The following is a 288,358-nucleotide window of genomic DNA, read 5'->3' as shown; positions in this document are numbered from 1 at the left end:
CATCTTCAATCACTTCTCTTTTACAAGGTGGCATATACAGGGATTGGGACCTGATGCGTTCTTGTGGCTATTATTCATTCTACTTATTAACCTCAATGAAAAAAAGGCAATTGTGATCTTTATCTAGCTCTCCAGAAGTGAATAGTAGTGTCTCACCAAAGAAATATTCATGTGTGGGATAGCAGAGTACTGCTCCAGACCTCAACAGGAACACTGAATGTTGTGCATAACTATGGTGTTCGTGGTCTCTAACATCAGACAAGCCCTGGAGCATCCCACACCCCCAAGGTTTTTAGATAAAGGTTTATGACTCTGGATTTCCCTACTTCAAGCAGCTTGTCTGCAAAGCCTTTCAAGGCTTTCTCAGCTACACGTCAGTCCAGGAAGGTAAGCAGTGTAGGAATCACCGCGCCTGTTTTAGAACTTGGAAATCAGAGGACTGCCTGTCTTATTGAGTATCCGCATTAGTCAGTCGCAAAGACTAATCTTCACGGAGTTCATCAGAGCTGCCTCCCCAGAGACAGGCAATCTGAAATCAATTACTCTTTAAAGCATATAATTTGAATCTTTTTACTGGTGAAGGTTAGAAATAGCTCATGTGAGTCTTGTCAAATGACGAAACAGATAGGCCCTGAGCCAAAATCAAACAAAGGAGACACAAAAGGTACAAGAAAATATTGGAGGCCACCTGCACACCGACCGATTCAACTTCTGTGTTCTGTTGGTTAGTTGTGGTTTTTGTTGTTGTTGGCTTTTTTTTTTTTTGTATGTGTTTGTCTTTTTTTTTTTTCCTATGAATGCATTATCTGGCTTGAGGTTTGGGGAAGAAAAAAAAGCTACATTGACGTAGAAATTTACATTCTGTTGCAGGCAAGCTGACAGGTCACTTCTAAACTGCAGAAAATGATGCTTCCCCGATTCTAGCATTATCATAAGAATTAAACAAGAGCATATAAAATGCTAGCACAGAGACCTTAATGAACACAAATTACCTCCCCTCTTTCTCTTGTTCTCCCTTGAGAAAACCCCCTCACACAACTGAAATGTCTGAGACTCAGGGTTCCATGTCACAAGCTGCTGAGCGGGGTTAGGGGGGTGGGGAGTTAGGGGGTGGAAGCGGGGTGTTCCCGGACAAATCAAGTCACTTCAGTGAAGCACACTGTTCTCTTTGGAATTTACTCAGCGGTGTGTCTCCGCTAGCCTAGGCCAGGGCCAACTTGCAATCCCCTCGGTTTAACCCTCTCCCTGCGTATTTTGATCGTTGCATCCCTGTGAGATTCTGCTTTCTTCACCAGTGATAGAAATGAAACCTGAATAGCACACGGAGGCTTCCATATTAAAGGACAGGGTTGTGAATACTGTTGTCTGTTTTTCTGTTTTCTCCAAGCTCTGTCCTTTAACTACCGTGCACAAAATCACATCAACCTGGCATCAAATGTCCATGGTCTCCACTCTAGCCTGCATTTCAATTCCTTGCTCTGATTACTGTTGACCTTGCCATCCCCCTAGCGCGAGGTATTTTCGCCAACCTCTTTATACCTTTTTTCAGAGGCGGTACTGACTCATTCCTGATCCTCCTGCATTGCTGCCTCACCTCAGCCTCCAGCTGTGAGACGCCCTGGCTCCCCCTGTGCTACTCTCTCAGGGAACGCCTTTCGTGCTCCTGTGTTTGAAAGGAGAACACATCCCTTGAGTTCCCCACCATTGGCTGCAATCTATTACTTCTCTACCTAAGTGCCAGAGGCTTCCAAATCTCTGAGGAAAGAACTCGGAGCTAATTAAATGGTAGAAAAAAAGCTACTGCGTGTTAAGTCCAACTAGTCCCTGCATCAGATTTCCGCCATATTCTCAGCTCCACCCAACTCACTCCAACCGCCCCTTAAGGACTTTCTACCCCAAATCCCACTGGAGCCACGGCACCTGTTCCTCTCTGAGATCTTGAACACTAGTATCCAGGACTCTCCCACATAGCCAGGTTGACTTAGGTGTGCTTTTTACTTGACTTCTCCCTCTGAGATAACACCAACCCCTGGGCTCTCTTCTGACCCACCCCTCCTGACCGCTGTGACTCACCTTCTCTCTCACGTTGCCTCAGTGCTTGGCTCCTTGCACGTCTGTTCTTCCTGCTTTTCGCCTAGGTACAGAAACTTCCTAGACCGTTCCAACAGACTTTTGTCCTCTGCCTTCTGTGTGGGCAGCTACCTTCTGGGGAGAGGGGAGATTTAACCGTATAGATTGTTCCTATTACTTTTTTAGTTATTTGCTGGGCTTTTCCTCCTGCTGTGTGGGTCCCAGGAACGGAACTCAGTTGTCAAGCTAGGCAGCAAATGCTTTTACCACTGAGTTATTGTGCCAGCCCCCACTTGCAGATTCTTGACTCTCAGTGTTCATGCTCATCAAACTTAGCTTTTGTTTGTAACAGGGGACAATTGCTTTACTGCCCAGGTCACCAGTTTCCCCATTCCCCTAAGCAGTCATATCTTCCTCCTTTCATTCTCAGCATGTAGCTGTACTCACAGAAATTAATCTGCCTCAGTTACTATCTTTCTCATGTGAACCACTATCTCCAGCTTCAGACACTGAATCCCGTACCTCTAGCTCAAGGCCAAGCCCCTCCCTGATTCTTGATCCCAACACGCTCTGCTTGTCCCAACAGTTACCAGTCCCACCCTTCCTGATAGCTTCTTTTCTCAGTTTATAAACATTCCCTACCACCTTCCATTTTCAACAGTGTTTGACTCTAAATCCCAGTGTATCTCCTGCCTTTTTTCTTGCTTCCACTTTTTGGTTTCTTGAAGAGTCATTATGTTCAGTACAATGTGTGCTTATTATCTCAACAGTTAGAAGACTTAGGTGAGAGGACCCTAGGTTTGAGACAGCTTAAGCTACACAGGGAGACCCTGACTCTGGAAAAACAGGTTGTCCTCCTCACCCCAATGCTGTCACTGCGGCCCTCTAATAGGGTAAAGAGTTTGCGGAGCCCACGCACCTAACATCGCTTCTCCTAGACCAGCACCCCAGTGCCATCTGCACCATGGGCCCTTTGTCCTCTGCAGCCACCCTGCACCAGGCCTGAAAAGTGGCAAGGACAGCTATTCACATGAGTGTGCACAAAGCTTTGCTATGTAAGTTAGAGTGAGCTTACACTTGCAAGGAGGTCCCCTCATAGTATGGACAAGGACTGAGACCCTTTCTCAAATGATGATGATGATAGTTTTATTTTAAACAAAATACATATAGCATAAAGTTGTCCACCCTCACCGTTAGCAAGCATATAATCATCCTAACGCACAAAACTGAAGTATGGTATCCGTTAAAAGAACTTTTTATTCCCGTTCCCTCCCACTCCTGGTACCTGCATCCTCTCTCCATTGACTTAGTCACTCAAGGTACCTCATTAAATAGAGTATTTATTCTTTTGTGACTGGCTTACTTCACTTAGCATAAAGTCCTTCAGGCTTGTTCATGTTAAAGTATGTGCTAGAATTTTCTTCTTTTTTAAAGCTGAATGTTATTCCATCCAGGGTACACACCACAAATGTCCATCCCTTTGTTAATGGACTCTTAGGTTACTTCCTCCTCGCGATTGTGAATAGTGATGCTAGGAGTGCAAATGTCTGTGTGCCCCTTGATGGTTTATACCTTTTAAATATTTAGACATGCGGCATGTAGCCTCCATTTCTGTTCCTGGGGTAGGCTCTACAAATGCTAAAAGTAGACCTTCATGAAACATGAGCATTCCCATTTACCAAAGACAGAAGCCTGCTTTACCTTAAGTGCCAGCTCCTTAGCTCCAGGGAAACTTCCATGCAGATGTACTTTGAAAGTCAGCAGGGAAGAATCCCAGAGTGATCCCTGAGGTCTGCCCTAGGCACAGCTGATACATTCCTTGACCTAGTCGCAACTCTTCAAATTGAAGTCAGGAGCGGTTAAATCTCTCTCCCTCTCTAGTGAGGGGCAAACTAGAGCAAAGACTTGGGTCTACGACACTGAGTCTGAGCGTTGGCTTTTGCAGGGCTGGAAGAGACCTGGTCCTGTGAAGGCATGGGCAAAAAACTTCTCAGGCTTCTCACAGAGCTGCAGGTTTATGTTCAGAAAAAAAGTTTAAAACAGGATGGAATAATTAATTCAAAAAGATGTCATGTGAGAAAAATGTAGTTGCAGGTTTTCCAACAAAGCCAAGAGTGTTGTGAATTAAGAAGAGATTGCTTTAGTCATTAGGCGACTAGGCCTGTTCTAGCTTAATTTTAAAGAAAAAGATGTAAGCAATCAATTTGGAGACACACACAAAAATAATTTAATAGCAAGACTGAGTTCAAGGAATTTAAATGAGGATACACTAGCTAGACTTTGGAAATGAGGTATCGAGGCAGGGAGCAACCCAGTACCTAATGCTAGTCTTTCAATAGACAGAGTACATGACTGACAAGCATGAAGTGAGAATATGGCAGAGAAGACAATTTGTAATTTGTGTTTATGACTGACCAACTGCAGGATACATTCTTGATTATTCTGAAACACCAGCTTCCTTTGAATACAGAGGAAGTAACATCTACCTTACCTTTCCCTGTTGCTATGACAACTAAAGATGACAGTGCAGTAGATGATATGAAGATGGACATACAGAAAGCAGGCACTTGAGTTATTCATGATATAGAATCTGTACCGTTCATTTACTCACTGACATTTTGCTTCACAGCTGCTAAGCAGCTGGCATAACTGGCCTAGGGAGTCCATCCTAGTCAGGGTTATTATTGCTGTGATGAAACACCATGGCAAGAGCAGCTTGGGGAGGAAAGGGTTTACTTTGTTTACATTTCTACATCATTGTTTATCATCAAAGGAAGTCAGAACAGGAACTCAAATGGCAGAAACCTGGAGGCAGGAGCTGCTGCACAGGCTATAGAGGGGTGCATGCTTTCCCATGGCTTGCTCAGCCTGCTTTCTTATAGAACCCAGGAACACCAGCCCAGAGGCAGTATCACCCATCAAGGGCTGGGCCCTCCCCCATTAATCACTAATTAAGAAAATGCACTATAGGCTTGCCTACAGCCTGATCTTACAGAGGCATCTTCTCAATTGAGGTTCTCTTATTTCAACTCTAGTTTGTGTCTAGTTGATGAAAAACTAGTCAAGAGAGGACCACACATCCCATCAAGGTGGAGCAAAACAAAGCTCCCACTTCTCTGCCTCATAACTCCTCTCTGCGCAGTCTGGCCTTCTGTTGCCCCTGAATACGTTCACAGTGTCTCAGGGCAAGCCAAGAGCCAGTGTTTTGTCTAGTGTCAGAAGTTCTTACAGTCAATGAGTAGGCATGCGTCTGTAACAGAAATTAGATGATTGGCAGATGGCTTGCGCTCAGCCTTCAGCTATACCATGTATACTATGAGTCACTTCAGTCTCTGCACCTATATAATAAGGACCTATAATCCTACCTTTACTTCGTAGAGTTAATATGAGGCCTAAGCTGATATGCATGAGTGTAACTGTGGCAGGGCTTGCTCAATGCTTTATCATCATTAGTTATTTTTAATAAGAGATGCATTAATCATTGGCATTGAAGATTCTGCCGTTGCCATTACAAACATGGCCTTGTCCCTTTAAAGGTCTTCCCGCACTGAGTGATGTTATTGAGGACTGTAATATGAAGAGCCTCAAACACTATAGAGAAACTGCAGCGCCCAGCCTGGCAAGATTAAACATAGATCCACCAGCTTCATCTTAATCAGCTGCTGCACACTCAAGTCAGCCCAACCTTTCTCTTTCCAACTCTAGGTTAAATATAACTGCTATACGTTCAGAATGAGTATACTCTCTCTAAACCCTTTAAGCCAACAATTTTCCTTCTGGCAAGCCATCCAGGGTAAATGATCCATTTAAGAGAAATCCATACATGTACAATATTTTTGTAACAGAGATTAGAAGTGAAGCTTTAACAGAGGCACAAAGATAAAAATCATTGCTTGTTCCAAAGGAGGTGTGAATACAAATGCGACATTTAAAAAAAGACTCAGCTGAAAATGGGTTTTATAAATCTCTGGAATACCTAGCTTACATTTAAGATATGAACGGGCTGGGGTGGGGAGGGAGAAGAGATCTGTGGAGAGGGTTTCTCAAGAAGAAACTGTGCCACGTGAAAAAAAAAAATGTTTGTCCCTGCACTTTAGGGCTGGGGAAGAGAACCCAAAGCTTGAGATGGCAGCTGGAGGAGCTGTAGGACAAACCCTGGGTTCTAATTTGAATCTGAGAAAGTGACTAGCAGCAGCAAAGAAGGAAGTACAATAGTAGACCAAACATGATAGTGGGTCAGGAGTGGGTCCGAGTTCTGCCTGCCAGACCCTGTTACAGGGGAGCCTACACAAAGCCACGTGGGCGGAATGGTGACAGAGCAAGTCTGTACTTAGTGGACGGCTGATGACAAGGCCCCGTGAAAGTGGTCAGCGGAAGGCATCAGCATTCTCAAAAGCTAGCAACAAGGTGCACCTTCCTTCCCATGCACCAGGTAAGAACCTTCCTTACTGCACTCCTGACCTCTGACCCATCCCTGCCCTGATAGCTGAAGGAAGAAGTTAGCAAGTAGTTGACAATAACATGCAGCCTACATGGGCATAGAAAAGGCTTACCTTTAAAACAAACAAACAAACAATAAATAAATGAGATTAAAAGGTTTTTTCTTTTTTTTTTTTTTCCTGGATCAGACATTGTCACTTCTAAACAATGCTCATGGTACTTCAAGTAACTTTATAATCACAAAAATCATGGCAAGATTGGTTAATGGGTAAGAACCTGCTGCCAAACCTTAATCAGAAGCTGTATGGTGGAAAGACCTGTTCCCTGTCCTTAGTATGTATGTCCTGGTTGAAGCACACACCACACAGAGATAAACAAGTTTTTGTTTTGTTTTGTTTTGTCTTGTTTTGTTTAAGATAAGGAAAATCATGGAGATGTTCAAGTTTCCTTTGGAATCTTGAAAAGATATTGGAAAAAAATTAAGTCAAAATTTTGAGGACAAACTCTGCTTTCTGGATATTTTCTGCAAACCTAATTTATCAAATATGCCATTAATATATTCTTTTTATCATGGAGAAAATTAGGAATAATCTAAGTATCAATTGTAGTAAAATGATTAATTGTAAAAAGATATATCTCATTTATGTTTTAATGTACATAAACATTAAGCTTCAAATGTAGATTGTCAAATGACATACATGTATGGTTATATAATGAGTATAATTATAAGTTTATGCATATATATGCACACTTAGTGAATGAAAGGAAGCATGCTATGAGTTAAAATGGTTATTTCTGAAGCTAGAATTGGTTTTGAAGATCCATTTCGTGTGTGTGTGTGTGTGTGTGTGTGTGTGTGTGTGTGTGTGTGTGTAGGGACCCTCAGAGGCCAGAGGAGGGCATTGGATTCCCTGAAGCTAAAGTCAGTCAGTAGTGAGCTACCCAGCATGGGTACTGGGATCCAAACTCAAGACTTCTAGGAGAGCAGCAAGCACTCTCAACCACTGAGCCATCTCTCCAGCACTGAAGCAGGAATTTTTGCTCTCTTGTGTGTTCTCTTATATATTTTCAGCTTTGTCTTTCCTTTCTTTTCCTGTACTCTCCAACTTATGACAGTGGGTGACTGTCAAAAACTTTGCTTAACTGTTGGTCCTAAGGAAGTCAACTGCTACCCTAGAGTGTGTATGGAGTCACTATTCTATGCTTCTGACACTGCATTCTGCAAACCATTAATTCCAGGGCATACAATGCACGATAGTGAATTCAAAATGTTGAATGGCCTTGTAAAAGGAGATTTCTTGAAATTTGTCTAATCCAGGACTTACTTTTCACAACTTTCTTTCAACCATACACAATGCTTAAAACAAAGGAAAGCTGAACAAAACTTCGAGCAATTGAAAACAACCAGAGTTTGGGAAAACCCACCCAGGAAAATGTACCCGCAACTGTAATTCACAGAGGCAGTGAGAATTTATTGCTAAGGAACTGGGCTACTCTGTAGTATTGACCTGTTCTTTCTTGTTGTTGTTGTTGTTGTTTTGTTGTTGTTTTTGCTTTATCAAAACAGGGTTTCTCTGTAGTTTTGGAGCCTGTCCTGGAACTCGCTCTTGTAGACCAGGCTGCTTGAACTCAAGAGATTCTCCTGCCTCTGCACCCTGAGTGCTGCTGGGATTAAAGGAGTGTGCCACTACCACCCAGCTTTAGGGAATATTCTTGATACAAATCTTATTTCTTCTCTTTAATAGAAAGCAAGAGAAGCTGCCTGCTGTTCTCCAAAGACTTTATCCCATCCCTTTCAAAGCCAAAGGAAGCTAACAGGGAGCAAAAGTGGTTTTTAACTGGTGGGTGCAGTGAACTCAGAGGACTTAGTAGTCAAGCTACAGCTTTCTCTTTCTTTCTTTCTTTCTTTCTTTCTTTCTTCCTTCCTTTCCTTTCTTCCTTTCTTTATTTCTTTCTTCCTTCCTTTCCTTTCTTTCTTTCTTTTTCTTTTTTTGAGACAGGGTTTCTCTGTGTAACAGCCTTGGCTGTCCTGGAACTAAATCACTTTATAGACCAGGCTGTCCTTCATGCTCACAGAGAGTTCTCCTAGACTGTGTTACTTTATAATCGGGTGCTCTATCATGTGGTAAATGAGCTCTTCCCTGTATCCTTAGTAAATGCCACCATGTATCTTCTGGAACTGGATCACCTTAAATGAACCCTGTGATCATTATAACTCTAGAATCACAAGGAGGAAGGCCAGATTGCATAATAGGAAGAAAGATAATACGGACCAGGATGTCTGCTGCAAGATAGTGTCTTCGAGACATGACAAGGAAGCTACACCCACAAAATCTCAAAAATAGGGTCACCTAAACAAGCATGCAAAGCCTTCAGAGCTATCAAGGCAGAAAGAGAACAGTACATTTCTAGTCTCTATGGTAATAGTTCTACAGTCTCTATGGTAACAAATGGGTGTTTTTCTCCTTGCCAAACAATTTCCCACAGATTACACCCACAATCCTAAAGTCCTTTACAGGGATGTATGGAACTCTTGGTACTTCAGCCCAGACACCTCTCTACCCTTCAGAATGTCCAAATCCTTTCCTCCAGGTTGCAGAAGTACAAACCTTTATATTCCCAGCGAAGGTGGTTAATGCTTGTTTGTTGGTTGGTAAAATTTCATCATATAGTATTTAAAGGTGATGCCTAGGGGCTGGAGAGATGGTTCCGTGTTTATGAGTACCAGCTGCTCTTCCTAATAACCTGGGTTCAATTCCCAGCACCCACATGGCAGTCACAACTGTCTGTAACTCCTATTCTAGGGGATCTGACATTTATATAAAACATACATGCAGGGAAAATACTGCATAAAATACAAATAAAAAGTGATGCCTATTGTTAGTCAGCACTCAGGAGGCAGAGGTGGCCAGGCTCTGTGGGTTGGATGCCATCTTGGTCTATATAGTAAGTTCCAAACTAGCCAGGGCTACATAGCATATCTCAAAAAAACATATAAAAAATCCTATAAAACCATGATATTTACATCAATTTTGTTTCTCAAATACAAATCTCTTAAAATATTGGCTTTAATCTCCACATTCCCACTTTTGAAATTGAGCAAGAAAAGTCCCCAGTGATAAGCATTCACAGATAAATGCTTACATCTAGGGGGAATTGGAGATACTTTAAAGACCAGTTGGGAAGTATTTTTTTTAATAATCTTTATTTCACTTAGGTCCTTGTGGCAAGAAGGTGATAGTGGCAAGAAGTTTGTGGTTAAAACATAGTAAAAGAGCAATCAAATACTGTGGCCAGACGGGAAAAAGATGTTATAGTAGAAGAAAAATACATAAAAGCCATAAATAATATATTAAGAGGATCACTCAATATAAGCTACTAGGTCACCAGGAGTTATTAAAATCCTTTGTTATTTATGGCCCATTTTACAAGCAATCATTCTTTCCTTCTTCCAAATGTGTTCTGTGTGAATGACAGAAAGTCTATGCTCCTCCAGTGTTATTCTGGCTAATTCAGAGGTCTGATAATTTTCCTGATGGAAAAAGTTCAAATTCACACACACACACACACACACACACACACACACACACACACAGTTCATGGACTCCCTAGCAGAGGAGACCATATGGCCTGAGATCATTTTAAAGATGTGGTACAGCACATATATTTAATTGTTTTCTTTTTCAACACACACTGGTGCTCTTCAAAATTGGTTTGCCTCCATTCCAAACTCTTGGCACAGTCCTTTCCTATGTACTTGAATGAAGTGAAAGCATTTATTATTGGTGTCTTATCCAAGAAAACAGACAGATAGACTGGTGAAAACATGCAGCTAGAAGACTCAAATTCAAATGAGCTAATCTGGATATTGTAGGAGAGGGCAATTGTTGGTTCCAGGCTGCTCAGCCCCAAAATAACCAGACAGAAGCTGTATTAATTAAATCACTGCTTGGTCCATTAGCCCTAGCTGTTTATTGGCTAACTCTTACATCTTAATGTAACCCATCTTCATTAATCTGTGTCACCACAAGGTCGTGGCCTACTAGCAAAGCTTCAGCACATCTGTCTCTGGTGGCAGCTCCATGGCTTCTCCCTAACTCCACCTTCCTTCTCCCATGCTATAGGCCAAACCAGTTTCTTTATTCACTAACCAATAAAAGCAACACATAGACAGAAGGACCTCCCACACCAGGATGGCATATGGGAATTGACCTTGATGCAAAGATAGAAGGCCTCAAAAGTGGACATGCTCAAACCTTATTGTTTAGTGACTCAATTTAAAATACACCATGGAAAGCAAAGGGGAAAGGGTGGGGTGAGTGAACACAGTTAGGGAAGGACATTAACAGATGGAAGAGCACACTCTCAGCATCCTGAGGTAGGCAGTCTTCATACCCCCCTTTTCTCTCCTGCAACAACCTTCCCCACTGATGATGTGTACGTGGTAAGGACAAGAAATAAACCTGTGTGGCTGCAGCAAGTAGACCCAGGGAGATGGTACCAAGGCCAATGATGCACATATACCCTAGCAGAGAAATTCTAGAGCTGCTACAATAGCCATAGGAGTGGCTTCCCAATTAGCCTGCTGGACAGCTCTGTGTGCCTTTTATACAGTGAATATGTGTGACTATAAAGGGCATTGCTAATGGGAGGGCCAGCTTGGAGATGGTATAGCTGCTAGGCCACAGATGGAATGATCAGGACTTCAATGTTTCATCTCTTTTCATCTATAAATAACTTTCATTTCCCGCCACTTATTTTTTATTCCACTTTTTCTTCAGCATGTTTTACAGATTAGCAACTTACATTCTACAGTTACATTCAACACTTTTTGTGACTCCCATTTTTCTCATAAGCAGTTTCCTAGCTCATCATCTAAACTCAACATCATAGTAATTTCATATATATCTCATAAGCTGCTGGTTCACTTTCACTGTGCACTAAAAATTTCCCCTACTCTTTTGCCTTCCACAGCACAAAGGAATACCTATTGCTTATTTTTATTTGTGCATTTAACAGAATCAAAAGAGCTCTTCCAAAAAGCTGTGAACCCCCACATGTTCTTTAGGCTCTTAGAGTTTACAAACTTTGATTTCTTTTATAAATAGTGATTTAAGGGTATTATGAGTTAAATGTCTTGGGAACTTGAAACAGGAGGGCAACTATTATCTTCTAAAATCTCCAAGATATGAATTCTTTCCTTTCCAATTTTGGGTTATTCAACTGAGTATACACCAAAACAAAACAGTGCTCTAGTTTTTCTTGAAAACTCCACTTTGAGTAAATCAACCATGGAGTAGAAAATGACCTAGGAATATGGCCCACTAAAACAAGACACAGAACTAAAAGACAGTAACAGAATCTGATTATCCTATGGTTCTGCGTGACCATGTTAGTCAAGAAGTCCTTTCTCTGGGATGCTAAAACCAGGATTTAGGTTTGTTTTGCTGCTTTGTTGTGAGACTAGTCAAGGCATCCCTTGCATTGTGATCTATTCATGTGTGTGGCTCTATGCATAAGAAAAGCAGGAAAACCTACAGAAAGAAAGGACTTTGTGGCTATCTCACAAAGGACTCCCCACAGCCTAGCTTTCTCCAGGATGGCAGAGAGAGCAAGTCCATGCTCAGTGCCTGTAGACACATGGAACTACAATCAAATACCAGCTCCAATACTGACCATCTTTGTGATCCTAAGAAGGCATTTCTGAACCAAGGCCTCTTCACTTACAAATTGATATTAGCAATATCCATCTAAAAATTAAAAGAATTTATTTACATAAATGACATTGTATGGTATTCCAAACTCAAGCCCCTCCTGTAGTCATTAGATCCATCATTATTTTAATCACCATTGTTGTTGCTGTTGATATGATTAGTAAGACTAACATCAGAGTAATAATTATACTATTTTAGGAGTATAATTTCCAAAGTGTCTCTCTACATTCCACTAGTCATAATACCCCAAATATTTCAATAAAGTAGAGCCTTTTATTCTAGAGTTGGCAAAGGATCTTAAAATAAGATTCTCCCCCTGGAATGTGACACCATTAGCTTAAGTTCATGTACACACTTAAATGTCTATTTCTTCTCTGGGTGGAAGTTTTGAAAATGATTGAAAATTCATACTTTCCAAACAAACATAACCAAGACAGATCATTAGGTAAGTAGGTAGGTAGAAAGATAGGATGATAGATAGATAGATGATAGATAGATAATAGATAGATAGATAGATAGATAGATAGATAGATAATGTAAGATAAGAGGTTTACTGTAGAAGCCCACAGTATGCTATTTGGAACATACTAGAAATGCCAATGATGAACCAGGAAGTCAGTGGTGTCATCCAGTCTAAGTCCAAAGGCCTAAGAACAGGAGCTCTGATTCGTCCATCTGAGGACAGAAGATGGAAGTCCCAGGTCTAGAAGAGGAATAAATATATTCTTCCTCTGCCTGTTTGTTTTATTCAGATGCCTGATGAGCAGGATCATGGCTGCCCATTTCTTCAATTAATCTACTGATCAAGCGTTACTCTCCTCTAGAAATGCCCTTAGAGAAATACCCAGAAACAAGCCAGATCTCTAAACATCCCTTAGTCCACTCAAATAGACAAAGAAAATGAACCAACACTGATGAAAATAATAAATAGTGTGTGCTGTCTAGATTTTTGTCAACTTGACCCAAGCTAAAGTTATCTGAAAGGAAGGAGCCTCAGTTGAGAAAAATGCCTCCATAAAACCCAACTTAGGAGCATTTTCTTAATCAGATGGGAGATAGCCTAGCCCATTTTGGGTAGTGATATCTCTCTCTGGGCTGGTGGCCCCTACTCATATCTGAGTAAGCTATAAGGAGCAAGTCAGTAAGCAGCACTCCTCTATGGTCTCTGCATCAGCTCCTGCCTCTGGGTTCCTGCCCTGTTTGAGTTCCTGTCCTGATTTCCTATGGTGGTGAACAGTTCTGTAGACGTATAAACAAAAACAAAAACATTTCCTTCCCACATTGATTTGGCCATGGTGTCTCATCATGTTTCACCATGTTTTACCAGGCTCCCAAGATCCCTGAGGCCATTCCTGAGTTTTAATGATTAAACTGGGAGAGGAGTAAGGAATGGACAGGAGCTACCAGGACTCTTCTCCAGGTTAGGTTTCCTGGTTCTATCACTTAAGAACCACAGAGAAACCCTGTCTTGAAAAACCGACCAACCAACCAACAAACAAACAAAAAAAAAAAAAGAACCAATGACCACATACTCCAGAAGAGAAGGAATAATTCTCTATACGCTTGAGGAATTGAGACATTTCCAGTATCTATGTGTGCATGTGTGTGTCTGTCTGTATACCAGTGTAGCATATGTGGTATACATTTGGAATGTTTATGTAAGCAAATCTGTGAGCCCATGTGGAGGCCAGCATAGGATGTCAGACGTCTTGCTCCATCATGTTGACCTTTATTTCCCTGAAACATGATTGCTTACCGAATAGAGAACTAGGCTAGTGGCTAATAAGCCCCACCAATCTACCTGCTTCTCTCCGTCAGAGTACTGGAACGGCAGATGTGACCCTACACGAGCGGTAGGAATTCAAAAGCGGGTTCTCATCCTTGCAGAGCAAGTCCTGTTTCCCACAGTCTCTCCCCAACCTCCACTAGTAACTCATACGTCAAAAAAGGGGAGTTAGGTGCGCAGTCTGAGAATGATGGAAGTTAAGGTCAACAGCAGAAGAGGCCAGGAGAAGTGTCTGACGCCAAAGTTCTAATTTACAAAATATTGAAAACAAATATTTTCCCTTAAAAAAGAAACTAACACTTGCCATGTGTTTACTGTGTGCCTGGCAGTGTTTTAAAGGCCTTTCCTCATTTCATCCAGCCAGGTAGCTGGTAAATTGTCATCCCCACAGCTTGGGGTGTTTGGAAGAACAAGAGGTTAAGTGATTTCCTAGGAGTTGTTGAGACAACAGGTGTAAAGCCAGGATCCAAAGACAAGCAAGCTGGCATGGGAATCCATGGATTAATCATTGACAGAAACCAGAAACATTTATTGATCCCTGCATTTGAGACAGGACATTAAATGCCTGTCTTATGACTGGCCCATGGGTGGAGGGTGGGGGCAGGGATGAGGAGTTGAGCAGACCCATAATTCCAGCATAGAACCCAGCCTGAGAAACATATTAAACTCCTGTCTCAAAAATCAAAGCAACATACTTAAGACAGAAAGAGAGAGAGACAGAGAGAGAGAGAGAGAGAGAGAGAGAGAGAGTCTGTTTTACATGGATCCTCTCATTTAAGACTTACAGTGTCCTTTGTTTCACAGATAAACTAACTAGATATGGTAACTTCAAGTCCCTGGTCCCAGAAATCTAAAACTGGAAATTAAAGAACACTTTACCATTTCATGCCACAAACCAAATTTCCTGAGGTGCCACTGATGAGCAAACATGAGATAGTTTTTTGCAACATCTACTCTAATAGGTCTTTCTTTTAGTTGTATATGGCTATTGGGATATATTCAGACAAACAAATCAAAGAGGACTATGGAGGCCACTGGTCTCCTGCTCCGCTTTACTGTTTCTAACACATCACACTGTGAATTCATTGGGTTGGCATTACTAATGAGGTCTGTGCTCATAGCAAGCAGGGAAGGTGCTCAGCTGCTCCTTAGGAATTCCATCAGCAACGCTCTCCACTTCCTGTAAGCCTCTGAACCCCACCCCAGATGATGGGTCTTGACTATCTTGGCAACCGGATCCAGTTTTCTTACCACTTAAAACCAAAGGTAATTCTTCTGTTGTTGTTATTTTGTGTTGTGTTGTGTCTTTTGAGATAGAATTTCTCTATGTAGCCTTGGTTGTTCTTCCTGGAACTTGCTCTGTAGACCAGGCAGGCCTTGAACTCAGAGATCTGCCTGCCTTTTGCCTCCCCTTCCAAGTTCTGGGATTAAAGGTGTGTGCCAACACTGCCTTGCAAAAGGCAATTCTTAAAGTTCCATGCTTTGGGCATTTTTCTTTTCCTATCTTTTTCTTTCTGCAACCAACCTTAGAAGCAGTCGTATCTCAGAAGAATCGGTTCCTCTCCAGTTTCCTCAGAAGTGCTGAGTGGATGGTATTTGGGGCTTGGGGTTTGAGGTAGGGAAGTTTGAGGAAGGAAACAAGGCAGCCTGGGGTTTCTTCTTATGTCATGTGCACAATTTACATTGGCTCTGAAATGAGAGAAATGACATGTAAGGAGCTGAGGCGGGCCACCATTGTCCCAAGAATCTAATGTGAGATCACCACAGATGTGTGCACAAGACAAGATTGTGCCCAAGTGATGGCATCAATCTGAAAAGTGAGTGGGGATGATGTTTAGAGTGGCAAACATGAGCCAGTGAAATACGCCTTTTACTTCCCAAAAGGACTCTGTTGTTTCTCTTTTGTGACTCCATTTCCATGCAGATCCTTGCCCTTATCGCTCAGCCCCTTTGCCCAGCTTTGGCAACCAGCAGGACCCAAACACTGGGAACAAAACCCAGCCCTTCAACCTATAAGGAGGCCCTTCCTCCCTATGCTTAACAGTCCTGGGAGAGGACTAGCAATCATCAGGTTGACTTGACAAGAGAGTGCAGAAAGAAAGGCAGAGCTCAGACTGTGTGTGTTTCCTAACTCTTCTGCATGCTCCTTTCCCCCAGGCCTTCTCCCTTCTCTCCCTTTTGCAGCCCGCCTTGTCTGTGCTTCACCTTCTGAGAAAACGCTTCCTCCTATTTTGTAGCTCAGTGAGCACACAAGCTCTCTGGGAAGAGATGGCGAATCCAAGGAAGCATTCAGAGCACACTCAGAACCATGTTAATCTACCTAGTGTTTTACAGGAATCTGAGAAGGCAGCCCCTTTCAGATGGGCTATTGGCATGGAGAGAAGACCGTGAGCCAGTTCCCAGCCACACATGACCCCTTGGCCAGGAGCCCTTGAACTGAGCACAAAATACACAGTCACAAGGGACAACCCTGGAGGAGATAATTAAAATCTTCGGATCAATGTGACACACTGCAAATGAGCATGGTTCAGACACTCCTAGTCAGGAAAGGGTGGGTTAAGAATGCTCTGGGTAGAGGGTAGGCCCTGGGCTAGTAGAGTTAAGGGGAAGGTCATCTTCTAAATGGGGAGGACATTATTATATAAGAGAAAAATAGATGACAGAGAAGTAACGGTGAGAGGAAGCATCAGGCCTCATATTTCACCTGGTTCTTTCTCCATTTTGTTCATGTTTGCCTTCTTTTAACATTCCCTCTGATTCCTTGGTTTCGCTCCTTCCTCTCTCTTCCCTCAGATCTGTTGGTGTTGAGCCTTCTCAGCAGTAAGTCACATCAGTCTCCATAGTTACGAGCCTCAATCCAGTCATGCGCTTCAGAGTCACAGTAAAAATGGGGACACTCGAGGCTGCAGAAGCATTGGATTTTATGAATCTCTGAGTTTATTTGGGCTTAGCCTTTGGCCCAGGCAGCTGATTTTTCATTACTGTCTCTTTGTCTCTAAACTATAGAGTATCTAATTTCTCCTGAAATAGTGCCATAGGTGCTAGGCTTAGGGTGGGGTCTCCTTCCATTGTTAGAGAGCACTTTCTGCTTTGTTTGTCTTGAGACAGGGTTTTACTTTGTAACCAAGGTTGCCCTCAAACTGTGATCCTCCTGCCTCAGATTCTCCAGTGATAAAATTATAAATATATGCCACCACACTTGGCTTCTTACTGTTTTTTATTTTGTTTTGTTTCTTGTTTGGGGGTTGTTTGTTTTGTGTTTGTTTACGTTGGATTTACTGTATTCTGCTTTAAGGACACCCGTTGGCCCCAGGTTCACCTTCACAGAGTAAAGGTGTCCTCTGTAATTAAACCAGAGACCTGCGTCCTCCTCCCAGCATCCCCTTTGAACCTCCTTGCTATTTTGAACAAAGTGAAGTTAGTGTCTTTGAGAACAATGAGAGAACAGCAAGGTGAGAACAATGGCTTCCTGGTTCCCTCCCAGGCAAAATAAGAATTAAACAGTAAGAATTGCACCAGGGTGTTTAATGGCCTTTTCTATACAGTGAGTTAGGGTCAACTAATGATTTGTTTTTGAAAAAACAATAGACATTTTTTAAGAACAAATTTTGGCTTGTGGTGAACTTGAGTGGTGGGGACTGAGATTTCCCATACACTCCCTGCCCCTGTCACATTTCCAATACTTGTTCTTTCTAACATGAATTGCTATCAAAGAAGATCCAGCTTTTCCTGAGTTCATTCCATGTTAGGGTGCACATCGACAAACAGTTTTACATTTATGCCAAATGAATTCATCTCTGCTGAATTTCATCTTTTTGCTATCAGCTCGCTGTCAAGGAAAAGGGGGCTGTCGCATTAGCCTTCAGTTGCCTTGACCTTGTGTACATGGAATGGACCTTCCGGCCGTGGTATGTCACAGCACGACTCCTGCACAATTTCACAATGTTCAGTAAACAAAACTACTTGGAGGAGGATCTGTGCTCTGCAGAAGGAAATCTCCCTAACCAAGGTCTCATAACTATCATTCCTGTGGTGAGAAAATCTTGTTTTAATAAGATTAAGATGATTGATCTATCAAAGTATTTTTAGCATTAATTGAGCATTTCTAGAGAGCTACAAACATAACTCTGTACCCAGAAATTGAAACATGTTTCTTTGTTTTGAACATTTTACATCATACATTTACATCATACATTTGATTTTTCACATGGATTTTTAAAATTAAAATATTTGCTCAATAAAACACCACCTACAGATTTATATTCTCCATCATGGAAAGCAAGAGTGATGAGCCCCCAGCAAAGGAACAGTCAATCATTACTGATGAAGAAAAAATCAAAACGGCTTTCTTTTTCTGCCTCTTCTTAGATACCAGGTCAATGGGACATGGTACCCCAGTTACAGTACCCAAGGGTGAATCTGGAGTCCTTTGCATGCAATTGGAAATCCTGTTGCAGAAACTTAAGGGAGTGGGAGAGACAGAGGCAGAGACAGAATTTCCTGGTTATGTGTAGTTAGGACACCCAGAGACTGGTGAGGTGGCTCGGCAAGTGTGTTAGTCAGGATTCTCTGATAAAACAGAGCTGGTAGAATATGCACGCACACACACACACACACACACACACACACACACACACACTCATTTATTAGACTGACTTACATCATGTGCGTGGTCCGGGTAGTACAAGAATGGTTGCCACATGATGGAAAGGCCAAGAAGTTGATCAGTCCTTGGGGGTGCAAGTCTCCTGCTGTTCCAGACTGGCACTAGAGTCCTGAAGGATTCCCAGAGAACCACTGCTCTTCGGTCTGTGTTGGGACCCTGAAGAAGTTGGCTTTACTATCAGCCACAGCAATGGGGAAGACCACTTGCCAGTAAGAGTGATGGCAAGCAGACAGAAATCAAAATTTCCTTCTCCCTTGGACTTTAATGGTCCAGATTTAGCATGGGTCTTCCTGCTTCAAACAATCCAACTACAAAAATCCCTCACAAGTGTGCCCAGAAGCTTGCGTTTTAGATGATTCCAGATGCAGTCAAGTTGACAAACAAAATTAGCCAACACACAAAGTGAAGGCCCCTGCTATCAAGCCTGATAGACTGAGCTCCATCCCTGAGGCCCACGTGAATTTCTCACATTGTCCTCTAACCTCCACTCACATTCTATAGGACATACATATACACATGCAAAATAAATAAGCAAATAAATATTTTAAAATTCCCAGCAGTTGACTTTAGCAGTTCCATTCCTAGGCTAGAAGATTGTAGCAACAAAATAACTTTATTTTATTTCATATTTTATTCCCTCCCCCATTATGCTTAAAACTTTCTCTTTCCAATATCTTTTTTTTTCAGTCCCAAACGATAGTTTGATCGAACTGAAAACTTCTCCCGTGCTTTCCTTTTGATAGCAGTGCTGTTTGAAGGTGTTGTTTAGTCTTTAATCTTCTTTAGTAGATCCAACCCTCACTCCGTCATGCCTTTACCACCTACAATCTAGGTCAGCACTCCTGGGTCTTAGTAACCTGCAATAAGGAAGAACACGGTTTTTGTTCCAGTCTCACCCAAATCAGTCTGCTGCTCGTTGTGCCTCCTTAGTTGAGAGGCAGAGGAGAAAGAAGAATCAAAGAAGCACAAAGAGGATGAGCCTGCTGGGGTCTGACACTTGGATACTGTGGGATACTGAGGCAGAAGGATTGTTACAAGTTCAAGACTAGCATGGTTTATATGTGGGATATTGTAGCAGTAGGACTGCTATGTTCAAGGCTTGCCTGTCTAAATGGTGAGTCCATGTCTCAAAATTTAAAAGAGAAGAAACAAAAAGGTCTTCATTACTTCATATTCATATGTCAGATGAGACTCTTTTATAGGAAATCTATGGTTTTCCTTTAGAAAAAGTCAAAAATGACAGCTAGAGGGATGACTCAGCAGTCAAGAGCCCTGGCTGCTCTTCCAGAGGACTGTGGTTCAATTCCCAGCATCCATCTGGCAGCTGCCAACTATTTGTAACTCTAGTCCTAGGGGATTGAACACTGTCTTCTGGCCTCCAAGGGCACTAGAATGCACGTGGAGTTTAAAAGATACACCCATACACATTTTTAATTATTATAGGAAATATACTCCACTCTTCAAAGAATCTACACCAATTTTCTTTTCTTTAAGGTAGATATCAGTCTCCTGTGGACCACTGTTATTTCTGTTTAGATAATAAATTCCTCATATAGATAATATTCTCATGCAATATTCTTTACAGGATACTTTTACTCTTCATCATTCCACCTGCACTAATTGTATTACTGTGATAAAATACTGGATGAAAGCCAATTTAAAAAGGAAGAGTTTATTTTACCTCACGGTCTGAGGATACACTTCATGATGTTGGGGATAGCAAGGTAGCAGAATCATGAGGCAGCTGGTGACACTGCATTCACAGTCAGCCCCCATAGGCTCAGACATTTGAATACATAGTTCCCAGATGGTAGTGCTATTTGGGGAGGTCTAGGAGATACAACTTTTAAGAAGAAGTTCACACCTTTGATCCCTGCACTTGGGATGCAGAGGCAGGTGGATCTCTGTGAGTTCGAGGCCTACATAGCGAGCTCCAGGACAGGCTCCACAGCTACAATTGTCTTGAAAAAGGTTAATGTGAATAGGAGTCACCTGTGTACACTCGTAGAGCCTTACTAAAGTTGTGGCTGAACAAAACATGTCCTCCAATAACTATAACAATGATTGTAACTGCCAATGGTGAAAATAATTGCTGCAAGATGAACAAAATAAAAAAAAATGACTCTCTGTGTGAGGTTAGGTTACCGGGGCTCCATGCAATACATTCAATATTGCATTTAGATGTCTTTTACATTTACTAGAACATTTTTACTAGTTATTTGAGAAGTCCATGTATTTTTTATTTTTATGTGTTACTATTGTTGCGTGCATATAAGTGTATGGACATGTGTCTGCCATGGCACACTGTAGAGTTCAGAAGACAACTTCCAGGAGTCAGTTCTGCCTTTCTACCTTTCTGAGATAATGTCTCACTTGATGTTCCGGCTGGGCTATGCGCACCAGAGTAGCTGGGCCGTACACATGTCGAGGCATATCACAGTTATTAGTTCTGTTCTGAGTGGGAGTTGGAGTCCAAGGCTCTGAGTTCAAACCCAGAAGAATCCCAATGACACTGTCATACTTCTATCCATGATTACTCATGATCAATAAAAGAGAATAAAGACTGGAGATGTAGGTTTAGTGGTAGATAGTAGGAGTAAAGTATACGCAAGGTCCTGGGGTTGATCCCCAACATCACAATAAAGAGGAGAGGGGGAAGGAGGAGGAAAATAAAGGAAATGAAGGAAGAAAAAAACATAATTTAGCAGACACCGTGACTGGCTCTAGACAATCATCAGAAACAGGTGACCTACACATGTGTGGATAGGCGTGCGCGCACGCACACACACACACACACACACACACACACACACACAAGCACTATGTAAGCCCAAAATCCAAATCCTCCCAGAACTCGTGTTTCAAAACATATACTCTTATAATCTCACTCCCCCCCCCCTTTTTGTTACTAGTTAAACCAAAGCTAACACAATAGGAGGAAGAAAATGTTTCCCCCTTCTTAAAATGTTACAGCAATATGTATGCAAAAATAAGCCATTAATTAATAATTAATAAAATTGGTATTTTTAAAGAGCATTTTATTACAATTTAAGTTTGTGGAAGTGGTTACAGGGTTTTTCTTCTTCTTTTTGGTCCAAATTCTAATGCTCAGCACATTACTATTAACCAACAAACAACAAAACTGCCATTGATGTCCAATTCAGTTTGTCTCTCCCTGAAAGATGTTTTCCAACTTCTTCCCAACTTACCATCATTCCAGAACTTTACTGAACTGGGCCAAAAGCTGGCTCAACCAGAATTTGCCACTTCACTATGTCTAGAATGACTAGCCATGTTCTTTTCAAGAGCATGTTCAGTTCCCTGGTCCTCTCAGTCCAGGACCACCGCTGACTTCAGCTTTACTTTAGGATTGTTTGGCCTCCATTGGCCTCCACTCTTTTTCCAAAAGAGCACTTGGAGTGTGGGGGCTGGGGATGGAGAGGTAGGCCAAAGAAACATTATACATGTTTAGGAAGGAAGTCTAAATCTAAAAGGAAGTCCCTCCTGTTTCAGATAAAGAATGGTATGTCTTCAGAGGTTAGGAACTGATGGAGGTGCACACAGTTGATGTCTGCATTGTCTGAGCTGCTAGCGCTGGGCCGGCAGTGCCCCTCCACTGCTGTTTTCACACAATTCTCGTGCATCCTTCCTTGGTGCCATTCTTTCCTAATCTGTGACCTAACAATAACCGTTCTGCTCCTCCCGTGGAGCTGCAGTGAACACTGCAATGGCGTAGGCAAATGTGCATTAAAACCCTTGCAAATGTCAGAAGCTATTTGAAGTGAAAATTATTTTAATCAAGAAAATAAATGCATGCCCTAAAGCATGGATGAGAACACAATTCATAAATGAGAAACACTCTGCAAATGACTTGCAGCACTTATAATTAAGTTTTCCATTATGTCTAAGTACCAAATAGATCTGAAGGGGAAATAAGATGGTCTTCTGTGCATAGGGCCAAAAGAAATTAGCATGTGCCTAATGGAATTACACAACTACATGGGACCTAATGAAAATTAACTTGTGTCACTAGAAGCAGGGCATTTTACTATGCTCCCTTTGCCTTCCACTACTGATTCCTTTCATGACACCCTCAGCGAGAAAGCTTTGAAGTTATTGCCATAATGGAGATGACGGTGTTTTCTTATTCAAAAGAAAGTGAGGAGCCAGGCTCAATGGAAGTGAGTCCAGGGAAAGAGACATTATTTGGAATGATATTTAAATTGTATTTCAGTTTTAGAAAGTTCTAAGGAGCAACACTAGGAATAGGAGAAACAAAGGGGCAACCCACAGGTTCCTAAAACAGCCAGCCAGAAAACCATGCAGAAAACTGAATCAAAAACACAGAAGAAGCCAGGCTGTGGTGGTGCACGCCTTTAATCCCAGCACTCGGGAGGCAGAGGCAGGCGGATCTCTGTGAGTTCGAGGCCAGCCTGGTCTACAAGAGCTAGTTCCAGGACAGGAACCAAAAGCTACCGAGAAATAAAAAAAAAAACAAAAAAAAACCCCCCACAGAACAAGGAACTGGATTGAGTTAGCAATAAGCATAACTGGTATGGGGAAGGCCAATTATACAAACCAATATATTAGTGAGTTCCAGGACAGCCAGAGATAAACAGAGAAACCCTATTTCAAAAAAAAGAGGATAAATTAGAAAACATTTTTTTAATTAAGTTTTTAGGTTAGTATACAAAGCCCTGGTTCACAACATTGTCATACACAAGTGTCATTATGTTTTGTTCTAATTTGTCCCGGTTCCCTTTCTTCCTCTTCCCAGGGATTCTCAACCTCCTTAACACTGCAACACTTTAATACAGTTCCTCATGCTGTAGTGACTCACAACCGTACAATGAATTCCTTGCTGCTTCATAGCTGTAATTTTGCTACTGCTAGGACTAGCAATGTGAATATCTGATATTCAGGATATACCTGGTATATGACCCCCAAAGGGGTGGCTACCACAGGTTGACAACCACTGCTCTGGTGTTTTTCCCTTCTGCTTTCTTATTACATTGTATCCATTACCCTCTCCACTTCCTTCTTTCTTATTACATTGTATCCATTACCCTCTCCACTTCCCACCTCACCCAAGAGCTCTTCTTCCATTGTCCCGATTCCCTTTGCAGCTTCATCACACATACACATGCACACACGCATGCACATGCATGCACATATATCTGTATAGAATTTCAAGCCTAGGATCTGCGTAGAAGAGAAAGCAGGCAGTATTTGTCACCTGAATGTGATTTATTTCACTTAACACAGTGACTTCCAGCTCTACACATATTCCTAAAAAATACAATTTTATTTTCCTGCATGGCTGCATAAAAAATTTCATTGTGTGTATAACGTGTCCATTATCTGTCTGTTGATTGACATCTTTACTGACTTACTGGCCATTGTGAATCGTGCATCAATAAACTGATATGAGCAAGTAAGGATCTCTGGAATAGGTTGACTTAGAGTCCTTTCGATGTATACCCAGGAATTGCTAGAATTACTGAGAATTTTTTTCTTAACCCGAGCATCAAGTAAAACTCTCCCCTCCCCCGTTGTGCAGCAGACTTTATTTAGTAACCCCCTCCTCAGCACAGCTATTTATTGCAGCTACCTCCTGATACACACACACACACACACACACACACACACATTCCTAAACTGGTCAGCTAAACTAGATCACTCCATTAGCAGAACAGGAAAGTCTGACTCAGCCTTTCTTGCTTGCTTCCTCCTTCTGTCAGTAGGGAAGAGTAAATGCTGGTGATCATCTAGATAAGACCAAAAAACTAAACACTGTCTCCTGAGGGGAGTGGGCAATTAGAAGAGATGAGAGAGGCAGGTAGGGCATAGTGTCAGGAGAGTAAAAGTAGCGGGTGAGTGGGTAGCAGAGCAGTGGGAGAATATAGCAGTACAGAATCCTAGGGTGACTATTATACAGAAATCCAGACAGCAAGAAAATCTGGTGGCTGTCAGGCTGGAGCCGGGAACCCTGGTGGGCAGTGGAGCACATGGGCAGCTTGACAACATCAAAGCAAGACGTCTACTCCAAAAGAACTAAGACGTGGCCAGAAAGGAAGGCAGAGACTGAGGACAGGAAAGTAGGACAGAGGACCAGGTGTTGGCTAAAGATACAGGTGGAAGTTTGGGCCAAGGGGATCAGGTAAGGGGCTCACTACTGAGAATGCAGAGCTGAATTAGGATGGGCTGGCCTGCACCAGCACTGCAATGGCACAGACAGTCAATCTCTAGCTGGACTTACTTCCTTTATATCTTCTTAAACTGAAAAATGTTCCCAAATCTGGAGGCAGAAGTTTAATCTTACTGATTGGACTCTATGTGTCTATAATTCCTTGTGATATCATTATTATGTTATTCACTTATCCATTAACTTAACCAATATATAATAGCACTTAGTCCGTTTCAGGCATTTTGCATATCCCTAAATATCAGTGCCTACAATAACCCCTATGAGGTTAGCACAATGACAATCACAGTTTTGCAAATAAGTACACTAGGCACAGAGCAGTTAAATAACTTGTCCAAGGTCATACAGCTGGTAAGTGATCAGCAAGAACACAAACTGGAACATTCTAATTCAAAGTCCCTATTTATAAACAGGATCCTGCACCACGTTGCTGTCTTTGTCATGCTCCATCTGTATTTCTGTTCCTGCTACCAAGAACTTCAGTCTTCTCCAAATCCACAGTGTCTAGTGCAATGCCTAGCATGTAGGGAACCTTAATATAATAAATGCCTAACAAATGAATGAATATGTGCCTGCAATAATGAATGCACAAACAACCAGAGCTACAGGGTCCATGACAGAAGAAGCAACAAGAGAATTCTGAATTTGGGTAGTATGAGCTGCTTGATAGAACAACAGAAGGCAAGACACATCAGTGTGGTGGTTCGAGTAAGCTCAGTTCCCATAGGCTCGTATATGTAAGTGCTTAGAGAGTGGCACTATTTGAAAGGATAAGGAGGTGTGGCCTTGTTGGAGTGGGTGTGGCCTTGTTAGGGTGGGTGTGACCTTGTAGGTGTGGTTTTGTTGGGATAGGTGTGGCCTTTGGGAGAAAGTGTGTCACTGGGGGTTGACTTTGAGGTTTTAGAAGTCAAAGTTAAGCCCAGAGACTGTTGTTTTTCCTACTGCCTATGGATCCAGTTGTAGAACTCTCAACTCCTCCAGCACCATGTCTACCCATGTGCCGCCATGCTACCCACCATGGAATAAACCTCTGAACCTCTAATCATGTCCAAAGTAAATGCTTTCCTTTATAAGAGTAGTCATGGTCATGATGTCTCTTCACAGCATTAAAAGACTAAGACAGTCTGGTAAAACTGCAAAAGGAGGTGCTGGGGTATGGCTCATAGCAGGAGCTGTGGGTGAGTGACTTTAAAAAGTAGCTGATGTCATAGCAGACCGAGACACAGGAAATATTTGTACAGTGAATGGTCTGCTGTTTATTAATACCCTACCCTCACCTCCCCATTTTTCCATGCTCTTTTACATCCTGCCTCTAACCTGAGAGAACATATAGACTTAGTCCATCACAATTTGCACATGGAAAATGATTCGTCCCTAGATCACTGCCAACCATCCTATATTGGCACACAACCATCTCTGGATAAGAGTCAGTTATAATAAGCACAGCTCGTATTTAAAACATCCAAAAGACAGTGTGGTAGTAAGCAAAGAACTGATCCCTTTAATAACATGCAGCCAGAAAGCTCACTGCTGAGAAAAGCTTTCATAAATGTTTGAGTACTTAATGATTCCTTTGTTGCTATTGCACACAAATGTGGATAAACCTGGGAGTGAAGATGGACAGATGACATGTCCACAAGTTTCTCACTGTCTTATAAGTCCCTTCCTAACCAGAAGTTTAGCAAGTAGGTGGCAACACTTGTAATTTCAAGAGAAGGAGAAAAATGGCTAATATATATTGAATCCATACTTCAAGGCAGCGGATCGGATTCCAAGGGCCTTATGCATATTCCCTTGTTGAAACATCACAAGGACTTCTATTTCACAGAAGCAGAGAACATAATGAGTTTGGAAAATTTGTCCAAGGTCACTTGCCAAGTAAGTAGTAGAGGCTGTGTTCAATGTCAAGCCAGTTTGTCTCCAAGGCTTCTGCTTGGAACCACAATACTAACTGGATTGTCAGTTCTTGAGTATAGCAAATACTAGAACAACTAAAATGCAAAACTGACTTCAAAGCCATACCAGCTCATTCCAGACACTCATCCAAAACCCATGCACTGCCTGCATGCTCCAGACTGGGTAAAATCACCCGGAATGTTTGTCTTCTCCTTGCAATAGATATGAAGGAATCTAAAACTCTCAAAGGGATTCACTAGGGTCTCCTGATAAAGCTTTCTCTGATCAGAGATGTGTGAAAATAGAATCCAAGTCATAGTCCAACCAAGGTGAAAACGAACTCTGCTTCATGCTAGTGGTTGGTACAGGCTCTAATTTGTCGGGCTATGACTACTGTCCCTGATGCTTCACGACACTTTCTTCAGATCAAACATGTCATAATTAGAGAATGTCTTAACAGGACCACTGTGCTATTGGCATTCCGTTTCTAGTTTGGCAAGAACCCAGACAAAGAAGGCACTCTCTGGCTCATAAGGACCAAGCCCATCCAAAGCAAACAGTTCCCATCACTGTTTACAGCAGAACAAGCTTTTTCCTTTAAACGGGGCAGATGTGGAAAATCACTTGTCAGACGTTGCTTGTTGTTTTAGCTTCTGAAACTTGGAGAGGAACCCCACCCAGCCAAGAGATCTAGTGTTCCTCCAATGGGAACAGCATAGATTAGAAAACACACCAAGCATCATGTAAATGCCTATGGAGCAGCAACTGTGTCTCTAAAAGCGCATCAGTGTCTTCACTACTTAACCCATCTTGACCCAACTTGAAAATTTTCTCCTCTCTTCTGGCACCACTCCAAAGAATTACATAATGTGTCTGTGTTCCTCTGGACTGGCATTAGCAAGACCAGAGAAAGATCTTGGCTGCTGTTCTGTCATTACCTTTCACGGCTTCATTATTGTAGGAGGCCATGTGTTAGTTTGTTTCTAGCTGCTCAGCCCTGAAATAACCACACAGAAACCGTATTAATTAAATCACTGCTTGGCCCATTAGCTCTAGCTTCTTATTGGCTAACTTTTACAACTTAATTTAACCCATTTCTATTAATCTGTGTATTGCCACATGGCTGTGGCTTCCCAAGTAAAGTTCCATCCAGCATCTGTCTCTGGCAGGGCTACATGGCTTCTCCCTAACTCCGTCTTCTTTCTCCCAGCAATCAGTTTAGTTTTCTCCACCTAGCTCTACTCTACCCTCTCACAAGCCAAGACAGATTTCTTTATTAACCAATGATATTCACAAAGGGGAATTCCACATCACCTCCCCTTTTCTATCTAAATAAAAAGGAAGGTTTTAACTTTAACAAAGTAAAATTACATATAACAAACAAGAATTATATTTACAATATTCATATCTACTTTACAATTTATCATAATTAAGGAAAACTATGATTATAACTATCTATTCTTCAACTCCATCAAAGACTCCAGAAGGATGTAATATTACCTAAGTAAGCAGAAAGTGCATTGTAAGCAACTTCTAAAACTCTAGAATTGACAGAGACATCTCACTACCTGGACAGTCACCCAAAGTTCTTCTGAATGTTGCAGGCACCCATATTCAGCCTACTGGCCTACAGTATCTGGCAGAATTTCCCATGAAGCAGGAAATTTTAAAAGCAGTTATGCCTATATTGGCAGTTTGTCTTCTGTGTGCTGCAGAATGTCTGGTAGACTCTTTCATGTAGCAGGAACCCCAAAGGACCATCTCACCTTTATGCAAGTTCAGTAGTCATTTCTCTGTGGGTCCTGCATGTCTAGTTCATACAGCAAGCAGTCCAGGCAAGAGCAGTTTCTTACCTAAATGGCTAACCAATGCCATAAGGAGCCTATTTGGTGCCCATCATCCTCTTGAAGTAGCTTGGTGCTACCAGGAGCAGATTTGTCTCACTGTCATGAAAAGTACTAAGTTCTTAAAACATTTTAAATGCCATATTCTGTAGGTCTTTGAAAGGGTTTGAAGAATAACCATCTATCTGAAATATATCTCTGTACATGTAAAAAACCTAACATGAATACAAGCTTGATGATTATAGATGATTTTCTATTAACCTATATTTCTTAATTATATATTACATTTTTAAAATGAGTTGCACAACCACAATACCTTAATCAAGAACAAAATATACATATAACAAAACTGATCCTAAATTTGTATCAATAAACCAAGATCCATACCAGTGCAAATATCTATAATATATCCCTCTTTAAATGTAAACAAACATTTTTAAACAATATTTGGGAATATGGGTGTAGTTCTCTCCAAACTGCTTCCTGATTTTTGTTGGTTGAAGTAATTTTTAGGGATGTTCATGGCAACCTTTCAGGGGATCTTGGTCCATCAAACCGCATTAGTCTGAAATTAATCCATAGGTTCCCATCTTCTGTGGAGACAAAAGAAGAACCTCTTTTCCAAAGCCACAAATCCTTAGCCCCAAATTTTGAAGATAAGATATCTTTAAAATAATCTATGCTGGTTTAGCATAGCAGCTCATACAATGAAATGTCTCTCTGTACTTAGCTTCTTCACAGTCAAAAATTTAAAGAAAACACAATAATATACATAATCCAGACTTTCTGTATATATTCCATCTTTACATGGCTTATTTTTCTTACTCTATTACTTTTTCTACAAGTTTAATATTTATTTTATTATCTTTACTCCTTTAATCTATGACTGTCTATATTCTCTTTACTGTCTCTTTACTCTTTTTCTTCTCTCTCCCAAACCTCCACACATTTTTTAAACACACTGTGTCTCATTTAGAGGAGTTTTATGTTTGAATCTGTCCTTATTACATATCTGTAATCCTTTTCTAACTAGGACAGCTTCTTAAAATGCTAAACGCTTCTTAAAAACCTAAGCAGCAGCATTGCTAGGGCAAATACCACCCTGCCTGCTTGCTCAGCTCAGTCTAACATGGCAGAAGTTCATTCACTGCCTCTGAGACTGGCAGGTGGGAGCTGTCCTCACCACCTCAGCTCTGGTAACCAGTTAGCCCATGCTGCCTCCAAGTAGCTTGCAACACACTGCCCACAAACCCCATTTAAATACCCAGCCTCCTGAAAGAACCAGAGTTCACGCTGGCAGCACGGCCCAGAAAGCTACTGTTTCAAAACTGCACAGCTTTTTTTCTGCTACCACTGAATCAGGAAAACCTCTCTTAGAGGAACTGCAGCATGCTGCCAGCAAGCAGAGCCCACTTGGAAAAAAAATGTAGCTAAACTTTGTTTGTTAGTGTCTAGAATTCCTTTCCAAGCCCTCTCAGGCTTTATGTGAATTTAGCTAGCACACATTGGAGCACCAATTTGTATTAAGAGGGTGCTTGTCTGTTCCTGGCTGCTCAGCCCCAAAATAATCACACAGAAACCGTATTTTTTGCAATACTGTTTAGCCAATAGCTTAAGCATATTTCTAGCTAGCTTTTTACCTAAACTAATCCATCTCCATTAATCTGTGTATTGCCAGATGGCTGTGGCTTAGCAGGTAACATTCTGTCCAACATCTGTCCCTGGTGGGGCTATGTGGCTTCTCCCTGACTCTGCCTTCTTTCTGCCAACATTCAGTTTAGTTTTCCCCACCTCGCTCTAGTTTACCCTATCACAGGCCAGGACAGATTTCTTTATTTACCAATGGTATTCACAGCATACAGAGGAAAATCCCACATCACTTTATCATTATAGTTTCTTAATTAAAAATAAGGATTATCACATTATTACTAAAATGTTTTAGAGAACCAAAAATGCATGCTAAGTTTTTATTTAAAAAAAAAAAAAACAGGGGCAGAGAGATGGCTCAGAGGTTAATAACACTGGCTGCTCTTGCAGAGGATCTGAGTTCAGTTTTCAGCATCTACATGATAGCTCATAATAATCTGTAACTCCAGTTCTAGGGGATCAACACCTTCTTCTGGCCTCTGCGGGCATCCATGCATACATGAAACACATTCCCGCAGACACATTTAAAAAAAATAAAGAAAACTGATTTTTATAGACCCACCTCTGAAACTCAGGGAGTCACGGTAAGGCATCTGGATGATGGGCTCATTAGTTGAAAGCTGTATGAAGCTGGAGAAGCTAAGCCTAAGAGAAAAGGCACACGTGTTTGGTTGGTGTTCCAAAGATCTTAACTGTTCTCTACATCCTCCATTTTTAGTTCTCAGGTACCAGGCATCTTTGATTGAAGCCTAAAAGAATATTAACTGCTTTAAACTCTGAAGTGACTAGGCCAACTAAAATACCAGTGTTAAGTGTACTGGGAATAGCAGTGCTGATTTATATGGAAGTTGTTCTAGAAATGGAAACAGTGTGCAAAGAAGAAAAGTGCTCACTTTTGATTGCCTCCATTCTTAGCCTACTAAAGGGAGAGGTGGGCCTCAGGGTGCAACAGCAAGCTCTGAGAGCTTGCTTCTGTTTAAAATCCAGTTAGGTATTCAAATGCCTTACAGGGGTTAATTTGTAGCTCTCCGAGATCCTGGCAGCTGATGATCATGGGCACGTCTACCTTTCATGCTTACAATGGAGCATGAGAAGCCCCTCTGACAGCAACTGCTTCTCTTTGCCCTGCAGTGAAAGGCAGGGAATAGAGGTCAGCTCTACTGTTGGGCTGGCTAATGTGCTATGCTTGCCTCTAGAAAGCTCTGTTCCCACAGGTCAACTTTTATATCCCTAATCCCAGGAGTCCATGTGCTATGCATGACATTGCAGTGTCTACTCTATCAGTACAGGAAGTGAACAGCACCAACAACAGGCACCAGGACTATCAATTTGTTTATCATTCCCTCAAAGCATTAAAAAATAAATATGGACATCTTTGTGTACCCTTTTAAAATAAGAATTGCTTGAAATGTGAAAAAATGTATTTAACTCATTATGTCTTTAGTTTGTTGTTGTTGTTTTTTAATTGGGAAGATAAATTTAAAGAAACTTGTATTTTCTTAAAGAGAACTTCCCCTGCTGGCCAATTTCCATTGTACAGAAGGATGCCATGAAGATTGCTAGGGGAGAAAAGTCAGCAGTAGTCTTCCTTGCCCATCCGTGAACCCTGCAAGCAACAACCAAGCTGTCATGCAAGCTGTGCCCATAGGTGCAATAGAGGCATGACTGTTGTGGAATAAATCAACTTCTTTCTTTGGATTTAGGCTTCACAGGAGGGAATACCTAGAATTGTAAGACTGGTCAAAAGTCCATGCGTGGGAAGGTCACAGGCTCTGGGGGTTGAAGGGAAGGACCAGCTACTGTTGTTTAATAAATGGGCATATTATCAAACTGTCTCCTAAATATTTGTGTTTATGTCCGTAGACTAGTGCTTTTCTCAGTCTTGGTCAAGAAGCTTTCCTTTACAGTGGGTGATGATTAATACCAAGGGTCAAAAATGTTCGAAGCACTGTGACTAAGGGACTGAGTACTTAGCACTAAATGGAACATCTGTATCACCATTTTCAAGGCCTAGGGAGGAAGTGGAAAGAATGTAGGAGCTAGAGGATGGGGATGAATTCTGTGAAACACTGTCTTTTAGATATGATACAGTAATTACACTCATAGACTCCCAACAGCTACGCTTACTTGCACAAGATCAGCACAAGATAAGGCCCATCCACATTCCCTGGTGGGTAAGAGAGGGTCTCATGAGACACCAGTTTACCTTGAGGGAATATTGACAGCTCAGTATTATTGGAGGATAGGGAGCAATTTTCTTCAGTGCCATGAAACTGCCAAAAATATAAGAAGTTTTAATTTTTAAAAAAAATAAGAATATTAGTTTTGAAGGTGAGAAAGTGATAGAATAATTTTGTAACCAATACAAGATTATTTTAAAACAGACTTTAAAAGCATATGTTCTATGTCTCTAACACACTAACCACTATTATTTGGCAGGGTTTTATTTTGTCTTATCAAAATACATAATACCCACCTCGATTCCTTTTCAATGCTCTTGAAATAAGCATGTCTTCCCTATCAAAGCAGTGCCGTGAACTTCCATTTGAGGCAGGTGTGTTTGCCTTCTGTTTATTTATGAGTCCCGCCTCCTCCCCAGAGAGGACTTGAAGTTTTCAACCTCCAAGATGTGGCGAAAACCAGTATTTCTTGTTCCTTACTGTTTGTGGAATCTTACAAGTACTGATTCATAGAGACCTGAGACCTGTGCAGACTAGCTCCAATAACCCTGAGCAGTCTTTAGTGGTGATCACTCACTCAGCCAAGAGCAGAGCCAGCCTAACTTTTTTTTTTTTTTAGAATTTGTAAAATTGGTTTACTACTAGCATGACTGTAAACATGAAGATAAAGTTGACAAATTTTATCAGAATTCATAATGACTTAATCCTATCATTTCAAGAAATTCCATATTTTGTTCCTGATGTTGTGATTGCTAAATGTTAGTCCCACAAGTCTATTTTGGGATTCTTCAAAGTGTCTGTAAGATTCCACCCACATAAAAGACTTTACAGAATTGTGAAAGGCCTAACTTTTGAATTCTGTGGAGGCTGTGTCTTTTTTATCGATGCAAGAGCAAACAATCATTTCTGTCACTACCCCTTAGTGTACCAGGCAAAAAATACACCCAACTTCAGAGCGAATGTCTCAAAGGCATCATGCCCGTGGCTCTAATTGTCAACTGTCAACACAACCAACATTATCTCGCTTCTGCCAGCTCAGCCATGCCTGGGTTCTGTCATCACTGTACTTTCTTCTCAAGACAACTTTCCAAATGTAGACTTCCCATTCACATTCTCCACTGCTTATTAGAAGTAGGGGATTTTCCAGGAAATCCCTGCTAAAGGACTGGACGGATAATTAGCATTATGATAACTCCGAGACACAATGTTCTTTGGGCTATGAACCTGTTACCCCTCACCTAACTCCAAACAATTCTTATGCAAGAGCTTTTAGAGAAAAAAAAAAAACTTCTGGTTCTACAGAAACTGCGGTTTGTGATTCAAGGAGCAATTTTTCTCTTTTAAGTTTGCATTGAATTAACACTATTTGAAGCATAGTCCTCCAGGCCTGGTTTTTGTTCTAGTTTATTTCTTTTTGTTGTTGTTGTTTGGTTGTTTTAATGTGTCATTGCTCACTAAAAGATTATGAAAGATATTTTAATTTATTCCTAAACATTTTTTGTGGTTTTTAGTTAGGTACTGGGCAGAGTTTTCTCTAACCCTCCTGTAAAACCTTACAGGTGTGGGACAAGGATAGTCTGTCCAGCCACCGCTCAGTCTGAGAATCCACTAGAGCCCCTTTCTTCAGTCTCTCTCCCCCAGATCCACCTCTATTCCTGACAAGGCAGAAGTACTCAGTGATAACCCATCCCTCAGGAATTTACTTTGGGATCCCTTTGGCCCCTGCACCTCTTCAGATCTGATTGGCATCAAGCTCTTCTTCAATACTCCAAGACTACAGGAAAAACTTTCCTTTCAAAGTTTTTTTTTTCAAAGAAATTTTTTTTTCCTCTTCTTGTATCAGAAAATACTTCACCAAAGTTATTCTACATTCCACACCCAGTACATTATCTAACTTGCAGCAATACCAGTAGCTTCTAAATGAATGACCGGATGAGAGACTTTATGAATGAATGATTTTTATTCTCTTCCATTCTCCTCTTTTAACTTCAATATCCTGAGTACTCTTTCAATGACTCTAAATTATTAATCCACTCAGTGGGGACTTTCTTGTCAAGTTGAAAAGGAGAAAACTTTCCAGTACAAATCAGACAACTCTAATTGTCCAGCCTTAACTTTGGTTGACAGGTCCTAGCATCACGTAGGATACAGCTTCAGGATACACCTGTGAGGAATTATCTAGTTTTAATTAATTTAGGAAGACCCATCCTGGGAGTTGGGATGGCACAGTTAGACAAAATAAATGGAAGCCAAGCACTAGAACTCATCACCCCCTACTTCCTGATTGTGATGCAGTATGGCAGCCACTTCGTGTTTCTGTCGCCGTCTGTCGCACCCTGAAACTGCGAATCAAAACAAACTCTTTCTACCCTAAGTGGGTTTTGTCGGGTATGTTGTTCCAACAAGACACATTAACACAAGTGTTAATTCCACACTCAATATTAGTTTCAATGAGTGTCAGGACTCTCACAGATATTGGGACTTTCTCACTGCTCAGTCTTTATGAGCACACAGGATTTGAAGAAACGGAAAAAGGAAGCAAAGGAAAGAAAATAATTTTTAAGAAGAATGGCAATCCCACTGGGTGTACAAACCACACTTAAGGGCAGCAGCAGATGCCCAACACAAAATGAACTCAGCAGTATTTTTGTAGACTTTTTGTCTCATACTGCTTTTGTTTGGACATTTTTTGTCTTACTGTTTTTTTGTTTGTATATTATGTGTTCTGATTTTGTATTTTTGTAGGTTTTGCTTGTATGTGTTTCTTGAACTTTTTCTCATTTTCTATTTTTATTTTTGTTTTGTATTTTAAATTCTGGTTTATTTAGATTTTGTTTGTTTGCCTGTTTGTTTTCTAAAAAGAGAGAAAAAAGATATGCAGTTTGATTGGTGAGGCTGTGGGGAAGATATGGAAAGAGTTAGGGGAGGGGAAAGTGGTCAGGATATACAGTATTAAAAAAACTCATTTTTAACAACATATATCTGCATCTATGTGTTGAAATGTATACATACATTCATATGTATTAAAATGGCATTGTAGAGGATTGTGGTACTTGTATTAGTACTAGGGTAAAGACAGAAGACTGGAAAGTCTAAAGACAGTCTGGGCTACACTGAAGGCCAGTTCTCTATGGCAGTAACACACACCAGTAGTCATCCTCCTAAAGAAGAAGAAACGAGTTTAAACCCAGGCTGGGCTACTGTCTTGGTTAGGGTTCTATTGCTTTGAAGAGATACCAAGACCACGGCAACTCTTACTAATTGGGGTGGCTTACATTTTCAGAGATTTAGTCCATTATCTTTATGGTGCGATATGGTGACATGCAGGCAAACACAGTCTTGGAGAAGTAGCCAAGTATCTTGCATCTTGACTTGCAGACAACAAAAAGTAGTCTGCCTCACTGGGCATGGCTTAAGCATATATGAGGCCACAAAGTCCTCCCCTACTCACTCCCCTACACACTTCCCCCAACAAAGCCACGCCTATTCCAACAAAGACATACTTCCTAATAGTGCCACTCCCTTGGGGCCATTTTCTTTCAAACCACCTCAGTTGCACTGAAGGGTCTTGTCCATTTTTTAAAAAGGAGATGTCATAGAAGTAATATTTACTGAATATCTTTATTTTACCGACAAGGAAAATATTGCCTGAAAAAGAAGATAGAATTCACAATGGTGCTGGAAAAATTCATAACTAAATAATCCTATATTCTTTCTGTCTCCTTATTCCTATCCCAAAGACCTCTGTTTATCCATGCCATCTGAAATTAAATGAGAGCATGTTTACAAATGGGTTTTTAGAGGTAGAAAACAGTAAAGAAATAAAAGATGTAGGCATTGCTGTCTCTTTATTTCCATAAATAACTGTTAATCCTACAAAAGAAAGCAAATGAAGATGTTTGCCACGGTGTCTTGTAGCCTTCATTCCATTATCATCTTCAGCCACTCAAGACGCCACTGGTGGGAAAGGAGAGTCATCAGCCCATCAAGACAAATTAAAAACTAACTGGAGTGGTTTTATGTGCTCAGCCCCAGGAACCAGAAACGTCTCTGATGTGATTTGAGATTGACTCTAGACACTATCCACTTCTGTACCCAGTGATACGCAGTTTCTATTCATGGTATTAACAAGTGTGAGTTACAAATGGAAAGACCAGGCACTCCATTATCTCAAGGATAGGTTTACACTACCAAGTGTGAGAATGCCTCAGACAGATAGCCTTGCCAAGTGGTGTTAGTGTGTTAGTTCCCTGACGTTAAGGGACTGAGTAGTTGACCTAAATGAAAATGTCTCATCTTCACATCATTAGTCTTATAAATGTCAGTGAATTTTCAACAATTAATGTGATGTTTACATTCTAATGAAGAACTCCCTCACCTGTCACTCTCTAATCACTAAACTGTAATTTATTCTTCTGTCTTTATCCTCTTGGAGCACTCAGTTGTAAACCTCAGCAGCTCAACTTCTTTCTGAAACCCTATCTAAAACACTCCCACTGTGAACCCAGGTTTCTCCACAGTATTTAGACCAGTCCTTCAGGGCATTAATATTACTTTCTCTACTCTGTCTTCTCCTCCTGTCTCTAAAAGTTCTCAGTGCTCCTCTTTTTTCTATCTGTGTCATTGGATAGGTTTTGTTGGGGGTGTGCCAGCATGTGTGCATGTGTGTGTGCATGTGCAAGTGTGTGTATGTGTGTGTGCGAGTGTGTGCATGTGTGCCTGTGTGCATGTGTGTACAGGTCAGGACAACCTGAGGTCTAAGCTCCTCCCACACATCTAGAGTGACATGGGGTCTCTCCTGCAGCACCCTTCAAGTTGTCTGACTCCTGGGCATCCAGCAACTCTCTTGCCTCAACCTCCACCTCCCACTGGAGCACACTTCATCCAGCTTTTATATGGATCTTGGGGTTCCTGACTCAGGTCATTTTGGTCATCACACATTCAGGAAGCACGTTACACACACAACGATCTCCCCAACACCTCTCCATAGTTTTTCTTGATCCACAACCTCTACTACTATGACTACAAGTCCAACCACATCACTGGTCTCAAATTTTATCTAGAAAGATGTCCACCTATCTCTAGGAAATCATACCCATGGTATCTAATTTGTTTCCCAAATGGCACATTTACAGGCAAACTTCCTATTTTTCCTGACTTTGAAATTTCTATAAATGGAGCCACCATCTTCCCAGCACCTTAAATTCTGAAGATCTGACTGTGATGTTTTTATTCTATTTTTCACAGACAGTTCATCCTGTCTGGTATATGCATTTGTATGCAGTACCGTTGTATAAGCTAGTCTGTTATCCATGCAGTTTATGTTCTTTGCTAGATCTGAGAAGAACCTGCTTTATTCAATGTAGGCCACCCAGGAGACCTAGCATAGGAACTGGTACAAAGTAGAGAACATTAACCATGCGTGGTTGATACGTGCATGTAATCCCAGCACTCAGAGTGCTGAGACAAGAGTATGGAGAGTTTAAAGTCATCTACATATTAAGACCCTGTCTCAACACACAATGAATAAGCAAAAAAGGATAATTAAAAAAGGAAAAATGGCCCTTCTTAGATATATTTTATCTGTCATGCACAGTTAATGAAAGTGAGCTATAATTGTGTTTAACCAGAAGAAAACTACCAGAGAAAGATTCTAAGAGATACTATAACATGCAGAGTCCCTGCTGTGATGTGGGATTCCCCTCTGCATGCTGTGAATACCATTGGTTAATAAAGAAACTGTCTTTGGCCTATGATAGGGTAGAGTAGAGCTCGGTGGGGAAGACTGAACTGAATGTTGGGAGAAAGAAGGAGGAGTCAGGAGAAGCCTTGGAACCGCCAGAGGAGAAACACGTGGGCCACCAGCTGGAAACTTGCCAGTAGGCCACAAGCCTCATGCTAAAATATATAATAATAGAAATGGGTTAATTTAATATGTAAGATCTTGCTAGGAATATACTAGAGTCATTGGCCAAGCAGTGTTTCAAATAATATAGTTTCTGTGTGATTATTTAGGAAGCTTAGGCAGCCAGGAAATGAACAAGTAGCCTCCTACAACACTGCTGCAAAGGAATTTATTATGTGTGTGACCAACATTTTAAGTCATCAGTAACCACATGAAAACAAAATCTATATTTGGAAGGGACAGTGAAATGTGTGGAGAACCAATTTCATGTCTCCCATTAGAGCTATTCCCTTGGTTTGTTTCCTCAGTGGTGGAATTCTATCTCCAGCTCCCAGTAATTTGTTGGTCCTGTTATTACTCCCACACTTGGTTATGAGAGCTCTGTATTGCTAAGAGTTACATGCAAAACACTGCAACTTTAACTCAGTGGAAGCACATACCTCTGAGTGTGACTCAGCACCATGATGGTGTCCACATTCCAACCATTGCCAACCGCCTCTGCCAGTGCTGTTTGATGCTGCCTGGAGTTAACTAATCACAGGGAACAATTCTTAGGTTTAGGGTTTGCTTGCTTGCTTTTGTTAGATAACAAAATCAGCACATATTGGTAGTGTGGCCAGACTTGCTGGTTTCCTGGACAAACGTGTAGATTTAATCCAACAAGAGGAAGAGAGCAGGGGAGGAGCTTCTTGTAGCCTGGAGCACTGGAATGAAGCTTGTACCAACCTGTACACTGCCACAGACAGCCTCCAAAAGACTTGAACGAATCACCCCATTGGTCTCCTCTTACTATAGCGACTGTAAGCAGGCAGATGAGGCATGTTTTAAGAGCAGTTCATGCAACTAACCAATATTTACTAGTGTCTGGCTAGTGGGCAGTATAAAGCTAACTTATATGTACCAACACAGTCCTCTATGAAGTCTAATTCACCATCAGTCAGAATGCTATAGCTAATAGTTTATTCCGGCAGAATTAACAATGCATTTGCAGAGCAAATCTGGGTCCTATTTGGTGGCTGACAACATCTCCGGCTGGTATGAGGGAGGACACCGGCAGCTGTTCAGCGTAGAGTTCTCCCTGAAACAGCACCGCCAGCCCGTGCTCCCTGAAAGCAAAGCTCGGGTAGAACCCTCTGTTGTTCACAGCTCACTGCCTGCAGCCTGGCACTCGCCAGTTGCTCCTACCTTCTTCCACCCCTCCCTGTCATATTCCAAATACCAGACAGTGGAACAACCAGCTCACTCTGTCCCCTCGTGGATCTTCTCCTTACTCACTGTGATAAGCCGGCTCACAATCTTACCCTCAATTCCTGTAACTGTCCTTCAGACCAGATAGCCTGTCAAATTGTTACCATGATGTCATACTTTGCATTTGGTTTTTGTTATTTCTGCTCACTGTCATTCCCTCTACTAACATGTAAATTTCCTCGAGGCCAAACTTTTTTTTTCTATACTTACAACATATGCCAACTTTTGTTTTGTTTTGTTTTGTTTTTTTTTGTTTTTTGAAACAGGGTTTCTCTGCGTATCTCAGACTGTCCTGGAACTCACTCTGTAAATCAGGCTGGCCTCGAACTCACAGAGATCCACCTGTCTCTGCCTCCCAAGTTCTGGGATTAAAGGTTTGCACCACCACCGCCTGACTCAAAAAGCTAAATTTTCACAAATAAATCACAAGTTAAATTTGTTAAGCAGACACCTTGGAAGAGAACGCAGTTCCAAAGATATTGGCAGTATCTGAAGTTATTTAAAATTTTTCTTTTGGTTTTTTTAAAAGTCAGTTTATATGCCATATGTGTAAGAATCTTTTAATCAAGTCTTGTATTTATAAGATTTTGCTTTGCTTTAGCCTCAAGTGGAATTACTCAGTCTGATTATCCAGGCTTGTCTCTAAATGTCCACTGATGATTTATAAAAATCACTTCTATTTTCAAAAGCTGAAAACTTCCCCTAACTGAAGCTATTTCAAAGAGTATACCAGTAGCCTTGAAGGCTATCCATTAATACCTTGAACAATGGCAGTACTGTTTGAGTATGTGTATAATCTTACTAAGAAAGGAAGACTACTTGGAATGGTTGTGTTTAGACATACTGGCTTTATATTTGTACTTAACAGGTTTCTAGAAAACCACAAAAGCAAACAGACAAATCATTTCGAGATTTTTTTCACACATATATGTGTAATTGTCTTTTTCCTGGTATGGTTGACAAAAATTGCATATATTCAATGTAAACAATCTATTTCTCTTCATTTTATTCACCAATCAAACTAATTAACCTATCACTCACACTTTTAAAAATGTATATTGCGATAAAATACTCTGACTAAAACAACCTAGGGAAGAAAAGGGTTGTTTTTGCTTGCAAACACAGACAACATTGAGCAAAGTCAAGGCAGCAGCTCCAAGGCAAACCTGCTTTCTCTCCCAGATAGCATTACCTCCTACCAAGGGACTCACTTATGTCAGCAACCATGGAAAATGTTTCACTAGCTGGCTCGCTGGCTGCTCTATGCTCAGCCAGCTTTCTTGCATATTTCAGGACTACCTGCAGTAGGCTGCCCCTTCCTACATCAATTAATAGTCCAGACACTCCCTCACAGACTTGCCAGCAGGCAAATCTGAGCTAGGAAATTTCTTAGTCAAGGCTCTCCTCTCAGATGACTCTAAGAGAGTCAGTTGAGAGTTAAAGCAAACTGGGACTACTATATTAGCAAGTTTCAAATTCATTGTTATTCCTATAGTAATAATATCTTTAGGTCTCCATAGATTATTCATCTTACAATTGAAAGTTTTGACAAACCTTAGCTTCACTGGGATGGGGACAGTCAAACAGCCTAAGCCATGGGCTCCACCCTGCACTCAAGGCAGCACTTCTGAGTCACACCAATTGGCCACACCACACTGTCTGAGGGGCGGGGGGAATGAACAAAGCCAATGGCAGAGAAACTGGCTTGTGTTGTGAGTACTCTGCAGGTGTTCTATGCTCATATCTGTTGATGTAAACACCCCGCTAATCAAATGGTAGTAAAGAGCCTCCTTAAAACAGTCAAAACAACCTAAGCTATGAAATCCCTTCCTTTAAGTAAAGCATTGTAATAGGAAATGGACAGAATTAGTATAAATACCATATACGCCCAAAAAACCCCTCAAGAAAACACCTTCAATATTATAAAGGTAATGAATTACGTATGAAGGACCTAGACAATAATGATTCTAATGCTTCTATTTACTGAGCACCTAATGTGTACATGCTTAAAGGTACTATTCTCACTTTCCTGACAGAGAAAATGAACCTCATCGGCATAAAAGTAGCAAATGGATAATAAGGTCTATGTCGTGTAATTAGAAGTCTGATTTCTCTGTAAATCCACTTCAGTTGTCATAGATAATTTAGGTGGTAATGGAGAAAGGGACAGAAGGAAGAAAAGAAGGGTGAGTAAGAGAGAAAGGGGGGAGATTGCAACACAATATCCATTGCAGAAATTCTGTTTACAGTTTCCGTTATTCCAACAGCAAATGCACGAGCCCTCTATACCATATCAGCTCTAAGGTTTTTTTCAGAGGACAGAACCTTTTGTCCAAGTGATGGAAGTCGGTATTAACAACCTGAACCCCGTAAATTATAGTACCATCTTCCTGGAGTTTGTGTATTTTCTGCATTTTCTGACTAGTAGGTCTCCAGCACTTGGTACAGTGCCTATCACAAATTATGCCCAATCAATATATATTGATGAAAGCTATATCGAATGGAGTGTTCCAAGGGAAATATGAGTAAATTTAGGGCAGTAGCTACCTGACAGAACTAAAGAGCAACAGAAACTGCTCCCTACTCAGATGAGCCCCCTTAATGACATTCTAGCACTCAAGGGCCACTTATGGTCATGTGTCTCTGCTGAAGAAGTAAGCATGGCAGTTCTTCACACCTGGTGTCAGTGCCTTTATTAGGTGTCTGTGATTAGAAGAGGGAATGAAAGGGAAAAGAGGCCTAGGAGCCGTGAGTAGATCTCATTTGTTATGATAACCTGTTGCCCTCGCACCTAGAACTCTGCTCCACCTGACTCTCAATGTCTTAATGAGCCTTTTCTTGGGCCAACAGTTTTTTACCAAATAAGACTTGTCAAAAGCATCTAATAACATGCAACAATATGAAGATGACTCTGTTTATACACTTCCTAATGTCTGACTTCTGAGACTTCTATTCATGGTTACCAGTGTGTGGCCCTCACCTAAGTTCTCTACTACAGCATCACTCACTGGTTGGTCTCTTTGGTTTTGCCTTTGTCCAGGGAGAAGAGCTATGTCTGCAGCTGTGATTCTCATGTATTATTTATCCAAGTACACAAGACACAGACACAAGAGAGTTATAGATACATGAGAAAACACAGAGCAAAAAATGAAAATAAATAATCTGTATTTTATTTTATTTTTTTTTTAAAGAGGGACTGGTTTGCTCTCAGGCTTCAGTGGTGTCATGGGAAAGCTGATAAACTTGGTCTCATAAATTAAGGCCGATCCCATGGCCATAAGTGTTTCACGGCTTCCTTATAACAGCGCATACCTCATGGAGTTGTTAGGAATGTGAGAAGTGATAACATAGGGCAAAGTACTTTGTGAAATATAGAGCTCTATTGTTTCTAAAGGAATGACTTGGGCTGGGGACATGGTCCAGCCTTTAAAATGTCTAAGTACCTGAGTTTGGCACAGTGGGGCACATCTATAACCCCAGGACAGGTCTACAAGTCGAGACAGGGATTCCTGGAGCTCATTGACCATCCAGATAACCAAACTGATGAGATCCAGTTCAGTGGGAGAGGATACAGGATGCCTGACATCAACCTCTAGCTTATACACACACAGGTACACACCTATAGGAAAAGTAAGACAGACAGACCAACTTAACAGGAAAAAGACGAACTTGGATTTCAATCCAGATTCTATCACTTTTGAGCTGTGCTACATTAAGCAATTATATAATCCGAATTTCAGATTCCTCATTTTTAAGTGGAGACAATAATACCTTTCAGGTATGTTTTGAAAATAAAACAAGAAAATGTTTTGGGAGCTCTGCCTGAAACACAGTGGGTATTCAGTAAGCATCCTGTTCTCCTGAAGTGGGACTAATTTCCTCCACTTTCTATTGCACAATAATGTACAAGACAAATAAGGACGAACAGCGAAACAACACAGAGTAAATCAATAAGTCATAAATCGTAATGTTTTTCTGTTTAACTATGGTCTCCCAATGTGCTGGACTATCAGCAGATAATCACACCAAAGGCCAAATCAACAGACAAGGAGACAACATGAAGTAAGCATGACAAGGTGAGCCAAGGTGGGAAGCGCCCAGAAAATTGAGGGATAATCTGGAAGAATCCTGTGTGTATCCAATAACATAAGTATAAATTTGCTCAGACAGACAAGGTATATTAAAAAAGATTTGGGAGATTTTACTAGAGAAAGTCTTGGCTCTCTAAGATTTTAGTTCATGCCACACAAGCTATTGCACAATTTCTGGGGGAACTGTTTCTCACCACAAACAATCAAAAATGTATAGCATCTCACACTCCACCTCTAAGCTCTGTTGTATGTTATTTTCCAATTAAGGCTGCAGACAGGCTGCACAGGAATGACGATTGATGTCTGCTGCACGGCTTTGTAAGAAGCAAGGTGAGAGTGAACATTAGCTCCAGCCCACAGGAGAAATGTGGTAATTGCTATAACTCCCTGCACGGCAAATCACATCTTCCAGAAACTACAGAAGAGGCACCTACAAGTAGAGAATCAGACCACAGAAAATTGGAGCACTGCTCATCTTGAAGGAGCATCCTATGAGACCTTCTACTCAACCATTTTCAGGATTTAAATCAGCGATAATGTATTCGTACTAGTTCAGTTCAGCTGGGGCATTGCACCACTGATAATAATCGTTCGTTTTTCAGTCTTCTGAAATGAACCACCTTAATTTATTCTTTGTGTGTGTGTGTGTGCACGCACTCATGCATGAACGTGCACAGATGCATGTGGCGGTCGGAGGACACCTCCCAGGAGTCAGTTCTGTCTACCATGTAGCTTCCAGGATTGGCAGCAAGAACCCTGACCACTGAGTTCTACTGTCAGCCCATCACTTGTGTTAACTTCTCATTTGCATCTTATGGTTTCTCAGCTCTCTGGTTCTGGATTTTTTTCTTGCCAGTTTAAACCAGGCTTTTATGCTGTTAACAATGATAACCATCCTTGAAATAATGAGAAAGCGTTTATAAGTGAAAGCAATTTGGCCTGTCATTGTGTATCTGATTCTCTCTGTTTATTTTTTCCCTCTATATTGAAGCATGATCATAATCACCAACTAAATGGGAAACAAAGGAAATGCATGAAACTGCACCAGATATCAGGCAGATTTTACAGCATAGGTGAGCGTTGTCTTCAGAGAAAACCCTCTAATCATCAAGAAACACAGAAGACACACCTCCTGTCAAAGTCATTCTTACAAATCTGACTTTTAGTCTATGCTTTCGCCTTCCAACAGCTGGAGATCAATCCGATGATGTCCAGCACAGCAAAACATTATTTGACCACAAGACAGGAAGCAAGGGCGAATGGATAGAATAAGGTTGTTTCTGGAAAGTGGGTGTGAATATGTGAATGTGTTGTACAGTGAAGCAGAAGGTAAGGTTATTTTTTAAAGAGAAAAAAATTCTCAGTTTATGCGTACTGAAACTTTCTAGAAGGGTCTTTGCGTATCATCTTCCACACATTTGCATCGTTCACCTTTTTCTTTTACAATTTTTGTTTTCCTGAAGAAATCAGGTGCAACTTAAGTCTCCAATACCCACCAAGCTCGGCGACTAATCTACTTCTGCACTGGTTAGGAGAGTGATTCTATTTCCATGGGAATCCCGGAGTGCTTATTTCCTGCCAAGGGAGCAGGTTGGTGAAGATCACAAACAAGAGGTTTGAGGACAGCAGGAGGCCTGGAAAAGGTGTCTAGCTCATATTTTGTCTAGGGTTTTCCCAAATCAGAAAGAATCCAACATCTGAGTTTTATAAACAGCTTGGTGGTTGTTTGGTTGTTTGGGATTAGGGAAAGGTAAAACATGCTCTGTATGAAGGAGCATGGAGTGAACCAGAAGAGAGCTGGGCTACATTTAAAGGACACTTTGCCCCACTCTGAAAAGAAAGAACAGAGTTAACTAGGACTTCAGGCTCAATAGAACAGAAAGAATTGGGCTTCTGGGGCTATTTTATACTTAAAAAAATAAATCAAAGAAAGTTGTGAATGAGTTCCTGGACAACTTTCTAGAATTACAAAGTTAAGTCCAAGTCAGGATAGGTGGGGCTCAGTGTGGCTGCTTGAACTTTGCCCCCTGGTCAGGAACTACCCTTCACCTGAAACAACTTGAGACACAGTCACAGAACAGGAATGAGAAAGCCCTTGAAGCTGTCTCTGTCAGCAAAACCAGGAATGTCAGGGACAACGCCGCTCAGTGCATTTCCCTCAGGCTGCCCTTCCTTCATTCAACCAATGACTCCTTCATTCAACCAATGATGAGCAGGCTGGGTAGTGGGTTGTCCAGTGGAGGTTTGTTCAAGTCATACAATCAGAGGCTAGTGGAGCAGAAATTGGAGTCTCTCTCCGTGGTCTCAGCACTCTGGCCAGCTCTTTCCACAGTGTCTCTAGCCTCCCGCTCTAAACTCTCCAAATAATTCCACTAATATGAGAATTGCTTGTTTCTGAAGTGCTACTAGCAGACAATGGTCCAGTGTTGCATTTTAGCAAAGGCTTTTGCATTCATCTGCTAATCCTGGAAGTACCTTACCACAAAGAAGCAAGCCTCAAATGATGGAAGTATAGAGTACCCCCAAACAGCACTTTCTTTCTTTTCTCTGCCTTCTTACACTGTGGTTTCTCCACCAGCAGTGATGACTTGGAGGATAAATGACATGAAACAACTCCAAACTTCAAGGCCGTACACATCACGTCTGACTTTGTAACTTCATGGGATTTTCAACGAATGCCAGCACTCTTTTCCTAAGTCAGTTCCATTGTTTTGGAAAGTAAATAAGAGAAATATTTTCAGTCCCCAAAATAACATTTCAAATGCAAATACTCTTTTAAAAAAAAGTCTTAAAGAACACCATCAGAAAAGAAACAGACTTTGGAATTTAGGCTTTTCAAGCAGAAGAGGAAATTTTTTTTTTCAAATAGAGGATTAATAGTTCTTTACACATGGAAGAAAGTGACTAAACACTGATATTGTTCTTGACTGTAGTTAGAAACACACACAAGAACCAGTTGACTCTAGATAAGCCAGACAAAAATAAGCCTAAAAAAATTTCCTTTCCATCAGTACACTGAAAGTACAAGAAAAGACGGTATTATAAATAATATTTAGTACCCACCATCCCTAACTAGCAAAAAAGATCCAAGATTCCTCTGCTGCAAAAAGATGGTCCCCGAGGTTCTCTTCTCTTGCAGACTTTGCTTCTTTCTTTCCATCAAGAGGCAGGGGAGCAGCAATTCATCAAATTAGTTAATTGCAATGAATCAGTGGTAATAGGACTTTTACTTTGGGCAATTCTTTTATGCCTTGCCATGTTAATGAAGTTCCTAGACTTAAACCAAAACCCAGATGGTTTAATTTGCAATGTCAGGAATAGGAAAGAGACATGTTCTCCATATGGCAAGCAATTTATCTCAGAAGGCGAGATAGTATACAACCTTCTAGATCGTTCCACATTTTTTTACAGCCTCTATTGTATTGAAATTTATTGACTAATGACGGTAAAGCCCTACAGGATAGGCCTCATGGTGTTTAAGAGAAATATACAATATTGCCTTTGGGAAACCTTCCTAGAGTAATGTGTGAGTTCCAAGAGGGATAAAAACAGAATTAGTAATATTTATAATTAAATTCTTCACACTCTTTCTCCTTTGGCTTCATATCACACTTGACTTTCCTATTTGTTACTTTCCTATTGCTGTGATAAACAGTATGACCAAGGCATTGTATAAAAGAAAGAACCTATTTGAGGTTTACGGTTCCAGAGGGTTAGGGTCCACAATTCAGGCACAGTAGGTGGCAGTCACAGTGGCTGGACCTGGAGGCTGAGCGCTCACAACTCAAACTGCAAACAGTAAACAGAGAGTGTGCACTGGGAATGTCCCGTGTCTTTCAAAACCATAGAGCATGCCCCTACTAATGCACTTCTGTACCCACCCAAGCAGTGTCCCCAACTGGGGACCAAGTATTAACAGGTTTTCCTCAAAATAAGCACTGAAGAATTTTAGTTTGTTTAGTATAGTTTCCACATAAGTAATTGTGAATCCTAGTAAGAGGTAGCATTGCCACTACCTCAAATTTTAAATTAGAAGTCTAATTATAGTAATAATGTGGGAGGAAGAAGAGCTTCCTCACAATTTAACTCTGAAAAACACAAGACTTTTATTTTTTGACTATGGATTCACAGTATTGTTTCTTGTCTAAGGAAGAATATTATCCTAAACATTTTTCAAAAATTGAACTGGAACCTCTCACCATAATGTTTGGGTATCTACTTAGAGCTCATACCACAGTTTTCTTTCCCTCAAAACCTTAATCCTTTTGAAAAAACTGCTCCATTTTCATTTCGTTTCAACCATGCCCTCCTCTACCAATACTTCATCTCCCCCATCTCTCCACCCTTCAATCCAATAAGCAATTGTCACACCCATTTTACAGATAGGAAAATGAAGCTCAGAGGTGGTACATGGTTTGAGAACCTTCTGACTCTAAACCCAAATTGTTAGGAATAGCGAATTTTGTATGAAGTCAGTACATTCTGAAACATGGTTTCTAAGCTCAGTCATTACTAAAGGAAATTATAGAGTCTGAGATCAGAGAACATGAACATGCTTCTGCCTGTGAATTCCTCAAGGGCTGATTATTGCACCATTTCCAGCATATAACACTGTGTCTGCAGACTTTTCGCTACTCTCAGTTGGATCAATGAAATATAATTCAAAAATTATTATTTGCAACTAAATAATGTCTTTCCTCATTCCCCTAAAATGGTGTTTTCCCGATTGTGGTTTCCAGAGAGATTAACAGCGACATCGTAAGAACGAGTTCTAATGGTGAGTTTGAGAAATATTATTTATTAAAGACTTTTAAGGAGAATTTACAAAGCATATTAACTTTAAGGTTTGAAATCTCCTATGATAGAGAATCTTATTTAATTTCATTTAAATATTTACCCAAAGAAATCAACCTCCCTTTCTTTTGCAGAATTATTTTAACATTCTTCCATATATCCATGAAGTATGAACTGCAGCTTCAGAAAAAAAATCTTTTAATGGGCTTGATGGCACACATATATAAACCCAGCACTTGGGAGGCAGGGAGTCATGACAATCACAAGTTCAGAGCTGGCCTGAGGTACATAGTGAGACCTTGTCTCAAAACAAGACCTTTAAACTAAAAATCAAAAAGAGTGGTAGGATAATATCACAAGAAAGGAAAACAATATTCTAGGAAAGGAACAATATTTTGAAAAAGTTACCAGAGAAAAACAACTGAGGGTTATTTGTGGACTATTTGGGCCAGAGAATCTTGGCTGTAATGATTCATCAAATGTTCTTCCGTGGATGGGGAGCTCCAAGATTGCTTCAGGCAGACACTAAGAAGAAACTCAGACAAGAAAGGCACAAAAACCTGAAATATTCCACATCAGAAAAGACATCAAATGCCAGAGAGTAGTAATTGCAGGCTGAGAGCAAGGTTAGGAAGTATTGTCTCTCCTGGGGGTTGGAACCAAAGGCCACAGGTTCAGTCCAAGAGCCTTAAGTGAGTTAAGAAGAAACTCGAGCTTGGAGAGAACCTAGGATATAGGCAGAAGGAAACAAGTTGGAAAGATACCCATAAAACTCATGTAACTGGGGCTGGAGAGATGGCTCAGCGGTTAAGAGCATTGCCTGCTCTTCCAGAGGTCCTGAGTTCAATTCCCAGCAACCACATGGTGGCTCACAACCATCTGTAATGAGATCTGGTGCCCTCTTCTGACCTGCAGACATACACACAGACAGAATATTGTATACATAATAAATAAATAAATATTTCTAAAAGAATTATTAAAAAAAACTCATGTAACTGCACAACATAATACTGTAGCAGGCTTTTTTGGAGGGCCAGCCCCCAAATTATGACACAGAAATTTTGTATTACGTATGAATGCTTAATCTTAGCTTAGGCTTGTTTCTAGCTAGCTTTTTTTGTTTTTGTTTTTAAACTTAAATTATCCCATCCCTATTCATCTTTGTGCTGTCTAGAGACTCATTTACCTCACCTACATCACCTACATCCTGCTTCCCTGCTTCCTCTGTGTCTGGCTGACTAGGCCCTGACTGGCTGGCTCCCCTTTGCTCTCTGCCCACCAACCTCCCCTATCCCTCCTCTGCTAACTATTGGTCATTCAGCTAGTTATTAGGCCAATCAGGTGCCTTAGGCAGGCAAGATGAAACAGCAACCCATCTTTACACCGTTAAACAAATGCAGCATAAACAAAAGCAACACACTTTTAGATAATTAAACAAATGTAGCATGAACAAACACAAGACATCTTTACATAGCTAAACAAATACTGTATTCCATAACATGATACTGTATTTTAATATAAATTATATTGTACCACACACACAGTACAATTAGCAAGGGGCTGTTCCTGATGCTAGAGCCAAATTTCAGAGTTCCTACCTTCACCACACTCCCACCAATAGCATCTAGAACACTTAGAACTGCTACAATTTCTAACACACAAGGTGGGTCCTAGGAACTAAGTATCCATGTTGGTTGTGCTGAAGTCCCTTTTGCAGAAAATGAAAACTAGGCCATCTTCAGTTCCTTCCTTAAAAAGGAAGGATGTGTGCTTATATTGGCTGCCACAAAATCAGACTAGATTGTGTAATACTACAAAGGACACTATTACAAGCTGACATCATTATGTGGTCACATATTTCCTTCCTTCTTCATGTCAGAAACACTCTAACATGCACTCTGCTTCTGTGTCTTTATCCATGGCACACCACGTCAGTCCCAAAACTCCTCTTCCTCAGTTGCTATTTGTTTCACCTATCTAATAAAATTGCAATCTGTTGATATTGCAATCAACAATATTTCAAACCATTCTTGTGTGGTTTGAAGTAGGTTCTAGTGGTTTGTGACCATTCCATTTTTGTGGGCTATCTAGAATGTTCTAGGCTTTATCACTCCAGAGAGAGAGTGCAGTACTGAAGTCAACATGGCTTCAATCTCTGTTCTGCTTGACGGTCCACTAACAATCCTTTGATATGCGTTCTGAATGAAGAGTGGTTTTAAGTTATAATCGGTCCATTCACCAAATCTTTTAATAGAACCTTGAGTCTAGGACAGACAAATCAACATTCTATGATAGTACAGATTAAAGAAAGCATCTTGATAAGAAATTCATTTTGGGAGCTGGGGAGGTGGCTCAACAGTCAAGAGTACTTGCTGCCCTTCCAGAGGACCTGCTTTCGGTTCTCAGCATCCACACAACAGCCTGCAACTCCAGTTCCAGGGAGCTCCAAGGGTATATATAAAGTATACATGCGGTGCACATGCTACACCCCACAAGTGACAAGAGTTCAAGGCCATCCTCTATTATATAGCAAGTTTGAGGCCAGTCTTGACTTCCATGAGAACCACCCTTAAAACAAAAATTATTGTAGTTTATTTTAAATATTATTCTTTATGTAAAGCTATTAATTTGAAAAACATTATTATCCATTTCATATTCATTAATGTGGAATGTGGAAAAAAACAGTAAAAGGTTTGATACAGATAAGGAAGTCTGCCTCTTAAAACAGTTTTATAAGCAGTTTTGTAAGGTATCTCATACCTGTAGCCCCAGCACTTGAGAAACTGAAGTAGAGAGGTCACTGAAAGTTCAAGGTTAGTCTTGACTACATAGAAAGTTCCAGAGCTATAAAGTTATGCTCTGTTTAAAAGAAAATAAACAGTAAACATAAAGTTTTATTTCTTCCCCGATCCCATAGACGATTTGAACATTTTTGCTATTGTTAAGCAGAACCTGGTGGTACAAGCCTATAACTCCAGATACTCAGGAGGATAAGGCAGAGGAGGGTCACAAATTCAAGACCAACCTGGGTAAGTAAGTTGAAGGACAGACTTGGGTAAATAAATGAGAGCCTCAAATAGTCAAAAAGAAGGCTGGTGATAGAAGTCAGTGGTGGACCACCTATCAAACTGTGGCCCTCAGTTCCGTTCAGTCCCTAGTACCACATTTCCTTTTTACACCCTTAGAACACTATCTGGCACATAGGGAGAGTCATAATATTAACTATTATTCAATGCTGATGATGAAACTAAAACTTCAAGGAAATATTTTTAGCCAAGTCTGATTGATACAAGTCTACAATCCCACCACTCAGGAGGTTGAAACAGGAGAAAAGAGAGTTCAAAGCCAGCCCATGCTTCATAGTGAGCTCCAGGACACTGTAGAGCTACATGATGAGACCTTGTCTCCAAAAAGGGAGAAGAAAGGGAAGGCGAGAGGGAGGAAGGGAAGAGAAATAAAGAAAGGAAAATATTTTATTTCCTTAACAGCATAAGTTTTTTTTTTTGGAAAACTTTAAAAGTCTGTGCAGGTGTTGCTCAATGTATACAGCTTTCAATCATGCAAGATGTAAGAGTTCTAGACAACAAGAAATTGTAGCCAGTTGATAATACATAATACTTTAGTAGACACTTAAATTTGTTAAGAGGGTCATTTCATTTTTCTAATCTGGGATTGTGTCTCAAACCTTTACATAGACCAAGATATCCTTGAACTTGTGGCCATTACATGTGAACTACCATGACTGGCTTGGATAAATTAATTTGTACCATAAATTTTAAAATCAGAGTTCAAATTGTCCTGTTTATTAAAAGTAGATTGGGACTGGACAGATGGCTCACTGATTAAGAGCTTCTTCTTCCAAAGGAACTGGGTTCAATTCCTAGCATCCACGCTGGGACTCACGACCACCTGTAACTCCAGTGTTACAGGACCCAACACCTTCCTCTGGCTATGAGGGCATCAGGCATGCCTGGGGTGTACAACCATACATGTAGACAAACAAAAACCCATATCTCATTAAATGACAGTCTGAAGGCACTTGCATTGCTAGAGGAGCTTTGGCTGCTGTAGCAAATCAACTCTGATTGTCAAGCAGCTATTGCACATTCGGGAAGTACACACTCTCAAGTTGGCCAGTCAGCTTTCTTCCAGATGGTGACTTGAGAATGCAGGGTTTGTGCATGTGTGACTCTGGCTTCCTTAGGGCCCGTTTTCATGTTTCTCCAGGTAGACTGAGGAAGAAGAGTTGGGAGAAAGATCGCAGATGTTTATTTAAAAACACACCTGCTTTTTAAAAGTCTTGGCCTAGAATGGCGAGAAAGACTGGGCGGTCTATGTCCTGGCTTAGTAGCCATGTTCTGGCAAGAGTTCTAGCCATGTGAGGAAGAACACATTTTGTTAAACTCCTGGCCATCTCTACCACAGTCTAGAGTGGCATATTATTTGGGTTTTAATAAATAAAGCTTGCCTGAAGATCAGAGGGAAAGTAGCCACACTAGTCAGCCATACAGGCCAGGGACTGGTAGCACGCACCTTTAATCCCAGGACTGGCGAGACAGAGGCAGATGGATATCTGTGGGTTCAAGGTCAGCCTAGGCTACACAAGATTGATCCAGAAACAGATCCAAGTGGTGGTAGTTCACACATTTAATCCCAGTGTTTGAGAATCACACACTTTTAATCCTAGCTCTAGGGAGGTGGAAACAGGAGCCATATGGCTGGGCAAAGAGAAGAATACAAAGGTGAAGAGACAGGAACTCCGTGGAGTGTGGAGTCTGAGGATTCGTGGAGACAGGACCTCTCCCTTTCAGTCTGAAGATCTGGTAGAGGTTAAAGATCTCTCTACTTGTTGGCTGCTTTGCTTTTCTGATCTTCAGATTGAACCCCAATATTTGTCTTTGCTTTTTTTGTACTACAACAGTCCTTGAATATAATGTCTATAAACACGTTGAACCTTAGTTTTTAAAGTGCTCACAAAATAGTCACTTTCTGTAGCACTCAATGTATTTTAATGGCAATCAATCAAACAAACAAAAATACAAACATTGTTTCAGGATTCTCTTTTCTTATCTTTTTTCATTTTACTTTTGTCATGTCTTTAATCTCCATAAAGCAATGCATTAAATCTGATTTAAAATTATTTCAGAATCACAAGAATTTTGTTTGTCTACCCCTGGCACTAGGATGTTGTGTTTAGTGGCCTATTACTTCTAGGAACAATCCTATTTATCCACACAGCTTACCTTCATTCACATTTTTATATTCTATTTTGATTAGCTTATCAAATATCATACTTCCTTAAGACTTTTTCCACACAGCCTTACTTAGGTGACCCTCAGTGACACTCCCAGCTTGTTCCCTTCCACTTTCGTGGCACACACATTCTTCTACCCTTCTCCTACTCCCCAGTCCCTTAAAGAATCTTTCCCCCTTTTCATAGGCCCTTTGTGGTTTCTCTGGGCTCTGCATACACTCATTTCTTCACAAATACACATACAGGAAGTTTAGAAGGTAGGCATTGGCACGTTCCTTGAATCCCAGCACTGAGGAGGCAGAGGCCGGTGGATCTCTGTGAGCTGGAAGTCAGCCTGGTCTACAGAGTGAGACCTGTTCTGCTCTGCATAGACACAAAGTCAGTTGGGGTTTAGTTTTGTTGGAGATCATTCACACCCCCGGCTCTACAAAGTAGATAAGCCCTTTTTAAAAGCTTTTCCTTTAGATGTTTTTATTTTTTTTTCTACGTGTTTGAGTGCTTTACTTGCATGTATATCTATGTACCGTGTCCAAAAAGGTCAGAAGGTTTCAGTAACCCCTGAACTAAATTACAGATATTTGTGAACCATTATGTGGTTGGTTAATGAATATTGAACCCTGGTCCTCCTCAAGAACAACATATTCTCTTAACCACTAACCCATTTCTCTAGCTTCCAGTGAGTTTTTGTCTTGATGGACTTGTGTAAGCGCTTCCCTTGGGTGCACATGGAACTTTAACATCAGAAATGTTCCAAGTCCCAGATAACACCAGGCGACCTTCGGGGCTCTTCTGCCTCCTCAACATCTTCATATTCCCCTCAGCACAGGTTGTGCCTCATATTTCAGTCCTAACTTTCCCTCCCTTTCCTTCAATATTCACAGGAATCTATTATAATGATCTCTCCCTCTGTTGTTGGAAGCTGTTCATTCATTCCCGGCCACCCAGAACCAGAATAAGCATACAAAAATTTATTATTTATTACTTGCAATATTGTTAGGCCAATAGCTTAAGCATATTGTTAGCTAGCTCTTATATCTTAAATTAACCCATTTTTATTATTTTATATTTTGTCATGAGGCTCATAGCCTACCAGCAAGTGATATGAGAGTTGATATATGCTGTAAATATGTTTTGTTGCCATTAGTCAATAAAGAAGCTGCTTTCGGCCACTGGCTTAACAGAGTAAAGCCAGGCTGAAAGAGATAAAGAGAGAGAGTAGGTAGAGTCAGGAAGAAGCCAAGTAGCCACTGCCACCAGAGGCAGACAAGCTGAAACCTTGCTGGTAAGCCACAACCATGCGGCAACACACAGATTAATAGAAATGAGTTAACCAAAGATAAAAGAGCTAGCTAGAAATATGCTTAAGCTATTGGCCAACCATATTCCAAATAATATGGTTTCTGAGTGATTATTTCAGAGCTGAGCAGCCTGGAATGAACAAGCAGCCTCCCCAAACAGACAAGGTTCCTGCTGGCAGCTTGCATCTTTCTCCTCTGGCGGCTCCATGGCTTATCTCAACTCTGCCTACTCTCTCCTCCTCTATCTGCTTGGAACTCCTGCCTTGCCCTATTCTGCTAAGCTGCTGGCTGAAACAGCTTTCTTCATTAACCAATAAAAGCAACACATATACAGAAGGACCTCCCACACCTTTCCTCCTTTTCTGTTCAAATAAAAAGGAAGGTAAAAAGTAAAATTACATATATCAAAACAGGTATCAAACAAGCATTATAGTTACAATATTAATATCTACTTTATCTTTTATTTTAACTAAGGAAAATTATAACTATCTATTCTTCAACTCCATCAAAGACTCCAAAGAATATATTACCTAAGTAAACAGGAAGTGCATTGTAAGCAACTTCCAAAACTTAACAGAGACATCTCACTGCCTGCACAGTCACCAAAAGTTCTTCTGTAATGCTGCAGGTACCCATCTTCAGCCTATAGGCCCATAGTATCTGGCAGACTTTTCCATGGGCAGGAAATTTCAAAGACAGTTCTACCTATATTGGCAGCTTGTCAGTCACTTTCTTCTGTATCCTGCAATATGTCTGGCAGACTCTTTCATGAAGCAGGAACCCTGAAGAATTGTCTCACCTTTGGTGTAGGAAGTTATTTTGTTCTTATGGATTAATGAATAAAGAAACTGTCTCATCCATATTACCAAATATTGTTTATAATTGTTTGTTTACATTTAAAGGGGAATATGATATAGATATGAATAATTTGCATTGATATGAATCTTGGTTTATTGATATAAATTTAAGGTCAATTTTGCTATATGTATATGTATTTCTGATCTTGATTAAGGTATTGTGATTGTGTAGTTCATTTAAAAAATGTAATGTATAATTTAAAAAAATATAGATTAATAGATAATCATCTATAATAGTCAAGCTTGTAATCATGTTAATTAGATTTTCTAGATGTATAGAGATATATTTCAGTTAGATAGATAATCTTCAAATCTTTCAGAGACTTTCAGAATATGACATTTAAAATGTTTAAAAACTTAAGACTTTTCATGACAGTGAGACACATTTGCTCATGGCAGCACCAAGCTACTTCAAGAGAAAGATGGACATTGAGAGGCTTCTTAGCCATGTGGACAAGAAACTGCTCTTGCCTAAACTGCTTAACTGAACATGCAGTATGGGTAAAAAAAAACAAAAAAAAAAAAAAAAAAAAAAAAACATGACTGGTAAACTTGCCTAAAGGTGAGATGATCTTCGGGGTTCCTGCTTCATAAAAGAGTCTGTGAGATATTCTTCAGGATACAGAAGAAAGTGACTAAACTGTCTTTAAATTTTTCTGCTTCATGAAAAAGTCTGCTGAATACTATGGGCCTGTAGGCTGAAGATGGATGCCCCAATGGTACAGAACAACTTTGGATGACTGTCCAGGCAGCAAGACGTCTCTGTCATTTCTAGAGTTTTGGAACTTACTTACAATGCATTTCCTGTTTACTTAGGTAACATTATATCCTCTGGAGTCTTTAATGGAGTTAAAAAAATTTATAGTTATAGTTTTCATTTGTTATGATAAAAGATAAAGTAGATATATATATATAGTAACTGTAATTCTTGCTTGATAACTATTTTGTTATATGAAATTTTACTATGTTAAAGTTAAAGCCTCCCTTTTTGTTTAAACAGAAAAGGGAAAATGGTATAGGAGGTCCTTCTGTCTATGTGTTGCTTTCATTGGTTAATGAATAAAGAAACTGCTTTGGCCTTGATAGGGCAGAACTTAGGTAGGCAGGGAGAAGGCAGGGAGAGAGAGAGAGAGAGAGAGAGAGAGAGAGAGAGAGAGAGAGAGGCCATGTATTTGCTGGAGACGGACACCAGTTAGAACCTCTGGTAAGCCACTGCCACATGGCAATACACAAATTAATGGAGATGGGTTAAACTAATATGTAAGAGTTAGCCAATAAGAAATTAGAGCTAATGGCCAAGCAGTGTTTTAATTAATACAGTTTCTGTCTGGTTATTTCAGGTATAAGCTAGCCAGGCAGCTGGGACAAACAAGCAGCCCCTCCTTGTAACATTTGGTGCCAAGGTGATGGACTAACTCTACTTTAAAAAAATCTGAGAGAGCTTAATTTTAAATGAAAAATACAGTTTAACATGGCTTTTTGCTGTTTGCTGGCTCCTTTAAGAGAGATTTTCCTGACTCAGCAGCTGTAGCATTAAAAAAAGCCACATGGTTTTAAAAAGCAGCTTCCTGGGCTGTGCCACCAGTGTGAACTCTGGCTATGAAGCATTTCGATGGCATTTGTGGGCCCAGGTGCTTCTGTGCCCACTCAGGTGGGAAGGAAAGCAGCTGAGACCATACCTGTGGCTCAGTGCTTCCTGCCTGGGCAGATGGCGGGATCAGGTCTACTAGGCTTGGGCAGCTGGGACAAACAGCGGGCCCTCCCTTGCAACATACCTTCTTTAGATAATTTCAGCAGTCATCTTTCTGCAGGTTCTTCATGTCCAGTTTATGCATCAGTGCAGGCAAGAGCAGTGTCTTGCCCAAATGGCTAACCAACTCCATAAAGAGCCTCTTTGATGCCCATCTTCCTCTTTATGTAGATTGGTGCTGCCAGGAACAGATGTGTCTCATTGTCATGAAAAGTCTTAAGTTTTTAAAACATTTTAAATGCCATATTCTGTAGGTCTTTGAGATGGTTTGAAAAATACCTATCTATCTGAAATATATCTCTGTACATCTTGAAAACCTAATATAACTACAAGCTTGACTATTACAGATGACTATTAACCTGTATTTTCTAACTATACATTTTAAAATGAGCTGCACAAAGGCAATACCTTAATCAAGAGCAGAAATATATGTATTTATATGTATATATATATGTATATATAAAACAAAATTGAGCTTAAATTTGCATCCATAAACCAAGATTCTTACCAATGCAAAGTATTCATCTCTATATCATATCCTTCTCTAAATGTAAACAAACATTTATAAACAATATTTGGGAATATGGGCATGGTTCTCTCCAAACTGCTTCCTGCTTTTTGTCAGGCGAAATAAGTTTTGGGAGTGTTCATGGTCTTGGTCTATCAAACCACATTAGTCTGGAAGAAATCTACAGGTTCTCATCTTCTGTGGAATCAAAAGTAGAACCTCTTTTCCAAAGCAACATATGCTTAGACCCAATATACCTTTAAAATATCTATGCTGGTTTAGCTTAGCAGCTTGAACAATGAAATGTCTCTCTGTACTGAGCTCATTTGCAGTCAAAAAAAAATTTAAAAAACACAATAATATATACAATCCAGACTCTCTGTGTATATTCCATCTTTATGTGGCCTTTTTTTTACTCTATTACTTTTTCTACAAGTTTAATATTTATTTTACTATCTTTACTACTTTAATCTATGACTGTACTTTTTTCTACCTGTCTATACTCTTTTTTTCTACAAAGCTACATACATTTATCCAACACTGTGACCCATTTAGAGCTCTTTTCTCTCTGTATTTGTCTTTATTGCATCCATATCTATAATTATTTTTTGACCAGGAGGTTTTTTTTTTAAGTGCTCAACAGGCATAGCTAGGACCAACTCCTCAGTCCTGCCTGCTTGCTCCACCCAGTCCAACATGGCAGAGGCATGCTCACTGACTCTGAGACTGCCACGTGGGAGCCATCCTCACCACCTCAACTCTGGGTAGCACCATGCAGCATATAAACCCTTTTTATCTGAGTAAAAGCTAAATCTGCCTTGCTGCTCACTGCACAGTCTACAAATATCTCTGCATATGGTGGCGAGAATTTGCCATGTTCTCCTACCTGTGCACTCCAAGTAGACTTGATTTTGCTGCCTGCCCAGGTGAGGAGCACTGAGCCATTGGCATGGTCTCAGCTACTTTCCTTTGGATCTCGAGTGGGCACAAAACCATCCAGACCTGAAGTGGGTGGTGGGCATCAGCCCCAAATGTTTCAGATTGCGTTGGCACACCAATCTGTTGCTGGAGGCTGCTAGTTTGTTTCCCAGTTGTCCAGAACAGAAATAACCACACAGAAATCTGTATTAATTGCAATACTGTTTGGCCAATAGCTTAAGCGTATTTCTGGATAACTTTTATATCTTAAATTAACCCATTTCTATTAATTAGTGTTGTAAGTCCCAGTCTCTGGCCCCATCCTTGTGACCACTCCCCCAGTCTATTTAAACTGCGTCCCTGAACAGTTCCCTCATGGTCTCTTTCCTCCTGTCCCCAGTGCCCCATGGTTGCAGCTCCCTAGTTCCCCCTCGGGGCCACCCAAGAGGGCAAGAATCCCATTAAACCTGGATATTTTTAATTTGGCTTGTTGTGAGTTGGCTTGATTGGGATTTTTGCATAGCTGTCACACTCAGGCGACTCCCTCGATGAACAGCTTCCCGTTGATTTAGCTGAACTCACTTTCAAAGCACCTGCTTTATTGTCAGGACACAATCGAAGCTCCGTGATCCCAAGTCCTCTAAACCAAGCTGGAAAGTTGGGCTCCCACACCAGCTGTGGGATACAATTTAATTTCACTCAATTTGATCTTATGTTCCTTGGAATACAACCAATGCATAGTAAGACTTCAACAACAATGTTTTTCTGAATGAATGAATGGAAATGTCTAGCTGGGAGATGTGGCTTTGAATGAGAAAATTACGAAAAGCCAAAAATTCAGAGGAAATAATCGGTAATTCTTTGTTCTGTGTGACCATGGGAGCACAGGTTTCTAAGTGATTAAAGTTCTCACTAATGTTTTGTTCTTTTGTTGCTATGCTACTTAGAGAAGACTGGAGGATAAAGTTTTCTCTTCCTTCTTGGAGCTTTGGGAAGAAATCAAACACACTCAGGTCACACAGAGAGCTAGTGACCTTTTCAGTTAACCTTCCATGCATAGTTTCAGTGTCTCTTGTTCTGTGAGTCATGATCTATAGATGTGGATAATTGGCAGCAGATGGACCCATTTTCCTCAGAAAAGCTTTAAGGAAATATGACCTACCGAAGGAACCATGATATTTTAAACACACACTGATATTTAGCTAAAGGTCATCATCTCTTTAAATAATATCTAAAGGAAAACCATTTTGTTACACAAATAAAAACATAAAAGATGCTTAAAGTGTCAACATTAAGAGAAAACCTTTTACTTAGTAGAGAGCAGAACTTCAACAAATACTCTATAGGATGGCTCTTCAAATGAAAATGCCTGAAGAACCTTTGCAGTGTCTTGTTTGTCATGGTAATGGTCAAGAAGTTTTGCAGCAGACACACATACTTTCGGCCTTACACTACTATGTTATTCTAATTATAACCTCTACTTAGTACTGTTGTTGAATGCACAGATACAGCCAACACTGGAACAGAGGGACAGAGAACATGAAAATCTCCAGACAAAATGGCAGCTCCTCCACGTCCCCCTTTGAAGACTCCTAAGTGTTTAGGAGATGAGAAATGGCAGTTACAGAGCAAAGGCGGCTGCTGCAGCTGTAAATGTGCACTGGTGCAGCTCTTGGAAGTGCTTCACCTTACTCTTTGCCAAATTATTCTAGGAATTAAAGAAAATCAGAGAGTGTGAGTTGAACAACTGTGTGCGAATAGGTTTACCACAAACTGTCTTACACCCTTCACAATAAACTGGTTGTAATTTGCTGGGTCACATTTTGGGAGAAAGAGTTTAGCTTTTCCACCAACAGTCATTACTAGAGTTTACCCCCCTCAGCCTCCCATCATCTTTGTCTCTCTCTGTCCTCTCTCTATATGTGTCTGTCTGTCTTTCTGTCTCTGTGTGTGTTTGTCTCTCTGTTTGTCTCTGTACTCTCTCTCCCTGTCCCCTATTTGTGTCTGTCTATCTCTTTGTCACTGTGTATCTGTCTCTGTCCCTCCCCCTCTCTCTCACTGTAGCCCAGGTTTAACTATGCAACCCAGATTGGTCTCAAACTAATGGCAATCCTCCTGCCTCGATCTCTCCAGTGCTATCATAGAAATGAGCCTCAATTGGCAGCTACTGAAATTTTCTAACTTTATCAACAGACCCAGATTGTATGTGCTCAAACTAACATTTTACAGACTTGTAAGGAAGGTGAATACTGAGTAATTGGTTGATCAACTCTTTTGCATTGAGTATTCAGGCAAAACATAAACATAGTCCCTGTTAATTCAGCTGAGTTGTGAAAACTGCTAGTACTTATGCCTTCCTCTTCCCGTTCCACAATCAGAGCACATAACCCCTGTACTTCTTAGCCTCAGGGAGTATGTCATGAGGTGGAAAGCAGAAGTTGCCTAGGTTTTAATGTCCAACCTCCAAAACCCACAAGAAAGTCTGTGGTGGACCCGATGGAGGGAAAGGGGAACTGGGTTTGCTTCCAGAAAGGAAAGAGGGATGCTTAGAAGTGTGAGGAGCTACAGAGCCTAACCGCTCCCCTTCATTTTTTTCCGTCCTGCTCCCTAGAAGCACATAAGCAATTCTAGCTCACTGGAGACTTCTGCCTCTGTGGTGCTGTAAAGGCAACAGTGGTCGTGGATTAAAGGAGCTTCTAGGAGTAAAGGCAGTGAGTGCTTCCCTGGAACCTTCTTGGGCTGATGGTTCTATAATATTAAGTTGGAGGTGGCACCCCAGCCCTCTAACACCCCTATATCCAAGAAGTCTGGGATGATTGGAAGTCCCTGGCCTGGGAGTTGCCCCAGTCCAGCCTTGAACTCCCAGCATGCCAAGCTCTGAGCCCTCCCATGGGGAGGGTCAAGACCAGTCCCACAGGCTATTTAGGCTCCTGCCAAGATCAAATTCTTGGTGAGGGCACTTATGCTGACCCACAGGTTCAAGCTCTTTACAATGAACAAATCTTGTCCCTATGCCACAAAGCAGCTTTAAATGCTTGGGACAGGATTCAAGAATAGGAAAATGAATTGAATCATATACCCAGGTTAAACAGGGCCAGAGAGAACCCTTTAGTGATTTTTTTACAAAGACTAACTAAGGCTGTAAAAATAGGAGTAACAGACCCAGATGCTAGCCGAGTACTTATTGAATCTCTGGCTTTTGAAAATGCCAATTTAGAATGTAAAAAGATACTTGTGCCTTTAGAGGTTAGATCAGCACCAATGGAAGAATGGATCCTGCACACAATGAACATTGAGACATTTGGCTATAATACTGAATCTTGGGTAGGAGAAGCAATTTCCAAAGGAATCAAAATGCCAAATGTTTTAATTGTGAGAGAAAAGGACATCTGAGAAGGGATTGTAGACAAGGAAATCCTAGGAATAATATCTCCTCTGGGAATGGCAAGAATAGGAGGATTCAGCCTTCAGGTAGAAGGTGTGGCAAAGGCCAATATTGGACCAGTGAATGCAGATCAACAAAAAACAGAAAATGCAACCCAATACCATTGGGAAATTCCTTGGGGGACCTCTCATGGGCCCCCAAGTCAAAAGTGGTCCAGTCATTCCCAGTCACTGTGGAGGACATGTCTCACCAGGAAAATTAAAAAGTCCAGAGCCTTCTGTAAAAAACCATACTGTTCTGGATGATGGAATGAACATGAAGGATAAATCAAAAATTCCAATAGGAAATAGGAAACATATATTCTGGCAGACTTCAATAATTGATAAAAACCAAAGTTGAGAGTGTGTATTGTAATTGTGGGTTTGATAGACACAGGTGCAGACATTAGCATCATTACTCGAAAATCTTGACATTTAAATTGGCCTCTTCAAGAGGCAGATTCTCAGTCCCTAGGAATTGGAACCCTATCTCAAGTGAAACAAAGTATGACATGGGTTGAATGCACAGGGCCAGAAGAACAGAGAGGAAAGCTGAAGCCATATGTGGCTAATATTGTAGTGAATTTATGGGGTCATGACCTGTTACAGCAATGGAATACCAGATTAACATTCCTGCAATCCCAGAAACTCATAATTTTGAAAAAGATATTATAAGGTACTAAACACAAAGGTCACCAGCCATTCAGGCTGTACAAGAACACAAAACAACTATCAAACCTTTAGAGGTACAAACAACCCTACCTTTAAAATGGTTAACTGAGAAACAAATTTTGGTTAACTAGTGGCCATTAACAGAAGACAAACTGCAGACTTTAGAACAGCTGGTGCAGGAGCAATTAGAAGCTCACCATATTGAAGAATCAACCAGCCCTTAGAATTCTCCTGTATTTGTTGTTAAAAAGAAATCTGGCAAATGGAGAACGGTGACAGATCTAAGAGCCGTCAATAAAGTAATTTAACCTATGGGCCCTCTACAAACTAGAATTTCTCTGCCTTCAATATTACCAAATGAATGGCTCTCATAGTTATTGATTTGAAAAATTGTTTCTTCACTATCCCTTTACAAGAAAAGTACAGAGAAAAATTTGCTTTCACAGTGCCTACTTATAAAAACTCTCAACCTACTAGGAGATACCCATGGACCATCCTATGCTCAGTGGCTCTACCCTATGCCAATACTTTGTCAGCCGGCCATTGGAAATAATATGTAAGCAATTTACTAAGTCTATAATTTACCATTACATGGATGACATTTTGCTATCTGATTCAAACATAGATACTTTAGAAACAATGTTTGAAGAAAAAAGAAAGTTTTGTCAAATTGGGGATTACAAATTGCTCCTGAGAAAATACAGAGAGGAGATTATGTCAATTACCTAGGTTATAGAATAGGTTTACAGAAAATTAGAACACAAAAGGCACAAATTAGGAGAGACTGATTGTGAACTCTTAATGATTTTCAAAGACTATTAGGAGAGATTTCCAATCTATGAACGGCTGTTGGGATGACACCTGATCTAATCACTCATTTAAACAAAACCTTAGATGGTGATAATGACTTGAATAGTCCCAGAGAATTAACAGCTGAAGCAGAAAGGGAATTGACAATTGTTGAGGAGAAATTACAGGAGCCACATGTGGATAGGGTGAATTCAAATCTTAACTGTATTCTAGTCATGTTGCCTTCCAAAATTTCTACTACAGGAATTTTAGTACAGAGGGATGATTTTATCTTAGATTGGATCTTTTTACCACATAAACCAAGTAAAAAATTAAAAACTTATGTGGAAAAAGTCTCTGAATTAATTATAAAAGATAGATTGAGACTTTGTCAACTAGCAGGTATAGACCCAGCAGAGATTATAGTGTCTTTTACTACTGATTAAATAAAAAAGTTATGGATTCTTACCTGAATTTTACATGATGTTCTAATAACTGGAGGCCATACATTTTATACTGATGCATATAAATCAGGGAAGGCAGGTTACAAATTAGAAGAATTAAGTAAGGTGGAACAAAGCCCTTATAATTCTGTCCAAAAGGCAGAATTATATGCTATTCTTATGGTACTAAGGGATTTGAGAGAATCTCTTAATAAAGTTACTGATTCACAATATGCAGAAATAGTTGTTTTGCATATTGAAACCACTGAATTTATACCAGATGATACATAATTGACTTCATTACTAATACAGGTCCAATATATAATCAGGAATAGTCTTTGTCCCATATACATAATATACATCTGATCCCATATGGGTCTACCAAGTCCTCCAGCACAAGGTAATAAATAAATTGATTTATTACTGATTGGAAGTGTGTTGAAGGCCTCAGAATTCCATAAGAAACATCATTTCACTAGCAAAGGTTTAAAAAAGAGTTTTCTGTTACATGGCAACAAGCTAAGGTGATTATAAAGAGATGTCCTACTTGCTTTTTCTATAATCGAACACTACTACCTGCAAAGGCTAACCCAAAGGGTACTCAAAGAAATGAAATCTGGCAGATGGATGTGTTCCACTGTGCAGAATTTGGAAAATTAAAATATGTATACCACACTATTGAAGCATATTCAGGTTTTCAGTGGGCAACTGCTTTCAGCTCAGAAAAGGCTGAGTCAGTAATCACACATTTATAGCCATCGTATACCTGCACAAATAAAGACAGATCATGGTCCAGCATATGTCTCTAAGAAAATGGAACAGTTTTTTGCTTATTATAATATAAAGTATATTACAGGTATACCACACAGGTCAGGAAGTTGTAGAAAGAGTAAATCGAACTATAAAGGATATGTTAAACAAACAGAAAGGGATGGAAAATACCCCCAGAAATAGATTACATAATGCTTTATTAACCTTGAATTTTCTTAACACTAAATGAGAAAGGGACAACAGCAGCAGAGAGACATTGGATAATAGAGAAGTCATCTAAATTAAATCAGGTGCTATATTTCAAGGATGTGTTGACCTCCAATGGAAGCCAGGAGATTTGCTATGTTGGAGAAGGGGTTTTACTCTTGTTTCCACAGAAAAGAAAAACTATGGATACCATCAAAATTAGTAAATATTTGATTTGAAAAAGAGAAATCTCTTGAGAAAGAGAAATGACAGCTCATACAAAACAGTGATAAGCATACAGGTGGTAAGGAAATCATATGGGGTTGGGGCAGGGTTCTGCTTTTATCTTTACAGGAAAATACACATCTTCAAATATTCAAAAGACATTGGATGTTTGAATGCTGACAGATGGAAAAATAACTATCCATTAAGGATCGTCAAGAAAAAGAAATACAATTTATGAGATCAGGTAACTGATATACATACATTTAAACATATATATATTTAAACATATATATATATATATATATATATGGGGAGAGAACAAGAGAGAGAGAAAGAGAAAGAGAAAGAGAGAGAGAGAGAGAGAGAGAGAGAGTGAGTTGGCTTTGGAGTTGGACAACGGCTCTGTCCTTCTCTAAATCCAAGCATGTTGCTAAAAGAAAAATTCAGAGTTTCTGTCTCATGTCAAGAGCCATTTGGTATGGGATAGAAAGAAAGAATTTAGAAAAAAATTTACTTTTTTTCATACCTATTTTTGTCTCTTTCGTACCTTTCATTGAATATATATGTCTGTATATGTCTATATAAATAATGTTCAAGTTCTCCACAATGAACAATGAATTTTCCTGCCATAATCATTGAAGTTTCCAGGAAGAAGATGGGGCCCCACAATAACAACTCTACCTGGTTGATATGACGTCATGATGCTGATAGTGCTACTATAGGACCTGTTTTGGGTACCAGCTGCTCGAGATGGTTTCAACTTGGTTAGCTGAAATGGTGCACCTTTTTACAATGTTCTGGCCAGAACTTCAAATAAGATCCTCAGAAAAACCCTACTGAAAACTCAGACTACTTGCAATTTTACCAGCCAGTAATCTTGGAACTTAACCATTTTACTTTCACAGGATCCCATAAAAAGAACATCACCCCTATGACAGCTGGAAGTAATTCTAGAAGATTATGTCCCCTCTCCCAACAAAGTTTGTCCTCATGGTTAGGGACATCATTTAAGGGTTGATTATAATTGGTATAGGGTTGGAGGTTAGGGGAAAATTATGTAGGATCAGGGATCTCTTTGGGGAAAAAAAAAAGAGGACAATTCATGGAATAATAGATTAGTGACCTTACTCGCACTAATAATAATAGTGAGTAATAGAGTGAATACTTGTGAGCTATTATTTATAGGCAATTTACATTGGCATAGATTCTTGTATATTGATACAAGCTTGAATTATATTGATATGCTCCTGTTTTCATCTACAGGACTTAGGGTTCTGTTGAAGTGAGACACGATTGCTCCTGGCAGCACTGATCTATTTCCGAGAGAATGTTGAGCACTGAAGACACTCCACTTGCAGCTTGTTTTCTTCTTGGCAAAACTGGCCTTTGGGCAAGGGACTGCCTATTCACTGACCACGATATCCATACAGGATAAGCAGGATACAAAACAAAAACAAAAACTGCCAAATCTTGCCAAGACAGGGTAAGACTGTTTTGAAAAATTTCCTGCCTCTGAAAATGATCTGTCAGTTACTCTACACCTTAGCCAAAGTTGGTTTCTTCAACATTGCAAATGAGACTTTGGGTGATTGCCCAGGTAGCCAGTTGTTTGTCATTTGTTGCACATATTGGAAGCTCCTTGTCACAGTGCTATATCCAAAGAGTCTGTAATGTAATATTAAATTGGGGGCATCACCCCAGCCCTCTAACATCCCCATATTCCAAGAAGTCTGGGATGATTGGTACTCCCTGGTCTGGGAGTTGCCCAGGTACGGACTCCAACTCCCAGCCTGCCAAATGCTGACCCCACCCCCGGAGAGGGTCAGGACCACTCCCACGGGCTATTTAGGCTTGCGCTGGAAAAAAGAACACAAGGTTTTGGGTTTGTGTGGACTCCCCTTCCCACCATGCTGTCTCAGTCCACCCGAGAGTGCTGCATTTATTAAAAACATGGACATTTTAATTCGGTCTGATCTAGTTTGATTGGAGTTCTTTGCACTGGCGGAGAGGGTTTTCTTAAGATTAAACCAAACAGGTTCCTGGATCCGTGGCTCTGTGAAGTTGTGAGTTTTCTTAGCAGGGGGTAGGGGAAAAGGGAGGAAACCCCAGTGGTAACTAAGGTTGGATTTCTTTGCTCCCAAGGAAAGGGGGGCTCAGTCAAAATTAAATTAACTCCCAAAACCCAAACAAATGGGGCATTTTCTCCTACACAGGAGAGTTTGAGAATTAATGAGTTGGGAATTGCAGAAAGAAAAGACTTCTTTCCTTAATGAGAAAAGGGTTCTTTTCACCAACAAGTGAAAGTCTTTAAAAAAGAAACATCTGCTGGGGTTTTGTTGTTGTTGTCGTCATTGTTATTGTTGCTTTCCTTCACTGAGGAAACTGTCTAAGAAAGAGTATAATGCTATGGACAGCAAATGAAAATATTAACCTTGATCTATCATGATCCAACACTATTGCCAACAGAGTCTCTCCTCCAGATCAAAGCCCAAATAGATACTGAGATGTTACTGTAGACAGAGAGGCATAAAAGGAAGAGGGAAAATTTGCCACAAGTATTTGGTATTCTCCTAAGTATTGGATCACAGTGGATAAGCTATAATACTTGTGTTAGAATTTCTGAGAAAAGAGCATCATTGTCTAGGCACAGAATATTGTTAAGTGTTAAGAATTATTTATTTTGTTTTTATGTCAATTTTTGTTGTTTTTGATGTAAAAGAGGCAGGTATGATATCAAAGGCAGAAAGGGATTACATTTGAGCATAGTAGTATTTTATTTTCTCTTGGAAGAAAGCAGATAAATAAATCAAAGGTTTTTAACTTATCCCGTTTGTGTGTTTGAAATAATTCTTTCCTTTAGCAGAGGAAATGATAAAAAAAAAAAAGCTATGTGCCAAATGTTGTATTTTAATGCAATTAAAATTATTTTCTTCTTTCTTTTTACATTTAGGCAGACTCACCTTTAATCTAGTTTTGAAAGTTTTTTTTTTTGCTTTTTTGTTTGTTTGTTTGAGAAGTACCATAAAAATACATCATCCAAGCAAAGAATTCATTTCATTGTTTGACTCCTTCACAGAGAAAAAAAAATCTGTCTAGACACAATTTTCATCATGTGATTAGATGCTTTCTTCCCCACCCATCCTGATTCCTATGATTCCCTAGCTTTGGTCCGACTGATCATCACCAATGCTTAGAGTCTTTGTCTTTCTTGCACTGTTTGTTTTCCTGCAATTTAATAATTCTGGCTTTCCCCCATATGTTTCTCTTTCCCATTTTTGATTTATTTATGTAGAGATGATGAGGAAACATGCAGTATGAACAATACAGTAGGCCGATACGTTTCCTTCTATTAAGGGCTATAACAAGATCTCTGAGCTATTATTTAACATGTTGTCTAATCAGTCAGTAGCTCTATAGGTGAAATTTTTGTTTGTATCAGTTTAGACAGATTCTCGTGTAGCCTAGCCTAGACTATCTTTAAGCTTACTACACAGTTTAGGCTGGTCTTTAATTCTTCCTTTTTTAATTTGTTTATTTTATTTAAAGATTTATTTATTAATTATGTATACAGCATTCTTCTTGCATGTGTTCCTGCAGGCCAGAAGAAGGCACCAGATCTTATTATAGATGGCTGTGAGCCACCATGAGGGTGCTGGGAATTGAACTCAGGACCTTTGGAAGAACAGTCAGTGCACTTAACCTCTGAGCCACCTCTCCAGTTCCCTGACCTTGAGCTCTTAATCTTTTTGTTCTCACTTTCCGTGTACTCAGGATGACAGGTATGCACCACCAAATCCAGCTTTGAGTGAGTGGTGATCTACATGATCGCAAATAGAAAACATGGACCTTTGAATAAGATGCATGACACAGGTCTTACATCATGCAAACCATGTAGAGAAGGAAGCCCTTCATGGCTGATTTGGGGGCATTGCATGAAGGTGGCTGGCAAGATGGGACAGGTTACAGATGATCAGGCAAGGCAGATGAGACAGTTCAGAGAAGGAATAAGGGGAAGCAAGAGTGGGACCACGGAAAGAGACCAAGGACAATGAAAAGATGAAAGGGCTAGCTAAGTGACATGGGACTGAAAAGGAAAGACTCACGGCTTTAAAGATGTCAGAGGAGCTGACCTAAGACTGTTACAGGCAATGGGGAATTATTGCAGCTTTAAAAACATCCCTATTTTCATACTTGGTCTTTTGCTGCAAAAGATAGAAAATGCCATTTTGGGTAGAGAGGGGAAATCTGTAGATTCATATATTCAATCTTAGGTCAAGACAAAAATGTGACTGCTCCTCAGATACACTAAATCAAGGATGTAAACTGTTGAGATGTGTCCTGCTCCTTGCCTCGTCTTTGCTTTGTTGTCCTGTTTTCTACAATATCTAGAACCATAAGCAGTGGCTGTTGATTGAGTTTTCCTAAGTGCCCTATCAGATGAGAATTGATTCTTTTTTCCCCTAATTTTGGCACGGGGGGGGGGGAGGGGAGGGAGAGAGGGAGAGAGAGAGAGGGAGAGAGAGAGAATATACACATTATACACATGATATTGTCTGTAGCATCCTTCTTGTGAACTAAGGGAAAAAGGTGTTAAGCTTGGCAGCAAATTGAGTTTGTGTATGGGATAAGAGGAGCAGTTTAAAATGAAATCAGTGGCCTCTAGATGGAAGAAAGGACCAATCAAATAGTGGATTGCCTCTATAGAAAATATTTATTTCTTTTGTTGTTGATGTTTTTGATGGATGCAAAAAAATCAATAAAACCATTATTCATTTATTTATTTATTTATTTGCTTGTTTGTTCGCTTGTTTTAGAAAAGGGTTTCACTGTGTAACCCTGGCTGTCCTGGAACTTGTTATGTAGACCAGGCTGGCTTCAGACTCATAGAGATTTTCCTGCCTCCACCCTCAGAGTGCTGGGATGAAATTAAGGGCATGATTATCCTTTTATGTACTATGCTACTATAACATATAGCACAGGCTGTGTGACTTAAGGGGAAGAGAAATCTATTTGCTCCTAGTTCTGGAGGCTGAGAAACCCCATATCAAGGAATTATCTTTGTGGGGGCTTTCTTACTGTAGGGAAGGCCGAGGGGCAAAGGTAACAAGAGAGTGTGCCCACTTTTGCCTGCACCAGCTCTTTTTATTGTGTCATTAAAATGTGAATGGTGAGACCTCACGAACTTAGACTTCCCATCCTACTAACACTGATGGTGAACTTCTGACCTTAGGAACTGTAAGACAGCGATTTATATTGTTTATAACCACTCAGTTTATGTTAATTTGTTATAACAGTGTTGTACAATAGATACACACATGTACATAATTGTGGATTAGAGCTCTTGTTTTTAACAATATCAGAATAACATTGTTAATGATGTTTTGTGAGGGTGCACTTTCTTTTCTTTCTTTATTTCTTCCTCTCTCTCTCTCTCTCTCTCTCTCTCTCTCACACACACACACACACACACACACACACACTGTCTCTTTCCTTCCTTCTTTCTTTTTTGCAAGACAGTGTTTCTCTGTAAAATAGTCCTGGCCGCCCTGGAACTTCCTCTGAAGACCAGGCTGGCCTCGAATGCAGAGATTTGCCTGCCTCTGTCTCCCAAGGACTGGCATTAAAGGCGTGTACCACTACTGCCTGATGAGTGACGTTGCATTTTCAAAGTAAAAATAACATATTTTTGTTGTGGTTAGCTTGTTTGGGGAAAATTTACTTTGTAAGTAGTTCTGATAGCAGCAAAGACTGGTTAGGATATCATGCAAGGTGTTTCAAAGAAAAGAGAGAGGCCTGGGAGAGAGCATGCCCATGAGCTCCTGTAAGATGTACTGAAAGTTTGGAGAAGGGTGGTAGTAGAGGGAACAGTGGAGAAGCAACAGTATGAGACCTTCAAGGAGCCTGACTGATGGCTCCAGGACAGCACTAGGGTGGAACCATGGTCTGTGGCAGAGCCTTGCCTCAGAGGACGTGACTGAACAAAAGTTCTAAATATCAGCTGTTATCTGTTTATTGCTTGTTTTCCATGACACATTTGTCAAGTGACTTTTCTCAAGCTGTTTAAAGAATCAGATAAATAAGGCTACAAGGCAACAAAGGCAGAGAATAATTCTTTAACTCAATCTTTAGTCCCTTTGATAAATTCTACCAAAAAAAATGTGGTAAATGATAGGTAGACAGCAGTAGGACAAACAAAAGTTGCTTTTGATAAAATAATTAAAACTTCCCACAAAACAGTTTGTCTCTAAATTGCATATATGTGTGTGTATATTTATATGCCACGAAGTATGAGAAATTTAATAATTTAATTTCTCCAGATTGAGTTCCCTGTTTACATCTTCTGTGGCATACTACAGATGCATATTTATTTATTCAATAAAAATCTGAGACCCAGATGAATGTGCAGGATTTATGGAGAGTACTAATTTATCATGTTCACTGTAATGCAATAGATTCTATACTGCTAAGTTACGTGTTAAACACACCATTGATCATGTTAGTATAATGTCAACAAAAATTTGTTATGTATAATGTGCATATATGTTTCCAATCTTTACAGGCATCCTGTGTGTGTGTAGCAGGCTCTCTTTTAAGCTACCAACCAGCTCCCAAATTATGACCCGGAGACTCCTTATTAGTTACAAATGCTCGGCCTTATCTCAGTTCTTATTTTAATCTGTTTCTCTTTATCTACATTTTGCCTCTAAGCTTTTTACCTTTCTTTCTTACTGTATATCTTACTTTCTGCTGTCTCCATATCAGATGGCAGATGCCTGACTTCTGGCCCCAGTTGTGTCCTCTTTCTCCCTCCTTTTCTTCCCCCCTCTAGATTTCTCCTCTTACTTATTCTCTCTGCCCACCAGCCCTGCCTATCCCTCTCCTGCCTAGATCTTGAGTTCAGCTTTTTATTAGACCAATCAGGTGCCTTAAGCACGCAAGGGAAAACAAATACAACACACCTTTACATAGTTAAACAAAATACAGCATAAACAAATGTAGCACATCCTTACATCGTTAACATAGGCAGCAGAAACAAATGTGACACACCTTTACACAGTTAATGTAATAGTCTCCCAGCATAAACAAATGTAACTCATCTTTACATAGTTAAATATTGCAGAACATGTGTGGCTGTATCTTCTGAGCCCTGACTTCTCACTGTGAATATAGTTCCTTCAAGAAATACTTATGAGGTAACTGTAGTGTGTTGAATTGTGTCCCCTTCAAAACTTATATGCTGAAGCCTCAACCCCTAGAAACTCAGATTGTGAGTATATTTGCAGATCAGAGGTAATTAAGTTAAAATGGGGTTATTAGGATGTGCTCCAGTCCAGTATATCTATGGCCTTTATAAGAAGAAATTAGGCCACAGACACACAGGAGAATGAGCATGTGAAGACACAGGGAGAATATAGCCATCCCCAGAGAAAGAGAGAAGCTTTGAGGGAAACATTACCCTCCAGAACTGTGAGGTAACAAATTCCTTTTGTTTAAGACACTCAGTGTGTAGTATTTTGTTATGATGACCGAATACAGAAATCTGTTATATTTTAAGCACAGTGGTAGAGGATAGCAATGAGGTTTTCAACAGTATACAAAACATATTTCTTAGCCTCTAGGATGATCTAGTTCCTGGTTTCCAGCAACTAAAGGCACCGATTCATTTGACTGTCCAACCATTATTTCAAATATAACTTGTCCAAAATTGAACTTGTGCCCCTCGGCTTCCCTGCTGGTGAGCGGGCTGTACTAGGAGAGGAAATACTGGCCTATGGCCTCTCCGTCATCCAGCACAGTGCTCTGAACTTGACAGGCAGTCAACATCTATCTGTGGCCTTGGCAGTGACACTGATCCTCTGCTTGTCGCCCATCTTCCATCCTGGGAACCCCAGAGTTATCTTGGACTATTACTTATCCACCCATCTGCCACCTGTACCTGTCAGTCTTTCTAAAAGAAACTCTCCAGTTTTCAGCACTCCGTGTCTGGATTAGTTCAAGTGACTTCCCAATTTCTTTCCCCTACTCCAACCTCTTCTTCAAGATCTGCCAGATTTTTCTCATCAGATCTCTTATCGTCCTTCCAGTTTATAAATATTGCTGAACTTTTCTGTGCACAATATTCCATGCAAGATGCTGCAGAAAAATCAGCTTCTTTGTCTGTGTCTTTTGAGAAACTCAAGGTCTTTTAAAAAGAATCAGACTTGCACTACCACTGTGTAAAGATTTTTGAAAACATGATACACAGCAATAGTTCTGTCTAGAGAAACTAGAGATAAAGGAGATGTAACTGATCCATCACAGACAGGAGCAGGGTAGAGAAGGGAGGGGAAACATTCCAGACAGAGGGAATCACACTGCAAGGGAAATAGCTGCCAGATTCAAGTACTGGCTTGATCACCTACCTACTGCATTTGTTTCCCAAACCTTCTGCTTGGCCTGAGAGTCTCCATAATCTATGTCCTTTAACTTTACATCCCTAAATGGACATCTTCAGCTAATAAAACATGTGCCTCTGTAATTGACTAAGAATCAACTTACTACAATATATTTGTTCCAGCATCTTCCCACCCAAAGTGCTTTCCTTTCTTTAGAGGTGATGCCAACCTTGATGATACCCGTTCTAAAGGGTTACTTAAATGGGAGTTCATGTTCTGCCCGGCCATTCCCTTTATAAACTTTCTAAAGGTCATAATCTTTTAAGTTCAATATTGGGCATTACACACAAGTCATTTACTCTTTGGACTGATGTTGAATGGCGAATATTACAAAAGCAATTTGGTTATTATGTTGAAAAGCTATCTTTAAAATAGCACAGCATTTGTGTGTAATCAGAGAATTACTGGGCTCTGATTGACTGACTGCATTCACAGTCTGATGGACACAGACATCAGAACATTCGCAAGGGTTGTTACCATATCTGTTATTGTGTAATAGTTTGCATTCGTTTCAAATAAATATATGGAAATGTTCTGTAGCTCATGTTGATAAAGTGCCTCTCAGGGCTACTTGTAAATATCAAACAAGGTAATTTTACCATTACAAAGAATATGCAGAATATAATTACGCTATGTTTATATTTATCTCACTTGTATAAAAGAAGCAGAGATATAATAGCCAGCAAAGGTCATAGACTCTTCAATTCATAGTCGGAGAGGGGGAGGAGTGTTCAGTGGGGAACACTGAGGCCTTTGATGCATCACCATTACGACCCCAACCTTTTTTAAGCCCACTAATTCTAATTTGTGCTGCCCATGAACTCATGGTATGGGGCGATCAGGTAGCGACTGGGCTACCTACCAGGGCCTGAATCTCCCCCCACCCCCCAAGACATCAACTGTCAATAGAGCCTCAGCAGCACTACCGGCTGACTTGATCTTGTGCTGGTCTTATGTAGGCAACCACAGCTGCTGTGAGTTCATCCTGAGCACAGCTGTCCTGCTGCATCCAAAAGACACCCTTTCAGTTTGGTCCTTCCTAACCTCTACTCTGGCAATCTTCCCACTTCCTTTCCCACATTGGTCCCCAAGTCCAAGGGTAGTGGACGAGGGATGGACACTCCATTGACAAATATTTTCTGCACTTTAGACAGTTGTGAGTTTCTATATTAACTCTCATTCACTGCAAAAAGGTATTTTTCTGATGAGGTCTGAGAGCAGCATTGTGTACGGGTAGAGATACATAAATTTAGACGGATGTTTGATGTTGTGTTCGTTTATCAAAATAATAGTAGTAGGCTCACTCCTGAGACCCTGAATTCTTATGTAGCCCAGACTAGCCTTCAACTCAGGATCCTTCAATCTTATTTTTCCATATCCTGAGAATACAGGCAAGTGCCATCAAACAGCCGGCTAGTTAATTCATTTCAACTGCCAATTAAAGAATTCAGTTAATTAAAGAAATTAAAGAAAAATTTTAAAGTATCATAATCATATCACCGCATAACAAGCACTTTTGTCTTCTTGTAATTTCTTCTACATTTTCCACATTTTTCACGAATTCACATTGCATGTAATGTTTGCAAATTTTAACCAAACGTACTACGAACAGCTTTTCGGTATTTTAAATATTTCTCTACAAATCATTTTCTTAAACAATTTTCTGTTAGTGAACATTTAAGAAATCTCTAGTTACTTGTCATCACCCACAATATTCTAGCTATTTTGTTCTTACTCTTTTTAATGTTTACCATCAAATATGCAGCTAAAAAACTGCAATGACTCAAGATCCCACCTCCAGATATCCTTCTGTCTTACTAACAATAAATGGTATTGTGTCTGAAGGCCGGAGGTTATGCCTTATGTTTCTCTAGCCATTATGACAGAGTTGGGAACATAGTAGACACTAAGATATTTTTGATAAGTGGATTAACAAATGAACTACTCATTCAGTTGACCTATTAGTCTTATATCTGATAACTTCGATCTGGATATAAAAGTTACACAGAACACCATCTGTTATTGCCACATAAATTAAGATGTTGACTGATATCAAATATAATGTTACAGAAGTGACTTCTGAAATAAAAGCTGTCCCCAAAGTCCTAAGAAGTCTCTTGGAATGAACAACTTGCCTTGTTTTTCTAAGAATAGAAACTATTAAATGTCCCCGAGAATAAGGACCATGCATTTAGGATAAGAAACCCACCCCCATCTATTAGCAGTTAGGTCTGAGAACTGGAATCATGACAGAGAAATCAAATCTAACATTAAACTTTCATAGTGTCAGGAATTGTTTTATTATATCTTTGTCCCCAGGATTGGTGGGAAGTCCTAGAATGAGTTTGTGTTCCAGAGAGCAACAGGAGTGAAAAGAGAAAGTGACCAGGGTCAAGGCAGGAGTTCGGGCTGAGCGCCTGCCAGCAACAGGTGTTTAACTTCAGCTGAGTCAGTTCATGGATTAAGGCAGCAGTTTTATATTGTAAAATAAAAATCTGGGTACGCTCAGCATTTCGCAAAAGGTATTCTGTGGAACACACGTCTAATGATCTGTTCCACTAGAGAAAGGGTTTCATAGCTGAACAGACCTGAGACATGCTGCATCCAATATCTTCATAGGGCACATTATTGCACCCTCTGAAAAGTTCTCTGGTTGAGAAATCCATTGAACTTTATTATCATTTTTTACTGGTTTGGTTAAAGGAACTCAAAGCTACTTTAGAAATCATGTCCAGCTCACCCAGCAATGGCTGCCTCTTATGAACAGAAGTTCCGAGAATCCAGTAGCTGTTCATTCAATCCATGTCTCCTCTGGCTTCAGCATATGCTGGAATCCTGAAGAAGCAGGCTTTAAAGCAGTGAAGAAACAAGGTATGGTCCTGATAAAAAGGTGGGTTTTCACACCTCAAAAAATCTGGATTTAAGGTTTATCTCCCCACCTCAAATATCCATATTAAAAGCGAGTTTTCCCACTTCAGATAATTTAGTTAAGAGTCCCACAGAGATGTGCCCAGTCATTGGGATCACAGTTCCAGTTGTAGTTGAGTTGGCAACCAAGAATAGCCGTCATGCCTACTAAAATTCTGTGAAGTCACTGTCCTTAATAACACACTTTGTGCTGGGTGGTGGCGGCAGAAGCCTTTGATTACAGCACATGGGAGGCAGAGGGAAACAGATCTCTGTAAATTTGAGGCCAGCCTGGTCTACAAAGGAAGTTCTGGGACAGCCAGGGCTACACAGAGAAACCCTGTCTAAAAAAAACAAAAACAAAAAAAACAAAAATAGAAAGAAAAACAAACAAACAAAAAGAACATACTTTGCAGAGTAATGGACTAGGAATCTTTTAAGGTGCCTAGATTTATGGCACACGTGTGCGTGTGTCGGTGTGTGCGGGCACCCCACAAGATCTCTTATTGTACCGGGGCATATCCATTTCTCAAGATTATCTGGCCGGTAAATCTCATGGGCATTCCCATTTCCACCTCCCAAGTGCTGGGATTAGGGATACAAACCACTTAGCCCTTTTTTTTTACACAGGTGCTGAGCATTTGAATTAAGATCATCATCTTTGTTCAGTAAGCTCTTTACAGATTGAGCTCCCAGCCTCCTATGGTAATATTCTCCTGTTTAAGTATTCAGTCAGGCTCCTCCTGCTGCATTCTTATTTCATGGAGGGTTAGCTTCATACAGTCAGTCTCCCTAGACTGAAAGTCCCTTGCCTTTTGTAGAGGTTTCTGTCTCCTTCTGTCCTCTAGTCTATTTTACGTGAAAGTCTACAGATTTGTTATATATCCTTCACCCAATCACCCTTCTGCCTCTGCCCAGCTGCTATAAGCTATCTCACCCCGCCCCCCCCCCTTTTGCTTTCATTCTTCGGTCAGTTTTCTCTGGTTTCTGAATATATGCAGAGACTAAAACACATCAAAGAGTTTATGCTTTATTAAGTTCAAACTCCTTAGTGTTGCACACGAGCTCTTGACATGAGGTCCCTACTACCATTTCCCACCTAGCCGAACCTTCTCTGCATCTGACTGGAAGAAATGGAATTACTTGAAAGTCAGGCTTCTTGGGCATGGTACTATTAAAGTTCATACACCTGCACAGAGTCGTTGCCTTTGTCTGGAATGACTGTTCCTCCTTATCCAGTTAGATCCTCCCTGTCATTAAACATGCTTTCCTGGTCTGGCTATAGACAGTTTTCTAGTAGTGGCTTCCCTACCTCCTTTATCCAGCAGTCTGTGACTTGTGGGGGCAGGAGACATCGAGTTTTTCTTATCTTTGCATTCTTACAGCTTAGCTGGAGCTCAATAAACTCTAATCAAGTGAATGGATTATTTCATGGCTTAATGAAACTGATGAGAACCTGCTCATTTTGCTCAAAGGTGAAAAGTGACTGTTTTCTAAGATTGGTCTTAACCAACCAAAAAACTCAGGGAAGAGATGGCTAAGAGTAATCGAAAGAGCATTCAAAAGCCTGTTTGATAAAGGTTTCCATAAAAATGAGACTCTTAAAAAAATGAGACTCTTGTAATGTTCACATTCAGCCTAGCAATAACATTTGATAACAATAGGTTGTTTATTAGGTTTGGGCATCTAGGTGTTTTTAATATCAACAAACCTGGCCACAATAAAGAGGCTACAGACACATTTGTATAGATTGTTTTGTATAGTTTTGTTTTGTTTGAGACAGGGTTTCACTGTGTAGCCCTTGCTGTCCTGGAACTCACTCTGTAGACCAGGTTGGTGTATGAATTATTGGTTAAAATCTCAAAGGATTTGTTATTTATACAAAGGTGCGCAGTAGATATTGCAGGGTCTAAGGATGAAGAAAAAGTATGATCCTCATCAAGGGAAAAACATAGCACACTGAAATAATTACAGGTAACAAATGGCAAATTCAGCAAGGAAGAGAGACCATAGGAATTGGTCACCTCCACTATTTTTAGTTTATTAGATGGTGTTATCTTACACCAGATTATTGAAGAACCTACTGAACTTAAAATACAAATTGCATGTATTTCCAAAGCACGGGCATCTCAAGTGTGAAACTTCTACGGTTCTAAACACCAGTTTGGACAGATTGTGCACCAGGTCGTTAAAGATTGTAAAATAGGACTGAAACCACTTGGAAATCCTTAAGAATATCAGGAAGGAGAATGCACTTAATCAAACTAGGATTTGGTCCTAGAACAGGGAAATGAACACTCATTCTTAGAAAGAGAGCCAGAATTTCAGAAAGACATAGTCTCTCTTTTTTTGGGGGGGGGGGCGGGGGAAGGGATGTGAAAATTCAAAATACACAAACTGTTAAAGAGCTGACCAGAAGACAAGAAAAAAGAATGCTAAACGTTCAACGCAGCCAATTCCAGATCACAGTTCAATTTCTTTAGTGCTAACAAAGTATATAGCCAAGCAAAGGTAATTTAATACTATTTTTTTCTTTCCTTTGATCAACTTTACATGAAGGTCGTAATAAGGACGTTAATCGAAAGAAATCTAAGTCTGCCTAAGTCGAATCTGCATAAAAAATAAGCAGTATCCTCACGGAGCTTGGGAGCAAATTCACCATTTAAGTGTAATACTCGGGCATATAAGATGCCAACACCCGCACTACGAACAGTTTCAGTAAGGGAGGACAGAAACTGGGGACCCAGATGAGCAGGCTTTGACGTGAAAAGGTAGAGATGAGCGGGGCGTCTGATTCCTGAAACGGCAGTTTGGGGCTAAAATGGGATTTCCTAAAGCAGCGGGTGTCTGGGTTAGCCCGGGGCTGTTTGCTGGAGACTGAGTACGTGGACTGCAGGCAAAGGTGCACAGCCTCAGGCGGGAGCCACCGGGAAGGGCAACGGAGGGCGGGACCGCAGCAGGATTTTTCCTCTCCGCTCATTCATTCTCTGATTCACCGGTTCCTGGAGGAGGCGGCTCTCGGGGACGCGCGCAGGAGGCCGGCCAGGGCTGGGTGCGGCCCGGCGCCTGCGGGTCGGACGGTGTGCGCTGGGGCGGGGGAAGGGAGGGGGGACGGGGGCGGGGTGGGGGGGGGGCGCTGCTGACCAGGCGGCGGGAGGCGCGCGCCACCGCCCGCGCCGGAAGTGAGCCGGCGGCCGCGGCGGGGAGCGCGCGCGCGCGCGCGCGGCCGGGCGTCAGTCGGTCCGCCCTTGGGCCGCACGACCCTCAGCCCCGCCCTGCGTGCCGGGGCCGGACGCGGGGGCTCTGCGGTCTGAGCCGCTGGGCGCTCGGTCGCCCCGCCCCGTCCCTGCCAACGCCCGCTCTGTGGGTCGGTCAGTCAGTCCCGGAGCGCGCGCCGCGGGAGCTGAGGGAGAGGAGCCGCGCGCCTGGAGAGGCGGCGGCGCGGCGGGAGGACGCGAGCAGCTACTGCCTCGCGCGGGGCTCCCGGAGGGCCGAGGGGCTGCCACGGTGAGTGCTCCACCGCCTGGCCCTCGAGATCGGGGAAAGGAAGGATCCAGGTCCCCGGGAGGCGCTGCCGCCTCCATTTTCCTGGCTCCCGGCGTGGCCCTCCGGGCGAGAGCAAGCGGCTGCAGCCCGGGGCGGGGTCGCTGCCGAGCTCTCGGCGTTAGGGCTGCGCCCAGCCAGGCGGCCTACGGTGGGTAGGGGTCGGCGGGGCCTGGGCTGCCCCCCACTCGGGGCGGCATCGTGCAGACAATAGGGCGAGTGGGCGCCTGGGTAGGTGCGGCGGGGCTTCTACTCCGCGCTGGGCTCCGGTGGCCGGGGACTGCTCGCGGGTGGAAAGGGACTGGCTCCCCGGTAGCCGCAGACACCGCTCGATGCGGGTTTGTTCTAGCTTTTATGCCCTGCCCGCCTTCATAAATTAGTTCAATGCAGAGACGTCGAAAGGCGGGGTGCTTTCGGTGTCTTCTAATTAAGCAAAGTAATTGCTCCAGTGCTTTTTAGCCTCATCTCATCTTTCCGCGTACATTCCCGCCGGAAATCCAAACTGCAGTTCAGTGGAGGACGGCAGAAAGGGAGGAGGCTGCCTAATAGTGTCGGAAGGATGCCTTCGTTTTAAGATGCTGATACCCTTTTCCCATTCAGACATTGTCTTAGAATGGCCCCACTGTGTGAACCGGAGACTGCTTGATCCTTATGTAGACATAAAGATGTGCCTTAGTATGAAATAAGAGCTTTGGAAAAATGATACAAGAGTTGCACGTTTCCTGTGTGTTGCATTTCATACATTCTGTGGGAAGAGCAGTTCGGGGTGGATACTGCCGGCAGCATTTCTCATGGAGAAGTGGAGAGCCGCCCAAGTGGGTAAAGTCCTCCGTGGAGGTAGCGGGCTAGCGTGATTCGATTATTAAAGGGTGACTTCGTGTTCGTTAGAATACTGAAGTCAGCAAACAGTGTGGAAACCTACTCAGGTACAGTGGGAGACACAAAACGAACACCCCTACAACACTGAGTAGCAGAAAAGGCGCATTGAAGCAGAGTAAACTAACGGTGCATACAGAATAACAGGCTAGCAATGTGAGGGTGGATAAGCAAGCCATTAACTCCGCAGTAGTTCTCTACAGGTAAACAGCCATACACCACCTGTTATCAAGAAGGTTGACCGAGACAACGCAAAATTGGTAGCCCCTTACCTACCTGTGAGAGGCTCAGTACATGCTAATTCCTTTTCCTACTGCTGGGGGTGGGGTGTCGGCTGTCGATCTTGTGAGGGGGTGAGTCAGAAGTGAATATTGGTAATAGTGCATTATAGAGGCACAGTATAAGGCAGTGAAGAAAAGGTGAATTCTACGTTGAGGTTAGTGGTGGGGTGAATCTATGGAAGCTGCCAATGTATGGGTGGAGTCTTTTAAAAGGTTGGATATTTTCTTTAAAAATAATATTAGCACATATTAATTTTACATAATAATGAGTTTCATATTTTCATACATGTACATCATGTATTTCTATTATTTCAACAGGACTGGTGGGATTTCAACAGTGTAGACTTGGAGAGGAAGACATTCCACGTGTAGGTGGTGATTATCTTTTTAGAGCTGGATTCAGGAGCCAGACATGGTGGATCATGCCTGTAGTCTCTGCACACAGGAGGCTGAGGCAAGAGGATTGCAATGCAGTCCAGGTCAACATGAGTTACAAAATGAGACCCTGTCTGAAAAACCAACAAACCCAGCCATCACCACCCTCACACACATGAAAAAAAATCCAAATTCTCTAAGAAGAAAGTTAGAGAAGTAGCAAAATAAGGACACCCTTTAAAAACCTTTCTTGCATTTGATTTTTTTTTTTCACCAGGTGTTTTGTGGTGTTTGGATTGCTACTCACTTCTGTTTGATTTTAGTGAGGAACTATGTGTGGTCGTTTCTTTGTGATGAGTATTAGCTCTATGTAGTATTCCACACAGGCAGACTCTTCAGGTCTCATGAGATTATTCAGTGGAGTGGCAGGCATCTTTTGAGAATGTTTACACAACTTTTAACACTTTTCTGGCCAGATGTTTTTAACCATCTTTGAGGATAATTGTGTTGTTTTTTGTTTCGGTTTTACTGGGTTTTGACTCTGGACTAGAAAGAAATGAGGGCAGCAGGTCTGGGATGCATATTTGCTTTGCTTTGGAAGTTGTGAATGTCTACATTGGTATTATCCCCAACTATTTCTTTAAGAAAAGTAATATTAATGGAGTAAGATATGTAACCTCGGGCTAACTATTGTGTTCTTAATTTCTTTACCTGTAAAATGAGGAGCTTGGAGTAGATTACTGGTTTCTGTGTTATTTTTTTACTGATCTTAAGATTTTGTTTTGAGACAGTTTTGGAGCCTGTCTTGGGACTCTAGACCAAGGTGGCCTTGAACTCCCAGAGATCCACCTGTCTCTGCCTCCCAAGTGCTGGGATTAAAGGTGTGTGCCACCACCACCCAGCTTTTTGAGGAGCTAATATTGGTAGCATGAGCCTTGAAGGGTTTAGGTAGGAGGGTGCTGAGTTTAAGGACTGCCTACCTACATCATGAGACTGCCTCAAAACAAAAAGAATAATTAAAATTTTATTTTGATAAAGAGCTTTTAAGGGTCTTTAGACACTTGACCTAAAGTTCATTAAACAGTTTGGAGAGGGGGCTGGAGAGATGGCTCAGAGGTTAAGAGCATTGCCTGCTCTTCCAAAGGTCCTGAGTTCAATTCCCAGCAACCACATGGTGGCTCACAACCATCTATAATGAGGTCTGATGCCCTCTTCTGGCCTGCAGGCATACACACAGAAAGAATATTGTATACATAGTAAATAAATAAATATTTAGAAAAAAAAACAGTTTGGAGATACAGCTCAAGTCGAGAGCAGTTACCATGGTAGGGACCTGGATTTGATACCTACCACCACCACAAAGCCCATAGTCTAGTTTGTAATGTTTGAAATCAGGAGTAACCATTGTAATCAGAGCACTCGAGACGCTAAGGCAGGAGGAATAAGGCTAGACTAAGCTATATACTGAAGCCCTGACTCAAAAGATGTTTTAAAATTATAATAAATAGTTACTATATAATATGTACTATTTTCAACACTTTATAGTATTGAATTATTTATTCCTCACCATGCCTCTATGAAGGAGGTCTGTTATTTGAGAAAACAAGCAGAGGTAGTAAATTTCTTTCCCAAAGACTACACAGCTATGAAGTAAACATAGAGATTTAAACTAGGTAGCCTAATTCTTATATTTTTACCACCTTCCTGTGCTGCCTCTTTTTCTCATGTGTTAAAATCTTTATACAACTTTTGCCATTTTAAGCATTAAATAGTTAACTTTCGGTGCTGTTAAATCTGTTCATGTTGAGGAGCTTATGCCTTTAATCCCAGCACTTGGGAGGCAGAAGCAGGTGGGTCTCTGAGTTCGAGGCCATCCTGGTCTACAAAGCTAGTTAGAGAACAGCCAGGGCTACACAGAGAATCCCTGTTTCCCAGAGGAAAGAAGTTCCATGTTATTGTGTAACTGTTACATTGTCCATTTCCAGAGCATTTTCACAATCCCAAATTGAAATTCTACCTGTTAAACAGTAACTTCACATCTACTACTGCAGCTTCTAATAGCAACTTTCTTACTTTGTCTCTATGCCTTTGACTCCTCGGGGTACTCTCTGAAAGTGTAGTCATTATTTTATTGTTGTTGGGCTTTTCTTTTTACCCAGAATCTTAAATCGGAGCCCAGGCTGTACTAGAATTCACTGTATAGTTCATGCTGACTTAAGCTCATCACTGTAGCCTGTTTGTTTGTTTGCTTATTTATTTAGGCACATTAGAGATCCGAATGACCTACAGACTCAAGCTTCCCTTACACTATCTGTGTGTTTACTTAGGAGTTTTAAATGAGCAATTGATAGGAAACTTAATAGACTGGAGACGTTTTAAACTTCGGTCCTGCATACTGTTTGTTCATATAAAATTGTCTCAACAACATATTACTGTACACTCTGTTCAATTAAATGGACAAAGTCAAACATTTCTATGGGGGTGTACTCATCCTGTTTAAGTCATTGCTTGTTAAGAACAATGAACATTTAACAATAAGTCCTGATAGCATATCATAAATGTTTTTGCAGTTCATTGTGTTATTTTGTCTTGTCTCTTAAACACTGCTGTAGTTCTGTGAAAAGATTACCTTGATCAAGGCAACTCATACAGAAGTGCTGAGTGCTGGGATTAGGGGCAGGTGCCTGGCTTAAAATTTTATTTTTATTTTTCTTTACATCTTTTTATGTGTATGAGTGTTTTATCTGCATATATGTATGTGTAACCATGTGTATCCACTGAGGTCAGAAGAGGCCTTTTGGATCCCCTGGAACTGGAGTTACGAGGGGTTGTGATTCTGGCAACTGAACCTGGGTTCTCTGCAAGAACAAGTGTTTTTTCTTCTTGGTAGTTGTAAATGCTTGATATGGTGCTAAAACTGAACTCAGATCCTCCGCAGGAATAGTACACTGAGCCTTTTCTCCAGTTCCAACTTTTCATATTCTTATTAGTCATTTGGGATATAACTGTGTAAGATTTTTGCTTACTTTTAAAATTCAATCCTTTTTTTTTTTTTAGGCTTGTAACAGTTCTTTATATCCTAAATACAAGCTATTTAGCCAGATATATTTTCTCTTAATTTGGTGCTTGCCTGCTTTTATTTATTCATTTTTGTGTGTGACAGGGCTTGTCATGTATCCTAGGATGACTTCAAATTCATTAAAATACTTTGACCTCAGCCTCCTGAGTGCCAAGATTAACAATGTGTTTCATAATACTCACCTTGTGCTGTATAACTTTTTAAATGTTTTAATAATGGACTTCATTAAGAGTGTTAATGTTTCTTATGATTATAGGTATTTTCTGTGTCCTAATAACTTCCTATTTCAAAGTTGAAAAGACATATTCCTGTATTTTCTCTTGTATGAGTTTTATAAGTTTAGTTCTTGCATTTCTTGCTATGCTCCATTTTAAATTAAATTTTTATTGTGGTATGATGTAGAAATTGAAGCTCTCCTCCCTTCTTTATGTCTAGTTGTTTCAATATTTTTCAAAAACCACTTTCCTCTTTATCTGCCTTGAGTTCCTTGTTTCAAAAAATCATTTGATTTTATAAGTGTGGGTCAATCCATGGACTGTCTGTTACATTGATGTAATAATTCCCTGTCCTTTTGCCAGTATTAATTATTTTAAATATCATTAGTTTGAAATCAGGTAGAGTAAATCCTTCAGTCTATTCACGATTGTTTTGACTAATCAAAGTCATTTTTAATAATATGGATTTTAGAATCACTTTGTTTGATTTATTATTTTTGTGATGCTGGAAGTTGAACCACATTCCTACCTCCATCTTGTTAATTTCTCTTTTTAAAAAAAATAGTTTTCTTTTGATGGTGGTTGTAATTGTATCAACTTCCTAGTTTAGTTTGGGGAGAACTTAGAAAGTACTGCATTTTTTAATAAGATGGTATTGTGTATCTGTCTGTTTAGGACCCCAATTTCTCAGTAGTGTTCTGTATTTTTCATATGTAACATTTTATTACAGTGTTACATAAGCATCGCATTCAGCCCTACTTCTGACACTTCCTATACTCAAATCCTCCTTTATACATACTTTCTTTTTACAATATAAATTAAGATTTAGTCTGAAGATTTTCCAAGTGATATCTTTATCTGATTCATAGAGGAAGAGACTATTATCCATTGTGATATCACAGAGCTAGAAATAGAAACTTAAACTGTCTTTAGAAATGTAAAACTAAAGATATTCCCAGGGCTAGGGATTTAACTCAGTGGTTGCCTAAACACTTAAAAATTAGAAGTTTAACGCTGTTTAAATTCTTTTGGCTTGTGTGGTTTTGGATACTAATTTAAACAAGCTATGTTAATGTCCTTCCTTCCTTCCTTCCTTCCTTCCTTCCTTCCTTCCTTCCTTTTTTTTCTTTTTTGGTCAATTTGACATAGGCCAACATTATCTAGGAAAAGGAGTATTGTTATTGTTTGTAGGCAAGTCTGTGAGACATTTTCTTGATTAATGATTGATGTGGGAGGGCTTAGCCTCCTGGCAGGGGGATGCCACCCCTGGGCATGTGATCCTGGGTGTTTAAGAAAGCAAACAAAACAAGCTAGGGCAGACAAACCAGCAAGCAGTATTCCTCTATGGCTTCTGCTTCAGTTCTTCCCTCTAGGGTCCTTCCTTGAGTTCTCCATATGGTGAAATGATCCCTTTCCTCCCCAGGTTGCCTTTGGTCATGGTATTTTTCACAGCAGTAGAATCCTAACTAGGGCAGTTAACATGGTCTAATCTTTCTTAGAATTTTGAAATTAAAATAATTTTTTATTTGTTGGGAGGGGGAGGTATCAGGACAACTTTGGGAGTCCGTTCTCTCCTTCCACCGTATGGATTTGGGGAACTAGCTCAGGTTGTTGGGCTCAGTGGCAAATACTTCTACTCACTGAGTCATTTTACTAGCCCTAAACTTTTCAGAATCTGAAAAACAATAGTCTTACAAGTTTAATTGGAGCATACCCTTTTTTTTTACTGGTTTACATTTTATGGTTTGCTTTCTTTTTTTTCTTATACTAATATTAACAAGGAGTAACATATAAAGAAGAAAACGAAATAATCCTACTATTCAGAAATGACTACTAGTTACCATTTTCTGTTTATTTTCTCCTATATGTGTTTTTGTGTTTGCATAGTTCATTGGGAACACAGTTTAGTTCTGCTTGTTTTATTGAAACTGTTTTTGCTTTCCTGAGCATACTTATATATTATCTTTTCTACATTTTGGATTTCTTTTCAACAATAAGTGTATTTTTAAATTCAAGTATAAAATATAATATAAAGTATGAAACATTACCACTAGTAATAATCAGTTGCTTTTATTTTTCTTCAAATAATTATGTTCAAGGAGATGTATGATGGCTGAGCAGTGGTGTTGCATGCCTTTAATCTCTGTACTTGGGAGTCAGGGACAGATGAGTCTCTGTGAGTTTAAGGCCAGCCTTGTCTACAGAGCGAGTTCTATGGTAGACTCCAAAGCTACAGAGAAACCCTGTCTTGAAAAACCAAAACCAGAGAGAGAGAAAGAGAGAGAGAGAGAGAGAGAGAGAGAGAGAGAGGAGAGCTGTATGATGGAACTCCTCACCCAGATAATTTGTATTCCCAGGAATATTTTTGTTTGCATGTTTTAATAAACAAATCTTTTTAAATTTTAACTGAGCTATACTTTTTTTCTCCCCTTTTTTTCTCTCCTCTGACCCCCACGCTCCCAATTTACTCAAGAGATCTTGTCTTTTTCTCCTTCCTGTGTAAATGCATGCATGTCTATCTTTCTTAGGGTCCCTCTTTGTTGCCTAGGTTGTCTTGGCTTGTGGACTGTAGGTTGGTTTTTCTTTGCTTTGTGTCTAGAAGCCACTTATGAGTGAGTACATATGATATTTGTCTTTCTGGGTTCCCAGGCATGTTTTAATACACCCACATGTTCATAAACTTTTAGGTTTCTGAGGTTGGAGAGATGCTCAGTGATTGGGAGCACTTGCAGAGAACCCAGGTTTGATTCATAATTCATAATTCATTCACAGTCACTCATAACTCCAGTTTTGGGGGATCTAATGCCCTCTTCTGACCTCTGGACAACAGGAATGCATGTGGTGCACAGACATATGATGTTCAACATACACACACATTTACATGCTTATGTTTGTAGCACAAATAATAAAAACCCAGAGACAGATGTTGGGGTTGAAGCTGAAGATCAGAAAAACAAAACAGCCATGGTGTTAGAGAGTTCTTACCTCTACCAAGGCTCAGGCAAACAAAGGGGCGATACTGTCCTCAGGATGACTACCTCAGACTGCACAGAGACTGCACTGAGTTCCTGCCTTGCATTTCTCTCTAGTTCTGAGATTAAAGATGCATCATCCCAAGTGCTGGGATCAAAGTTGTGAAATCTGTTTCTCTCTTAGAATGACTCACTCCAAGTCGCCCAGGTGTCCCTGAGATGAAAGGTGTGGCCACCACTGCCTGTCCTTTATGACTGACCAGTGGCCTAGGTGTGTGGCTACCTAGTGACTTAACTTTGCACTCTGATCTTCAGGCTAGCTTTATTTGTTAGATTACAAACGAAATATCACTACATATGTTGTTTTAACATGTGGAGTTGGTTGGTTTTAGATAGTTCCTTACTCTGCTCAGTCTGATTTGAACTCAAATCCAACTCAGACCCCAAAATGTACCGGTGTGTTTTTTTTTATTATTATTATTTTTTAAGGTGGAGCCTTGCTATGTAGCTCTGGTTAGGAGGGTTAGGATGACATTTAATATTTCTTTTGGTGCCTGTCACTAACTTGTTTGTATACATACCACTTGGATGCCTGGTGTCCATGGAGGCCAGCAGAGGGAGTTAGATCCCCTAGAACTGGAATTATAGACTTGTAAGCCACCATGTGGTTGCTGGGAATTGAACCTCAGTCCTGCAAGAGCAGCTAGTGGTCTTAACTGCTGAGCTCTTATTTTTCCAGCCCGATTTTAGTTTCTTTAAGATAGTATTCTGGATTTACTTTCCTCTGTGTATAACTTTACATTCAACTTGTGTTTTCCTCTAGGCCATAGGGATTTGTTGTTTTGTTTTTTAATTATTAGGAATTGAACCTAGGTGCTCTTGCCTGGAGGCAAATGCTACCCCTTCAAGTTCTAGTTGTTTTACCTTTCTATTATTCTGTCGGCATCTTGTCTTCTAAGTGTATAGATACCACTGTATTCCATGGTGATACAGCTGGATAAATATTGGATTTGTTACTATTGCTTATTCTTTGTTCCTGTTTTTATATTGTTTTCCCCTTCGGCCCCTTTTTGTTCTGCTAGAATATTTTACATGAGTACATTTTCTCTTCTCCTTTGTAGATCACTTATACTTCCTTCCCTACTTTTTTTGTGGTTGGTTGCCTCGGAGTTTACCATATACATTATAGCTAATATAAACACATTTTTTTTTCTTGTTGGTTTCTCAAGACAGCATTTCAGTCTGTGTCCTGGCTGTCCTGTAAACCAGGCTTTCCTCAAACTCACAAAGATTTGCCTGCCTCTGCTTTCCGAGTGCTGGAATTAAAGATATCCCTCCCCTCCAACCTATAAACACATTTTCAGATAACACTGCTTCGAGAATATAATTTGAGCACCTTATTATGACAAATTATTCTGATTCTTTTCTGCTTGTTCCTTGTATCATTGTTGTCACCCATTTCACTTATATGTAAGCACTCATAGGTTTGCATGTAATATATGCATTAATGTACATAATCAAATACATTGTTGTTATTTTGAACAAATAGTTATCTATTTGTCAGCTAAGAATAAGAAAAGTTTCCTGTCAAATTCAGGCAAAAAAAAAATAAGAAAAGTTGATTCTGAGCTTGGTATTTCATGTCTTTGATGCCAGCTCTCAGGAGATTTAGAAAGAGGCCAGCATACTTGTATATTAAGATGTCTCTTATAGTAGTAAGGAAACAAAAGCTGAAGTCTTAGTTTATATCTTCGCTTATCCAACAGAATGACTAACTATATCATACTCTTTATATTTTTTGTAGCTCTGTGGATAGTTATTGTTAATTGATTGTTCCAGAAATATTTTGTTTTTCTACATTTTTTTTCATTTGCATTAAGTTTATTTGTACCAGGACTGAAGGCATAGAGAGATAAAAACCCGGCATTTATCTAATTTTATTTAAAATGAAAAAAAATGACAACAAGCAACTTAGGAAACAAGTAACAGATATCAAAGACTTTGGAGAAAGATTTACTGAGTACTGTAAATGATTTGTAAGGGTACCAAAGCCTATTAAGAATTTTTCATTTGCATAAAAAAATAGATGTAATGCATTCTTACTCTAGAAACTGCACAGAGATGACCTTCAGGTTCTTGCTTTAGCTAGAAATTCTGAGACTAAGGTTCTTGCATGAAAGCTCTTTATAGTCCTCATTCTTAGCATGAGAAGTCTTAAATACATCATTGTCATGGGGGCAAGGGGAAAGAGATGAAAATGTCTATCTGGTAGAGTCTCAAGAGAATTAACTTAAAAGGGGTGGGGGTGTCTCTGTAGCCAGGTCTCTTGTCAAAGTCAGAGCAATCCTCCTGCCTTAGTCTCCCAAGTGTTGGGATTGCAGGCACGCGTTATCATGCCCAGCTTTCCTTTACTTTTGAAGGATGACTTTTCATGGTACCGAAGTCCTATGTTCATCACTAATTTTTCTCTCAAAATATTAAATATTTTATTTTAATCTTTCATGATTGGATTCTAAGATGTTAAGTGGAAGTCTTACCTAGTCTCATCTTTAATTTCTTCTTTAAGTTCACAGAGTGTTTAAAGTATTTGCTTGGAATTTCAACTCAATAGTGTGAAAAACTGGAACCCAGCTCTTAAAGTAAGGGTTGGATGTGGTAATGCATGCCTTTTATCTCGATACTTGGCGGTAGAAGCAGATTGGTCATAGTAAGTTTGGCCAACCTGGTCCACATTGCAAGTACCTGGCTAGCCAGATTATAATAGTGAGACTCTGTCTCAAAAAATGTTCCTTCTTAATAAAATGAAGTTCATCTTGTCAACAGGTAATACATATGAAACAATAATGAAATAAAGGGCACTGGCTTGTTAGCAGTATGCCTGTTTAGTATTCATAATCACAAAGAGCAAGAGAAGGAGAATGGAAGAATATACTGTAACTACTGGTGTGTGTGTGTATGTGTGTGTGTATGTGTGTGTGTGCAAAATGACTATTAGACCAGTCATACATGTTAGACTATTCTAACATTTTAGAATCCATTCAGTCGAAATTAAAGTATAAAATATTTGTTGAGAGAAGAAAAGGTATTATAGTCATGATCAAAAACAGGCCATTAAACTCAATGTATTACCTGGCTATTTTTATTTCTATACAGGTGGTAAGATGAGAATTGATATTTTTAAATATTGATTCTCTTTTTACTTGGTTTAATGTCTGGTCAAAACATATAATGGTTAGCTAGGCATTATAGGCAGCTTCTTTAGTGAAGTTAATCGATTTTTCTAAGTTTTGTTCACATTTCATTGAAAAGTTATTAGGAAAGATAAGTAACCTGTAAGATCCTTTGAGATTCTCTTTGAATCTCTCTCTCTCTCTCTCTCTCTCTCTCTCTCTCTCTCTCTCTCACACACACACACACACACATTCTTTTTTGAGACAGGGTTTCTCTGTGTAACAGCCCTAGCTGTCCTGAAATTAGCTCTGTAGACCAGGCTGGCCTTGAACTCACAGAGATCTTGTGTCTCTGCCTCCCAAGTGTTGGGATTAAAGGTGTGCACCTCCACCTCTCGGCTGATAATAGAACAGAGACTACGCTACCATTTTCCTTCTTTTTAAATTAGAATACTGTAATCTGCCTCCACCTAACCTTCCAACATGTGTGTGTATACATATACACACAAGGTTTGGGGTCAGGAGAGGCACTACAAATGCAAAGAACAGATATGACAGCATTATCTGAACTTTAATTTTGTTTGATGATAGTCAGCTTTAAACATATAAAATTGATATCAGCTTTAATATAGTTGTATAAAAATTTAGGTATGAAGCAAGCCCACTCTAGAATATTATTTATTCAAGGGTAATTGCCCTTTGTGCTTTCTAGAGTTCCAGTTTTGTTGCACAGCAAACCCATGACTGTTTGTTCAATATAGACAGTGATTCTGAAAACAAAAGTAACAAAAAGTGGAAAACATATCAGATGCATTAAGTTCATTAGAGAGCTGAGAACCTTGGTTCTAGACTCCTGCTGAGACTTTTTGTATCACTGTGGATAGAGGTTTGGTCTTTGGGGAAAGTGAGAAAGCTAACACTTCAAGCTTCTCCCTCCCCTAAACTAATGTGCCTAAAGGGTGGAGAGCTATTGGTGCCTCTCTTCTGGAATTAAGATTAGAGAAGACTGATAAATTGATGGGAAGTTAGAGTGAAGTTAGTTTGAATGACCTAAGCTGGGTAAAGGGCATTCCTTTGGCATTAATTCCCTCTTTCCCCTCTCTGCAGATAAGAAAAGTAGTGTTGACTTAGCCAGGTATCTGTCTAGTTAATGGTAGAATTACAATAGAACAAGAATTTGAGTTTTCCAGACTCCTTGTTAACTAGAGGATTCTTACACATTTGTTTCCTTAAGCTGATCTTTTCAGTGGCGAGATGATCTGTTGCTCATTCAGATTTAGGACATACAAATTGAAATTTACTTATTTGAAATGACAGATTTAGATGCACAGATACACACAGTGACATATACATAACTAAAAAATGAAAGTCTACACAAAAAGGAGACATTTAGTATGTATAATTTGAATACTCAACGGACTTAAAAACTTATTTTATTTTAGGATTAGGTATCACTTTGTAACACTGTCTGTGCTGGAATTTACTGTGTGGAACAGGTTGGCCTGAACTCCTAAGTGCTTGCTGTATGCGACCACACCCAGGTTCCATGTAGTTCAGGCTTGCCTTACACTTGCTGTATAATTGCGAATGACCCTGAACACTGCCAGGTGTAGTGCTTTTGAAAAAACACATTGGAACATAGACAGCAGTTAAAAGGACAGCTACATGACAATGTGATTTCTTTTTCTTAAAAAAAATACATTTATTAATGAGTGTGCATATATGCCCCCCCAACACAGTGGTGCATGACATGTTTGGAGGTCAGGTAACAACTCGTGGGAGTTGGTTTTTCCTTCTACAGTGTGAATCCTGAGGATCAAACTCAGTTCTTTGAGGCCAGCACTTTTTTACCTGTGTTATAAGGTTTCTTAATATTTTGTATTTGAATGGACCAATTCGAGTTCAGGCTTTGTCTTTACTGGTAATAGTACTGTTAGCATAACTGCTAAATCATCTTTTAAAATACCCTTAGGGAAACATTCAGCTCAAGTGGTGTATAGTAGAATTTTTCTGGTGTTTCTTAATCATTCTGCTATTAGTGGAGAAATAAATTTTAATATGTGTTGATTCATTTGAGTATTTACTTATAGCCAGATAAATTGGTCTTCTTTTAAATAAGAGTACTTTTAGCTTTGAGTCATCTTAAATTAGCATCATATTAATTTTTAAACATCTTAAATTGGAAATGTTTGGCAAAAGAGGAAATATTACATTTTAGATCAGTAAAGAATATGATTCTCTGATAATTGCTCCAGAGTGATAAATGGAAACTACTATGTTCCATGTTTCCAGAACTTGTAACCTACGTGGGTGTCGGGGCTAATGAGACAAATAGTCGTGACATTGTGCAGGGCCAATGAACTAACTGACGTGGGCAGGTGCATAGCTCATGGCCCTTGAAGAGAAAGTAGGGTCTATTTTTTGTTTATCTTGCATAGCATCTTAACACTTTTGTTTTTAAAAAGAGCTGAACCAAAATGTGTCATGGGTATAGAAATGCAGAATAAAGGAGTGTGTGCTTAGAAAACGTCCTGCAGGTATTTATATTGCAGAAAAACAACCTCTTGGATTGAAATTGAATCAGGCAGCTGGCATAAATACCTGCAAGAGGTGTGCAACGGCTTGGAGTAGTGAAGCCTGATAACTCCCAAGGCTTCTCAGCGTAAATTTCTTTATAAGTTTATTTTAAAATTTGGTAGTGGAAGTCTGTGTGGCATTGTGAATATAATTACGATTTACAGAATTGTACAAGTTAAAGGGTTAGAGGATAAATATTTCTGCTTTTTCAAAACAAAAATGAAAACCTTCTGACACAGATACTGATGAGTATTTAATGGTGTCACTTTTAGTGGATGGACTGGTTGGTTGCATGGGAAACTATTGAATTCATCTTATATCAGGAGTTTTAAATGGCTTTTCTTAGACATCTTAAGTTTATATGATAAATGAAATGAACATTTGGAAGCTTTGTCAGGTAGGGGATAGCTGGTCAATTGTAGTGTCTCTGAATGTCTGCAAGAGGTCAGGACACACTAATGTTAATGAATAATAGGTAGTTCCAGGATAGTCTTTTATTCCTTTTGTTCTCATGGTAACAAAAGTTTTAAACATCTAGTTTGTTTTTATGTTTGTGTGTGTGTGTTTGTTGTGAGGGGCCAGGTGCAGGTATTCTTAGAGGCCAGAGGCTTTGGCTTTTTGGAAGCTTGAGTTACAATCTTGGGCACCTGACTGACTTGGGTGCTGGGAACAGAGCATGCTCTGAATCACTAAGTCAATCTTTCCAACCTCCATTTTTTTTTTTTTTTAAAGTCCTAAAACCTATGTTTTAGACTTTCTATTTGGCAAGTAGTAGTGGTATTTGATTTGGAACTAAATTCTGATGTTTTCCTGATGTAGTTGTGACATTAACCAACTTCAGCTAAATTTTCTGGTACTCAGACGTAGAAGTGAATGTGGATTTGAGACATCTTCACTCCAGGCTGACCTCAAACTCACTGCAGTCCTTTAGCTTCACATCCTCCTGAATGTTGTGATTATAGGCGTAAGCCGTTATACCTGACTAATTGCTTAGGATTTGTTTGTTTACTTGTTTTTGATGTAAGATTTAGAAATGAGTCTTTGTCTCTTTGAAGTATCTGAGGAGGAATTATTTTTCCAATATATCAAGCTTCTCTTTGTATTAAATTATCATGGTTAGAATATGTTTTAAAAGGTAATTGAATAAGCCAGGAAAATACTTTAGGAAAAGTAATACATATGTACATATAATTTTAAAACCATATTTTAAAGAATTATACAGTTATTTTCAGTCCTTAGACTAAGTTATATACTTAGTATAGTAAGACATAGTAGCCTATGTTTTATTATTTTAAGATTATTCTGAATTTTTGTATATTGACTTTCTCAACTAAATTATAACTTCCTAGGACAAAGACTACCCTCTCCCCTCCCCCAACTTTCTTGTTCCTCTTATTTTTTTCTTTTCTTCTTTTGGTTCCTTAGCTTATTTTAATATAATTTCAAACTTACGGAGAAGTGGTAATATCACAAAAGTTTGGGTTTTCCCCTCAGATCCACTTGCCGTTTACATTTTGCTTAGTTGTCATTTCTTATTCCCCATCTACCCTCTAGAGTATTCTCTACCATACACAACACACACACACACACACACACACACACACACACACCTTTCTCCTTCCGTCTTAGGAAAACAACATTGCAGACATTGTACTCCTTTACACAAAATTCCTTAAAATTTTTTCCACTGTACATGCTGCTATTTTACATAAGAACGTGTGTGTTCATAATGTATATTGCACATTGAGCATATTAAAGCCTCTGAGCATATTCCCTTTTTTTTTACCTTCTCTTCTTACTTGAGAATCCATATGTTCCCCTGAACAGTTTATGTCTACTTCCACATCATATATAAAAATGATTTTATATTTTTATATAAATTAAAATCTAGACTCACATGAGAAAATAAATGCTTTTGTCTTTTTGAGAGACTGGATTAATTTACTTAATATGATTGTTTCTAGTTACATCCTGCAAATCACATAATTTCATTGTTCTTTACAGGTGAAAAAAATCCATCCTATTTGTATGTTACATTTTCTTTATCCGTTTTGTTAAGCACTGTAGAAGGAGCTGCAGGCTGAGTTCCTGCTGCCCTGACCCCGGCCGCCTGGCTAGCTTATGCCCCGAAATAACAACACACAAATTGTATTCATTTAAACACTGCTTGGCCCATTAGTTTCTAGCCTCTTCTTGGCTAACTCTCATATCTTGCTTTACCCATTTCTAATAATCTGTGTCTTACCGGGAAAGATTCAGCACGTAAGACCTGGTGGCTGGCTCCATTGCGTCTGCCCTGGGGAAGAGAGGCTTGGCATCTGCCTCACTTCCTCTTCCTCCCAGCATTCTGTTCTGTTTACTCCACCCACCTATGTTCTAACCTATCAGGCCAAGCAGTTTCTTTCTTAATTAACCAATGAAAGCAACAGATTGATATGTGACACTCCCACGTCAATGCACCTTGATTGGCTGCAGACTTCACTATACTGAACAGTGCTACAATAAACATTGACGTGCAAGTATCTCTGACAATGATTTGAAGTCTCCTTTGGGTAAATACCTTGGAGTGTTATTGCAGCTGTATCTTGCATAGTTGGAGGCATTCCTTGATCCTGAAAGTCTTCACATACTATATACTGAAGTTTGCTATAGAATTACTTATAATATTAGAACAGTTTAGGAAATATTTCAACAAACTATTTTTGTGAGAAAGCTGATGAAAAGTAACTTGAAACAAAGAGCTAAAATTGTCTAAGTAAGTGATTAAAAAACAATTCTGTTGTGATAGAAGAGAAATAAGTGGTTACCAGTAACTTTTTTATCCTTATGATCCCTTATTTTTTATAGCATACTAGAATAGTATTCTAGTTTGTTCAGCCTTTAAGCTAATTGCAATTGCATAAGACTGCATCACTTGTTCTAAAGCCTTCCTAGTAGCAGTGATAACACAGTCATTGCATAAGACTGCATCACTTGTTCTAAAGTCTTCCTAGTAGCCGTGATAACACAGTCATTTATACTGTAGTTGACAAACTTTAGAGAACATAATACGTGGAGGAGTTTCTTTAAAATGTCCTACCTCCTTGACATAGGTTAGGTCACTTATATTCTGTCTCTTAGTGAACTGGAAAGATGGCTCGGTTCTTTAGAATACTTGCTGCTCCTCCAGAGAAGGTGAATTCATTTCCCAGCTCCTACTCAAACAAACAACCCTGACATTTAAACAATATATACTCCCAGGTACTTTTGATGTATACCGTGAACAGACCACAGCAAGGAAAACATTGCACTACAGGCTCTTCAGGCCTATTTTTTTCTTGTTTTTAACTAGCTAGGCATTCTGCTGCATCACTAGTGATGTCATCTATGATATTGTGAAGGTGGCAGCCATACACATTCCATACACACACACACACACACACACACACACACACACACACACACACAGTGTGTGCGGTACAGAGGAGCTTCTTAATAGTTCCACAAAGATTTCTGGCTATAGACTGAGTGCAGTTGAGTTTACTATATACTATAATTTTTGACCTTTAATAATTTAGCACAGTTATTTACTGCCTAGTATATAACAATGATATATTGCTAGTCTACTTTGCTTTCTTTCTTTGTTTCTCTTTTTTTGTTTCTTCTTCCTTTTTCCCCTCTTTCTTCGTTTGTCTCCTTCCTTCCTTCCTTCTTTCCTTCCTTCCTTTTTTTTCAATCCTTGATGGGGCCAGCAAGATGAAAGGGTGTGCAGCACAAATACTAAAATCCCAGAGACAGATATTGGGGTTCAACCTGAAAATCAGAAAAGCAAAGCAGCCAAGTCACTAGAGAGCTCTTACCTCTATGAAATCTTCAGACTGAAAGAGAGTGAGTTCCTATCTCATTCTGCCTTACATTCCTCTCTAGTGCTGGGGTTAAAGGCGTGCACCACCACCATCCAGCCTCTTTGGCTAACTGGTGTGGCTGCTGCGATAAAGGTATGCGCGACCATTCCCTGGCTATGTGCCTGACTAGTTGTTGAAATAAGAGCGGCGGGGCTGCTTCCCTCCCGGCCAGCTCCCGGCTAGCTTTACCTGAAATAATTACACGGAAACTGTATTCATTTAAACACTGCTTGGCCCATTAGTTCTAGCCTCTTATTGACTAGCTCTTACATATTGATCTAACCCATTTCTAATAATCTTTGTAGCCCACGAGGTGGCTTACCAGCGAAGATCTTAACCTGCGTTTGTCTGGAGTGGGAGAATCATGGTGACTTCCTGACTCAGCTTCTTTCTCCCAGCATTCTGTTCTGTTTACTCCGCCTACCTAATTTTCTGTCCTTTTAAAGGGCTGAGGCAGTCTCTTTATTTAACCAATGAAATTAACACAAAACAGAAGACTCTTCCCCATCATTACTAGTGTGCTATTTTATATTCTGATCTTCAGGCAAGCTTTATTTATTAAAATACAGTGAAATGTGACTGCGGGTACCTGCTACTAAACTGGACAATCTGAGTTTGATCTTTGGGACTCATATATGTTGGGAAGAGAGAAGCAGTTCCCAAAGGTTGTCCTCTGACTTTACATTCCTCATGCCAGTACAATAGGGATCCCTAGGAATGGATTTTAGCTGAGCTTGTGTCCCTGGTCTTGGCATAGTGCCTTGCATTTGACAGCTACCCAGTCAATGTTATTTAAAAAAAATGAATAAAAATGTGGTATTTAAATTGTTTTACTCTTGTCAAACTTCCCTATATACATGGTGGCCAGTAAAAACAACCTACAATAATCAATAATCATGAATATAGAAAATAAGATTTTTGCACTTTTATTTACTGTTACTAAGCTTCGGAAAGTTACTTGATTTTTCTTGGTCCAATTTTCTTCATTTACAATTGAATAAAGTCTTAAATAATTAGTGTAATGTTAGCTGGGAATGTTGTTTGATTGGTATAGTGCTTGCCTATGATGCATAAAATCATTGATTCCATCTCCTGCACCCCATATAGTCTAATGTGCACACTTGTAAATCCCAACACTCAGGAAGCAGAGGCAAGAGGATAGAAGTTACTCACTTATTTATGTTATTAGTATATACCTGAGCTTATGCTTGTGGACTGTGTATATGCAGTACATATGGAAACCAGAAGAGGGCATCAGATTCCTTGGAATTGGAGTTATAAGCAGCTGTGAGCGGCTGGCTATGGAATCTGGGTTTTAACTCCTGAGCCATTTATCCAGCCTCAAATAAGGAGTTCTTTATGAACTACCTACCTGGTTTTGAAGGACTAGTACTCAGGGTTTATTTTGATTCTTTATTATTTGTATAATAATATTTATTTTGTGGTCTTTGGTCTTAAGTTCTTAGGGACCTTTAAAAAACTGTGTGTGTGTTTAAATACTTATTTATTAAACAGATACTTAATGACAGTGACACAACTATGACCCAAACCACTCAAAGTATTTAAATACAGAAGGAAATAAACCCTTACTCTTAGGGATCTTTCCTTCCAGTGGAGAAGAGAAATGATAAATGTGGTTAAGAGTATTATGAAGACACACGAGAAAACCCACAGAATCAACTAACCTGAGCTTATAGGGGTCACAGAGACTGAACTAATAACCAGGGAGCCTGATTAGGACTGACCTAGGCACTATGTATAGCTATTACAGTTGTGTAGCTTGGTCTTCTTGTGGGACTCCTCTAACAGTAGGCATAGGGGCTATCTCTGATTCCTGTGCCAGCTTTTGAGATTCTTATTCTTATAGTGGATTGTTGCCTTGTCTGGGTTTCAACTTGGTATGGCATGTTTGGTTGATATCCATGGGAGGTCTGCCTTTCTCTGAAAAGAAACAGAAGGAGTGGATGGGGGATCGAGGGGAAGTGATGAGGGAGGAACTTGGAGGAGAGGAAAGAGGGGAAACAGCAGTTGGGTTGTAATAAATAAATAAATGAAGTACTACGAAGAAGGCGAGTATGATTGTGCCCACCTTTAATCCTAGTGCTCAGAAGCAGAGGCAGGTGGACCTCTGTGAGTTCAATTCCAGCCTAGTCTACCTAGAATTCTAGGATGGCTAGTACTGCATAGAGAAACTCTACACTCCCTCTTAAAAACAAAACAGTTTTATGAAGAAAACTAAAACCCTACAGGGGACAGAATGTAACAAGGACGGAGTGCTATTTTGATGGGATGCTCTCTTGAATGAAGCAAGGGCACAAACCTGCACATATCTGGAGGAAAGAGTTCCAGGTAGGAGAGCTGACATTGCAAAGACTGGAGGTTGGAACAAGTGTGTATGTTCCAATGAGTAAGACAGTTGAGTCTATAAAACTGAAGGAGTGAGGAAGCAGAAAATGGTGAGGGGAGGTCCCTGAAGGCTAGGATTTTGCAGAGCTTTGTTTACCTGCCACTGTCTTTGGACTTTATTATAGCTTCAGTAACTTTGCATGTCGGTGCATGATTTGAGGTTCAGTATGTTCAGAACATAGTTGTCCTCATGTGACAGATCAGGAAACTTAAGTGGAACTTTAACGTATTCTGTAAGATATCTAGTCTAATATTTGTGGAATTCTGTGTGAAGTCTTTGAAACTATATTTGGAGTATTACAGAGCCATTCAGCACAGAGATTGACACTACAGTTGTACTTTCTGCTAGTGTGTATTTTGAAAATTGTTGTTTGTGAATCTAGTCATATTTGATAGTTTCCCTTCTGTAGGGAACTGAACTCCTAGGCTCATCTGTTCCTTGAACTGAGGCTTCCTTCCTCATTCTGTTTGTCAAGATTGTCTTTGTTAATCATTTCTATTTTTTTATGTTATAGTCTAGTTTTGAAGATTTGATTTCAGAGAATCACATCATGTATCATACCTTGTTCTGAATAATTTTTAAGATAAAGTTGTAACTGCTCATTCAATACAGATGCCTGTATTTCAGATGGAGCAATTATCAGATGAAGAAATTGACCATGGTGCTGAAGAAGACAGTGACAAGGAAGATCAGGACCTGGATAAAATGTTTGGAGCCTGGCTTGGGGAACTGGACAAACTTACTCAGGTTAGGATTATTGAAAAAACTGATTGAAGATTTGAAGCTATCACTACATGTTTAAAGCTTAATGTACAAACAAAAGATATGAGTGCAAGCTAAATTTTAAAATGCTGGTTACAGAAAAAAAAAGCATTAACAGGTAGAGGAATAGAAACTTTACAATGCAAGATACTATAATCTGTGGTTATTATTTGTATATGCTTATGTGAGAATGTATGTGTGATATGTGTGTTTATCTGTGTGAACGTGTACATGCAAGGTAGAGACCAGAGGATATCCTCAGGGCTTCTTCCTTGGAAGGCCACTACTTCTTTGAAGTATAGGGTCCTATTTTCTCTCCTCTTCTTTCTTTCTGAGTATCCCCCTTTTAGTGAAGCAGAGTTAAAGATGTTTATTAAAGATAAGTTTAATATAGGTGTAAGCAACAGGACAGGATGGGAGGAAAGGTGCTCAGAAGAAGGTAGGGAGGCAGTGTGGGTATGGGTTCCCTAAGAGGAAGTCGCCAGATAAGGTAGGTCTTTCCTTGGCATCATGCTTACTGGGCAATCTTCCTAAATCTGCCGACCCAGGGGCTAGGATTACAAGTGCCCACCATTTAGATTTGGGTTTGAGAGTCAAATGCTTGCAAGTGCTTTACCAACTAACCCATCTTCCTAGCCCCTTTTCTATTAATATTCTAAGGTTTTAAAAAAAACAATTTTTTAACAGGGTTTCTGTTAATGTGAGAGAGAATTTAATACCTCTTTCATAAATTTGAATTGTAAGCTAAAACAATTTTAAAGTCTAAAGTTTTAAAAATTTAAATTTTGACATATTTTGTTCTGTAACAAATTTAAATATACCTTATGACATATATTGTTCGTATTTTCTTGCTCATAGTTTCAAAATACTGACAAAAGTTCATTCCAGGCTACATTTAAAATTGTTCTAAAGTTTCTGTTTTAGTTTGGTTTTTGCTTTGTTTTGTTGGATTGTGGATTGAGTGTGGTGGTGAGTGGTTGGTTGGTTAGTTTTTGAGATAGCATCTCATGTAGCCCAGGTTGATCTTGGACTTGACACGTAACTTGATTTCAGGGATGACCTTGAGCTGCCAATCTTGTTATATCTACTGCCCAAATGTTGAGATTACAGGCACGGGTCAGGCATGGGTCAGGCATGGGACATCATGGTGTCCGTTTGTTCATTTGTTTTGGATCATAGGTCTTAGTTTTTAAATTTTTGTTATATTGTATGTGTGTATGTGTGAGGGGGAGGGGCGAGTGCATGCATGCCACAGTTTGCATGTGGACATTAGGGTTCAACTTTGTGGAGTCTCTCCTACCTTTATGTGGATCCCTGGGATTGAATTTAGGGCCCAGGTTTTCATGGCACGCATTTTACTTGCTAAACCATTATCCCCTATCCCCTATTTTTTTTAGAATTAAAAAAAAATGGAGTTTTTACTTCCCTGGTTAATGTACTGTATGTAATAATAAAGATGGTCATATTTATTAAAACAAATTTAATTTCATAATAATGAGACTGTTAAAACTTACTTATGTTTAAATAATTTCTTTGGGAATACATAAGTATAAAATTCCATAACTAATGGAAAAATGAAATGAAGGCTTAAAGTTCTAACTTCCTTCTTAGCTGTGGATCAGTTTGAAAGGTAGATAGATACTACAGAGAGGATGGGCAAGCAGGCAAAAAGCAAAAGTTTTTTTATTCCAAATCCTTTTAAGTGGGCTGCCACCAGAAGGTGTGGCCCAGATTTAGGGTATGTCTTACCACCTCATAATTCAATCAAGGAAACCCCTCACAGTTGTGCCCAACTGCTTGGGTTTAAAATACTTGGACCCTAGTCTGTAGCTCTTTTGGAGAGGTTATTGTTTGAATGAGTGGTCCAGCCTTGCTGGAGGAAAGGGGACACCTGGCAGGTAGTCTTTGAGTTTCAGGACAGCCTAGTCTAAAGAATAAGTTTCAGGACAGCCAGACTTAGGCAGTGAAGGAAAGAAAGCTGGTGAAGATGTAATTGAACAAGGGGGGCATGTTCCAGCCCCAGCAAGCAGCAGAACTTGGCAGTTTCAGCCACATGGTTCTAGCTTTAGAATTAAGGATAGAAAAAGGGGGTATGCCTCCATACCTAAAGAAAGCCTCTGAGGTCAGGAATGTGTCAGGTATCCCTGAATGAGGCCTAGTAGAGAGACCATTGTGTGAAGCTGTGAAGTTGAAACCTGGATTGCCTTGGAGACCCCAAGTGTTAGAGGTGCCAGAACAGTGGGATACCTGCTGAGGAGAGCTATTAACATTTTGGAATGACAATGTATATACATAGAGCATAGTGAGGAAACACTGGACCAAAACAAGACCCCAAACCAGCTGGGCAAACTCTAAATTCCTGTGCCATTATAGGATGGAATTATGTAATCTGCTTTTTGATTTTGATTTTTATAGGAGATTATAATTAAAAGATGCATGAATCTCAGAAGAGACTTTGGACTCTAAAACATTGTTGAGGCTGTGATAAACTATGGGGACTTTTGAAGTTTAGACTAAATGTATTTTGTATTATGATATTGTTACAAGCTTTTGGTGACCAGGGAGTGGAATGTGTAGTTTGAATGTAATAGGCTTCCATAATCTCATAGGGAGTGGCAATATTAGGGGATATGGCTCTCTTGGAGTGGGTCTGGCCTTGGAGGAAGTATGTTACTGTGGGGGTGAGCTTTGAGGATTCCTGCTGTATGATAGTCCTCTTATACACTGTAAAGATTTGTCATTTGTATTAGTTTAATAAAATGCTGATTGGCCAGTATAGTAGGAAGTATAGGCAGGGCGACCAGACTAAGAGAATTCTAGGAAGAGGAAAGGCCAGAGACACAGTCACCAGCCAGACTGAGAGGAAGCAATATGGGAATACCTCAGTGCTTTGCTGAGCAAAAGGTACCAAGTCACGTGGCTAAACATAGACAAAAATTATAAGTTAAGCTGTAAGAGCTAGTTAATAATAAGCCTGAACTAATAGGCCAAGCAGTTTATAATTAATATAAGTCTCTGTGTGATTCTTTGGGACTGAATGGCTGTGGCACCATTGTCATAGGAATCTTCTGTCAACAGATTCCTATGTTCAGGATACCACCAAGTGTGTTAGTCGACTTCTTTTTGCCCATAAGGTATAGAACTCTTAGCTCCTTCTCCGGTACTCTGCCATGCTCCCTGCCATAATGATAAAGGATTGAACCTCTAAAACTGTAAGCAAGCCACCCCAATTAAATGTTTTTCTTATAAGAGTTGCCATGGTCATGTATATACTTAGATTTATTTTATTACTTAGTTCACTACAGGATTATCTGCATATATTCAGTGTTAATGGTTAATCAAACTTAAGATTTAAGTAGTTGATGATTCTTCTAAAATAGTGGTTAAAAAATTGTATGTTGGCCTTTTTTTTCTGGGAAAGGATCTGTAGGTTTTTAGCTACCTCCCCGAGGGTTAAAATTTACCATGTTTTATTACCAATTTCTTAACTTACCGAGTGTTTCCCTATATGTCCTTTGTTGCCTCAGCACCATGGACAGGTAATTAAAATACATGTTCATTCATTTGAACTGGAAAGAGGTTTGACTTTTCATAAGTCTTCAGTTACAGGCATGTTATTTTATAGGAAATATTTCTCCCTTCAAGTCTATTGAAAGGAGTAATTAAAATTGCTTCTGAAGAATTAAATTTGGGGGTTATAGGAGAATTTCTTAGCTGTTTTTTAAATTTTTGAAGTAAACCATTGAGTAGGTTGTAGATCACATTGATTTGATAGTTTCAAAAACAGAATGAAGAACTAGAGAAATGGCTTAGTGACCAAGAATACTGGCTGTTCTTGCAGAGGACACAGGTTTATTTCTCAGCACCCAAATGGCAGCTTATAACTGTAATTCCAGTTCTAGGTGATACAACTGCCTCTCTAGTCTCCACAGTTACTATATACACGCATGATACATTTACATACATTCAGTCAAAATACTCATATACATAAAATAAAAGTAAAACAGAATGGAGTCTGGGAGTGTAGCTTTTTTCATAGCTTGCTTCCCTAACAATTCAGACACCAGGACCCATTCCTATTACCACATGATGCAGGTATAGTAGCATATAGCTGTAATCACAGCATTCTAGAGGGTATCTTCATTCAAGGTCAGGACCCATACCTATTACCACATGATGCAGGTATAGTAGCATATAGCTATAATCACAGCATTCTAGAGGGCATCTTCATTCAAGGTCATCTTCTGCTACATAATTAGTTTTAGGCAGGCCTGGTGTACAGAAGAGACTGTCTAAAACAAAACAATAAAAACAAGATGGACACTATTTATATGAATTATCAAAATCTTGAACTATATAAATAATAAAAATAGCATTCTAATGTAACTTTATGATTCTATAAATAGAATACATGAAGTTCTTTTTTGTTGTTTTTGTTTTTGCAGCAAGGTTTCCCTGTGTAGCCCTAGGTGTCCTGGGACTTGCTATGTAGACTATGCAGAGATTATCCTGCCTCTGCCTCCAAAGTGTTGAAACTAAAGGCATACACCACCACCACACCCAACACTGAAGTTCTTTTTTAAAACTTGAAGCTTATTTGATAGGACATTATATAGAAACTAGTTGTAAAAGACTATTCTAACTTTTCTTTCTATTGTAACTTTAAGTAGTTGAATTCCTTTTCCTCTTCTCTTCTCTTTTTTCTTTGTTATTGTTGTAATTTTCTGTTTAGATATCTTTTCCTTATTGGAGAAAGGCTACAGGTGAAGAGTATTATGGTAAGAAGATGGTAAGGGCTAGAAGTATAATCTAGTGATAGACCTGAGTGTCTGCTATGCACAAGGCCTTAGGTTCAGTCCCCAGCACCACAAAAGGGAGTGAGTGGGTGAGTGGATGAAAGAAGTTCAAGGTTGTATTTTGCCTTTAGGTATGGATGAGGCTATGATAGATCAAAAATAGAACCATTTAATGAAAGATCACAAAACTTCCTTCATGGTTCTTTGCCATGTCCGTATTCATATACTTAGATTATTTCACAATGAATTTATGTAGAATGATGTCATTGACTAAACAATGTATTTGAAAAGGTGTTTACTCTGAACTGTGATAGTTCTGAGTCTCAGGTATCTTAAAAGTAAGTAAGTATTTAGAAATGAGAGATAGCTAATGAAAATCAGTTTTTTTTCTTTCTTGAGGCTATCATTTAGAAAAAACTTTTGGCTTTGTTAATATGTGTGCTGGATAGTTTTATGTCAACTTGACACATGCTAAAATGTTCTGAGAGAGAAAATGCTTCTATAAGATGATTTTCTTAGTGATTGTTGGGGGAGGGCCCAACCCATTGTTGTGCTAACCCTAGCCTGGTGGTCCTGGGTTCTATAAGAAAGCAGGCTGGCCAGGCAGTGGTGGTGCATGCATTTAATCCCAACACTTGGGAGGCAGAGGCAGATGGATCTCTGTGATTTCGAGGCCAGCCTGGTCTACAAGAGCTAGTTCCAACGCTACAGAGAAACTCTGTCTCGAAAAACAAAAACAAAAAACAAAAAAAAAAAAAAAAGGAAAGGAAAGAAAGACAGAAAGCAGGCTAAACAAACCATGGGGAACAAGTCAGTAAGCAGCACTCCTCCATGGCCTCTGCATCAGCTCCTACCCTGCTTTAATTCTTTTCCTGAATTCCTTTGATGATGAACAGTATGGTACTTCTCTAATCTTTTTGTGTAATGGAATTTCATATTAATGTTATTTGTTAAACTTTCATTTTTTAAAAGAGTTTGGATTCCGACAAGCCTAAAGAACCAGTGAAAAGATCTCCTCTTCGCCAGGAAACAAACATGGCCAACTTTTCTTACCGCTTCTCCATATACAACTTGAATGGTAAGATTTGATTAAGGAAAGTTTAAGATAATATACTGAGTTCTGTAATACAGAAATGATAGAAATGCAATTCTAAATATAAAACAGTATAAAAATTATATATATAACTTGGCTGGGTTTTGTTTCTCCTTTTTAAAATTAGTGTGTTTTGTGTGGGGGAGCTATGCACATGAGTGCTGGTCCTTGCAGAAGCCAGAAGTGTCAGATCCTTTTAGAGCTAGAGTTATAGGTAGTTGTAGTTGTGAACCATCTAGTGTGGGTGCTAGGAATTAAACTCAGGTCATCCAGAAAAAGAGCACATGTTCTTAGCCACTGAGCCATCTTTCTTTCCATCCTGGGTTCTGTTGTTGATTTGTGCATATTAATTCAAATTAACTGGAAGAGTTCCAGAAGAAAAAAGCAACTAGAACATAACAAATAGTTTTCTTGTCTTATATTTAATACTTGATATTGTGTATGCTAATGAGAAAGCCCACATCAATCTGATTACATTGTTTTCTGACTGGATTAAAGTCCAAAGAAAATTGTTTTTAGTAATTACTGGTGTGACCTTTCTTTAGTGTACCTAGCCACTTCTTAGTGTTTGGAATAAATGTTCTAAGTTTTTTTACTTTTTTTTCTCTTTATGCTCTTCTCTCTCTTGGCAGTATTTTATCTACCTGGACACTGACGATATTAACAGCTGTTTTGTTAGTGTTTCTATTACTGCAGTGAAACACCATGACCAAAAGCAAGTTGGGAAGCCAAGGGTTATTTGGCTTACACTTCCATATCGTTGTCTATTAGTGAAGGAAGTCAGGACAGGAACTCAAACAAGGCAGGAACCTGGAGGGAAGAGCTGATAAAGAAGCCATGGTCCCCATGGCTTGCTCAGCCTGCTTTCGTACAGAATCCAGAACTACGAACCCACTAGTGGCACCACCCACAATGGATTGAATCACTAATTAAGAAAATGCCCTAATTGAGGTGTTTTCTCAATTGAGGTTCCCTCTTTTCAGATTGTGTAAAGTTGACATAAAATTAGCCAGCATAACAGTACAAAGTTACCTGGGAGATTTGGTTAAAGCCATGGCATAGCACAAGGTGTTTTCAGTATTGTGTCTTTGAACTTACAACCTTATTTTCTTTAATAGAGATCTTAAAAGACGGACTATTTGCTTTAAAAATTCTCTTAAAATTTAAAACAAAACCAACTAAGTGCTTTATTTTATTGGTTTTAGACCCAATGAAATGTGTTCTTTTGCTTTTTTTCTACTGCCTATGACTAATTTATCGTAGGATGTATAGATTTTGATTATGTTCTGGAAACTTATGTCTTCTTTGTAGAAGCTCTGAATCAGGGAGAGACTGTGGATCTGGATGCCCTGATGGCTGATCTCTGCTCCATAGAACAGGAGCTCAGCAGTATTGGCTCAGGAAATAGTAAGCGTCAAGTCACAGAACCAAAAGTCACTCAGAAGCTACCTAGCCGGCATACGTCGAAACATGGCTCTCTGAGAGGAGTAGGAGTATCATCTTCTTCTAATAGAACAACTACTAAACCTTCCCATGCTAACTACTCCCTGGATGACATCACTGCACAATTAGAACAGGCTTCCTTGAGCATGGATGAGGCCGCTCAGCAATCTGTAGTAGAAGATTCTAAACCTTCAATGACGAATCAGCACAGAAGGACTGCATCAGCTGGCACTGTGAATGATGTTGAAGTGCACTCTGTTAGTAACTCCTCCCGTTCGAGCATCACTTCTGCAGCTTCTAGCATGGATTCTTTGGATATTGACAAAGTGGTGCGCCCTCAAGAACTGGATTTGACAACACATCAGGGACAGCCAGTTACTGAGGTAAATAGATGGAATTTACTTCCGCTGTTATTTTTGACTTTAAACTATGGAGAAATGAGTGGGTTTTTTTGTTTGTTTGTTTGTTGTTTTTAAACTGACTTTCTTCTTTAACATAAAAGTTTATCAAAAGTACTTCTCAGCCTAATAAGGCCACAGAAGAACTACATCATCAGTCAGGGTAGTGTCATGAAGGTAAGTTAGAGGAGGTTTAGAGTCTTCTTTCTGTCTTCTGACTTGTTAGAACCTTTGAATTAATGCCAGTTATTTCATGTGATTAAAAAATGAATTATGATTTGCAAAGCCATGAATACTTAATAAGCTGATAATTGTTTTTGACATGATTGAAGTGAGACCTTATGGCCATGTAAATCATAATTGTAATCTTTGAAGATTCTACTGTTTGGAGTTTGCTCCATTTTGTTATCAAAGGGTTAGTTAGTGTGGTGTAGTAGAAAGAAAAGCTGGACTTCAAGAACTTGTGTCTTTGTCATTTGGTACCCATGGAACCAGACAGTTTATCTAGACATCAGTTTTTTGTAAGAAAACTTGAATTCCCATTACCTGGTCTGCCTTCTTCTCTTCCTCAGAGGGTCATTCCGAGACTCAGAAGTGATTGATGTGAGGGATATAAGATGACGTTTTCCTGAGTTTTTGGGTAAGGGTAGGAGATGACCTTGTGATAATAAAGTTAACAAAAGAAAGTGACTTCTTTCATCTAGAAGATCGCAGTTTTTGTATGATAGCAGCAAGAAAGAGAAGGAATGGAGCAGAACAAAGCCAGCCTTTCCAATGAGCTTGGGTTTATATACTCTGTGACAAAGTAGAAGAATTTGTGCATTCTTAGCACAAGTGTGGAATAGTGTCAAATATCATTGAAAGAATTACAGAGAAACTTGAAATTTACTCTCTGACATTGTTAGACTCTCCTGTGCCCAAATGATTTAATTCTTCAGCTTAATTTAATCAGTAACTCTTGGTATTTACCCAAATGATTAGCTGTGTTTTAGGTACTGTGGAGCGCAAAAGAAACATTAACCATCATGGTTTAGAGACAGATGAGCTATTGCAAAGAAAGGAAGCAAGTACATGAACCTAAAGAATAAACCCTCATTTATCTAAAATGGTTCTTGCCTCCATTCTGTAATATATATATATATATATATATATATATATATATATATATATATATAACAATTGAAATTTCTACTTTATGAGGAAACCCAATGTCACTTTATGGCCTATGAATTCTACTTAGTACCAGCTTCTCAGCATTTTATTTCATGCCTGTCAGATTTACCTGATGAGATTTAAGAAGGCAGTATTTTATTAGAGATGTTTTTATGTTCTTTGTCTTATATGTTTTTCTTTTCTGTCCTATTATTTTGAGTTAGATCAAAATTTGTGAGAACAGATCTGAACTAATTACTAAGGATATTCTGTGTGACTGTGGCTTTTGACTCCTTGTCCTGTTCATATGTCTTTCTATCTGTAAAGTTCAAACAATGTAAGAGAGAATATAAAGTGAAGTGACCCATCTCTCAGGAAACACATGAAATGGTATCTGGTGATACCCATGGGTAAAGATAACAACATTTGGTGGTATCATATTTCATATAATATCTTTCACATGGGGTTTGGTAGGTAAATCAAGGAATTGTCTAGTCTTAACTGGCCTCCTCTTTTATCTTGTCCAGAATAATGTAAAAAAAATGGTTTAATAACTTGCTTCAATATTCTTTATTCTTGATATACTGCATTCTGATTCAAATTGAACTAAGATGAGCTCATTAGATCCAAATTCATGTATCAAATAGTCTTAAAATGAAATACAGTTTTAAAAATTATAATTAGCTTTTCATACGTGGAATTAAATAGTTCTGTCAGACTTATGAAACATCTTCTGCCACACACATGCCATATTATGCTCAAAGAAATAAACACTTTCTAATCCTTGAGCTGGTGCTTCTAACATTTATCTCCATATCATTAAATCCACACTTAAATCACTGTCTCTCTCCCTCTCCCTCTCCCTCTCCCTCTCCCTCTCCCTCCCTCTCCCTCTCCCTCTCCCTCTCCCTCTCCTCCCCTTCTGTGTGAGACTATAGCTTGTCTTTGGACAACACCGTTCACTTCTCTACTCCTGTTCCATCCTTTCTAGTTCTCCCTTCTTTTCCCGTTTCTCACATTTAGTTATTGTTTATTTCCTTTATTATCTGTGGTCTTCGAGAGCAAACCTAGGTCCTTACATGTGCTAGGCAAGCACTTACACACGCTTACCACCGAGCTAACCCCCCAGCCCTCCCAATACACTCAGTGCTCTTATTATAATGACTATACACTTGCACTTTGCTGCAAAACTGTATATTTCTTACTTTCTTTTAAGGGATAACAGTTTGCTTTTAAAAACAACAAAACTACTTAATTTTCTCTGTGTTTATCATTATTTCAGCTCTCATTTACCACAATTGATTTAATCTTGGTTAGTTTGAACGGAGGTAATATATGCATTTCTTCCCTCTTAAAATTCATTTTCTTCCTAGTCTCTTATGTAGGATTATTTATGTCTCTTTCCTCAACCACTAACTTTCTGCAGAGAAGCTTCTATCAGTCTCTGGCAAGAAGGACCTAGCAGCCAGTATTTCAGCAGCCCATTAGGGAGAAGAAAAAGTTAGGATTTGCGATTGTTTCTCAGTGTGAACTTAATTTGATCCTGTAGATTTCTCAACACAAATACAACTGACACTTTGGGCTACATGCGCGATTGTTTCTCAGTGTGAACTTAATTTGATCCTGTAGATTTCTCAACACAAATACAACTGACACTTTGGGCTACATGGATTTTGGTTGTAAAAGGTTGCCTTGGATATTGTAGGATGTTTAGAAGTACCCTTAATCTCTACTCAGTAGGTGCCTGTGGATGGACGCGTAAAAGAAATCCCACACTAGCTCAGAATTGAGAAAAATAGAGGGTTATTTATTTAGGGGTAGACTCACACAAAAAAGTTCTCTTTATAAAGTTAACTCTATTGCTTTTGGGATAATTGCTATTTCTTCCAAAAAATTAGCACAAGCTCTTTTCCATGGTTCATTGTCTTCCTATAACTTTTTTATTTCATCAGTAGTAAAAGACACTATAATCTCTGCTGGGTCTATACCTGCTAATTGACAAAGTCTCAATTTACCTTTTATAATTAATTCAGAGACTTCTCTACATAAGTTTTTTATTTTTAACTTGGTTTGTGTGGTAAAAAAGATCTAATCTAATATAATATTGTCCCTCTGCATTAAAATTCTGTAGGAGAAATTTTGAAAGGCAATATGACTAGAATACAATTAAGATTTGGATTCATCCTATGCACATGTGCCTCCTCTAATTTCTCCTCGACAATTGCCAATTCCTTTTCTGCTTCAGCTGTTAATTCTCTGGGACTATTCAAGTCTTTATCACCATCTAAGGTTTTGTTTAAATGAATTATTAGATCAGGTGTTATCTCAATAGCCAGTCGTAGACGGGAAATGTCTCCTAACAATCTTTGAAAGTCATTAAGAGTCTGCAACTGGTCTCTCCTAATTTGTGCCTTTTGTGTTCTAATTTTCTGTAAACCTATTCTATAACCTAGGTAATTGACAGAATCTCCTCTGTATTTTTTCAGTAGCAATATGTAATCCCTATTTTGACAAAACTTTCTTTACTTCTTAAAACATTCTTTCTAAAGTATCTATGTTTGAATCAGATAGCAAAATGTCATCCATGTAATGGTAAATTATAGACTTAGTAAATTGCTTACGTATTATTTCCAAAGTATTGGCACAGAGTGGGGCCATTGAGCATTCCATGTGGGAGTCCAGTGATACCTCATAGTAGGTTGAGAATTATTATAAGTAGGCACTGTGAAGGCAAGATTTTCTCTATCTTTTTCTTGTAAAGGTATAGTGAAGAAATAATCTTTCAAATTAATAACTATGAGAGGCCATCTTTTTTGTAATAGAGAAGATAGAGGAATTCCAGACTGTAGAGGGCCCATAGGTTGAATTGCGTTATGGACAGCTCTTAGATCTGTCACCATTCCCTATTTACCAGATTTCTGTTTTACAACAAATGCAGGAAAATTCCAAGAGCTGGTTGATTCTTCAATATGGTGAGCATCTAGTTGCTCTTGTACCAGCTGTTCTAAAGCCCGCAGCTTTTCTTCAACTAGAGGCCATTGCTTAACCTATATTGGTTTCTCAGTTAAGTATTTTAAAGGTAGGTCTGTTGGAACCCCTAAAAGTTTGCCAGTTACTTTGTGTTCTTGTACAGCCTGAGTGTATAGTACCTTTAATATACATTTACAAATACACCTTTGTGTATAGAGTTTCTGGGACTGCAGGAATGTTAATCTGGGTATTCCATTGCTGCAGCATGTCATGACCCCATAAATTTACTGCAATATTAGCCACATAAGGCCTCAGCTTTCTTCTCTGTTCTTCTGGCCGTATGCGTTCAACCCATCTCGTACTTTGTTTAACCTGAGATAGGGTTCCAATTCCTAGTAGTTGAACATCTTCCTCTTGAAGAGGCCAATTTGGAGGCCAAGATTCTGGAGTAATGATACTCTTGCACCTGTGTCTATAAAATCAGCAATTACAATGCATTTTATACGTACTCTTAGCTTTGGTCTTTGGTAATTTATAGAAGTCTGCCAGAATATACGTTTCCTATTTCCTATTGGAATTTTTACTTATCCTCCATGTTTATGCCAACATCTAGAACAGTATGGTCTTTTACAGAAGGCTCTGGATTTTTTTTTCCTAGTGAGACATGTCCTCCACAGTGACTGGGAATGACTGGACCACTTTTGACTTGGGGGCCTGTGAGAGGCCCTTCAAGGTCTTTCCCCGATGGTATCAGGTTGTCTTGTCTGTCTTTTGTTGTTCTGTGTTCATTGATCCAATGTCGGCCTTTGCCAAACTTTCTACATATACCTGAAGGCTGAGTCCTCCTATTCTTGTCATTCCCAGAGGAGATATTATTCCTAGGAACTCATTGCCTACAATCCCTTCTCAGATATTCTAGTCTATCACAATTAAAACATTTGGCATTTTGATGTCTTCTCATTCCTTTGGAAATTGCTTCTCCTACCCAAGATTCAGTATTATAGTCAAATGTCTCAATGTTCATTGTATGCAGGATCCATTCATCCATAGGTGCTGATCTAACCTTTAAAAGCGCAAGTATCTCTTTGCATTCTAAGTTGGCATTTTCAAAAGCCAGAGATTCAATAAGTACTTGTCTAGCAAGTGGGTCTGTACACCCTTAGTTAGCCTTTGTAAAAAAAAAAAAAATCACTAAAGGGTTCTCTTTGGCCCTGTTTAACCCTGGTATATGATTCAATTCATTTTCCTATTCTTGAATCCTGTCCCAAGCATTTAAGGCTGCTTTGTGGCATAGAGACAAGATTTATTCATCATAAAGAGCTTGAACCTGTGGGTCAGCATAAGTGCCCTCACCAAGAATTTGATCTTGGACAGTCTCAAGTCCTTTTGATTTTCCTTCTTCTCAAATTTTGGCCTCTCCCCTGAAATAACATTTAAACCTCATCTGGGGCCCATCATTCAGCACTGCTGAAACTATCTGAAGTCAGTCATCTGGTGTTGCCTTAATGCTAGAAGCCCATGTCTTGATCATCTTCCTAATAAATGCAGAATACAAGCCATAAGTTAGGACATCTTGCTTAATTTCTTTTAGATTATTCATTCCTATAGGTATCCATCTACCTTTTTTTTTGTATCCTTTTGGGCCTTTAGAATTTGATGCTTTGTCAGAGTAGATTACAGGGTAGGAAGCTAAAACCCGGGGAAGTCATTTCTGACAGCTACTGGTGATGTTAAATCCTGTTCTTGTACCTTCTTTCCCTGCTCATCAGCTCCAATAATTTTCTCAATTATTTCAAATCTTTTCATTATTTTTTTTTTGAAAGCCCGAATCTCCTGGCCTATATATATTTCTAGTGATTTCTTGAGGCAACCTAGCCTCTGGTCCTTTTTCTGCACATGTGATTCCAAGGTCTGAAGTTTCTCCTTTAAAGATAACACCTCATCCTTGGACATTATTTGGATAGCTTCTAGATTGCCATCCTGCAGAGATTATCTGCTAACCTATCATAACTTTTTAACAAATTTTGATTGTCAAGTTCAACAGTATGAAGTTTTTCAGATAATTTCTCAGTACCCTTAGTATGAATTCAGTTTTTTCTGTCAAATTAATGTTACCCTTTTCAATAGTATTAATTTTTTCAGGTAACTTTTAATTTTCAGTGGTATTAATCCTGTGAACTAGCTATTCATTATTAGTCTGTAAAAACTGTATCATTCCTAAAAGCACCACATTCTTTCTTAAGGATATAAAATGACGAAAAAAACTGAGTCACAATGTCCAATAAATGGAAGTATCTCCATAATTGTATAAACCTTGCAGAATATAATCCATAGTATTAGCAAAAAAGTTACTAAAAGTTTCAACACTAGTGTAGTCTGCCATGTTGATTTGATTAATTATCTGTTATGAGATCCGGTAAATTGTTTTAGGTGTAATATTCTTTATTGTCCAGCAGATGTCGTGGTTGCAGAGTTGCAACCTAGCAGCAATGCAACCAGTGGCGACAGGAAAGATCCTGAGTCGCTTTAGTTTCCTACCTTGGTACTGGTTAAATACTGAGAAATATGCTTTGCTTGACAAATTAAAAGCAATTAACTAACTCAATTCCATACTCAGAGCAACAAATCCAGAACTCACGGGCAGGGAGCACAGACCAGAAGCTGGACAAGTCGCCACCCGGCATGGAACCACTCTAGGGTTCAGTGCCAGGGAATGCGGTAGTGGGGGTGGGGGGGCATGCATGCGCTTGGGAAATTTCAGAGTCTCCACGTGCAGTAAGCTCCGCTGTGGTGGGGGTTCTACAAAAAAACTGCTTAGGTAAAACCAACCCAAGCGGGCAGGGTTGGGGGACTTTCTGGTCCGTGGACCTGCTAGGCCTTTAGGCCGTCCACCCAGTAGGTGTGGAGTCTGAATCCACGTGGGGTGCCAGATGAAGCTGGACACTTAAAAGAAATCCAACACTAGCTCAGAATTGAGAACAATAAAGGGCTATTTATTTAGGGTTAGACTCACAAATCACAATCCTCTGCTGAAACGGAGAACAACAACCAAATCCCAGAGCTGTTAAAGAGGCCTGACAGGCGCTTTACATTGGTATAAATAGTATAAGAAGCCACGCCCACGTGGACGGGTAACTTAAAGGCTACTGGCTTAGGAATTCCTACAGCAGGTGCCATTAGCTCCCTTCCAATTGTAGACATGTTTACATGTCCATGAAATATAAAATCACTCCCTTTTGAGAATTTTAATAGATAGATAGAAAATTAATAGCAAGTTAGAACTCTGTTTTCAGGAAAAATGACCTTGGCTTTTCCTTTTCCTGATCTCTTTTTCACACTAAGTTAAGTTTAATTATAGATGGCTACTGTAGGAGGATAATGGAGTTCTTCAGCCTGACTGTAGAGTGAGATGCTGTTTGAAACAAAACAGAATGTAAGGTTAGTTCTAGACGTCCTCTAGGTAAGGCCAGAGACGTAGCTCAGTGGTGCATTGTTTAGCTAACACCTACGAGATTCTGCCTTCAGACTGCAGCACCAGAGAGAAAATCGTTGTTCAGGAAAGTCACCAGGTATTATTATTTACTTTTAAATTGCCCCAGATTAGTTAGTACATAGAGTACAGGAAGAGTGCCTTGAAGAACATGGTAGGGCCTAGACCCTGACTTCCTCATGTGGTATAACTTCTGTAATGAGTAAGAAAGAACATGTCTCTGAGAGGCAGTAGTACTTGTATTCATTCCTGTAAGATATGACTGGTTCCTGTGGAATGTCTGTTCTTACCAGTGTGTTCTTTTTCCCGTACAACCAGCTATCATTTACTAGGCCCAGAAAGGTCTCTTGTGAACAGCATGAACTCCCTCTGCAGATAACATTCCAGAGGTTGCAGAACTGAGTGAACCTCATCTCAAACTGTGGTCTAGTCTTTTGGGCCCTGTGAGTGAATATCCATCTGAGTGTGAGTCTGATGGACAAGTGAAGAACACAGGCACTACTACTGCTTCTGAGGACAGAGCTCGGTGCTGGTCTGCTCTTCTCTGCAGCCAGCTCTGTGTTCAACACAACCACATACTTTGTACCTTCCTGAAATTGTCCTTGTCTGCTTGTAAGTTTGTCATTTTTTTTAAAAGCTCTGTATTTACTGGGCTTTGGAAAGAGTAGAAATTCCTCCGTAGCCCTCTTCCTCACTGTAGCCTCTTGTCTGTGGGGTGCCCCATAGTGGAGTCTTCAGACTAACTGTTTTGATCACATCCTTCTACATTGACAACTCCCAATTTTTTAAACCTACTTAAAATTTTTTTATACAATATATTTTGATCATGTTTTTCCCTCCCACAAATCCTCCTTATCTCCTTACCCACCCAACTTTATGTTCTTTCCCTCTCTCTCTTAAACAAAAATAAAACAATTAAAAAAAAACAAGAAATAGACACACTACAAACAAATTCACAAGAGCAAAAAACTCATAAAGCCAAAATGTTCAAACAAAGCAAAATGAGTTAGAAAGTCTACAGAAATACCCTTGAGTTCATTTTGTGTTGACCAGCCACTCTGGGCATGGTGTCTTCCCTGAGGTATGGTTAATATACCCTGTGAGATGCTAATGGAGAATACTGATTTTTCCTTTGCCAAAAGAAATGGCTTCTTTAGAGTTGGGGCCCAATGTCCACTTCCCCATCTTAGTGCTGGGACTGACTTGAACCTGTGCACATTGTTCATGCTGCCACAGTCTCTGAGTTTAGATGTGCATCCGTCCTGCTGTGTCTGGAGTGCTTACCTCATTACTCATTTTATGTGTACTTTCCCCATAAACTATTTGAGAGTTGGCTGCATTTGTCATGACCCTTTTCTGTTTGTCGTGGGTACTACTGTTTCTGTTTCCTAAGAACTATATTGACCATATAGAATTGACAGACCTTATTTATCTGGTAAGTGAAACAGTGCTAAAAACATGTTTAATGGGAATACATCGAAAAATGAAAAGTCTTTATCTGACCAATCATATGATATAAAGGCAAAGCAGAATTAATTATCCATTTCATAAATAGTTATGTAAATATTCCTTAGATACTCAGTGCCTAGATACTACACTGGAATGGAGAGGATAAATTGTCATTATTGGGGACTGAAGAGATAGCTAAGTGAGTTAAGTGCTTGCTGGACAAGCATGAGAAGCTGAGTTTAGATCCCTAGTATCCATGTAGGAACTGGGCATGATGATGCAGGTTTGTAACCCCAGTGCTGAGGGCAGTGGTTAGGTGGATTCTAGGGGCTTGGTAGCCAGCCAGTCTTGCCAAATCAGTGAGCTCCAAGATTAGTAAGAGACCGTGTCTCAGCAAGTAGGGTAGAGAATTATTGAGGAAGACATCAGACACCAACCTGTTGTTGGCAGAGTCTACTCATTCGTTCCTGGCTGCTCAGACTTGAAATAATCACACAGAAACCATATTATTTGCAATACTGTTTGGCCAATAGCTTAAGCATATTTCTAGCTTGCTCTTATATCCTAAAGTAACCCATTTTTATTAATCTGTGTATTGCCACATGAATGTGGCTTACTGGCAAGGTTCCAGCATGTCTGTCTCTAGCAGCAGCTACATGGCATCTCACTGATCCCGCCTACTCTCTGTATATCTCTTTCAGCCTGGCTTTACTCTGTTAAGCCATTAGCTGAAAGCAGTTTCTATATTAACCAATAAAAGCAACACATATACAGAAGGACTTCCCAAACCAACCTGTAATTTACATAAACACATACAAACACAGCATCATACATGCAAGGTTGAGGGGAAAGACTGCAGAGAATTAAGGAACTGATGAATGACTAGGAAGTGGAAAAACTGCCTCGTGTGGATTCAGGAAATTTGTCAGTACAGAAAATTTAGAGGCGAGAGGAAGGTTAGCCAGGATAGTTGAACATTTTGCTGTCCCTTTCTTACCCTAGTGGGTTGATGTGGTTAAATCCTGAAGGAGGAATGCGTCAGATTGAAAAACACTTAGCTTGGGGGGGAAGGCTATTTATTCATATAAAACTTGAAAAGATGGGTGGAAAAAAATGAATTTAGTATAGAATACACTGCTGCCTGAGGTGTGATATTCTTTGTAAGAGAAAGGTAAAGGGGAAAGACAGAAGCTTGAGGAATGAGGAGATATAGCACAGGCACTGAAGGGATGATTAACAGTGGAAGGAGATAGAGGGCTGCCAGTGGTGGGGGCAAGGAAAGATGCATTGGCATAACATTAGTTCTTAATGTTTCTGACAGAGCTGTATTGTCTAGAAATGAAATTCTTAAATTGTTAAGGATTAGGATCATCTGGTTCTTAATTCTCTAATTTTTATGTAAAAGAATGAATGGTAAAATCATTGCAATAATTGCATGAGGTTTTTATTGCTGTTTTGTCTCATTACTATTTATTTCATTTCAGTGGTCCATTTCTCTTCCTGCATAATAAAGAGCTGTTCTTTCACCTCCATTACCTGTCATTTTTTTCCTTCCTCATTTCCACAGCATGCTATTTCTCTGAGATGCCTCAGTAAGCAGGCAAAGCACCACTATGACATCACAGAAGAGCAGACAGAGCTGGCACCTGGGAGTTCTGTAAACATGTCATGGGGCTATTTAAATATCAATGAAGAAAATAGATTCATTAGAGTACCAGATGATAACATCTGATCATATAATAATGTCATTTTTTCTTTTTCATTTAATAAGCTTAATTATTTAAAAAGATTTATAAACTAAAAAGAAAAAAATCCCACATGAAAATTCACCAGACCCAAAGTCAGTGCTTCATTCTGAATTTTACAATTTCATTACTGAATATAGTTTATGTACTTACCCATCGTCAAAAACCAAACAAAGTAAAACAAAATCTATGGCAGGCAGAAATAGAAAAGCAATTAGCTTTATATCCGCTTTAATAATTCATGCTCTTTATCTGCATTCAGTCCTTCGTTATACCTTAAAATTTTGCTTTTTGTGTTCTTTCTTCATGTTACACTGTACCCACATGTGTATTTGTTTACCTAAATACTTATGGTATTGGCTGGATTCTGCATATGAGAGTGAAAATGCAATTTTTTTCTTTCTGAGATTATATTTTTATACATACATACATATACATTCTAAGTCCATCCATTTTTCTGCAATTTTTTTTGATAGCAAATATGAGTCTCACTACCGTTTAGTAGGAATATCAGATGTCAAAACAATCTGTAGGAAACACTGGTCTGTGATTCTCTTTCTTGGTTGAGTCTTTGGGCGGTGTCGGTATCAGGGTAACTGTAACCTCATAAAAAGATTTTGGCAATGTTCCTTCTCTTTCTATTATGTGGAACACTTTGAGGAGTATAGGTATTAGCTCTTCTTGGAAGTTCTGGTAGAATTCTACACTAAAATCATCTGGTCCTGGGCATTTTTTTTGGTTGGAAGACTTTTGATGACAGCTTCTATTTCCTTACAGTTTATAGGTCTATTGAAATTGTTCACCGTGTCTTGATTTAATTTTGGTATATGGTATCTATCCAGAAAATTGTCCATTTCTTTTATGTTTTCCAGTTTTGTGGAATATAGGTTTTTGTAGTATGACTTAATGATTCTCTGGATTTTCTTAGTGTCTGTTGTTATGTCCCCCTTTTCATTTCTGTTTTTGTTAATTTGGATATTCTTTATCTGCCTTTTGATTAGTTTAGATAAAAGTTTGTCTATCTTGTTGATTTTCTCAAAGAAACAGCTCTTTTTCTCATTGATTCTTTGTGTTGTTTTCTTTTTATTTTATTGATTTTAGCGCTAAATTTGACTATTTCCTGTCTTCTACTCCTCGTGGGTGTGTCTGCATCTTTTTGTTCTAGAGCTTTTAGGTGTGCTTTTAAGTCAGATGTTGTTGGATAAATTCTTGCATTGGCGCCTACCCATCTCTTCCTTCAGTTGATGCCAGCACTGTCTTTGCATCTTGGTCCAATCCTTGCAGTGGCTGTCTGTGTCTTTGGGAATTGTTCTTGGTCTGCTCTGTACTGCCAAAGTCTTTGTCTCAGGGAGCCACTGGGATCTCTATTAGCCTGCTCTCTTGGTCTTCTTTCCTGGTTTGCTCTCTTGGTCCTCTCAGCAGGGAACTCTCCTGCTGGATGCCTAGAGAAGAGAATGCAGGTTGGGGAGGGGCCCAGGGTTTTGCCCCACTATGGAGGGCCTAGAGAATGCTGTGTCCTGCAGGGACCTCTTGGTCCTCTTGAGTATTTCAGCAAGCCCTGTTTCAGAGTTCTACTGAGGTTGCAGGAGGATAAGTGAGTTTGGTGGTGGGATGGGGCTTGTAATTTGTAGGGGCCCGGTGGTATTGGGGCAGCCTAACTGCAGGAAACTCCTGCTGGCTGGCTATAGAAGCTGAGGCAGTTGGGAGAGGGACCCGGCCCAGGGTTTTTCCCCACTGTGGAAGCCTTGGGGGTGAGATGTCCCGCTGGGTGACTTGTCACTCACCTCTTGGTCCTTTCTGAGCATTCCCCATCTTATCTGGCTCTTGAGATAAGTTTCTTGCTGTAGTTATAGTGATTAAATGAGATGAGTTAGTGAGAAATGATTTTTGATATTTTATTTTACAAAACATATATTTCTCATTGTACACTTAATATGAAATATTTTTCAACAGTGTATACTAATGAAGCTCAATGAAATTCCCATGTTTCATATTTTTACTAATATAGCTTTTGTTCTTAGTTTTGTTCAGATGAATTTCAGATCTTGGTATAGCCAACATTGCCCGTTGTGATTGAAGCTAGGGTTTCATTAGTAATGATTTCACATGATTACAAACAGTTTTATAAAAATAAATTTTAAAAGAATCCATGGAGAGGTAGGGACAGCATGGTTAAGAGGGAAGGTGAGCATAAGCAAAGTACCGTATTTATATGTATGAAAGTTAATCAAACTCATTATATTTGATATTAAACATAATAAGTATAGAATTTCCTCAATTTCATAAGACAAGATATTCCAGAATTCATTGAAAATTAATATCATACAAATTACTTTGTGTTTGTATATTAAGATATGCAAGGTTTTTTATCTATATGATTTTCCATGGAAGGACATAAATGTCTTGTGGGATGGGTTGTGTTCTCTTAGGGGTTGTTGTGTCATGCTTTAAGATATCTGACACTTTGGACTTTCTTCTCAATATTAAACTATTAACCCAATGGCCAAAACACAGTCGTCATTTTCTGAGGTGCCCTGAGAACCACTAAATATGTGCTTGGTTTTTCATTTCTTCTACTCCATCCTTTTTAGCCTCCTTCTCATTTTTCAAGACTGTATATTTTTTCCAGAATATTTTCCTAAGCCCCTGGTTTTGGCATAGGTACTCCCCTCCTCCTTCCCATGCCACCTAACACACCTCATTGTGGTTGTCAGTAGACATTGCAGGGTTAATAAGAGGTACAGACCAGGCAGTGTGGGAAGCAACTGGTAAGTGACTGACAGTGCCTGCCTTGACAGCAGGCTTGACATTAGAATCTGAAAGATGAGAGAGAGAGAGAATAAAAGAAAACATACAGGCCTTAGTATCTATCTATCTATCATCTATCTATCTATCTATCTATCTATCTATCTATCTATATTTACTTACTTAGGTGGCTGTCCTGGAATTCACTCTGTAGACCAGGCTGGCCTCGAATTCACAGAGATCTGCCTGTCTGTACCTCTCAAGTGCTGGGATTAAAGGTATGCACCACCATCACCGGAACTTTAGTTTTTATTTTAATGTGTTTGTATGTACATGCCTGTCACAGTGTGCATATGGAGTGCAGAGGACAATTTTGTGAAGTTGGTTCTTCCCTTCCACCTTTACATGGATTCTGGAATCAAATTCAGGTTATCAGGCTTCTGCAGCAAGCTCTGCACCATCTCACTGGCCAAAGTATGTTTTGTTTACTAGCCACATGTGACTGTTAACTGCACGTACACCTTTTTTCACTGCCTTTGTATCTTTCTCCACTGAGAAGGCTCGTTCCTTCTTCCTTCTGAAAGCCAGGAGTTAGAAGGAGTGCATGTGACTGACTGATACTACAGGGAGACAGGTAACATAGGCATTTAGTTAAAGGAGAATTGATTTCAGCTTCTGGTTTCTAGATGGGGTGCCCCCTGTTTCATACACCTATAGTTTAAATAGAAGGAACTGGGTCTGTCCTCCCTTAAAATACCCCAGCATTCTGCTTTTCTAGTGGACCATGTCCTGTTCTTTAGTAAAAATTTCAACCCAAATAATTATTTTACTTTCAGAATATTGTTCTCATTAGAAAAGTACATTACTGTACTTTCATAAGTCAAATTTTTATTACCTATAGTAAATCACTAAAAGCATTATGATAATATATTTCTAGATTGATTTTTCCCCCCTGAGATCCAAATTATGTCTTTTTTAAATTTATTTTTTAAAAATTACTTTATATGTATAGGCGTTTTTGTCTACATGCATGTTTGTGCACCATATGCATGCCTGGTGTCTGTGGAGGTTGAAAGAAGGCATCAGTTCCCCTAGGACTGAAGTTACAGACAGCTGTGAGCCACACATGGGTCCTGGAAATTAAACCTAGGTCTTCTGGAAGAGCAACCGTTGCTCTTAACCACTGAGTTATCTCATAGCCATGTCTTAAAAAAAATACATTATTAAATGCACATTCCACCACACTTGTAGAGCGGTCACAGGACAACTGCTTTAGGGAGTCGATTCTCTCCTTTCAGAATGTTTTAAGGTAGCATCTCCCTTACTGCTCTGCCTTACTGTGTATACCAGGCAATTATATTGTCCATGGAAATCTTGCCATAGGAGTACTGGGATTACAAATGGCTATCTAGCCTTTTACCTAAGTTTCAGGAATTTGAGTTTATGTTAATGTGTCTATAAAGCAAGCACTTTTACCTGCTGAGCCATCTGGTCCCCTGGATCTGTTTCTTAAGCAACAACCAAAATATTTTCTGAAAACCAGGTGCCAAAATATTTATATCTAATGTAATTCTAATTACATTAGAATTAATGTCTAGAATTTTATTTTACCAAATCATACCTTTTGTGAATGGCATGAGGCAAATTTCACTTTTTAAAACTGGAAATGCAAGGCTAACAAGATGGCTCAGTGACTAAAGGCACCTGTCACCAAGCTCTGTGACCTGGGTGTGACTCCCAGGACTTACATGGTAGAAGAAGAAAACTGAATTCTTGCAAGTAATCTGGTCTTTATGCTATACACCAATACACACACACACACACACACACACCCCATAGAACCACCAAGATATATGTGCATACATGATGGAGGAAGGTCATTGGCCAATAAAGAAACTGCTTGGCCCTGTGGGTGGAGTAAACAGAACAAAATGCTGGGAGGAAGAGGAAGTGAGGTCAGAGTCTCGACAGCTCTGCTCTCCGGAGCAGACGCCTCAGCAGGGACGCCATGCCCTGCTCCCTGGCAGACACACGTGATGAAGCTCGGACCCAGGATGGACTAGGCTAGAATCTCCCCGGTAAGCGCACCTTGGGGTGCTACACACAGATGATTAGGAATGGGCTAAATTAATATGTGAGAATTAGCCTAGAAGAGAATGGGCCAAGCAGTGATTAAAAGAATACAGTTTGTGTGTTGTTATTTCGGAGCATAAGCTAGCCATGTGGGCGGCCGGGTGTGGGGGACGCAGCCCTGCCGCCCCATATTACTACACATACATGTACATGAAATAAAATTGTAAAAAGAAATTAAACTTGAAGTGTGGTTACATGAATATTGATATTCCACTATTTGGGGATCTTTTTTGAAAGGTAACCTTTGTAAGATAAATTGAGATAAGCTTTCCAGAAATTACTTTCTTGTGCTGGAAAGATGGCTAAGGGGATAAAAAGCACTTCTTGCGTAGATATGAGGACTAGAGTTTGGATCCCCAGAACCCACATAAATGCCAAATGGGTGTGGTAGGTCCCAGCCACTGGAGACAAAGACAGGATTCCATGAAAAAGCTAGCTAGCTAGACTGGTGAAATCAATGAGTGAATGAGAGCAGTGGACGTTACAGGTGACATTTAAAAATTTTGCTTTTTAGACTTTATTCTTTTGTTTTCTCTCTAGTCTTGTCTGAACAGTAGTCTTAACTAAATTTGAATTTTCAGAAACTTCTCCCAGGGCTGGAGAAATGGCTCAGAGGTTAAGAACACTGGCTGCTTTTCCAGAGGTCCTGAGTTCAGTTCCGAGCAACCACATGGTGGCTCACAGAAACTTCTCCCTACCTACTATTTTATGGATGAGATAACTAGTCTTTATCTTTGGCAAGACTGTGGCATATATTGTAAATGAGGGCCTAGGAATAATTCTCTGTTCTTAATGTTTGAACTTTTTAGTGGTGATCATGAGGAATCCCCTTTAGCACACACTAGTGGTTTCTTTCTTTTGTTGTTTTGGAGGAATGGATGAAAGGGGTCATTTTTATAGATTCATCTTGAACTAAAACGGAGTTTAGCAGTACAAGCAAGTATTATGTAACAGACTCAATGTAGTATAGATCTGAGCTAAGTTTAAGTTAGCATCTTTAGGTAATATGCTATATCATCTATATAGACTTGGGAAAGTGTCTACAGGTCTTGTACCTATTCATTGGACTTTATTTCCAAATTACTTGACAGAATAATTTAAATACAATTAGATTTATAAAAACATTTTTTGGTACAATACCTCCTTTCAGTAGGGAAAGTAATTACATGGCATTAAATACTAATTCACATTTATTAAGGGACAGGCAAGTCCAATGATATGCATACTAAACAGTCTCAGTTTAAGGATAAATATAGTTACATATGCTTGCATTATAATGTGTTATTTATCACGGGATGGATCAGTTGTTAGGAGGGGTGTACTGCTCTTCCAGAGCCTGAGTTGTTGCCCAGTACCTACAGCAGGTTGCTCACACCTGCCTGCAACTCCAGCCCCAGGGTATCCAACAAATCTGGCCCTCATGGGCACCTGTACTCATGTGCACACACAGACACATAATTAAAAATAAAATGAAGCCAGGCAGTGGTCGCACACACCTTTAATCCTAGCAATTGGCAGGCAGAGGCAGGTGGATCTCTGTGAGTTCGAGGCCAGCCTAGTCTACAGAGCGAGTTCCAGGACAGGCTCCATAGCTACTGAGAAACCTTGTCTTTAAAATTACCAAAATAAAATAAATAAATAAATAAAATTAATCTTTTTTTAAGTTACTAAGAAGGTATAAATATAGTTTAAATCAGCTCAAGGGAAATTCAGTGTTCATTTTCTATGAAAGTCCTTCACTGTGTAACACTGTCTTGTAATGAATGGGTTAATAAAGTTTCAGTGTAAACAAAATAGCAGGCAAAATACATGGGGGTGTTTTTCCTCTTGGTGTGGCTATCATTGAAGTGATGAGAAATGGTTGCCAGCTTTTTAAATATTTGTGTTCTAAACACAGTATACTGTTTAAATCTCTGCAAATCTTTTGCGGATTATTAATAGGAAGAGCTATAGACGTCAGCCTTTGGCATGGTTTTATTTGTGCTTTGTGCACAGCACTCTTGACCACTGCTTGTAAACAAGACTGGCTCTGGGATCTTTGCATGTGTTACACAGAGCCAGAAATCAGCCCTTCACCTGAAGCACATCCGTGGGCACCTCTTTCTCCTTTCTGTTGTTGACAGTGATGGTTTAGTTTTTTTAAAATAACTTTTTTCTTAATGGACATATTTCACTTAGTTTACAAAAATAGATATGTGATTAATTATAGAGTCAAGACTTGCTCTGTTTTATTTTAAGACACATAAAGCCTCCACTGACTTCTCTTATTGCCTTTTTCGTTTTTTTCTCTCTCTTTCTGCTTAAGCACTCCTATCTGGACAGGGAAACCTCCCTTCTTCTGAGAAACATTGCAGGAAAACCTTCTCATTTGCTGACCAAGGTGATGTCACTGTTTCCCATGTGCATGTAATTATTCCCTGCCTTGTAGACAGAATACAATCTCTTGTTGGGATTGCATTCTCGTATCTCTTATTAGTAGCACCACTGTCTTTAGTACAGGTTGCTTTCTCTCTTGCTAAAAGTTATTGTCTTCCTAACCTAATGACTGTTAATAATCAGAGCCAAAAATATGTTCAGTAATTTCCACTTGTTTCTAACTTCTACAGATGCCTAGTATTTTTTCAAATATGTTGTACTTCCTCTAGTTTAATTTTCTATTGTATTTCAAAGCCTGAAAAAATTGCTTTAATTTAACTTTTGCTATTAATTGTTTTATGCTATGAGTTTCTTTTGCAAGCTTTAACAGTTCTTACTTACATTATTACCTCTGGTTTAATTACAACATTTACTTACATAGATAGAATTTTGATTTATATTAACCTAGTCTTACCGGAAGAGAAGATCACAATTTGAATTTCTCAATTCTCTACCCTCAGTTTGATTCAGTTCGTTGGATTTTACTGGGATCCTATTTTACAACTTAAAATCTTTGATTAATTCTCATTATTAACTAGGTAACAGTAATCAAGGAGCTGAATGAGTTTTCTTTATCATTATCTTATTTAAATAGTACAATAGTAAGTTCAAGACTACCAGACTTCTAGTTTCTGAAGAACAAACAGTGTAGAAGCTACTATATATGTTATTATATCTGAGAGTTTTTTCCCTTTCATTAATTCATAGCATAAACTTGGAGAGAAGGTAACTGACTAAAGTCAAAATTCCTCTAAGAAGCAGCTCAAAGAAAAAGGCTTTTTGACAGAATAATTAGTGAGACCATTTCTTTCCCCCAAACTTCCTTTCGAAAAACAAATCCAGAATCAGAGCAGTGAAGAAATCTAAGCAGGTTTTGTCCATGTACTTTCTAACCCGTGTCTACCCTCATGGCTTGACTAGGATCTGTTTTAGAAGAGAGTGCTAGATCTTGCCCTGTGCGCTGTCTCTATGTCATTTCCAGATAGTTGATAGCTGTTAGGGCTTCCTGGATATCAGCGTCTTACTTACTAACATTTAAATCCTGCAGAAAATCATCCATCTTCTCTCTGGAGCCCCACAACTTACCACCACTCTTGTGGTGATACAGAGTGAGCATTCTGATCACCTGTCCCTATACTTCTCACTTAGTATCTCAAATCCAAAATGAGCGTGCTGTAATTCTCAAACTTTACCCATCTGTTCCATTCCCATTGCCTCCACTATAACAATCCCTCAGCACTTCTCCCACCATTACAATTGTCTCCAGCTTTGTTTCTATTTTTTCTTAGACTATTCCCAGATTGAGTTTAACATTTTACCACTTCTCTTGCCTATTCCTCTTTATTGACCTTTGTACTATGAAGTACTAGTTAGTATACCACACTATAAAATGGACATAGTCCTTACTCTTAAGGTCTATTATGAAGATAAAGTATAAAGTTTCCAGGCCTTATGGTGCACTCCTGTAATCTTAGCACTTGGAAGATAAAGGCAAGTGCATCAAGAGTTCAGGGTTGTCCTCAGCTATACAATAAATTTGAGGTCAGCCTGGGACTATAGGAGATCCTGAATTGAGAGAGAGAGAACATTAATATAAATATATACACACATATGTCTATATGCAAACACGCAAAAATACCTAAATTATATTAAGTGCTATGAAGGAAACAAGGAGTAGAGAATCCTGAGGAGAAGATAAACAGAATATTTCACTGATGGTGAGGCCAGAAAAATCCCCTTTTAGAGGATGAAATTGAAGCTAAAGCCTAACAGATGAAGAGAAAGGCATGATCCGTATAGGAAGGCTGAGAAAACAAGGGTTTGTCATACCTGAGAAGCTACAGTCTGTATTGTTGAAAAGACCATAATAAAGTGGAGTTACAAGTGTTTTGCTTTGTGTTGAAAAGCACAAACAAGAACGAGATGATCAAGGCCTGCTAGGACCTTAATATTTCTATAAATGCAGTGGGGAGCTACTGGGGGAAAGTAGTCATCCATTCAACTAGTGTTGAGTGAGTACCTTTTATGTGCCCATGTCTCTGGTCCTGGAAAATATGGGCAGTAAGCAAGTTCTTCCCAACTTCATATCCCCATCTGGCAAGGAAACAGCCATACAGACTAAAATATGAAAGGTTTCTACCTACAGTTGCTAACCAGATATACCACTGCATACGCAGGCATAGTACCCTGCTTGTAGGGTAAGAAATTTGAGCAAGAATGTGATTCAGTCGTGTAGAATCCAAACACTTAAGAAGGGGCTTGGAATAGTGCCGTGGAAGAGGTGGTGTATAATCCTAAGCAACCCAGACCATGGAGCTCAGATGCACCTTACTCTGACTATTGTCAGTGCCCTCTGTCAGAGCACCCGGCTCTTGTGAACTATGTGACCTTCTTTTTATGGTGCTGGGTATTGAATCCTGAACCTTTTATATACCCTCCATTGATCTTTACTTTCAGCCCCAAGTATGTATACTTCTAACACATCAATCTATGGAATAATCTGGCTTTCTACCATAAAGCCTAGTACTCCAGTACCCAACCTCCAGAGTCTGTCAAGGTGTAAGAAAACTATGCTAGCAGTAACCATTGTTTTCTCTGCTTCAGAAAGAATAAACTAAAACTCGCGTTTTTCTGAAATTAAAACAGCTAGCTCTTAAATGTGATATTATTTACATAGACCAATTTATAAGGACCAGAGATATAACCCAGTGATAGTTACTTGCTTTTTATATGCAAGGCCCCGAAAACAATTTTTAAAAGGAAATTATATTGACCAGTTTCTGTAGCTAAAAGAAAGGGTGAATTTGGTTTTTTTTTTTTTTTTGGAAAGCTTTACCTGTTTTGCAGTATCCTTATTGATATGTGAGAAGTGTGATTGGATAAATAAACGTGAATTAGTTATCCAGTTCTCTTATTGTTCAACACTCCAGTGTGTGGAACAGGAACTAATCTCTGAGTTTAATTAAGCCGCACTTGTCATGGAGTGTGACAAACAGTAGTACACTAAAATAAACTGGAGGCATGCAGATACGGTTATTGTAGCGAGACTGATGAAGTTCAGTGTTTAATTTTGCTTATTCTTTTTTAGACATCTTAGAGCAATTTTGGGTTCTGACATGCTGACATAAATCATCTATTGTAATATGACAAGCAGTAGTCTTACTGCCCTGCAAGGCCCCTATAGTCTGGCTAATAACCTCATTTCCATTTTAACCTGACAACAGCTGAACAGAGAACAGTACAGTTATAATTAATTATATAGTATGTCACTTTTACAGGTTGGGTTCTTCTATTTATTAATATGTGTTTACAGTCCCTCCCTGCCCTCTTGTTGCTTGATAGCTCATTTCTTTCTAGTGCTGAATAATATTTCATTGTCAGAATGCACCATAATTTATTCATTCCCTTGTTAGAGGGCATCTTTGTTGCTTCCAAGTACAGGTAATTATGAATAAAGCATACATAAACATGTGAAGATTTTCTGTAGATAAAAGCTTGCAGCTGATCTGAGTGAATATTTAGAAATATGATCACTGGCCCGTGTGAGGACATCTAATTTTGTGAGCATCAGCCAAGCTGTCTTCCAAAGCAGCTGACCCACTTTGGGTTCTCACTGATAGTGAATGCATTTTATGCTCCACATCCTCATTAGCACTTGGTGTTTAGATTTGAGGCATGGTAGTAAATGTATATTATTTTTTTTAAATTAACTTTCACTTCCCAAATGACAAGAAGGACTATTGGCCCTCTTTTCAATGTCTTTTCTGGAGAGATGACTCAGTGGTTAAGAATTGCTGTTTTCTTGAGACCCAGGTTCTATTCCCAGCCCACATGGTGGCCCACAACCATCTGTAATTCCAGTTCCAGGGAATCCAGTGTCCTCTTCTGGTCTGTACAGGCAGTATACGCATAGACTACATTACACACACCACACACACATACATGGAGGCCAAACATAATATAACTGCAAGTTTATTTTTAAATATTTTATTTTTAGAAATTCACTTTGGTATTTCAAATATACAAAGCATTGATTCCAATTCAGTTTCTTCACAATAAATTTCAAATTTACTTTTCAGAGACATAAATGAAATTTATAAATGAATACATTGGTTAATATTCTTAGTCTCTAGTGGTCTTTCATTCCAATACAGCAATGAAGCAATGGTGAATGCTTTCTAATGATTTTTTTTATGACATCAGTTTTATAATTGTTTAAAGTATTTCAAATTCATTATAGAACTTTTATGTATTCATCAAAATTGCATATTTGGTGGTTTACTTAATAATGATTTTGTTTCTTAGTTCTAGAAACATTTCCATTCTGGAAACAGGTTTAATAACACTAGTTTAAGTTTCTTAAACCTGTTTTTCAAAAGAAAAAAAAGTCTTATATTAAAATGTAATCTACATGTTTTATAATGCTATTTATTTGCATAAAGGAGAAGACTAGTAAATTAATCTTTCAGTCAAAGGCATGTATCTATAATAATACAAGAACTAAATAGTATTAATCCTCTTCATTATTAAAATAAAGTTCTTTGTTTTTTGACTGTTGGGTTTACAGATAGTACTCCCAGACCTTAGTCAGTCTGTTGATTTAGTGGCTCCCATTGAAAGGGATCCAGTTTCTGTGCATGAGCGCTCCCCCACCCACCCCCCCACCCCCAGCAGTAATTTAAGCGTGTAAGGAGAGGCATCTGAGTAGAAAATGGAAAGAGAAGAAAGCCATCAAAATTTTGGTGGATAGAGAAAAATAGTCAGTAAATGGATTTAGCTTTTTTGGTTTTTCAGTTTTCCTACCCTAGAAGTATTAGCTTTTTATGATTTTTATGGATTGAGGGATTTGGGCACAATCCAGAGAGGATGAAGTTTGACTGATAAAATTAGGTTTTCCTTTTGTTTTTGTTTTTTTAAAGAAAGACATATAAAAGGATTATAGAAGATGACAGTTATATTGATATTTGATGTTTTGTAACCGTAATCAAAAGCTTAGAGATAGAAAATAATTCTTTATAAACAAGTTTACTTATGTGGGCTTTTTAAATTGGAAATTATAACTATATTGTTTATTGTATCCTATTGCTGGAAGTTACCTGTAAGTACTAACTAGTGTAGAATACTTTATGCTATTAGAAAAATGGACAATGCTTTATTTTTTAGTTCCTTAAAATTTTTACTATTTCATAATAGGTTTTCTAGAGTAGAATTACTTACAGTTGGGTTATTTGTAAAGTTATATTTAACATTTAAAAAGATCTTATTGATGGGTTAAAATATTAGAATTTACTGACATAATTGGCATGATTTTCCAAATCAGTAAAACTTAAAATATAAAGCAGCCTCTTGTTTGTATTAGCATATTATCAAGAATTCATATTAATACCTATGTTTTTTATTTGTTAAGGGTTTTATATTATTGTAAATAAGTAGATTGGTTTTGCTGTATATACTTTTACAGTGATCTAAATCTTTCAGTGTAACAAGACAAAACTGTAAAAATCCTGCCTAAACTCTGGAGGGGTCTGAATTCAGAGGTGTCTGAGTGTAACAGATAGGAAGGCAGCGGCATATATATCGTATTTCCCCAAACCTAGTACTTGAACTTAGTTGACAGAATGGAACTTAATTTACTTCATCATGGATTTTTTTTTTCTAGAATATGAAATCTAATCTTACTCTCGTACCCGTGCTCCCTCGTTACAATATGTCTACTTCATTTTGTGAACAGGGCCGTTTTAAAAATAAAACGTCAACGATATGTTCTGAATGAAATTCAGTACTAGCCCCTTTAATGAAGCCTGGTGTCTTTACCCTCTCGGCAGCAGTTTGTCTGAAATGCTGTGTGTTTGCAGGAGGAACAAGCGGCAAAACTGAAAGCTGAGAAGATTAGAGTTGCCCTGGAAAAAATTAAAGAGGCTCAAGTGAAAAAGGTGATGTGTGGTGTGGCTCTTCGCTAGGTTTGAAATATTTACGATTTTTTTCCTGTTTTGTCTTGCTTCATGAATAATTCTACTGTTTATATATACTGTTCCTCTAGTTTATGGAAAGGTGAAAATGTGTTCTGTTATCTGTCACATGAGGGTCTGTGAAGATGTTTTATGACAGCCTTTGTCTCTGCGCAGGTCTGAAGGGCCTAACTTAGGCCACTGCTGGTGGCACATCTGACCACATTATCCCTCAGATGTTAAATAAAGGCTGCACACTACTTTTAAAACAAACACAAATCAGTAAGATTTGCACAATAATTGTATATTTTAAAGGCTTAAAATTAAAAACCTGTAGGCAGGTTTCTTGATATTCAGATTTTACCTTTAATAATAAAGTCAACATAGTCATATGTCTTAATTCATTTTTAAAGACTTGACTCAGAATGCTATTTAATGCTGGAAAATACTTTTCTGAAATACCGTCTTTTAAGGTTACCATTTAATTGCCTTTTTCCCTGTTGCAGCTGGTGATCAGGGTCCACATGTCTGATGACAGTTCTAAAACCATGATGGTGGATGAGAGACAAACCGTGAGACAAGTGCTGGATAACCTGATGGACAAATCTCACTGTGGCTACAGTTTAGACTGGTCGCTGGTAGAGACCATTTCTGAGTTACAAATGGGTTAGTAACCCTGCTGCTTTAATTGCTTCTTAGCGTCTTTGTAATCCTTAATCTTCATGTTGATAGAAGCATTTTGAGACATTTTTGATTTTTTTTCTATAAAATTATCAGGCACTTTATCTTTTTAAAGTTTGGCTTTTTAATGTTTTTCCTGGTGAGTTTTTAGCTGGAGAGTTCTTTGACTAAAAGATGAATTCCAGTTCACTTTGTATTTTAAAATGATTAAGGGAAAGTTTCTTAATAATAACAAAATGCTTTTTCTTTTAAATAAGAGCTACACAAATACATTTACTAAAAACTGTTACTTTTCCTTCACTTATTTTATGTGTCTGAGTGTGTGTGTGTGCATCTTGTGCATGGGGAAGCCAGAAGAGGGTGTCAGATCCTGTGGCAATGGAGTTAAAGGTGGTTGTGAGCTGCCTAACGCTGGTGCTGAGAACTGAACCTGGATCCTCTGCAAGAACAGCAGAAGCTGTTAGTGCTGAGCCCTCTCTCCGGCCCCAGTACTGTTACAATTACTGGTGTTTTTATGCAGGAGTCATCAACTCTAAGGGAAACAAAGCACATTAGCAAATTAGAAAGAGCACTTCTCACACATGTTCAGTATTGTTTCGTGTGTGTGTGTGTGTGTGTGTGTGTGTACACAGACTTTAGTCTGACACACACAGCACCACCCGAATCCACGTTTAAAAAAAAAATCCACACAGAAACATGTGTTCAGTCCTGGGGAGATAGAGAAAGAAGGATGGCGGAACTGAACTAGTGAGCTCCATGTTCAGGAGGGACTGTTTGGAAATGTAAGGTGGAGAGCAGTTGAAGACAGTGCCATCATCAGCCTTTAAGCTTTCCATAATTCTGCTATGACTTATCTTGCCTTTCATGTAAGTCTGATGAATACTAACAAAAAACTGTTATTTAATTTTGTAACAGAGAGAATATTTGAAGACCATGAAAACTTAGTTGAAAATCTTCTTAATTGGACAAGAGATAGCCAAAACAAGCTTATATTTATGGAACGTATAGAAAAATATGCACTTTTTAAAAACCCACAGGTAAGACTGACTAACTTGTAAATGCGGAGTCGGTAGAGTTAAAAGACTGAAAGCCACGTGATTGGGCATTGTAACTGCAAACCCCCATGGGAACAGTCATGACTGAAAAGTAACTGGGAGCCAGGTGTTGGGTCCCACATGGGGTAAACTTTGATAGAAATATAAATAATTGCAGGGTATTACTAGGTTTCTCCTCTGTAAATCCGGAGATTGTTGAGCCCAGAAGTTCATTAACATTTGAGGTTCTCATTTCCCCAAAGCAGGCCAGAGGTTTTTACCTAGCTAATTACTTTAATTTCTTTGATGGGTTACATAATAGCCTTTTTTGTCATCTTTATTATGACAGTGTAATGTTTGGGTTAGCATTCACAACACCTGTGCCTGTTTTAAATTAGCAGATGGAGTAATGTGCTTCATTTACCATTTCCAGACAGACTTTATTCTCATCCTTTTTTACCTTCCCTTCTCCCCTGCCCCACTCCTCCCGGGTCGGTCAAGAAAAGCAAGAACTCTGTGATACAAAGCGGTGGTGAAAAAAGAGCAGTAGTGTTAAAGGTTTTTACCTGCAGACTGGACTGTGGTTGGTCAGCAGCAGTAGTGTTAAAGGTGGTCCGTTTACCCTAGACTTAATTATGGTGGTTTGATGTGGGAAGGTCATTGGTTAATCAATAAAGAAACTGCTTGGCCTCATAGGTTAGAACATAGGTGGGTGGAGTAAGCAGAACAGAATGCTGGGAGGAAGAGGAAGTGAGCTCAGACTCGATAGCTCTCCTCTCTGGGGCAGACGCGATGAAGCTCCGACCCAGGATGGACGTAGGCTAGAATCTTCCCGGTAAGCGCACCTTGGGGTGCTACACATATTAATAGAAATGGGCCAAGCAGTGTTTATATGAATACAGTTTGTGTGTTGTTATTTCGGGGCATAAGCTAGCCAGGCGGCCGGGAGCCGGGCTGTGGGAAGAGGCCCGCAGCTCCCTCAACAGTGGTTAATGAAGAGTATATGTTCAGGAATGTCAGGAGATCTTTTTGTAGAAGACTGAAAGAATAGTTATACTCATAATTACAATTCAGATTTTAATTAAAAAGCAAAACTGTTATAGTCATAGCAGAATTTGAGGCTTCCTCTTAAAAAGCCAGAATATTAATCATCATCTGGAACAGCATGCTAGATCCAGAATAGAACTATGCTGGTTTAGCATATCTCATATTCTACTTTATAATGCTTTTGGGTGTTTTATATAACTAGTTAAATATCCCGAAATACTTGCTGTTGCATATATTGTCACCTCAGAATGTGGAAGAAACAGTCTATGAAATACTTCATAGAATGTGTTTTGGGCAAGATGAGGAACATTTTAATGATGATTCTTACATGGAAGGAGCTTCATGAAATACTTCCCTTCCCTACGTACTGGCAGAACTAAACTTGGAGTGGCTACTTTTCTAGAGCAAATGATGTATGTGTTTACTCCCAAGGGAATAGTGGAATGAGTTTAATTTTCATTTCTTTCCCTCCCTCCCTCCCTTTCTTTTTCTTTTTTTAGAATTACCTTCTTGGGAAAAAGGAAACAGTTGAGATGGCAGACAGAAACAAAGAAGTGCTGTTAGAGGTGTGGCTCATTCTCCCTTTCTTGCTCATTTTAAAATTGAAACTTTAAGCATCTTTGAAGTCAGGTCTGTCAGTGTTTTAACTGTGTGTACCTGTTGAGTCCCTAACAAACCTCTTACAAACTACTTTTTGCCAAGCAATATTCTAGTAGATTAAAAGGAGTAATGACCTTTTAAGGGTTTCCACATAGGAGGAATTAAAATATGCCTATGCTGGTTACATCAGCTTTTCCAGAGGGTCAAATAGCACTGTCAGTAGTATTTTCTTAGTTAGCACGAAGAGCTGAGTTGGTAGCCCCAGCCCCTAAGTAAAAGCCAGGCAGAGGACTGTGCATTTGTAATCACAGTGGATTCCTGGCATGCACTAGCCAGCCAGCCTATCCTCTGAGCTTAGTGAGGGACCATGTCTCAGAAACTAAGGTGAAAGGCAACTGAAGAAGACACCTGGCATCAGCCTTTAGCCTCCAGACTTCCATATCACCACACATCACAAACACACAAAGAAAAAGAAGTGGGACTCAGTAGTATTATATGCAACTCAATTGAGTTCATAGGAAAATATTCTTTTTTGTTTGGTTGGTTTTTGTTTTTTGAGGCAGTATTTCTCTGCATAGCCCTGGCTATCTTGGAACCTACTCTGTAGACCAGGCTGGCCTCAAACTCACAAAGATCCACCTGCCTCTGTCATGACTATAATTAAGAATATTTCCCACTGGGCAGTGGTGGCACACACCTTTAATCTCAGCACTGTGGAGTCAGACATCTTGTGTGCTATGGTGTATGTGTTGAGTATGTACATGGGCATTCAGGATTACACACCCCTGTCTAGAGGAGAATGCCAGGTATCTTCTCTCACTCTACCTTAGCCCCTCTGAACTAAGTTGGCTACCCAGCAAGCACGTGCAGCCATATTCAGCTTCTTATATAGGTGGTGGGATTCAAACTGAGGTATTCATGCTTGCCAGCAAACACTCTACCCACTGAGCTATTTCTCAGCCCCATGACACATATTTATTAATAAACACTTTAGATTGCCACAGTAATTCTAAAGTACTTTCCTACTGTGTTTAGAATAGAAAGTTCTTTCAGAAAACTGGTGTGGTTTTAATACAAAACTGTTTTGTTTTACTTAGTGTTACGCATTTCACAGGAGTAGCAAATTCATTTTCTGAAAATATAAAGATCATAAATCTTTCCAAATGATTTTCTTTTTTAAAGGAATGTTTTTGTGGAAGTTCTGTAACTGTCCCAGAAATTGAAGGAGTCCTTTGGTTAAAAGACGATGGCAAGAAGTCCTGGAAGAAGCGTTACTTTCTCTTGCGAGCATCTGGCATCTACTATGTCCCTAAAGGAAAAGCAAAGGTTTGTCACTTCTGTGCTTCCTACACATTGTGCTAGCTGCAATGTCTCCATAGTAACAATACCATTGTACCTGTGTAAGACACACAGAAGATAATTTTGTGTAGTTATCTGTTGTAAAGAAGAGAAAGCTAAAAACTGTTCATTTCTCTGCCCTTTATTTGGGTTTATCTCAATTCTCTACTATCTTTCCCCTGTTGGGATTTGTTATTGTAATGGGAAGATCTTCTTCATGTAGCTCAGGCTGGCCTCAGAATCACTATGGAGATTAGGATGACACTGACCTCTTGGTCCTCTTGACTCCCCCCTTCCACTTCCTAGGTGCTGGGGTTACAGGTATGCATCACCATTTCAGCTAAACATAGTTTTATTATTTGGGAGGTGTAGGGAAGGTCTTGCTAGAGTTGTGTGCATTTGATCTAGGGAGAATGGCTTTCTAGGATTACGTTAGCTTCAATCTTGAGTAATGTGGTTTTGCTGAGGTATACGCTACCAGTTGTGCTTATTTGGGTTCAAAGCTAATTTAAGCATTTACAATATCATCCTAGTCCTAAAAACTATGAGTGTAAGCATCACCTCTGCCTGCTGAGGTGATTCCCAGTTGAGAATCTCTGTATTTGAAGCTGGCATTATAGCCATTCAGCTACTTGATAGATTCTTATTCTTTCCTAAGAGTGCTGCTATTACCTGTACCTGTTAACTATGGCTGTTATGTGATGTGGATACTGTGTATAGCATGTTTAAAGTACCAACATCTCTAAATCAATATTCATTAGGAATTACATATTTCAAGCAAGTACTCTGCCTTTTTGGCTATATTGTAAACGAAGAAAAATCTTATGTTCTTACTTTCTACCAAATAAAGGTTTGATTCCCAACTGAAAACTCTTACCTGGTATGATACTTGCTTATTTGCATTATTAAATTGATCTTTGGTTTTTTGTTTTGTTTTTAAGGTATCTCGGGAACTGGTGTGCTTTCTTCAGCTGGATCATGTTAATGTGTACTATGGGCAGGACTATCGGAGCAAGTACAAAGCACCCACAGACTGTTGTCTGGCGTTAAAGGTACAGCTCAGCAATTGTGATCAGCATTAGGTAGAGGTTACTTGACATTTGGATCTTCAAGTAGGTTCTGTGTCTTTGTAAAAAGATAAGAGGACGAGGCGTTGCTCAGCAGTTAAGTATTAAGGTTTTGGGTTTTTTTTTTTTTTCTTGCTCCATCCTAGCACCAGGGAGAACAAGGTAAAAGTAGAGTGTGACCTAGTAGCTCATACCAGTGATCCCAGCACTCAGGATCATCAGGATTGGAACCAGACCCTGTCGTGGAAAAAGAGTTTTACCATCAGACATTTATTTTTTGTGGTTTTCCTCAACTTTATTAGTAAAACCTGAAGAGGGCACTATTCCCAAGTTCAAAATTCTCCTGTTTTCATCTGGTTAAGGAATAACCAGGTCTGTCTATACCTTCCCCCCAAATTATAGCCATCCTAGTCTGTTATCTATGCTTTTATTAGGGAGTGTTCTTCTCTATCAGTCAGGCTTTAAGTTTCTCACCCTAACTGTGGCCATACACTAAAGGAGAGTGGGCACTTTTTAGTATTTTCAGCGATATAAATTAACATTTATAAAGATAGCCTACTGTTGCAGCTTATAGTAAAATAGTCTTACATTAGCCCAGAATGGAGGTTTATTTATTATTTAGGGGTAGACTCACAAAAAAAAAAAAAAGGTGCTCAGCCGTCCTCTGCGTGGGTGTGAAACTGGGACCAAACCCAATAGCCAAAAAGGGCCGTGCATGCTTTTACATCTACACACACACACACACATATATATATATATATATATATATATATATATATATATATATATATATATATACCACGTGAGGTTAGGGTTATATCTTTATCATGTGACCTTAAAGGTATTGACTAAAGGAATTCCCACAGCAGCCTACAAAGATTCAAGAAAAGTTACTGAGAGAATTAAGTAATACTCAGTGGCTCCATCTTCAGGACTCTCAGTACTACTTAGGTCTGCATGTTTGTATCATACTCTTTTTCTGTGAGAAGCCTTAGTTGGGTTTAAGGAGTACCATTTGTTTAGAATTTGGGGTGGGATTCTGATTTCTTTGGTAAAAATGGATGTAATATAATAACAGTCCTGTACTAAATAAACTTTCTTAGACAACATGAATGCATCATTGAAGCTTAGTTTGTTTTTGCTTTTTAATTTGTCTTAGTTTTTTTTTTTTCTTCATCTTTTTGAGACAGCCTTCCTGTGTAGCCCAATCTAGCTTCAAACCTGGGCTCCTCTGCCTTGGCCTTCAGATTACTGAGGTTGCAAATGTGTGTCACCATACACTAGCCAGTAATTCTTAAGAAGTTGATAGGGGTAACTTCAGCCAGTGGCTTGTTAAGTCCAAGGTCCCTTGGGAAACCCAAAGACCATTATATCAACATGAGGTTTGTAATACTGAGATATTACTTGCCTCAACATTCTTGTTTTCTGACTGTATAGAGGAATTTTCTTACAGGTTCCATAATGATATTTTTCCTATCTTAACTATGAAGAGGTATTTGGGGACAGTTGTGTTCTTTTATCTTAATTATTTTCCTCTCATTTTAATTTCTAATAAAGAAAATATTGCAGGGAAATAGTAAACTTCAACACTATCCTCTTATCCCACCAAAGAGTACACGCTGCAGTTTGTAAAGAAAGAAGCCTACAAAATATTGTTCCACCAGTCAGGTGTGGCCATGGACTTCTGTCCTAAGGGTGCCATATATATTCCTTACGTGCCTGGTGTAGGTGTTGACTCCCAGGGAAGGACCGTCTCCTTCTAAACCATGATTTCCTGGATAAACACTTCTCTTCCATTTTCAGTCTTACATACTGAGAATTCTGCTGACTTAATCTTGATAGAGTTGTTCATAGATATGTAAAAGGGAATACTTATGAACTTCCCAAGTGGGATGGTTTACGTGGACAACTTGACATAAAATTTAACATGATTTATACTTTATTTAAAAAAATATAAGTATGGGCTGTTTTATTCCACTTTATGATTAAATAAGAAGTATTACCGAGCTGGGCATGGTGGTGCATGCCTTTAATCCCAGCACTTGGAAGGCAGAGGCAGGCGGATCTCTGTTGAAGGAGCAGCGGGCCGCGTTCCTGCTGCCCGGCTCCTGGCCGCCAGCTAGCTTATGCCCCGAAATAATTACACGGAAACTGTATTCTTTTAAACACTGCCTGGCCCATTAGTTCCAGCCTCTTATTGGCTAGCTCTTACATATTGATCTAACCCATTTCTAATAATCTGTGTAGCCCATGAGGTGGCTTACCAGGGAAGATCTTAACCTGAGTCTGTGTTAGGTGGGAGAATCATGGCAACTGCCTGACTCGGCTTCTTTGTCCCAGCATTCTATCTGTCTACTCCACCTACCTAATTTTCTGTCCTACCAGGGCCAAGACAGTCTCTTTATTTAACCAATGAAATTAACACAAAACAGAAAACTCCCCCATCAGATCTCTGAGTTTGTGCAGCCAGCCTGGTCTACAGGCGAGTTCCAGGACAGTCAGAAGTACACAGAGAAACCCTGTCTTGAAAAAAAAAAAAAAAAAAAAAAAAAAAAACAAGAAAAAGTCTGCACTGGTTTGCCATTTCTTAAGACCATGACTTAGGGTTAAGTGTCAGTTCTCTAGATTTAGTGGGTTCTGCTTTCCTTTGGCAGCACCCACAGATCCAGAAGAAGTCTCAGTATATCAAGTACCTCTGCTGTGATGATGTGAGGACTCTGCACCAGTGGGTCAATGGGATTCGAATTGCAAAGGTACAGTTTTTTTTTTTCATTTGAGGCTGGAATAATGAAATGGCTAATTAGGTAATTTGGGTTGATGATGGTTCTGGTTGTTTCGTGCTCATCATTTTGCTAGTGTCTAGTTTCCTAAGTTCATGTTTTAAATGCCTTATTTTCCATGGAGGTTGCAAAATATGTTTATGTCCCTGGAATGATATTGGTGGAAATAACTTGTGTGGTATCAGAGTGACTTATTTCTACTTTGGAGCATGCATTATGATTTTTTTATTAAATTTTTAAAATTTATTTTACATACCAAGCACGATTTCCCCTCTTTCCTCTCTTCTGTTCCCTCCCCCACCTCCCATCTACACCCCCATATCCACTCCTTCTCCCAGGGAAGTCAACAAGGCATAATCATATTGAGGCAGGACTTAGCTTTTCCCCACTGCATCAAGGTTGTCAAGGCTTCCCTGCATGCAGCATAGGTTCTAAAATGCCAACTCATGAGCAAGGGACATGTCCTGACCCCACTGCTATGGGGACCACAAAAGACCAAGCTACACAACTGTCCCCCACATGCAGAGGGCCTAGGTATATGTCCAAGAGTGATATAGCTGAATCTTGAGGTAGATTGAGTCCAGTTTGAGAAACCGCCATACTGATTTCCAAAGTGACTGTATAAGTTTTCACTCCCACCAGCAGTGGAGGAGTCTTCCCCTTACTCCACTTCCTCTTCAACATAAACTATCATTAGTGTTTTTTGATCTTAACCATTCTGACAGGTGTATGATGGTATCTCAGAGCCATTTTGATTTGCATTTCTCTGGTGGCTAAGGATGTTGAACAGTTCTTTGAGTGTACCTCAGCCATTTGAGATTCTTCTGTTGAGAATTCTGTTTAAATTTCTACCCCATTTTTAGTTGAATTATTTGGTATATTGATGTCTAGTTTCTTGAGTTCTTTATATATTTTGGAAGATCTATCAGACATGGGGTTGGTGACGCTCTTTTCCCATTCTGTAGGCTGCCATTGTGTCTTATTGGCATTGTCCTTTACCTTACAAGCTTTTCAGTTTCAGGAGGCCCCATTTGTTAATTGTCAGTCTCGATGTCCATGCTACTGGTATTACATTCTGGAAGTTGTCTCCTGTGCCAGTGCATTCGAGGCTACTTCCCACTTTCTCTTCTATCAGGTTCAGTATAACTCGATTTATGTTGAGGTCTTTTATCCACTTGGACTTGAGATTTGTGCAGGGCAGTAAATAGAGATCTATTTGCATTCTTCTACATGCAAACATCCAGTTATGCCAACACCATTTGTTGAAAGATCCTTTCTTTTTCCTATAGTATAATAGTATAAAAATGAGATGTTTATAAGTATGCCGATTTGTGCCAGGGTCTTCAATTCCATTGATCCACATGTCTGTTTTTATGCCAATACCATGCTGTTTTGATTTCTTTAGCTCTATAGTAGAGCTTGAATTCAGGGATGGTAATACCTCTGGAAGTTCCTCTATTATACAGAACTGTTTAAGCTATCCTGGATTTTTTGTTTTTTCCATATGAAGCTGAGTATTGCTCTTTCAAGATCTGCAAAGAATTTTGTTGGGATTTTGATGGGGATTACATTAAATCTGTAGATTGCTTTTGGTAAGATTGCCATTTTTACTATGTAAATCCGACTGATCCATGAGTATGGGAGATCTTTCTGTTTTCTAATACCTTCTTCAATTTCTTTCTTCAAAGAGCTCAACTTCTTGTCATACAGGTCTTTCACTTGTTTTGTTAGAGTTACCACAGCATATTTTTATATTATTTGTGGCAATTGTAAAGGGTATTATTTCTCTGATTTCTTTCTCAGCCCACTTACCATTTGTGTATAGGAGGGCTACTGATTTTTGTGGGTTAATCTTGTATCCAGCCACATTAATGAAGTTTTTATCAGATGTTCCCTGGTAAATTTTTGGGGTCATCTATGTATACTGTCATATCATCTGCAGATAGTGAGAGTTTGGCTTCTTCCTTTCAAATTTGGATCTCCTTGATCTCCTTTTGTTGCCTAATTACTCTAGCTAGAACTTTTGAGTACTGTATTGGATAGACATGGAAAGAGTGGACAGCCTTGTCTTGTTCCTGAATTTAGTGGAATTGCTTTGAGTTTCTCTCCATTTAATTTGATGTTGGCTATCGGCTTGCTGTATATTGTATATTGCCTTTATTATGTTTAAGTATGTTCCTTGTATTCCTTTTCTCTCCAGAGCCTTTATCATGAAGGGATGTTGGATTTTATGAAAGTAATTTTCAGCATCTAATGTGGTTTTTCTTTTTTGTTTATTTGTAATGATGACACTGACAGATTTTCATGTGTTGAACCATCCCTGCATCTCTGGGATAAAGCCTACCCTGCATCTCTGGGATAAAACCTACTTGGATGATTTTTCTGATGTGTTCTTGGGTTCAATTTGACAGTATTTTATTGAGTATTCTTGCATCAATGTTCATGAGGGAAACTGGTCTCTTTCTTTGTTGTATCTTTGTATAGTTTGGGTATTAGAGTAACTGTAACCTTGTAAAAAGAACTTGGCAATGTTCCTTCTGTTTCTATACTCTTGGAACAACTTGAGGCATGTTGGTATTTGCTCTTTGAAGTTTTGGTGGAATTCTGCACTGAAACCATATCGCCCTGGCCTTTTTTTTTTTTTTTTTTTTTTTGTGGGGTTGGGAGGCTTTTAATGACTGTTTCTATTTCCCTAGAGGTTGTAGGTTTATTTAAATTGTTTATCTAGTCAAGAAAATTGTCCATTTCTTTTAGATTTTCCAATTTTGTAGAGTAGAGGTTTTTTAAGTATGACCTAAAGATTCTTTGGATTTCCTCAGTGTTGTTGTTATGTCTGATTTTATTAATTTGGATATTCTCTCTCTGTCTTTTAATTTTTATAAGGGTTTGTCTATCTTGATTTTTTTCAAAGAACCAACTGTGTCACTGATTTTTTTTTTTGTATTCTGTTTCTGATTTATTGATTTCAGCCCACAGTTTTTATTTTATTTCCTGCCATCTACTCCTGGGTGAATTTGCTTCTTTTTGTTCTGGAGCTTTCAGGGGTGCTTTCAAGTTGCTAGTGTGAGATTTCTCCAAATTCTTGATGTAGGCACCTAGTGCTATGAAATTTCTTCTTAGCACTGCTTTCATAGTGTTCTATAAGTTTGGGTATGTTGTGGAATCATTTTCATTAAATTCTAGGAAGTCTTTAATATTCTTATTTCTTCCTTGATCCAGAGATGATTCATTTGAACTCTGTTTAGTTTGCATGAGTTTGTAGGCTTTCTCTAGTTTGTTGTTGTTGTTGAACTCTTACCATGGTGATCTGATAAGATACAGGGGGTTATTCCAATTTTTTTTTTGTAGCTACTGAGGTTTGCTTTGTTATTGAGTATGTGGTCAATTTTTGAGAAGGTTCCATGAGGTGATGTGAAGAAGGTATATTCTTTTGTGTTTGGGTGGAATATTCTATACATATCTGTTAAGCCCTTTGAGTCATGACATGTTAGTTCTCTTATTTCTCTGTTAGGTTTCTGTCTGATTGACCTGACCATTGGGGGGGGTGTGGGGTGTTGAAGTCTCCTACTATTAGTGTGTGGGGTTTAATATGCAATTTAAGCATTAATAATGTTTCTTTTACAATGTGAGTGCCCTTGTATTTGGGACATAGATGTTCAAAATTGACATTTCCTCGATAGATTTTTTTTTCCTGTGGCAAATATGAAATGTCTTCTATCTCTTTTGACTGATTTTAGTTTGTTTCTTAGTCACATTTGATTGGAAAAATCTTTCCCCAACTCTTTACTCTGATGTAATGTCTGTCTTTGACGTTGAGGTATTTCTTTTATGCAGAAGGATGGATCCTGTTTTTGTATCCATTCTGTTAGCTTGTGTCTTTTTATTGGCAAATTGAATCCATTGATAGTAAAAGATGATAATGACCAGTGATTATTAATTCCTGTTATTTTCTTGTTGTTTTGGTGATGGTAGTGGTGATAGTATGTGTATTTCCTTTCTTTGGGTTTTGGTGGTGTGAGATTACCTGCTGCGTGTATTTTTATGGATGCAGAAAAGCTAGCTTTCTTGTGATGGCGTCTTCCTCCTGATGTTTTCTGTAGGGCTGAATTTGTGGATAGGTATTGTTTAAATCTGGTTTTATCATGAAATATCTTGTTTTTTCTGTCTATGATGGTTGAAAGTTTTGCTGGGTGTAGTAGTCTGGGCTGGCATCTGCGATCCCTTAGTGTCTGCAAAATGTCTGTCCAGGACCTTCTGGCATTTAACATCTCCACTGAGAATTCAGGTGTAATTCTGATTGATAGATATGCCGTAACTTGGCCTGGGTCCTTTGCAGCTTTTAATATTCTTTTTTTATTTTGTAGTGTTTTATTATATTACAAGGGGACTTTTGTTGTTGTTGGTTTGGTTTGGTTTGGTCCAGTCTATTTGGTGTTCTGTAAGTTTCTTCTACTTTTATAGGCATGTCCTCCTTTAGGTTGGAAAGTTTTGTTGAATGTTTTCTGTGTCTTTGAGCTGGTCTTCTCCTTCTATCCTAATTATTCTCTTGGTTTGGTCTTCATGGTGTCTCAGCTTTCCTGGATGTTTTGCGTTAGGAATTTATTGGATTTAACATTTTCTTTGACTGATTTCCTCTATTCTATCTTCAGCGCTTGAGATTGTCTCATATCTCTTTTATTCTGTTGGTGATGCTTGTATCCATAATTCCTGTTCACTTTCCCAGATTTTCCGTTTCCAGAATTCCCTTCATTTATGTTTTTTGTTTTTGTTTCAGTTTTCAAGACTTGAACCATTCCTTTGCCTGTTTCTTTTCCTTGGCTTTCTTTGCTTTTTTAAAAAGAATTTATTGATTTCTTCCAATTTTTTTGTTTGTCTTTTCCTTGATTTCTTTGAGGGAATTCATCTTCATAAAGTTATTTTTGACGTCTTTTTTTGTGTATTTCAGCTGCATCAGAATGTTCAGGTCTTGCTGTTATAGGATCCCTGGGTTCCACCTGTCACACTGCTCTTTCGATTGTTGGATGTATTCTTACACTGGCGTTTGTTTACTCATCTGTTCTTCCAACTGGTGTGGGTTGTGTCTGTGCCTGTTTAGTCTGCTGGGGTTGCAGGGGAGAGCTGGCCTCGGGGAAGGTGTTCAGGTGCATGGGGTTGTGCGGTGGAGTGTGTCTTGGAGGGACAGAGTCTAGTGGGTGGCGGGGCTGGTGGTGCAGCCGGGAGGCAGGTCTCTCGCATTATATGATTATTATGTCATCAAGTTTAGCCTAAGCAGATCTCGCCAACTCCCAAATAAAAAGCTTTCAATTAAGTTATGGTTATTTATCAAGTAGATTTGGAACAGTGCCCCTGAATAGTGCTAAGAATCTAGCCCTAGATCTCTTGGAGTGATAAAACTTTTATTTCTATTATAAACACCAATAAAATTATCTCTTCCTGCTGTCCTTACAACTGAGGAAAATGAGTTTGAATGTAATTCTATAGAATTAAGGACTATTTATAGTACTGTAGGTATTAGTAGAAAATAAAGTAGTGTACAGATGTTTCTCTCCCTTCCCACATTCTTCCACGTACCAGTTCAGAGTTTAATGTCACTCTTTGTCCGCTTTTGTTTAGTATGGGAAGCAGCTCTACACAAATTACCAAGAAGCCTTGAAGAGGACAGAGTCCGCTTATGATTGGACTTCTTTATCCAGCTCCAGCATTAAATCTGGGTCCAGTTCTTCCAGCATCCCAGGTAGTTCAAAAGTACCACACAGCACTATTTTACTACCAGTATCAAGAGTGAAATTTCAGCTTTTTTTCTTATTTCTCCACAAAACTGTTAAAAGTGCAATGTTATGAACTATTCACAAGTATTTGAAATGCACTGTAATAGTTTATGAAGTTTATTATAAAACTCATACATACTAACTAATAAGACATGGTATAGAAGCCACTTGGAGAAGTACTCATAAGCCATCAGGATACTACATCCCTGACATTGCCGTGCTGGGAAAACACTTCTAGCTAGTTCAGAATTACAACTTCCCATATCTGTGCTCACATCTTCCGTAAAATGCTTCTTTCAGAATCTTCCCTGAATCATTGTTTAATGATTTAAAATTGCATGATTTGACAATATCTCTAAATAGTAAAAAAAAAAAATATTTGGAATTGTGGTACACACAAACACTAACCTGTGAAAATGTAATGTATACATATGTAAGTATGTATTTTCTGGTTCTGTCCATTGAATGGGGTCTAGAAGAAGGGACACCCCAGTAATAATGAGACTGCCCACAGCCCAGTCACCAAAAGGAACCAGAGCTCTTGGGCAGGTGGCTGGTTCTAGAGCTGTGGTAGAGAACAAACGAGATGAGCCTTAAGCAGAAGGACTTAAAAATAGGATAAGGGATTATCATAGGGCATAGATGCCAACTGGAGAAAGTTTCAGTGTCTAACACTTTGAGCAAAAGAAATATACAATGGTATAAAATTATAACCAAATTAGCAGATATATCACTTTGAATCCATGATAACATAATTTCCATACAAAATATTTTTAAAGACTTTAAGTACATTTTAGTTAAAATGTCCTTTCCCCCAGCTCTTTTCATGTCCTACCAACTCTTTGTGTGTGTCTACAAACGTTGTGTGTACCATGTACATGTAGGTGCTCGTGGAGGCCAGAAGAGGGCACTGGGCCCATGTAACTAGAGTTATCAGCAGCTGTGCGCTTCCTAATTTGGGTGTGGGGCAGAATCCAAGTCCTCTGCAAGAACGGCACACACTCCAGCCTCACAAAATATTTCTAAGTGATTTCTGTGCACACGTTGCCCTCTTGCAGAGCTACACATAGTGATTGACCTTAAAAGCAGTAGGGTTGAGAAAGCAGAAACTTCACAGTGGAGAAAGTAGACAAGCAGTGTCTAGTTCCATTGATTGTAGGTTCCCTTGATTCAGTGTGATGAGATCTGACCAAAGTGGAGCAACTTTCAGAGGAACTGTATTGTGGTATCCTGGACCAGAGTATGGATATATGAAATGTGACATATAGTTATTAGTAAATCAGTGTTTTTTCATAGCTATGGCAAATGTACTATAAACAGAGTAATGGGACAGATTAGATGCTGAATCGGTAAGAACTCAGACTTACTCTATTTTAATTTGAAAATAATGTATAAAAATCTAAAATGAGATGTTCATCAAAGTGGAAAAAATGCTGAGAAGTTGGACTAGAAAGACAAGGTTAAAAAGCCATGCAGCAAGTAGGATTCAGAGAAGGCCAGGGGGTTGAGGAAAGGCATATTCTGTTTTTCAGTCACGTAGCACTTAGCTCCAGTGCTCACATACATTCCCTCATGAAATAATATGCCTTTTCCTTCACTAGTGCCATCCTCACACTTCATTGAAATGTTAGACTTTCTAGGATAAAACATAAAATCAGAATGATTGCTGTTGAAGAGCACAAAGCTTCATGTACTCCAGTCTTATAGGCTCTTGTCAAATAGGGATAGTGAACGAGCCTAGTGTCATAGTCATAGCTTTTCATCATATTCCTTAAGAATGGTCTTAACTCTGAAGAAGTTGGGGCTTAGGCTACTGGGTTATTTTAATAGCTTCCATTCTTCACAAGGTGATTGTTTGTCTGGGAAGAGCTTTGAGTCTCCACTACTTGCGAGACATCACATAAGGTGCATACATACTCGTACTGGGAAGTCATCTTTCCAGTTCTTCCAGCCCCTATATCAGTTGAAGGTGCTTGTTAGCCTCAGCCCCAGCCCTGTCCCTCCCCACTGTCACCTGGCCTGGAAGCAGGCTGTGCATGACTGCTGCTCAGTGGTGCCATACCTGAATCCCTGGGGAAGATCTTTATTCTCAATACTGTTGATTGCTAAGGAAGAGTCTGAATGTATGAGCTGCTCTGCAATGGCTGAAAAAGCCTGATTCTTAAGCTAATGTGGATGTAATTAATGACTCAGCAATTCTTCTCCTCCTCCTTCTCCTCCTCCTCCTCCTCTTCTTCTTCTTCTTCTTTTCTTTTTAAAACTTTTTTAGAGTAAATTTTTATCCAAGACAGTTTTTTGGGGGGGTTCTACTGACTTGTGTCAGTTTTTCATGGGGAACTATTAAAAAGTTAGAGTCAAATTAATTAAAAACTAATCGTAAGATAAGATTTTTCTACTAGAATATATTTGCTGAGTTTAGAATAAGATGAGCTGATTTGCCATTTTATGTAGTGTTTACCCATAACATTTAAAATGTGTATATCCATATGATCAAATGATAACTGATGAAATTTTTTTAATATTTTAAACAGAGTCTCAGTCAAATCATTCTAACCAGTCTGACAGTGGAGTCTCTGACACCCTACCCACAGGACACATCCGTTCCCAAAGCACTGTGAGCTCCATGTTCTCAGAAGCCTGGAAGCGTGGCACTCAGTTGGAAGAGTCCAGCAAGGTAACACACTAATTTTATTTACACATAAAAGTCTGTGGTCATCCACTGGCATAGCTTGTATTCCTTTATCAGAGTCTCATCTGGCACTATTTTAGTCTTCCTTCTTAGAGGGTCAACTGATGCTATAATAGGGAAAACCATTTAGAGCTGTTGAAGATCTTGATTTTTAGTGGCCGTTATTTATGCAGTTTAACCAGCGGCTTACATTTTTCAGTTACAGCGACCCCTCCCCTGTTCAGCATTACCAGTTCACTGGAACAACACCATGCAGTGCCATTGCCCTAAAGTCCCAGAGAAGTTGCTGACAATTCTTAATCGTTTTAATTAGTTCAGATTCAGTCCTTATCTTTCATTCTTGAGGTCTGTAGACCCCAACAAATTTTCTCAAACTATGTGTTATGGCAGAGGCTAAATTCACTCTTAAAATTTTGGATTTCTGAGCCTTGGATAATTAATATTCAGTAACATTATTACAGGCTATAATGTTGAGAGTTTTTTCTTTTATATATATTATATATGTTTTATATATAATATATATATAAAAGAATTTTTCTTATATATAAAAGAACATTATATGTGTGTTTTATAATATGTATATGTATATATATGTATATATATATATATGGAAAATTTCAGACGTAATTACAAAGTATTTTAAGAATAATCCCCACTCCCCCCCAGAGTCACCTCACATCCCGAGTTCATGTCCTTTTTTTTCCTTTCAACAATTCACTTAGTCCAGTTTGTCCTGCTGATATATACATAGCTGACTAGCTGCTGATATATACATAGCTGTCCTGCTGATATATACATAGCTGATGAGCCACTGGAATATGGGTCATTTCACCAGGAGCCACACCATCACAGAAAACAAGCCGTCAGCTGTCAACTGCTCCCCAGTTAGGGGTGGGGGCTCATGAACTCCTTTCCACTCTCCGCTACAATGCTGACCTGCTTTTGTGTGGGCAACCACAGCTGAGCTTATCCACTTGGGTCCTCTCCAAGTTAAAATGTCCCTTCTCCCTCATGCACGATGGTCGCTGCACCTTGGGGAGAGGTAGCTCAGTGGTAGAGCACTTGTCTAGCATGCACCAAACTCCAGGTTTGTCATGTGAAATCAAGGAAAGCAAAGGCTCTGTGATTAGGAAACAAAGTCTGTCACTGTAGTTTCCGAAAGAGAATCAACCCTGCTATGCAGTAGTGTCAGTTTGAGTCTTGATCCTGTGTGTTTCTTCTGTTACCTCAGTCTCAGGTGCCACATGAGAAGGCCCGCACAGCTAAGGTCAGCAGGCCTGAAGCAGCCAAGACAGGGTCAAGTTAAGGTCAGGGCTGTTCTCTGAAATACATTAACCTGGGTGACGCCTATAACCAAATCTTACAAACTAATGCTTTTCTTTTCATGTATAATTTTTAGAGAACCATGTGAACGTCCTGATAGGCATTAGAATTCAGCTCTGTGAATGAACACTTTAGTTCTAAGTACCCTCCATCTCAATCAGGTGTCATTTGTGATTGAAAAGAGTTCACAGAAATAAGAGCCCAAAAGGCGTTCCCAAAGTTATTAAATCAAAATTCCTTCATTTCCTTATTTCAGAAGTCCTTGAGCCAGAGATTTATACATAGTTGCTTCAGGCAGCAAGCAACCGAATGTAGTCATTTCGGCAATACTAATACTACCCAGACGGTGTGGTCGGCAGCTTACTGGCAAACCCTAGCTCCTACTTGATGACTTCTCTTAGTTCTACAGAGTTTCTTCTTATTTTCATCTGGCTTTTTCTGTGTGATGTTTTATCTTTTGCTGTAATGTTTACAGCACATTTCTTTATGTACTTCCCAGTAAAGCAAACGCAAAGAATGCTCCCCTTACTTGCACTGCTGGGCTTGTGTGCATGTTGGATGCAGGTGTTTCACACAACACAAGTGTGTGTGTCGAGTTCTTTCATTCCTGTGTGACTGTACAACTGCTGAGCATTCTCACACTCTGTCAGCTTCCTAGAATCAAAAAGCTATCCTCACTCCACCAGCGTTCCTTACCCTAGGACAGCATCTGCGTGACGTGGATGCAGTCATGGACTGAAGGTGAACTCTTGACCCAGGAGGACCTAGGGCAGGGTTTGTGAAAGTCCCATTGCCAAGGTCAGAAATCACCTATCCTGTTACCACCCAAATGACTTTACAACGGGAGCTTGTTCCTAGACTGTTAGTCAGTATAGCTGTTAAGAGAATATTGCAGGGTAAAACAAACTTTCTGCATCCTTGTTACCTAGAGAATCAGATTTTAACCTTCCTGACATTGTCTGTCTTTATAATCACCAGCTGCTGCATCCTCCTCATGCATGCCCTAGATCCCTTGCTTTTTAGTTTGATAGAGTCAAAGCTTACCTCTGTAACTGTTTTGTTGTGTTTTTCTCCCTCCCACCTCCCTTTTATACTTCCTTTTAGGCCAGAATGGAATCTATGAATCGATCCTACACTTCACTTATGCCCCCTCTGTCCCCTCAAACTAAGATCATCACCCCTTATACTGCCTCACAACCTTCACCCCCTCTGCCTCCTCCTCCACCACCACCTCCTCCTCCTCCTCCTCCGCCTCCACCACCACCACCTCCTCCTCCTCCTCCTCTCCCTAGCCAGTCTGCACCTTCTGCAGGCTCATCAGCCACCATGTTTGTCAAGTACAGCACAATCACCAGGCTGCAAAATGCAGCTCAGCATTCAGGGTCCCTGTTTAAGTCTCCGCCACCCCCAGCGATGCAACCTCCGCCTTTGGCTTCACAGTCCCTCAAGGCTCAAATTGTGGTGCCCCCCAATGGAGTTATTCCTCCACCCCCTCCTCCTCCACCACCCCCAACCCCTGGTTCAGCCATGGCCCAGTTAAAGCCAGTGCCATGTGCCCAGTCCCTGCCACAGTTCTCCCAACCCCCTCCACTGAAGATTCATCAAGTTCATCAAGTGGCACCTCCCACACCCCCACCAGCTCCTCCCATCCCTGCAGTTGTCCCTCCTCAAGCACCCCCTAAACCCCTAGTGACCATTCCTCTTTCAGCCAGCACCAAAACTGTACCATCAGTAGTGGCACAGGCTGTACCACTCACCCCTGCACCTCCAGTGCCCCCAGCAAAGAAACAGCCAGCTTTCCCCATTTCTCACATTCCACCCTCTCCCCCTGTTCAGACTGCTCCATGTCCACCACCAACACTACCCAAGCAGCAGAGCTTTGGGGTGAAGCCACCCCCCTCTCCGTTGTCCCCCATGCCCTCAGTTGTGAAGCAGATAGCCAGCCAGTTTCCACCCTCTCCCACTCCTCCTCCTGTGGACTCACAACCCCTAAAACCCCTCCCAGCAAGTGTCGCCCCACAGTCTCCTCCTGCCGTGAAAGCAAAACCCAAGTGGCAGCCCAGCTCAATCCCTGTCCCTTCCCCAGATTTCCCTCCTCCCCCTCCAGAGAGCAGCCTGGTGTTTCCTCCTCCACTTCCTCCAAGCCCGGCCCCAGCCCCACCCCCACCCCCACCCCCAGTGCCACCCGTGGCTTCGCCAATCCCTGACAAAGGTGGATCTCCAGGCAAAAAGCCAAGTAAGATGTCCAGCCCTGGGGGAAAGAAACCACCCCCAACCCCACAGCGCAACTCCAGCGTTAAGTCTGCCGAGCACCCTGAGCCCAAGCGACCCTCGGTAGACAGTCTAGTCAGCAAGTTTGCACCGCCAGCAGAATCGGGATCTCCCCACAAGGAGACCCCGCCTCCTCCTGCAGCGCCTCCCAAACCTGGGAAACTACACCTTTCTGGAGTCAATCTCCCCGGAATCCACCAGCAAGGGAGTGTGTCAACGACGCCTTCTGTTCTGAGTGGGCGTGGAAAGGACTCCGTAGTGGAATTTCCATCTCCTCCATCCGATTCTGACTTTCCACCCCCTCCACCTGAAATAGAGCTTCCTCTGCCCCCTATTGAGATTCCAGCCATATTCTCGGGAAGCACCTCCCCCAAAGTGGCAGTTGTTAATCCTCAGCCACAGCTATGGTCTAAAACATCTGTGAAGAAGGCCCCGCCCACCCGGCCCAAACGGAATGATAGCACCCGCCTCACTCAAGCTGACATCTCTGAGCAGCCAGCGATGACCACAGTTGTGCCACAAGTGCCCACCTCTCCCAAATCCAGCCTTAGTGTCCAGCCTGGATTCCTAGCTGATCTTAACAGGACACTGCAGCGCAAGTCTATCACGCGGCATGGCTCCCTCTCCTCTTCACGAATGTCCAGAGCAGAACCCACAGCCACCATGGACGACATGGCACTACCCCCACCACCACCAGAGCTGCTGTCTGACCAGCAGAAGGCTGGCTTTGGAGGCAGTCACATTTCAGGCTATGCAACCTTGAGAAGAGGACCCCCTCCCGCTCCCCCTAAAAGAGACCAGAATACTAAGCTCTCAAGAGACTGGTAGCCACAAGACTTAATATCTATAATCAGTTCTACAATCAGTTTACCTGATCATCTTTGAATCCAGGTGTTCAGAGCCTCCTGATATGTTGTTCAGGTAGTGTCCAGCTGTATGTGTGTTGATTGTGTGTATATACGTATGTATACATCTGTGAATGTGTATATATGGAGAGAACTGATTCTATTTATTTCTTTTGCCTCCTAATCAGAAAAGAGGGTTTTGTATATTTTGAGTGGAAGGAGACATAGGAGGAGCTATGTTGTCACTTAGAATTTGTTTATCATATGGATTGGACCAAAATCTAGAAGGTATTTCATAACTGTCTGCCCATGTGCCACTGTGCATGTGTTATAGAAGAAATAGATGGACAGTTTCTCAGTTTGAGGATATCACAAGAATGTTTGCTAAATCCGTAGGGCTTTTTTGTTTTTTTCCCAGTTGGCTGAATTTAGAACTGCTTAACTGACACTTGAATTCTACATATAAAGGGGCACTTTAATTCAGGAAAGCCTTCCATAGACAGAACGGGTAAATGGCGCAGGAATGCTGAAGACACTGTGGTTGTACATAGGAAAGTCATGGCGTTCTAGTTGCAATAGTTCTGCCATGACCCCAGCCACATCTTGAGATGTCTTCACAGGTAAGCTTTTTGCCTAAAACACAAGGAATATCTAATGCTAGAATCCTAACTACTTTCAGTAGTTGCAAAGCTTCATCAGTTTGGTTTCAGGAGTCTTGCTTTTTTGTAGAATGTCCAGTACACACTGTAATGTACTGCCCCAATTATGTCTTTGAGTCACTTATTTACCTTTGCATATAGTGTGTACATTACAGACATTTGAATTTGTGGACAGTAGAAATATGAAATATACTCCCTGTGCCCATTGTAGTACATTATTAAAAACAAAGTCAACTTCTGCAATGCCTTCTTTACAAGTTGTTCTCCACGAGAGATAAAGAGGACAAGACAGTATCATTCATCATGTTTTAATGCAAAGAATCCATTTGGGATAGGACTATCATGATCAAAACGAGTTTTCACAATTTCATTCATAGCTACTGAAGCTGCTAAGATCTTTTCTGTTTAGCTTGAGTGTAGGGCTTTTACAGGTGGCCAGGTGTTCCGATGGAGCAGCGTCGTAGTCCACTTAAAGCAAGCACATACTGACAGCTCTACTATGTTCACAGTGTTCTCTGCGCTTTTGGTACATGAGAAAAGTGTGTACTTACCAACTTAGAGTGATAGGTTGATGGGAAAGAAATGCAATCCTAGTTATTTTTAAGCAAGAGAATGAAAACTGTCCATCCCACTTCTTACAAATGAGCACATCTTGTAAAGAGTCTGTGCCTGCTGTAAAGATAACCAGTGCCAGATGCAGAAATCTTTTGGTCCTGTCCCTCAAGCAGAAAGTAACGCTAATGAATCTGGATAAAGAAGATAGTCTTCACACTGTGTGTCAAGTTTCACTACCCTAATTTCCAGTAAGGAACTGCGTCATAAAGATGTGTAAGCGGCACCTCCCACACATCTCCAGCCACTCCTCAGACAGCCATGCAATTAGGGGAAAAAGACGAAAAGTCATTGTACTTTTAAAAAACCCTGCTTAGATTTTTTTTTTTTGATCTTTGAAATTGCTCACCAAGTATTTATGTGCTTACAATTCTTATGATTATGAAATGATCTTTAACATAACTGCAGTTAGTTTCAACGTGTACCACAAATGTATTTAATCTGAATACAGATGCCAAGCCACACTGAAGTACTTCCTCATGCCCATCAACCTGCAGTTCTCCATTCAATCTACAGAAAATCAGGAGTGCAATCAGTGATCCCTGGGGTTTACCTCTAGGGTGTTTCTGTTTTCTTTTTAAATTAAGCTAGCTAGGCAACTTAAGATTTCCTTGAGTGCAAAAATCTGTACCTCCAATCTAGATTGAACCCTAAATCAACAACCTTCATTCTGTCAGTGTGGACTCTCTGGGAACCCCCATGTCCTTCCTTCATTCTGTCAGTGTGGACTCTCTGGGAACCCCCATGTCCTTCCTTCATTCTGTCAGTGTGGACTCTATGGGAACCCCATGTCCTTCCTTCATTCTGTCAGTGTGGACTCTATGGGAACCCCATGTCCTTCCTTCATTCTGTCAGTGTGGACTCTATGGGAACCCCATGTCCTTCCTTCATTCTGTCAGTGTGGACTCTATGGGAACCCCCATGTCCTTGGGAACCCCCATGTCCTTCCTTCATTCTGTCAGTGTGGACTCTATGGGAACCCCATGTCCTTCCTTCATTCTGTCAGTGTGGACTCTCTGGGAACCCCATGTCCTTCCTGAAGCGCTGTCCATTCTAACTCATCATGTGACAGCATGCAGTTTCTTTATAGTTCTCCAGAGACAGGAAGAGCTGTTAATTAAAAACAAAACAATAAACCAAAGTGCCACATTCCAATTTTTTTTTCTCACTGCTTAGTGCTGACATGTAGTTTTCTTTCTTTTTCTCTGGTGTGTCCATGGACAAGACCTACTGCCAGCCAACACTAGTTCTGTGCCTTCTTCGACAGCTCGCACAGCCTTTTTGGGCAGTGCAGGGCCTGTGGAGGCTGCCTGGACACTAACAGTGAACAGAGTGAAGGACCTTTGCTCCTGAGGGCAGACAGATAGGTGCTTTTCGGAATTGGTTTGGTGACATCCTCAATTTTTATTATATAGTAATTTCAAGTCTCTTAGTACTTAAAGTTTGGGCACCAACTCTGAAGCAGCCAAACCTATTCTCAATAAAATGAACTAACGGTGATCCACAGGTGCCGGCATGAGTACACTGTATATTAAGTCTCCCCAGCTTGGAATTTAGTCCCAAAAGTAAAAATATGCTTTCTCTCATCTTTTAGTCACCATAATTTTCATTTGGAGGAATAAAGGTCTGTTTCAGACATCTACTTAACTATATAACACTTTTTTTCCCCCAATGTCTAAACTTTTAACATAAGAAAGATGGCTGGATCTTAAAGATTATCAAAAAGATCTATTTTCATTAGACAATGAAGAGAGATAACAATGGGTTTCTGTTTTTGCTTTTTCTTAAGTCGTCCAAAATCAAGGTGCTCTGACCCACTGATGGTATATCTTGCAATGGGCTGAGAACTGTTTTGGGTCTCTTCCCTGTATTGTACTTTGATAAATTAGAATTGAGAGGTCACAGTAATTCTAACAGGGTAACAACTCTAAGGTCTGGATCAACAGAATCCAGGGTTCAGGAGCTGGGCAGCAGTGTGACCGGTTCCTCAGACTTCCAGCAGAACATGTTGTCACCCTTGCTACTCAAATAAAGCAGTTTTATGTTACAAACACGGGGCAGTGTTTAAGCAAATAAACCCATTCAAAGAATTTTCCTTATCACCAAAACTAGCAATATAACTGATGAAATTCCAGATTTTACCCCAGTTTAGAACAAGTAAAACAATGCCCTGTATGGTTGTGTAATGGCTTTCGATAAGACTCGGATAATTGTTTTTGTTTATACATGAAGATGGCTTTCTTTTAAAACAAAAATGTCCTTTTCAAATTACAAAAATCTTTTGAACCATTAAGTTTTTAACTTTTTATTATCTGTTATATGTGACCTCTCTCAAAGTTGACCCAAAGGGAAATGCAAGGTGGGGGGGGACCCCACCATCTTTCAAGATGGTCCTTTGAAAACCTAGTGAAAACATGTTACCCTTTAATACTCTACCATCAAAACTAAAGTGTGCAGTGCCCTTAGGGGTTGATATGTAAAAGACAACTAAAATTTAAGTAATATAATGTGTTGGAGGGCAGGGGGCTCTGGTTTGCTCTGACGTAAACCATCCTAGACAGCTGTCTGCTATAATCCCCAGTGCCTTGAACTCTTTAGAGGAACGCATGTAAAAACAACAAAAACAACCAAGTAAACTTTGAGGTGCTAATAAGAGAGGGGACAGGTAAGTATTTCTGAACTTTTGGCAGAAATGGAGGGGGATGACTGTCTTGTATTACAGGAGAAGTTTTCATCCACCTAAATGGAGTCTGTTTTCTACCAAAGATACTTAGAGAAGTGGCTCAAGTCAAGAGCTGGCCAAATTTGGGAGCTTGTTGTTTATAAGCTATGAATTTCAAGCAAGTGATTGTTAAAGCATCAACTTCTTAGGAAGACAAGGGAAACAGGGAATACATTTTTAGAAACTATCCATTCGTTAAATTTGTTACAATTTAATACCAAAAATGCTGGTTTTCATATTCCACCTCCTAGTTTTTCCTGTATTTGTAAATAGTCCCCCTAGAAAGTAAGCATTAATTGGAATGTTTGAAATGACTTTGCTTAGTTTTATTATCAGCCACTTAGTGAACTCTTTCTCCAGAGCAGAGATAAATAAGGTAAAATATGATTAGCTTGTGCTAAGTGTTGTAAAAATACTGTTTGCTGTCTTCACTGGGTTGTTGTCTCCTTTCCCTGGTTTTTTTTTGTTTGTTTGTTTGGTTTTTTCCCCCAAAAATGGAGTCCAGGCTCACTCTGACTTCTAGCTGTGGGAATTTTGTCATAATACATACAATAGTATACTTTTTAAGGCATGACGATAACAAATGTACCCGAAAGAGGTCATTATTCAGAAGATTATGCACAATTTGGTAAAGATGAAGTTGTGGTTTTCTTTCAGCCTTTATTATTTTCTTCTGCATAAATGTACACTCATTTCATCATGTGCCTTGCTCCCTGACTGTACAAAGCTGTACACACACACACATATATATACACACATATATGAGAAAGAGATATATTCATTCAGTACTACTGATGATGATTTTTGTTCTGCTGGATTAAGTTTCTGGGTTATAACTTGCCACTTGTCATAAACTGTTGTAATGGCTTAGGACAGTGGTCGGATAGACAGAGTAAATTTGTTTTTGTAGTTGCATATTTTATGTCATCAAGCCCAATCATTAATTTAAAAAAAATTAAATAGATTCCATTTAAACACAAGGATTTTGAGTGTTCTGGATGAATACCACTAAGAACCTGGTTTTATAGGGCTGGAGGGATGACTCAGCTGTTAAGAATGCTTTCTGCTCTTCCAGAGGACCAGAGTTCAGTTCCCAGCACCCACGTCGGGCAACTCAAAACCACCTATAACTCCAGCTCCAAAGGATCCAATGTCCTCTTCTGGCCTCCAAAGGCACCTGAACACGTGTGGCATACATGCATAATAATAAAAATAAATTCTTCAAAGAACCTGGTTTTAAAGCTTGTTGTGTCAGGATAAATTAAATATTATAGGAGAATTAACTACAGTTCAGAGTGTTTTGCTTCTTTACAAGCCATTAAATATTACTAATTAGGGAGTGATTAAGGGCTGAAGAATAAAGGTGTTTGCCAAGAGCCCTGATAATAGGAGTTCAAATCCCTGGAACTCAGGTGGGTAGAAAGAACCAGTTCACACAAGTCATCCTCTGCCTGTGTACACATATACAATAAATGTGTAAAAATATATTTGTAAGATGGGCAGTGATAAAATGAGCAGTGGTGGTGCTTTAATCCCAGCACTCAGGAGGCAGAGGCAGGTGGATCTCATTGAGTTCAAGGCCAGCCTGGTCTACTGATGAGAGTTCCAGGACAGTAAGGGCTACACAGAAGAAAAATTCTGTCTTAAAACCCCTCCTACCCCCACAAAATTGTGTGTGTGTGTGTGTGTGAGAGAGAGAGAGAGAGAGAGAGAGCGCCTTTCTGAGTATATGAGCTAGAACTATAACTTAAGAATGTTGTGAACCAGCATGTGGGATTACAAACCAAACCCAAGTTCTCTAAGTGCTGTTAACTGTTGAGCCATCTCTCTAGCCCTTGATCTTTTTATTTTGTATAGAGTACAACTGGGTAAAAACTAATGCCAAAAAGGATCCCCCTCCTCCACCCCTGCAATGACTTGGAAGTACAATTATGTATGGGACTGCCATATCAAGTGGCATATGTTTAGTTACAGACTGCAAATCACCTGACTATCATCACACTATAATAAAAGTTATTCATCATCTGTCAATGCTACCAGTTGTGGACCCTTTTATTTATAGGGAAATCTTTTTCTTGAGAACATTCTTTGAAAATGAGCTTTTCCCATGGAACTGACACAGGCAGTGAGGACTATGGACTTGTAAGGCAGCAAGAGCTGGAGCAGTGTCCTCACTCTGGAGATTACATTTACTACTTAGACAAATCACTAGAAAACTTCTGTAGTCAAATTATCATCTGGGATCTTAACCAACACTTATGTTTTTAATCAACCTCATTCCAATGATGGAAAAATTTACACTTAACAAAACTTAGGTATATTTGGAAAAAGCAGTTTTTTAATTAAAGTATTTCAGGCACCAAACTTATTAAAGGTTCGACACTATTCAAAGCCTTAAGTAAGTAATTGAATAGTACCATCAATGCTTAGAACCATGTTAGAAAGAAGCAGTGAATACATAAATAATTCTGCCAAGACACTGGGATATACTTCGTGTGATTTTTATTTGGGTCAAGTTCTTAGTACACAGCAGTAATTATTCCAAATACAATTTAAAAATTAGGTGAATGTCCCTCACTCTTCTGGAGGTGCTCAATAGCACACATAAGGAATGTTACTGGCAACACTTGCCCACTCAAGTTGCCTGAATGGTTTTTACTCAGTACCACCAACTCTCTGGGAGCTGTAAAGTGTTAACTGGCCAGATCATAAATTGTTGACATTCTTTTTGTAAACCATTTCATTAAGAAAAAAAGTACATGGACACAAAATATGATTAAAAACTGCTTTTCCGTAGAATTCTGGACTTGCAAAAGAGGCTTCAGTTTAATGTGAAAATAAGCTTTTTGTCTTACAAAAAATGTAACATATTTATTAGCAAGGTTCATTTACACAGCTATGCCCTGTCATTTCATTTTTTTTAATAGAGATTCTCAATTAAAAAAAAAAGAGCATAAAGTAAAATTAGATAGCAAGCTCAATGCCTCCACTCAGTGACTTTGTTACGGCTCTCTCCGCTCTGCTTCTGCCAGTGTAGAACTAAATATAATGCGTTCTTACTACACCGCTGTATGGAAATGTGTCTCCGAGTGAAGTTTTCGAAGGGTAAATGATTATTTCTACTCAGGCTGCACTTAGGCTTGAAGCAATGGGAATACTTGGGTGGTTATTTATCAAAACATGGCATATCTTTTCAAGTGTCATCCTAAAAACAGGAACTGTTGCTTTCTAAAGAAAAATAAAGCACATTTAATTACAGCAGTTGGTACACTGGGGAGAAGACTGAGTTCCAAGAACTAAATAGCTGTTTATCTGAAACAAAGCATTTAACCCCATTGTTAAAGTGACTGGAACAAGCATTTTAAGGCTTATGAGTTCCAAAATTAACAGTGTTAGAGAAATGTCACCTCCACACCCATCAGTTCCTGGTCAAAACTATTCAGAAGTAAACAACTCCCACTCATTTCAAAGATTTAACAATCAATCATTTCCTCACCAAAGCCCTTTCTAGAAGTAAAGATGGCCTTCAGGACACACCATGTTCTCTCCATAAGGAGAGAGGGTAATAAGGTAAAACATGAGTTATGCTGCAGGAAGGTGATCTTTAAAGAAAATGAAAAGTGAAAAATAAAAGCAAGCTAACGTTTTGATGCCCCATGCATAAGAATCATCATAAACTGTTAATAAGTCCAACTACACTGCAGATATCCACTGTGGGGATGCACACACCAGGCTCTAGCTGGGCAACACAGCAATAGTAAGGGTAAGGTAGATGCCACCCAGCGGCTTTCAGGAACAGCAAAATCAGCAGTCCTGTACCAATCCCAACATGGGAACAGCAGGTGCCTCTTAGGAAGAGAGAAGGAAGTAACCAAAAGGAAAATACTGTAGGAGACATCTTTAAAAATTCATATTTATTCCAAACACAGCAGGCTGAAATCCCTTGGATCTAGATTTCAAAACATTGGCACTATTTTTGTTTCTAATTTGCCTTGGCTATAAGGTCAAGCACAAGAATGTATTTTCACTCAGATCCACTGACCTTCAAATATTAATAGCAAAAAAGAGACAAATATCCAGTTTTTTTTTTAAGTGTAATCAGAAATCTCAAGGAAGACCAATGCCTTAAAAGCACCTGTGACCTGGAAAAGCAGTTGCTTATTGGTCAGCAAAGTTTCAACATTCATTTAAAATTTCTAATATCAACTGCATTTTAGTTTATGGGCAAATAAATGGGAAAATTTACAATAAAATAGGAGATAACCTCACAGTATTAATAGCATGCAATCTACAAAATATTACATACATTAAAAGTCTCCAATTACTGTAGGCCTAGTTCACTGTTACAGAGTTTATCCTTCCAAGACAATTTATAGAATTCAAAATTGTAAAAATTCAAAAGATGAAAAAAAATTCAACAGATTCCATTTTTTTGTTTTTGTAAAATCGCATCAGTACTCAGTAATACAACTGGAAGGAATCAGCTGACCTGTGGATTCCCCTAGTGCAAGTATCCAGCACAAAGTGTTCTCTGCAACCTTAACTCAACAGGTAAGCTGTATTCCTTGCCCACCACCAGCTCTTTCCTGGGTTTCCAAACATCATCTTGCGAATCCACTAAGCTTGCTCAGCAAATGGCTACTTAAATAAATAATTAGTGCAACTATCTTCAAAAGTTTCCAGGTACCAATACAAGCAAAGTTAAACATGTGCATATATGGTCTTGCTGTGCCCGTAATGGAGCTAAAGTTCCAGGGACATCCAGGGACATTATCCTGAAGATAGGCAATATGACCTAACAAAAGCATCAAGTGGAAAGTATACTAGAAGCATGTTAAAGATGAATCCAAAGTGTTCAGAAACATCTAAAAGTATAATGGCTGAAGTATAATGTTTAAAAAAAGAAAAGATAAAAAGGCTGATGCCTAATATTCTAATGATGCTCCTGCTTATAATCCTAGTTTTGGGAGGCTAAAGCAGGAGGAACAGCACGTCTGAAAACAAACAAAATCCTGCAATTTTAAAGCAAAAAAAAACAAGTCTTGGACAAGAAACTGGTTGAGTCTCAGTTACACAGCAAAGCTCAGATAACAGATCTTAGTGGAGTTAGCTTATGCCTGTACGACCTGCTTTTCTTCCCTTCTACAACACTTATTCATTTTTCAACCAAATTATCCTAGCATCACTATCCAGGACATTCAAGGCCTGCATCTTAATTAAACATAGCGATTATTTCCTCTTTTAAGCCTTCAGGTGAAATTACCAGGTCAGATTCTTTCTGGTCTTTTCATGGGACTGGTAAGAATCCACAGGGAAGCTTTGGTTCTAACTACAAACTGGCCCGTCACCATGGTATTCTGGGCAGCAACACCCCTAATCACAGATGTGATTGTTAAAGCCACCAGATGTGCAAACACCACTAAATATAAATTAATCGTAGGTGAGGGAGTTGCCCATTATCTCAGAATCATACTGACTCTCATCAGAGTGACTGGGTTAAGTATTTTGTCTTTTACACTACACTCGAGTCTGAATCACGAGGTGCAGATCTTCCTAGGATTGTCTACTTTAGAGTCCAATCTGTTCTAGAGCTGAGAGAATAAAAATGACTCCACATCAGCTAACACCGCCACCGACAGCAATCCAAGGGCACAGCAGCACCTGTCATTCCCAATCCAGTGACTGTCAAGAGACCGGACACCAAGTCTCTTCTAAAAAGGAGAAAATGTTTTTAAATACCAAAAGGGCAGGAATAACTGGTCTGACTTCCTGACCTAAGTCCTTCCTGAAGGAGCACTTAGGGCCAAAGGCTGGAGCTCTTCCCTTCAGAGCCTTAGGTAGCTTTGTGTCCAGTCCTCTACCTCAGTACAAGTATGGATCACATTTCATATCAGGTTCACTGGCTGTTATCAGCAATGCAGCCTCATGCAACAGTACATTAAAATCAAACTGTGGGGACTGTTTGGGAGTGTGGGAATGTTTGGAGACTCACATTTGTCATCCTTACGATCTACAAATAGGACAGGATGCAAGGGAGTTCAGTATTAACTCACCTAGCACACTCCAGTGCTAAGAGAACACAGGATTTACAGTGTTAAAAACAGCCTTTGAAACAATCAAAAAGTAGTTAAATATGGTATCTAAACACTAATTCCTTCCTCTTCGCATGAAAGAAAGTAAGGGGCACGGGTGTCCACTGGGACATGAGACTAACCCCAAGGCAGAGGCAATGAATATCCAATGTCACAGATTCTGAAGAGAAATCCAAGGGTGTACAGTATTCCTGAGAAAGAGCCCAGACTTTTCTCAAGCCAGTCTTGGTCTGATTTGTTTTAGCTCTACGTTCATGTTGTTATGCCTTCCATAGAATGAGAAATGGTCACATTTTCAATCCAGACAGTGTCGTGCAAATAACAGCAAGAAGATCCATTTGTTCAGACTCAAATTTGATTTTTTTGTTTTTAATACTAGGGGATGAACCAAAACATAGAAAAAAAGAAATAACTCCATCATTTGTATGCTTCACTTGTTTCACTGGGAGGAAATTCCCAGGGCCTCTAGCTCATCTGGGAAGACCTGACTGAGAGGACGCACAGCTGTGCTGAGCTTCACTCTGAGTAATGCATGATGGACTCAACGTAATTCCCGGGGAAGAGCCCAGTCACTCCATTCATAACGCCCTCATACCAGCCATCGTCGTTCTTCTTGATGACATAAATAATGGCTCCTTCCTGAAAGGACAGCTCATCTTCCTTGTCTTTTGTATAATCATAAATTGCCACAACTAGGGGAAAACAAAATAGGATATGAATGAGAATACCAGTCCTAGAAAGACAAAGCCAATAAGCACTCATACATAGCAACTTTCTAAACATTACTAAAACACATGAATATAAATTTTAAACAGTTCAATACAATCAAACATCCTTTTTTAGAAAAAGGTTCTAAATCTAGTATAAATGGCAAACAAACAAAAAAAATGTTTAGTTAAACTTACCCTTCAATAAAAAAATCAACTACAGAGAAGAAATCGAAGGATCATGAAAGATAGCTATTCACTTAAACTTATACTAAGGCAACATATTGTATAAAAACAAATGTTTATATTTAAATATTACACTACTGTTTGGAGATATATTATCAGGCAACTGAGAAATGAGATAGGCTAAAGGAACAGCAGGGCCTCGTCTCCTTTTCTGGACTCTGCCTGTTGGTGAATGGGGACTGAATTCCTACAACCTAAGTCTACTATACATACACTTTTTTTCCCTCCCCCTGCCCCTTCCGCCCTACATACACTTTTTCTTTCAAAACATATACTGCATTATATTTCCAATTTAATACAGCCACAATAATAGAATGAAGAAAGCCAGGACACCTGTGCGTTCCTCTATGATTTTTATGGGTTAAATCACTTGGCAATGGGCTTTTGAACCTTTCTCTCTCAGATAATCTCTAGTTCCTAATATTACATCTACCCTCAAGAATTTTGATAAAATGGGATGTTTTATAACTTAACTCACATTCACTTAAGACAGTCTTTGTTCCAACACCGTGTATTTTCTGCGTATCACAAAGAATTTTTTTTTTCAAAAAAAAAAAAATCTTCATTTGGGTTAGCAAGATGGTTGGTTGGTGGGTAAAGGCACTGCCACCAAGCCTGAAGACCCAGTTCAATTCCTGGACCCACATATGAGAAGAAAATGGACTCCCACACACTGTCTTTGACCTCTACCATGGCACTCACACATGTGTGCATAATATGTACATACCCACACATATAAATACATGTATTTTTTAAAACTTAATATCTCCAGCTGTTTTTCTAAGCATATACTGTAACTTGTCTTAAAACGTGAGAGCTGAGATGTATCCCAGTTAACAGAGCCCTGGGCCCTGTGTTTCTGGACCGTTTGTGTAAAAAAATCTATTCGCTTCCCTCATACATAATTATTTTCTATTATTGGGGTACATTGAGGACATCAGAAAATACTTTTACAGAGGCCTAACTTAGAAGAGTCAATATTGTGTTTCTCAAAATATCACTAAATGTCTAAAAACAATTCAGTGTAAATTATATGTCAAGTTTAGGTATAAGAAATTTAGACTTAAAGTGTTTAGTATTGCCAGCCAATCAATATTTTCTAGTTTTTTTTTTTTTAAGAAAAGGTAACATTCTTGGTACTTAGAAAAATGGACCCAATAAAAAGTAATCCAGAAGATAATTAGCTTTATACTTTGTAGCAACAGAGTAAATTAGTACACAAAGTTATTGCACTCAATGTATGCATTCTTTAAGATATAGAAACTGGAAGTTATGGATGTAGGTTGGTGGTAAAAAGACCCAAGGTTCAGTGTACAGCAGAAAGGAGGGACAGGGAGGGGAAGGGGAAGGAAAGGAAAGGAAAGGAAAGAAGGGAAGGGGAGGAAAAGAAAAAGGAAAAAGGGAAAGGGAAGGGGAAGGGAAGGAAAAGGGTGTAGGCCCATATTTCTGTATGGCACAAAAGCCATAAGCCCGATCTGAGATGGCCATGTAGCTCTGCAGACAAGCTGTCTCTGCGTAACAATTGCCAAGGATGTGCTGCTCCTCTTTCTCTATTGTTATAAATGTAGATAACCTGAGGAGAGGTGTTGGCTAAAGCTGGTCAGGATGTTTGGTGCTTATTTCTTTTGTAATTTGGAGGATGTCTTATAGAGATGCTAATTCAGGCCTATGTGACAGCTAGCATACAGATAAGGACATGACAGAAGGCCATTTACCTGGTTACCTAATAGCCTAATGTATTTTCCCACTCAATTGAGGTGATGGTATATAAACTGTTTGGATAATAAACACGGGAGTTCTTCAGGAGATCATCAGGAGAAAAGACCCTGAGATGCCCTTCCATGATGACTGTGTAAACTGTGTCTGATTATTCCTCACGACTCCGTACCAGTTCAGTTAGGGGAAATAATTGTCTGTGTTGGACCCGCACGGCCTCCAACAAAAAGGAAAGGAAAGAAAAGGGAAGGAAAAAGGAAAGGGAAGGAGAGGAGAGGAGGGGAGAGGAGGGGAAGAGAGGGGAGGAGAGGAGGGGAGAGGAGGGGAAGAGAGGGGAGGAGAGGGGAGGGGAGGGGAGGGGAGGGGAGGAGGGGGAGGAGGAGGAGGAGGAGGAGGAGGAGGAGGAGGAGGAGAAAGGGGAAGAGGAGGGGAAGAGGAAGAGGAAGAAGAGAGGGAAGGGAATTGCCTCAGAAAAAGTTAATAGCAAATATGAGTCCATGGACTCTGGTTGTAGTAGCACAGGAGACCCTATTTTTTAAGGGTCAAAATTAGTAATCAACTAAAATTTTTAATTCTCCCAAACAATGCTGTTTAAAATTACCAATTTTCATTCCAGGGAAACATAGGCATATATAAAACATGTATGTTAGACATCTGGCTATTTCTGTGTAGTTGTAAGCAAAAACTAATGGTGCTTGTTATTTTCTCTCAATTGTTGTACTAACATGAAAACACTGTAAATTCTAAGGACAGCACCCCAGTGGGGTGTACTATAAGAAACACTTTAGCTAAGCAAAATGAAACATTTCATTTTAAATTTAATATGAACAGTGTTAAAGACCAGAAGAGGGAAAGAAAACAGGAGGAGTAAGGAGAATTCCGGAGGGAAGAAGGTGGGACAAAGAGACGGTTCAACTATTTTCTCTCATAAAGGTAACAAACATCACATACTGAAAACTAGAGATATTGCTCACACATGTGTTCCCAATACAACACAAGGACTAGACATCTAAAACAGATTTATATTCAGCCAGTAATAAGTATAACAAATATACATTTGAAGGTAAGTGAGAATGGTCTGGAGAAATATTGATAAAGGCAACAAAGACACTGTAAAATGTCAGCAATTGGGAAGACACTGAAAAAAATCAGAAGGTAACCAAGTTACCCATCTCCATTTGTTTTTGTATTATTTTGTTGTGGACTGAGGTGATTTTACTTACATGGAGAGTGAAGGCTTGTCATAAGGCAGTAAAACCCTATCCAAGATATTTTGGAACTGATGTACAATCTGCCCTGAGGTAACCAAAGTTGACTTTGTCATTATCACTAATAAATTTAACCTCTTAACAATGCAATCTCAGCTAAAACAAATTTCAGAATTTACTGTGGATGGTGCTACTATGAAAACAATACCCCTTTGTTAATGAAGCTATGTTTCTTCTGCCCCCACAAGGCTAATGAAACTTCATACAAAAGTAACTAATAAACCTCCTGGTCCTTTTGAGATCCCTAGTCCTCTCATCCTGTACTGCTTGGCAATGATTACCTAGGCTCCCCCTCTTGACACCTCCCCCTCCAGTTTCTACCAACAGTGTCTTCTATTTCTCTTGAGTTTCGCTGAATTTCTACACGAGCCAGGAAACCAGGAGTTTGTTTTGCCTTCCCCTAATACTTTCCCTATAAAATTCTACTCCATGAATCTCTGAAACAGAAGCACTTCTTGTTGTGGGAATTCCTGCCCTATGGTTCTTATCTGGTCATGTATCCCCAGAGAAGACCATACCCATTGGACCACGCCACCCCAATACAACTGGCTATGGACCAAATTCCCACAGCACTTCCTCATCACCATGGTCACTGTCCTTACCAGCCTTTCAACAGTACCTGGAAGCAGTATGAGCACTGACTTCTAGACTCTTCTTGACTTTCAACTCTTATGCACATTACTTCCTGATGATATTATGATCAACCATCAATCAAGTAATGGCTCTTGGTTCCCTTGTACCCTTCCACTTAAAAAGTACAAAACAATCTGGATGACAGGGGAAAAGACATTCAAAAACAACTGACCTTTACTAAGCCAATCTTTCTGAAAGTCAAATTGCTCTCGCCTATCTTTCTGCAGGCCTTAAAATGGAGATATCAGCTAACACATCCTAAAACAAATGCTTTTAAAAACAGCATTATTTGGTTTGTAACAGGTCACTCTGAAAGCTCTGAAATATCTGAGAAACAATGTGCTTTGTTGGCCTTTCTCAGTCCTACATTCACCACACAGAATGCTAGTAAATAGAGCGCAGAAGCTGGCAAACCACAAAGTTTAGGACAGTGGGAGAGGGGTAAGCGACACAGTTCAAATCTCAACTCTCACTTCCTAGCTCACAAGCCTACTTAATTTTTACCAAGCTTTTTTTTTTTTTTTACTACTTTGTGGGAATTACAATAGTTCTCACATTTGGTACCTGAAAGTACTGTCACATTAAATGTGGTGATTCACACACACTCAATTAAATCATTATTAGTTTATTAATAAGTTTTGTGCTGTGACGGGCACAAAAAGAACACATAAAAATACCTGTCAGTCTGGGTATTAAGGTATTTAATCCAGTACTTAGGAGGCAGAAGCAGGTAGATCTTGGAGTTCAAGGTCAATCTGGTCTATACAGTAAGATCCTGTCTCAAACAAAACAAAAATTTGCCTCTACCCAAATTAAGTCAGAATACACAACCCCACCGGGTGTGGTGGCGCACGCCTTTAATCCCAGTACTCAGGGAGGCAGAGGCAGGCGGATCTCTGTGAGTTCGAGGCCAGCCTGGTCTAGAAGAGCTAGTTCCAGGGCAGGAACCAAAAAAGCTACAGAGAAACCGTCTTGAAAATCTAATATATATATATTAGCCCCTGAGGTGCAATCCTTTTGTTTCTGTCACCTGAGAGCTGGGATTACAGATCTGTGCCACAACACCTTAATCTTTGCTTTGAAAGATTGAATATTAACAGAACCTAACCTTAGAAATATTGAGCATATTCTTTTAGACTTTAAAGAATTAGCTGAACATAAAACTTTCTTTTGAAAGCCTCTTTAGATTTTTACATGCCCAGTGAAGACTTGATTGTGTTTAAAGTAAACTTCACTGTGATTTTATCTAAAGGAATAACTAAATTAGCTTTTCAGAGCTGCAACACCTTTCCTACAAACATGTCTAAATAAGCTGGGGGCACTCCTTACAATTTAAGATGTAAGTTTTCACTCCACCTCCCATATAAGCAGGCTTATAGGCTTTCCTGCCCTAGCATGCCCAAGTATGTTACTGACTTTTTAAGTATTTCATAATTTTGATATTACAAAGGTTTTGTAAATTCAATCTTCAATTATTGCTAGTACATCAAACCACTTAATTTTCCATATTGACTAGTAATAATTTTGCTTTTTAATTCTATCAACTCTTTTCACATATTTAAGTTCCTCAAGAGAAAAATTCAAACATTTTTGCTCTTTTCCCCAATATCTACACCCTGATGACTTCCTTCTTTGCTGCAGTGGGTAGGGCTTGAAATCTTGGGGGATATACTTATTCTTCTCACATGGACACAATGTTAGTTTAGTCGATGGTTTTAAATTGATGCCTTTTATTGGACTGAAGCCGCCCTTTCATTCTTACATTTGAATTTTCATTATGAATCATCAGATAGTATTTTTGTACAAAATATTTTTTACCTTTAATTTTTACTTTTAATTTGTGAAGAAAATTACAAAGGTTAGTTTTTCAAATGTTAAATCAAGCATCCCAATAAATTTTACTTAGTCACAATCTATTATTATCCATTTCCTGCACTGCTAGATCTCATTCAATGAAAACTCTAAAAATTTTTCTATTTGTTTGTTTGAGACAGGTTCTCACTGTGTAACTCTGGCTATCCTTGAACTCAAAGATCCTCCTGTCACCCTCCCTACTGCTAGGATTAAAGGTGTGTGACACCATGCCCAGCTTCTATTTTTACAAGATACTTTCAAGGATTTTATTTTTGGCTTTTATCAGTTCACCCCTTTTCCATAGCTCATCAGATGCACTGCCTCCGTTTCTATTTTCTGTAAAGTTTTCTTCATAAATTTCTCAGGTTGGAACTATGGCTTAGTGGTTAAGAACAGTGGCTGCTCTTTTAGAAACTCAGGTTCAGCTCCTAGTACCAGGTATGTGCTGTAGAATATTAAGATATGTCACATTTGTTTATGCTATGGGATATTTTTTAATGATGCAATGATATGTTGCATTCTTTTATGCTTCATTTGTTTAACTCTGTGAAGCTGTTACTTTGCCTGTCTAAAACACCTGATAGGTCTAATGAGGAGTTGAATGGCCAAAAGCAAAGCAGGAGAAAGGACTGGTTGGGCTGGTGATAGAGAGAGAATAAACAGGAGAAATCCTATTATGGTCAAAAGTGTACTTTCTATCATTTCAAGCTTTATTTATAGAGCCTTTTTATAGCCTAAAATACAATCTATATAAACAAAAATGAATTTGGTATTTTAAAGGAATTTACATTATGTATTGCTTGATGAAATACCCCATACTTCTCACAGGCAAACTTACATTGTTCATGTCTTTCTGTAGCATTATTGATTTACCATTTCCTTTGTAAAAAGATATAAGCAGGAATACTGAAGTCTAACTAAAATTATGATTTGTACTTTTTCTTTCAGTGTTTTTTAATTTTTTATAGAGATAAGATTGCTAAGTCTCCTTTAATGAAATAACTCAATTATCCTTAAGAATTGTCTCTTATTGTATATAATATTTCATGCTCTGAAATCTTTGACCTTAATTCAGCTAACCTAGCCTTCTTTTGATAAACATTCTTTTATTTTTTTCCAATAGTATCGTTTTAAAGTGGGTTTCTTATAAGTGATGTACACATTTGGTCTTAATATATGAGACCAACTCTCAACTTTTATTTGAGATCCTTTAACTACTTTGCTGTTCAATACACACATGTATAGGCTGTATTTCCAACTACAGCTGTATATTCAAACCCAACCTGTCTGGACTGCAGAGCTGACTCAGTGAGTAAAGTCGTCAGCACCCAAGTTCACGCACAAAGCAGGACAACAGCGCATCTACAGTCCCAGGGCTCCCACAGCAACGTGGAAAGTCGGAGGCAGGGCTACTAGTCTGGCCTACATAATGACAAAGGTCAAGGGAATTTGTTTCAAACGAGTTGAAGGTGAGCCTGATACCAAAGACTGTCCTCTCAGCTCCAGAGTGCGTCAGCACGGACTCACGAGATCTCTTTCCTTAATTCTGTCTCATCACTTGTTCTCTTCTTGACTCTTTGGATTGAGTATTTTTATTTTATTCAACTCTTCTACTTGCATATAGTCTAAACTTTGTTTTCTGTCTTTACTGCTTATTCCAAAGCTTACATTATTTACACAGTCAGGCATGTTTATGCACTGGGTATTTAAGATACACTAGGTCACAGGCAGTCTATAAACTTTATGGGGATTTCCCTTCCATTATTTGTCTCAGTGAAGTCACTTTCATATCTGTTTAAAATATGAAGAACATGTGTATACCCATATACCTACCATTTACTCTTCATTCTGCTTTTGTAGACCTGAGATTTCATCTGATATCCCTTCTGTATCAAAAGATCTTTAAAAATGGATACTTAGCTGTGCGGTAGCGGTGCACAACATCAATTCCAACACTTGGAAGGCTGAGGCGGGTAGATCTCTCTGAGTTCCAGGACAGTCAGTACTACATAGAGAGATCATGTCTCAAAATAAGTAAAAGTTAATAATAGTAACAATAACAAGTACGGCGTTTATGCTAAAGAACTGTAGACTGACATTTTCCTTCACTGCTTTAAAGATGCTCTGCCTCCGACCTGCAGGAAAACTATGCTGTTACTGCTTTCTTATGTAAAGAGTTATTTCCCCGCTAAACATCTTTAATATCATTCTATTTATTAGTAGTTTTTAGTTATTTATGATGGGCCTTAGCAAGATTTTCTTTGTTTCTTCTATCTGGAGTCTACTTCTTGATACCCTGAATTTATAGTTTTTGTGGTAGATAACTTCCAATAATCCCCCAATGGTTTCTGCTTCATGGTACTTGAGCCAAAACTCACTCCCTACATTTGGCTAAACTTACTGACCTGCTTTTATTAAAGTTTTTCTAACTTTATTTTATGTACATGTACATCTATGTACCAAATGCATGAAGTATCCACAGGGGCCAGACCAGGAAGTTCTGAACTTCCATGAGACTGTAGGTAAGGCTCCAACTTCTGTGAGTTGCCTGGTCATGCTGATTCATCACGTCAATAGAACAGTAAAACACGATTCTATAACATGTTCTGAGACACAGTGGGTGCCTACTTTGGTTTCTTTAACAGAAAATTTCCTTCTACATCAACAAATTTCTCCCCCCATTCTAATCTAGTTAGATTTTTTTTTTTCTTTTCTCCTTTTGAGGCAGGGTCTTAATCTGTAGCCCAAGCTGACCTGGACCTCACCATGTAGCTGAGCCACCATGTACAGCTCAACTGGTTGATTACTCTCCAAACTTTGAAGCTCCTGGTTCAAGATGGAATGTCATGGTCACCTAACAGAGACAATTTTACACACACACAGGCACACACAACACACACTATTCTACAGAAGAGACTGAGACATCATTCTTTAAAAGAAAGTTTCCTATGGAGATAATCAAACACATAGAAATAACTCAAAATTAAGTATCTAGAAGTCCAGCACAGTGGTACACACCTTTAATTCCAGCACAGCGGTGCACACCTTTAATTCCAGCAGGAGAAAGAAGGGTCAAGAGAGAGCAACATGGGCTACCTGGTGAGACTGCTTCCCAAAGAGGAAAAAATTAAAATAATAATGCTGCTGATGATGGATGAAAGCACAGGGATAGAAATAATTTGGAAAAATAATCATCTTTTTGGGGGATTCCAAAAGAAAAGACTACTTGTTTTTTGATTTTTGTGTTATACAAACATTTGGAAAAACCAAGTTCAATAGTGACAGAAATAAAATTTTACCAATAGCCTTCAAAATCATAATCCTTATAATCTGACAGAAGAGCAAAAACGGAACAAATAATACAAATAAATAAAGTTTCACTTAAAAATAAAAAATAAACAAGACTCGTTTCTGTACCAGCAAGTCTCATTTCTGCTTTTTGTCCTTTCAGATCCCTCCTGACACTTACCCTTTTCCAAGTAAGACCTTGGAGCCCACGGTGGGTCCTCTTCAGCATAAGGATCACTGTACTCAACCACAGCTGCTTCCTCCTCCTCATAATCTTCTGGAGGTGGCGGTGGAGGGGGGGACTCATCAAAGACCGGCTCTTCCACAGGCGGGGGTGGGGGGGGTGTATCTGAAACTAAGAATTTATCAAGCTGACAAACTATAAATCATGCAAAGTTCAATATTCATCTAAGTTTCTAGATTCATTAAGTATAAACCCATACTCAAAAATAATCATCTTTCAAGAAACGAATAAGAGAAATTTTCCCACCATTATGATATTTTAAATTGCCAAGCATAACTTCTCCCTCCTTTGTCTGAGTGTTGGTGGATGCCGAATGGGGTTTGGTCAGAATATTGTTAATGGGGCCTCCACAACCTTTAATCACCTTTCTAAAGAAATGAGTACTATATATTTGGTTTTTATATCCTAGTCAAGGAATTATCAGAGATATTAATAACTTGGATAGTCACAATCACCTAAGAAAGAAAGTGAGTCAAAGAAATAGTCAAATTTTTACAATCTACTACTTTGTTCTCAGTTTTCTGCATACATACTCAGATTCCCACTCTAACCCAAACTGGCTCCGAGTACTGGAATTATAAGGATTTCCCACACCAGCAGTCTAATTCTCAGTAAACAGAAATGTACCGAATTGAGGAGGAAAATCACTAACAACTTAGGATAACTTGAGTCAATAAAACATTTTGTTTCTTTGTAGAATTTAAACTAATTCAGGATTAGTCATTATTTAAAATTTCTTGAGACTACATGTCCATATTATTAGAATCAGTCTCATCACATTGTAGATGTAACAAAAAAAATCATCTTCAAACCCAGAGAACTCTTGAAATTCTTGATACATATTTGAACACAACAAAGAAAAATAAATTAACATTGACCAGCTACTCAGTTTTAATCATCAACACTTACTCTTACTTATAAACTACCAAAACTGTACACATGAAATTCTCTGAACAATCAGTCGTACCAACACCATCCTCGATAGTTCAGTGTTCCTCCATTTTGTACTTACCTACTTTATAAAGAGTGTCTCATTAAAAAATCTTTACTCCTATTGGCTTAGAACTTTATTTTCTTGATGGCAGGGTAGCCTTACCATGTAGCCTAGATTGGCCTTGAACTTATGTCTTATGTTTTAAGATTTTTAGGTTTTGGACTGGGGGGAGGGTCTTTACAAATGTAAATCACAAATTCGTGCTCCTAATATATCCTTTATTCAAATTTTCAAATTTAATGTTTCTCATATAATGGTGTGAAAACAACAGTGAAACTTGTGTACATTTATAAGAGACTGAGTACACAGAAACAGAGATCCAAGGGACTTTCAGGAAAATCAGAGAAATTATGCTATAAATTATTCAAAATACCAACTCTGATCATTTTTACCTTCTTTATAATCCTCAGAGCCAGATTATTTTTATTTGTGCAGTATGCCAGTTATTCAGCTGGAACTGTAAAATATATTCTTTACCTAATTTTTCTCTTTATTTTTACATTTTTGTGATTCTAAGGCTCAATTCAAGATCCTTACACATCCTACGCAAACCCTCTAAACTATACCCCAAGCCAAGATGTTGTTTTTAATTTTAATTTTGTGGAGGTGGAAAGAAGATTAATGTCCCTATAACAATAGACAGAAAAGCACCTGACTTCCCTCTGCCTATTACCTTAGAAGCTACACTATACTTATGGAATAAAATTTGTAGTTTTTAAGTAATGCTTCATCATCACTAGGTAAATACCACCCAAGAGCCTCATGTGACTAGGAATGAGTTTTGCACTAAGGAGAGGAAGGTGGGCAAATGTCACTAAGAATATGGTGGACAGGTGTCACCAAAATGTGATCAAATTTTGATTTATAACTAAGTAGAGTGAAAATTATAGCAGTGTACACCAGAGATCAAACTCTTTATGTGGGCAGAAAAGGCTCCTGAGACCTGAAGGATGAGTCAAGTTAATGTCTGGAGGTAGCAGGACATGGGGAATAGGGAATAGACATTCAAGTTGATTGTAAAGAATAAAAGTATCTTTTTTCAAAGTACATAGATAAAGCAGGAAGGAAAGCTTCAGAGAATCATTCAAAGTTAGACAGCGGAGGAAGCCTAAAAGGACTTGGAACAAAAAAGTTTGCTGAGTTTGGGCTGTACTCAATGGTGCCAATGTGGTCTTGTACCCTGTAAAGATTTGTCATTTATATTGTTTTAATAAAATGCTCATTGGCCAGTAGCCAGGTAGGAAGTAAAGGCGGGGCACCCAGAATAGGAGAATTCTGGCAAGAGGAAAGGCTCAGTCTACAGTTGTCACCCCAACACAGAGGAATCAAGATGAGAATGCCTCATGTGGCTAACAAAGACAAGAATTATAGGTTACTGTAAGATGTAAGAATTAGTTAATAAATAGCCTGAGCTATAGGCCAACCAGTTTATAATTAATGTAGGCCCCCGTGTATTTCTTTAGGACTGAACAGCTGCAGGACCAGGCGGGACGGTAACCTCTGTCAAAAAATGGCACCAACATGGACAACTATATCCACATAAAACCTGAGAGAGTTTGAGAAGGAATTCTAGACACAAAAATAACCGAGTTAAGCATGGCTGTTTGGTAGCAGCATTTTCTTGGATGGGCTCTGTTTGCTAGAGGCAAGTGCATCTTAAGAGAGGCTTCCTGACTCAGCATAAGCTGCAAAAATCTTGCAGCCTTTTAAACAGCTCTGCTACAAAACACTTAAATGGTGTTGAGGAAAAGCCAACAGCATGCTTCCTGGTGGTGACAGGGACCTGGAAACTCCACAGAGTTGTGACAATAAACAGGGCTCCTGCCAGTACCTCTGCCATGAAGCTAGATTCTCACAAAGCTAATGGGGTGGAGCCAGTTGTCAAAGCCATGGCTTTAATCCTAGACATATCACTTAGCAATGACTCATGTGGTCAGAAATGAGAGATATACAGTAAGGATAGATTCAAACGAAGAAAACCTCTAAATGGTTTACAGCATATTTGCTTAGGAGAGAAAGGAAAAAGAATAAAGTCTTTTTTTTAAAAAAAAGAGTAGGTGGGCGTGGTGGCACACACCTTTAATCCCAGCACTTGGGAGGCAGAAGCAGGTGTATCTCTGTGAGTTCAAGGGCAGCCTGGTCTACAGAGTGAGTTCCAGGACAACCAAAGAAGCACAGAGAAACCCTGTCTCCAAAAACCAAAAATTAAAAATAAAGTTTAAAATAAAGGCACTTTCAGATAGAAAATACACAGAGAATCTGGGTACTGTGTATTATTATGTTGTCTTTGAATTGTTTGATGGCTGAGGTAAAAGCAACAGCAGCTAGAAGAAATTTGATTGTAAATGCTGTGGGATCAATCCAACATATATATTTTGAAAATGCCTTGACTTTAAATTTTAAACAAAAAGATATGTTACTCTAGAGGAGAGGTTTTGCTTTTGTTTCCATAGGAAACCAGAGCCTGTGGATTCATTCTGGGTTAAGAAAAGTCAGGTTTGATCAAGGAAGACCCCCCCTGGGAAATCTCCAATAGGAGCAGACGGCCCAGATGATCCAACATTTCAGAGGACCTCTGTTGGGGTTTCCTCTGACACATCTAGAACAGTTCAGTAGTGCTGGCTGAGATGATCAAGCCTCACAGAGTATTTCAGTCAGGACTTGATCATAATCCTAAATTTTCTTTAGGTCCCCATAAGATTATCAGTGCCCCCAATCAACAGGAAGTAGCCTGGAAAACTCACCCACATTCCCCAAAACTGGATTATGGATGTGTCTTTGTTTAGAGCGTTGGTTACAAATTGTTATGGATAATGGTCAGGAAGAAAGCTAAACAAAGGAGATTAGATTCAGAGTTTCTGTTTAAAAAAAAAAGTGTGTGTGGGGGGGGTGGGAGAAGTACTATGGGACAATGGTCTTATACCCTGTAAAGATTTGTCACTTGTATTGTTTTAATAAAACACTGATTGGCTAGTAGCTAGGCAGGAAGTATAGGCGGGACAACCAGGCAGGAAGTGTAGGCAGGGCAGTGAGAACAGAAGAATTCTGGGAAGAGGAAAGAAAGGCTCAGTCTGCAGTCATTACCCAGACACAGAGGATGCAAGATGAGACTGTTTCACTGATAAAGGTACCAAGCTATATGGCTAACACAGACTAGAACAACGGGTTCATGTAAGATGTAAGAGTTAGTTAATAAGAATCCTGAGCTAAGAGGCCAATGATTTATAATTATATTATAAATTATAAATATATTATTATAATAATCTATGTGTTTCTTTGGGACTGAACAGCTAAAGGACCAGGAGGGATAGAAACCTCTGTCAACAGAGTGTCATATGAGAATTCTAAAAAATAATAACGGGTATATTTGCACATTTTATCACAGTGTAAGTAGTTTAATATATTAAATAATAAATACTGCAAGTGATTCCAGACTCTTCCACATATTAAATTTAATGCAAAAAATATTATTTCCACAGATTATCTTTAAAATAATGCCTAGGAAATCTTAAGATGATTCTAAAACAAAGATACACATCTTTCCTAGGTGCATGTTTTAAAGAAAATAACATTTCTTTGAATGTATAAGCCCTGCCACGACTGTTAAGCCAATCCCAGTATACCTCATACACAGGGAAAACGGCTTTTAAAATACTAACGGTGGTGCTATAATAATGTTTTACAATTGTCCATTCAAGCGGCAAGTCTTAAACACATATGTACTTAAATAACATTAAAACACTACTTCTACTCATGAAATATTTAATGTTTCTACAAACCTGACAACTTTCACTAATTACTTGTCAAAGTTAATTACTAGTTTCATGATCTTACTTAACTTTCAAGTCCAATTTTTGAAGAAAAAAAAATATTCTGATAGATTATTAATCTTCAAAGCCAGTTTCAAAATCTGAATGTTCATCATATCAGTTGATTCAAAGAAAAAAAAACAAACAAACCAACTTTCCACTGACTCTCTTCTTCACTCGAGGAATTTAAACTCACTTGTGATGCAGGGAATGCCACTCTTACTGGGATGACACTGCAACTAAACTGTAAAGTCCTCCAAATTTGGAACTCCAAAAAGCCTTTTCTAATCAGTCTGCTATTTCCAGAAATTTTAAATGCAGGATCTTCCAACCTACATTTAACCTCAAAGTCTGGCAAAGGGTAATACTATGGCTGTACCTGGCACACACTAGACCTACTGACCATTGCTATGCAAATGTTTCTCGTGAAGCCAGCATGGGTCACACACAAGCCAAAAAAAACAGTAGGTTGAAAAGGCATAATTTTGAAACATAAAAAAATGAAATACTTGGACATAAATGAAAATGCTCTTAAATTTAAGAAAACATATTTAAAATTACATATTTAAAATTACAATGCATTAAAGTTCATAGAGTACCTTCTAATAAACAGAAATAATAAACAAACTATTTTTAGACATCAGCAAATAGGAGAGCAAAGGCACCTGACAAATTCAACCCTTGGGCCCTATCCCTGGCTAGTTTTCTGTCAACTTGGCACAGACAGTTATTCTGGAAGAGGGAACATCAATAGAGAAAATGTTCCCACCAGACTGGTCTGGGACAAGTCTGTGATACATTTTCTTCATTTGTGATAGATGTGGGAGGCCTAGCGGAGTGTGGGTGATGGTCAGGAGTACTCTAAGAAAGCAGGCTGAGCAAGCCATGAAGAGCAGGCATCTGCATCAGCTCCTGCCTCCAAGTTCCTGCCCTGCTTGGTTCCAGCCCTGAGGTTCTTCAGTGATGGGCTGACGGCTGGAAGTAAAAACAAAATAAACCCTATCCTCCCCAAATTGCTTTTGCTCATGGTGTTGTATCACAGCAACAGAAACCCTAACTTAGATGGGCACCCAGACTAGACTACAACCAGTTAAAATACAAACATAAAGTACAAAAACGGGCAGGGGAGCCGGGCGATGGTGGCGCACGCCTTTAATCCCAGCACTCGGGAGGCAGAGGTAGGCGGATCTCTGTGAGTTCGAGACCAGCCTGGTCTAGAGAGCTAGTTCCAGGACAGGCTCCAAAGCCACAGAGAAACCCTGTCTCGAAAAAACAAAAAACAAAAAAAACAAAACAAAACAAAACAAAAAAAACGGGCAGGGGGAGGCCAAAGTGCCAGGGACACAGGCAGCAAACCAAGTGATCAAAGCCCCTGCTCCGACAGACCCTGTATTATTAAATGCCTACTTCCAGAGAATCTTAGCAAGAGATTACTTCTAGTAATTACTTCTAGTCCAGGGATGGACAAGTACAGCCTGATGACTATCTTAATACACATTTTGACCCTTGAACAAAAGCACAGATTATACCACCTCTCCCCACCTCTCCGGCAGAAATACCTGTAACTTTTGACTCCCAGAAACCTATTAATAGCCTGCTACTGACAGGAAGCCTTGCTAAGTAGTCAACTAACACTTATTCTGTCACACATATTATATACAGTAAAAAAAATTATGAGAGATCACAATTAATCACTCTCAACACCCAACCACCCAGTGGCAGAAATTAGTACTAGGGCCTTTGCACTAGGCAAGTGCTCTACCAACCCAGCTGCACCCCACCCTCAGGAGAACACTTTTTACCTTAATAGACAATTTACTGGGAATGCAAGGATAATTAGCCTAACTCTCTATTCTAAGCAGATCTGCAACATGAGTTCACAACAGTGCTGGAAGACGACAAAGTGTTAGAGAAAAAAAGCAGCTACCATCTCAACAATACTACATCTACAGAAGAGGTCGTGTGTGACCTGTGAATGTTTTGATGCTTGACTTTGATAAATGACATTATCAAATGTTTGATACAATGTTTTTATGCTTGACTTTAACTTTTTATAATAGATTTATGGGTATTTTCTGGATGTTATTATTAAAATGTGTTGTAGCTGTGCAAAATAGTCTTGTCTGTCTGTCCTTTACTATCAAACAACTCAAACCCCAATTATTCAAGAATCAACTGTAACTCCTCTAAGTTTAGATTACATGACATCATGCAACCTTAGGCTAATTTGGTTCCTTAATCACCTATCACAGAGACTGTTAATTTCTTTCCGTAACAGCCATTCATCCTCAAATGTTAACACAGGCCTCCCAATTTAGAAATAAAGTCTCCTGAGCTTCCTTAATGCTTCCCCAAAAGACTTAAAATACCAATAAAACTAGTTCTATGACAATGCATGATGATTCAACAGCAGACCACAAACCAAAGAAAATTCATTGCCAGTCTATGCTTTTTGGGAGACAAACTGACAGACTGATCTTCTATGCCCTACTGTGGCATGGTCCTTTTTTATACTTGAAATGGAGAGAGGTATATACTCAGGCTACCCATAACACATCTCTAGTAACAACTAGCCTACCACTTTGTCTAGGCAACTGAGAAAAAAAGCAGGATATTTATTTGGCAATCAGAATATCTCCTTGTGCAGTTTTTCTCTCTTTCACTTATACTATTGTATGTGTATTTGCTTCACCTTTAAAACTTTGTGGGTATCAGTAGTGGTATTTTAGTTATGGTTCTGGGGACCAAATCTGGAATCTCATGTAATAAGCATGTGCTCTGAGCTATAAAAGTCATTTGAAAGCATAGAAATTTCCCATCATTGTCTTTTAACTTTCTTTTTAATTATGTGTAGAAGTGTGAAGTGCATATGAGTGCCAGTATCTGCAGAGGCAGAAGCGTGGGATGCTCCTGGAGCTGGTGTTCAAGGTCCTCTGCGAGAGCAGAGCAAACTCCTAGCCACTGAGCTCTCTCTCCGGCCCACCTCTATTACGTTATCATCACCACTAGCCATTCTTACAATGACTATCCAAATGCAAGGAGCACTGTGAATGACTATTTAGTCAGTCATATGTAAATTACATGCTATGCCTATAATCTGAACTACAGCATAAAGAAGACATAAACTTACTATTTTCTTGGACTCTGGCCACAAATCCCATTAAAGGTAACTGAGGAGTTACCTGTAGGATGGAAGGAGGAGGAGGAGCAAGAGATACTGCAAAAACAAAAAAGGTGTGGAGGATAAGGGGTAAGGGCAAGTTATATTGAAAGGAAAGGATAATACAATAAAATATATAAAGGAGGAAAACCACTTTTCACAGACATTTGTCTACCTTATGGATCCACTTTTGAGGGTAACTTTATAAACAAAATAACACACTAGAGAGTTTTAGTAAGCCTTAGAACTACAACAGGCACCATTTAACACGCACGTATCTGTTCTATGTAATGGGAACCAATCCTCTTTGCAAATACCATCTCTGTTGATTACCATGAACAACTGGTTGTCAGTATAGCAGAAAAAAAAAATATGACATCCCAACAACCTAAATAGGCGTTTTATTACTTCAGTAACAAAAAAAAGCATTAATTGGATCTTTATTTAGTTAAACAAGTATGGCCTGAGTTCTTGCTAAGAGGCAAGGACTCTGCTGGTCCAGTTATTAGAGTCTTACACTGAGAGACAGATGTTCTTACTGCAAGTTTTCATAACTCCAATTCATTATATTTCCTCCTTAGTCCTACAGGAAACACCACTATTCTTCTCCCAGGATGTGTGCCTCCATCTCAAATGCCTGGCACAATTTAGGAAGCCTTCAACAGATATTTAAGTATGAACAAATAAAGCAGATACCAAAATAATTTTTAGAAGGTTAACTCTATAGTTACAGTTCTCTTCAGAAAATACATATACTATGGTAGCCATATTCTTAATGGAATTAATTTCCTAGGAGACAGTGCTGGCCACAAGGAGGAAGGCAACAGAGAACAGATCTCCGAGCAAGTACTTGAAGAAATGATGTATGTTAAGCAGGCAGAATTTAAGAAAGACAATCAAGGTTAAGGAACCAAGTTAGGACAAAGGCATAAAACAGCATGAGCAGAGTTCACAGGATAAAAAATGTTCCCTCTATATGGCTACTAGAAGATATGTTTAAAAATTAAACCAGGCAGTGGTGGCACATGTGTGTAATCCCAGCACTCTGGAGGCAGAGGCGTGCAGATCTCTGAGTTCAAGGCCAGCCTAGTCTACAGAGCAAGTTCCAGGACACCCAGGGCTGTTACAAAGAGAAAACATGTCTCAAAAAGGCAAATAAACAAACAAACAGGGCTGCAAAATTGGCTCAGTTGTTAGGAGCACTTGTTGCCTCTTGCAGAGGACCCGAGTTTGGTTCCTAACACCCACATGGTGGCTCACAGCCATCTGTAACTCTAGTTCCACGAATCCACACACCTCGATGACCTCCACAGGTACCCAACATGGATGTGGTACATATATATACTTTCATGCAGGCAAAACACCGAGACATAAAACAAAAATAAATATTTGATGAAAGTTGCAGAAAGGTGAGCATGCGGGCATGGAAAAGAGGATGTACATGAAGGGCTTGGAGTAAAGAGACTGATTTTTTTTTTAAGTCACTGTGCCTCAAATTCTTGATGTTACATTTTCTGTGTTTAGACACCATGACAATTAGATACTCTAGATCTAATCCATAAATATGAGAAAGAGATAATACAATCCTATTTCACATAGTAGAAGCACAGATTTTATTTCAAAAGCTTATTCAAGCCCTGGAAACAGCAAATCAAGGCAAATTCTAGAAACAAAAGAAAAACTTTGTTACATGTAGGTAAACCACTATATGGTAACTAATGATTTAACTAGCATACAAGGATAACAAAAATCACAAAGCTTTGTGATTAAAGTTAAAGAAGCTATTAACTCACTAACCATGGCAGTTAAGTATGAGAAAAGCACGGGGTGGTGATTGTAGACACACTAGAAAAGATGAAGGCAAAATAAATAGGATGCATGAGGATAACTTAAGCATAAAAATGAGAGGCAACAGGAAAATATGGGTGGGAGATATTAAACCTCAAGAAGTATAAAGTTAGTAGCTATCAGTAAAGTGGTAATGGCTGACAGGCGTGCACAGACAGGCAAGAACATGTAAATATACAGAGAAAAGCTAACGGACCACTTTTAAGAGTGTCTAGATGTAGGAGAACGAGCATAACATCCATAAACTGATCTCTCTTCAAAAGGTGACTTGGGTTTTAGATTTTTCCCTAAAAATCACACTTCTTGGCAGTAAATCCCTCACTCCGAAGACTGAGGTTGTGGTGGCACCTCTGCATGCTGGTAAGAGATAGTAAGCAGAGTGGGAGCAAGAGAGCAGCCAAGAAACAGCAGAAAAGCAGTGCATTGCACAGGACATCAGGACATACACATTCTGTAACACTGAACACCTTCTTCTGAAAACAAACACATCAAGTTTGCTTCCTTCCTTTCTTCCTCTCAAGCAGAAAAGTGGGAATCTCTTTCCTCACTTATTATTTACCCACTAAATAAAGGCAGTAACTTTTGTACTTGACAAAAAAAAGAAAAAGAAAAAATACATGCATAATGTAAACAACAGTCTTTTTATGGACAAACTAAGCTTATTACAACATTTTAAAGATGAATATGCCTTCTTTTCTCGGGAAAATTTCAAAAACTCATTGTTGTGGTTTGAAAGAAAATGACCCCTATAAGGAGTGGCACTATCAGGAGGTGTAGCCTTGTTGGAGTAGGTGTGGCCTTAATAGAGGAAGTATACCAGTGTGTGTTGGGAGGGGGGGCGGGGATTAGGCCTCCTATGCTCAAGCTTCACCCAGTGTGACACAGTTCACTTCCTGTTGATTGTGGTTCAAGACGTAGAACTCTTAGCTCCTTCTCCAGTAATGTCCATGTCTGCTTCCACATTGCCACGTCCTGACATGAAGATAACAGACTCTGAGACTATAAGTGGACACCAATTAAATGTTTTTCTTTATAAGAGTTGCCATGGTCATGATGTCTCTTCACAATAGAAACCCTAAGATGCTCATCTAACCAGAATTTAGTTATACCTGGTTGTGTTTATTCCTGTGAACAGACAAGAACAAAAAGCAGAAGTTGCAGTACAATTTAGTGATAGAATATGTGCTTCCTATGTGAAAGGCTTTAAATTTCATTCTCGGCAACAACAACAAAAGAATGGGAAGTAACTTTACAAACTTGTATATTCCCATCATTTACCTAAGATATTTCCTTTTTTTTTTTTTTTTTTTTTTTTTTTAGTTTTTCGAGACAGGGTTTCTCTGTAGCTTTGGAGCCTGTCCTGGCACTAGCTCTTGTAGACCAGGCTGGCCTCGAACTCACAGAGATCCGCCTGCCTCTGCCTCCCGAGTGCTGGGATTAAAGGCATGCGCCACCACCGCCCGGCAAGATATTTCCTTATATAAGACCTTTATTCTAGAACCACTTGAAAGATCTCTGAATTTAGAATAAGTTATATTATTTTTATTAAAATACAATGTTGGTAGGCTGGAGAGATGGCTCAGTGGTTGACAGCATTAGGAGGAATGCTATCAGATTTATACTCCACAGAACCCCACTGCCTTGTCAAACTTCATTCTTTGGAAGCATACATCTATGGCAAGGCTCTGACTAAAATATATGGGTTCATAAAAAATAAGCATCATTTTGTTCACTAAATAATTCACTAAGTATTACATCTTACAAAAGAGTCGTCAAATAAAAAACATACTTGGGTTGAGTGCAGAAAAATCACACAACACTTGTCTGACATGTTCAAGGATCATGGTGCAAAAGCTAGAAACTTCTCCCACCAAAAGGACATAATAGAGCTTTGCTTTGCTTTTTTTTAAAAGTAGGTTTTAAAAACAGATTAATTATAGCTGATGTTAATTAGTTATAATTAACTAATTAATTATAGCACAGAGCTATAATTGTCTTCTTTAAAGTTACTAAATTCCAATAGAAGAAAGGCAGAACTTAGAGTACAGAAAATACTGACAGCTGAGGGGCCTCTCATGATCCAAACAATTCCAGTTCACCTTATTAGTACTTAGATTAAAATTATTCTCTAAAGATTTAATTCTACTTTAAAATATATTTTGGCATATATGAATCTGACTTATAAAGTATTATTGAAATATGAAATCTTTAGTCCATTAGAAACATAAGGCAAGAGTAGAACACTTGGCTAACAAATACAAAGCCCTAGACTCAATCTTTAATACTGCAAAAATTAAATACATGAAACAGATGTTTAAAGAGCTGTCAAATTTTACCCGAGAGTTTACATAGGAGTACTGAGTATATACACACAGCATGAAATATTCTTCCACAGTATTACTAAGTACCTTGTACAGCTGGTATCAAAATTTTAACAGTGAAACCTCTCCCAACTTCATTATGGATCTAACCCACTTTAGATTAATATTGTTTCAAAATGTTACATGAAGTAATAAAGGTACAAGGGACTGTAAGCAGTAATTTCCAGATACCCAAGAGAGCTAGCCCCTCTTCTAGAAAACTATTAAGCAGACTATATCTAATAAACTAAAATTCAAGGACTGGGGAAAAAGAAGCATTTAATGGTCAAGCATGGGTCACACACACACACACACACACACACACTCAGGAGGCTGAGGCAGGAAGATCAGTAAAACCACAAGTTCAAAACCAGTCTAATTAAGACATTGTTTAAAAGTGAGGGCAGTGGTGGCTCATGCATTGAATCCCAGCCCTTGGAAGGTAGAAGCAGGCGAACCAGGACAGTCAAGGCTACACAACAAAACCCTGTCTCAAAAAAACCTAAAAAAAGAAAAAAATAAGAAAGAAAGAAAGAAAGAAAGAAAAGCATAAACACAGCCTTAAACACTAAGCATGAAAGGAGAAATACATTTCAATCAAGGCAATTAGGAGGATTCACCCTGCATTTGCACTAGGTTAACTACAAATACAGCATTCCATAAGTGAGAGGAGCCCAGGAGAGTGAAGAAAATTTGGATAAAGAAGTGAGGTTTCATTTAATATTCAACAATATTTTTAAACAATTTTCTGAGGACAGTCCTGCAAAAACACTAACAAGGACTCCACCATTAGTGTACCCTATATTGTAATAGAGACTTCCCCTTCCTCCTTTTTCTTCTCTAGCAGAAATGGAGAAGCCTCAGCAGGTGAAGAAGTGAGGTAGGATAGGACAATAGAAAAGTCATGAAAAATCTAGGTAAACGAATAGAGACTACAGAATCAAGTATAACCAGCAGAATACAAGAGATAGAAGAAAGAATCTCAGATTCTGAGGATAACATAGAGAAAATAAACACTCTGATCAAAGAAAACAGCAAGTCCAACAAACTCTCATCACAAAACATTCAGGAAATATGGGACACAATAAAAAGACCAAACCTAAGAATAATTGGAGTAGAAGAAGGAGAAGAAGTGCAGCTCAACGGTACAGAAAATATACTTAATAAAATTATAGAAGAAAACTTTCCCAACCTGAAGACAGATGTACCTATGAAGGTTCAAGAAGCATACAGAACATCAAATAGGCTGGATCAAAAGAAAACATCCCCTCGCCATATAATAATCAAAACACAAAATATACAGAATAAAGAAAGAATATTAAGAGCCGCAAAGGAAAAAGGCCAAGTTACTTATAAAGGTAAACCTATCAGACTTACACCTGACTTCTCTATGGAAACCATGAAAGCCAGAAGGTCCTGGATAGATGTTCTCCAAAAACTAAGAGACCACGGATGCAAGCCCAGACTACTATATCCAGCCAAACTTTCATTCACTATAAATGGAGAAAACAAAATTTTCCAGGATAAAAACACATTTAAACAATACGTAGCCACAAATCCAGCCTTACAGAAAATAATAGAAGGAAAATCACTAACCAAGGAGTCCAACAATGACCACAATAACTCAGACATCTAGAGACTCTTCACCAGCGCAAATCAAAGAAGGAAAACACAGAAACCCTACTACTTAAAAAGTGACCGGAGTTAACAACCACTGGTCATTAATATCACTTAATATCAATGGGCTCAACTCACCTATAAAAAGGCACAGGCTAAGAGATTGGATAAGAAAACAGGATCCAACATTCTGCTGTCTACAAGAAACACACCTCAACCACAAAGACAGGCACCTACTCAGAGTAAAGGGCTAGGAAAAGGCTTATCAAGCAAATGGACCTAAGAAACAAGCAGGTGTGGCCATACTAATTTCTAACAAAGTTGACTTCAAACTTAAATCAATCAGAAGAGATGGAGAGGGACATTTTATACTCATAACAGGAACAATTCATCAGGAAGAAGTCTCAATCCTGAATATCTATGCCCCTAATATAAAAGCACCCACGTACGTAAAAGAAACATTACTAAAACTCAAGGCAGCCATCAAACCGCACACACTAATAGTAGGAGACTTCAACACTCCTCTCTCACCAATGGACAGGTCAATCAGACAGAAACCTAACAGAGAAATTAGAGAATTAATGGAGGTAATGAAGCAAATGGACTTAACAGACATCTATAGATTATTCCACCCAAAGAGGAAAGAATATACCTTCTTCTCTGCAGCTCATGGAACCTTCTCGAAAATTGACCACATACTTGGTAACAAAGCTAACTTACACAGCTACAAAAAAATATTAGTAACCACCTGTGTCTTATCAGATCACCATGGATTAAAGTTAGAGTTCAACAACAATGCTACCCCCAGAAAGCCGACAAACTCATGGAAACTGAACAGTCAACTACTGAACCATACCTGGATTAAGGAAGAAATAAAGAAAGGAATTAAAGTCTTCCTTGAATTCAATGAAAATAAAGAAACAACATACTCGAACTTATGGGACACTATGAAAGCAGTCCTGAGAGGAAAGTTCATAGCACTAAGTGCCCACCTAAAGAAAACAGAGAAAGCACATATTGGAGACTTAACAGCGCACTTGAAAGCTCTAGAAAAAAAAGAAGCAGACTCACCTAGGAGGAGTAGAAGACTGGAAATAATCAAATTGAGGGCTGAAATCAACAAAATAGAAACACAGAAAACAATCCAAAGAATCAATGAAACAAAAAGCTGGTTCCTGGAGAAAATCAACAAGATTGATAAACCCCTATCCAAACTAATCAAACGACAGAGAGAGAACACGCAAATTAATAAGATCAGAAATGGAAAGGGGGATATAACCACAGACACAGAGGAAATTCAGAGAGTCATTAGATCTTACTACAAAAGCCTGTATGCCACAAAACTGGAAAATGTAAAAGAAATGGACGCTTTTTTAGATAAATACCATTTACCAAAACTAAACCAGGACCAGGTGAACAATCTAAACAGACCTGTAAGTCGCGAAGAATTAGAAGCTGTTATCAAAAACCTCCCTACCAAAAAAAGCCCAGGACCAGAGGGTTTCAATGCAGAATTCTACCAGAACTTCCAAGAAGACCTAATACCTATACTCCTTAATGTATTCCACAATATAGAAACAGAAGGGTCAATACCAAATTCCTTTTATGAAGCCACAATTACTCTGATACCAAAACCACTCAAAGACTCAACCAGGAAAGAGAACTACAGGCCAATCTCACTCATGAATATCGACGCAAAAATCCTCAACAAAATACTGGCAAATCGAATCCAAGAACACATCCGAAAAATTATCCATTATGATCAAGTAGGCTTCATTCCTGAGATGCAGGGCTGGTTCAACATACGAAAATCTATCAATGTAATCCAGCATATAAATAAACTGAAAGAAAAAAACCATATGATCATTTCATTAGATGCTGAAAAAGCATTTGACAAAATTCAACATCCATTTATGTTAAAAGTCTTGGAGAGATTAGGGATACAAGGGTCATACCTAAATATAATAAAAGCTATATACAGCAAGCCGACAGCTAACATCAAATTAAAGGGAGAGAAACTCAAAGCCATCCCACTTAACTCAGGAACACGACAAGTCTGTCCACTCTCGCCATACCTCTTCAATATAGTGCTTGAAGTTCTAGCAATAGCAATAAGACAACATAATGGAATCAAGGGGATTCGAATTGGAAAGGAAGAAGTTAAACTTTCGTTATTTGCAGATGATATGATAGTGTACATAAGCGACCCCCAAAACTCCACCAAAGAACTTTTACAGCTGATAAACAGCTTTAGTAATGTGGCAGGATACAAGATCAACTCCAAAAAATCAGTCGCCCTCTTATACACAAAGGATATGGAAGCAGAGAGGGAAATCAGAGAAGCTTCACCATTCACAATAGCCAAAAACAGCATAAAATATCTTGGGGTACATCTAACCAAGGAAGTGAAAGATCTATTTGACAAGAACTTTAAGGCATTGAAGAAAGAAATTGAAGAGGATACCAAAAAATGGATGGACCTCCCTTGCTCTTGGATTGGGAGGATCAACATAGTAAAAATGGCAATTCTACCAAAGGCAATTTATAGATTCAATGCAATCCCCATCAAGATCCCATCAAAATTCTTCACAGATCTGGAGAAGACAATAATCAACTTTATATGGAAAAACAAAAAAACCCAGGATAGCCAAAACAATCCTATACAATAAAGGATCTTCTGGAGGCATTACCATCCCTGACTTCAAACTCTATTACAGAGCTACAGTAATGAAAACAGTGTGGTACTGGCATAAAAACAGAGAAGTCGACCAATGGAATCGTATAGAAGACCCGGATTTTATCCCACAAACCTATGAACACCTCATTTTCGATAAAGGAGCTAAAAGCATACAATGGAAGAAAGAAAGCATCTTCAACAAATGGTGCTGGCACAACTGGATGTCAACCTGTAGAAGAATGAAAATAGACCCATATCTCTCACCGTGCACAAAACTCAAGTCCAAATGGATTAAAGACCTCAATATCAGTCCGAACACACTGAACCTGATAGAAGAGAAAGTGGGAAATACCCTACAACAGATGGGCACAGGAGATCGCTTCCTATGTATAACCCCAGAAGCACAGACATTAAGGGCAACATTGAATAAATGGGACCTACTTAAACTGAGAAGCTTCTGTAAAGCAAAGGACATGGTCACTAAGACACAAAGGCAACCTACTGACTGGGAGAAGATCTTCACCAACCCCGCAACAGACAAAGGTCTGATCTCCAAAATATATAGAGAACTCAAGAAACTAGACTTTAAAATGCTAATTAACCCAATTAAAAAATGGGGCACTGAACTGAACAGAGAATTCTCAACAGAAGAAGTTCAAATGGCCAAAAGACACTTACGGTCATGCTCAACTTCCTTAGCAATCAGGGAAATGCAAATCAAAACAACTTTGAGATATCATCTTACACCTGTCAGAATGGCTAAAGTCAAAAACACCAAGGATAACCTTTGCTGGAGAGGCTGTGGAGGAACGGGTACCCTCATCCATTGCTGGTGGGAATGCAATCTTGTGCAACCACTGTGGAAGTCAGTGTTTCGGTTTCTCAGGAAATTCGGGATCAACTTACCCCTGGACCCAGCAATACCACTCTTGGGAATATACCCAAGAGATGCTCTATCAAATGACAAAAGCATTTGTTCAACTATGTTCATAGCAGTATTATTTGTAATAGCCAGAACCTGGAAACAACCTAGATGCCCTTCAATGGAAGAATGGATGAAGAAAGTATGGAATATATACACGCTAGAGTACTACGCTGCAGTAAAAAACAATGACTTCTCGAATTTTGCATGCAAATGGATGGAAATAGAAAACACTATCCTGAGTGAGGTGTCCCAGACCCAAAAAGATGAATATGGGATGTACTCACTCATAATTGGTTTCTAGCCATAAATAAGGACCACGGAGTCTACAATAGGTGAACCTAAAGAAGCTAAGTAAGAAGGTGAACCCAAGGAAAAACATATAGTTATCCTCTTGGCTAAGGGAAGTAGACCAAATTTCCGGGGAGAAAATGGGATCTTGGGGGTGGGGTGGGATGGGGGTAAGGGGAGATGGGGAGAGAAAAGGTAGAAGGGAAGGAGGGGGGACCTGGGGAAATAGAATTGGGATAAAGGAAAGGTGGATAGGGGAGCACGGAACCACAATTCTTAGTTAAGGGAGCCACTTTAGGGTGGGCAAGAGACTTGACCCTAGAGGGGCTCCCTAGTGCCCAAGATGAGGTTCCCAGTTAGTTCCTTGGGCAGCTGAGGATTGGGAACCTGAAATGACCCTATCCTAGAGCAATACTGACGAATATCTTGCATATCATCATAGAATCTTCATCTGGTGATGGATAGAGATAGAGACAGAGACCCACACAGGAGCACTGGACTGAGCTCCCAAGGTCCCAAGGAGGAGCAGAAGGAGGGAGAACATGAGCAAAGAATTCGGGACCACGAGGCGTGCATCCACCCACTGAGACAGTGGAGCTGATCTACGGGGAGCTCACCAAGGCCAGCTGGACTGTGACCGAAAAAGCATGGGATAAAACCGGACTCTCTGAACATGGCGAACAATGAGGCCTGATGAGACGCCAAGGACAATGGCAGGGGGTTTTGATCCTACTTAATGTGCTGGCTTTGTGGGAGCCTAGCCAGTTTGGATGTTCACCTTCCTAGATATGGACGGAGTGGGGAGGACCTAGGACTTAACACAGGGCAGGGAACCCGGACTGCTCTGTGGACTGGAGAGGGAGGGGGAGAGGAGTGGGGGGAGGGGGAGAAGGGTGGGAGGAGGGGGAGAAGGGTGGGAGGAGGGGGAGAAGGGTGAGAGGAGGGGAAGGGAAATGGGAGGCTGGGAGGAGGTGGAAACTTGTTTTTTGTTTATGTTTTTTTTTCTTCTTTTCGCAATAAAAAAAATTAATAAAAAAAGAAAAGTCATGAAATACAGAATCAAAAAAAAAAGAAAGAAAGAAAGAAAAGAAAAGAATAAGAAAAAAACCATTAAGTTCAAGTCTATCTTGACCAATACCTTGCCTTGGTTTCATATACAAAATACATAAGTAAATATCACCATTCTTGGGCTGGAGAGATTGCTCAGCAGTTAAGTGTATGACAGTTCTTCCTGAGGACCCAGATCCAATTCCCAGCACCCACATGGCAGCTTACAACCATCTACAGCTCCAATTTTAAGGGATACAATTTCTTCTTCTGGCTTCTGTGGACATTAGGCAAATACATACTACAAAAACATATGTACTTGCAAGCAAAACATTCATATACACATAAAATTTTAAAAACTTAAAAGCATTTAAATATTATAACCAATCTTATTTTCCATATGTAAATCAAGTGAGATAATAAGAGGAAAGTCAATTTTTTTTTGCAAGATTCTAAAGGGTTTAACTAAGGTTTCACTAACAGATTAATTTCTGCTCCATAAACTCAAGGCTTATGAGAGATTGAATGATCTGTCCCCAGAATCAGAGGAACCCAGAGGCTTCATTACCTCTTAGCAACTTTAAAACAAAACAGTAAGTTGACATAATACACTCATGGTTAAGGTGCCTAAAATTTTTGTGAATTCTCTAGGAAATGAACAAAATGTTGATTATTGTAGTGTTCAAGTGTAAGTGTGCAAGGTTAGCTCTTCTGTATATATGACTCAATTCTTTATTTCAATTATTATATTTAGACCAATTTTTCCAAGTCCCTCATACCCATCAGGGTATTTGATATGATAATCGAGTTAAGACAGTTTGACTGTCTAATGTAAAATAGCTTCATGTATACCCAATTTCATCTGTAATTCATAAAGCAATGATGTCTTATTAAATAAAAAGAAAATACTGTTTTCAAACATGTTCCACTTGAGACAGGATCTCAATTCTACAAGCCTAGGCTGCTGACTCTCCCTGCCTCTACCCCATGAGTGCTGAAATAAAAGGAAGCACTTGCATATCTAGCACAATGGTAGTTTTTAAAAGCAAATTCCATCCACTGAAAATGACTCCATTCAGAGCGAGAGAATAAAAGGAACTCCTTAGTTTTACACCAAGTCATACAAGGACTGCTTAAAGTAGAAACAGTATTAAAAAGTTAGTATTCATTCATTCATCTATCCATTTAATAAGTGTTTTGATAGTTTATTTATTTGCATTTTATTTACATTGGTGTTTTCCTGCATGTATGTCTGTGTGATGATGTCAAATGCCCTGGAAGAGCCATGTAGGTGCTGGGAACTGAGACCAGGTCCTCGGGAAGAGCCATCAGTGCTCTTAACTGCTGAGCCATCTCTCTAGCTCCTCAACAATAATCTCAAGTACCTATTTCATATGGGTTAATTATGTGTAACTGAAGAGGTTTTTCTTTTTTGTCTTTTGGTTTTCGTCTCTTTTTTTTGGTACAACACGAAAGAAATTGAAAGAAATGGCAAAAGAAGAGCCTAACCTGGATTCTGGTTATAAAAAGGCCCTCCATTCATCTGACTCTGAAGGCTCGCCTGTGAAGTTATGGAAGGAGGCCGTCTATAGGGCAATGAGCCCCCAATTGTTGGTGGCGTATGGCGAGAGGCAGGCCTATTCATGCTGTAGAACTGAACGGGATGACCTGGGAAAGGAACAGAACACAGACCCATCATTAAAAGAAGCTTCTATCAGATAATGAAATACTTTGAGCCAAGCAGACTAATATATTATAAATATATTTTATAAATAATTATTATTTATATTAGTCTGTTTTTTTAAGTAATTATTTAAGTAATCTAGTCTGCAGTATTCTGTTACAGCACACAAAACAGGTTTCCCTTCCTCTCCAAAAAATAAATGATTTAAAGCAGCCACTAAACACTGGAGACTAAACAAAAAATCACATTCTGGAAAAGAAAAAAGAAAAATGTTTGATACAATCTTACTCTAAAACAATGGTGGAGATAAGTTAGCAAAGAAAGTTGTTTAAAAGGAAAACAAAATATTTCAATGAAACACTTGATGCTGTAACTCCAAGTCAAGCCCATCTTCACACAACACAAAATATTCATTTTCCTAAAGCTAGAGCATATCCTAAAATTTGTTTATGAAATCTAAATCAAAATTTGCATCATCATCCCAGAAACCTACCCATGTTTAATACTCATTTGAACCTCTTGAAAGAATTATTCACTGCTAATATCAACTGGAAATATCCTTTCCTAATCCATCCAGTTTTCTAATAATGCAAACCCCAAATTTTACCTTGCCTTTGCCCTCACTTGCTCTCCACTAAGCAAGGCCCTCATCAACAGAGCATTAGAAGGAACCCATGAAGGAACACAGTCGAGCAGGCACCAAGGCATGGAAAAGAGAAAGGGATAACAGGAAGACAGAGGAGGGAGGACATGCTATATGATGAGGGAAAAAGGAGAAAAGGTGGAAGAAGAAGAAATAAAGGTAGAAAGAAAAGCACTGCCATTTTACTAATACTTGGCAAAGATCGTCACACACAAAAAATACACCACCATATGAATTTTTATGACGTTGGATCCAGTCTAAAATTTCATCTGTCTTAAGTCTACTCAGCAGCTCAGTGCCGTGCTCCATTAACTACAGATGCAGAGGATCTAACGTCTTCTGATGTCCTTTGGTACTAGGCAGGCATGTGGTGTACATATATATATTCTGGTCAAACATTCATCCACATAAAAATAAATATAAAAAACAAACAATATTTTTTTTTGTTTTTAAAGACAAGGTTTCTCTGTTTAGCCCTGGCTGTCTCTCTGTAGACCAGGCTGGCTTCAAACTCAGAGAACCACTGGCCTCTGCCTCCACAGTGCTAGGATTAAAGGCGTGCATGACCACCCTCACAGACTTTAAAAAAAAAAAAAACAATTTCAAAGACATCTATTTATATCAACTAAAGTTAGGATTTTTGGCACCCCACCCCCAAAAAAGCACAATGAAAGGATACCCAGCCTCAGCATTCACTAGAGATATGCAAATTAAAACTGCATGGAAAAACCACTGAAGTTTAAACAAAAAATGTACAGTTACTTGGGAAACAACTTGGTAGTTTCTTTAAAAGTTAAATATTCCAAGCATGTGGTACATGTCTTTGATCCCACCATTGAGAGGCAGAGGCAAGCAGACATCTGAGTTCCAGGCCAGTTAGGGTTACACAGTGAGACCCTATCTCAAAAATAAAATAAATAGATTGCACATTCCCTTTATAATACAACCTAACAATTCTATTCCCTAGGTATTAACCAAGATGACATGACCTAAACTCACCAGAAACCTGTACATGAATGTTTGTGGCAGCGTTATTCATAATCCCTCAAAATAAAAACTATCCAAATGTCCTTCAACTTGGAAAGGCACATATTTTAACACATCAAGAGCACTAACAACAGTAAGAAGGAACATAAAACACCTCAGCAGAGCTCCTAGTCATAACACCAAACAACCTACATACTGTCCACGACGTCCATTCTAAAGCACAGGTCAGCAGTGAGCAGGGTAAGGGTGAAACACAAAAAAGGCATGAGGTCATTTTGGGTGTGGGTGATGCAACTATTCTAGATCCTACTTGTGGTGGCAGGATACGCTTAAAAGAATTCACATATATTTATACTTTAAAAAGGCAAACTTTACACACTTTAAACCTTAGTAAAATAAAAATGTAAGGAATTTTTCTTTTTCTTGTAAATATAACTTTCTACTCATATAGTAAATGTTTACTTGTTGAAAACCGTGAATCACCCTTTTTGGAGTGACGGGAGCCTTCTATTGTGTAGTGCTGGCAGTCCCTAAACTCACTAGGCAGAGCGGCCTGGAACTCAAGAGTTCCACCTGCCTCTACCTCCTGCGTGGTGGGATTAAAGGCGTGTGCTACCACGCCTGGCCAAATACCTATCATTCCATTATAATTTAATTACTAAATTTTTTAGGTAGGGGTCATTTCTTCATCTACAGCATTAACAAGATTCCTTTATTTGACTAGTCCGACTAGTGTAGTAAGGGTTGCATATCCAATCACATTCTCACTCATCAATTACAGAAAACTCTTTTTCATAAAGAGAGAGGCTCTCTCAATTGAACACTGCCCAAAACCCAATTTGAACAAAGATGTCTTTTAAAACATGTTTTATTAGTAGCCAAGTAGTGGTGACACATGCTTTTAATCCCAGCACTCAGGAGGTAGAGGCAGGTGGTTATCTGAGTCTGGTCTACAGCCTGGTCTACAGAGGAAATTCCAGGACAGCCAAGGTTTACACAGAGAAACCCTGTCTTGGGGGGAAACAAAAAGAATCTACTTACTAACCAGCATCATATTAACTGCTCAGAGTATTCTGAGATAACTGAGTCTTTACCACCTATCCCAGCAAAACATACCTGAGGCTGAGATCTTTAAAAGAAGGAGTACATTTATTTATAAGGAGGATGCATTCATACCAGAGAGAGAATGCGCGTGCGTGCGTGCGTGCGTGCGTGCGTGTGTGTGCGCGCGCGCGCGCGCGCATGCAGATTAGAGAACAACTCACAGGATCTGGTTATCTCTCCACCACTAGAAATTCAAACTCTGGTTGTCAGGCTGGGCAGCAAACCCTTTCTTATCTAATGAGTCATCTCCCTAGCACTAGGTTAAAATCTTAAACAAAACACCAATCAACTTAAATAATCCTGAACTCCTTTAGAACCACAGTTAATAAGTTTCTGGTACTGCTAAAATATAAGCAAAAATCTCATTATAATATACAAAGAAGTTTGCAATTAGCTATAAAGAATATTACATTAAAATGAAACTTTTAATCGTCATAGGCTTGTTTTTGTTAATTACTTAACCTGCAATATTACTGGTGTGTGTACTGGTACAGGTGTTCTGTGCAGATCTATGTGCAGATAAACAGTTGAGTATGCCAGAGGCCGTCAACCTCATGTTTTCAATGTCTTTCTAACCCATTAGGACGGGCTGACTAGACAGCACTGGCTTCAGTTCCCAAACACTGGGATTCCAGACATACACCACCTTGCCTGGCTTTTTATGTCTGTCCTGGGGACAGAACTCAAGTCCTCACACTTGCACAGTAAGGACTTTACCAACTAAGCTAACGCCCCAGCTCCCTATAATAGTTCTAATGGCAAGTTTTCAAAACTGTATGGAAGTTAACTCCATACTAAATTCACAAATCAACTTTTAAAAAAAAGTAAAACCAAACCAACAAATACAGCAAAGCTGAAGTTTCAGGCAAGAATGGCCAGGTCTGTCTGCCATGCCAATACTCACCTGTGGGGGGATTGGAAGAAATAACAGGGGGAGTTGGAGAAGTGAAGCCATCAGCAAGGGTCTGTGCGCCCCCAGCAGCAACATCTGGGGCAGTGGAGGATGGGACAGGAGCAGGAACAAGAGGGGTAGGGACAGGTGCAGAAGTAGCAGGAAGAGGAGGGGTGACAGCAGAGCCAGCAGGGGCTGATGGGAAAGAGGAGTAAGAGGCAGCATTAATAAGGCAGTCATATTAGCATTAGAAAAAGCATTGGAATACTAAGAGTATTCAGCGCTTAACACTAGTCAAAAGAATAGAGCATTGCAAAAAGAATGGTTAAGGGTATTATATGAACAACAAATAATTCAAGATGCTCAGGTAGGATAGAAAAATGTTAGTTAAAAACAAACCTTTCTTTTTACCTAAAAGTAACTGACCTAGGAAAAAACTGCTTCCTACATACTGTTACTTTTAACATGACATGCCCCACATATATTAAACTACAGTACCTTAAAAAAGCAACAATATACAATTAGAATTACAACACAAATCAAAATATACACACATATTCCAGACAGTATCTTATTAGATAGAAAAAGAAAAAAAGAAAGCAAAACCTTAAAACATGCCCAAAACTTTTCATGACTTTTTAAAAAGGTACTGTTTATTTGCACTGTTATAATTAAATATGTTGTTTTGGTTTGAAAGACAGAATTCTCACTACTTAGTCTATTGACACCTAGATTCTCCTGCCTTAGCCTATGCATGCTATATTGCAGGCATGTACCACAACCTACTACAAGATATTCTATGTTGCTGGGTTTGGGGTTTGTTTTTGGTTTTCCAAGACAGGGTTTCCCTGTGGAGCCTGGCTGTCCTGGAACTCGCTCTGTAGCTCTGTAGACCAAGCTGGCCTCAAACTCGGATATCTATCTGACTCTGCCTCCTAACTACTGGACTAAAGGCATGCACCAACATACCCAGCTTATTTTGCTAGTGTTTTTTTTTTTTAAATAAAGATTTTTATTTACATGTGTAAGCCTAAAAAGCATTATGTGTGTCATCTGCATGTAGTCCAGAAACCAGAAGAGAGTGCTGGGTCACCTGGAGCTGAAGTCACCCAACATGGGTGCCGAAACCATACCTGGGTCCTTCTACAAGGGCAGCAAGGGCTCTTAAATGACTGTCTCTCTAGCCCCTATCTTGATGTTTTTGTGTTCATGCTTTTAAAACTAAATTCAAACTCTGTTTTCAAATAAAAAAAACTATATTTTTCTGTTTCAGGGAGAAGGGGGGAATAATTATTCAGAAACTACTGAATTACAATACTCCTTTAAATTTACATCTCTTGTCCTCTGTTACCAAAATGATTCTCAAACCACATCCTCATCATTTCCAAGGAAAGGTACTGGTGTAACCCTAACTGAAACTAAAGAAGTAACTCATACCATAATGAACATGAAACCCCAAAGCACCAACTGAACTAGCGCCAAAGACATAAAACAAAGTAACAATTAGACAGTCAACAATTAAGATCACTGGACAGAAATAACAGATGTGTGTAGACTTCCCAATACTTAAGGAATGCTAAGGAAATCTTTAAAATCTTTATTAGGAAGAAAACCCATCTGTAAGAGACTCTGGGTTCAAAAGCCAGCAACACACATAAACATGCACATATATACACAGAGAAGTGCACGTTCACACGTGCACAAAACCAAGAAAACTCACTGTAATACAATAACAAATTGAATTCAAATGCTTCACCTGGAAAGACGCTGGGAGGAGAGGGAGTGGGAACAGCAATAGGAACCCCCACACTCCCACTTCCACTGTTCTCCCGACTGCTGCTCCGACTACTTGGGTGGCTTCCTCCACTGCTCCCACTGCTGCTGAAGAAATAAGAGCCACCAAAGTATGAATATAGAGAACAAGGTATCACATTCCCAAGTATGTCTGAAATGGATATAGCTACAAGAAATAAAATCCAAAAAGTTTCCATTTCAAATATAAATTCTTAATAAACCATAAGGGCAAAATCTGAGTTCAGTAAATTTGTTTTGCTACCTATTTATGAGGGCTATCTTATACACTTTCTTAAAGAAGTCCTCTATAAATGTAAGGGCAAACTGTTCGTGCTTAATATATTAAAATAATAAATATTACCTTTTATATCCTGACTTAATATCTATCTGAATAAACTTACAGTAAGATTAACTAGATTATTTTATTTCAGTTTGTAAAGGCATGGTGATATATTAATATTTTAGTATGAGTTGTTTCTCATCTTTAAATTTCTACCAAAAAATAACTTGCAATTTTCATTCCTGGTTAATAATGTTTTTTGAATGAACGTGAGTTGTCTCTTTTGTTGTTAAGTTTATACTTTGAGATGTCGTTCTCACCTTCCTGACTGCTCAAGGTTGCCTCAGAGCATGAGGGGAGAGAGAGGAAGAATCAGATGAGGTTTGGGAGAGCAGAGAAAAAGAACTTAGTGCTTGGAAAATGAGAGAGCTTTACTGAAGTTATCTGAACAGATTTATGGTACTCTGACCATCATGTTTTGCGCTGAGGTAGAGAAAATACCTGTAAGTTCGATTTCTTTGATTCACAGAAGCTGTCCTCACAGGGCTCTGCTGCGAGGGAGCCATATTACGGGTTGGGCTAGGTACGTAATCATTGGGTACCACTGGAGGACGCACTGGCTCCAGTGTGCGATAGGGGGAGTGCCGCCTACAAAAAGAAGAGCGTATGTATTCTGTGATTAATCAAGTTTCGGCACGATAAATTCAGAGTTGCCAGTGCAATACAATTTGTAAGCAGAAATCGGAAATGTGGTTTAACCTAGCTATCAATTTGTCTTTCCTGCAGTACAACTCTTCCTCCATGAGAGAGCTCTGGTGAATATGTAGTGTAAATCTCAGTCTCCAACCTCATTTCCCTATGCTAATGTAATTTTGTTCATTTATTCACAGAAAACTCAAGTTTTCCATTGTTTAAGCCAATGTTTTCTGGACGCCACTCTTCTCTTAGAAGAATTTGCGTATTTTCGAATCGTGTCAGAATCTCCCAAAGGCACTCGCTAACTTATCTTCTTCTCCTCTCTCTCCCTAGCCAAAGATGTTTAAAAATACAGATGACAAATCTAAATTTTTGGAGTCACAACCTCCACATGGTGACCAATACCAGCCTTAACTCATTCCCCTTTTTATACTATAAACACATGGAAACTAAAGCATATTGATAATTAAAAATACACCACTTCATTTCATTTTCCAATTTTACAAACTTTTGCCCTCAAGTTCACCTTAATTTCTTTGCTGATTCCTCCTCAGAGTTCAACACTGATAGGAAATTTTAAAAGACTACCTAAGTTTTTCTATATCTTAGTTACTTTAACTGTAAAACACAAACTAGACAAAGTTACTAAGAAATCGTTTCCCTTCTCTCAAATTTTCCCTCCAAAAAAAGGACTTGACAGAAGCAGAAAGGAAACAAATGGGTGTGAAGTACTGCCCGGGGCAAAACTTAGCTCGCCTTCAGTTCTTGCTTCCAAGTGACCAAATCCTTCGGGGACAAGGACATCTTGCAGTTGAGATTAAGTCTTTAAAAGAATTTGGCTCAGAGGTTAAGAGCATTGCCTGCTCTTCTAAAGGTTCTGAGTTCAATTCCCAGCAACCACATGGGAATTGTAACCATTTGTAATGGGGTCTGGTTCCCTCTTCTGCCCTGAAGGCATACACATAGACAGAATATTGTATACATAATAAATAAATAAATATTTGCCGGGCGATGGTGGCGCATGCCTTTAATCCCAGCACTAGGGAGGCAGAGGCAGGCGGATCTCTGTGAGTTCGAGACCAGCCTGGTCTACAGAGCTAGTTCCAGGACAGGCTCCAAAGCCACAGAGAAACCCTGTCTCGAAAAACCAAAAAAAAAAAAAAAGAATTTGGCACCGGAAAGTATGAAAATTAAAGGCTTTCTTCCCTTCCAAGAGGGCGCTGCTCAACCTGCTCTTGCATTTCTCATTAATTCACCCCCAACCAGGTTCCTGCAGTTTCTTTAAGCATTTCTTTCCCAGCCACTCAAGTTATGGCTCACTGACTTTGAATGAAGTTTTTTTTTTTCTTCCCTCCTTTCTTCCTTGTTTTTGTTTGTTTTTGCTTTTTTTTTCCTTCCAGTTCTTTGATTTTTCCAGTCAGGGTTTCTCTGTATAGCCCTGACTGTCCTAGAACTCACTTCTCAAACTCACAGAGATTTACTTGCCTCTGCCTCCTGAGTGCTGGTATTAAAGGCAGGTGCCACCACCACTGAAATGAAATTATATTTCAAAGGCACTGTTGACTCTACTTCCCTCAGGTATTTTTCAATAAACAAAATAATTAATAATTCAAAATAAATAAAAGTATATATGTTATTGTGTCGAAAGGAAGCAATGCTACAACTCTGAATTGAAATTATTTTTTAAAAATTCAAGCATCTTTAAAATTAGAATGTATATATAAATTTATATAATTATATTAGATAATTAATCTCTAAAGTCTACTTTTGATAATGTTTTCTATACACTAAAATGTTTCATTCTATCTTCACTAACTTCAAGTTATACAGAAAAACAATGACACAAACAAGGTTAAAAAAGTAAAACAAAGCCGGGCGATGGTGGCGCACACCTTTAATCCCAGCACTCGGGAGGCAGAGGCAGGCGGATCTCTGTGAGTTCGAGACCAACCTGGTCTAAAGAGCAAGTTCCAGGACAGGCTCCAAAGCCACAGAGAAACCCTGTCTCGAAAAACCAAAATAAATAAATAAATAAATAAAACAAAGTAAGCAGGAAGAAGAGGAAAAATATAGTGATTAGGCAAAGACTAAAGAAAACAGGCCAAGATCGTCAAATGGACAAATGGAACTTAGCCACTCTGATCTCCACAGAGCAACTGAACGCCAGCTAATACCCAAGAAAACACATCCCTGGTACATTAAGTATGAGTTCAAAATCTGAGTGTAGAAGAGATTTTAATTTTACTAGAGACTTGATAACAACATTAACTTAAACATTTACAAATTCCATTAAGTAGTACACCCGAAGAAATAAATATGCATTTGTTTACAAGAAAACATAGCAAACACTTTCTCTGCAACCATCACACCCTACAATGTCATTTTCATTCTACCTGGAAGTTAAATCTTATTTGACCTACTAGATTCTTTCCTCTGCATTCTAAGAACAAAAAGATCATTCTAGATAAAGCCTAAACTGGATTACAGGCACAAACCTGTAATCCCAGCATTCCAAAATTTGAGGAAGGAGGATCATGAGTTCAAGATTAATATAGACTACAATATGTAATAACACCTGGCTTAAAAAGCAAAAATAAATTAATTAATTAAAACCATCATATTTTTGGTTTCACCTTTTTGTTTTGCTTTCCACTGACCAAACTATAATCACTTTCCAAAATTATCCTCCTTTATATTTCAATTTGTTTCTGTCCTATTCAAATCCAAGTGCTTGGCGGGGGGAGGAGGGGCATGTTGTTGTTTATGGTTTCCACTTGGTTCTCATCCCTTTTTTTCTTTTTGAGAAAATATCACAAAGACAATAGTTCTGAAAGCATTTGCCTTGTCATACTTTTTTTTTTTTCTTTTGTTTTTCGAGACAGGGTTTCTCTGTAGCTTTGGAGTGTGTCCTGAAACTAGCTCTTTCAGACCAAGCAGGCCTTGAACTCACAGAGATCTGCCTGCCTCTGCCTCCTGAGTGCAGGGATTAAAGGCATTTGCCACCATTGCCATTTAAAAATGTGTCTTATACATTTTTAAAAATCCAATTTGCAATACGGTGATCATGGAAAGTTGATAGAGGACAAATATCACCCCCTTTACAGGTGAAAAAGACTGAACTGTTGACGAACTGATGACAGGACCCCAGCACAGAGAGCAGAGCGACACCAGAGTCGCACCAGCTGGCTCCTGGACTGTATCACACCCACCTAACTACAAACCTCAATCATGATAAAGCAAAGACACTACACAAGAAAAAAGTCACACTTTCCTTCTAACTTACAAAATAAAATCAACTCCAAACTATAACAAGTTACAAATCCACATAGCCTCTTGATGAGGACAACCTGTTAAATGCAACTGTAATATAAAAGATCATTAAAATTTTCTAAGAAAAAAGAATGAAGTTAGACTTCACTTTATAACTAGCCATGAATTTAGGCTAGGATTTTGTCACAATTTAAAACTCTCTACAAGAATAACTTCCAAACAACCACTTTTAGAAGTATAAAGATGTGCTTACCAAAGAAGGGGGGGAGGGGTTGGACAGACGGACGGATGAACACACAAAGGTAGCAATACGAATAACTCTCCCTACTAATTTACACAGATTTTTTTTCTTAAACACAATAGTACATGACATGGTTTTCTGTGATCTATTACTGTATTACTCACCCAAGTGTCCCTTTTCCTGACATGGGGGGACTCGGGGGCTTCTGAGTAGGAGGTGTTGTACGTGGCAGCCCACCCATCTTCATACTCTGTGTGCTCACCTAACAAATGTTGAAGGAAACACCACTTAATTTCTATGCAGTAAAACAAAGTGGCATTTGGAAAATAAGAAGGGGAAGGTTAAATTAAAAAACAAAAACAAAAAAAACCCAAAAAACAAGAGGCCATGCACTTCATATGCAATTTCTACTCTACTATTCTGTAGTTGTACTCAAAGGACTCTTCCTAAAAGGATTTTCAAATTATTTAAAACGTGTATGTGAAGAATTTATTTGCCATTAGGTCATCACACCAACAGATCACTGGTTAGACTATTGGATATTACACTCAGCTATAATCACAAAATATAGTTCTAAAAACTTTAGTGGTAACAAAAAATAACTCAAGTGAAAACAATTTATTTTAAATTTAAATCAATTCTTCATTTGGGGGACTGTTTCCCTTATATAGCAAGTATATCATAAAGCATGTTTCTCAACTAAAAAATATGTAATATGCATATGTTCAGTTGTATGATGTACAAAGAAAAGTTCAGCTCTTTAAACTTGTGAAATACTCTCACAATTCAGGTTTAATGTTCTCCTTACAAGGAAAATACCTACCTGAACGCTGCTAGAAGTTCAAGGCAATGTTAGGGCTGAGGTAACCCATCACTGACAATATAAAAGCTACCATCATTGTGTGACTTCTAGTGGGAATTAAACCCACACAGGCCCAAAGTAGAGGTTAATTGCGGAATGAAACAGTGTAACATAGTCTCAAGTCAGAGATGGACCATGACTGCATTCATAATTCTATTCCCAACTGAAATTCCAAATACAGGAAAGATGGGCAACCTGGGAAAAATCACGCCATATGCCAGCACTCACAAAACCCTAAACATCCAGCTATCTTATAAGGAGTCAGGAAGGAATACAGTGCAATGCAACCTCACACTGTCTGAGACTACTAATAGATTAACAAAGTAAACTCACACATGTTCTCTTTAAGTCCCTATTATCTTGAATTGCTACCTTCAAAACACATTTAAGGAATCTCAAGTTCCTCATTATACTGTCTTCAGAATTAAATTTATACTTACAACATAAAAGGATAAAATATTATACCACTGAAGTTGGAAGAGACAACTTTAATTTTAAAATATATATTTATAAATAAATATTTTTATATAAAGATAAAATTTATAAATATATATATATATTTAAGTATACATATATATGGCAGATTCTCATTATGAAGCCCTAGCTAACCTATGGAGATCAGGCTGGCCTTGCATTCACAGAGATCAGCCTGTCTCTGCCTCCCAAGTGGTGGGATTAAGGATGTATACCACCAAATCTGACCAATTTTAAATTTTATGAAAATGAATCTTACTCATATCAGAGTACTGAGGCTGTCAAAATTAACTATGACTAGGGTAGATATTTTTAAGTTCTAAAATAATAATTATTACTTATCCAAATAAGCAAGAAATAATATATCGAGCAATAAATTCTTCAAATGAATAGCCCAGTGAACAAGTTGTGTGTGATGTTGAAACAGTATTTAATGACAAATGGTGCCTTTGAAATGTTATTATTTTAAAGTAAAGCATTAGCAGTAAATACGAATCATCAAACAAATGAATTACCCTGTCATCGCCTTCTTTAATAAGCAGAGGGTTGTGAATTTATCTTTAAAATGTCAGAAGACACTTCCAAAAAGTCAATTCACATTTAAAGAAAATTTTATAAGTAATCTGACAAATAACCTCTTTAACTTTTAAAAACAGCAAGTTTTAATTTAATACCACAAGATTTAAGTTGTAACTAAAGTCCTTTAAGCTCAACCTTAAACAACATAAAACCCAAAGTTACTATAAGTGATGAGGGAGAAGTGAACCAAACACTAAACTACAATTCAGTTTGCTAGAAACAGGAAGGAAAAGGAGCGAGAACAGAAAAAGAATAAAAGAGAATTTTATTCTATATATGGGATAGCTAAGATACTTGAAGATAACCTTCCAACTATAATTTGATTTTGGTTTCAATATGCAAGGTGCTTTTATTTAAATTGCAGTACCTTCTCTAAGTCTTCAAATCTACCCTAATAATAAAAGCAAAATAAAATTTTAGTTAAAATTTGGTGGGCATATATAAACAAAAAATGAATACATTTTATAATCTATAAAATCCTGAAATGATTGTTATTTGGTTAATGAGTTGGATGAGCGACAAATCACTTAAGAACCTAGGTCCCTGTAATGTCCAAACCACCATGTTTTATTCATCACTGACACTGTACTGCCATCTTATTAAGCTAAGTTTATCAGAATTTTCTCAAGGAAATTTTTCTCTGTGCTACATAAAACAAAAATAAGTATAGAGAATATGAATACAAAAAATTAATAGTAAGAATTGACAAAAACACTTTATTTCTTTATAAAGGCAAATTTAAAACTATAATTAAATATTCATATCTAAAATAATTTGTTCAAAAATTCTTTACTGAATAGGTATCATGATACTAAAAGAAGCTGAGGTATTTTAGAGAACATATTTCCTGACAATTAGCAAAACATCTGACTAAATTACCATGCTTGTTGTAGGAAACACGTCCAAGTGTGCTTGCGTGCATGTACAAACCATGTCAAAAAGAAAAACAAAACTGCATCCATTTTGTCATAGTACCTCCTCCTGAAATATGTGTGTGCATACACTGCTGCAACCAATTTATAACAGTAATTCCTCTTGACGTACACATAAATGCATGTGTGTATATTTGAGAGTGCATGTTTATATACACACATCTGCAGGCACATGCATACCACAGAGTACATGTAAAAGTCAGACAAGAACCTTTGGGTATAATCCTTACTGTTTTTCCACCTTGTCTAAAACAGGATCCCTTTGCTGCTGAGTTTACCAGCCTACCTGGTGAACAAACTTCTGGAGATCCTTGTGTCTCCATCGTGCATCTCCCTTGTATGGGATTACAGCTGTTTATGCTTTCATACTCTATTCATGTACACTTACTTGATGTTCACTCAGCAACAAAACAGCTAACAAAGTTACCTTACAAAATATGCTTCCATCATTAAGTGACAAATGACCACAGGTCCACTGCAAAGGGGGTTTCATCCAAGTCTGGCTTGATGAACTGCTGGGTTTAACTGGAGTTACAGAAGCATGAGAGAGGGGTTGCTTCCAGAGCATGACAACTTACAGGCAACTACGCCACCCTCCAGAACCTCCTCTAGAAGTTGTTAAGCACTTGTTTATTCTTGAGGAGGATAAGAACCTGGTGAGCAAACTCCAGGATCTACCCCTTGGGCTTTCTTCATCATTCCAAGAGAGGTGTAGTGAGTCTAATCTTGTAAGGTCTTATATGGATAACCGTAACTGCTGAGTCAGCGTGGCAATGGATATCTCCAGAGTTACACAATAGAATGTTTCATAGAGAAAACGGAGCTGACTTTAAACAAAGGGGTGGTGGAAAGAGGGAAGGGGAAAGTAAACAAGATCAGATTTGTAATTTTATCACCTGTCTGTAATTGTATCACTTGGAGATTGAGACAGAAGATAGTAGTTCAAGGCTAGCCAGCCCCAGTTACACAGTAAATTCAAAGTCAGTTTGGAATAACATGAGACCCTAACAAGAAAGGATCTGGAGATGGGGGATGTAGAATCAGTAGTTAAGTTCATACTTAGTATGCTCAAAGCCCTGGGTTTGGTCACCTGTCTTTTATTTTTTTTAAGAAAAATACATTTGAATACAGAGAGGAAAAAAAAGAGGGCTATGAACAATTTTATCTATATATATATATATATGGATTAGAGGAAGACGGAAAACAGGCAAAGTCCATACTTTCCTGTCTAGCATTATCCTTTGCTATAGTACCATGTAGTATAATTATTAACTATATTAGTGAAATCCTTAGAGATTCTAGTATGAAACGTTTTGGTTCAAAGAGGAAAAATATTGAGGCATCTTACTGGGATCTTTCTAGTATGCCTTCATGGAACCGATCTCTTACATGAAAACAGATATTCAAGGTGAAGAAAGAAACACAGCCCAACCTAGAGAAAAAGCATGGAAAGCGGCTTCCACAAGGCTAAGCATCAAGAGAAGAGATCGGCCTATTTCTGTGTCTTTCTTCAGGTACACTACTTCTGGGCACTGCTATCACTTTGTAGGTGAACAGACCAAAACCCAAAATTTGAATATTGCCTACTTTTTTTTAGTCTATTTCACTGTAATTTAGCCATTTGAAACAGAAGGAACCTCCCCACAATTTCACATCCCTAGGTTACCAACACGGGAACGCTTAGAGCCTGTTCTCCAGTGTAACTTTATTTTTCTCCTGTGAGATCTACCTGCCATGACCAGGCAAATTTTTATGGCCATGGTTAATTCTAGGTAGTACAGTCATCCTGTCTCTTGCTTATAACTAACTACACTCAAAATACGGCAAACTACAGAGTGACAACAAAAACATATTTGAAAAGAAATCACAAAATTTGGGTAATAAAAAAGTGCATGATAAATTTGATGAAAATCATTTTAGTGACACTGTATTTGATAGGCTTCTTGAGTATAGTTGAAATGCTTTCTCAAGGATCCTTCAAGACACTAAACTATAACACAAGTCACAACAGGAAACAACACTTTGCTTTGTTTGGGTGTGGATTGATTAATTGATTGATTGATTGATTGTTTGTTTGTTTGTTTTACTTTGGTTGGTTGGTTGGTTGGTTGGTTGGTTGGTTTGAGCCTTCTACTTGCTAGGCAAGTGTTCTAGCACTGAGAGATACCTTCCAAACCCTATCTCTAATTCTTAATTTGTATTTTTTAAACATTATCATGAACTTTGGATGTTGTGCATACAAATAATATTCACCTTTAAAAAGACTTGAGTTTATATTGAAATATATTTTATACAACCATTTTAAAGGACTTTTTGTAAAATGTACTGCAACTTAAAAAAAGCATATGATATATTTTTGCTTTATAATTTTTGTATTATACCATATAATTATATAATCAAGCCACCATTTATAGAATAAAAGGCTATTACACAGGGGAGGGTTAAATACAGCATATTAGTTGGTCCTCCAATCAGTAACAAAATTTCCACATTTATAAAGACCCAGATAATTTTATCTGATAATACTTTACTACAGAATAACATATTTCAATTTTATGAAAGTACCCATTTATTCAGAAAATACTTACTAATTACCTATTGTGTGTTCAGTACTGTTCTAGGCACAAAGAACAGGGCAATGAACAAAACAGACAATACCTACCCTCAGGGAACATGAACACAGACAACAAAGTTGCTACACCAAAATAAAAAGAACTAATTTGTTGGCTTTAAAAGGCCAAATGAAAAATATCTTTTTACTCCCCATATGTAATATTCTACATAAGAACACAGAATGGAAATACAGCCCTGGAATCTCTTACCTTAAATCTAAGCAACCACTTAATGCATTAATGGAGCAAATAAAAGAGGTAAGGAAAAAAGGCATTGAAAGGTTAGTTGGAACTTCAAGATGTGAAGACAAAAAAAAGAAAACAAAGAAAAACAAGTTAAGCAATCAGCATTAACAAAATAATGTTTCAGTAGGTCATAGAAAGAGTGGTTAAAGCAGAATGTGTCATGATCAGGAGTTTCATTGATGACAGTAACACACTATTTTATTCAAAACTTTTTCTTCAAATTAATGACCACTAAACACTAAAGTACAAACAACAGAGGCTATAATCCTAAAAGAAAAATATTTTATTTCACAGATTAAACAAGAATTACATGACAGAATCATCTTTTATTATATAAACAGCACTAATTTTATATTACAAGTACCTTCTGGCATCAGATTCTGGCAGCAGTCTACAACATTCTATTAAGCAGCTATTAGTCTTCAACCTTTCCCCAAGTTAAAGAAATTACAGTTTTAATTAACCATTTAGTTATATATCCTATTTTAATATGCTTTAATTAGCCATTAAAATAATGTATGAATCAACTATAAAATTAAATATCAAATTCCAGATAATTGTGCTTAACTCTGAATAAGCAGGGTGTGGAAGGACACACCTTTAATCCCAACACTCTGGAGGCAGAAGCAGGCTGATCACTGTGAGTTCAAGGCTAGACAGAGCTTAAACTGGGGGGCTGGCGGGGAAGAAAAGGAAAAAAAGAGAGAAATAGAGTGAAAGGAATGAAGAAAGAAAGGAAGGAAGAGAGGCTGGACGACAGTGACTCCTTTAATCCCAGCACTTGGAGGGCAGGGCAGGCAGATCTCTGAATTCAAGGCCAACCTGGTCTACACAGCAAGTTCCAGGACAGTCTCAAAAGCTACACAGAGAAACCCTGTCTCAAAAAAAAAAAAAAAAAAATTCAAAAAACAAAAAAACTGAAATAAAAGTTGTTAGATAAATTAAATTTATATTTTATGTGTATATTTTATGTATACAAAGATAAACATTAAATTTGAATTTACTGATTTCTGGCCAAAATGGTGGTATATGTTTTATACAAATAGATTTATATCAGAAAATAAAATATACATGAACTATACAGCTTCAAGATAGACATATGTGTATATTTATTTGAAGTCATACCTGTGTTTTTCTACTCACTACTGAAATATAAACTATAAATAATGTACTCAGCTGCAGCTCTAAATTGTTTCCAGGAAGTACACTTTTACCCAGCTGTGGTGTTAGGTGTCTTAAGTGCTAGTGCTAGAACACAGGCTTTGTGTATGAAAAGCTTATAATCTCCTGCTAGGCCACATCTCAATACGCCATAATTTTGATCATGGTACTTCATATACGTACTAGATACTCAATTATCTTTAAAAGATGGCCAAAATAAATAATGTTACAAATTTAAAAGCATTGGAAATAAACAATAATTTGTAATTTTTATCTACAATACTATTCCTATCCAAAAGGTTGAAGTAAAATTATCCTAGGAAAAAATAAAGCAAGCTCATGTTTAATAACATGCTGTTCTGAAAACTAATAGCAAAAGTATGCTGATAAATTTTTGATATAAGAAAAACATTTTAGTAATATGCTGGATGGTTTTTCTGCCATATTAAATCATTAAAAGAATAACACAACTATATCATACTTTATCTGACCTATGGAAGTTACCACCATAACTAAACAAATCTCATTGAAAGATGACTGTTTCTGAAAACACAACACTAGAAATCCTTAAGGACACAATAGTTAACAGTAGTAAGCAAAAAGCAATCTTCACAACTGTGTCAAGATTTGTTTCTTTAGGAAATCAAACAAACTTTAATTTTCTAGGGTTCCACTACAGACTGCTACTTTTGAAAGCTTGTAAAAACTACACCTACCTTTACCCCATGTCCAATGTCATCTAGAATTGTATAGTCAATAGGTTTTCGAATATAACGAACTGGTCGCTCAAGGTTAGCTGGTGCAATAATCTTATGGGTTCTTGAAGTATTTTTATTGGTAGTCAAAATACCAATTTCTCTTCTTGCAACTTTCTCTTTATGAATATCAACTGTCTGCAAAAGAAAAGATAATACAAAGACAGCTCTGGCATCCAATAAATAATAAGCACCTGGAGATTTAACATTCTTTCATATACATTTCATAAACTATCTTCTCTACAGACTACCGTCTTTATTCATTTTAACCTAATGCAAGGGTTGCCAAAGCATACCCTCAGGCCTAATCTGGGCAACCACCTGATTTTTATAGGCCACACGATAAAAGCAGAACGTAAAATGTGCATGTGTACAAGTGTGCAGGCTTGCAAACGCACACATATAGGCACTAAAGGGTGTATGATCTTGAAGGGTTGTATATGTGCATGCTTGTACAAGTGACCAGAAATCAACCCACTGAGAAACAGGTTTTGGTAATTTGTCTAAACTGGCTGGCCAACAAGTCCCAGGCATTATGTCTGTTTCTGCCTCCCTGCACTGCAATTACAAGTGCACATCACACTCATCTATTTATATAGGCTCACCTTAACCCTAGCACTTAGAAGGCAGAGGCAGGTGAATCTGAGTTTGAGTCCAGCCTGGTCTACAAAGAGAATACCAGGACAGACAGCACTACACAGAGGAACCCTGTCTCAAAAAAACAAAACAAAACACATGATCAAAGGCTAGAGTCAGGGATACAAATCTTCACTATGAGGCCCTGATTAATTCCCAGTATCCAACCCCCCCCACACAAAAAAAAATCAATTTGACAGAAAAGTTTGTTTGCTTCAGCAAGTTGTTTATAACGCAACGTTGAACAAATATTTCATTAATATTTATCAAGTGCTCACAGAAACATTATTTTGTACAAATGATATATACTTTTACATATAGTCTTGTATTATTTGCTAACAAAGAATAAAATTCTCAGGAAATTTAAACATTAATGTAGCATTTTACATAAGAAGCTGTGATTCTGTAATCTATAAGCAACAAGTATTTTAATGTAGTAAGAATGTGCTGGAAGTGGTGGCACAAGCCTTGAATTCAGGACTGGAAGAGGCAGGTAGATCTCTAAACTGGAAGCCAGCCTGGTCTACAAAAAGTTCCAGGACAGGCCTTGGCGCACGCCTTTAATCCCAAAACTCAGGAGGCAGAGGCAGGCGGATCTCTGTGAGTTCGAGGCCAGCATGGTCTACAAGAGCTAGTTCCAGGACAGGAACCAAAAAGCTATGGAGAAACCCTGTCTCGAAAATCCCAAAAAAAAAAAAAAAAAAAAAAAAAAAGTTCCAGGACAGCCAAGGCTGTTACAAAGAGAAACCCTGTCTCAAAAAAACAAAAAGAATGTAAGTACCGTTTACTGTTCCTTTAATCATATTTGCTATTATGTGTGATGGGTAGACACAAATACAACACTTCCCACTCTGAAAACAAGCAAAACTGTCTAACGTTGCCAAACATCTTATGAGAGTAAACCTGCACACATCAAAAACCAAAGGTCTAGAACTTCTGATTCAAACAATTGTGACTACCTATGCTGGCTGGATTTTTCTTCAACTTGATGAAAGCTAAAGTCAACCGAGAGAAGGTAACCCCAATTGAGAAAGTCTTTAGGACATTTTCTTAATTAATGATTGATGTAGGAAAGCCCAGTCTATTGTGGGTGGTGCCATGCCTGGATTGGTAGTCCTGGGTACAATGATCACTGAGGTTTTCAGCAGTCACCTACTAAGCCTATAATCCCGGCACTTAGGTTGGAGACAAGAAGATCAAAAGTTCAAGGTCAGCCTTCACTATATACTGATATCAAAACCAACTCCATTATATAAGACGCTACCCTTATTTTTATAAGCCCTAAAATGCAACAAACAGCAACAAAAGTAATAACACCAACCCATACTTATCATCTAACCTTAACGGCTATCAACTTAAAAGGTTTTTAGGGGCTGGAGAGGTGGCTCAGCAGTAAAGAACACTGCCTATTCTTCAAGAAGACCTGTGATTAATTCCCAGAACCCACCTGGCAGCTCACAACGGTCTATAAATCCAGTTTCAGGAGACTAGATATAATCTTCAGGCCTCTTGGGGACCAAGCTTGCACAAGGTATATAAACATACATGCAGACAAAGCATCCATATACATAACACAAAGTTTGAATTTAAAAATGTTTTAAAGGATATTTAGTGAAGTGTTTTCCTGAAATGGAAACATGCTTTCCTGAGATCAAGCAACAAGCTCTCAGTTACCACTTTTGTCTTCTTAATACAACTCTGAACCTTTGGAGGCACAGGTTCCATAGTAATGTTTACAAAGAAACTGTTTGTAGTTGAAAACATAAAAACTTTACCCTAGAATTCTAAAGTTAACAATTTTACTAAAATAAATTTAGAAAAGGTCTCAGTAAGAGCACTAACCTGTGGCAAGTACATGTTCAGCCAGTGAGCAAAACCAATGCAGTACAGAGCTCTTAAGAGTACGACTACTGCTACAGATGCTGTGGACTATCACCACAACTGGGGAGGACTTAAATATCTATTCTCTCACAGATGCTTACTAATTAGTTTTTCCAGTTTCCATTACTGCTAAGTTGGTGTTGCATGCTGCTGGTGTCCCCACCGAATACATCAACACACTACCAAAACTAGCTTCCCTTTGCTTTAAAGTAACCATTCTGACTCCTAAAGCTCCTTTATCCTGAGTCCCAGCCCCACATCTCCTTCCTGAATCCAAGTAACATGCTCGGAACCCAGCTCTGATAGGAAGGCACTATATAAAATATTTTGGTTTAGTCAGGCACATAATTAAAAATAAAATGAAGCCAGGCAGTGGTGGCATGCACCTTTAATCCCAGTATTTGAGAAACAGAGACAGGCAGATCTCTGTGAGTTCCGAGGCCAGCCTGATCTACAGTGTGAGTTTCATGATAGCCATAGGTATTACAAAAAAAAAAAGTCTCAAAAAATTACTTTTATCCACATATTGTTGTTTTCTACTATCACTAATGATTTAGAATAAACCCTTAATGAATAGCTATCTCAGCTGCCCATCAGTATAGGAAAATAGCTGCCCATCAGTTACAGTTGATTAGCTAAATTTAGTGTTTTTTAAAATATATTTCGGTCAATCAGACAGAAACCTAACAGAGAAATAAGAGAATTAATGGAGGTAATGAATCAAATGGACTTAACAGACATTTATAGAAAATTCCACCCAAATAGGAAAGAATATACCTTCTTCTCTGCAGCTCATGGAACCTTCTCAAAAATTGACCACATACTTGGTAACAAAGCAAACTTCCACAGTTACAAAAAAATATTCGTAACCTCATGTGTCTTATCAGATCACCATGGATAAAAGTTAGAATTCAACAACAATGCTACCCCCAGAAAGCCTACAAACTCATGGAAACTGAACAGTCAACTACTGAACCACACCTGGATCAAGGAAGAAATAAAGAATGAAATTAAAGTCTTCCTTGAATTCAATGAAAATAAAGAAACAACATACTCAAACTTATGGGACACTATGAAAGCAGTCCTAAGAGGAAAGTTCATAGTACTAAGTGCCCACTTAAAGAAAAAAGAAAAAGCACACAATGGAGACTTAACAGCCCACCTGAAAGCTCTAGAAAAAAAAGAAGCAGACTCACCTAGGAGGAGTAGAAGACTGGAAATAATCAAACTGAGGGCAGAAATCAACAAAATAGAAACACAGAAAACAACCCAAAGAATCAATGAAACAAAAAGCTGGTTCCTGGAGAAAATCAACAAGATTGATGAACCCCTATCCAAACTAATCAAACGGCAGAGAGAGAATATGCAAATTAATAGGATCAGAAATGAAAAGGGGGACATAACCACAGACACAGAGGAAATTCAGAGAATCATTAGCTCTTACTACAAAAGCCTGTATGCCACAAAACTGGAAAATGTAAAAGAAATGGACAGTTTTTTAGATAAATACCATATACCAAAGTTACCAGGACCAGGTCAACGACCGAAATAGACCTGTTAGTTGCGAAGAATTAGAAGCTGTTATCAAAAACCTCCCTACCAAAAAAAGCCCAGGACCAGATGGTTTCAATGTGGAATTCTACCAGAACTTCCAAGAAGACCTAATACCTATACTCCTTAATGTATTTCACAATATAGAAACAGACAAGTCATTGCCAAATTCCTTTTATGAAGCTACAGTCACTCTGATACCAAAACCTCACAAAGACTCAATCAAGAAAGTGAATTACAGGACAATTTCACTCATGAATATCGACGCAAAAATCCTCAACAAAATACTGGCAAACCGTATCCAAGAACACATTAGAAAAATTATCCATTATGATCAAGTAGGCTTCATCCCAGAGATGCAGGGCTGGTTCAACATACAAAAATCTATCAATGTAATCCATCATATAAATAAACTGAAAGAAAAAAACCATATGATCATTTCATTAGATGCTGAAAAAGCATTTGACAAAATTCAACATCCCTTTATGATAAAAGTATAGGAGAGATAAGGGATACAAGGGTCATACCTAAATATAATAAAAGCTATATACAGCAAGCCGACAGCTAACATCAAATTAAACGGAGAGAAACTCAAAGCCATCCCACTTAACTCAGGAACACGACAAGGATGTCCACTCTCGCCATACCTCTTCAATATAGTGCTTGAAGTTCTAGCAATAGCAATAAGACAACATAATGGGATCAAGGGGATTCGAATTGGAAAGGAAGAAGTTAAACTTTCGTTATTTGCAGATGATATGATAGTGTACATAAGCGACTCCCAAAACTCCACCAAAGAACTTTTACAGCTGATAAACAGCTTTAGTAATGTGGCAGGATACAAGATCAACTCCAAAAAATCAGTCGCCCTCTTATACACAAAGGATATGGAAGCAGAGAGGGAAATCAGAGAAGCTTCACCATTCACGATAGCCACAAACAGCATAAAATATCTTGGGGTAACTCTAACCAAGGAAGTGAAAGATCTATTTGACAAGAACTTTAAGGCATTGAAGAAAGAAATTGAAGAGGATACCAGAAAATGGAAGGACCTCCCTTGCTCTTGGATTGGGAGGATCAACATAGTAAAAATGGCAATTCTACTGGTCTACAAAAGCTAGTTCCAGGACAGGCTCCAAAACCACAGAGAAACCCTGTCTCGAAAAACCAAAAAAAAAAAAAAAAAAAATGGCAATTCTACCAAAGGCAATTTATAGATTCAATGCAATCCCCATCAAGGTCCCATCAAAATTCTTCACAGATCTGGAGAGGACAATAATCAACTTTATATGGAAAAACAAAAAACCCAGGATAGACAAAACAATCCTATACAATAAAGGATCTGCTGGAGGCATTACCATCCCTGACTTCAAACTCTATTACAGAGCTACAGTAATGAAAACAGTGTAGTACTGGCATAAAAACAGAGAAGTCGACCAATGGAATCGTATAGAAGACCCGGATTTTAACCCACAAACCTATGAACACCTCATTTTCGATAAAGGAGCTAAAAGTATACAATGGAAGAAAGAAAGCATCTTCAACAAATGGTGCTGGCACAACTGGATGTCAACCTGTAGAAGAATGAAAATAGACCCATATCTATCACCATGCACAAAACTCAAGTCCAAATGGATCAAAGACCTCAATATCAGTCCGAACACACTGAACCTGATAGAAGAGAAAGTGGGAAGTACCCTACAGCACATGGGCACAGGAGATCGCTTCCTAGGTATAACCCCAGCAGCACAGACATTAAGGGCAACGTTGAATAAATGGGACCTACTAAAACTGAGAAGCTTCTGTAAAGCAAAGGACACTGTCACCAAGACAAAAAGGCAACCTACTGACTGGGGGAAGATCTTCACAAACCCCGCAACAGACAAAGGTCTGATCTCCAAAATATATAGAGAACTCAAGAAACTAGACTTTAAAATGCTAATTAACCCAATTAAAAAATGGGGCACTGAACTGAACAGAGAATTCTCAACAGAAGAAGTTCAAATGGCCAAAAGACACTTAAGGTCATGCTCAACCTCCTTAGCGATCAGGGAAATGCAAATCAAAACAACTTTGAGATATCATCTTACACCTGTCAGAATGGCTAAAATCAAAAACACCAATGATAGCCATTGCTGGAGAGGCTGTGGAGGAAGGGGTGGGAATGCAATCTTGTGCAACCACTTTGGAAAGCAGTGTTTCAGTTTCTCAGGAAATTTGGGATCAACCTACCCCTGGACCCAGCAATACCACTCTTGGGAATATAACCATAGATGCCCTATCATATGACAAAAGCATTTGTTCAACTATGTTCATAGCAGTATTATTTGTAATAGCCAGAACCTGGAAACGACCTAGATGTCCTTCAATGGAAGGATGGATGAAGAAAGTATGGAATATCTACACATTAGAGTACTACGCTGCGGTAAAAAACAATGACTTCTCGAATTTTGCATGCAAATGGATGGAAATAGAAAACACTATCTTGAGTGAGGTAACCCAGACCCAAAAAGATGAACTTGGGATGTACTCACTCATAATTGGCTTCTAACTATAAATAAGGGTCACAGAGTCTACAATTGGTGAACCTAAAGAAGCTAAATAAGAAGGTGAACCCAAGGGATAACTATCTATGGGAAGTAGACAAAATTACAGGGGAGAAAATTGGGATCTTGGGGGTGGGGTGAGATGGGGGTAAGGGGAGATGGGGAGAGAAAAGTGAGAAGGGGAGGATGGGGGGAACTTGGGGAAACAGGATGATTGGGATAAAGGAAGGTTGGATAGGGGAGCACGGAACCACAATTCTTAGTTAAGGGAGCCACCTTAGGGTTGGCATGAGACTTGAACCTAGAGTGGCTCCCAGATGCCCAAGGCGATGTCCCCAGTTAGTTCCTTGGGCAGCTGAGGATAGGGAACCTGAAATGACCCTATCCTATAGCAATACTGACGAATATCTTGCATATCATCATAGAACCTTCATCTGGTGATGGATGGAGACAGAGACAGAGACCCACACTGAAGCACTGGACTGAGCTCCCAAGGTCCCAATGAGGAGCAGAAGGAGGGAGAACATGAGCAAAGAAGTCAGGACCACGAGGGGAGCACCCACCCACTGACACAGTGGGGCTGATCTATTGGGAGCTCACCAAGGCCAGCTGGACTGTGACTGAAAAAGCATGGGATAAAACTGGACTCTCTGAACATGGCGAGCAATGAGGGCTGATGAGAAGCCAAGGACAATGGCTCGGGGTTTTGATCCTACTTCATGTTCTGGCTTTGTGGGAGCCTAGCCAGTTTGGATGTTCATCTTCCTAGACATGGACGGAGGGGGGAGGACCTTGGACTTTCCACAGGGCAGGGAACCCTGACTGCTCTTTGAACTGGAGAGGGAGGAGGAGAGGAGTAGGGGGAGGGGAAGAAGGGTGGGAGGAGGGGGAGGAAAATGGGAGGCTGGGAGGAGGCTGAAACTTTTTTTTCCTTTTCTCAATTAAAAAAACAATATAAAGATAAAAAAATAAAATATATTTCAACTAAAAATTACTCAAATTACAAATATGCTCCAAACTAACATCTTCCATAAATCATCTATCTGAAAATCTAACAGGGTGCCAGTGAAATGACTCAGCTGTTGTGAGATATTTTGATCACACTCAAGACTGTCAATAAAGTTTATCTTTGAATCAGAGGGCAGAGCTACTAAGCCGACCAAAATTAGCCATAGAGGTTTGGAGGACCAAAGACAGAGAGAGACACACAAGAAGTAGCAGGGTGGGGCTCAGAAAGATTTTCACCACCTTCTGGATGAAGGAAGGACAGAGATAGGCGGTCACTGATCACTTCTCCACAGCTTCTCCGATCACTCAGATTCTTATCCCAATATTTGGCTCCCAAGTTTTTACTGATAAAGAATAATTAGATAAATACTTCATCTGGCATCCAACACGGGGCACAAGATCATGACACAGCAGCTCACTGCTGGCTTTGTAGTCACCAGAATCACCAACAAGGCTAGCTTTCCCTTCCTCTTCCAAGCCCTCTGCTAAAGCTGGGATTTTCCTATTGCAGCCTCTCTACAGCAGACACACCACAGGTGGCTAGGTCTCCAATCGCACCAGAGTTAGCCCCTCCCAGCTGGCTGGCTCTGTCATTCAGGTGGCCCTATGCCCTTGCTTCTCTCATGCAGGCTTCTCCCGCACAACCCCATGTCCGCTTTACAGGCCATTGGCTTCCTCTCCCCGTGGGCTGCAGGCTTCTCCTGGTTCCCCAACAGATGGTTTAAAGTGACAAAATTAAATGAAGGGATGTTAGCCTCAGGGGACATCCTGCAGGCAATCATGTCAAATTTGGTACAATCATTCCATGTCAGCATTGGGGAAACTTTCCACAAAGCAATTAAAAGACATAATGAATGCTCATTGTGAGAAACCATACTGCTCTGGAAGAAAGAAAGACAGCTTCAGGAGATTAAAAAAAAATTTTCAGAAAGACCATAAAACAAGTATTTTTGCAAACTCCTATAAATTGCAAAGACCAAAGCTAAAAATACAAATAAATGGCATTGTGATTGAAGGTTTATTAGACCCAAGCACAGATCTAACAATAATTTCACCAAAATTTTGGTATCCAGATTGGCTTCTTCAAATGGTAAATATTTAGCTTCTAGGGATTGGAACTTTATCTTGGGGCAAGATGGTTTGAGTCTATACAGCCACAAGACAGATAGGAAAATTAAATCCATATATGGCCAACATAGTAATAAATATGGGGTCATGATTTGTTACAACAATGGAAAACCTAGATTAACATTCCTCCAATGTCAGAAACAAATCATAAAAAATGCTTCTGAGAGAAATATTAAAAGATATTATCAAGAATAGTCCCCAACCATTCTTGTACATAAACAAGACACAGCAGCTATTGATCTTTCAACAGCCCTACCTTTAAAATGGTTAACTGACAGACCTGTGTGGGTGGAACAATGGCCTTTGATATCAGAAAAATACAGGCATTAGAACAGCTGATACAGAAACAGCTAAATGTTCAACATATTAAAGAATCAACCAGCACTTAGAATTCTTCTATAGTTGTCATTAAAAAGAAATCTGGAATATAGAGATTAGTAACAGATCCAAGAGCTATTACTAAGGTAATCCAACCAATGGGCTCTTTATAGCTTCAAATTCCCTTGTTTTTATTATTACCTGAAGGATGGGCTATTATAGTTATTAACTTAAAAGACTTCTTTTTTACTATACTTTCACAAGAACAGGACAGAGAAAAATTTGGCTTCATAGAGCCTACGTATAATTCCCAGCCTGTTATCAGTGGAAAGTTCTTCCATAAGGGATGTTAAACAGAATTACCTTATGTCATTATTGGTACAACAGCTCTTGTAAATAATTCATAAACAGTTTCCTCAGCCTAAAATTTATCATTATATGTGTAATATCTTACTAGTTAATTCAGACTCAAATACCTTAGAAAAAATGTTTGAAGAGGTAAAGAAAATTTTGCCTTGTTGGGGATTACAAATTGCTCCTGAAAAAATACAAAGAGGAGAGTCTATTAATTACCTAAGATATAAAATAGGTTTACAAATTCAATCAGAGAAAGTACAAATCAGGGGAGATCAAATTCGAACCCTTAAAGACTTTCAAAAAATGCTGGGAGATAGTAACTGGGTATGGCCCAAAATTAGATTGACAACTCAAAAACTAAGCAATTTATTTTAACCATTACAAAGTGATAAGGATTTACTTAGTCGAACAAAATTATAAGCTAAGGATGATAGAGAATTGACTTTGGTAGAAAAGAAATTACAAGATACACGTGTGGATTGGGGTGAGTTTCTGGCCCACGGCGCCAGCCTGGGACGGGGAGCTCGGGGGTTTCTTGGCCCCCTGTCCTGCTTGGGCTCTCTGCTGCCTCTTTCTTCCTGGCCCGCCCAGCTTCCGTCCAGAGCCCTCCCCACTTCGCCCCCACTGCCCTCTTTTGGCGTGGTGGCATCGCCCAGCGCAGCCTATCTGGGCGCTGGGTCCGAGTACCCGGGGCTCCCGGGCGGGCAGCAGTTCCTTTGTTTCTGTGGCCTGCCTGCACCAAGCGGGGTAGGCGCTTTGTCTGCGAGCTGCCCAACCAGCACGGAGGCCTGATCTTTCGGCGCCAGGAGACCCAGCATTGGGGTGAGTTTCTGGCCCACGGCGCCAGCCTGGGACGGGGAGCTCGGGGGTTTCTTGGCCCCCTGTCCTGCTTGGGCTCTCTGCTGCCTCTTTCTTCCTGGCCCACCCAACTTCCGTCCAGAGCCCTCCCCACTTCGCCCCCACTGCCCTCTTTTGGCGCGTGGCATCGCCCAGCGCAGCCTATCTGGGCGCTGGGTCCGAGTACCCGGGGCTCCCGGGCGGGCAGCAGTTCCTTTGTTTCTGTGGCCTGCCTGCACCAAGCGGGGTAGGCGCTTTGTCTGCGAGCTGCCCAACCAGCACGGAGGCCTGATCTTTCGGCGCCAGGAGACCCAGCATTGGGGTGAGTTTCTGGCCCACGGCGCCAGCCTGGGACGGGGAGCTCGGGGGTTTCTTGGCCCCCTGTCCTGCTTGGGCTCTCTGCAGGGCCTCTACTCCCCGGGTGCTGCCTCTTTCTTCCTGGCCCACCCAGCTTCCGTCCAGAGCCCTCCCCACTTCGCCCCCACTGCCCTCTTTTGGCGCGTGGCATCGCCCAGCCCAGCCTATCTGGGCGCTGAGTCCGAGTACCTGGGGCTCCCGGGGGGCAGCAGTTCCTTTGTTTCTGTGGCCTGCCTGCACCAAGCGGGGTAGGCGCTTTGTCTGCGAGCTGCCCAACCAGCACGGAGGCCTGATCTTTCGGCGCCAGGAGACCCAGCATTGGGGTGAGTTTCTGGCCCACGGCGCCAGCCTGGGACGGGGAGCTCGGGGGTTTCTTGGCCCCCTGTCCTGCTTGGGCTCTCTGCTGCCTCTTTCTTCCTGGCCCGCCCAGCTTCCGTCCAGAGCCCTCCCCACTTCGCCCCCACTGCCCTCTTTAGGCGCGTGGCATCGCCCAGCCCAGCCTATCTGGGCGCTGGGTCCGAGTATCCGGGGCTCCCGGGCGGGCAGCAGTTCCTTTGTTTCTGTGGCCTGCCTGCACCAAGCGGGGTAGGCGCTTTGTCTGCGAGCTGCCCAACAGGCACGGAGGCCTGATCTTTCGGCGCCAGGAGACCCAGCATTGGGAGAGCCAACATTGGGGAGAGACAGCGTTTGGTAGGCAAGGAGACCTAATCCGGTAAAAGAAGATCCATAGGGAGCATTTGGAAGAAGAGATGGGCCGACGTCAAGGCAAGAATTCGCCCAACAAGCTGAAAAGCAACATGAAGCTACCAGAAACAAGCGACCTCACAACGGGAGGACAAGAACCCCTTAATCAAGAGGAAGGAGAAAAGATTGACTTCATGAAAGTGATTGACACCCTTAAACAGCATGTAAAAAACGCCCTTATAGAAATGGATGAGAAATATAACAGAAAGTTTGAAGAATTGAATAAATCAGTGAATGATACCATAGAAAACCAAGGAAAAACAATCAAACAGATAATGGAAACAGTTCAAGACCTGAAAACTGAAATGGAGGCAAAGAAGAAAACACAAACAGAGGGCCGTCTGGACATGGAAAATCTAGGTAAACGAATAGAGACTACAGAAACAAGCATAACCAGCAGAATACAAGAGATAGAAGAAAGATTCTCGGATTCTGAAGATACCATAGAGAAAATAAACACACTGATCAAAGAAAACAGCAAGTCCAACAAACTCTCATCACAAAACATTCAGGAAATATGGGACACAATAAAAAGACCAAACCTAAGAATAATAGGAGTAGAAGAAGGAGAAGAAGGGCAGCTCAATGGTCCAGAAAATCTATTTAATAAAATTATAGAAGAAAACTTTCCCAACCTAAGGAAAGATTTTCCTATGAAGGTGCAAGAAGCATACAGAACACCGAATAGGCTGGATCAAAAAAAAACATCCCCTCGCCATATAATTATCAAAACACAAAGCATACAGAATAAGGAAAGAATATTAAGAGCTGCAAAGGAAAAAGGCCAAATTACTTATAAAGGTAAACCTATCAGACTTACACCTGACTTCTCCATGGAAACCATGAAAGCCAGAAGGTCCTGGATAGATGTACTGCAGAAACTGAGAGACCATGGGTGCAAGCCCAGATTACTATACCCAGCCAAGCTTTCATTCACTATAAATGGAGAAAATAAAATCTTCCAGGATAAAAACAAATTTAAACAATACGCAGCCACAAATCCAGCCTTACAGAAAGTAATTGAAGGAAAATCACTAACCAAGGAGTCCAACAATGACCACAATAACTCAGACATCTAGAGACCCTTCACCAACACAAAACAAAGAAGGGAAACACACAAACTCTACGACTAAAAAAAAATGACCGGAGTTAACAACCACTGGTCATTAATATCACTTAATGTCAATGGACTCAACTCACCTATAAAAAGGCACAGGCTAAGAGATTGGATAAGAAAACAGGATCCAACATTCTGCTGTTTACAAGAAACACACCTCAACCACAAAGACAGGCACCTACTCAGAGTAAAGGGCTGGGAAAAGGCCTATCAAGCAAATGGACCTAAGAAACAGGCAGGTGTGGCCATACTAATCTCTAACAAAGTTGACTTTAAACTTAAATCAATCAGAAGAGATGGAGAGGGGCATTTTATACTCATAACAGGAACAGTTCATCAGGATGAAGTCTCAATCCTGAACATCTATGCCCCTAATATAAAAGCACCCACGTACATAAAAGAAACATTGCTAAAATTCAAGGCAGCCATCAAACCGCACACACTAATAGTAGGAGACTTCAACACTCCTCTCTCACCAATGGACAGGTCAATCAGACAGGAACCTAACAGAGAAATAAGAGAATTAGTGGAGGTAATGAATCAAATGGACTTAACAGACATCTATAGAACATTCCATCCAAATAGGAAAGAATATACCTTCTTCTCTGCAGCTCATGGAACCTTCTCGAAAATCGACCACATAGTCGGTAACAAAGCAAACATCCACAGTTACAAAAAAATATTAGTAACCACCTGTGTCTTATCAGATCACCATGGATTAAAGTTAGAATTCAACAATAATGCTACCCCCAGAAAGCATACAAAGTCATGGAAACTGAACAGTCAACTATTGAACCATAGCTGGATTAAGGAAGAAATAAAGAAAGAAATTAAAGTCTTCCTGGAATTCAATGAAAATAAAGAAACAACATACTCAAACTTATGGGACACTATGAAAGCAGTCCTAAGAGGAAAGTTCATAGCACTAAGTGCCCACTTAAAGAAAACAGAGAAAGCTCACATTGGAGACTTAACAGCCCACCTGAAAGCTCTAGAAAAAAAAGAAGCAGACTCACCTAGGAGGAGTAGAAGACTGGAAATAATCAAAATGAGGGCTGAAATCAACAAAATAGAAACACAGAAAACAATACAAAAAATCAATGAAACAAAAAGCTGGTTCCTGGAGAAAATCAACAAGATTGACAAACCACTATCCAAGCTAATCAAACGGCAGAGAGAGGATTTGCAAATTAATAAGATCAGAAATGAAAAGGGGGACATAACCACAGACACAGAGGAAATTCAGAGAATCATTAGATCTTACTACAAAAGCCTATATGCCACAAAATTGGAAAATGTAAAGGAAATGGATACTTTTTTAGATAAATATCATATACCAAAGTTAAATCAGGACCTGGTGAACAATCTAAATAGACCTGTTAGTCGCGAAGAATTAGAAGAGGTTATCAAAAACCTCCCTACCAAAAAAAGCCCAGGACCAGATGGTTTCAATGCGGAATTCTACCAGATCTTCCAAGAAGATCTAATACCTATACTCCTTAATGTATTCCACAAGATAGAAACAGAAGGGTCATTACCAAACTCCTTTTATGAAGCCACAATTACTCTGATACCAAAACCACTCAAAGACTCAACCAGGAAAGAGAACTACAGGCCAATCTCACTCATGAATATCGACGCAAAAATCCTCAACAAAATACTGGCAAATCGAATCCAAGAACACATCCGAAAAATTATCCATTATGATCAAGTAGGCTTCATTCCTGAGATGCAGGGCTGGTTCAGCATACGAAAATCTATCAATGTAATCCAGCATATAAATAAACTGAAAGAAAAAAACCATATGATCATTTCATTAGATGCTGAAAAAGCATTTGACAAAATTCAACATCCATTTATGTTAAAAGTCTTGGAGAGATTAGGGATACAAGGGTCATACCTAAATATAATAAAAGCTATATACAGCAAGCCGACAGCTAACATCAAATTAAACGGAGAGAAACTCAAAGCCATCCCACTTAACTCAGGAACAAGACAAGGCTGTCCACTCTCCCCATACCTCTTCAATATAGTGCTTGAAGTTCTAGCAATAGCAATAAGACAACATAATGGAATCAAGGGGATTCGAATTGGAAAGAAAGAAGTTAAACTTTCGTTATTTGCAGATGATATGATAGTGTACATAAGCGACCCCAAAAACTCCACCAAAGAACTCCTACAGCTGATAAACAGCTTTAGTAATGTGGCAGGATACAAGATCAACTCCAAAAAATCAGTCGCCCTCTTATACACAAAGGATATGGAAGCAGAGAGGGAAATCAGAGAAGCTTCACCATTCACAATAGCCAAAAACAGCATAAAATATCTTGGGGTACATCTAACCAAGGAAGTGAAAGATCTATTTGACAAGAACTTTAAGGCATTGAAGAAAGAAATTGAAGAGGATACCAAAAAATGGATGGACCTCCCTTGCTCTTGGATTGGGAGGATCAACATAGTAAAAATGGCAATTCTACCAAAGGCTATTTATAGATTCAATGCAATCCCCATCAAGATCCCATCAAAATTCTTCACAGATCTGGAGAGGACAATAATCAACTTTATATGGAAAAACAAAAAACCCAGGATAGCCAAAACAATCCTATACAATAAAGGATCTTCTGGAGGCATTACCATCCCTGACTTCAAACTCTATTACAGAGCTACAGTAATGAAAACAGTGTGGTACTGGCATAAAAACAGAGAAGTCGACCAATGGAATCGTATAGAAGACCCGGATTTTATCCCACAAACCTATGAACACCTGATTTTCGATAAAGGAGCTAAAAGTATAAAATGGAAGAAAGAAAGTATCTTCAACAAATGGTGCTGGCACAACTGGATGTCATCTTGTAGAAGAATGAAAATAGACCCTTATCTATCACCGTGCACAAAACTCAAGTCCAAATGGATTAAAGACCTCAATATCAGCCCGAACACACTGAACCTGATAGAAGAGAAAGTGGGAAGTACCCTACAGGAGCTGGGCACAGGAGATCGCTTCCTATGTATAACCCCAGAAGCACAGACATTAAGGGCAACATTGAATAAATGGGACCTACTTAAACTGAGAAGCTTCTGTAAAGCAAAGGACATAGTCAATAAGACACAAAGGCAACCTACTGATTGGGAGAAGATCTTCACCAACCCCACAACAGACAAAGGTCTGATCTCCAAAATATATAAAGAACTCAAGAAACTAGACTTTAAAATGCTAATTAACCCAATTAAAAAATGGGGCACTGAACTGAACAGAGAATTCTCAGCAGAGGAAGTTCAAATGGCCAAAAGACACTTAAAGTCGTGCTCAACTTCCTTAGCAATCAGGGAAATGCAAATCAAAACAACTTTGAGATATCATCTTACACCTGTCAGAATGGCTAAAGTCAAAAACACCAAGGATAACCTTTGCTGGAGAGGCTGTGGAGGAACGGGTACCCTCATCCATTGCTGGTGGGAATGCCATCTTGTGCAACCACTGTGGAAGTCAGTGTTTCGGTTTCTCAGGAAATTCGGGATCAACTTACCCCTGGACCCAGCAATACCACTCCTGGGAATATACCCAAGAGATGCTCTATCATATGACAAAAGCATTTGTTCAACTATGTTCATAGCAGTATTATTTGTAATAGCCAGAACCTGGAAACAACCTAGATGCCCTTCAATGGAAGAATGGATGAAGAAAGTATGGAATATATACACGCTAGAGTACTACGCTGCGGTAAAAAACAATGACTTCTCGAATTTTGCAGGCAAATGGATGGAAATAGAAAACACTATCCTGAGTGAGGTGTCCCAGACCCAAAAAGATGAACTTGGGATGTACTCGCTCATAATTGGTTTCTAGCCATAAATTAGGGCCACGGAGTCTACAATAGGTGAACCTAAAGAAGCTAAGTAAGAAGGTGAACCCAAGGAAAAACATATAGTTATCCTCTTGGCTAAGGGAAGTAGACCCAATTGCCGGGGAGAAAATTAGGATCTTGGGGGTGGGATGGGATGGGGGTAAGGGGAGATGGGGAGAGAAAAGGTAGAAGGGAAGGAGGGGGGATTTGGGGAATCAGGAGAATTGGGATAAAGGAAAGGTGGATAGGGGAGCACGGAACCACAATTCTTAGTTAAGGGAACCACTTTAGGGTGAGCAAGAGATTTGACCCTAGAGGGGCTCCCAAGTGCTCAACATGAGGTTCCCAGTTAGTTCCTTGGGTAGCTGAGGATTGGGAACCTGAAATGACCCTATCCGAGAACAATACTGACGAATATCTTGCATATCATCATAGAACCTTCATCTGGTGATGGATGGAGACAGAGACAGAGACCCACACTGGAGCACTGGACTGAGCTCCCAAGGTCCCAATGAGGAGCAGAAGGAGGGAGAACATGAGCAAAGAAGTCGGGACCACGAGGCGTGCACCCACCCACTGAGACAGTGGAGCTCATCTACTGGGAGCTCACCAAGGCCAGCTGGACTGTGACCGAAAAAGCATGGGATAAAACCGGACTCTCTGAACATGGCGAACAATGAGGGCTAATGAGACGCCAAGGACAATCGCACGGGGTTTTGATCCTACTTAATGTGCTGGCTTTGTGGAAGCCTAGCCAGTTTGGATGTTCACCTTCCTAGATATGGACGGAGGGGGGAGGACCTAGGACTTACCACAGGGCAGGGAACCTGGACTGCTCTGTGGACTGGAGAGGGAGGGGGAGAGGAGTGGGGGGAGGGGTAGAAGGGTGGGAGGAGGGGGAGAAGGGTGGGAGGAGGGGGAGGGAAATGGGAGGCTGGGAGGAGGTGGAAACTTGTTTTTTGTTTATGTTTTTATTTCTTCTTTTCTTAATAAAAAAAATTATTAAAAAAAAAAATTAAAAAAAAAAAAAAAGATACACGTGTGGATTGTTTATATTTAGAGCTTGATTGTATTCTGGTTATTTTACCTTCTATGTATTCTCCCACAGGAATTCTCACGCACAGAGAAGATAATATTTTAAAATGGACATTTCTGCCACACAAACAGTGCAAAAAACTTAAAGAGCTATTTAGAAAGATTCTGTATTGATTCTGAAAGGGAAATTAAGACTTCATCAATTATCAGGAATAGACCAAGCAGAAATTGTGGTGCCTTTAACTAATTACCTCATATGGACAGAAAATGAATACTGGTGAAGAGCTTGCAGTAGATTTTTTTTTGCAAGAGATTAGCAACAAATATTCCAAAAGAAAGAGAACTAATTGGATCCTTCCTCACAGCAAACACCAATTCTACACAGCAAACACCAATTCTACATAGCAAACACCAATTCTAAAGCCCCTACATTCTATGCTGATGCAAATAAATCAGAAAAGGCAGGCTGTAAGTCAGGAAATCTAAGTAAAGTAGCTCAAAGCCCTAGGATTCTGTTCAAAAGTCAGAATTATATGCTATTCTCATGGTATTATTAGATTTTTGCAAACCTCTTAATATAGTTACTGACTCAATATACAGAAAGTTATTTTACATATTGAAACAATAGAACTTATTCCAAATGATTCAGAATTAACTTTGTGATTTATTCAATTACAAGAAATAATCAGAAATAGAAATCATCCCTTGTATCTAACACATATCAGATCCCATACAGGTCTACCAGGCCCTCTAGCACAAAGTAATGATGAAATTGACTAGCTATTGATGGGAAATATGCTAGAAGCCTAAGCAGACAAACACCACCCAAATATCACCCTTGACTACAAAATGCTAAGGACATCTTCAAAGTAGTTAGCCAAGACGGTCCAGCCTCAGAGAAGCCCCGCACCTTCCCATCACACCAAGACTGAGCAGCAGCTAATTTTCCAGGACTTGATTAATAAAAACCCAGCGAAAGATACTGCAGTTCAACCTGAAAGTCAGAAAAGCAAAAACAGCCAGCCACTAGCTCTTAACTCTACCTCAGTCTACAATGGCAATCCTGCCTCCAGGAATCTCAGAATCAGACTGTGGTCCACCAGCTGACAGTATATTGTCCAAACTGGACAAGCAGAACACACAAGAAAGCAACTGACAAACTTTGCCAAGACAAGGAAGAACAATTCTTCAAAATTCCTGCTTCCCAAAAAAAGTCTGTCAGATAGTCTAGGCCTAGGGCCACAGAACATATTTTTATACAGCCCACAAACTAAGAAGGGGTTTAACACTTTTACCAAGTTGTCAAAAACACAAGGATGTATACACACGCATCCTAAATAATATACCCAGTAAAATCTTATCCCCCCCCCAAAAAAAAAGATACATGTGTTTAAAAAAGTAGTACAATAAGATGACTGTGGCCCACAATACCTAAAATATTTACAATTTGTTCCGTTTAAATTTGCCATTACTGTTCTGGAGTAGTTCCTAAGTATCTGCTTTCTAAACACACACACACAAAAAAACTTTATTTTACCGAAGTTTTCCGAACTAGAGACAATTTGGTCCTAGAATATACACTCAGAATACAGGAGGCCTTTAGGGTCAATTCTTGGCACAAAATAATATTCTCCCAATCTAAAGATCAAACTGTATTAAACTGGTTGTTTTAAGCATAATTTTAGGAAGCTTTAGGAGCTGCTTGATGGCTCAGTGGCAAAGTGCTTTCTATAAAAGAAGATAACTGACTTCAGATTCCCAGGACCTTCGTAAAAGCCAAGCACAGCAAATACCTGTCTCCTCAGAGCTGGGAGTTTAACACAGCAATAAAGCTTAGCAGGTTCAAGAATCTAAGTTCAATTCCCAACACTACTATGGTAGTTTAAATAGAAATAACCCCACAGTCTCATATTTGAATGCTTATTCATTAAGGAGTAGCAATACTTGACAGGGATTAGGAGGAGTGGCCTTGTTGGAGTAGGTCTGTCCCTGTTGGAGGAAGTGTCACTAGGGCAGACTTTGAGGTTTCAAAAATACTGAAGCCAGGCCCAGAGGTTTCTTTGCCTGCTGCTTATGGATCAAGATACACAATTTTTGCCAGGCAGTGGTGACCCACACCTTCAATCCCAGCACTCAGGGAACATAGGTAGACAGAGCTCTGTGAGTTTGCGGCCATACTGGTTTAGAGAGCAAGTTCAGGACAGGCTCCAAAGCTACACAGAGAAACCCTGTCTCAAAAACCAAAATAACAATCAAACAACAAAAAAAGAATCATCAGTTACTCTCCTCTACCCTGTCTGTCTGCTTGGCAACATGCTTCCTGCCACGGTAACAATGGACTAAACTATACGCCAGCCCTAATTAAATGCTTTCCTTTATAAGAGTTGCCATGATCAGCCGGATGGTGGTGGCGGGCACCTTTAATTCCAGCATTTGGGAGGCAGAGGCAGGTGGAGCTCTGTGAGTTCGAGGCCAGCCTGGTCTAGAAGAGCTAGTTCCAGGACGGGAGGACAGGCTCCAAAGCTACACAGAGAAACCTTGTCTCAAAAAACAAAACAAAAAAAAAAAATTGCCTTAGTCATGGTATCTCTTCACACCAACAGAACATGGACTAAGACAGTCACCAAAAAGGGGCTTAAAAAAAAACCCTAACAAGAGAAAACTTAAATTAGCCACCAAGCAAACAAGTCTATTTGTAAAGCTGTAAAGACATAATAAAACCTGTCAGAAGATTTTTTTTTCTAGGAAAAAAAAAGGTAAATTTTCACTTCAGGAGTGATTAAGTTACCTTGGCAACTGAGTTTTAATAAAATCCATCAAATTTACTTTGCTATCAAACTATAAAAGTAATAACATCACAAAAAGAATCATAAAACAATACAATATCAAGTTTTATTATCCAAACAGCACATGCATAACAAAGGCAGTCAACAGGCTGTGTGTTACTCATAGGCAAATAGAAAAGTAACAAGGTCTCACTTGTGAAATATGATTGATTGAAGATTCCATCCTCCGTAATTGGGATGCCTGGATATCCAGCATCTGTAGGACATTGTTGGCCAAGGTGTTTATCAGATACGCAACACTTGCTAAGGATTGGGTTGTGTAGGCTTTGGTTTCTTCTAGGGCTCGCTGCTTATCTGATGACTAGAGGAGGAAAAACAATGATCATTATTTAAAGACAATTCATTTCTAGCAAACTAACTTATTTGCCTGAAACCTTCTGTTACTGAACCTACACCAAGCCAAAAACATTCTGAAAACCACTGTTATGCAAATGCAAAAATTAAATGATTCAATGAATTTACTGGTTTTTTCAAGTTTACTATACATCTTTGTGTAAATACAAATAAAATCCTGTAACGACTACTTTGAGCAATGGCAGCATATACATACACATCTTCCCAACTCCATCATTTAGGCAGCACTGATGTGAATGTATAAATTCTACCTGCTCTACTCTCTGAAACCTGATTTTCTTTCATTCTCACACATAAAATATCTGTCTCATAAATAAAATGGCTGTTAATAAAAATGAATGTTGCTGTGGATAGGATGTCATGTTGTACATCTTTAATCCCAGTACTTGAGAGGTAAAAACAGGTGGATCTCTGAATTTAAGGCCAGCCTGGTCTACAAGAGCTATTTCCAGGACAGCTAGGGCTGTTGAACAGAAGAACTGTGTCTCGAAAAACCAAAAAGAAAAAGAAGAAGAAAAATAAAACTACAAAAAAAAAATATGTATAGAAGAAAACCCCACAGTCTACATTATACTCTGATTGGTTTTGGTTTTGTTTATTGGGGATTCCCTATAAAATTTAAGAGTATTCTAGTTCTGTGAAGGATACCATTGGTATTTTACACACTGAACCTGTAGATTGCTTTAGACAGTGATGATGACATTTTAATAATATTCTTCTAATCCAAGAGCTCACTGGCGAAACCCCAGCCAAAAAGGTGAGGTTATTTTTCAGTGAGAACACTCTGTCTCCAGTCAGTAAGACAGAAATCAAAAGAAGAAGATACCCAAAACAAAAGCAGCAGGCAAGACTGTTCGAGCTGCCACCGATCACACTACAGCCATAGCATCTCTTCGCCATGTGGCTGCAACCGCAATACTTGTCAGACAATAAAGATTATTACATCTTCAACAATTTACCAAAATTTCATAATAAAGATAACTATTTGATTACTAAATAAATCAATAAACTTGAAAGTTAGTCCAGGAATTTAGTGATCTTTTTATTTATGCCATGGATTGTATTCTGTAAGGCTTATATGGTTTTTCTGATACATCCATTTATTGGATATAGGGACTAAGTTTTCTTTTGCATATTATATCCTTAAGAGAATGGTGTGAACAGAGCCAAGAATGAGGCACTTTTGGAAATGACACAGTCTTTACAGACTAGTAATGAACAGCTAGCTGACAGGATTAATATCATTGAATATCAAGTTACCTGAAAAATTAATACTATTGAAAAGGATAACATTATTTTGACAAACAAAAATCAATCCATGTCAAAGGGTACTGAGATATTATCTGAAAGAATTCATACTGTCGAATTTGACAATCAAAATCTGGTAAAAACTTATGATAGGCTAGCAGATAGAGTTTCTCTCCAGGATGGCAATCTGCACACTATCCAAAAATAATGTCCAAGGATGAGGTGTTATCTTTAAAGGAAAAACTTCAGACCTTGGAATCACATGTGCAGAATGAGGACCAGAGACTAGATGCCTCAGTGAAATCACTAGAAATATATACAGGACAGGAAGATTCAAGCTTTACAAAAGACAGTAGTAAAAAGATTTGAAAAAATTGAGGAAATTATTGGAGCTGATAAGCAGGGAAAGAAGGCACAAGGACAGGATTCAACATCACCAGTACCTATCAGAAATGACTTACCCACGGTTTTAGCTTCCTACCCTGTGATCAACTCTGAAAAAGCAACAAGTTCTAAATGCCCAAAAGGATCCAAAGAAGGTAGATGGATACCTATAGGAATGAATGATCTAAAAGTTATTAAGCAAGCAGTAGTAACTTATGGCTTTGCATTCAGCATTTGTTAGAGAGATGGTAAAGACATGGGCTTCTAACACTAAGGCCAATCCACAGAACTGGCTTCAATTAGTTTCAACAGTCCTGAAAGATGGGTCCCAATTGCTGTAGAAATGCTATTAGACAGAAGAAATTTTAGAATAGGCAAAAGCAATAGGACTTGAGTCTTCCCAAGGTCAAATTCTTAGAGAGGGCACTTATGCTCACCCACAGGCTCAAGTTCTTTACAATGAATAAATCTTGCCCCCATGCCACAAAGCAGCCTTAAATGCTTGGGACAGGATTCAAGAACAAGAAAAACAAATTGGAACATATACCAGGGTTAAATGGGGCCAGACAGAACCCTTTAGTGATTTTTTACAAAAATTAACTAAGGCTGTACAAATAGGAGTAACATAAATCTCTGACTTTTGAAAATGCCAACTTAGAATGCAAAACCATACTTGGGCCTTTAAAGGTTAGATCTGCACCAATGAATGAATGGATCCTGCACACGGTGATTGTTGAGACATTTGACTATAATACTGAATCATGGGTAGGAGAAGCAATTTCTAAAGGTGTGAGGAGACATCAAAATGCCAAATATTTTAAATGTGGTAGAATAGGACAGCTAAGAAAAGATTGGAGACAAGAAATTCCTAGAAATAATGTTTCTGTTGTGAATAATAAAAATAAAAGGTATTAACCTTCTGGATTATGCAGGAAGTGTGGCAAAGACCTAAATTGGATTAATGAATTCAGATCAACAAAAGACAGAAAAGGTAACCCAAAGCCATCAGGAAACTCCTTGGGTATCTCCTGCAGCCCCCCAAGTCAAAAGTGGTCCAGTCACTCCCAGTCACTGTGGAGGACATGTCTCACCAAAAAAAAAAAAAAAAAACCATACTGTTCTGTATGATGGAATAAACATGAAGGATAAATCAAAAATTCCAATAGGAAATAGGAAAAGTATAATCTGGCAGACTTCTATAAATTACCAAAGACCAAAGCTAAGAGTGCGTATAAATGGCACTGTAATTGTGGGTTTAATAGACATGGGTGCAGACATGAGTATCATTACTCCAGACTCATGGCATCCAAATTGGCCTCTTCAAGAGGCAAATGTTCAATCCCTAGGAATTGGAACCCTACCTCAAGAGAAACAAAGCACAAGATGGGTGGAATGCATAGGGTCAGAAGGACAGAGAGGAAGGCTAAGGCTGTATGTGGCTAATGTCACAGTGACTTTATGAGATCATGACCTGCTGCAGCAATGGAATACTCAGGTTAACATTCCTGCAGTCTCAGAAACTCATATTTCTGGGAAGAATATTGTAAAGTACTATATACAAAGGTCACCAGCCATTTAGGCGGTACAAGAACATAAAGGAACTAGCAAACCTTTAGAGGTATGAATGGCCCTACCTTTAAAAGGCTTAACTGAAAAACCAATATGGGTTAAACAGTGGCCTTTAACAGAAGACAAATTGCAGGCTTTAGAACAGTTGGTACAGGAACAACTAGATGCTTACCATATTGAAGAATCAACCAGCCCTTGGAATTCTCCTGTATTTGTTGTAAAAAAGAAATCTGGTAAATGGAGAATGGTGACAGATCTAAAAGTTGTCAACAAGGTATTCAACCTATGGGCCCTCTACAATCTGGAATTCCTCTACCTTCTCTATTACCAAAAGAATGGTCTCTTATAGTTACTGATTTAAAAGACTGTTTCAGCACTGTACCTTTACAAGAAAAGGACAAAGAAAAATTTGCCTTTACAGTGCCTTCTTACACTTCTCAGCCTACTAGGAGATACCAGTGGACCGTCCTCCTACAGGGAATGCTCAAAAGCCCCACCCTGTGCCAATACTTTGTTCAGTCAGCCATTGGAAATAATATGCAAGCAATTTCCTAAGTCTATACCTTACCATTACATAGATGACATTCTGCTATCTGATTCAATCAATTTCCTAAATCTATACTTTACCATTACATAGATGACATTCTGCTATCTGATTCAAATAATATATATTATAATAATAAATAATATAATATATATAATAATAATATGCAAGCAATTTCCTAAATCTATACCTTACCATTACATAGATGACATTCTGCTATCTGATTCAAAAATACATACTTTAAAAAAATTGAAGAAGTAAAGTTTTGCCAAAATGAGGAGCATAAATTGCTCCGAAAAAATAGAGGAGATTCTATCAATTACCTAGGTAATAAAATGGGTTTACAGAGAACACAAAAGGCACAAATTAGGAAAGACCAATTGCAGGTGATTACTGACTTTCAAAGATTGTTAGTAGACATTTCCAGTCTACAACCAGCTGTTGTGGTAACACCTGATCTAATAGTTCATTTAAACAAAACCTTAGGTGGTGACATAGTCTTAAATTGTCCCAGGGAATTAACAGCTGAAGGTAAAAAGGAACTGACTGTCTTTCAAGAAAAATTACAGGAGGCACATGTGGATAGGGTGGATCCAAATCTTAATTGTATTCTAGTCTTATTGCCTTCCAGAATTCCCCCAAAGGAATTTTATGCAAAGGGAAGATATTATTTTAGAATTGATCTTTTTACCACATAAACAAGTAAAAAATTAAAAAACTTATATGGAAATGATCTCTGAATTAATTATAAAAGGGAAATTGAGACTCTGTCAATTAGCAGGAATAGACCCAGCAGAGATTATAGTATCTTTTACTACTGATGAAATTTCAAAATTATGGAAAGACAATGAACCAAGAGGCAGAATTATATGCTATTCTCATGGTACTAAGGATAATAACCTCTCAATATAGTTACTGGTTCACTATGCAGAAAGAATTGTCTTGCATATTGAAAACACTAAATTTATACCAGATAATACAAAGTTGACTTCATTATTCATACAGGTTCAAGAAATAATCAGGAATAGGGTCTGTTCCATATATTCAACACCTGATCCCAAATGGGTCTACCATGTCCTTTAGCACAAGGTAATGCAGAAATTGATCAATTATTGATTGGAAGTGTGCTGGGTGCCTCAGAATTTTATAAGAAACATCATGTCAATAGCAAAGGTTTAAGAAAAAGTTTTCTATTTACATGGCAACAAGCTAAGGAAATTATAAAGAGATGCCCTACTTGCTCTTTCTATAACCAAACACTGCTATCTACAGAGAATAACCCAAAAAGTACTCAAAGAATGCAATCTGGCAGATGGATGTGTTCCACTTTACAGATTTTGGAAAATTAAAGTATGTATACCACACCACTGATACTTATTCAGGTTTTCAATGGGCAATTGCTTTAAGCTCAGAAAAGGCTGATTCAGTAACCATGCATTTATTAAAAGTTATGGTCATCATGGGTATACCTGCACAAATAAAAACAGATAATGGTCCAGCATATGTCTCTAAGAAAATGAAACAGTTTTTTGCTTATTATAATATAAAGCATACTACAGGCATAACAAACAATCCTACAGGTCAGTTATAGAAAGACCAAATCGAACTATAAAGGATATGTTAAACAAACAAAAACGGATGATAAATACCCCCATAAATAGATTTCATAATGCTTTATTAACCTTGAATTTTCTTAATGCTAATGAGAAAGGTTCAGCAGCAGCAGAGACACACTGCATAATAGAAAAAAACTCATGAATTAAATCAGCCAGTGTATTTCAAGGATGTGTTGACCTCACAATGGAAACCAGGAGATGTGCTACGTTGGAGAAGGGGTTTTACTCTTGTTTCCACAGGAGAAGAAAAGCTATGGATATCATCAAAATTAATAAAGATTTGTCGTGAAAAAGAGAAATCTCTTGAGAAAGAGAAATGATGGCTCATCCACAGAGGTGACAACCAAACAGGTGGTAAGGAAACCTCAAAACGGTTGGGGCAAGGGTCTGTCCTTGTCTTTGCAGGAAAATATTCATCTTCAAAAAGTCAAGAGACCCTGGACATCTAGACGCCTAAAGAGGAAAAGATAAAGAGGAAATGATCCAGCTAGGATCACCAAGTAAAGAGAATTATGACTTATGAGGACAGATCATCTGAGGGTAAGAATCACTAAACATAAATATATATATTCACACATACATAAATATACATATATATGCTGCCTACTATAATAATAGTCATGACTCATTTAAAAAAATCAAAGCTGGCTTTGGAGTTGGACAATGGCTCTGTTCTTCTCTAAATCCAAGCATGCTGTTAAAAGAAAAATTCAGAGTTTCTGTCTCATGTCAGGAGCCATCTGGTATGGGATAAAAGGAAGAAAGAATCTGGGGAAAAGTTTACTTTTCATACCTATTTATGTCTCTATCACACCTCTCATTGACTATATGTCTGTAGAAATAATGTTTAAGTTTTCCACAAAAAACAATGACTTTTTTCCTTTGAAGTTTCCAGGAAGAAGATGGGGCCCCACAACAACTCCAGCTGACTGATATGACGTCATAATGCTAATAGTGCTACTATAAAATCTGCTTGGGTACCAACTTTTCAAGATGGTTCCTACTTGGTTAGATGATATGGTGCACCTTTTTACAACGTTCTGGCCAAAACTCCAAATAGGAGCCTCAGAAAAACCCTACCAAATACTCAGAGACTATCTGCAATTATACCAGACAGTAATTTTGAAACTTAACCATCATTTTACTTTAACAGGATCCCATAGAAGAACATTGCCCCCATGACAGCTGGAAGTAATTCTAGAAGATGATGTCCCCCCTCCAAAAAAGTTTGTCCTCAGGGTTAGGGACATCATTTAGGGGTTGATTATAATTAATATTTTGGGAGTTGGGGTGGAAATTATGTAGGCTCAAGAATCTCTTTGGAAAAAAAAGAGAAAAATTTGATGGGATAATAGATTAGTGTGAGTTTATGCACACTAATAATAATAATGAGTAACAGAGTGAATACTTGTGAGCTATTATTTATAGGCAATTTACATTGGTATAGATTTTTGTATATTGATATAAATTCAAATTATATTGAATATGCTCCTATTTCTGTCTACAATATTTGTACACCTGGACAAAGTTACTTTGTCATATTGTATTCTTGCATGTTTCTACCTCTGCTTAAAACATTTTGTATATTGATACAATTTTAGAATATATTTATTATATTGAACTATACATTTCAATCTCTGATGAAACTTATACACTGTTTAGATGTTGAGGTCATTGTCCTAATTTGTTGTACAGTTGTTTAAAGATTGTTTAATAGTCTAATATGAAGTCTTAGTCTTTAAGCTATAAAGGTATTAAGAATTAAAGGTCAATAGTCATCCCTGTTTGTCATACTTATAATTAGACTAATCAGGTTCTTTAGATACATACAGATTGTATTCTGCAAAGATAGGTAATCTTCAACGACTTCAAGGAGCTGTAGAATATGACATTTAAATAACTTAGGGTTCTGTTAAAGTGAGACACAATTGCTTCTGGCAGCACCAATCTATTTCCGAGAGAATGTTGAGCACTGAAGCCACTCCACTTGCAGCTTGTTTTCTTCTTGGCAAAACTGGCCTTTGGGTAAGAAACTGCCTATGCATTGACTGACAAAATGCATGATGTCCGGACAGGACAAGCAGGATACAAGGAAAGGGACTGTCAAACCTTGCCAAGACAGGGTAAGACAGTTTTGAAATTTTTCCTGCGTCTGAAAATGGTCTGTCAGTTACTCTAGGCCTTATCTAAAGTTGGTTGCTCCAATGTTGCAAATGAGACTTTGAGTGATTGCCCAGGTAGCCAGTTGTCTGTCATTTGTTGCACAGTTTAGATGTTGCTTGATTGGAGTTTCTGCTTACTCAAGTAATATTATTCCCCTTCTCTAGTCTTCAATGAAGACTAGATAGTCATAGTTACTTTCCTCTCAAGACTTGGCCAAATTATTTCTAATACAAGACTTAGATTCCTTAGGACAGGATAATTATTGAAAATTTATCAAGTTTCTTGCTTGATATTGTTATGCTGGTTGTAATTCTAATTTTTATACTTAATATTTGTTCTTATTGTGAATAGTTTTGAACTGTCTTATTTAAACAAAAGGGGGAGGTGCTGTAGGAACTCCTTTAGCCACTAGCCTTTAAAATACCGGCCCACTTGGGCATGGCTTCTTATATTATAAATGCTAATATGAATCACGTGTGCTTTCTCTTCTGACTGCTGGATTAGGTTTCCTGTTTCCCAAATGGTAGAAAGGACTGTGATCTGTAAATCTATCCCTAAATAAATAACCCTTTATCATACTCAATTCTGAACTAGTGTGGGATCTCTTTTGAATGTCCATCATCAAGATTTATCTTTCCAAACCACCTAAAACCTTCATAATCTTCCTGTAGCCCACTTATATAGAAACAGACTCCTCTACTCACCATTTACAGTCCGCCCCAATAGGCACACATTTACTTCTCATTTAACCTGTCTGGGTCTTCATTTATGGAAAAGTAAGTTTCATGATTCTCAGGATATGGCCATAGCTTCCTACCTTTGTCTTTTTCTTCACCTGTAGTTTTTGCAACATTCTGAAATGCCTGAATTTCAGGGAAATTTTTCCTAACAGTTATCAACCTTCACAACACTATATATCACACAATAGAAGCATGTTTTACTACCCAGGCTCACATGTCCCATAACAGCAAGACTCGTGAAACAGGTGGTAACCGAACACATCTTTGCATAGTACTGGTAAATCACCCTTAGTCCTTTTCTATTACTTTTTATCTGTTTGCAGTAATGGGGATCAAACTTACATGCTAAACATGTACTGGACAGCAATCCTTACCCCAATCCTCACTCAGTATCTCTTTAATGGGTAAGATGCAAGTTCATTTTCTGACCATTCTAATGGTTGAATAACATTATTTTCATCAGAAGATATAAAGTTATATAGTCTTTCTGTGGTAATAAGAATTATGCTCCCCCCCCTCCTAGAAAATGACAGCCACAAGAATGAAGCATTCAACACAGCCTTCTAGATTGTCCTTCCCACAAGACATTCTCCTTCCACAGTCATAAAGAAAACTAAACCCTATGAAAGGGGAACTGGGCACAGGCTAGATGTTCACTAATCCAGCTAAACAGATGCCATCTGCCTGCTCAGTTCAGCAGGAACTCACATGGTCTATTTCTATCACCTAATGAGGGAAAAGAAAGACAGAAAACTGGAATTCTAGAAGTTGACACCATCCAAATGACCTACTGTATACTCAATAAGGGGGACAACTAAACTTATATCTCAATTGGATGTGATACTGGAGGAATAGAAAAAAACAAGTAAGAACTCTGCACACCCTCTGAAGATACTCAACTGCAGTATTATTAGCAGTTGTTTCTTACTGCTATTTACCTCACTGGTTTACTTACACTAAATAGAACCGCAGATTTAAAAGAAAAATTAAGGTGTAGATGACTCAGGAGGTATAGGAAAACAGTATTTTTAAAAGTGAAGTATAGGAATACACAAAAGGAAATTCTTTTCTGCACACAGTATTCCTTAAGACTTTAAGACTAAGACATCTAGACAAGAAAGCTCAGTAGCTAAAGGCACTTGCTACCAAGCCTGATCACCTAATTGCCAGGAAACCCAAAATGTGACCCCTCCACAAAGGTTACAGAGAGCTCCAAGGATGCAGCTTTCATGTGTTATCACTCAGGCAGGGATGGAGTTTTAGCTGATGCATCTGCCTTTGAGCCATTTCTGTTTCTCTAAATGACCCCTCAATCATATTCATTATATCTTGAATGAATGAATGAATGAATGAATGGGCTGGAGAAATGACTCAGTGGGTAAAGACACTTGCTGATCTTACAGAGAAGTCAACTTTGGTTCCCAGCACCCACACTGAGCAGCTCAAAAGTGTCTGTAACTCCAGCTTCAGAGGATCCAAGGCCCTCTTCTGGCCTCCACATACACGTGAACCTTTTTGTGTACACACACACACACACACACACACACACACACAGGGAATTTATTAGAGTCACTTACAGGCTGCAATCCAACTAATTCAGCAGTGAGGGGCTGTGACAGGAAAGCCACAATTCAGTAGTTGCTTAGTCAGTGAGGCTGGATGACCAGCTTGTCAGTAGATGCTGGACGAATACACACATAATAATTCAGTAAAGTTAACTCGTACTAGCCTTCCAATATACAAATGACAACCAGACTGAAAAAGAAATCAGGGAAGCAATACTTTTCTTTCACAGTAGATGTGATGACTATTCTTGGTTGTCAACTTGACTACATCTGGAATGAACTATAATTCAGAAATGGAGGACATACTCTTAAGAGATTATTTTTGCTTGGGTGAATCCACTTCAGTTCTGAACCATTGAGGTAGAATGCACACACCTGTGATCCGGATCTTGAGGTGAGAAGACACATGCCTTTGATCTGGACCACACCTGCTGGAAGCCTATATAAGGACATGGAAGAAGGAAGCTTTTGCTCTCTGCCTGCTTACTCTTGGCCTTTCTAGCAAGTCCATTCTTTCACCAACCCCAGAGCCTACTTCAGAATTCCAGCATCTACTGACAAGCTGGACATCCAGCTCACTAAGCAACTACTGAATTGTGGCTTTCCTGTCACAGGCCTTCACTGCTGAATTACTTGGATTGCAGCCTGTAAGTGATTCTAATAAATTCCCTGTGTGTGTGTGTGTGTGTGTGTGTGTGTGTGTGTGTGTGTGTACACAAAAAGGTTCATTCTGCTGGCCAATGGTGGTGCATGCCTTTAATCCCAACACTCAGGACGCAGAGGCAGGTGGAGCTCTGTGAGTTCAAGGCCAATCTGCTCTACAGAGCAGGTTCCAGTACAGCTAGGTCTGTTACACAGAGAGACCCTGTCTCGAAAAACAAAAACAAATTCATTCTGTAAGTTCTACTACTCTAGAAAACTCTGTAATGTATGTGTATGTATGTATATAAAGAGATTCATTCTGTAATTTCTGCTTCTCTAGAGAATGCTGTGTCTGTATACGTGTGTATGTATATAGAGATTAAGTCTGTAAGTTCTGCTACTCTTGAGAACCCTGATTACAATAGTCTTTTTTAAAATGTCTCCAAAAAATTGGAATAACAAAGCAAGTGAAAGACCTATATAATAAAAACTTTAAGACACTTAAGGAACGAGCTGAATAAGGCACCAAAAGACAGAAAGATACCCCATGCTTATGGTTGGTTAATACTGGGGGGAAAAGGTCATTCTACCAAAAGCTACGTATAGATCTAATGCAATCTGCGCCAAATGTCCAACACAATTCTCACAAAAACTGAAAAAAAAAGTTCATATGAAACAAAAAACCCAGGATAACTAAAAATTTAACAATAAAAGAACTGATGGTCACCATTACTGATTTTAAGCTATACTACAAGGTTATAGTAACAAAAACAGTACAATATTGCCATTAAAACATGACACATTGCTTCACTGAATAGAACTGAAGCCCTGAACATAAGACTACATACCTACTCTTAACCTGGTTTGTTTTTATGTCTTTTAACAAAGAAACTATACACACCGGAGAAGAGGCAACATTCTTATCAAACTGTGCTGGCCAAACTGGATAGGTACATGTGGAAGAATTAAAATAGATTCATATTTATCACACAAAATTCAACTCCAAATAGATTGAGGACATATGACTCAATACCCTAAGTCTGACAGAAGAGAAATTAGGGAATACATTCAAACTCACTGGCACAAGAAAAACTTTTTGAATACGACCCTATAGCACAGGCATTAAAATCAACAATAAATGGGACCTCATAAAACTGAAAAGCTTCTGTACAGCAAATGACACCATCATCAAGAGGCAGCCCATAGAATGGGGAAAAGGTCTTTGCCAATTACATCTGAACAAAGGGTTAGTATCTAGAACAGTGGTTTTCAACCTATAGGTTGTGGCCCCTTTTGGGGTTGAATGACTCACAGAGGCCACCTAAGGCATTGGAAAACAAATATTCATATTATAATTCACAACAGTTGCAAAATAACAGTTATGAAGTAGCAATGGAAATAATTTTATGGTTGGAGTCACCACAACATGAGGAACTGTGTATTAAAGGGTCACAGCATTAGGAAGGTTGAGAACCACTGGTATAGAATATACAAAGAACTCAAAACACTAATCAATAAAACAAATAGCCCAATTAAATAGGGTAGAGAACTAAACAGAGTTCTCAAAATGGCTGAGAAACTTTTTAAATGTTCAACATCCTTAGACATCAGAAAAAGGTAAATTAAAACAACTTTATGATTTTATCTTACTTTAATCAGAATGGCCATTTACACAATGGATTATTACTCGGCTGTTAAGAAATATGAAATTCACAGATAAGTGGATGGAGCTAGAAATAAATCATCCTCAGTGAGGTAACCCAGAACCAGACAGACAAGCACTGCGTGTTTTCTACTGAATGTGGATCTTAGCATTTAAGCTTTAATATGTACACTTCAATGAGAATATCAAGACAGGTAACTAAGAAAGGATAAGGATGAAAGAGGTGATCTCCCAGGGAAGGAAAAATGGGATACAGTATTATACAGAGATGAAGAGAAAAGAAAGCTAGAACAAGAGGATTAAACAAGGTGGGGCTAAGAAGCTAGGTAGATAACAGAATATGGAGAAGGACTAATTAACACTAAAGGCCGTTTTGTGTTTTTTCATTTATATGTGTGTGCATGTCTATGCTATTCTGTTTTCTGTGGGTTTTTGTTTTTTGTTTTTTGGGTTTTTTTGAGACAAGGTTTCTCTGTGTAGCAACTCTGGCTTTCCTGGAACTCATTTTGTAAACCAGGCTGTCCTCAAACTCACAGAGATTCTCCTGCTTCTGCCTCTAGAGTGCTGGGATTATAGGCATACACCACCACTCCTGGGCCCTGAAGACCATTTTTAAAAAAGCTATATTGAAGCCTACTAGTCTAGACGTTTCAATATATATTTTACATGTATAATTATACATATACAAAACTGTATTAGAGAGAGAAAAGCAGTTTAAATATATCATATAATGGGGTGATGATACCCTAATTTGATATCGTATGTTATCAAAGAAAACTCCCCACTACTAGGAATGGGTTTTGAGTTTTTTGTTGCTGTTGTTGTCTTTTTGAATTGTTGGTCAAAAGTCTTATACTCCCCACCCAAACATTACAGGCTATTGGTCAATGTTATTGGCTACCTTCCACAACTTGACAATAAAATCCTATTGCTGAAAATACTGCACACTTAATGTCATAGAACATGGGAAAATCAGCCTGATACTCAATGCGAAGCTTCACCCCTACTGACTACTGACCACGGTGCTCAAAGGTGCTATACATGCCACTAAAAGGCTAGAAGAGAAAGGTAGTAACTATCAGTCTCACCCAACTACAAACCCTGAGAGCCATCATAGCCATCTGCCCGAAAGATACGCCCAATGATGCAATAGTGGCACAATGTTAGGAAAATAACTAATCATTTTTTAAACTGGATTTAAGGTGCATTCCCTGAACCCATACCTGACTCTGGAAATAAGGTCAAGAAACTAAGACCCTATGGAAAAGCCACACTATTACTCTGTTAAATCATCATAGCAATAAAACAACTCCCACATGTCGGTGCATCACCAAACCCCCACAGAAGCTCCTTCTTGCAACAATGCTAGTTAACAGAGAACCCTACCACTAAGTGGAAAATATGCAGAAGCAATGAACTTCGGAGCTCTAAATGGGATGTCTTTATCACACCCCCTCCTCCCAGGGCTCAATGGAAAGGAGAAAGACTGTAGAAGTGGCATGTAGTGATATTTTATTTGTATTTTATAAATAAAGCTTGACTGAAGGTCAATGCAAAGCAGCCACACTAGTCAGCCATACAGGCCAGGCAGTGGTTGCACACACCTTTAATCCCATCAGCCACACTAGTTAGCCACAGAAGGTAGGCAGTGGTGGTGCACGCCTTCAATCCCAGCACTAGAGAGGAATATAAAGCAGGATGAGACAGGACCTCGCTCTTTTTTCAGTCTGAAGATTTCAAAAAGTTAAGAGCTCTCTAGTGACTTGGCTGCTTGCTTTTCTGATCTTCAGGCTGAACCCCAATATCCATCTCTGGGTTTTTACTAATCATGCTACATTAGATGCCCAACATTTGGGGTACGAATTCAAGAAAAAGCCACCAGCACGGGACGGAGCTGCACGTGAGGTTCCAGCCCCACCTGACTAGGTTTTCTTTTCTTTATTCCCCAAGCTTCTGAGTGAGTTTGGGATTCTCCTATTGCAGCCTCCCTGAAACAGTCCCAGATGCCAACCAAACTTCAGAAGCACCAGGGCTCCAAAGGGCACAGGAATCACCAGCCCCAACTGCCTGACTCTGCCTTCAGGAAGCACCCGGCCATACATGCTTTTCCCAAACAATTCCCTGTGCGTTTTTCAGACAGAGGGCATTCTCTATCTCTCCACCCGTGGGTTTTGGGCTCTCCCTGAACCCCCTTTTCGGACTTCTGCCAAACTATATAGCTGCTTTGAAATTCAGTCAGGCTTTTAGTGTTCTACACAGCAGTGATGAGCCTCACATCTTCATCAACATTGTCAGTAAACAGTAAGACAATTGGGAATTCTTAAAGGGAAGGATTAGTTAAAAGAAAATATTTCCAATATTAAAAAATGGGAAAATCACTTACAATGGAGGGATTTGGGTCTCTGTATGATAATATGCTAGACAGTTTGAAAATGGAATGATTAAATGAAAGAATATCTAATTTAGATGGTATTTAATGTTAGTTCTGGCTATTACAAGTAATGCTGCTAGGAACACAGTTGAGCAAATGTCCTTGTGGTATGTATGAGTGTGCATCCCTTGATATATGCCCAAAAGTGATATTGCTGAGTCTTGAGGTAAACTGATTCCCAATTTTCTAAGAAATCGACATACTAATTTCCAAATGGCTGTATGAGTTTGCACTCCAGGAAAGAGATATCTTGATTGAGGGAGCCATTATGGGGCTAGTATGAAAACTGGCACCAGGGAAATTCCCAGGAATCCACAAGGATGACCCCTACTACAACCCTAAGCAATAGTGGAGAAGGTGCCAGAACTGGCCTTTCCCTGCAATCAGATTGATGGCTATCTTAAATGTCAACATAGAACCTTCATCCAGCAACTGATGGAAGCTGATGAAGAAATCCACAGACAAGCACTGGGCTGAGCTTCTGGAGACCAATCAAACACAGGGAAGAAAGGGGTTATGACCATGATGGGGATATCCACAGAAACAGCTCAGTGACTCCAGAGTGACAGCAGGGAAGCTGTATAGGACCAAACTAGACCCTCTGAATGTGGATGACAATTGTGTGGCTTGGAAAGTCTGTGCAGCCACTGGTAGTGGGACCAGAATTTAGCCCTAGTACTTGATCTGACTTTCTGGAGGGATACCTTGTTCAGCCTAGATATAGGGGGGAGGGTCCTGGACCTGCCTCAAAGTGATGTATCAGACTTTGTTTACTCCCGATGGGAAGCCTTACCCTCTGTGAGGATTGGATGAATGGTAGGGTGGGGGGAGAAAGGGGAGGCTGGAGGAGAAGAGGAAGTAGGAACTGGGATAGGTATGTAAAATGAGAAAAGAGGATTGTTTTAAAAAAAATAATTTAAAAGAATAATCTTAAAGTAAAAAAAAAGATTATTTGGACCCAGCAATACCACTCTTGGGAATATACCCAAGAGAGGCCCTATCATACAACAAAAGTATATGCTCTACGATGTTCATAGCAGCATTGTTTGTGATAGCCAGAACCTGGAAACAACCTAGATGCCCTTCAATGGAAGAATGGATGAAGAAAGTATGGAATATATACATATTAGAGTACTACTCAGCAGTAAGAAACAAGGACTTCTTGAATTTTGCATACAAATGGATGGAAATAGAAAACACTATCCTGAGTGAGGTAAGCCAGACACAAAAAGAGGAACATGGGATATACTCACTCATATTTGGTTTCTAGCCATAAACCAAGGACATTGAGCCTATAATTAGTGATCCTAGAGAAGCTAAATAAGGAAAACCCAAAGAAAAACATATAGGCATCCTCCTGAATATTAACCTTCAGCAAGCGATGAAAGGAGACAGAGACAGAGACCCACATTGGAGCACAGGACTGAAATCTCAAGGTCCAAATCAGGAGCAGAAGGAGAGAGAGCACGAGCAAGGAACTCAGGACCGCGAGGGGTGCACTCACACACTGAGACAATGGGGATGTTCTACTGGGAACTCACCAAGACCAGCTGGCCTGGGTCTGAAAAAGCCTGGGATAAAACCAGACTCTCTGAACATAGCGGACAATGAGGACTACTGAGAACTCAAGAACAATGGCAATGGATTTTTTTTTAATTTATTTATTTATTAAGGATTTCTGCCTCGTCCCCACAATCGCTTCCCATTTCCCTCCCCCTCCCCCGATCAAGTCCCCCCCCCCTCATCTGCTCGAAGAGCAATCAGGGTTCCCTGACCTGTGGGAAGCCCAAGGACTGCCCACCTCTATCCAGGTCTCGTAAGGTGAGCATTCAAACTGCCTAGGCTCCCACAAAGCCAGTACGTGCAGTAGGATCAAAAACCCACTGCAATTGTTCTTGAATTCTCAGTATTCCTCATTGTCCGCTATGTTCAGCTAGTCCGGATTTATCCCATGCTTTTTCAGACCTAGTTGATCCTACTGCACGCCCTGGCTTTGTGGGAGCCTAGGCAGTTTGGATGCTCAACTTACTAGACCTGGATGGAGGTGGGGGTTCCTTGGACTTCCCACAGGACAGGGAACCCTGATTGCTTTTCGGGCTAAGGGGGGGGGGGGACTTAGTTGGGGGAGGGGAAGGGAAATGGGAGGCGGTGGCGGGGAAGAGACAGAAATCTTTAATAATTAAATAAATAAATAAAAGAAAAAAGAAAGAAAAAAAGAAAAATAGGAATTGGGAAAAAAATATCATTCATTCAGAATGAGTAAGATTAAAAGCATTAAACTAACATTCATTTTAACACAGGATAGTGACTGTAAATATTTTTTCTTTCTAATCATTAATACTTCATGCTAGTATTTGATAATCTGGCTAGATACCAAATTCTACCCAAAATATTCCATATTAATAACGTAACTGCCAGGCCTTAAACAAAATGTCAAATCAAGAACTTATTAGCAAGGCCTAATATCTATAGAGGCAACGGCAACTTTCCAATTAGAAACTTAATTAGTTACGACCATCCCTATGTTCCCATTTCCTGCTGTGCTTTCTGATTTGCAAGGCAAGCAGAATGTTCTGCCACAAGCTTGATGTTTTGGCCACATTGATGGCTACATTGGCTGCCCTTCCCTGATGCCAGAACACAACATAGCCTCCAGCATGCTCAACATGGACGAAAGACCAAGAGCTCCCAGAAATCCTCCTGAACATTGTTGTTGTACCATCTAAACCATATTACGTAAGCCAAACTAATAAATCCCCTTTGTAATTATTCATTCTATTGGTTCTGTTGACATTAAATTTGCATAATTTTATTATTTATACATAGTTCATAATAATACCTATCAGAACATTACAAGCCAGTCAATGGTGGCACATGCCTTTAATTTCAGCACTTGGGAGGCAGAGGCAAGCGATCTCTGTGAGTTGAAGCCCAGCGTGGTCTACAAAGTGAGTTCCAGGACAACCAGACTATTTCACAGAGAAACCCTGTCTCAAAAAAGAAAAACATTATAAAACATTAAAACTGTACATATCTAAATAGAGCAAAAACCTAGAAACATGACCTCAGCACTACGGAATTTTAAAAAAAACTAAAAACACTGTACACTTATTGTCAGTGACCTCTAACTTTCTTTCCAAAACAGTAGTGGACTGTGTAAGCATATTACTTTTCTTTTCTGTTTGTTTTCAAGACACAGTCTCTCTGTTCATTCAGCCTTGACTTGGCTGGCCTCAGACTTAAAAAGATCCACCTGTCTCTGCCTCCCAAATGCTGGGATTAAAGGTGTGCGCTACCACCGCCCAGTTAGCATTTTACTTTTCTATATCTTAAGCTAAGGAACTAAAACTCTTTTGAAGAAACTAGTCTGCTCTTCTAGACCAGGAACACAAGTTTCTGAAGAAGAATCATTATTGCTCAGTACCATCTCCCGGCAGGGACCTTGCAGTAACACATTTGACTTTCCCTATTCAGTGTGGATTTTTGCAGGTTCTTTATGTTCTTGATAGTGTATTTTCTTGCCTTTATTTAAAGTCTTCAGTGAATAAATACATGAAGACAGGTAACAGTAAGAGAAAGAAAAATTCCATGTTCTATTTAGTTCAACTTCACTATTTCAAACTTTATAACAAAAGCTCTTCACAGGAATCAAAGGCATAACAGACTAAGCTGCTGGCCTTGAACTAGTAGTACCCACTTAATGACATTTTTTGTTACTGTCATTTGGATTTTTGTTTTTTGAGACAGGGCCTATGTAGCCCTGGCTGTCCTGGAACTCACTTTGTAGACCTGGCTGCCTCGAACTCGCAGTGATCCACCCACCTCTGCCTCCTGAGTGCTGGGATTAAAGGTGTGAGCCACCTTGCCCAGCTTAATGAAACTTTTAAATGAAAAGAAAGACAATAATAAAATAGTGTGAATCAAGATCATTTTAAAAAACAAAAAATTACGGTAGATGCAGAACAAACAAGAAAAACGATGTAATCAGTCTCCTCAGAACTTCAGTCTAGCAGAGTCAAAAGTAACTTTAAGTTTACTTGCCTAATTTTATAAATTGGAAACATCTCCCCCGCTAACTTTCAGGCATTAGAGATAAACCAAATATTTGCATCCACTAAAGCACGAGCCTTGCACTAACTAACATAAATGAACTGAATTAACTCTAAAACACCAACCATGTATGAAACACTAGTCTCAGTGGACCATGACTCTGTTAAATATTTGGGAAAATATTTAATATTTAAGTTTTGGGAAAACTTTCCTTTTTCTTTAGCATAAATCTATACACTATTCAAATTCATAAAACTAAGTTATTTCACTCATCTAAGAATTTTTCTAGTTGCTAGAAAACACTTAATTTACTGATTCAACAAATACTTAATTTGTGGCAAGCACTGATTCCAAGTGTTGGAAATGAAGGAAAGAAGGAAGGAAGGAAGGGAGGGAAGGAGGGAGGGAGGGAGGGAGGGAGGGAGGGAGGAAGGAAGGAAGAAGTCCCTGTCCTCACTGACAAATAGGAAAGCAGAAAAATAGGCAAACATTCTCTGTAATGTGGAAATGTGCAAATAAAATAAAAACACCTAAGGGGAAGGTAAGCGAGTACGTGGAGAATGGTCAATCGTGACGCTATCCAGAGAGAGGCAGACAGCACACCTGACAGTTATCTGTAAACAAAAACAACTACTTTTCCAGTGTGGCTATCTCTCTTGTTCTTTCCTAAGTGGCCTGACTAGGACTTGCAGTACTTTTCATAAATAGTATTATGTGTAATAAAACTCTAAGGGGCTGTAGAGATGGTACTGAGTGTAGAGATCTCCGTGTAGAAATGGCTGCTCTTGCAGAGGAATAGGGTTCAGTTCCCAGCACAGGCTCACAACCATCTGTAACTTCAGCTCCAGGATATCTGATGCCCTTTTATGACTTCCATGGGCACCAGCATACATGTGGTGCACACACATGCATACAGGCAAAACACCCATAAAAATAAAATTAAGTAAAATAAGATTTAAAACTATGACAGGGGACTCCTAATTCAATTAACAATGAAACTTTCAGGTTTCCATAGTTGTGTGTGAATTACCTTGGGGTAGTTATAAATGTCTATAACAGCTGCACAAATCACAACACCTGACAGAATCAACCACTGACAAGGATATAGAGTAACTGAACTTTGCTGGAAGGAATACAAAATGATACCACAGAAAAGAATGTAGTCGTTTCTGTAAAATTAAGCAGTTTTACCATGCATGTAGTTCAATAAGCCCACTATTTTTTTTTAAAGCGAAGGAGACGAAGCATGACCTCACCTAAGCCCCTGTTGGATTCAGAAGGTCCACTATTTGTAGAAAAGCAGCAAAACATTCAGGTCTTGTACAATGCCAAAAAAAGTGCCTTAGAGCTACAGCATGGATGACAGACACTTGTGAGGAACTAATGCCATTCTGCATCTGAAGTTCTATAGTCACAGTTGTGCCTAAAAGGAGTTCAAGCAGAAAGTCTTGTTCCATTACAACCAAGAAGGATAGAAAACTGACCAGAAAATGAGTGAGAAAAGGCTGGTGGCAGCTCCTCACAAACCTCTCATCTCACAGGACAAAGGGAACAAGTACTCTACCAGGAGTCAGACCTGCTGCAATCAAACTGAATCCCACATGGATAAAGTTAACTTCACCAGAATGGAATGAGCCATTCACTAAAATTTACTCAAAGGAACCTGTAGGCAAATGGTTATAGCTGTATTGATCACTGGTTAAAGCTAGAAACAATCCAGAAATATAGTAACAGATGAGTCTAATAAATTCTAATTCTTCCATATACTGCAATACCATCTGTCAACAAAACAGAATGGAATGACATAGTACTGATGTTCAAATGCAATATGTTAAGTGCAGGAAGCCAAACATAAAAGACTGTATTAAAATCAGTAGATCTTGTGGGAAAGGCAAAAACTACTGGGAGAGAAAACATTATGTTTGCCAAAGGCTGGAAGAGAAGAGAAGGACTGATGAGAAAAGCTTGTGAAGGGCAGTGGTGGTGCACACCTTTGATCCCAGCACTCAGGAGGGAGAGGTAAGCAAATCTCTGAGTTCGGAGTTAGTTCCAGGACAGCCAGGACTGTTTCACAGAGAAACCCTGTATCAAAAACAAACCAAAAGAACAGAAAAAGAAAAAAAAATCCAACAAAAAGAAGAGAAAAGAGAAAGCATGTGTGTTAGGGAGGTAATATGAAGGTAAAAGGTTTGTCTTTGGTGGGTTGTTTTATTGTCATGCTAGAACCACATCATCAAGACAGGTGCATTTTCACTGAGCTACACCCCCAGGGTTTGACTCCATTATAACAGTTTATCAAATTTTTTATATTAATTTTATGTGGAATATTTCGCATGCATGTGTGTACATGTGCCATATGCATTCTTTGTGCCTGCAAAGCCAGAAGAAGGCATTAGATCTCCTGGAACTGGAGGTAGGCATGGTTGTGAGCCACCATGTGGGTGCTGGGAATCAAACTTGGGTCTGCAAGAGCAAGGAGTGCTCTTAACCACTACACCATCGCTCCAGCCCCAAAATTCATTACTTTTATGTCCCAAAATGGTGATTTGTACTATACATGGATAAGCCTCAAAACTTGACTAAAGAAATAAAAATTTAAAATATCCATGCTATATATGATTCAAAACAAAATTGTTCATTACCCTGTATACTGTATCAATGCATAGTACATGCTATAGATAAATAAAACCTAAAACTGTTTCCTTGTAAAATGACCAAATGCTAATTAATACACAAAGAACATTATATTCATGGGTCAGTGAGTGGGTAAGGAAGATATAAAAACACTTAAGAAATGATTCTATCCTCTAGAAGGTTTATATCTGGAAGGGGAAAAATACAAAATGAAAGAATATTTCAAAACAGATTGCATAATTTTACATACTATTTCATGAATCTAAGCTACAAACCAGTTAAATAAAACTTTAATCATAAAGTCTAGGAAATAGCCTAGTTCTTATCCTCTATGAAAAGACTGACTGCACTCACATTTACTAACACAGGATATTATGTTTCCTGAATTTTAAAAACAGAAAAGCCAAAACAGCCTATGCTCAAAACTATCTATACTACATAGTCTATGAATAGGTAAACCAATTCCACTTATATCTACTTTCTAGGTGAGAAAAGACTCTGGATAAAGGAAAAGTACCCACATTCATACATTGATCCTATCCCAGTAAAAAGAAAAATAAAAAGGCTTTCATTATATGAGCAAAGGAACACTTTTGTAGCAGTGAATGTTTCAAAAACAGGCAAAACCAGATACAACTGAAAACCCTGTTATCAACATAAATTACAAGCTACTGAAATTCCTTATCAAGAAAACACAGGATGTACACAACAACATTTTTAAAAGAGCAAGGTGCTCAGAATACAATGTGGTTTATTTTTACACTCTTGCCAAAGGTATTATAATGACAATTAGTGATACTTTATGTTTTAATAAATAAAGTTTGCCTGAAGATCAGAGTGCAGCGTTAAGCCACTAGAGGACAGGGAATGGTGGCTCACACCTTTAATTCCAGGACGCAAGGCCACCCTGGGCTACTTGAGAGATTGAATCTATCTAAAGAGAGAAATTGAACTCACGCAAAGGAGCTCCCAGCACTAGGGAGTCTAGGGAGGTAGAGAGAGTAGTGATATGGCTGGGCCTATAAGCAGGAGGAAACGAATTGAGTATTGCAGTCTACACGGTCATGCTGAGGACAGAATCCCCCCTTTGAGCCTTGGTAGAGGTAAGAACTCTGTAGTGGCTTGACTGCTTTGCTTTTCTAATCTGCAGTTTGAACCCCAATTTCTGTCTCTGGGTTTTCATTCATGCTACAGCCAGCCATCAAAAGAAATCCTACTTGACAAATTGTAGCTGAGAAAACCAACGAAGTTTGTGAGTTTATTGTTAATAAATTCTGTCACTGTGTAAAGATAGACTTATCCAAATGTGTTTCTGGCACGCTCATAATAAGAATCATTATTGTATTTAAATTCTTTTTTATAAAGGAGGTAACAATTTTAATATGTGACTATAAGTCAAGACAATAAATTTAGGTATCAGTACAAAACTTGTGAAAGTATACTATATATGGTCATTAAGCTAATTTTAAAGCTTAAAAGACTCGGAAAGGGCCAAGCAGTGGTGGCGCATGCCTTTAATCCCAGCACTTGAAAGGCAGAGACGGGCCAATCTCTGTGAGTTCGAGGCCAGACTGATCTACAGAGCAAGATCCAGAACAGGCTCCAAAGTTACACACAGAAACCCTGTCTCAAAAAAAAAAAAAAAAAACAAAAACTCCAACAAATACTTTTCATATGATCACATACAACTTACTAAAAGAGAATCTCCCCTAAGTTAAGGTTGGAGAAATTTTTTGTTTTGTCTTTTCAGGAAAATGAAGACATCCAGCTAAGGAATCTGAAGACAAATCTGGACAAATGAGACATCTGAAGAAAAAGAACAAATCATCCAGGAAAAAGAAAAGTCTCAAGAAAAAGAGTAAGTTGGCCTATTAGTATATCACATTTACAATAGGATAAAATTTCATAAACCTCCCCAAATGTTTGTTTCTGCTTTTTTCTACAGACAAATAACGCAAATGGGCTTTTCGTAGTCCCAGTCCAGTTAAAGATTAAAGCTGGCTTTGGAGATGGAGTGTGGCTCTCTCCTTCTCTAAACCCAAGCAAGCTTATTAAAGTGAAATCCAAAACCTCTGTCTCATGCCAGAAGAGCCACCTGATATGGGACAGAAGGAAGACAAAAATTTAAGGACTATTTTATTGCCACTCATCTCATAATCCTTTGGTTTCATATTGACTCTCTAACAGTTTTTCTTAAGGTATAAGATTTATGTGTGTGTCTATTTTTTAAATTTTTGTCATAATATTAATGGTCATATAGAATCCTAACTAATCTAAAGTTATATGTACCTTCCTGTACATGATTGCGGTTTCAGTGTCTATCAGTTTTCTGCAGTGAACCATGAGCATACCTAACAGCAATCTTTGAAGTCTCCGAAAGGAGGATGGGACCCACAATGACAATTCCTCCAGGACTATGATAACACCACCTAAAGTTCAGCTTTGGACTACAAACTGCTCAGAACAATTTCAAGATGAGGCAGCCTCACAGACTACTCTAGCCAGGACTGAAGACAAGCCCTGCACTTTCCCAGTATGCAGAGACTGGACAACAAATAGTAAAACTATCTCTCCCAGGACTTGAAAATTAATCCAATTTTTTTTCAAGATCCTCTAAAGATACCATTGCCCCCAGACAACAGGAAGTAAATTTAAGAATACAGTGCCCACATTCCCAAGAGATGGGATAGGTGGTTTTTGGTTATTCAATGGGTGAGAGATATTTGTCACTGTTTAGGGGAACTGGTTACAAGCAGTTATTGGTTAAAGTCAGGAGGAAAGTTGAACAAAGGAGATCAGATTCAAGGTTCTTGTTTCTAAAAGAAAAAAAGGGCATATAGATATGATAGGATAATGGTAGATTATTGAACCTACTCTGAAAAGAAAAAAGGGAGGATATAGATATGATAAAATAAAAAGGTATTATTGAATCTACTTTTTATTTATTTATTTATTTATATTTTTGGGCTTTTCGAGACAGGGTTTCTCAGTAGCCATGGAGCCTGTCCTGGAACTAGCTCTGTAGACCAGGCTGGTCTCGAACTCACAGAGATCCGCCTGCCTCTGCCTCCTGAGTGCTGGGATTAAAGGCATGGGTCACCATCGCCTGGCCTTGAATCTACTTTTTAAAAGCAACTACTAGTTTTAAATGTTTTACACTGGATTGGAATTTTGTATATTGTATCAATATACAAATTTGAGATTGTGTTAAAACATACTATACATACGTTTCTAATCTCGTTCAAGGTATTGTACCTATACAGTTCATTTAACAATATAATGCAAATTTCTCGTTATTGAAAGTTATTATTGCCAACTGTTTAGGATAATAAGGAAATGCAGTTTAGCAATAAATCACCTATTACAAAAGAATTTGTAGTCACATTAGGTATGTTTTCAAGGTCACACAGAGATATATTTTAAATAGACAGGTTGTCTTCAAACACTTCAGAGATCTACAGAAGATAGCATTTAAGATGTTTTAACAGCATAGGTTCTTTCTGTCTTATGACAATGAAACGTGTCTGTTTCTGGCAGCATCAATCTATTTCAGAGAAGATAATGGGCATCAGGGAAACTCCACAGGGAGTTTACTTTCTTTGTGGTAAAAGTAAGCCACTGAGCATGAAAATGCACTTGCCTTGACTGCGGACAATATGCTGTCCTAACTGAGATACAAAAGAGTGACTGCAAAACATTGTCAACACAAGGTGGAACAGCCCTTCAGGATATCCTGTTTCTCAGAAAAGGCTGTCAAATATTCTAGACCTGTAGACTGAAGACGGATACCCGAACATTGCAAAGGAATTTTGGGTGACTGTCCAGGCAGCCAGCTGTTTCTGTCATTTCTCACATTTTTGGAAGTCACTTGCTTGCACTTCCTGTTTACTCAGTTAATATTATTTCGTTTGGGGGTCTCAGAAGTAGTTGAAGAATAGAGTTATAGTTTCCCTTGTTTACCAGACTCATAATAGAAACTCACAAAGAGGTTTAAAGTATAAAAGGTTGAGAGACATTAAAAAGATAATTTGATAATGCAAATTAGAACAGAAAGGGCTAGAGAGATAGCTCAGTGGTTAAGAGCACTGCCTGCTCTTCCAAGGGTCCTGACTTTAATTCCCAGCAACCATCTGTAATGAGATCTGGTGCCCTCTTCTGGCCTGCAGGCATACATGCAGCAGAACACTGCATATATAATAAATAAATCTTTAAAAGAAAAAAGAAAAAAAATTGGAAAAGAAAGTGAATCAGGTACAACCTTCTGGACTCATCAAGATATGATAGATATGAAGTATTTTCTCTGAATTTGTCAAATGTAAATAACTAGACATTGTTGATATACTTATTGCCTGTATATATTGTATATAGTTATTGTACTTATTGTATAGTTTTTCTTATATCGGTTATAGCCTTTTGTTATTTTAGACAAAAAAGGGGGAATGTAGTGATATTTTGTTTATGTTTTAATAAATAAAGCTTGCCTGAAGATCAGAGTGCAGAGTTAAGCCACTAGAGGCCAGGGAGTGGTGGCACATGCCACGCCTTTAATTCCAGGACTCAAGGACACCCTAGGATACAAAAACTTGAATCTTGTCTAAAACGAGAAATAGAATGCACACAAAGGTGATGTCAGCACTTGGGATCACGTGCCTTTAATCCAAGCACTAGTGAGGTGGAGGCAGGTGTAGTAATATGGGGCGGCAGGGCTGCGTCCCCCACACCCGGCCGCCCACATGGCTAGCTTATGCCTGAAATAATTACACGGAAACTGCATTCATTTAAGCACTGCTTGGCCCATTTCTATCTAACTTCTTCTAGGCTAATTCTCACATATTAATTTAGCCCATTTCTAATCATCTGTTGTTGCGCCCCTAGGTACGCTTACCGGGAAGATTCTAGCCTATGTCCATCCTGGGTCGGAGCTTCATCCCAGGAGCCAGGAGCATGGCGTCTCTCTCAGGCGTCTGCTCCCGAGAGGAAAGTGGTCGAGTCTCTGAGCTCACTTCCTCTTCCTCCCAGCATTTTGTTCTGTTTACTCCTCCCACCTATCCTCTAACCAATAAAATGGGCCAGGGCAGTGCCTTTATTTGCCAATGACCTTCCTCCATCAGGCAGGGTTCATAAGACTGGGCGGTGAGGGGTATAAGAGGAGGAAACAAGAGCTCGTTGGAGTCTGAGGATCGCCCTTTCAGTCTGAGCATTGGCAGAGGTAAAAGGTCTCTCTAGTGTCTGCCTGTTCTGCTTCTCTAATCTTCAGCTTTAACCCCTTTCACCCCTATATCTGACTCTGTGTTTTGATTAATTAAGACCATCTAGACAGGTCTGTCACTGAAAACCCATTCACCAAAATGTTTCTCCTGGAAATTAGGATTACTTTCTTAGAGGAGGAGAAGCCTACCAGTCTCCACTGATTTGGTTCATTCCTCTAGGCAAAAGACAAAAATCAAGAAGGGTGTAACTATCGGTACTTAAATTCATACTTTCAATGGTTGCCTTCTGCATGCAATTTTAAAGACTTTTTGTTTATGTTTCTGCTTTTTGAGACAGGGTCTCACTATATAGCACTGGCTGTCCTGTAACTCACTATGTAGATCAAGCTGGCTTTGAACCAGTGATCAACCTGACCCTGCTCCTGAGTGCTGGAATCAAGATGTGCACAACAACACCCAGCCTGCATTTTTTTTAAAGATTTATTTATAATATATACAGTGTTGTGCCTGCATTACGCCTGCACACCAGAAGAGGGCACCAGATCTCTTCTTTATAGATGGTTGTGAGTCACCATGTGGTTGCTGGGAATTGAATTCAGGACTTCTGGAACCTCTGAGCCATCTCCCCAGTGCCCCCAGTCTGCATTTTTAAGTACTTTTTAAGGCGCTCCATTTGTAAACTCAAACCACAAACACAAGTAAATTTACTCCTGTAAGTACTGTGACAACCAGAAAAGATAGTCAGTCCTAACATCTTTAAGTGTTTGGTGTTTCTTAGCTGGGCACTGTGATTCATGTCTAGAAAGAATCAGAGTTGGAGATTACGATGGCTACACAGCAAGACTTTGTCTTACAAAAAGTGTCTTCTCAGAAAAAAACAAATCTCAAAAGTTTAAAATATAATACAAACTATAAATCCATTTCTCTAAAATATGTAGCATCATTTACCAAAAATATTAGGAATATAAATGCCAGATATGTATTGAAGATAACTGGGTAACTTTTAATTCCTTTAATATCTAGTCACTTTATATTAATTTTTCAAAACTAAGCATGTATTCTAATGGCACTCTTTAAGCTAAAAAGTTTGGTGTTTGCCAGGTGTGGTGGCTGAAGCTTTTAATCCCAGCACTCAAGAAGCAGAGGCAGTAGGATCTCTGTGAGTTTAAGGACCGCCAGGTCTACATAGTGATTTCCTGGCCAGCTAGTGCTACATGTAAAATCCTGTCTCAAAAAAAAAGTAATCTTTGCATCATTTTATTAATTACTTTCATGAAACTTTTTGATAATAAACTATATTTTATCACCTTACAAACATTTCATGGAGTGTCCATGCTGACAAAGAGAAAATGGAGAAAGCTATTAGTGAAATGTTTTCTTTTGTTTACAAAAAAAAATTTCAGAAAATTAAGGTAACATCTTAATTTTTTTCCAAATAATCTCTTACAGGATGATTCTGTCCTGAATACATAATGTGTGTGTGCATGCACGCATTTCTACCTACCTGTGTGAATTCTCAAATAAAAGAAACGCTAACTTTCTTTCACTTACCTAAAAGAAAATTGTAAATATGGACAAATTGATTTTTCAGATTTACTTTAGGAAAGCAACAAACAAACTTATTTAAAACATTAAAGTGCCTCACAAATAAATAAATAGGGACCCCTGCTGGGCAGTCCTTCAATCAACTATCAGCAGTCCTATTTATCACGTGTCATCCTGGGAGAGTACAGCAGTAATAAACCCTGTGAATCCCACAACAGAGGACAACCTGAGAAATAAAAAGTGTAAACTCAGAATTCAAAATCCACTTCTGGAAAATCAGTATTTCTACCTTTCCAGTGGGCTAAGAGTGTAATTCAGTAGTACAGTGTACTCTTATCGTGTACAAGACCCTGAGTTCAATCTCCAACACCAAAAGTAAATAAGTAAATAAATAACATATTGACTTTGACACTCTTCTCTTTCAGCTAAAATAATTATAAAAAGACAAATGCTAATCTTTCACTTTTCTACTTTATCAATTCATGTACTTTTCCCTCTATGTGGAAATTATAATCTAAAATTACAGTAACCTTCATTGTTCACAAACAGACAAACCTGTTTCTCATTAGTTGACCACAACTGCAACCCAATCCCTTTTCCAGCCCCCAGTTTCTCATCTGAATGTACTAGACAAGACAACAGAACTAGCACTTTAGGGTTTTAGGTCTGGCCTCTCCTAGCAGCTGTGACCTTCCTACCCACAATCCACTACAAGGTATAAATTAATTTTTCTGGGCATGTCCCTAGGTATCCAACAGTGATTAGCTCTAGGACACCCCTACACACACACACACACACACACACACACACACACACACACACTCCAACATCTTTGGATACTCAAGTCATTTACATAAAACTACATGATATTTACATGTTATCTATCATACACACTCCACTATCTGTAGATTACTTACAATGCCTAATAAAATGCAAATGCCATGTGAGTAATTGTTACACTGTATCGCTTAGGGAATGACAAAAGGTCTGTTGGCATTTATACAGAGGGAATATTTTCAATTACCAGTTGATTGAATCTGCAATGTAAGGCCCTCCAACAGGTAGGGCTGACGGTATACTGTATAACTATCTATAGAATTAATTCACTCACAGATCAGCCTCTTGCACTACATTATAAATCCCTGAAGACTCTAGGAGTGTGATATCAACAGTTCTGGGCAAAAAGATTGGTAAAATTAAGCGATAAAACCTTTTAACCATTCCTATACAGCTCTGTTAACAAAGCAACTGACACACAGGTATTTATGAGGGTTTTGCTTTGAAGTCAATCTTTAACCAAAGTCACACTTTCTTCCTACTGAACGTACACTTCCAACCACTTCTTTTCCATTATGTCCAATTCATTCTCCAACATAAATGTTTGCAACACAGTAATAAAGCTCAGTACATATATAATCAAATAAAATCTAAGAACATTATCTTTGATTAGTCATGTGATCCTCAGAAAACTTAAGAACTACAAATTAGACCATTTTTAATATATAATTCATGCTAAGGGTTGAGAATGCTTTCCAATATAACCGATGTTACGGATATCACCAGAGATGGGGGTAGCAACAAGAACATTAAAAACGGGAACTGTTCTAAACACCCTGCTTCCATTTCCACTTTAGCCAGAAATTTTAAATGGCAGTGGGAAAAAAATGGAGGCAGAATCTGTAATTCAGTATATGGCCTACGAAGAACAAGAGATACTGGATTTGCAAACCATGAGCTAATTTTTAAAGCGTTGTTTTAATCCATAAGATCTTTACATTTATCATGACCAGCTGGTTCTCATCTCACCAATGCCTTCTCCCCCACCTTCTCACCTTCCTACACACACACACACACACACACACACACACACACACACACACTATGAGTCCCGTGCCAAACCAATCATCATGGGGGGTGGGGGGACTAAACCATGTGGTTCATTTTCGTTATTGTGAAAAATAGTCATAGTTCTTTTCCCATAGGAAAATTACCTATTCTAACGGGGATTGGGGAGGAAAAGCAGCTCATTATCAGGCATTTTCCCATTCTCCATAGGGAGAAAAAAGGCATTAACTTGTAATAAGCGACAGGCGTTCCACCGTGTCCCCTTTACAACCTAAAACAACAACAACAAAAATTAAACTTAGGGTTAAGAATTTTCGTTTGGTCTTTAAGGGGCAATTCACTTTGCAGGAACAGGAACCCGGCAGGAGGAAAACTATCCCTCTCTCTCACACACAACCCTGCCATCCAAGCAAGATTCCGTTAGACACAAAACGCCACTCTCCACCTCCTCCTCCATCCCGAACACTGACAGGCGAGGAGCGCGGGGGCGACCGGGCAGAGGCGAGGAGGCGGACCGCCACACGCGCGCCGCGCCGCACCGCGGACCGCACCGACCCCGCTCCCTCCAGCCGCCGCCCTCGGCCCGCCCCGCCCCGGCGCGGCCCCGCAGACCCCAGCGCCCCGGCGCGCTCGGCTCGGGAGGGACGCGGCGCACCTGGATGTAGTTGTTCTCGCAGTAGTCGGCCACCCGCTCCAGATTCGTGTAGCTATCGAACAGGGCCCGGCGGCCCCCCGGGATTTCCTCTTCCAGCAGCATCTGCAGCTCCGCCATCTTCACATCCTCCTCCTCCTCCTCATACAGTCCGCAGAGGCAGCGGCCGCGACGCCCGGGAGAGGAGGAGCAGCGGCGACCGCGGCGGGAACCGGGAGGAGCGCGCGGCCGCGGAGGGGACGGCGGGGACGGGGGCGGGGGCGGGGCGCGAGCCGACGGGCCGCGAGGACGGTCACCGCGGCGACCGGCGGACGAGCGCGCGCGCGCTCCCCGCCCTCCGCCCCCGGGCACCCGAAAAAGATTCCCACCCGCGCCGCCCCTCCCCCACTTCCGGCGTCTCCTAGCGACGGGAGGCGGGGGCCAGGATGCGCGCGGGAGCCGGACTCCGGGTTAACCCTTCCGCCCCGCGCGGGTTTCCCGGCTCTGGGAGTCCCTCGGCAGCCTTTTGTTAGCCGGGCTGGAATGCGCCGCCGCCGCCGCCGCCCGCATCCCTCACCTCTGCGCTGCACCCCAGACCGAGTCCCTCGGGAGGTCATCTGCCTGAGGAAGCTCTCCAGGCCCCTCTGGAGGCCTAGGGAGGACGGTGTCTTCACACCCTCTCAGTGAGAGCTCACACCTCATCAGAGCAGCCCACAGTACTGAACTTTCAGGTAGCTCTAAATGCCACCTTGGACTTCATCCTCTTTTTTACAAAGAAAATCACAGTTACCTAATCCCAAATCTATTCTTCATTCATTCATTCTTTTGTATTCCCTGCCTCCCCTTCTCTGTTTTTTTTTTTTTTTTTTTTTTTTGCAAAGTCTTGATGTAGACCAGGCTGACTGAAATTACAAGCATATGCTGTGGGTTACCCAGCGTGGGTCCCCTCCTCTCTTGACTTTTCTTCAGATTTTCAACCGTGGTTTTGATGGTAATAATTTCATTATTCACGTGGTTGTGGTATGAATAAAATTTAATAAATAAATGCACATTGGAAAACGTACTATAAAAATTCAAGGTTGCCCATTCTTGATCTTGCTTATAATCCAGATGTCTTCATAAGACAGGTGTTTAAAGTGGTGATAGACCCAGCTGGACCACATCAACATTTAAACATCATGCTTTGGGCTCTGGAACAAAACCTCATACATATTGGAAAAGTATTTATCAAAAGCTTATAAATAACAAAAGAGAGAGCTGGGGTTCATAGCTCAGTGGCATGGCTTGTAGGACTTGTAACAGGGAAAAAGAGAAACGAAAGTGTGTAAGGGACACTTATGTAGATGTCACATATGCTCGCTTCAGGAAATGGGGTTCATACAATAGATAACGAAAACAAACATCGACTCAGACTTGTATACAAACTTCAAACGATCAAAAATCTGTGTTGAGTCTGGAGAGATGGCTTAGCAGTCAGAGCACATACTGTCTCCAGCTAACCAGTTCGGTTCCCAACAGCCATGCAATGCTGCTCACAGTCACCTGTACCTCTAGCTACAGGAGCTCCAACACCCTGCACAGGCATCCACCGGACCCTGCACACATGTGACATACACTCACATAGAAACACACACGTGAATAAAAATAATTTTAAAGTGTTTGTTAACGTGAAAACCGTAACTCTCATCTTAAAAGGGAATAAGAAATGGTTGGTTTATTCTGGAGCCATTTTGAGTGACCCAGGGCCAAGGAATGCAGTCTTAGGTTACCCAAATCCCATCTTCCAAAATAGAAGCATGTTTTTATAGTTTTACAGAATAAAAGTCAAAGGGCTAGAGAGATGGCTCATAGGTTAAAAGAAGTGGCTGTTCTTCCAGAGGCCACAGGTTTGAACCCCGGCACCCACATGGCTCACAACTGTCTGTAACTCTAGTTCCCAACTCCCTCACATAGGCATGCGAACAGGCCAAACACCAAATGCACATTAAAAATAAATGATAAGTCAAAACAAGTTAAAATATGTTGGTGGGTACATCAAAGAGGCCGGTATATCAAGATTGGGGAAGGCTTTCTCTAAGCTCAGGGTGCTATCTGATGGCATTCTTAGCTTTTGGGTTGGTTGAAGCTAATTGCCTGATAAGTTAATAAATACTAAAAGCTTTTTATTTTTATCTATTGTCACAAGATATTGATTCCAACACAAGAGAGTTGTTGCAAGGAATGGCATCTTTGGAGAGCCAGAATTTAGCCCAACATGAGAGAATTAGCCTCTGGATCTGCAATGTTCCAGTCTCCTCAGTACTGAAATCCTAATCAGTCTCTCTAGACGCAGAACCCTTTCAGTTTTCCTGCACCACCAGATGTGGCTTCTTTTCAAAAGTTTTCCTTAACAAAGTCTACCAGGTAAAGCAAAGCAGACAGGATCCTTCACCACCATACTTGTTCCCCACCTAGCATTCTTTCAAATACAGATTTCCTGGGAGAGGATTCATCAAATCACCAAGGGAAAATTGTAGTGCTTTCTCTAATTTGTGACAGCTTCTTTGGCTCTTTGATTCCTTATCTAAAAGGAATCAGAACTAGGATTGCAGCTCAGTGATCAGCACTGACTATCATGGATACACCATTTAACACTCAGAAGCCTGAGGGCACAAGGATGTGGCAAAATTGATTAAATTAAAAAAAAAAAAAAGCAGGACAACCTATAAAAGACTCCAGAGTTTTTAGGGTCTAGAACTGGATTGTGTATGTTTTGAAAATTCCCACCAATTGCCCATACTTGTTTAAGTTGAAGGATGCAATTGAAATTATTCATTTTTAAAGTTTTTTTAGATAAATTGTTATGGAAAGACAGAAATTTAAACCATCAAAAAGTAACAAAATTGCCTGGGCTATAGTGGCACATATCTTTATTCCCAGCACTCAAGAGGCAGACTTATCTCTGAGTTTGAGGCCAACATGGTCTACAGAGCAAGTTCAGAACAGCCAGGACTGTTACACAGAGAAACGCTGTCAGGAAAAAAAAAGTAGCAAAATGTTAGTACTTATTTCATGTGAACTCGGTATGAATAAAAACAAACAAACCTCTAGAGCAAAAAGACACATTTCAAGAACTCTTAAGAAAATAATTTTAAATATGCATTTCTAATGTGCCCTTTTATAAGGATATCTTATAACAATGTTTTGTAACTGTATTCATTAGCTCCTTTTGTATCTTACCCTTTTCACAGCTTGGGTCTGTCTGATGTTAGCAATAGAATTCAGGGCTGTACACATGGCCAGTAGGCACTTCTCTGCCACTGAACTGCTTTCCTCAACCACCTTATCAAAAGCCATTGTAATCTGACAGTCCCTGCCTTCCACCGATCTCTGGTTAATCACTTCTTCACCAGAAAGCTACCTCCAGTCTCAGAACAAGTTGCTGCTTCTCATATCCTTCTTAAAACAGTTCACACACAAATTACATATAATCACTCTGCATTGAATGACTTCCTTCATGTCTTAGAAAATTTCAAATGTGTACTTTCTCATCAAATACACTTAGGGCCGATGCCTTATCGAAAAACCAGGGAAGCAAAGCTGAAGGCAGAGACAAGTTTGAAGACTACTAAATCTGTCAAAGTAGGAAAGATACAAATAAGTAACTTGCATGGGCAGCAAAATCAACAGGGGTTAGTGTGTGAATTGGAAGTTGATGAAATAGACAATGTTAGTGGTCAGATAATGACCTTGGATACCTAAATAGTGGTAGGATCCACATATAAATTACTATCCCATACATCCATTAACAACTTCCATTTCACAATTCCTAATTGTTGTTCTGGTTTGCTTCTAGTTCTTTATGGTTTGTTTGTTTGTTTGTTTGTTTGTTTTTCTCTGGCAAGGTCTCACTGTATAGCTCTGGCTTGCTTGGAACTCACAAAGATCAGCCTGCCTCTGCTTTCTAAGTGCTGGGATTAAAGGCATGTACCACCATGCCTGGCATGTTTTGGCCCTTGTTATCAAGAACCAAACACTTATATAAAGGGCATTGGTTGGTTCTGTGTTCTTACATTATTAAATTATTTGATATGATGATGACAATCACACATATAATCATTAAGTAGTATGTTGTCAACCCCAAAGAACATGATCATCAAAAGTGATAAAATATAGCTTATCACAGAGCCAAATATGAGTTACCATGACATTCAAACATAAATTTAGGTCACTCCATATTTGTTGAAATAAGAGCAGTGGGCTGCGTCCCAGGCACCCGGCCGCCCGCACGGCTAGCTTTACCCGAAATAATTACACGGACACTGTATTCTTTTAATCACTGCTTTGGCCCATTCTCTTCTAGGCTAATTCTCACATACTGATTTAGCCCATTTCTACTCATCTGTGTATAGCACCCCAAGGTGCGCTTACCAGGAAGATTCTAGCCTATGTCCATCCTGGGTCGGAGCTTCATCCCGGGAGCGGGGCATGGCGTCTCTCTCAGGCGTCTGCTCCCGAGAGGAGAGCTGTTGAGACTGAGCTCACTTCCTCTTCCTCCCAGTGTCCTGTTCTGTTTACTCCTCCCACCTATCCTCTAACCAATAAAATGGGCCAAGGCAGTTCCTTTATTAGCCAATGACCTTCCTCCATCACATATTCCATGTTCCAATGAGGTAACGATTTCATGAATTTTTCATAATAACAGAAGAAAGAAAGCCATAAATATCCGTGATCAGATGCTTAAAAGAAATTCCACACTTGCTCAGACTTGAGAAATAGATATTTATTTAGCGGTAAACTCACAAATCAGAATCCTCTGCTTGACCAGTTGGATCATGCCATCTAAAATGAGTAGCCAGCAGAAAGGAGCAAGGCGAAGGAAAAAAGGGACAGACCCAGATTTTTCATGGATGTATATAGTATAAGAGGCCACGCCCCAGTAGGCGGGTAGTTACAAGCTGCAGGTCTTCCTATAGCACCTTCCCCTTTTGTTTAAATAAGAGAGTTCTAAGCCTAATACAAAATTATATATAAATATTCTATTCTAACTAGCTTAAGTCTTGTATAATAAATAACTTGGCCAAGTCATGAGAGGAAATTAACTATAATTATCTAGTCTTCAACCCCATCGAAGATCCAAGAAGGGAAATAATATTACTTGAGTAAGTAGGATCAAGCAACTTCCAAAATGTGCAACAAATGACAGAGACAACTGGCTACCTGGGCAATCACCCAACGTCTCATTTGCAATGTTGAAGCAACCAACTTTGGCTAAGGCCTAGAATAACTGACAGACCATTTTCAAAGGGAAGAAATTTTACAAAACCATCTTACCCTGTCTTGGTAAGATTTGACAGTCCTGCTTATCCATTTCTGGATACTATATATCTTGGAAGTGTTTGAGGCATGGGCATTTCTTTGCCCAAAGGCCAGTTTTTTGCCAAGAAGAAAACAAGCTCCAAGTAGAGTGTCTTCGGTGCTCAACATTCTCTCAGAATAAGATCTGTGCTGCCAGGAGTAATTGTGTCTCATTTCAAAAGAACTCTAAATTATTTAAATGCCCTTTTCTACAGCTCTTTGAAGTGGTTGAAGATTATCGATCTATGCAGAATATAATTTCTATGTATCTAAAGAACCTGATTAGTCTAAATATAAGTATGTAGTGTGGAGCAGCAGGCCGCTTCCCGCTGCCCGGCTCCTGCACGGCTAACTTTACCCAAAATAATTACATGGAAACTGTATTCTTTTAAACACTGCTTGGCCCATTAGCTCTAGCCTCTTACTGGCTAATTCTCACATCTTGATTAACCCATATCTAGTAATCTGTGTAGCACCACGAGGTGATGGCTTACCAGTAAAATCTTAACCTGCATCCATCTTGGAGAGGAGAGCTATGGCGACTGACTGAATCTGCTTCTTTCTCCCAGTATTCTGTTCTGTCTACTCTGCCTACCTAATTTTCTGTCCTATCAAAGGCCAAGCAGTTTCTTCATTAATTAACCAATTAAAGCAACAGATAGATACAAGACCCACCTCCATCATAAGTATAACAAACATAGATGACTATTGATCTATAATTCTTAATACCTATATAACTTAAAGACTAAGACAATAAACAACTGTGCAATAAATGAGGACAATGACCTCCAAATATAAACAATGTATAAGTATCTTGATCAGAGGTAGAAATGTACACTGCAGTATGGTAAATATATATATATATATATATATATATACACACACACACACACACACAAAATATTTTAAACAGAGGTAGAAGCATGCATGCATACAATAGTCAATATAATTTAACTTTGTATCAATATATAAGAATTTCTACCAATGTAATTGTTTATAAATAATAACTCACAAGTATTCACCCTATTATTCACTATATATTATTAGTGTGAGTAAGCTCATATCAATCTATTATCCCATTCAATTTTCTTTTTTTTCAAAAGGATCTCTGAGCTTATAAAATTTCCCCCTAACCCCCAACCCTATACCAATCATAATTAGACCCTAAATGATGTCCCTAACCCTGAAGACTAACTTTGTTGGGTGGGAGATGTCATCTTCTAGAATTACTTCCAGCTATCATGGGGGCAACATTCTTTCTATGGGATCCTGTTAAAGTAAAATGATGGTTAAGTTTCAAAATTAATGTCTGGTATGATTGCAAATAGTCTCTGAGTATTTTAAAGAGGTCTTGCCAGAATGTTGTAAAAATGTGCACCATTTCACCTAACCAGGTTGGAACCGTCTTGTGTAGCTGGTACCCAAAACAAGTCTTGTAGTAGTGCTATCAGCATCATGACGTCATATCAACCAGGTGGAGTTGTTGTTGTGGGGCCCCATCTTCTTCCTGGATACTTCAAAGATTTCTGCAGGAAAATTCATTGTTCATTGCAGAAAACTTAAGCATTATTTATATAGACATATACAGACATATATATTCAATGAAAGGTACAATAAAGACAAAAAGAGATATCAAGAAAAGTAAAATATTTTCTAAATTCTTTTTTCTTTCTGTTCCATATCATTGCTCCTGACATGAGACAGAAACTCCAGATTTTTCTTTTAACAATATGCTTAGATTTAAAGAAGGATAGAGTCATTGTCCTACACAAAACCAGCTCTTTATATTCAGAAATAAATACATACATACATATATAAATTATACACTCTATCATTTATACTTATGAAACATATTTGATTTTCTTGATGATTCTTATTGGGTACTTAATTTTTCATTGGTCATCATTCAAACAGCCAGGGTTTCTTAACTTTTTGAAGATGAGTGTTTTCCTGCAAAAACAAGAACAGAACCCTGCCCCCATCCTATATGCTTTCCTCACCACCTGTATGGGTACCATCATTGTGGATGAGCTGTCATTTCTTCTTTCCAAGAGGTTTCTCCTCTTCAAACCAAATCTTTATTCATTTTGATGGCATCCATAATTTTTTTCTTCTGTGGAAACAAGAGCAAAACCCCTTCCCCAGTGCAGCACATCTCCTGGCTTTCTCATTAGCGTTAAGAAAATTCAAGTTTGGGCTGGAGAGATGGCTCAGCAGTTAAGAGCATTGCCTGCTCTTCCAAAGGTCCTGAGTTCAATTCCCAGCAACCACATGGTGGCTCACAACCATCTGGAATGAAGTCTATCTCTTCTGGCCTGCAGGCATACAAGTAGACAGAATATTGTATACATAATAAATAAATACATTAAAAAAGAAAAAAAGAAAATTCAAGGTTAATAAAGCATTATGTAATCTATTTCTGGGGGCATTTTCCACCTCTTTTTCTTTATTTAATATATCCATTATACTTCGATTTGATCTTTCTATAATTGCTTGACCTGTAGGATTGTTTGGTATACCTGTAACATGTATAATATTATAATAAGCAAAAAACTGTTTCATTTTCCTAGAAACACATGCTGGACCATTATCTGTCTTTATTTGTGCAGGTATACCCATGATGGCCATGACTTCTAATAAATGTGTGATTACTGAATCAGCCTTTTCTGAGCTTAAAGCAGTTGCCCACTGAAACCCTGAATGAGTGTCAATGGTGTGGTGTACATATTTTAATTTTCCAAATTCTGCAAAGTGGAACACATCCATCTGCCAGATTTCCTTTGAGTACTCTTTGGGTTAGTCCCTGTAGGTAGCAGTGTTGGGTTATAGAAAGGGCAAGTAGGGCATCTCTTTATAATCTCCTTGGCTTGCTGCCATGTAATGGAAAACTCTTTCTATAAACCTTTGCTATTGACGAGGTGTTTTTTATGAAATTCTGAGGCCTACAACATGCTACCAATCAATAATTGATCAATATCTGCATTACTTTGTGCTAGAGGACCTGGCAGACCCGTATGGGATCAGATGTGTGTTATGTACATAGGACAAAGCCTATTCCTGATTATATCTTGCACCTGGATAAATAATGAAATCAATTCTATATCATCTGGTATAAATTCAGCAGTTTCAATATGCAAGACAACTCTTTCTACATATTGTGAATCAATAAATATATTAAGAGGTTCTTTAGAATCCCTTAACACCATGAGAACAGCATATAATTCTGCCTTCTGCTTTGTTTAACTTGAGATATGGTTCCAGTTCCTAGCAATTGAACGTCTGCCTCATGAAGAAGCCAATTTGGATGCTAAGATTCTGGAGTGATGATACTCATAGCTGCTCCTGTGTCTATCAAGCCAACAATTACAGTTACATTTATACACATTCTTAGCTTTGGTCTCTGATCATTTATAGAAGTTTGCCAGAATATACATTTCTCATTTCCTATTTGAACTTTTAACTTATCCTCCAAATTTGTGCCATCATTTAAAACAGTATCATCTTGCACAGAAAGTTCTGGATTTTTTAATTTTTACTGGTATGGCATGTCCTTCACAGTTACTAGGAATGACTCGGCCACTTTTGGCCTGGGGGCCTGCGAGAGGCCCCTCAAGGAGTTTCCCGATGGTATTGGGTTGCCATGTCTGTCTGTTGTTGATCTACATTCATTGGTCCAATGTCAGCCTTTACCACACCTTCTACATATACCTGAAGGCTGAGGTGTCCTATTTTTACCATTATTTCTAGAAATTCATTGCCTACAATCCCTTCTCAGATGTCCTTTTTTTTTTTTTTTGATTTTTCGAGCCAGGGTATCTCCGTAGCTTTTGGTTCCTGTCCTGGAACTAGCTCTTGTAGACCAGGCTGGCCTTGAACTCACAGAGATCCACCTGCCTCTGCCTCCCAAGTGCTGGGATTAAAGGCGTGCGCCACCACCACCCAGCTTCAGATGTCCTATTTTTACCACAATTAAAACATTTGGCAGTTTGATGTTTCCTCATTACTTTGAGGCATCAAGTCTCTTGTCCTCATTCTGCACCTGTTTTAATGTTCTCCTTTAAAGATAGCATCTTCTCCTTGGACGTCTCTTGAATATCGTGTAGATTGCCATCCTGGAGGTACATTCTGTCTGTTAATTTATCAAAACTTTTTTGATAACTTTTGATTGTCAAATTCAACAATATGAATTCTTTCAGATAACTTCCTAGTACCTTTAGATATGGAGTCAATTCTGTCTATCATAATATCCATTGTTCAGATAGCCTCTGATTTTTGATTATATTAATCCTGTCAACTAGCTGTTCATTATTAGTCCATAAAGATTGTATCATTCCTATGAGTACCATATTCTTCCTTAATGATAGAATATGGAGAAGAAAACTGAAACCTATTAATCAATAAGTTGAGGTATCCCCATAGTCATATAAGCCTAGCATAATAAAATCCATAGTATTAGCAAAGAAAGCACTGAAAGTCGCATTGGAAATGAAATCTGCCATGTTACCTGTTATCCAGCAGATGGCGTGGTTGCTAAGTCGCAACTAGAATCAGTGCAATGGGTGACAGGAACGGTCCTGTTTTAGTGTTTGTTGTGGTACTTGTTAAAGACTGGGAAATATGAGCTGTTCAACGAATTAAATGTAACTAATTCAATTCAATACACAGAACAAGAAACCCAGAATCCAAGGACAGAGAATAGAAACCTGCCACATGACAAAGAATCACTGGGGGAGGGGGTTTGCAGCAGTCTGCAAACAGCCTGTCTGCTTGCACTCTGGCTTGCGCTGCAAATCCCATTGTGACTGGGATTTTACAAAACAAACAAATAAACAAACAAACAAAAACAAACGCTCAGGCAAGAGAGCAAGCCAGGTGGGCAGAGACCGTCTAGGCCCGTGGAGCAGCTCAACAGCTTGCCCAGGAGACATGGAGCTTAAATCCACATGGGTGCCAAATGTGACCGGATGCATAAAAGAAATCCCATATTATCTCAGACTTGAGAAATAGATATTTATTTAGGGGTAAACTCACAAATCAGAATCCTCCACTTGACCAGTTGAATCATGCCATCCAAAATAAGCAGCTGGCGGAAAGGGGAAGAAGAAAAGGGACAGACCCAGATTTTTCATCCATGTATATAGTATAAGAGGCCATGCCTCAGTAGTCAGGTACATACAAGCTATAGGATTTTACAGCAAATAACATAATTTTTAATACATTGGTGTATTAAATACATTTAATACATCAGGTAGGTAGGTTTTAGCAAATCAGGAAAATGTCAACGTTAGATCTTAGGCTCAGTGTGACAGCATTCTTGGCCCTTTGGCTGGCTGGAAACTAGGAGTCTGTACATCCCAAAGGATTTACCAAATGATCACAAAAGATGTCACATACTGTTGAGGGAGCTGCAGGCCTCTTCCCACAGCCCAGCTCCCAGCCACCTGGCTAGCTTATGCCCCAAAATAACAACACACAAATTGTATTCATTTAAACACTGCCTGGCCCATTTGCTCTAGCTTCTTACTGGCTAATTGTTACATCCTGATTACCCATTTCTATTAATGTGTGTAGCACCCCAAGGTGCGCTTACTGGGAAGATTCTAGCCTACATCCATCTTGGGTTGGAGCTTCATCGCATCTGCCCAAGAGAGCAGAGCTAAGGCATATGAGCTCACTTCCTCTTCCTCCCAGCATTCTGTTCTGTTTACTCCACCCACCTAAAGGCTGGCCTGTCAAATGGGCAAAGGCAGTTTCTTTATTAGCCAATGACCCTCCTCCATCAACATACCATATAGAGGAAGGCACTAAATGACTTAATATAAAGGGAGCTAAAAAATAACCAAAGATAGCCTAGCAAAATTCTTCACAGAACTTGAAAGAACGGTACTCAACTTCATCTGGAAAAGCAAAAAACCAGAATAACCAAAACAATCCTGTACAATAAAGGAACTTCTGGAAGCATCACAATCCCTGACTTCAAACTCTCCTACAGAGCTATAGTACTGCAAACAGCCTGGTATTGGCATAAGAACAGACAGTAGAGCTGGGCGGTGGTGGAGCACGCCTTTAATCCCAGCACTCGGGAGGCAGAGGCAGGTGGATCTCTGTGAGTTCGAGGCCAGCCTGGTCTACAAGGGCTAGTTCCAGGACAGGCACCAAAGCTACAGAGAAACCCTGTCTCGAAAAACCAAAAAAAAAAAAAACAAAAACAAAAAAAAAAAACAAAAAAAAACCATGGATATCAATCAATAGTAGACATGGATATCAATCAATAGTAGACATGGATATCAATCAATAGTAGACATGGACATCAACCCACACATCTTCAAACACCTGATTTTTGTTGATAAAAAAGAAAAAAATTTCAAATGAGAAAAAAAAGCATATTTAACAAGTGGTGCTGGCATAACTGGATATCAACGTGTAGAAGAATGTGTAGAAGAATGAAAATAGGTACGTATCTATCACCATGCACAAAACTCAAGTCTAAATGTATCAAAGACCTAAACATAAAGCCAGCCACACTGAACCTTATAGAAGAGAAAGTGGGAAATACACTTGAATGCATTGACATAGGAGACTCCTTCCTAAATATAACCCCAGTAGCACAGACACTGAGATAAACAACTAATAAATGGGACCTCCTGAAACTGTAAAGCAAAGGACATGGTCAACAAGACAAAACGACAGCCTACAAAATGGGAAAAGATCTTTACTATCCCCACATCAGACAGAGATCTGGTCTCCAAAATATACAAAGAACTCAAGAAATTGGTCACCAAAAGAATACATAATCTAATAAAAAAATGGAGTACAGACCTAAAGAGAGGACTCTCAACAGAGGAATCTAAAACGGCTGAAAGACACTTAAGGAAATGTTCAACATCATTAGTCATCAGAGAAATGCAAATCAAAACAAATCTGAGATTCCATCTTACACCTGTAAGAATGGCCAAGATCAAAAACACTGATGACGGCTTATGCTGGAGAGGTGGTGGGGAAAAGGGAACACTCCTGCATTGCTGGTGGGAATGCAAGCTGGTACAGCCCCTTTGGATGTCAGCGTGGTGATTTCTCAGAAAAGTAGGAAACAACCTTTCTTAAGACCCAGCAATACCACTTTTGTGTATATATCCAAAGGATGCTCAATCGTGCCACAAGGACATGTGCTCAACTTTGTTTGTCATAGCCAGAACCTGGAAACAACCAAAATGCCCCTCGATCGAAGAATGGATAAGGAAAATGTGGTACATTTACACAATGGCGTACTACACAGCAGAAAAAAATAACAACACCTTGAATTTTGCAGGATAACAGATGGAGCTAGAAAACATGATTTTGAGTGAGGTAACCCAGACACAGAAAGACAATTATCGCATGTACTTACTTATAGGTGGTTTTTAAACATAAAGTAAAGAAAACCAGCCTACAAACCACAATCCCAGAGATCTTAGACAACAATGAGGACACTAAGAGAGACTTACATAGCTCTAATCTACATGGGAAACAGAAAAGACAAGATCTCCTGAATAAATTGGGAGCATGGGGACCTTAGGGGAGGGTTGAAGTAGGAAGGGGAGAGGCAGGGAGGAGAGCAGAAAAATGTAAAGCTCAATAAAAATCAATATATCATCAAAAATGTCTGTGCTAAAGGAGTTATATTTAGGAGGTGGTCTCCTGTGCCAATTCATTAAAGGCTACTTCCCACTATTCTCTTCTACAAGGCTCAGTATGGTATAATTTATGTTGAGGTCTGATCCATTTGGACTTGAGTTCTATGCATGGTGATAGATATGTATCTATTTTCATTCTTCTTCATGTTGACATCCAGTTATACCAGCACCATTTGTTGAAGATGCTTTCTTTTTTTTTCTATTTTCTATTTTTAGCTTCTTTGTCAAAAAACAGATGTTCCTAGGTGTGTGGAATAATATCTGGATCTTCGATTTGATTCCATTGGTAAAAGTCTCTGTTTTTATGCCAATGCCAAGCTATTTTTATTACTGTAGCTCTATAGTAAAGCTTGAAGTCAGTGATTGTGATACCTCCCAAGGTCCCTTTCTTGTCCAAGACTGTTTTTCCTATCCTGGGTTTTTTGGGTTTTGATATTGATTATTGTTCTTTTGAAGTCTGTGAAAAGTTGTTTTGGGAAAACTCACTATCCTCCTGACACCTCAGTGGGACTCTGAAACACAGCTTGCTCCAATATTGAGGGAACTTAAGAGGTGAGTGAACAGTCATATGGTGGGACACCCCGTTCTCTAGGACCTCCAGAGTGGGATGAAACCCCAGTTCCTTCCTCCCAACTCCCTTACCTTTTCTAGCCAGGCAGCAGGAAACCTTCCTGCATATAGGCTTCACCCAAACCCAGTCCCATCCATCTGACCTTCCAAGCTACTAGTCCCATCCCACCCCCAAACATGCCTATTCTGCAACCTTGGTGGAACTCTAAAACACAGCTTGTTACAATACTAATGGAATCAAGAGCTTGCTAAATACTGAGGGGACCAAGAGCTTGCTACAACACTGAGGGGACTAAGACTGAGGACCAAGTTAGCAAACCAGAAGAGAAGACCAAGGGAGTAGGCTTAGAGAGACCTCAGAGGCTTCCCAAGACACAGATATTGACAGTACAAAACACACCAAGAAAAATTCCCAAACACTCAGACTGGCACCACAAGTATTGGACCAAGGTACAAAGACATTGTCAGTCTCATTTGAAGGAAGAGATGGGTAGGTACTAATGCAAGAATCCCTCCAACAACCTTAAAAAAACAAGGTAACAACAGAACCCAGTGGTCATACAGCAGGAAGATTTGATCATCCTAATCCAGACAAAGCAGAAAAATATGACTTTAAATATAACTTTGTGAAAATGACGGAGACCTTTTAAGGGGAAATAAAATACTCCTTTAATGAAATAGAGGTAAAGACAAATAAAAAATTGGAAGAAATTAATAAATCACTCAAAGAAACCCAAGAAAACTAAAAAAAAAAAAAAAAAAAAAAAAAAAAAACCACAATCAAGGAGGTGAAGCAAACAGTTCAAGGCTTGAAGGCCGAAATAGGGGTAATAAAGAAAACACAAACCAAGGAAATTCTGGATATGGAAAATCTGGGCAAACTAGCAGGAACTACAGAGACAAGTACAACCAACAGAATACAAGAGATAGAAGAAAGAATCTCAGGTGTTGAAGATACTATAGAGGAAATAGATCCATTGGCCAAAGAAAACACTAAATCCAACAAATTATTAATACAAAACATCCAGGAAATCTGGGACACTATGAAAAAAACAAACCTAAGAATAATAGGGATAGAAGGAAAAAAATACAGCTCAAAGACATAGAAAATATATTTCATAGAAAATAAAATCATAGAAGAAAACATTTCCAACCTAAAGAAGAATATCGCTATGAAGCTTACAGAACACCAAATAGACTGGATAAAAAAAAAAACCTCTCCCCTCACCATATAATAATCAAAATACAAAACATACAGAATAAAGAAAGAACATTAAGAGCTGCAAAGGAAAAAGGTCAAGTAACATATACAGAGGAAGTCCTATCAGAATTACACTCGACTTCTCAATGGAAACCATGAAAGCCGGAGGGTCCTGGGCATATGTATTACAGACACTAAGAGACCATAGATGCAAGCCCAGACTAATATACCAAGCAAAGCTTTCAATCACCATTGGTGGAGAAAACAAGATATTCCTTGACAATAACAGATTTAAACAATACATATCCACAAAACCAAACCTACAAAAAGTACTAGAAGGAAAATCCCAACCCAAGAAAGCTAACTGCACCCACAAAAACACAGGCAACAGATAACCCACCAGAAAGCCCAAAGAAGGGAAACATACAAAACTACTACCAAAAAAATAACAGGAATTAACAACCCCTTGTCATTAATACCTCTTAGTACCAATGGACTCAATTCACATATAAAAAGACATATGATAAGAGAATGGATACAAAAAGAGGATCTAGCCTTCTGCTATACAAGAAACACACCTCAAACACAAAGACAAACACTACCTCAGACTACAGGGTGGGGAAAAGGTTTTGCAATCAAATAGACCTAAGAAACAAGCGGGTGTAGCTATCTAATAAAATACATTTCAAACTACAATCAATCAGTAGAGATGGAGAAGGATACTTTATACACATAAAAGGAACACGTCAAGATGAAATCTCAATCCTGAACATCTATGCCCTAAATACAAGAGCAACCAGATATGTAAAAGAAACTACTCAAATCACACATCAAACCAAACACACTAATAGTAGGAGACTTCCACACTCAATTCTTGCCAATGGACAGGTCAACCAGAAAGAAACTTAACAGAGAAATAAGGGAACTTACAGATGTCATGAATCAGATGGACTTAATAAACATCTATAGAATATTACATCCAAACACAAATGAATATACCTTCTCAGCACCTCATGGAACCTTCTCAAAAAATGATCACATACTCGGTAACAAAGCAAACTGCCAAGATACAAAAAAATGTAGTAATCCCCTGTGTCTTATCAGATCACCATGTATTAAAGTTAGAATTTAATAACAATACTACTCTCAGAAAGCCTACAAAGTTATAGGAATTGAACAGTGAACTACTGAACCACCCCTGGGTCAAGGAAAAAATAAAGAAAGAAATTAAAGACATCCTAGAATTCAACAAAAATGAAGGCACAACATATCCAAACCTATGGGACACTATGAAAGCAGTGCTAAGAAGAAAGTTCATAGCACTAAGTACCCACATAAAGAAAATAGAGAAAGCTCACATTAGTGACTTAACAGCACACCTGAAAGCTCTAAAACAAAAAGAAGCAGACTAACCCAGGCAGAGTAGAAAACAGGAAATAATCAAATTGAGGGCTGAAATCAACAACATAGAAACAAAGAAAATGATACAAAGAATCAATGAAACAAAGAGGTGGTTCTTTGAGAACATTAACAAAGTAGACAAACCCTTATCCAAACTAATCAAAAGACAAGACAGATCATCTGAATTAACAAAGCCTATAATTCATGTTCCTAGAGAAGCTAAATAAGGTGAATCCAAAGACAAACATATAGGCATCCTCAGGAATATTAACCTTCATCAGGCGATGAAAGGAGACAGAGACAGAGACCCACACGGGAGCACCGGACAGAAATCTCAAGGTCCAAATCAGGAGCAGAAGGAGACGGAGCACGAGCAAGGAACTCAGGACCACGAGGGGTGCACCCACACACTAAGACAATGGGGATGTTCTATTGGGATCTCACCAAGGCCAGCTGGCCTAGGTCTGAAAAAGCATGGGATAAATCCGGACTAGCTGAACATAGCGGACAATGAGGAATACTGAGAATTCAAGAACAATTGCAGTGGGTTTTTGATCCTACTGCACGTACTGGCTTTGTGGGAGCCTAGGCAGTTTGAATGCTCACCTTACGAGACCTGGATAGAGGTGGGCAGTCCTTGGGCTTCCCACAGGTCAGGGAACCCTGATTGCTCTTCGAGCAGATGAGGGGGGGGGACTTGATCGGGGGAGGGGGAGGGAAATGGGAAGCGGTTGTGGGGACGAGGCAGAAATCCTTAATAAATAAATAAATTAAAAAAAACAAACAAAAAAAAAAACCAGAAATGAAAAGGGGAACAGAACAACAGACACTGAGGAAATTCAGAGAATCATTAGGTCATATTACAAAAACTGTACTCAACAAAATTGGAAAATTAAAAGAAATTAACAATTTTCTAGATAGATACCATATACCAAAATTAAATTAAGACCAGGTGAACAATTTAAATAGACTTATAAATTGCAAGGAAATAGAAACTGTAATCAAAAATCTCCCAACCAAAAAAAGCCCAGAGTCATATGGTTTTAGTGCAGAATTCTATCAGAACTTCCAAAGAGAACTAATACCTATACTCTTTAAAGTGTTCCACATAATAGAAACAGAAGGATCATTGCCAAACTTTTTATGAGACTGCAGTTACCCTGATACCAAAACCACACAAAGACTCAAACATGAAAGAGAACCACAGACCAATATCACTCATGAACATGGATGCAAAAATACTCAATAAAATACTAACAAGCCAAATCCAAGACCACATCAAAAAAAAATCATCCACAATGATCAAGTAGGCTTTATCCCAGAAGTGCAGGGCTGGTGCAACATATGAAAATCTATCAATGTAATCCATCATATAAATAAACTTAAAGAAAAATACCATATGATCATCTCATTAGATGCTGAAAAAGCATTCTACATAATCCAACACTCCTTCATGATATAGGTCTTGGAGAGATCAGGGATACAAGGAATATATCTAAACATTAAAAGCAATAAACAGCAAGACATCATCAAATTAAATGAAGAAAAACTCAAAGCAATTCCACTAAAATCAGGAACAAGACAAGGCTGTCCACTCTCTCTACATCTCTTCAACATAGTTCTTGAAGTTTTAGCTATAGCAATAAGACAACAAAAGAAGATCAAGGGGATTCAAATTGGAAAGGAAGAAGTCAAATGTTTGGTATTTGCAGATGCTGTGGTAGTATATATAAGAGAACCCCTACAGCTGATAAATACCTTCCGTGATATGGCAGGATACAAGATCAACTCAAAAAATAACAGTAACCTTCCTATATACAAATGATAAAGATGCAGAGAGGGAAATCAGAGAAACATCACCTTTCACAATAGCCACAAATCACATAACATATCTTGGGGTAACACTAACCAAAGAAGTTAAAGACCTATTTGACAAGAACTTTAAGTCTTTGAAGAAAGAAATTAAAGAAGATACCAGAAAATGGAAAGATCTCTCATGCTCTTAGATAAGTAGGATAAACATAATAAAAATGGCAATCCTACCAAAAGCAATCTATAGATTCAAGGCAATCCCCATCAAAATCCCAACACAATTCTTCACAGACCTTGAAAGAATAATACTCATCTTCATATGGAAAAACAAAAATCCCAGGATAGCCAAAACTTCCAGAGGTATCACCATCCCTGACAACAAGCTCTATTACAGAGTTACAGTAATAAAAACAGCTTGCTATTAGCATGAAAACAGAGAGGTTTACCAATGTAATCCAATCAAAGACTGGGATATTAATCCACATACCTATGAACATGGATATTTGATAAAGAAACTAAAATTATACAATGGAAAAAAAAGTATCTTCAACAAATGTTTCTAGCATAACAGGATGCCAACATGTAGAAGAATGAAAATAGATCTATATCTATCACTATGCACAAAACTCAAGTCCAAATGGATTAAAAAGACCTCAATATAAATCCAACCACATTGAACCTGATAGAGGAGAAAGTGGTAAGTAATCTTCAATGCATGGGCACAGGAGACCACTTTCTAAGTATAACACCAGTAGCATGGACTCTTAGAGCAACAATAAGTAAATGGGACCTCCTGAAACTGAGAAGATTCTGTAAAGCAAAGGACACAGTAAATAAGACAAAAAGGCAACCTAGAATGGGAAAAGATTTTCACCAACACCACATCAGACAAAGGACTGATCTCCAAAATATATAAAGCACTCAAGTAATCAGACATCAAAACTCTAAATAACCTAATTAAAAAATGGGGTACAGAACTAAACAGAGAATTCTCAACAGAAGAATTTCAAATGGCAAAACATACTTAAAGAAATGTTTAACATCTCTAGCCATCAGAGAAATGCAAATCAAAACAACTCTGAGATACCATCTTACACCTGTCAGAATGACTAAGATCAAAAACAGCAATGATAGCTTATGCTGGAGAGGATGTGTAGTAAGGGGAACACTCATCCATTGCTGATGGGAATGCAAACTTGTACAATGACTTTGGAAATAAGTATGGCAGTTTCTCAGAAAATTGGGAATCAACCAACCTCCCAATCCAGCAATACCTTGGGCACCTACCCAAAAGATGCTCAATCATATCCAAAGGTATTTGTTCAGATATGTTCATAGCAGCATTATTTGTAATTACCAGAGCATGGAGACAACCTAGATGCCCCTCAACTGAAGAATAGATAAAGAAAATGTTGCAATTTACATATTAGAGTATTACTCAATGGTAAAAAAGCAATGACATCTTGAATTTTGTATGCAAATGGATGGAATTTGAAAACACCATCCTGCTTTCTTTTCCTCAGGCTGCCAGGAAGATGGGGGCATTCAGACCGAATGTGCTTACCCAAAGAAGCCCACAATCTTTCAAAACAAGAAGCGTATTCTGTTTGGAGAAACTGGCAAGGAAAAATGTAACATGAGGACCTGTTATTTGGGGTTTCTGTCCTGTCCGATTCCCACAGCCATTAAGCCCCAAAGAAATCACACAGAGAGGTTTATATTAATGATAAACTGATTGGTCCATTAGCTCAGGCTTCTTATTAACTCTTATAACTTATATTAACCCATTATTCTTATCTATGTTTGCCACATGGCTCGGTACGGGATCTTTTGCAGTAGGACAGGTCATATCTTCCTTCTTTGGTGTCTGGACAGGATTGGGGAAAGAGCTTCCTTCTTTCCAGAATACTGTTCTCATTGCCCTGCCTCTACTTCCTGTCAGGTTGTTCCACCTATACTTCCAGCCTGGCTACGGGCCAATCAGCATTTATTTAAAACATATTTGACAGAATACAGAATTGTCCCACACCATTTCCCCATCTTTTTTTTTTAAACAAAAACAAAAACATCCATAGTCCATTTTTGGGGAATGTGAGTGTAGTTTTGCTCGCTATTTCCGGCTCGTTAGGGATGCCGATAATTTTGTGGAGACCTAAAGAATATTTAGAATTATGATTAAGTCCTGATTATAGTATCCTATGTGTCTTGATCATCTCAAGGCAGCAGTCTTGAATCTGTTTTGGATGTGGAACTCAGACATCTGGACCATCTGTTTCTACCAGAGATTTCTCAGGTGTTCTTCCTTGATCCAAACATGATTTTTCTTGACTTAGAATGAATCCACAGCCTCTCATTTCCTGTGGAAACAAAAGCAAAATGTCTTCTCCAAAGTAAGATACCTTTTTACTTCAATTTTGAAGTCGAGGTAATTTCAAAATACCTACCTTGGATTAATTTAGCAGCATTTATAAACAAGTATCTTTAGCAAGTGTTGCTCCTTCCTCAGTATTCAAAGAATTTAAGGAAAGCACAATAACATACAGTATTCAGATTCTCTGTGCGTTTTCCATCTTTATGTGGCTTTATATTAAACTCTATTTCTTTTATTTTTATTTTTGACTTTTTTTTTCACTTCCTAGTTTTAATTCTCTGAGTTCCCTTCATATATAATGCATATGTACATACACATACATAAAATACAGAAAAAAACTGAAATTTAGTTGTGTTATTTTTGATATTTTTGTGAGTGTATATAGATTTACTCATCCTTTAAAGATAAGAATCATATTCTCAGGTGACTTTTAACTGAAACCCAGACAACTAGTCAGCAGGTAGGTTTCTGTGACATGTCCTCAGTGGCTTTCGTTTCTCACCATGACCTTGACAACACTTTGGTTTTTAAAGGTAAGCCTCAAGAAGTTAGGAAGCCATGCATTCTTTTCACTCAGTCTCTGACCCTGTTGTAGAAAAGAAATGAAACAGAAATCAAGTTGGTTTTCTCCCCGGCAAATAGACCAATATTTTTGGAAATGAAGCGCCCTTTGTGACTGGGATCAGTGTCCACGAGAACTTAGCAGAGCGGACCCTCCTTCCATGGGCCTTTTCTCTAGCCAGCTCAACCGAGCTGGGATAAATGAGCCATGAGTACGTCTGGCCTGGCTGATTTGTTGATACACCCGACTAGTGGGAAAGTTCTTCAACTAATTCACTTACGATAAGGGGATGGCTTCTCAAAGGCAGAGCGGGGAAAGATCCCGCGCTTCTCAGTAAGCCCGTCCAAATTGTCTGCAGACCACTCAAGGATGAAATTGAGTCTAACACTACAGCGTGTATTACTAAGAATCGACTAGCCAGTAAATATTTAAAGGGTCTGAGCTAAGCTTCTCCATCATTTACCTGCATTTTGTTGGGATGACAAGAAGTCGCAGAGTGCACTTGTGAAGTAAGATTAGGGGCTTGAAATGCGTCTCTGGAGATTAAGTGCGTCTTTCCCGAGGTGCCCTTCATTGTGGGGAAATGGTAGAGGGGAGACTTCCTGAACGGTTTTCCACCTGACTGCATGACTACGTGTTCAGAGAACTATATAATTGTCAATATACTTTAAAAAACATTCCTGTGTAAATAATTTGCTTATTTAAACTTTACAATGTGTAATATTTAAACCCTTGTCAAGCAATAACTCACTGGTACAGAAAATTATAAAAGTCTACCAGCAGGATTAGGGATGTTAAGGCTGAAGTTGACTGATGTCTGGTTTTCTTGAAGAGGTACAATTTGTGAGAAAGAATCACAAATGCAGTAATTTGAACAACTGTATGGGGAACCCCAAATCTCTCTCAATTTGTTCTGTTTTATTTTGAAATATTTCGAAAACAAGGTATAAAGTGTCCATATGTATATGCATACATGCAGTATGATTCCTTTTTAAAGTAAAAATTTAAAAATGGAAGTACTCTATGAGACCTGTCATGGGTTTGAGCATGTTACTCATGTATCAAACGATTTTTGAGACAGGGTTTCTGTGTATCTTTGTCCTCTGTAGAACTCACTCTGTAGAACAGACTGTCCTTGATCTCACAGAGATCCACCTGTCTCTGCCTTCCCAGTGCTGGGATTAAAGGTGTATGCTACCACACCTTGAACTCACAGAGATCTGTCTGCCTCTGCCTCCCAAGTGTTGGGATTAAAGGTGTGTACCACCACACCCAAAAACTCTCTCTCATTCTTTTTTATTTTAAGGACTTTAACCTTTATCTTTTCTCTCCCAAGCCAGCATATATTTTTAAACACACAGTAAACCATTTTTTTCTTTGAATCTCTCTTTACTGTATATCTCTTTTTCTGACCACATGAGTCTTTAATTTACCAAACAATATGGGTAGGATTAAAGCCGTGGCTCTGATGGCTGTATCCATCCCATTCCTTAGCTTTCTGAGATTCCAGCCTCATGGCAGAGGTACCGGCTTTAGCCATGTTTATTGTCGTAACTCTATGGGATTTCAAGGTCTCTGCCACCAAGCAAGCTGCAGCAGGCTGCTCACAAACCACACCAAATGCTCCATAGTCAGACTGCCTGCCTGAAAGAGTCACAGTTTGCCCTGGCAGGATGGCCCAGAGAGCCGGCATTTTAAAACAGTGTGGCTTTTTTCCTGCTAAGGCTGAAAACCAAAAAGCATGTGGTTGGCTTTTCATCAACACTATGTAAGTGTTTCATGGCAGGACCTCTTAAAATAGCTGCAAGGTTTTGCAGCTAAAGCTGAGTGAGGAAGTCTCTGTTAAATGAGAGCACTTGCTTGCCTCTAGCAAGCAGAGCAGACCCAAGAAATTGCTGCTACCAAGAAGCCATGCATAATTCTGTTATTTTGTTCTAGAATTACTTCCCAAGCTGTCTCAGGCTTTATGTGGAAGCAGTTGTCCATATGGGTACCATTCTGTAACATGAGGGTCTGCTTATTGGGGTTTCTGTCCTGCCCAGTTCCCACAGCCATTAAGCCCCAAAGAAATCACACAGAGAGATTTATATTAATGATAAACTGATTGGCCCATTAGCTCAGGCTTCTTATTAACCCTTATAACTTATATTAACCCATTATTCTTATCTATGTTAGCCACATGGCTCAGTACAGTACCCTTTTCAGCAGGGCAGGTCATATCTTCCTTCTTGGTGTCTGGGGAAAGAGCTTCCTTCTTCCCAGAATACTCCTGTTCTCATTTCCCTGACTTCCTGTCGGGTTGTCCTACCTATATTTCATGCCTGGCTATGGGCCAATCGGCGTTTATTAAAACATAATTGACAGAATACAGAATTGTCCCACACCAGACAAACTTCCTTGGTACACAAAAACATTGATCTAGGCTTCAAGATGCCCAAGGAGGCCATTGAGGACACCTACATTGACAAGAAATGCCCGCTCACTGGCAACATCTCCATCTGAGGTCAGATTCGGTCTGGTGTCATGACCATAATGAAGATGCAGAGGACCATTGTCATCCGCCTGGACTATCTTCATTACATCCGAAAGAAATGCTACAAGAACATGTCTGTGCACCTGTCCCCTGTTTCAGGGATGTACAGATTGGCGACATTGTCACTGTGGGGAAGTGCAGGCCCCTGTGAGTTTCAACATACTCAAGGTCACTAAGGCTGCTGGCACCAAGAAGCAGTTCCAGAAGTTCTGAGAGTGCTTTGGCCAGTTCCCTGGAACAAATAAAGTTATAGTCTGGCTCACAAAAAAAAAAAAAAGAAAGAAAGAAAAGAAAAAAAAAGAAAACACTATTCTGAGTGAGGTAACCCAGAGCTAAAAAGATGAATATGGTATGTAATCACTTATAAGTGGATACTAGCTATAAACAAAAGGATATTGAGCATATAGTTCATGATCCTAGAGAAGCTAAGTAATAAGGTAAACCCTAAGAAAAACATATAGATCCACCTGGAAAATGGAAACAGACAAGATCACCTGATAAAATTGGGAGCATGGGAGTGGAGCAGAGAAGTGAGGGTGGAAGGGGAAGGGGAGGAGAGAAAGGGAGAGGTGAGGAGAACTTGAGGAAATGGGATAGTCGAGATGGAGGGAGGACAGAGATGAGAGCAAGGAAAGAGATATATTGACTGTGGGAGCCATTATAGGGCTATCAAGAAACCTAACTCTAGAGAAACTCCCAGGAATCCCACAAGTATAATCCCAGTTAAGACCCTAAGCAATAGAGGAGAGGGGGCCCGATCTTGAATTGCCCTGTAGTCAGACTGATGAATTTCTTAAATATCACCATAGAACCTTCATCCAGCAACTGATGGAAACAGAAGCATAGACCCGCATCAGTGCATTGGACTGAGCTCCCAAAATCCAGTTGAAGAGTGGAAGGAAGAGAATATGAGCAAAGAGGTCAAGACCATGATGGGTTCACCCACTGAAACAGTCTACCTGAGCTAATGGGAGCTCATCAACTCCAACTGGACTGGGAATGAACAAGCATAGGACCAAATTTGTTCCTCTGAATGTGGTTGACAGTTGCATGGCTGTGGCAGACTGAGGGGCCACTGGCAGTGGCACCAGAATTTATCCCTACTGCATGTACTGAATTTTTGGGAACCTATTCAATTTGGATGATACCTTGGTCAGCCTATATATAGTAGCAAGGGAGTGGATAGGGGTGGAGTGGGAGGGTATGTGGAGCGAATGGAAGAAGGGGGTAGTGAACTTGGATTAGTATATACAATGAAAAAATATAGTTTTCTTTTTTAAAAAAAATGTTGTTTTGGAATTTTGATGGTTTTAGAAGGAGCTGCGGGCCACTTCCTGCTGCCCATCTCCCAGCCGCCTGGCTAGCTTAGCCCCTGAAATAACAACACACAAATTGTATTCATTTAAACATTGCCTGGCCCATTATATCTAGCCTCTTCTTGGCTAAATCTCACATCTTGCCTTAACCTATATCTAGTAATCTGTGTAGCACCACGAGGTGGCGGCTTACCGAGAAGATTCTGGCGTATGTCCATCTTAGGCTGGAGCTTCATCACGTCTGACCTGGAGAGGAGAGGCATGGCATCTGCCTCACTTCC

General features: G+C 39.3%; 2 protein-coding genes and 1 pseudogene across 31 annotated transcripts; 2 read left to right on the top strand and 1 right to left on the bottom strand.

Annotated features, from left to right (window-relative positions):
- The first annotated feature begins 80,124 nt into the window (after positions 1 to 80,124).
- Positions 80,125 to 159,505, top strand: Raph1 (Ras association (RalGDS/AF-6) and pleckstrin homology domains 1). Of its 4 annotated transcripts, XR_005974943.1 has the most exons (16): positions 80,125 to 80,429; positions 100,929 to 101,048; positions 106,832 to 106,937; positions 108,264 to 108,778; positions 126,783 to 126,857; positions 132,748 to 132,825; positions 133,347 to 133,506; positions 134,437 to 134,558; positions 136,103 to 136,168; positions 137,385 to 137,528; positions 138,482 to 138,592; positions 141,262 to 141,360; positions 147,001 to 147,121; positions 149,687 to 149,829; positions 152,272 to 154,359; positions 159,352 to 159,505. XR_005974943.1 is itself a non-coding variant. In XM_041659502.1 (15 exons), the coding sequence occupies exons 2-15, from the start codon at positions 100,929 to 100,931 to the stop codon at positions 154,264 to 154,266; spliced, it is 3,855 nt and encodes a 1,284-aa protein (XP_041515436.1). In that variant the 5' UTR covers positions 80,125 to 80,429; the 3' UTR covers positions 154,267 to 159,505. The 4 variants fall into 4 exon arrangements, 3 of the variants coding, with proteins under 3 accessions (XP_041515436.1, XP_041515437.1, XP_041515438.1); XM_041659502.1 differs by having other exon boundaries at positions 152,272 to 159,505; XM_041659504.1 differs by lacking the exon at positions 152,272 to 154,359 and having other exon boundaries at positions 80,258 to 80,429.
- A 5,200-nt stretch (positions 159,506 to 164,705) lies between these two features.
- Positions 164,706 to 263,580, bottom strand: Abi2 (abl interactor 2). 27 transcript variants are annotated; one of them, XM_041659388.1, is made up of 12 exons: positions 263,326 to 263,580; positions 232,601 to 232,768; positions 212,223 to 212,399; positions 210,310 to 210,327; positions 204,805 to 204,902; positions 200,935 to 201,081; positions 200,116 to 200,240; positions 198,372 to 198,554; positions 194,559 to 194,717; positions 182,258 to 182,344; positions 174,262 to 174,435; positions 164,706 to 165,060 (listed from the first exon to the last, which is right to left on the bottom strand). In XM_041659388.1, the coding sequence occupies exons 1-12, from the start codon at positions 263,440 to 263,442 to the stop codon at positions 164,885 to 164,887; spliced, it is 1,629 nt and encodes a 542-aa protein (XP_041515322.1). In that variant the 5' UTR covers positions 263,443 to 263,580; the 3' UTR covers positions 164,706 to 164,884. The 27 variants fall into 27 exon arrangements, with proteins under 27 accessions (XP_041515322.1, XP_041515324.1, XP_041515326.1 ...); XM_041659390.1 differs by having other exon boundaries at positions 200,116 to 200,237; XM_041659392.1 differs by lacking the exon at positions 182,258 to 182,344.
- Positions 263,581 to 277,367: 13,787 nt separating this feature from the next.
- LOC121452786 lies at positions 277,368 to 286,974 on the top strand (annotated as a pseudogene).
- Positions 286,975 to 288,358: the final 1,384 nt, after the last annotated feature.

The sequence above is a fragment of the Microtus oregoni genome, unplaced genomic scaffold (assembly GCF_018167655.1).
Source record: "Microtus oregoni isolate MIOR12 unplaced genomic scaffold, Mior012 000010F_ref0000083, whole genome shotgun sequence".
In the NCBI taxonomy this organism is placed as follows: Eukaryota; Metazoa; Chordata; class Mammalia; order Rodentia; family Cricetidae; genus Microtus; species Microtus oregoni.
The sequence above is the reverse complement of the archived record's forward strand: the minus strand, read 5'-3'. Positions and strand labels throughout refer to the sequence as shown.

Bases quoted from the DNA above. Each gene is read 5' to 3' on its own strand.
- Raph1 (XM_041659502.1), top strand. From the start codon at position 100,929: ATGGAGCAATTATCAGATGAAGAAATTGACCATGGTGCTGAAGAAGAC. The intron at 134,559-136,102 runs GTAAGACTGACT...TTCTTTTTTTAG, and splicing joins CACTTTTTAAAAACCCACAG to AATTACCTTCTTGGGAAAAA. The intron at 149,830-152,271 runs GTAACACACTAA...ACTTCCTTTTAG, and splicing joins AGTTGGAAGAGTCCAGCAAG to GCCAGAATGGAATCTATGAA.
- Abi2 (XM_041659388.1), bottom strand. From the start codon at position 263,442: ATGGCGGAGCTGCAGATGCTGCTGGAAGAGGAAATCCCGGGGGGCCGC. The intron at 201,082-204,804 runs GTGAGTAATACA...TTCTTTTTGTAG, and splicing joins TCAGGAAAAGGGACACTTGG to GCGGCACTCCCCCTATCGCA. The intron at 174,436-182,257 runs GTAAGTTTATGT...ATAAATTCTTAG, and splicing joins GGCCAGAGTCCAAGAAAATA to TTTCAGATACACCCCCCCCA.